The 288,358-nt window shown below is 40.5% G+C and overlaps 4 protein-coding genes and 1 pseudogene across 10 annotated transcripts; 1 reads left to right on the forward strand and 4 right to left on the reverse strand.

Moving 5' to 3' along the window:
• The first annotated feature begins 18,079 nt into the window (after positions 1–18,079).
• Positions 18,080–102,306, forward strand: CEP162 (centrosomal protein 162). Of its 4 annotated transcripts, XR_013813959.1 has the most exons (28): positions 18,080–18,779; positions 19,557–19,671; positions 24,089–24,203; positions 27,774–27,920; positions 28,228–28,411; positions 30,584–30,651; positions 33,079–33,197; positions 37,768–37,798; positions 39,481–39,597; positions 48,113–48,304; positions 48,893–48,974; positions 54,248–54,527; positions 55,409–55,664; positions 64,383–64,513; positions 64,769–64,996; positions 65,554–65,694; positions 66,791–66,903; positions 68,810–68,915; positions 74,227–74,353; positions 75,815–75,978; positions 76,711–76,815; positions 79,883–80,095; positions 81,141–81,790; positions 84,476–84,617; positions 87,789–87,887; positions 89,619–89,753; positions 91,657–91,792; positions 100,864–100,962. XR_013813959.1 is itself a non-coding variant. In XM_079780188.1 (27 exons), the coding sequence occupies exons 2-27, from the start codon at positions 19,615–19,617 to the stop codon at positions 101,068–101,070; spliced, it is 4,209 nt and encodes a 1,402-aa protein (XP_079636314.1). In that variant the 5' UTR covers positions 18,080–18,779; positions 19,557–19,614; the 3' UTR covers positions 101,071–102,306. The 4 variants fall into 4 exon arrangements, 3 of the variants coding, with proteins under 3 accessions (XP_079636314.1, XP_079636315.1, XP_079636316.1); XM_079780188.1 differs by lacking the exon at positions 91,657–91,792 and having other exon boundaries at positions 100,864–102,306; XM_079780189.1 differs by lacking the exon at positions 91,657–91,792 and having other exon boundaries at positions 18,080–18,564; positions 100,864–102,306.
• Positions 34,894–36,522, reverse strand: LOC307104922 (transcription factor BTF3-like; annotated as a pseudogene). The gene has a single exon. The product of its transcript is annotated as a transcription factor BTF3-like (transcript).
• Positions 102,307–117,210: 14,904 nt separating the features above from the next.
• Positions 117,211–152,252, reverse strand: MRAP2 (melanocortin 2 receptor accessory protein 2). Its single transcript, XM_079781690.1, has 4 exons — positions 152,182–152,252; positions 134,760–134,893; positions 131,216–131,315; positions 117,211–117,932 (listed from the first exon to the last, which is right to left on the reverse strand). Exons 2-4 carry the CDS (start codon positions 134,884–134,886, stop codon positions 117,554–117,556), a joined length of 606 nt encoding a protein of 201 aa, XP_079637816.1. The 5' UTR covers positions 134,887–134,893; positions 152,182–152,252; the 3' UTR covers positions 117,211–117,553.
• Positions 152,253–199,976: 47,724 nt separating this feature from the next.
• On the reverse strand, positions 199,977–266,616 carry LOC307105508 (cytochrome b5 reductase 4). 3 transcript variants are annotated; one of them, XM_079781336.1, is made up of 16 exons: positions 266,411–266,616; positions 261,728–261,881; positions 246,180–246,280; positions 244,338–244,419; positions 237,810–237,839; positions 232,124–232,184; positions 230,775–230,832; positions 228,782–228,875; positions 225,944–225,976; positions 223,874–223,996; positions 217,962–218,102; positions 215,970–216,122; positions 212,787–212,937; positions 212,378–212,464; positions 202,017–202,181; positions 199,978–200,566 (listed from the first exon to the last, which is right to left on the reverse strand). In XM_079781336.1, the coding sequence occupies exons 1-16, from the start codon at positions 266,483–266,485 to the stop codon at positions 200,512–200,514; spliced, it is 1,563 nt and encodes a 520-aa protein (XP_079637462.1). In that variant the 5' UTR covers positions 266,486–266,616; the 3' UTR covers positions 199,978–200,511. The 3 variants fall into 3 exon arrangements, with proteins under 3 accessions (XP_079637464.1, XP_079637462.1, XP_079637463.1); XM_079781338.1 differs by lacking the exon at positions 225,944–225,976 and having other exon boundaries at positions 199,977–200,566; XM_079781337.1 differs by lacking the exon at positions 237,810–237,839.
• A 2,446-nt stretch (positions 266,617–269,062) lies between these two features.
• RIPPLY2 (ripply transcriptional repressor 2) lies at positions 269,063–286,858 on the reverse strand (the record flags this gene model as incomplete). The annotated part of the gene is made up of 4 exons (XM_079780652.1): positions 269,063–269,210; positions 272,359–272,414; positions 272,720–272,798; positions 286,812–286,858. Coding segments are annotated over 4 exons (330 nt in total), but the record flags the coding sequence as incomplete, so codon positions are not given.
• Between the last annotated feature and the right edge of the window lie 1,500 nt (positions 286,859–288,358).

A 288,358-nucleotide genomic window follows, 5' to 3' on the forward strand; every position in this document is an offset into this window, starting at 1 on the left:
CCCACCACCCTGTTCGCTCCTTCTCCTAAAGGCCCTGAATGCCTCCCAGCCTCTGCACAGATGGTGGGATTCCCCGGCCCAAGCATGCTCGGGATCCTCCGCTAAAACCCTCTCCCACCTCTGCCAGGGTGCCTCTCCAGCCGCTCATGTGAGTTAAAGAACCACGGTATTGACACACGAGGACAGAAATTGAGAAACTTGGAGAGAGAAAAGGAAGGAAGTGTTGCAGGGTTGACTTTACTCATACCTAAGAAACAAATTAAATGCCTTATTGTAATTGGACTGCTTTTAGCTTCTCCACAGCTTTAACCGTGGACATCAGCAATGTATGAGGAAATAGGGACAAATTTGCAGTGACTTTCAGGCTATGAGTTGAACGTGACATGTAAGACAATCACACCTTCTTCAACAGTGAGGCTTCAGTGCGTTCCCGAGCCCAGAACATGCCAGATGTCCACTAGCTTGTATTTCAGTACCCGGCCCCCTTGTGTTTGCTTTCTTTTACAAAGTGGGGATGCTGGGGATGGGCACACACAACGTTGTTTACTCAGTAGGCCTGTCAAAGCTACTGATGACAACTGTCAGCACATCAGCCACCCCCTCCTCCCTGGTTGGACTCTGCCTCCTACTCGCCAGGCTAAAATCCGGCAAAGCCAGGAATCCAGTGTCAGAACAGGGGGGAGAACTTCCAGCTCCCCTTATTCCCGTGGTTCTCTCCCTTCTCAAGAACCGAGGAAAAGAGCTTCATTACATTACTTCAATATTATATCGGGGAGTTTAAAATAGGGTTCCACTTTCATAACGTAAAGTGTGCCCTGATGTAGCTCCTAAGCTAATGAGAGGGATGGAAAACAGTTAATATAGAGCATACACATTACTACAGAGCGAATCTCTCTCTCTCAGTGGGGTGCTTAGGATAAACATACATTCACATACTGTTTATTATACTTCAAAAATTAAAAAAAAAAAAGTTTAGTGTGGGGAAAATTTTTCTAGCTGTATTTAGAGAGTGACCTGAGATGTGGGAAAGTTGTCTGTTGCTTATGTTATTTTTTTCACCCACTTTTGAATTCTTTGAGGCTACATTTCCCCTGAGTTAAGCAGAGATTGCCACCCACCTTGGCTCTTCCTGCCTCTGCCCCGACAGAACCTCTTTGTTGTTTTATCTAATCAGATTCAGAGGCCCTGCTATGGTTGGCTCGCTTGGATTTTTCAAGGAGGTTATATTTCTTATTTCCCAGGCTTCAGAAGAACTAAAAATAACTGGGTGCAAATCTGAAAGGCAAAGCTGCTCTATCTGCCAGCATTTTATAAGGAGATAGGATCAGGCTTAACCAAAAGACAGCGTATCTTTGTCCTTCTGTGACGATTAAAGCAAATTGGTATCTGATAGCAGTTTTGTGGCTAGAGCCGCTGGTTTGTTTTATGTCTGAACTTAATAAGCTTGTTTTTCCTTATTTGTTCATTCAAAATATCCATATGAACACCTAGGCTTCCATGATCATCTTAAAAATGAAACTGCCCGTAAGTCATGCGTGGCCTTCCCCTTTGTGCATCTAATATTTAAGACAAAACAAAACAGGAAAGTAACTTTAAAATGGCACCAATAGAATGTGTTCTCTCTGAATGGCTACTGTATACTTATGGCCACTTTCTAGATTTTAGTCTCATGCTAATTCTTTTCCCATTCAATGTAGACTCTCATCCAGAAACCTGAAGAGTGTGTGGCCCTAAGACTCATTCTGAAGGGTTTGTTAAGCAAGACAAGCAGGCTTCTTTTCATGAGGCTTTGCAGGCAGAAGCATTCATCTCTATGTTTTCTAAAGACAGATTATGCCCATGAAACATGGGTGAGGGAACATCTGTCATACATGAAAGATAAAATATATCTGGTCTTGCCTTTTCATGTTTTATTTTTTAGAGCCATAAAAAATTAAGAGGACTAAGTCAGGGGAAAAAGTTCAAAAAAGGAATTTGTGCCATTAACTCTGCTAGGGCGTCAGAGGAGATATAGGATTTCAGTTCTGAACTTACAAATATGTGAAACTAGAGATTATGAAAATAAATATTTAGCCATATTCCTCGTCTTTTTGTAAAGGTTAATAGTTTCATACTGAATTAAAAGCAAACAAACAGTGGTGAATTAAGAACTTTGTTCAAACTGCTTTCTTTGTTGTGTTCACAGTGATAATCTCTCCTTACAAAACTAAGCAATAAAGATAAAGACTCTTCAAGATAACACTAAGAAATAGCACTGTTATCAGAAAGCATTTACATGCAACATGGAAATTTTAATAAGCAATTCATCGTAAATGTAACATATGATTGCATATAACCATTATGAATAGCTGAGTTCAATCATCAGGTTTGCAGACAAATTATTTCACATTATCAGAGCTAAGTCCCAATTGATAAGTCAGAATAATAAAACTGACTTAAGTGGCAGAGAGGCGAGTGATGAGTTAGACTGTCAGCTTATGAGAACAGGAAGTATATTGTTCCCACTGTCTTGAGTTTTCCATCCTGGATCATGAAAATGATTGGTAGAGATTCTGGGTTCTCTGTGATTTTTGCCAAAATCTTTCCTATGCTGACTATTTTTAAGCCCTGTTCAAAGCAAGGACCATCTCTATCCACAGCCTATCAGTCACGGGTGCTCACAAAATATTTGTTGAATAAATGAATGAAGGAATGAATGTATGAACAGCTTGAATATAGACAGTCTCAATTCCAGTAATAAGATTTTAAATGAAAAATATGAGAAACACACAAAACTTTTTGTTAGCAGTGATGATAACATTTTACTTTCCTTCTCACTCTAACATATTTTTCCAATCTAAAACTTTGCAAACAATGCAATAGAAAATTTAAACCATTATCTGTAAAATAGGCCTCAGTTACTAAATAGTTATTCCATGTGAAGTTTTGTTTAAGAGCGTGGGAAAAAGGATGACTAGATTAACAAGGAGTAGGAAATCTCTATGAGGAACATTCTGTGTCTGATATAAAGGGGGACAAAGGAAGAGTATCTGGTACAAAAAAGACCATAAGCAACTGACAAAATGCTATTTTACCAAAATGAAAATGGTCAGCATCTGCTTTATTTTGCCTTGTCCAATATCCCTTGTGTTTATTTTCATTCCAAAAGCTAGTTTTGCTGAAAAATGCTTTTAAAGCATACAAGTTTGTTCCAACCATGCTAGGTGTTTGGAAGCAAAAGGCCCAAAGGCTTTTGCACAATATTTTCATAGATTACACTTGCTCACAGATTTTTAGTTAGGAATATCTTTAAAATATTTATACAGTTCAAGTCATTTTGAAATGGGATCTTGCTCACACACAGTTTTTCAAAATACTATTCCATACATATTAAATGATTTCATATATCCAATATCTCTCTCATCTGTGTATAAATACATATCTCTTCTGTATTACATATGTGCACACATACAGGAAAAGTCAATTTTGAATGAAAAACACACAAAACAAAGTGGAAGCCCACTTCAAAGGACATGTGCTAAGTATATCCATTGTAAGTATCTAGGAAAATAGATTAGACCCATTTTCTTAATTATTTGCCAAGTACCTACCAGTGCCAAGTACATTACCAACACTATTTTGTATCTTAACAATCTTGAGAGATAAACATTATTATTATTCCCATCTTACTTATAAAGACATTAATGCCCAAAGAGGTGAAATAACTTAAAACCCAAGCCACACAGCACTAAATAGCATAAATGAGATTTTGGCCGTGTTCTGGTGAAAAAGCCATTATTCTTTCCAAAACTGTCCAGTGAGTTTTAACCTGTGTTCCATGTGTAGCAGGGCATTTTTTGACTGGATGTTGATGGTTTGGACATACCCCACACTCTCCCTGCCCACATACACTCACACATGCATATATCCACAAGCACCCCTTTACAAACATTTCTATTTGACTTCATTTATTCGATTTTGTTTTTTAATCAAGGTGAGGGACAGTAAAACAGATATGGATGGAAGGGATGGGATGGTATTTGTTCCCATCTGGTCCAGTGGACTGGATTGACTGGATTCATTTAAAAGGCAATGGCTAATGGCAGATGAAAATGTTCATATGTGCTTTGGGCTGCCAAGAAAGGTATGTTAGAGCAAGGGAGAAAAGGCCCTTATGCCCACCTGTGTTGGATACCCAGCATTGTTCTGGCATCTGGTTAAGTAGCTTTGAGAGTAGCCTGAGACAGTACCCTCGTTGTGGGCACTGGTATTTCCGTGGTAGCAGTGGCAGTGAGGAGCCCCTCCACATGGCACTGCAAACACCTACCAGAGACACAAGAGCCAGGGCAACACAGGTGAGGAATTAAGGGACACTTCAGATGGAGAGGCTGATCTACTGTTAGAGATCCACATGTGTACATACCAGCATATATTACCCCTGCAGCCTTAGGGTTCTGAGGAGGTGCCTCAAAGGTCATCTTAGAAACTGAGGAGGAGGCCCAGCAGATGGGACTCCTGGCCTCAGTGCCTGTGTCAACCAGAGCTGCTCTGTTTTCAGATATCTCATACATTGAAGTTCCATGACATAAATATTTTTTTAATTCTACTGCTTTAAAAACAAAGTACAAAACTAAACCATAATACCGTTTTCCAATTAAAATTGAATTTAAATACCATTTTACAAATTATGCAACACATTAACTGGTAATGGGTGAAAGCTCTTTAAAGTAGCGTTGAGAGTGGTTGCTTTTGATATTCCCGAGTTAGCCAGCTGTCTATAACTCTCAAAGGTGCTTCATGTACTGTGGACCATCTACAAGGTCATTCATATTTTTCATCCCTCATTTCCTTGCTCAAATTCAGTTCTGCATATGTACCTGCCTACTGGATATTTCCAACTGCACCTTAAATGCAACAATTCAACATATTCAAAATTTCTTTAGCTTACTTAGTCAATGCAATGGCCCCATTACCCATGTGTCCATCAGTTAATCTAAGCTAAGAGCCTCAAAACTATCATCAACACTTCTTCCTCTAACCCATTCCATAAGTCATCCAAACCATTATATTTAGTTTCTGGAAAAAGATTTCAAATCCTCTTTCTCTCTTCTTCACTGCCCATTTCTGTTAAAGCCATCATTGCTCTTGCCTGACCATCACAATAGTCTCCAATCTGGACTCTTTGTCGTCATTCTCCTCCTTACCAATCTCAAAATAGACTACAGAAATATCTTTTTAAAACACAAATATGAACATATCATTTCCCTATTTTAATGACTTCAATGTGAAAAACAACAACAACACAGTATGGTGTAAGAGAGCCTTTACACCCTACCCTCGCCTTCCTAACTCAGATGTGAACACTTTTAACCTAAAAGGGTCATTAGTTGCAAGAATTATGGCTGATAAAACAGGAATTTATGTCAGCATATATTGAGTAGCTCACAGACATCTTCGGAAGGTTGAAGAACCAGATGCAGAAAAGGCAGGAAGAAAGAGAGGCTAAGCAGAAAAACCACAGCCACAAGCAGATTGTAGAACCGAGACAGTTGAGGCCACCACAACAATGGTCCTGTGCTTTGTACCATCAATACCACCCTCTCCGGACACTGTTTCTGGATGCCGAGTGTGGCACTGGCCCCACAGCCATGCCCCTGGAAACTGCAACCCCACTAATGCTGTTATGACCAGAAAGACTCTCCACTCAATGTGTTTTTCTGCTTCCCTTGCTCCAGCCAACTGGCAGAGCCTGTTCGCATCCACTCCTTGCCAAGAACGAGGGAGGTGGTATGGGTTACAAAAATAGCAGGCAGATCTTTTAGTTTCATAGGGAGAGTCTGGCCATTAAAAAAAAAAAATGGAATCAGATGCTGGACAACAAAAAATCAACAGAGGTGCAATCTATGATTCAGCTATTCAGGCTATACAACATTCTCCAAAGGAGACCTGCTCCATTTGCCTCTAAAAATGCTTTTCTCAAGACTGACTGACTTCTTCCTTCCTTCCTTCCTTCCTTTCGTTAATCCTTCCCATTGATTTTTAGAGAGAGTGGGAGGGGAAGAGAGAGAGAGAGAAACGTTGATGTGAGAGAGACACATATATTGGTTGCTCCCCACACGCATCCTGACCAGGGTTGGGGGTTGAGCCTGCATCCGAGGTATGTGCTCTTGACTGGAATCGAACCTGGGACCCTTCCAGCCCCAGGCCAGTGCTCTATCCACTGAGCCAAGAGCAAGACTTGTTATTTCCTAATAAAGGAGCATCTATCTACCCCTGGTCTAAAGTCGCCTCCTCTGGGAAGCGTTGGCTGGTGCTTCTTTGGTTTGTGGTCACCACACTTTATTGTAGCACTTCTCACAGGGTGTTGTAATGATGTCATTTCACGGTTCATTTCCCATTTCGGGGACTGTCTTTTATCTCTGTGCCGTGAGAGCCAGGCATTGTGCCTGGGACAAAATATGTCCTCAGTAAGTTTGTTGAATAAATTTGTGGTTCCCCTAGGGCCATGGTCGGCAAACTGCGGCTCGCGAGCCACATGCGGCTCTTTGGCCCCTTGAGTGTGGCTCTTCCACAAAATACCACGGCCTGGGCGAGTCTATTTTGAAGTGGCGTTAGAAGAAGTTTAAGTTTAAAAAATTTGGCTCTCAAAAGAAATTTCAATCGTTGTACTATTGATATTTGTACTATTGAGTTTGCCGACCACTGCCCTAGGGGGAATGTTTTGGAGTCTATGGGTGACCCCTAGAAGGCACTGGCCACTACTGTCAACAGTAGAGGCACCATCTTCCTCTTGCCCAGTGGCAGGAGCTGACTGTCCCCAGAACTTCACAAGACAATTGGAAGCTGCAAGGCACTCCTAACCTGAACACTGACCATCAGCCTCATAGTTGGCACCTCTCAATGCCATTCTGAGTTCTAACATGTTGTGGTCTTTGGCATACTGCTAAAGTTATACCTATAGCAAAGCTTACACGTGGTTGTTTTATTGCCAAAACTAGTGATAAGCTGGGTAGTATAGCAATCTTTTGGAAAATTTTTCATTTTTTAGAAAAAGCTAAAGAAATTTCAAAATTATTCAAATCCTCATGGATAATACTCATACACACTAAGATTTATTTGGGCCTCCCTGTGCTGGGAAGACGGTCGAGAGCCCACTGTGTCTAACTAGATTTTAAATTACAAATGAGATAAAATTCTTGACACTTTTAAATATTGCACAGAATGTCAGTATAACAATAACAAATTTGATCATTTTTAGCATTTATTATAGTTATTAAATTTATAAAGATAATAAATTCCATGCTAAATATTAAAATTTTGATAACACAATAGAAGATAACATATTCTTTATACTATTAATATTAACTGAAAAGTAACAGAAAGCATTGGTGAATAATGTTTATTTGTTTTAGGGGTGAGACTTCTTTTACTTGGTATTCACTTAAATTTTGGCCAAAAAAACACACACAATATTATTCTTCAACAAACACCATTGTCAGTGTCAGCTGGGTGCCACTGGAGGCACTGAAAACTATCATTCTCCAGGCATTTGAGGGAAAGTGATAAAAAACATGGTAATCATTCCACCAACATGCACCGGATCAAACTGAAATACCTAACTTTGGAAAGAGAAATGATACAATAGTTGAAATGGAAAATTGTGTGGGGGATAAATATGCGTTAATTCGGGGGGAGTGTAATTATTGTTGTAAGAGGCAGTGATAGATTGTTTTTACACGTATGGAAACTTATAATTTCATTGCACAAGTTACAGCTTTCATCAGAGCTCCTGGAATGCTTTGGCACTCCAGCAGTCCTCAGAAATTTATGTTGATAAATTTTTTATTCTGGGTTTTGGGGAACCTTTCAGTTCCATATAGTCCTGCTTGGGTTTGTCATTACATGTTTGGCCAGTGTAGGTATGTACAGTATTTTTATGAAACGATTAAAGTGTATTATCTGTTCTTCCCCTACTTCTGTTTCTAAATTGCGTTATCATCTTCACCCCGGGCCCCTGCATTTGGTGCAGTATTGCTAAGAAATAAAATAAGACGAGTTGCCAGCCTTGGGACACAATATTTTGACTCACGATGACCTAGATCAGTGGTCGGCAAACTCACTAGTCAACAGAGCCAAATATCAACAGTACAACGATTGAAATTTCTTTTGAGAGCCAAATTTTTTAAACTTAAACTTATTCTAACGCCACTTCTTCAAAATAGACTCACCCAGGCCGTGGTATTTTGTGGAAGAGCCACGCTCAAGGGGCCAAAGAGCCGCATGTGGCTCGTGAGCCGCAGTTTGCCAACCACGGACCTAGATAAACAAACAACAATGGAAAAAGAGGGTTTTGTTGCAAGGTTCAACTTGCATATCTACTAATCCTATTCTGATTTTTATTTGTTATATTATTAGAGCATTATTACTTTGGACCCCTTCCACAATATAAAATTTTTCCTACAAATATACAGCAACTTCCTTTATTTCCATTTAAGATATAAATATCCTTAAATGTTTTCTGATAGTTCTGTATTCTATGGATTTCTTTTTATTATTTTATTTATTAAATAGTTTGGGGTGACATTGGTCAGCATGAACACATAGGTTTCAGGTGTGCGTTTCTATGTTACAAGATCTGTATGTTGCACCATGTGCCCACCACCCAGAGTCAAATCTTTTCCTGTCACCATATATTAAGACCGCTTTCTCCCCCCACCCCCTTCCCTCTGTTTGTGTTCATGAGTTTCAGTTTTATCTCCTACATGTGAGTGAAATCATATGGTTCTTAGCTTTTTCTGACGGAGTTATTTCACTTAGCGGGCCCTTGTGGCTCCTGGAGGCCTCCTCCAGTGTCTACGGCCATCCCACCCTGAATGAACACACCCAATCTCCTCTGGATTTCTTAAAATACAAAGCTCTCACATTAGGAACTGCCCATGGAATAGGCCTAAACACGGGAAATGCAATCCTTTTAACAATAACTTCTCAGACAATGAAAGGATTTATTGCTTTTTTCTGATTATAAATGTATTTGTAAATTGAAATGAAAGAGAATTTAATTTTACCCCTAATTTATTTCAGAGTAGATGAACAGCTTAAATGTATTTCTTGTTATGAGAGGAAGGAAAGGGAACTGCCGAAGAAAGTTACTTTAAGTTATATTAACTTAGGAGAAAAATGTGGTAAAAATAGCAAGGCTTCTTCATGCTCCTCAAAGACGTTAGGACAGGTACCTTATCCCAACGGTCATCGGCAGTGGTCATCCTCATTCTGATGACTCTGAGGAACCCTATTCTGGAACAGTAAGCAACTACTGAAGATTTTTTATTTGTTGTGAGCCCTTTGGAATGAAAACACAAAGTGAAAGAATTTTCTCAATGATGCAGTATTTATCCAGATTAAAGAAAGCAACTTACTCATCCACTGACTAGGCCCTGGAAGGGTAGAGGGATGAGTCTGAGCAATGGCTGAGCTGATAGAGGAGATTCTACAACTCTCACACCTCTCATTGTACTACCCCTAGTTATGCTTGTCATTGCTATCATTAAAATTAGAGAAACAAATCATGGCTCACCACATTCCTATTGTAATTGTAATTAGCTCTGCCTAGAAATAATGTGCTTATCTGTGCTCAGACCAAAGGGTAATCTGTCAATGCACAGAAGAGGGCTAGAAGGTTGGGTGGGGGGTTAGAGGGTGGTGAGCATTACTCCCATACATATGACAACCATTTAGGAAGTATTAACACTAAGAAAAGTGTTATAACTTAAACCATTAGATAATAAAATGGGACCAAGGGAAAATGAAGCCAATAATTTCAACAACTATTTATTGAACACCTACTTTGTGCAAAACATTGATATAATATAAATATTAATAACACAACAAATCCTCAAAGAGTTTATGATATGGTAAGAGAAAAGAGGGAAAGAACAAGCATTCAATCCATTAATATTTTAAAACAAAAATAAGATAACTTTTCTACTAGAGATATAGGCAAAGAACTATCTTGTCCAATTGAAGTATCAGGAAGATACTGAAGGCTTGGGTGTGAGCATGAAATAAATCTGAATTTGACATGCACTTTTCTCAAAGATAAACGGATTCCATTAATAAGGCAGTGGTGCTAGAGAACTAATGCTACTCTCAATATCCTTGATTATGGAATGTGGAATAATGCAGATGGTGGATTACTCAGGATTTTTCTTCCTTTGTCTTTCACCATGAGAACCAGTTCATTGCTCATTAAAACCTCCTGCAGAGGTCAAACAAGTGAGGGGATGGAGATGAAATTCATTTTGGAACTTGTTAGAAGCGTTGGTGAAAGGTTTGGTGGAATTGTAGAAAGAGCCTCTTTATATTTTCTTTTTCTTTCAAAGAAAGCTTGTTTTCCATCAATGAGATTTATATGGTGACTAGAAAATGCTTTGACTTTCTAAATAAAATTTAAAAAGCTCTTCAAAGAAGGACTTCAAGAAAAATAAAATATTTTCCCATTTCATATCAAATATTAATTTATATTTTTCCTTTTAAAATTGATTATATAACCAAAAACAAACAAAAAATGAGTAAAATATTTAACTAACAAAGAACACATCAGTGTTCTATTTGCACAGGTAGCAGGTCTGTTTTCATGTCTAAATGCCATGTTTTCCTATTAAAATTGATGAAGCCTAAATTTACTAATTTACTAAGCAGTTGTGAGCAACTAAAAGTCTAAAATTCATTTCTGAAAAACCCAAATAATGACTTTAGAAGAGCTATTAGTAGCAAGAAAAGAGCATGATTACGATAATAAAGCCTGTAGTGAAGCTCCAGAATCGGACCCGTGCTCATCGGCCCCCAGCCAACACCACATATGGTCATTGCATGTAAAGAGAGGGATTTCAGAGAGGAGCAGGCTGCACACATGACCAGTATGGAGGCTTCCAGAACTTGAGAGCCACTGGAAGATTAGAGAGTAAACCCATTAAGATAGAACTGACTCCAAAAAGAGGATAGAAGTGAGGGGAGAAACAATTGTATGGATACTAGTGGAGATTAAGGTTTGGCTGTTTAAATAGCCCACGAGAATGCATATCTCTACTCAGCTACAGGGTGTGCTTTTATTGTTTTTAAAGCTTTTTGGTAGCTGGATGCCTCTGGAGCGCAAAGGAGACAGACAAAAAAATGTATTTTTATACACAAGATTGGAAAAATGGAACAAATACTAATGATAATAATTGGTATCAAATTGTTTAACCACATACACTATATGACAAGCTTCACAAATAACAACACAATAGTTAACACCTATTGAGCACTATGATGTACAAGTCCCCATTCAAAATTTTTACATGTTTTAACTCATTCATTTCTTGGAGCACTATGGTGTAGATGCTATTGTTGTACCTACTGAATCAATGAGGAATTTGGAATGCATGGTGTCCCATTCTAACCTAAACTTGCTGTGTAAGTCAACTATAGTTTCTCTCCGGCAGCCCTCATCCTGCAGGGCTTCCTTTGCCCACTGGTGGCTCCGTGGCTAGCCAGACCCAGAGCTGTAGAGAGGCCCCACAGGTGACTGGACTCCAGCTTCAGTGGAAAGGATTTTGATTGTCCAACGTCAACTATGTACCACAGTATTTGCTAAGTCCCCATTGTATTTTTAAATTGTGGTAAAATATATATAGCATAAAATGTACCATCTTAACCATTTAAGTATATAGTTGAATACTGTTAGGTTCAGTCACATTGTTGTACAAGCAATCTGCAAACTCTTTTCAAGTCTTGTAACACTGAAACTATATCCATTTAGGAACCCACAGATTCACATTTTATTTTCTATCTCTATGAATTTGACTATTCTAGATACCTTATATATTGGGAATCACATAGTATTTGTCTTTTTGTGACTCACTTATTTCATGTAGTACAGAATTTTTGAACACATAAAATACTATGCTAATGCAAAAATATTAACAATCAGTTTTATAAGGAGGTTTTATATTATGATTACTAAAAAGGGCAATGACAACTAATAACTTGTGTGTTTTAAAACCCAAATGCAAATTATTTTAACTTCTTAGTTTTTTGCATTTTTAATAATTTACCTAAAGCAAAAAAGTTTTAAATCAATATATGCTACCTATAACAATCAAAATATGTATCAATAGTAGATATTTCTATTGAAATGTATTACTATCATGATATTTGACACATTTTTCATTGTCAGTTTTTCAGATGCAAAGTTTATGAGACACACTTTATTATGCTTTATGAAGTATATGCTATGTTCACTAAGAAATGTATTCCTAGACCCTTTAAGTTTAATTTTATTTCCTTTCTTTATTTTTGCCAATTATAGACCTCACAAACCCAGCAGAAATTAAACATTACATATTTCCAAGACAAATAGTCATTGGTACTTTGCATTTTAAATTTTATTCTTAAACTAAAATTTGAGAGCACCAAAGTCAAATACTAGCCTGATGTTTTTGTAACCCAACAGGTAATTTTATTCTTAAAAATTATTTTTATTTCATTACAAATGACATTAAGTAGACTATGATTTTTCTTTTTCAAAACACCTTCTCAGAAAGTGACAGTTCGAATTTCAAACTTCATTTTTAACAAAGCTCGAATTTTCTGTTCTACATTGTCCTTTCATGACCTCTGATGGTGAAAGTGTAAACTGACATTACAAATACCAACAGAACTAATGCCTCAAGTTACATTGACCTCTTATTGAAGAACCTTTCCCTTATTTTTATATTTATTTACCATGAGAAAGTAATAGTACCAATTTGTCAACAATATTGAAAAATTGTTGGGCAATTTCATTCCACTTTACAGCACAAAAAAGCCCTTTTACTCACAATCTGCAACTCTTTAAATATGTGTGTGCACTTTATATAGCAAAATCAACATTTTAATTAGATAGCAACATACTACTGTGACTACTAGCTCTCAAATATAAATTGAATAAAAATAAAGTTTGACAAAGTTGAAACAATTATTTTAATTTTAAAAATCATCACTCTTCCTAAATCTCTGTACATATGAATAATGGAGCATAATTGTATATTAAGACCTGATTATGTGTGTTTATTATTTCAACTTAGCTAATGAGATTCTGTCTCAGCCTGGGTTCCTCCAAAAAAAGGCTTCCCCACAGGTAATTTAACTGGGAATATGACCCCAGAGAACAGAGGAGTAAAAACAGGGAAGAAAAAAAAAGCTGAAAATAAGGATGCATTATCAAAATGACCATGGCTATGGCCAACTTGTGCTGGATGCCATAGGTCTTCTGAGGAGCCTTAATGAAATCTATGAAATAGAAAGGAGAAGACATTTTGATGGTCTTCCATCCCCTGTGGTTGAAGGTGGCCCCTTGGACTTTGACTACTGCATAATCACTTGTAGGTTGCACATGTGTGGCAATTCAATGGGCATTTCACATTTCTATGTCAGAAAAGTTGCAGGGAAGGAATCAAGAAGCTCAACACCTTGGCCAGAGGTGAGGCTCTCCAGCTGCACTTGCAAGAAGCTGGTCAAAGTCTATCAAAACCGGTTGCAGAAACAGTAACTTCAGTAAGATGTGGATGAGCAGATTTAAAGTGATGCACAAGTAGTATCTGATACCGCAGAACCTTTGCACCTCTCAGATTCATCCTTTATCTTCATTAACTCCAGTCTGTCACCAAGTCTCCTTCAAGGTGCTAGCCAGCCACAACCTCTGCAAGTGGGTTTATGGATTAGCTGCAGCCCCTGCTACTGCAGCTGGTCCCAAAGCCTTATTGATAGTCACATCTTTCTCCTCCACTGTCCATTCTGAATTTCTCTCTGCCTTGGCCAGCATCTCAGCTGGTCTAAGATTGCTTGCCTAAGAGTTATCCAGACCTTCTTTCCTTGGGTTTCACCATTATCATCTGGCACAAAATCCCAGGAGATGCACCAATCAAGTTCCTGAACATTCTCCCTGCCTCTATTATATAGCAGCTACCCAGACCCTTTATGTTAATAAGGGTAGATTAATCCTGCAAATATATTATTCCCCTTTGCTCTATGTCCCAGGAATGAGGAGTCCTAAGTGATCAGGTGACAGTCATGCTCCTTAGAACTCTTTTACTTTGTCTTCTGGTGGAGGTGTTCTCCTTCCTGGGACCCATGAACTCTAATCCATCAGAGCTTAAAGTTTCTGGAACAGGAAGCATAAACTTTGAAAATGGGTTACTAGGAGTAATGGTGAAAGTGACTGGTTGCATTTATACCCCTTGTTTCCTGTAGGGACATAGCACCATATGTCAGCAATTGATACAGCACATACAGCTCGTCTTTTCTCTAATCCAGAACTTTAGCTGAGCCTTCCAACAGGTCATCTCCTTCTTGGTGACGAGATATACTGTAATCCGAGTGGATCCTCTGGTCATGCACCCATTCTTACACCACCTTTGTGGTAAATTAATCCCTTGAGCGAAAGTAATGTGTGGGGGATGCCATGCGAATGGATAAGGCCTTCTGTAAGCCCTCAATTAGTGGTGTTGGTGGAGACTCTGTTGACAGAGAATGCAAATTCATTGCCATACTAGGTTTTACTAGTAATTTCAGTACAGATGAATTGTTACCATCTCCAGGGTGGAAGGGCCACAGACCCATTGTACCTTCTGTGCAACACTCTCGAGCTAGAACTTTAAATTTTTCCTGGCCTCCATTTGCCCCTACTCTAACCGGAAAACCATGATGTCATTTCAGGTCCCCTGGCTCATACCCTTCATCCAACAGTCCTTGAAAAGTCTAAGTATCATTCTTCCCAGTTTTCACTTGGCCTCCATATGCCCCCATTGTAACTAGAGGACCATGGTGGCTCTTCTGGTCCTCTGGCAGTAGTGTTAATTCATACCCCTTATCCAAAGTCCCCCAAAATGCTAACTATTCTTTTTTAATGTAGTGTTACTCTGGTAAATGACCATAGGGCCCTTTGTGGAAGGATAGGGAGAATGTTTATAATCATTCTTGTGATGGATAGGGTCTTTCCTCAAGGGCACTCAGCCTCCCTTTTAACCAATGAGATCTGGGTCTGTGAAGTTATATAAATCTACAAATTGGGTAAAGGACCTGGATTTTCCATTGGGATAGCTGATGATAGGATTCTGCTCTCCAGATCTCTTTGTTACACACACAAACAAGTAATCACCCAGTCAGCTGTTCATTTGTCTCATCTCTAAAAACACTATGATTAGCCTTTGCCACGGATTCCTGCAGATCAAGGCAACCTGATTGCTACTGCAGACTTCTGCCTGTGTCAGTAATTACACCATCTTGCCTCTGATCAAGTATTGTCACATGGGTTCTGCCCATTCAGAAAGCCTCTAATCCAGTGGTCGGCAAACCGCGGCTCACGAGCCACATGCGGCTCTTTGGCCCCTTGAGTGTTCTAAGGCCACTTCTTCAAAATAGACTCGCCCAGGCCGAAAACCGACTTCTGCACATGGGCCACGGAGTTTCAATCGCACTGTACGTGCGCGCCCGCACGTGGTATTTTTTGGAAGAGCCACACTCAAGGGGCCAACGAGCCGCATGTGGCTCGCGAAACGCGGTTTGCCAACCACTGCTCTAATCCCACTGACATCAGGGAGACTGGTTCCGTAGCAGTATCTCCTCTTAATAACTCTGACCTGTGGAGGACAGGCATCATCAAATTTGTTAAAAAATGTTGATGTCCCTCTCATCAGTGAATTCCTCCTTGCCTTCCTGAAGGGAATGTGCTAGGTTCCAGATATCACATAACAAATTCAGTCTGACATGAGCCTTTGGACGTCATCCTTTATGTTAAGCCAAAGCAATTTCAGCATCTCTGTCTCATTTTCCTATTGGCCACTATCACATCCAGCCTTCAAGGAAACATCCCAGCAACATATTAGGACCAACTCCATGTGTTCTTATTGGGATATTGAACACCAAGTCATGAGTGAGTATTCCCATGTCATAAATTCCCTATGCAGCCAGCCTTGTTTTATTCCTCCTACTAGTTCAACCCCTACATGATTTCCCCTGGTTCCTTTTAGTATCTAATGTGGGACCTGCAATTACTGTAAATCATTTCCTCCTGAAGTAAGGATATTTCCCTGCTCAGGTGTCTGAGATCTGATCCCAGGTACTGGCATACAGATGATGACTTGTGGCATCCTGTATCATTTTGTGAGTTATGTTCTTCATATGAGGGCTCCAAATCTTTGCAGGGTCTCAAGGCAATAGGAGGGTGCTCTCGTTTAGCAAGGAGAATTAGACTGCTTCTACCAATGTGGGGAGTTCAGAGAAATCTGAGAGTGATTCCCACTCATCTATTCAAATGCCTGTATTCCAGGTTTCAGGATTACATTGTTTTCTACCAGAGCCTGAACTCAGTACACCCAAAGAGGCTGTGCCTGCAGTCTCCTTTGAAGCTATGTTGTCCTGATAATTTAATGCTGGGTCTGATTTTCAACACAGACTTTCCTGCAGGTGCAGGAAATGATGATCTCCTATAATAGTGAGTGTGAGTCAACCCTTCACCTTCTACCTGTATCTCTGCCCAACCAACCTCATATAAGAATCTGAGTAGCTGCATGTCACTGGCTATCACCACCTCATATCCCATTACCAGTGGGGTCTTCATTGTCATTTGACCGGTGGGTTATCCAGTTCCCAAATCCCATTCTAATTATCTGCTTTCCAGGGCTAATCCTGATACTGGCTATCTTTCCCACAGTACCCCTGAAAGCAGAATGTGAGACACAGAGCTGCATGAGAGTGATTTATTCGAGAATGTGTCACAAGCAGCAGAAGTGATTAACAGGAGAATGACATAGAGAAGGATGAAAAGGCAATACAAGAATGTATTATCAAATGGGCCATTGCTGTGAACTGGTTCTGATCACATAGGACATTCTGGGAAATCTTATGAAATGTGTATCAATACTGTCCATCCTGGGGTTGAAGGGGAGAATCATTTATTCACCAGTTCCTTTGATCAATGGTGGGCCCACAAAGGTTAAGACCCCACACTTCCAAGTTTAAGTGTTGAGTGCTGAATGGACTCCCTCAAGGATCAGAGAAGCCTTGGGGATCAGAAAGTAAGAGGTCTCTGTTGCAGGCTCAGGGCCAGCCCACAGTCAAGTTACACCTGAGTGAAGCTAGTCGAAGTCTGAGTGCAAACGGTCCTAAGCACCTGCAGCTGGAATCAAAGATGAGGCCGAGAAGATCTGCATAATATAAATTAATGTGAAAGAGGCCTGATTTGCAAGAGGCTTATTAGTAGGGATGGGTGGGAAAGCAACCTGGTGGGCCATAGAATTGGTACCTGTCATCATCTTGTATCTACACCGAACAAAATATAAAGGGAATTGAAATGATTTGTAGATTGCGAGGATTGAGTGAAATAATGCAGGTGTAGCTCCTATCAACTTAACTGTGCAATAAACAGCAGCTTTAAAAAATCTGTATTATTCAAATCTTCATCATAGGACACTGCTCTTGGCAGGTATATATTGGTATCACAATAAACACATGCTGAATTAAAAATTCAGGCTGAAGATGCTGAGGTCTGCCAGCAGCAACCCTTTGTCGATTTTACTTTCACTACCATAAATGCTGTCTCTGAAACTCCAAATTGTTGGTTTGGGGGTTTATTTTTAGAGAAATAGCAACAAAAAGAAATCCAAAGAAATAATTATAGATGCCGCTATAGAAAGGGGAAATGGAGGTGTAGCAGGTTGGTGTGTTAGGGTGTATTTTAAATGTCTTGCCCACTAGATGGTAGAACAGAGTCCCTATCCTGACAACAGAATTCTTTCTCACAGGTTTGAGTCTCTCTTACAACACCACACAGGACTTTGCACGTAAAAGAAACCCAATCAATTAAATGTTTTCAAAACTTTTGCTTGTTAAGCAGCGAGCTGAAACGACAAAGGTGGGAAAGGTTAGAAAGAGATGAGAAGCAAGGAAATACAAGGACTAGGGGAGCTAAACTACGTTTCCCAGAAGCCCACGGGTTGGACCTACAACACCCATCATGCCTGTGTTCCCGCTCTCATAACCGGTCGGTGCTTCCACGTTTGCGAGAGCGCTAGGGAGACGGGGTCTCTACCGTCAGGCAGCGACGGCTCTTACCGCTTCAGGATCCTAAGCCGAGGCTATTCCCGCCTCCACTCTTTGAGGCAAAAACAAGCTAACCGCCGTCCCGTCGGACCCACGAGCCACGTGACGAGCCCGGGTCATGTGACTCCGAGCCGGGCGGCTTACGTCTGTTACCGTGACAACTGCTGGGCCCCCAGCCGACTTCCCGGCAAAGCGCGGAATTCGGAGGCGAAGGTGGTGAGGCGCGGACACTGCTTCCCGGGGGCCGAGAGTGTCCTCAGAGCTTTCGTCTCGGGTCCCTCCCCACCTCCGCCCGGACTCCGGCTGCAAGTGCGCCTTTGCCTTCCCGCCGCCACCGGAACCCGCGCTTCCTGGAGCCGGGACCCCTGCCGAGTGGGGACCCAGTGGGTGGGATCCGCCTCTGACCGGGAATTTGAGGCCAAGACCGTAACCGCACGCACCTTGAACGGTCGAGAGACGCAGATGAGGGTGAGGAGGTGCTCTTCCGCCGGCTGGGCTGCGTGGTGGGGGGCTCTGAGCGCTCCCTCCCCTCTGCCCGCCTCTGAGAGAGGAAGCTGCCGAGCGCGGCGCCCCTGAAAGTTGAGTTCCTAAGGGGTGCTGGGAGAGCTTTCTGCTGCAAGTCACTATTGCATCGTATTTGTGGACTTTCCCTCGCGACAAAAGAAACAACTTGATTCTGATTGGTGTGTATATTCCATTAATTTTATTTTAGGTAGATTTTGAGTCTAAATCAGTTCCATTTGATTCCATTTATGTGTATGTATTTGGAAACATCCCCAGGTCTGGAAAGTCTGTTTTGCAAAGCTATTAATATGGATTGAGTGATAAGTCAGCCCAAATTGTCCTGTGCTTTGCCAAAAAGAAACGGTTTTTTTGGATTTGCTAATTTTTAAAGGATTCCTTGACAGGACCTGGTTTGTTTAAGGGATGCTAAATTTTAACACGCGCGCGCACATACACACTTGCAGAGTTATGAAATATTGTGGAGGCCTTGAACAATAGGATGTTAACAATAAAAATGTATTTCTGGCCAAAACCGGTTTGGCTCAGTGGATAGAGCATCGGCCTGCAGACTGAAAGGTCCCAGGTTCGATTCCGGTCAAGGGCACGTGCCTTGATTGCAGGCACATCCCCAGTAGGGGGTGTGCAGGAGGCAGCTGGTCGATGTTTCTCTCTCATCGATGTTTCTAACTCTCTATCTCCCTTTCTCTCTGTAAAAAATCAATAAAATATATTTTTTAAAAAATGTATTTCTGGACTCTAAGTAAAAGGCAGACTGTGATAGCTGCTTTTCCAAATCAGTTTTATGAATAAATTAGGAATCTCTTGCCCAACCTACTGGTCCATAAGTGTGCATATATATATACTAAAGTCATAAAAAATGTCTGAGGTTTAGGTCGTTCTTTTCATGATGTGATACAAATTTCCTCAAAAGATGTTTATTATTTCTTGTTATTTAGTGTTCCAGTGTTGTAAATACTTTGGAATATTTATCTTGGCAAGTGAAAATTATTGATTATGGCTCACTATTCCAAAGAAGAACTGGATGAAGAGTTTGAACAGTTCATGAAAGAGGTAAGTGTATATTTTTAAAAAGTGTATTGTAAATTTGTCTCGTAAGAAACTCATCCTTCAGTTTTCTCTTTCACCTCTAAGATCCAGTCCATCATCAAGCTTTGTGGACTCTGTCTCCAGATTACACCTATCATCCTTCTCTTTCCTTCCTTTTCACTGCCACTATCCTAGTTCAGGACACCAACAGCTCAGCTGGGCTGCTACAGCAGTTCTCAAGTACTGTCCCAGCATTCCTTCACCAATCTGCAGCCTGCATGATGTGTTATATAAATCAGAGTCTGTTGGCCTTCTATCATTTATATATATAAAAGCCTAAGCGACCGAAGGATCGAAGGACTGGTCACTATGACGTGCACTGACTCCCAAGGGGCAGACGCTCAATGAAGGAGCTGCACCCTGGTGGTCACTGCGCTCCCACAGCCAACCTCCCGCGGTACCTCCCTTCGGCCAGCTGGCTCCTATCGGCCCTTATTGCCGGCCAGGCCAAGGGACCTCACCTGTGCACGAATTCGTGCACCAGGCCTCTAGTCTATACTAATAAAAGGGTAATATGCTAATTAGACCAGACATCTTCCGGACATCCTTCTGGACATCCTTCCGGACAAAGCCACCATGGTGGGGGCCGAGGCAGAGGTGGTTAGGGGCGATCAGGCAGGCAGGCAGGCAGGTGAGTGGTTAGTAGCCAGCGGTCCCGGATTATGAGAGGGATGTCTGACTGCCAGACATCCCCCGAGTGGTCCCAGATTGGAGAAGGTGCAGGCCAGGCTGAGGGACCCCCTCACCCCCGCCCCAGTGCATGAATTTCGTGCACTGCGCCTCTAGTAGATAATAAAAGTCCAAACTCATTTCCAGGGTTTCAAAGCCCTGGATGATTTTGCTCATGCCCATCTCACTGACTTTATACCAATTTTATTATCCACTTATGTTACAGTGGCCTTTTCCCCTCTAGACATGTCAAGCTCAATTCATAGTAGGAGCTTTGCACTGGCTGTTCCCTCTGCCAATAATGTTGTTCCCCTATTCTTCACCGGGCTGGCGAAAATCTAATCTTAAATATCACTACCTCAGAAAAGGTTTTTTCTGTTCATCCAGTAAAAAAGAAACCACCAAGTCACTTAGTATACCATGTATTTATACTATACAAAAGTATAATAATACTATATAAGTATTATTTTACTTGTATAGGTCTATTTTCTGTTTCCCATCATAAGAATGTTTAATCTGACAAGTTGTAGCATATATCAATGTCTCATTCTTCTTTATAGCGTAATAATATTTTATTGTATGGATTTACCACGTGTTTACCCACTTATTAGTTTATAGACATTTGAGTTCTTTCCGCTTTTTGGCAATTATGAATAATTACGGTATGAACAGTCATGCACATGTTTTTGAGTGGATGTACATTTTCATTTCTCTTGTGTATATACCTAGTAGTAGAAATGCTGGGTCATATGGTAAAACTCTGTTTAACCTTTTGGGGAACTGCCAGACTGTTTTCTAAGTGGCTGTGCCATTTTCTATTCCCAGCAGCAGAGTATTAGTGTATTAGGGTTCCACTTTCTTCATATCCTTGCAGCACTGTTAATTACTTGGGGACCAATTTTTTTCTTTCTTTTTTTTGTTTTGTTGTTGTTGTCATCGTTTTTGTTAATCCTCACCTGAGGATATTTTTCCCATTGATTTTTGGAGAAAGTGGAAGGGACGGGGAGAGACATAGAGAGAGAAACATTGATGTGAGAGGGGGACACATCGATTGGTTGCCTTCCACACACACCCCAATGGGGGCTGGGGATCGAGCCTACAATCAAGGTACATGCCCTTGACCGGAATCGAACCTGGGACTCTTCAGTCCATGGGCCGACGCTTTAACCACTGAGCCAAATCAACTAGAGTTTTTGTTTTAAATATGTTTTTATTGATTTGAGAGAGAGAGAGAGAGAGAGAGAGAGAGATATCAATTGGGGATCAAGCCTGCAACCCAGGCATGTGCCCTGACCGGGAATCGAACCAGCGACCTTTTGGTGCATGGGATAAGACTCCAACCAACTGAGCCATACCAGCCAGGGCTGTTTTGTTTTTAATTATTGTAATCTGGAAAGCAGTGCAGTATTGTCAAAAGTGGGAATACCTATTATGTATTAGACAATAGGGTGGACATTCTGCTTTTTTATTTTTTTTTTCTGAGTTTTGCCACAACCATACAAGGTCAGTGCTATTATGACTATTTTTAACAGGTGAATAAAGTAAAAAGAGGTGTAATATTCCCTAAGCCCATGGTCGGCAAACTGTGGCTCGTGAGCCACATGCGGCTCTTTGGCCCCTTGAGTGTGGCTCTTCCACAAAATACCACGGCCTGGGCGAGTCTATTTTGAAGAAGTGGCGTTAGAAGAAGTTTTAAGTTTAAAAAATTTGGCTCTCAAAAGAAATTTCAATCATTGTACTGTTGATATTTGGCTCTGTTGACTAATGAGTTTGCCAACCACTGCCCTAAGCAATAGAGCTAGCATATTTTGAAGTTGAAGTCTCAACTCAGATCTGTCAGGCCCCAAAACCTATATACTCCTTCCACACACTTATGTGGCCATGAAGATTAGAAGGAGTAGACTGAGTCTGAGACAGATTCTCAGAATTTGATAAACAGTAAGATGTAGGGAGGAGTGAGAAATGAGATATTTTGAGGTGATAGTGAAGTTTAGAGACTTGAGTGGAAGGTGGTGCAACTAAAATTCAGGTGGGATAAATAATATATGTTCTTCCCTCCTCTCTTCTTCCTGCCTGGTTGTTAGGGAAGACAATTATTTTTGAACATTTAACAATTGACAGTCTTACAAATCATTGAGCTAGAGTTGCTTGGTTGGCAGGTGGAAATGTGTCTTGTCATCTTGGAAGTTTAAAAGGTCACTCTGGTAGCAATGGCCTAGTTGGGAGACTAAACAGTGTAGTAGAAAGTGGAACGGTTTTAGTCAGAGATCTCAGTTTGAAACCCAACTCTGTAACACCAGCAGTAGCAGCTTGGGCAAGTTGTTTAACCTCTTTAAGCTGTTTCCCTGTCTGTGAATCTCCTAGATTACTTCAGGATTGAGATAACTTGAGAATAGATCCTGACATAGAACAGGTATAGGATCAATGTTAGTTCCATCTTTGGGAAAAGTGTGTAGAATGAGAATAAAAAGAACCAAGAGCAGAGTCCTGGGGAAGTCTAGTGTTAAAGAAACGGACATTACCAAGAGCTATTTAAATAGGTGGGTGAGGAAGGTTACTGAGCTTTTCCCCCAAACCACCAAGTTTTCCACAGAACTTGGAGGATGTGAATGCTGTTAAGTCAAAGATAGAGAGTTTCAAGAAGTTTCAGAGTTGGTCACCGGTATCAAATTCCATGTCGTGATCAGGGAAGGTGGTTGACAGTGGTCCTTTATTGATGGTATTTAGGAGGTCTTTGGTACCTGGAGGAGAGCTGTTTTGGATGAGAACCAGGTTTTAAGGATTGTTTGGTTTGGTTTGGTTTGGTTTAGTTCAGTTTTTTGTTTTTTTCAAATAGAGTAGACCAGAGTGTTCATTCTTCCAGTCCACAATTGTGCCTGGGGATGTAGTGATGAGCAGGTTTATAATCTGAAGGTAGGGTGGAGAGGAGGGATTAAGATACAGAGATAAAATGGGATAACCAAGGAAGTAAGAACTTGGAGAGGTGGGAAGTGACCCCTCTGCAGGTTCTCCATAAAGTGGAAGAAAGTTTCTCTTCTGAGAGAGAAAAGCAGTGTCTTCACAGGTGAGTTTAGTGATGGAGTGAGGGGGAAAGGGGTGGGTTTTGATTGAAGGTCTTTTATTTTCTCAGTGAGGAGAGAGGCCAAGTTATTGGCCAAGAGTAAGGGGGCTAGGTTGGGGTTAGAGTAGGGAGTTTAGGATTGTACTAAAATTTGCATCTGAAGAGTTGAAAAGGACAAATAAGTATTTATTAAATCCTATCAATTACTGTGACAAAATGCTAATTTCTCTGGTAAACACCTAAAACTCAGCTCTCCATGTCTTAGAATTCTGTGTTCTAGAGTGATGCTAGGTAATTTTGCTAATTTTGCTCAATCATTATTTATTCTTAGACCCTCAAAAATGTCTAAAAGAGGATTGTATTTTTCTTTTTTCCTTTCCTGATTTCCTTGATCAAATTTTCTTTATTTCTTTGTTGTTCTCCCTAGTTAGTTTACTTGTTTAATTCTGTGTATTAAATTGGTGTTCAGAGATTTGTGCTTGATTTTTAAGTTATTTTGGTTGTATATGTTTAGAAATATGAATTCATACATTAATGCTGAGAATATTGCTTATGTATATAATAGTTTAACTGTGAGAGAAGGAAGAAAACATTTTAGTGATGAATCTGGAATTCTCATATTTAAAATTTAGTAGCTTATATCTGATTCAGCTTTCAGATGATTCTTTTGAAAATTCAAACAAAACAGCTAGACAACCTAAAAGAGAAGTGAAAAAGAAAGATGCTCTGCCATGGTGGATTACAGAAGGTGATTTTGAAGATGGTGGTAAATATTGCTGATTTTTCATCTCACATTATTTGACCACAAGGGGTCAGTCAAGACTTTTAATTCTGGATTTTGTTACTGTACTATAAATATATAAAGAAAATAATTTGAATTGATTTTCTTCACTTTATTATATACAGTATTAAATAATTGAGAGTCTATGTTTCTGCATTATTAGGTTATTTTACATTGAGATCTTTTGTATTTACTCAAATTAAGATGATGAATAATATCAGTATATTTATATATAATTATATTTAATGGTAAATTGATTTAAGGTGATTTAATAAAATATCCTGACAACATATTAATGTCATTGCAGGGGCAGAATTTAACAAATCTATAGATTTTGGTATCACAGTTTCTTATAACAGTAGTAAAATAAATAATTTATCACAGAACTATTCCTCATTGCATTGTTACAAATAGAAAATTACTCTCCGGAGCAGCAGTTGCCAACCTTTCTGACCTCACGGACCACCGGTTGGCGACCACTGCTCCAAAGGTTTCCTTAAACCAGCGGTCGCCAACCTTTCGGACCTCACGGACCACTAGTGGTCCGCGGACCGCCCATTGGTGACCGCTGCTCTGGAGTGTTTTCTTCAGTGTACTATATATGGTGATCACCTTATCTCTAAGGAACTGAGACGACCATGAAATACCTATGTCCACACTGCTTGTGGATCATTACGCACCATTTTATAAACTGATAAGATTTAGTATCTCTTTTCTAGGGGGAAAATTTACCCATGGCTTTTGTTTTTCCCCAAAAAACAGCCCGAATGCCCTCATGTGACAGTTAAGGCTCTACATAATCTGACTGGAACCCTCCTTTCTAGCCTCGTGTGCTCCAGCCATGCTCGGTTATTCTTTCTCTCCTGGAAGCACTACAGACTCCATGCCTGTATGCTTAGCTCATGCTTTCTTGCTGCTAGAATGCCTTTCCTCTCATCCTTCTTGTCCAGTAAAGTTTGGTGTTACCTCTTTTGCAATCCTTCCCTAACTCTTCTAACTGCCTTATCAACAGCATTATTTTCTCCTTTGTTTCAATGTCAAAACACCATAATAGCATTTATGCATTGTGGTAATACTTGTAACCTACTGCTGAGGTTGGCAGCTTTGTGAGGGCAGGAAACACTTCCTTGTATCTCCTGACCCTCAATAGTAAAATAGTAAATAATGAATGTGTTCAACAAATGAATGTAAGAGTGAATTTGGTAGTCATTTATCTGTTCTTAATAATGTAAATAAGGAATTGATTAATTGAAAAATTCAGTGCATTTTTTTTCATAAATCCCCAAACTATACAACAGTGTTAAAGTTTGCATGTGAAGAATTCATTTTTAGAATCTTTCCCTTCGTTGTAAAGAATATAATATGATGAAGTGCTATTGGAATTGTTGACAAAGATTTGAGAGTTAATTAGCATTAAAGTATCTTTTCTAGAAAATAATCAGAGATGGAATGATGTGTAAATTTATTTCAAAGGGAAAGAATAGGTCCTAGACTAACACTCGAAGGTAGTCTGACTAAAGGTATTATTAATTTTTAAAAGGATTTATCTATCAGTGGTGTATTTGACGAGTAAAGGATGCAAGGAAGGAAACTTAAGAAATAAACTTTGCCCAGCTGGTGTGGCTCAGTGGTTGAGCGTTGACCCGTGAACCAGGAGGTCAAGGTTCAATTCTGGTCAGGGCACATGCCCAGGTTTTAGGCTCGATCCCCAGTAGGGGGCATGCAGGAGGCAGCCAATCAATATTTCTCGTCATTGATCTTTCTAACCCTCTCTCCTCTTCCTTCCTCTTTCTGAAATAAAGAAAATCATATTTAATAAATAAATACATAAATAGAAACAAACTTTGACATTGTCCTTTTACACAAAAGGGAGAGAGTTTCTCCACCCAAGGGCATAATCTGATCCCTTGTTCAGTCACAAACTGTTACAGAGTTTATGTTATGTTCTGAGTACTAGGTGACTCTTAGTATTAGATGGTTCCTCTCATCCAGGTGTAGAAGCTTCTGAGGGAGATGTCAACACCTTCTTGAGGAGAGGAACCCATTACCCACCCTAGATAGATGCCATTAAACATCAACATTGAGAACTCCAGCCTTATAATTTTGCTTTCTCTTTCAGTTACCATAAAGACAGAGTGTTCTGCCTAGAGCAGTGGTTCTCAACCTTTCTAATGCCACGACCCTTTAATACAGTTCCTCATGTTGTGGTGACCCCCAACCATAAAATTATTTTCGTTGCTACTTCATAACTGTAATTTTGCTACTGTTATGAATCGTAATGTAAATATCTGTATTTTCCGATGGTCTTAGGCGACCCACAGGTTGAGAACCGCTGCTGTAGAGCCTAAGACCATCGGAAAACACAGATATTTACATTACGATTCATAACAGTAGCAAAATTACAGTTATGAAGTAGCAACGAAAATAATTTTATGGTTGGGGGTCACCACAACATGAGGAACTGTATTAAAGGGTCGCAGCATTAGAAAGGTTGAAAACCACTGGCCTGGAGGGTAAAACTGTCTAATCCTCCTGCTGGGTGTCCTCTTCATTACAAATAACTCAGTTGAACCTTGGTTTCGGTTATAGTAGTCTCTCGTGAGCTCGGTTAGCATGGGTCACATCCCTGCGTCCAGCATTGGAACCAGGGTGAAACCCAGACAGATAGCACCACAGCACCCCAGCCATGGCATGCACTTTCTCTTTTGACGTGTCTCTTGATTGTCTCTTGATTTTCTGCAGCTGTGGAAATTATTTGAGCTATAAAACCATTATGCACACCTAAAGCCATATAATAAATAGATTCTGAACCCTTTTCAAGAGGACACTAATTAGGAAATTGCATTCAAAATTTGTGACTTCTTAAGGCTTCCTGCTAAGCAAAAGTTATATTTTTCTAATCTTAATACGTATTTCTATCATGTAATGTAATCTTTTACTTTCTCTATATATCAGTTTTTTACAATAAATGTGTACTATTAGGATAAAGAAATTTTGATATTACATAACTTTATCATTGTTTTCTATTGCTTTTGGAATAAAGAGAAAATCTTACTCCTAGCCTGTGAGGATGAGAATGGTCTAGCCATCAGCTCCTGCTCTGTGCTTATTTCTACCCTGACTTACCCTCACTCTCTACACCCACCTTCACTGGCTTTTTTGCATCCTCATATGTGGCCGTTTCCTCACATTGTTGACCCTTTGTTCCTCTTCCCTCTGCCTGGAATTGTCTCCCTTTTCCATTTCAGCTGGTTATTTACTACTCTTCCTTCACATAGGGCAGACACTATTCTTTAAAATAGCATGGTACACTGTATAAAAGTGCTGCGTTCTTTTCGCCCTCATAATGCAAAATTTTAAAATATTCTTAAGATACACTGCAAACAAATATAATTTTTCTTTTGTGAATTTTAGGTTTGATGGATTTTTATTTAATAGATTAGATTTATTTTATAGCTACTGTCCACAAAATTAGTGTAATAGTATGTTGTTGGCATAGTTGTCAAAACAATGTCCTGAATATAAATATCCTGTTATATTAAATCCCATCCCTAGGACAGCTTGGAACAAATGTAAGCTATCTGAAAACAAAGACGACTTCTCAGCCTATTATGGAAATAGAAGAGGAGTCTGCTGAGAGGATTCAGTTTCTCAAGAGCAGTGGAACCTCTATCCTAAGTATTGACAGCTTAGAAACAAATGGTAAGAAATGTGAGACATATGAGTTGACAGGTTAGTTACTATGCTTATAATCAGAATTTTTACAAAAATTACAATCTTAAAGCACTTAGATTTAATATCTTCCTAAAAGGTTTACAAGTATACTTCTAGAGAAGCCTTATATCTTGCTTATTGATTATGAATATACATCTACTGTATATTGGGTGAAAGATTAAGTAAAGTATGTTTTATATTTTTTATAATTTTACTATATAATGTCAATAAATGCATCACTAAAATTTTATCAAAATTCTGTATGTTAATAAAATGTATTTGTGCCTTCATTTAGAGAGAATAGTTTCTGAGATCAATCAAAGTGTTCTCGGATTGGGATTGGACACATTTGAAGAAAAAGAAGAAAAAGAGCAATTTTTTGCCAGACTTGAGAAAGGGTTAACATCTTCCATTGATTATTCAAGATTAAATAAGGAATTGGATTCTAATGATTCAACACATTTTAAAGCTTTACATAGGTAATGTAAATATATTATAAACTAATCATTCAATGATTTTTTTGTGTTTTTCTATATTTTTGGAAGACTGGTATATACATGGATTAAAATGGGTAAATATTATAACAGGCAAAAGTAGAATCTTATTTTTAACTCTATTCTCTGTTTATTATGCTGGTCAGAGTTTTTCTTTTATGTGAACAGAATACATTGATTTGTATTCGAGAGCCCACTCTGCCTCCAGATATCTGAATGTCATGCCTGAGATACTACTGAGACTAATAGCACATTTCCAGAAAGACCTTACTAGGAAAGTAACTTGTCAAGTGGTTTTCCACAGATAAGGTAAACAACTGAGTTCAGGAGCTGTTGTATACTCAGAGGGGAACGGAACAGAAAGGGGTTGGGGAACCAGGGAGCAAAGACACAAACCAGGGTTTGTGTCCTACCTTTGTGCATATTTCACCCTAATGATTATCTGAAAACCTCATTTATTCTGGAAATCCCACTAGTTGACTGAGCTGGTCCTCTGTAAGTATGGTAGACTTTTGACATTTTCAAGATCTTTGTGAAACCTGATTATCTTTCATTTCCTCAGTTTTATATATCATTTAATATTTTAATTTTAAGTGAAAGTCAGATTATAATTCTAAGATTTTGAATAACACAAAACTATAATTATCTTAAGAGTCAGGAGAATACTAACTTCTGGTTATTAGAGTACCTGCTTTCCTCATGAGGCTTAGGTTCTTACAGATAGTGGACAAAGCAGTGACTACCGTGGATTGTGTAGGCTCTGAGATTGTTACCCTACTTGGACGTTAACAAGTTAGCCTGCCAGTTTTATGAATGCTTACAAACACAAGATTCCTGGGTCAGAAACAAAGGGCCTTATTTCTCACAACAAAAGCAGTTCAGTACGTGAGTGCCAAATTCATTTGCCTCAGTTCCCTATGCCCCCCAGGACCCATGGGGCAACACAAAGGGTCCATGATGGCTGTCTGCACACGTGGTGGTTGCTTTACAGGAGAGGACCTGTCACTGAGCATAGAGAATCTACTTTTTATGATAAAGTGGAAACAAGCCTTCTCTTTGGGCAGAAACATTGCTTCATCTCTCAAGGTTGCTCATGGCAAACATGACCCTGAGAAATGACCTAGGAAGAGGGATCCATGCCTTGCATTCTTGGCATACCCATCAGGAACATGCAGACCCATGGTGATTGCCTTTCGCAAGTGACAACATAGATTAAGCCTGTTTAGGTTTATTAGTCACAAGATTTTGCCCATTTGCAATATTTAACTTTTTTCTGATTTCCTAACAAAATTTTTAACTACTGATATTTTTGCTCTAAAACAGACTAGTCAGAGTGCAGCATAGTATTGAAATGCAAAATTATTTTCTGCTATTACTAATATCTATAATAATAAAAGTGTAATACGCTAATTAGACCGGGCGTCCTTCCTGACAAAGCCACAGCGGGCGGGGGCCCCCGCGGCGGAGACCCTTGCAGAAGTTTGTGCATTGGGCCTCTAGTAGTTTTATAATTTTTTGAACCTTTTAATCTCACTGGAGACAGGATTGATGGGCTGAAAAAGGTGGAACTGATTCCTGGGTTTGAAAGAAAGCATATCTGAACTAATATATCCAGTGCAATTCAGACTTGCTCCAGCTTCTCTGTTGCCTTTTGAGTTTTTCTTACAAGCGTGTCAAACTCGCGGCAGATGGGTTTTAAATGAGGCGTGCGGCCCACTAGCCGTGACCTTGGCCACGAGTTTGGTAAGATTCCTATTTAGCTCCTATTTCAGGATTAAGTTGCTTGTTAGCATGTAAATGACTATGGTATTTTTTTCCTGGCCTCCTTGTAGACTTCACTGGTTCTCATAACTTGTGGTCAAGTCCTAATCTTTAGTGTAAAAAGGACATCTGGATCCTGAGACATGTAAATGCACAAATTTATGTATAGAGTTAAAAAATATGACATGTTTTCCTTTGTATTATTTTGTCAGCTACAATTAAGCTTTAAGGAAATGTTATTTTCAAAATGTTTTGCTTATAGCTCCCAAGTTTTTTGCTTTTGATAAAATTGAGAAGAAATGTATAATGTTAGATATTTTTAAAAATATATACAAAGGATTGCATGGAAATGTATTATTAACATGTAATACTAAATTAAATAAATATTTTTTCTAGTAATCAAGCTAATATAGAACTAACTGAAGATAAACATGAGAATGAATCAAAACATGAAGAACTGGCAGGTAATTTCATTGGTTTTAAAATTTACAGTATTTGAAAAGATAATATAGCTTTTAATAAAGATACTGGTAAGAAAAAAATAATTAAAGGGAAATCATACTGTCTCGGAAAGAGCTTTGAGCAGGTAATGCGAATTGCTTGTGTTGTAACCTGAGCCACCGGGAAGTTGTTAAAAGTGCACCACTGCCTTATTGTTGGGAGTGGGCTGTGGGCCAGCTGGGAAGACAGAAAAAAGGAGTTTTGTGCTAGAGGCAGGGAAATCTGTGGAGCCAAGACAAATGCCTTTAAAGCTTAATTGTGTCAGTACATCTTTTTTCCATCTTTTGACTTTTAATGTATCTGTGTTTTAAAGTGATTTTCTTATAGATAGCTTTTCTATCCAATCTGGCAATCTCTGACTTTTAATTCAAGTGTTTTTACACTTTATAAAAATATATTTCTTGGATTAATTACTTACTGTATTGCTGTTTGTTTTTGTATCTTTCCATCTTTTTGTTTATTTGTTTTATTTGTCTTGCATTTTGTTGGATTGAGTATTTATAGTATTCCGTTATCCCTTCTTTTGGCTGGTTATACCTTTTTGCTGTATTTTTTCTCTTCATTGTCCTAAGATTCACAATATGCATCTTTATCTTATTAGAGTCTACTTTCAAATTATATTTTACAACTGCTGACAGTTCTATAGCTGAAGGTAGTAGAACTAAGTAGTGAGTCCAAGACTTCTGGCTCCTGGTTGCACTCTTAAGTGTTATATTGCTCGCACTGTTTCTTATACTACCTGTTTGTGGTCCCAGAAACACTACATTCCCTTCCATTGATTGGAAGTAGTTCCCAAATCCCAAGTAGTTGTCTAAGTTCATTGTCATAATCTCCCATGTCTCCCCCCTCCTTGTACATCATCTCTTTTTAAGCAAATTTAATCTCTCAGGTTACTTAAAATTTAGTGCTTCCTGCCTAGAATATTAGAATCTTCATCATTTTCATATTGGTCCTAGAACTTAGAACAGTGTCTAATACAAAGTAATTTCTCAATAACTGTGAATTTAATTGTTTCTACTGATATTTAAAAATCCCAGTGTTCTTTCTCAAATGGAGGAGAGATAAAGGTGAGCTTCTCAACTTCCAAATATAGATGTTAACCAAGTAACCTAGTTTATCTGCCTAGGTTACAATACCCGTGCTGTTCCAACCTCATCTTCCTTATGAACTAAAGTGGAAATGTTTCTGTAGGCAGGTCTCAGTGGAAGCATCTCTGTTTAATTTCCAATCCCTCTCAAGTTTATTCCCACACTTCCATTTATAACTACATTTAAGTTGTCTCCTCCTTTCTAAAAGAAGACTGAAGGACAGTCTTTCCAGAAGCAGACTCTAGTACCTCATCAGTCTTTCTCCCACCAGACCATCCTGTTTCTGAATGTGATCTCTCTTTTGAACTACAAGTAAGATTACATTTCCTTCTAGAATGGTTGATTCCACCCTGTAAAGGTTATTATGCTTTACAGCCTGTAGGTCTCAGTCAATCCTTCGTAAGAGCTATAAACAAGTTACAAATTTTTGGATAAATCCTGGCCAAATCATCCCTGCCCTATCTTCTCAATAAATAGTCTGATGGCATCATGTTAACATGGACACACCCTTTCCATCTGCTGCAAAGTCATTGAGATATAATTTGGGCCTTTAGCTGAGAAGTGCCCAGTCTTGGGAAACAGTGAAGGTCATATAGGTCAATATTTCCTAAGGGAAGTATCAGAGATAGACCTCTCATGAGTAGCATTTAAGGCTTATAGTAGAGATACCTCAGATACCAAAAAAATCAACTTAAAAAATGAGTAGCCCTAGCCTGTGTGGCTCAATTGATTGCACATAGTCCCATGCACCAAAAGGTCACCAATTCAATTCCTAAGCAGGGCACATGCCTGGGTTGTGGGTTCGATCCCTGGTAGGGGGCACATAGTTGCCAGCCGATTGATGTTTCTCACATCGATGTTTCTCTCTCTGCCTTCCCCTTCTCTCTCTTGAAAATCAATTTAAAAAACTTTTTTTAAAAAAAAGCAAAATCTGTCCTTTTATGAATCAACATTTTACAAAAGTGCTGGCTTTTATAAGTAAGCAATTTAAGATTTTTGTCTTTAAAAAACAAATATTAAAATTTGTTTTAAAGATGACATAAAATCTTTTGGGTAGCTCTAGACATTTTTAGTCAGTTAATACTATACAAGATTAAAAAGTACTTGAAAGTACAAAAAATGGAATAAAATTAAGATAGTCTTATGAATTGAATTATTAAATCTTTGCAAAAAATCTGTTAATTTATGTCAGTATTTCAATAAGTTATTCTTATGTGGAATTCTTCCTTTTGAAATCAGTCATATCCTGGAAATTGATTTTTTTTATGTGATCCTTATATTTTAAAAAATTATTTTCTTCAGAAAATTACAGTGATGATTTTGAAGATGAGGAGGATATTGATGGACCTTTGACTACTAAAGGTGAAGAGACTAATTCCAGAGAAAATTCCAAATCAGAAAAAATAAATGCACCCAAACAGGTATACATCAATTATGTATTTGACAATTTTGAAAATTCTTTTATCTGTTATTCAGGCAATAACTTTAGCTGTTATTATTTGGAGAGTTCAAAATAAGGAGTTCTTTATAGTCTTTTGTTTGTTTGCTGTTTGTTTTTTTGTTGTTACATGATTCTACCAGTTAAATCCTATCTAATAAAAGAGTAATATGCAAATTGACTGTATCTCTGCTACACCCACAAGCCATGCCCACCAGCCAATCAGAAGTGAATATGCAAATTAACCCAACCAAGATGGCTGCAGCCACTGAAAGAGCAGGAGGCTTGGGTTGCCCCCGGCAAGGGAGGAAGCCAAGCTTTCCACCTGCCCTGGCGGCCCCAGGCCTCCGCTCAAGGCTACAAAGTTTCAATTATAGAAGATAAATAAATCCCAACAAAAATGGCGGCAGCCACGGAGCTGGAGAGAGCAGGAGGCTTTGTTGCCCCCGGCAATGGAGGAAGCCAAGCTTTCCACCTGCCCTGGTGGGCCCAGGCCTCCGCTCAAAGCTATAAAGTTTCAATTATAAAAGATAAATAAATCCCAACAAAAATGGCAGCAGCCACGGAGCTGGAGAGAGCAGGAGGCTTGAGTTGCTGCTGGCAATGGAGGAAGCCAAGCTTTCCACCTGCCCTGGCGGGCCCAAGCCTCCGCTCAAGGCTACAAAGTTTCAATTATAGAAGATAGATAAATCCCAACAAAAATGGCTGCGGCCACAGAGCAAGCAGGAGGCTTGGCACCGCTCAAGGCTACAAAGTTTCAATTATAGAAGATAAATAAATCCCAGATACCAGGGCCTCTGCTTGGTTTGCCAGGGGGCGTGGCCAGCCTGCAAACCACCACAGGCCCCTCACCCAGGCCGCCCCACACCCCAAGGGAACCCCCACCCTGATCCGGGACACCCTTCAGGGCAAACCAGCTGGCCCCCACCCATGCACCAGGCCTCTATCCTATCCTATCTGATAAAAGATAGTATGCAAATTGACCATCATTCTAACACACAAGATGGCTGCCCCCATGTGGTCAAAGATGACTGCCCCCATGTGGACACAAGATGGCCAGCAGGGGAGGGCAGTTGGGAGGGACCAGGTCTGCAAGGGAGGGCAGTTGTGGGCAATCAGGCCATCAGGGGAGGGCAGTTGGGAGGGACCAGGCCTGCAAGGGAGGGCAGTTGGGGGCGATCAAGCCTGCAGGGCGGGGCAGTTAGCGGTGACCAGACCAGCAGAGGAGGGAAGTTGGGGGCGACCAGGCCTGCAGGGGAGGGCAGTTAGGGATGACCAGGCCTTAAGGGGAGGGCAGTAAGGGCTGACCAGGCCTGCAGGGGAGGGAAGTTAGGGGCAAACATGCTGGCAGGGGAGTGGTTAGGGGGTGATCAGGCTGGCAGGCAGAAGCAGTTAGGGGCAATCAGGAAGGCAGGCAGGCAAGCAGTTGGGAGCCAGCAGTCCTGGATTGTGAGAGGGATGTCCGACTGCCCGTTTAGGCCTGATCCTACCTGGATCTGGCCTAAATGGGCAGTCGGACATCCCTTGAGGGGTCCCAGATTGGAGAGGGTGCAGGCTGGGCTGAGAGACACACCCCCCATGCACAAATTTCATGCACCAGGCCTCTAGTCTTTAATAAAATTCCATCAAAGATTATGTCATATTATATGCCATGATTAGCTTTCTACAAACAACTTTGCTTTCTGTGTACAAATCAGTGTCAATGAAATAAAAAATAAAACTATACTAGGCAGAGAACTTTATTAACCTGTTTCAAACTTTATTCCCAAGCTTATTCAGCTTAATTAGTTGCAAAGAATGATTTATGTATAAGCAAAAACTGAAAAGAGCTGCTATGTCCAGGGGCGTTTGGCTATAAAATATTAGAGATCTAGGTTTTATCAGATCCATAAACAAAATTTGAAAAAGCAGTCATAATATAAAATAGCAGCTCCCAGAAACTTCTTCAAGCTTATCTTCTTCAGAAGTTGGCTCAATTCAGTTTGCTTCATTCTTGGAAGCCTCATCAGAATTCTCCACAAGATCTGGAACTTCATCATCATCATCCTCTCCAGTAGTAATGGCGATTTTCCATCCACAGATTATTTGGGCAGAGCTTCAGCCAGTCTCCTTAAACTAGTCCGACTGTCTGTACCAAGCTGGTTTAAGATGCTGGGTAGCATTTCTGTCAGCTGCTTTGTCTCAGCATGGCCTGTAATGGTGAAAGTGTTCACTGCCAGAGATGCCTGAACTTTAGGGTTGTTAAAGTGGATCACTGTTCCTTAGTTTGAAAACATATTTACCTCTTCAATACCAGAGATATTGTTTACCCCTAACTTCTTTAAGGAGAACTAAAGTTTTTTATCATCTGCTGTAGCTGTTCTGTGAACCACCACCTTCTTTCTACGAGCAGTTCCTTTCCCACCAATGCGCACTTGTGCCTGCAGTTTGGCGAGTTGCTCTTGATTCTTGATAGTTTCTTTCATCTTGTTGGAGAGGAAACAGGGCTGAGTGGGGGACAAGGGCTGATGCTCAGGGGGTCTAGGGAAGACCAGCTGAGAATAAGTGCACACATGCAGGGACGCAAGATCAATTCTTTATAGTCTTGCTTATTGTTGTAAAGTTATAGGTCTCTTAACATACAGACATTTCCTTAACGTAGGATGTCAGTGTGGTATAAATCTTAATGACATATGGCAGTTGGTGATATTCTTAAGGATATCTTTTGGCAAGTAATTTCCTTAAGCTTTAGAAGTTGAAAACTTAATTAAAATCTCAAGTCTAATTTTAAGCAGACATAATAAATTATACTTTTCTTTGGTAGGTCTTGTCCTTGTGAATACAATAAATACCCCTCCTTAGTATTTATGCTAGTAGTAAAATTAGTGTCCGAGATCATAAATTAAATTACTCTCTTCACATTCAACATTGCTGTACTATCTCATTTTTCAGTTCTTACCAAGACTAGTTAAGGGTATTACAGCATATTGCCTACCTGATATAATGTATCCTTGAACTATCTAATAGTAACCGGTAGGACAATTATTATTATATTGGTCTTGATCTGGACACAGTCTCTTTTGGTACTATGTGTTAGGACTAGATGTTTCGAACATGTGTGAAACCATAAACTATCTAAAAAGTAAGGAACCCTTTTGGGTATTAATAAATATTCTTAAGAAAATTATCTTATTCTAACCTAGTAATTTGCCTTTGGGTATCTGTATCATGTAGCTTGGTGGAAAAACCCAGGTGACCTTAGAAATACCCCAAAATTAAAGAGATTTGATGAGTACCCTTAGAAATGTAATGGGGTTTATCCTTGGAATATGGCAATTACAATATTTTATGAAAAATAAATAGGTCAGTAGAAGGCACAGTGGTGTGCTATATTAAGGAAGGGTAGCCTGCATTAAAAATGTGTTAACCTAAATGTGGAAACCTAGGAGAGAGTTGTTTGGATAATGATCAAAATAGGAAGGTAATAAAGCTCTGTTATAACAAGACTAGAGGCCCGGTGAACGAATTCGTGCACGGGTGGGGTCTGGCTGACCTGCCCCGATGGGGGGCCGATTGGGGTGGGCCAGCTGGGGGAGGGGGACGTGGTGGTTGGCTGGCTGGCCCCACCCCCAGTTGGGTTGGGGGAACTGATGGGGGGTGGGGCTGGCCAGGGGGAGGGGCTGTGGGAGGTTAGGGGGGCCAATCAGGGCCCCAATGGGGCCAGTTGGCCACCTCAGTGCCCATCATAGTGACTGGTTGTTCTGGTCATACTGTTGTTCTGGTTGCTTGGCTCTTATCTATAATAATAAAAGCGTAATATGCTAATTAGACTGGACATCCTTCCGGACAACCTTTCAGATGAAGCCGGGGCTGCGAGGGAAGCCCGGGTCCCAGGTGCCTGCCAGGTGCCAGAGGGAAAAGCCAGTGTCGGCAGCCCGGGGGAAGGGAGGCCTACTCTTGCACAAATTTCATGCATTGGGCCTCTAGTATATATAGGTAATCCTACATACTGCCTATCCAAGGGGAGAATGTAGGTGACACTAATTAGAAAAGTTATTCTAAGGGAACCCATAATGTTGATGAATTGCAATTATGTTATCATTTGGTGGCCTACCTTTTTGAAAATTTTCTCTCAAAATGTAGATGAAACCATGAGTACAAATTATATTTAATCATTAATTCTTAACAATAAGGGGGAAATGCTGATGTTATAATAGAAGGAATCTTATATGAGGTATTCATGTTATCCTGGAGTTAAAAAAAAAAAAGAATTTCTGAGTAAAGTAGATGAGCAGAGGGCATCTAGATACTTTAAACAAGGCTTTTATAAAGGCCTAAATTAATTACTGGTAAATGCTGAGATTCTGAAGAAACTTCTGTAAGTTTTCTCATAGCTACATTCTCTAGTACTGTCGAATTATCATTTGATTGAGGGTGATAAATCTAGAAAGAACATTTCCTGATCTTTTCATAATGGAGTAGAGCACTGGCTTTCAAATTTTGTTACTATTTCCATTATCATTTTACATAACATTGATATTAAATGATATGATTCTTTTCTACTTTTAATTTAGGAAGAAGAGAAAACTGGCATGCTGGCCAATGGTAAATATTGTGTATACTTATGTTTTAGTTTGCAAAAAAATTGTTCAGCATTTCATCTAAATAATTCTGAATAAACCACTATTTGTACTTGTTTTTTAGTATCTCTAATGAATTAACGTTCACAGATTGTCTCAGTAATATGTCTCTTCTGCCTATCTTGAATCCTTCTGTTATATTTAAGAAAATTTTTTTTAAAAGCCCAGGACTAGATAGCTTCATTGCTATATTCTACCAAATGTTCAAAAAATCAATACCAATTTTTTAAAAATCTTTCAAAGAACAGGAAGGAATACTTCCAAACTCATTTTATGACACCCAGATCACCTTGATACCAAAATCAGAGAAACATCATGAAAAGAAAATATTCCCATTTAAAATAACATTCAAAAGAATAAAAAACTTAAGAATAAATTTAACCAAGGAAGTAATAAATATGTACACTGAAAACTACAAAATATCAAAGAAATTGAAGCAGACACAGTAAATGGAAATGTCGCATGTACATGATTAGAATTAATATTGCTTTAATGTCCACACTACCCAAAGTGAACTACAGATAGAGTACAGTCTCTATCAAAATTCCAATGACATTTTTCAAAAACAATCTTAAAATTCATATGGAACCACAAAAGATCCAAATAGCCAACTCAGTCTTGCGAAAAAACAAAAGTGGAGGAATCACATGTACTTCTATTTAACATTTCAAACTGTTAAAAAGCTGTAGTAATCAGAACAGTGTGCTATTAGTATTAAAAATGCACATAAGTCAATGGAACAGGATAGAGTTTCCAGAAATAGACCTATGTATAAATGGACAATTTTTGACAAAGACACCAAGAATACACAGGAAAGAATAGTCGCTCCAATAAACGGCATTTGGAAAACAGCCATATACAGAAGATAAAACTGGACCCCTATCCACAACATGTAAAAAAATCAATTTGAAATGGATTAAATACTTAAATAATAATACATATTTAGCCTTTAAAAAAAGTAAATTCTGCCATTTGAACAACATGGATGAACATGGAGGACATTTAGTTAAGTATAGTAGACAGACACAGAAAGACAAATACTATATGATCTCATATGTGGAATCTAAAAATGCCAAAATCACAGGGAGGATAGAATAATGGTTACCAGGCTCAGGATATAGGAAGATGTTGGATAAGGGATGCAAAGTTTTAGTTAATGCAAGATAAAAAGTTCTGGAGATTAGTGTGCAACTGTAGTTAGCAGTAGTGTAATGTGTACTTGAAATTTGCTAAGAGGGGAGATCTCAAGTGTTCTCACCACATATAAAAGCTAAATAACTATGCAAGGTGATGGATATTAATTTGCTTCATTGTGATAAATATTTCATAAAGTATAAATATATCACATTGTCAAGTGTCAGGTATACCTCAACAAAGTTGGGGTATTTTATTTTTCTCAGGCCCTTTACATTCCACATATAAATGTACATTAGGCCTATATGTAAACATAGATATGTATGTTAATGTAAACCTACTCTTTTGTACATAAGGAGGAAATCATGCTTACTTAATTATAGTACATGATTATATTCTTTATGTGTAAATAGCTTTGTTTTTATATGGATTGCCTATGATTAAAATACTTTCTTAAAGGGACCATACAAATTTCTCTATATTCCTAATAACTTTTTTTGTGTATTGTTCTAGTGGTGCTGCTTGATTCATTAGATTCTGTTGCAGAGGTCAACCTTGATGAACAAGGTAAAGCAACTACTGTGCCAAAGGTTCTGCCCAAAATAACTGACAGCGAAATGACAGGAACAGGTAAAAATGTTTGAAAACTCAATATTTTCTAAATGTGTAATATTTTATGACTAATTGACTTCATTTATACATAATACATAATAACTATATAATAACTATCTATATATATATAAAAGCCTAAGCGACCATTACGACCGGAATGACCAGTTGACCAGTCGCTATGACGCGCACTGACAACCAGGGGGCAAACACTCACTGCAGGAGCTGCACCCGGGTGATCAGTGTGCTCCCATAGCCAACCTTCCACGGACTGGACCCTCACCCCTTACCCGGCCAACCTCCCGTGGCCCCACCCCCTTGCCCTGCTGGGCCTCCCCCCCCCCCTCCCCCCGGTTCAGCCCCAATGTGGGGGCCGGCTGGCTAACCTCCCATAGCCCCTCTCACCCCAGCTGGCCAACCTCCTGGGGTCAACCCTCCACCCCCTGGCCAGCTGGCCCCCTGATAGGCCTCAATCGCCAGCCAGGCTGAGGGAACCCTACCTGTGCATGAATTTGTGCACCGGGCCTCTAGTATTGACAATAAAATTTTAAATCTCATATTTTCTACCATATTTAGCAACTTCAATAATCTGAACTTGCTAACGGTAACACCTAATGCTAGTCAGCCAAGTAAAATATGTTTTTAAGTAAATGCTTATTAGTGAGTGCTGTTGATACAAAGTGTAGCACGGTGGATAAATATTAACTAATTTTTTGTCCCTGACCAGAGTATTCAATTAGATTTGCCATGTATAGGAGAAATAAAACTTCAGTCTTATTGTGTTTTTCTATAGTTCCTTTTGTGTAGGAAAAAGCTGGATTACATCCCAAAATTTTGAAATACCTAGGACCATCTAGACTTTGCTTAAGTTTGTAAAGAACTTTAGGACATTGTCTTTGTAAACTTTTTTAAAGCAGTGGAATCCTATCTCCAAATGAAATCTTATGTATACTCTATGTAGCTAAAAATGGTATTTTGTCGGTATAAACATAAATGTTTACATTTGTAACATTTACAAGTAAAGATAAAACAAAATGGTCTTTTGAAATCATAGGTTTATAGATACTTGTTATATTTTCATATCATGATCAGACTTCTAATATGTTAGTATATTTTGGTTTTGTTGTGTAATGCAAAAATATTCTTGACTTACCATATAAATAGTTACAAATGGGAACTTTTTAATCAGCTTGCTTTTCAAGACTCAGTTGACCAGTATGGTCAAGTAAACCAATCCAAACACTTGGAAAACAAGAGCCATAGAATTGATAAATCACTAACCAACTCCAAACATCTACTTGAATTTTATTTTTTTCTTTCTTAATTGAAATATATTATACCTATACGAAAGTATAATATGCCTATATCATATATACTAATAATCTATACTAATAAAAGGGTAATATGCTAATTAGACCGGATAGACCGGACAGACCGGACGTCTTCCAGACGTCCTTCCAGACAAAGCCACAGTTGCGAGGCCGAGGCAGAGCAGTTAGGGGTGATCAGGCCAGCAGGGGAGAGTGGTTAGGGGCAATCAGGCAGGCAGGCGAGAGGGGTTAGGGTTGATCAGGCAGGCAGGTGAGAGGTTAGGATCCAGTGGTCCCGGATTGTGAGATGGATCGGGCCTAAATTGGCAGTCAGACATCCTCCGAGGGGTCCCGGATTGGAGAGGGTGCAGGCTGGGCTGACGGACCACCCCACCCCCATGCATGAATTTCATGCACCGGGCTTCTAGTCCTATATAATAAAAGCGTAATATGCTAAGTGTCTGCTGGACCAGTCAGCCGTTCAACCAATCAAAGCATAATATGCTAATGATATGCTAAGGCCGCTCAACTGCTCGCTGTGACGTGCACTGACCACCAGGGGGCAGACAGTCGACCAGTTGCTATGATGTGTACTGATCACCAGGGGGCAGACGCTCTGACCAGTAGGCTAGCTTGCGGCTGGGATCCGGCTGATCGGGACTGAGCGAGATGGGCCAGACATGCCGTGGAGCCCTCCTGCGGTCCCTCTCTGGCTAGCCAACCTCCTGTGTCCCTCCCTGGCCCCAGTCGTGTACCGGTGGGGTCCCGCGGCCTGGCCTGCGTTCCTTCACAATCTGGGACCCCTCAGGGGATGTCAGAAAACTGATTTGGGCCCGATCCCGCAGGCCAGGCTGAGGGACCCCACTGGTGCACAAATTCGTGCACTGGGCCTCTAGTGTGTCATAATAGTGCAATTTAATGAATTTTCAAATACTGAAACGCCCATGTAATCAGCAACCAGATCATGACCCAAACTACAAAGTCTACTCAGACCTCTTTTTTCTAGTCACTGCCATTCTATAGTCACCACTATCTTGACTTGTTTCACCCATTTCCATTTTAAAATATCCTCTCTAATAAAATGGTAATATGCAAATTAACCATCACTCCGCTACATAAGCCATGCCCACCAGCCAAGCCACGCCCACCAGCCAATCAGGACGAGTATGCAAATTAACCCAAACCAAGATGGCTACAGCCACGGAGAGCAAGGTTTCCCAGGTAACAGAGGAAGCCAAGCTTTCCATAGCCGTTGCAGGCCTAAGCCTCCACTCAAGCTACAAAGTTTCAATTATAGAAGGTAAACAAATTCAAACAAATGGCGGCAGAATGGAGCTTGAGAGAGCAGGCCAGGGTTGCCGGCGGCAACAGGGGAAGCAAAGCTTTCCGCACACCCTGCCTGGGCTCAACCGCTTAAGGCTACAAAGTTTCAATTGTAGAAGGTGAATTAACTGCCACAGAAATGGCTGCCGGAGCCCCAGGCTTGGCTCAGCCCCAGGCTACAAAGTTTCAATTGTAGAAGGAAAATAAATTCCAGATACCAGGGCCTCCCCTTGGGTTGCCAGGGTGCGTGGCCGGCCTGCAAACCACCACAGGCCCCTCGCTCAGGCTGCCCCACACCCCAAGAGAACCCTCACCCTTATCTGTGACACCCTTCAGGGCAAACCAGCTGGCCCCCACCCCTGTACCAGGCCTCTATCCTATCTAATAAAAGAGTAATATACAGATTGATCATTACTGCAATACACAATATAGCTGCCCCATGTGGTCAAAGATCCTGCCCCCATGTGGACACAAGATGGCCACTACAAGATGGCCAGCAGGAGAGGGCAGTTCGGAGGCACCCGGCCTGCAAGGGAGGGCAGTTGTGAGGGACCAGGCCTGCAAGGGAGGACAGTTGAGAGGGACCAGGCTTGCAAGGGAGGGCAGTTGGAGGTGATCAACCCTGCAGGAGAGGGCAGTTAGGGGTGACCAGGCTGGCAGAGGAGGGAAGTTGGGGGCAAACAGGCTGGCAGGGGAGCAGTTAAGCATCAACCAGGATGGCAGTGGAGTGGTTAGGGGGTGATCAGGCTGGCAGGCAGAAGCAGTTAGGGGCAATCAGGAAGGCAGGCAGGCAAGCAGTTGGGAGCCAGCAGTCCTGGATTGTGAGAGGGATGTCCGACTGCCCGTTTAGGCCCGATTCCACCAGGACATCCCTTGAGGGGTCCCAGATTGGAGAGGGTACAGGCTGGGCTGAGGGACAACCCCCCGCCATGCACGAATTTCGTGCACCGGGCTTCTAGTAAATATATAAAAGTCAAAAACTACAACAGAATTTTTCCATCAAGACAAGTTACTCATTTACTTGTTATTACCCGAGTATTCTGCTATGATGAAAGCATGTTCCTCAGTCTTTCTGCTGTTATTTAAGTTCATCTCACTTACGTGCTGTGATAGTAGATCCACTTGCAGAGTTTTCAGTAAGCAGACATGAATTCTTTTAAAAGACCAGTATAGAGCTATAGTTTTTCTAATCAGTGATACTTTATAGGGTCATGTATGTACAGTATGGCCAGGAAAACTTTGTTCTAAGATATGCATGAAAACAAAGCAAGAGGCAAAGTTCTGACTCTGATGGTCTTCAGAGTCAGAACTTTGCCTCAATTACATAAGTGACACATTTGAGTATTTAGATTAGCATTTTTTATAATTTTTAAGTTTTAAAGCACATTTAAAAATGAAATTTCAACCAAACTGTGGAACACATGATTTTCTCTGAAATATCATGATTTTATAAAATACAATATGAAAACCACTGCTGTAGGTTATTTAAAAAAACTCAAAAAAAAAAATGTATTGCTAAAAGTAAAAATTCTTTTGAGATGATCCAAGCAGTTATATAAAGCTATAGTTTTTTGGTATTATTTCTTAAGTGTTCTTGTCTCTGAAATATTTTGATGAGTCAGTTTCTGGAATATAGTAGAGTATGAACTTATTGTCATCTACACTTTGATTCTTATTCTCATCCTTGCCAATTATCACGTGGTTGACACTGGACAGTTAATGCTTCTAAGCCTGTTTTTCTTTAAAATTAGACCTTGTGATGGCCAGCTGTGATAACATATGTTGCGTAGTACATTGTTAAGATTCAACAAGCAATAGCAACTCTGTGGTTATTAACATTATTATAATTTATATCAACTGTTGGTTAATAGTACTAAGTTATAATAAAGAACCTGAAAGTATCTATAATAAGAGGGTAATATGCTAATTAGACCGGTTGTCCTCCAGACATCATTCCTGATGTCCTCCTTGACAAAGCCGGGGCTGGAGGGAAGTCCAGTCCTGGGTGCCTGCGGGTGGCCAGAGGGAAACCAGCCTGGGTCCAAGGTGTCTGCCAGCGGCCAGAGGAGGGAAGCCCAGGTCCCGAGTGCCTGCTGGCAGCTGGTGGGAGGAAGCCCGGGCCCTCGGTGCTGGAGGGAAGCCAGTGCCGGCAGCTGGGGGAAGGAAGGCCTACTCTTGCACGAATTTCATGCATTGAGCCTCTAGTTATAGTATAAATTTGATTAGCTGTGGGATATTGAATTTACCTGGTACTTCAGAAATACACTTGAAATTTTCAAATCAGTATCTGAACTTGGGTTAAGAACTGAAAAGATAAGTGGGGTTTCTGTTTTTGTTTGTTTTTACCATGCTTCTTCTAGGATTAAGCAGGCTCAGATTAGGTGCAGCATTGTCAAAGATCATCGTTTTAAAATAACATGGATGAAATTCTTGTGCTTTATTGAAAAAAAGGTTGGTATCTATAAAAGAAGATAAGGAAGGAAGGAGGTTAGTTTAAAATAAGTTTTTTCCACCAGCCTTCCATTTGTTTCCATTTGTCCCTCGGGCAGTACCATATTGTGCTATGGCTGCATGACCGGAGCAGTCACAAGGTGACAGTATTGTTCCACAACCTGACGCTTGCCTCTGCAACACAGCGTTTGACCTGTCTCAACTTTCATAAGTGGAAAAATACAAGCTTTTTATATAAAAATATATAATAGTAATAATATATGAAATAAGCTACATAGAATACTCTCCTTTTACTGTAAAAGGCAGACTGGTCAGGCCTTTTCTCATAAAGGACATGAAAAAAGTTAACTTGTATGACTCTTGAGATATTTTAATATCACTTGGGTAAAGTTAGGAGAAAAGTATCCCTCCCTGCTCTGTTTCCTGAGCAGCACCTAATACCTCTCTATCCTCTACTTTTAATTTGTAACTTTTAGGTCATTTGTTTTTCTGCACATTTGCTCTACTGTTGCTTTAAAGCCTTGAACCTCTTCTTTCTGACACCTCATACCTGATAAATTAGGTATGAGCATTCAGTACTGCTGTGCTTACTTACCATTGGGCTCATTTCTTTTATATACTGGTATATCAGCAGATACTTAAGTATTCAGGATATTTCTGTAGAGAAAAGAAACACCTGTGCCTTTTTTCCCTTCTTCATAAAGATTAATTCTCTCCTTCAGTCATGCTACTCAGTGTGACAGATGGTTAGGGGAAGAGTTAGGCTTACTTAACAGGCAAGATCTTTTTCAAGTCCTATTTAAAAATCCCTGCCACTTGTCACTTAACTGTTCACAATTCTGCTCTAAGTATCCCTCCTTTTTGTTTTTAATTTTTTTAAATATATTTTTATTGATTTCAGAGAGGAAGGGTGAGGGAGAAAGAGAGAAACATCAATGATGAAAGAGAATCATTGATCTGCTGTCTCCTGCACGTCCCCTACTGGGGATCAAGCCTGCAACCCAGGCATGTGCCCTTGACCGGAATCAAACCCGGGACTCTTTAGTCCACAGGAGAATGCTCTATCCACTGAGCCAAACCAGCTGGGCTGTTTTTAATTTCTTAAAGCAAATTTATTATTTATTGGGGACATGCTCCATCCAAATAGCAGTTGTGACCTGAAGCATTAGAAAGATACCCCATTGTAAGGCATTCTTACAGTCTTTTGTGTGGCATTTGGATGCCTCTTACATTTAAAGTTAAAAATAGCCCCTTAGAGTTGTATACTATGCAACTTACAGTTTATATAGAGGAAGATGAGGTTGCATATATTGTTGTATTTTTAAGCACTAATTAGTTAATCATGGGTATCAAAAGAAAAGGAGATGGGTCATCCCATGTCTCACCTCTTTTTCCACTTTTCTATGACTCATTCCTTTCTCTAATTTTTAAAATTCCACTGTTAATAATGAAAGTTACAAAATGAGTAAGAAAATACTCATAGAAATATTAGACCAATGTTGTCATTAGGTTCCTAAAATTCTTTTTTTTTTTTTTTTTTTTTTCAGAATTTATCAGTTGAGGGAAGGAGGAGAATGGTAACAGGGAAGGAAGAGTGAACAATGACATCAAGTGTTCTATTTCAGATGTCTAGGTGATTAGTGATACCCTTAGCTAAAATAGGAAATACTGGTAGCAAAACAAATTTTATTTGGGGATATATTCAATTCGGTTGGGGATATGTTAGATGTGACAGACTTACCGAACAATCTAAATGTCTTTATTCAGTAAAAAAAATAAAAAAAATAGGGACATCACTGGCTGGTATGGCTCAGTTGGTTGGGTGTCATCCTGTGCACCCAAAGGTTGCCAGTTGGATTCCCGGTCAGGGTACATGCCTGTGTGCGCTCAATCCCCAGTCAGGGAATGCAGGAGGCAGCTGATCTATGTTTCACTCTCACATTGATGTTTCTCTCTCCCTCTCCTTTTCTCTCTCTCTGAAAAAAAAACCACAAAAACCTTTTTAAAAAAAGGATAACACAATATGAGCATCATGAACATATGTGTAATAGATGAAGCTAAGGGTTTTGATGAAAGTTAGGCATAAAGGAAGCAAGGAAGGGAGGAAGGAAGGAGATAAGGAAGGAAGGAGGTTAGTTTAAAAAAGAAGGCTAAAGATGGAGCCCTGAGATGAGCCATCTATAATAATAAAAGCATAATATGCTAATTAGACTGGATAGCCGAACGACCTTCCGGACATCCTTCCAGACAAAGGTGCAGCGGAGGGGGCTGAGGCAGAGGCAGTTAGGGGTGATCAGGTAGGCAGGCAGAGGGGTTAGGTGTGATCAGGGAGGCAGGTGAGTGGTTAGGGGCGATGAGGCAGGCAGGCAGAGTGGTTAGGGGTGATCAAGCAGGCAGGCAGGCAAGCTGTTAGGAGTCAGCAGTCCTAGATTGTGAGAGGGTTGTCCGACTGCCAGTTTAGGCCTGATCTCGCAGGGTTGGGCCTAAACCAGCAGTCGGACATCCCCCGAGGGGTCCTGGATTGCAAGAGGGTACAGGCCGAGCTGAGGGGACTCCCCCCCCATGCATGAATTTCGTGCACTAGGCGCCTCTAGTCTATAATAATAAAAGGGTAATATGCTAATTAGACTGGATGTCATTTCGGATGTCCTTCCAGACAAAGGCAGGGCCGGAGGGAAGCCGCCCAGATCCTGGTGCCTGCCAGCAGGCAGAGGAGCGAAGCCTGGGTCCCAGGTGCCGGAGGGCAGCTGGTGCCTGCAGCTGGGGGAGAAGGAGGGCCTACTCTTGCATGAATTTTTGTGCATCGGGCCTCTAGTTTTACCATAAAAGATGGAGAAGTAGCCATTAAAGTGGTTGGAAGAACATGAAGAGATGCAGGACAGATCCAAGGAAAAGGACAGTGTCAGATGTCTCAAGGAGTTGAGAACTGAAGATGACCGGATTTGGCCATTCTTTTTCATTATAGCAGCTTTTGCAGGAAGTTGGCACACACTGAATTGCAAACACCCATGTAATTGCAAAGTTAGAGGAGTGAATTTCAGTTGAAGAAATGCAGACTACTGCCTTGGTGACACAGGAAAGCTGAAAGTGGTATTGATAAGGGAGAGATAAAATCCTGAGATTATTGGGCCACTTTGGGAAATTTAGGAATAGTTTTATTCAACTATTTTGAATTAAGGGTAGTAGGAAGAGAAGGCAGTTAACTAGTGGAGTCAGATGTTATAGTTACCGTGTCAGGACGCATCTCAACTTTCTGAAGAGTTATTTGAGCCTGCTGTGATTTATATTGGTAGGCCATACCTATATATTACCTAGTTTTGTACTTAACTCTGTAATGTCATCATTGTCCTATGCCTTGTTCACCATTCTTCACAGATTAAGGGATGGCATTAGTGTTATATATTTCTCATGTAATTGTGGGATTATACTGGAGATTACATTCATTTTAACAGGTGTTTCTTATGGACAAAGCAATAGTGATATTGAAGCTCTTCATCAGGCTTATTGTCATATAGCCCATTCCTTGGGAGATACTGATGAACAAAGAATTGAGACTACTGCCATAGAAAATGTCAAGAGCTCAGAGAAAGATCATCCTCAAGAAAATGAGGAGTCCTCCAAAAACATCTCTACTACGGAATCTGGTAAAAGCTTATTTAAGATCCTCTCTGAACAGTTTCCAATTTAGTGTAATTTGGACACAATTTGCTGTAGTGATTATTTCTCAATCTCTGAATTTATTTAAAGGGTTTGTTCAAATGAAATCTGGAAGTCAGTGATTTAACTATAAAGTTAGAGGTGAACATGGGATAAAATTTCAGTTTATTTTCTAATCTGGCTTTGACAAATTAAGAAATTACTGAATTGTTTTTTCACATTGTTTAATATTTTCCATGAACATAGACTAACATTATTTTTTAAATAGAGAACAGTATTTGGGGATCAACTAAATACATATTTAGCAAATAAAAGTGTATGTGGCTCTACCCAGATACATATATTTGAGACTTGTATATCTATGCATTAAATATACTATATAGTTATATATATTTCAAATATAACTATCAAAGGAAGTTGTCTTGGTACAAGGAAGTTTACAGTGGGTTTCTTGTATGAGTCATTTTGTTAACTATGTCAATCAGAGAAAAAGTAATTTTATTGGTATGAGACATAAAATTAAACAAGTGACCTAACATTTTTGGTTGCTATTTTAACTTTTTTCCCCCTCTCAGATCTGCCCACAGTAGAGGAGCTGATGAAAACTATCAGAATAGATTCCTTTGGGATCAGTGGTTTGGATTTACAACCCGTAAGGTATGCATTTTTTTAATTGGATTGTGCAAGTTATTTGATGGTTTATTATTTTGTCTCTGGAAAATTGTAGAATCAATCATTTGTTCTACATTATCATTCCTAGTGAATGATTAATGTGTAACTTGTATGTGTCTACCTATGAGCTACTGCTCTCTTCTTTTTAAATTACTTTTTACTCAATTAGTTCATCAAAATTCTACTAGTGCTAAAATAAGAAAATAATAGATAAATGCCATTAAGTAGTCTTAAAGCTTTTTACTGAAAAATATAATTTCTTCAGCTTTAAATAGCTTAGGAACAGTTGATTTTGAATTAAGGGATGGAAAATGAATTTCATTCTGTATATGAGTCATAGATTTTCTTGTTTATAAGCCAGTTAGTTTTGTAATTAGTCACATACTGGCCATCATCCCGCAGGATGAGTTTGGGCACAAGAGAAGTGGACTTGGAGAAAATGCTCCAGCTCTTGTACAGAATAGCACATCACAATAACCTCGTCATGAAACAACTTTGCATTTGTGTATCACTTAGAGTGTCAGATCCATTATCTCATGTGGTTTTATAACAAGTAAGACAGGCATCCTTAATCCCCATCATTTAAGTGATAAAACTAAAATAAAGTCACTTCAGTTGTGGAGCTCTCACAACAACTGGATGATGATGATGATGATGATGATGATGATGATGATGATAACAACCAGCATTTTTATCATCTATTCACTGTGGGCCAAGTGCTATGCAAAGTTCTTTACATACACTATTTTATTTAATCTTACAGCAACTGCATGAAGTTTATTCCATCATTATCTTCATTTCATAAGTAAGAACACTAAGCCTTAAAGGATACACAGGAAGTCCACGTGTTTAACCACTTACATTATCAGATCTGTGATGTCCACAAAATATGTCTGTGAAAAGTCTATCATCCATTCATTCATTTATATTTTAATAGACACATTTTGAGACCCTTGTATTACATCCTCGTCATGGAAATCCACTTGCAGTGATTTCTTGGCCTTGTTTCTACATTTATACTAGTTGAGCAAAAATGATACCGTGAAACTTACACTAAAACCCATCTGCTTGCACGCTAAGTCTAGTATTCTTCCACTGATCTTCAGTGCTAGTTGTTATTTTTAAAGGACAGATTGTGCTTACTCACCAATGCTGTTTAGGGATATGTTAGTGTTACGGAAGAGATTTTCTCTATCTTTTGTCTTTGTTGGCATTTTAGTAATGTGAATTCTAAAACATAGATTATTACATTTGTGTTTAAAACACAAAGACAAGTACATTTACATTAAAGGCATAACAATAATTGTAGAAATGTTAGTAGTATAAACTTTAGTACACATATCCAAAAATTATTTAGTAAACTATAGGGTACATAATCCTAGTTGCTGTAACAGATAATCCTTGAAATTTTCATAGCTTTAGCATCATCAATTTATTTCTTGCTCACATCATAATCTCATGGGTGTCAGTGGGGTCAGAGTGGGACTCTGCTACACACAATCATTTAGGGACTGAGGCCTCTTCTGTCATAAACACATGGTTTTACAGTTATCATGGCCTCATCCAACCCATTGATAAGGAAAGAAAAAGAATGGTGTCACATACTTTTATGCCTCAACACAAAAGTATTACACCGCTTTCGCTCACATTCTATGGATAAGACCTAGCATATCTAGCTAACAAGATCCAAGAGGACTGGGAAATACGATTTGCTTGTATACCCAGAGAGAAAAATAAATGAGCTTGATAGGCATCTAGCCAGTCTCAACCAGAATATACCCTTCCAATAGCCAAATTTCTATTTCACTCTTCTTCAAAAACAGACCCACTTAGCTCCCTCCCATAGCAGACAGCTCAGAGTCCCATTCAGGACTGTTCTATCAAAAAGGCCAGGATTTCCAGGTAAAGTGCAGTCCTTTACATCAAGTTTGAATGTGGCTCCTGATTGTCTAATAATCAGTGATTTAAAAAGGCAAGTTATAACTGCCTCACTTCTACCATTGCAATATATAATGGTGAACTGCAACAAGTACTCCCATTCAGAAAGGAAAATACAGTAATCATTAGCAAATTGAAATCCACTGGAGAGACCTTTTGAAGACACCACTCCCTGACCCTACACGTGCGCGCGCGCACCCACCTTGCAAATGGGGATTTTCCTTAATTAGGCCATTTGCCATCATTCTGCTCTTAATGAGGAACTACCATCTACAATAATAAAAGCATAATATGCTAATTAGACTGGACAGCCAAATGACCTTCTGGGTGTCCTTCCGGACGACCTGGATGAAGCCAGGGCTGGGAGGGCTAAGGCAGCCACCGTGGCTGCGAGGGCTGAGGCAAGCCGCCGCAGCTGCGAGGGCCGAGCCTCTTGTACAAATTTCGTGCATCCGGCCTCTAGTCCTATATAATAAAAGCGTAATATGCAAATCGACCAAACGGTGGAATGACTGGTCGCTATGATGCGCACTGACCAGGGGGCAGATGCTCAATGAGGGACTGCCCCCTGGTGGTCAGTGCACTCTCACAGGGGGAGCACCACACAGCCAGAAGCTGGGCTCACGGCTGTCGAGTATGGTGGCGGTGGCGGGAGTCTCTCCTGCCTCCACTGCAGCGGGCGGGCGGTAAGGAGGGAGGCTTCCCGGACTGCAAGAGCCCTGGACTGCGAGAGGGATGTCTGACTGCCAGCTTAGGCCCAATCCATGGGGGCATGGGGCCTAAGCCAGCAGGTGGACATCCCCCGAGGGGTCCCGGACTGCGAGAGGACGCAGGCTGGGCTGAGGGACCGCCCCTCCCCCCCCCCAGGGCATGAATCTTGTGCACCGGTCCTCTAGTATAAATATATTCCATATAGCTCCTGGTTCCACTCCTTGGAGGAATTTTCTTGTATTTTATCACCCTTGGGCACAGTGAAGTGGGTTTTGCAAGGAAGGTGTGCCCATCTTGGAGGATGCACTCCTTTCTCAGTTCATTTCTTGCCTGCAGGTGGTTTTAAGACTCCCAGTCACTGGCTCTTATTTTTTATTTTTATTTTTTAATAAGGTTGTGGTTTCTTTGGCATTAGAGTTTCTTCAGAATGTTTGGTTAGGCTTCTGACTTTTTGGTTCCATGTGCCAGTAACTACACAAAGTTCTCTGTTAGACAGAGGTTTTAAATATTTGCTTCCTTGTCCCTCTGTGGGGTTTTTTTTCTCTTGATTTAATTGCAGCTGCCACAATATCATTGGGAATGATATCCTTACATGTGAAAATGGCACCTTTAATATGATCTTTGCTAAGGGACTGAGTCAGGTTTTTCACTGAGAGGTGTCACGAAATCTTGCTTTCTCATAGCATTTTTCAGTGCCAAATGTTACTATTTGAGTCAAGACACAGAGAGTAAACCTAAGAGGCCCTGAGTTTCTAGATCTCTCCCCTTAGATTTCTTCTTACAAATCTGCCCTTTCTATATATTTTTTTCTTTTTTATTGATTTCACAAGAGGAAGAGAGAGGGAGATTTAGAAACATCAATGATGAGTGAGAATCATTGATCAGCTCCCTCTTACACACCCCCTACCTGGGATTGAACCTGCAAACTGGGTGTGTGCCCTGACCAGGAATTGAACCGTGACCTCCTGGTTCATAGGTTGAAGCTCAATCATTGAGCCACACTGCCAGGCTGCTCATTCTGTCTTGAGTTTATCTCTTTCTTATCTTTGTCAAGTAGCCAATGGTAGCCGGCACTTAAAAACTTATTTTTCTCTGGATAGTTCTAGTACCCTGACTAGATAGGCATGTGGTTGGCCTTGTAAACTATTGTAGGTGACAGTTTAGGAGATGCTTTGGCACTATACCACTGTAAAACATTGGTTGCCACCTCTCCAGCCTCTTGTATCAGTTCACTTGCCACCCAAAACCCAACCACTAAGCTAATAGCACATATTTTATGTTCTCGTCACCATAGCACTCAACATTCTAAAGGCCAGAACTAGTAAATTACCTCATCTAGATGCAAGGTGGAAAGGAAATGTATTTTAGTTCATACACAGCAAAAGCAGGAAACAGTTTTGATGAACATCTAGCCAGGTTCTGCTACCAGGAAAAAAGAAAGATTATATTTTCAGATGATTCCATCTACTTCAGAAACAGCTTCTGACGGTTACTGAGAAGTTAATCTACCTTATATGGAAATAGTAGCCTCTTAAGCTTTCCTTTAATCTTGTTTTGTACACTAGAGGCCTGGTGCACGAAATTCATGCACTTGCGGGGGGGGGGGGGGTTCCCTCAGCCCGGCCTGCGCCCTCTCACAGTTTGGGAGCCCTCAGGGGATGTCTGACTGATGCAGAAGCGGAAGAGGCTCCCACCACCACCGCTGCACTCACCAGCAGTGAGCCGGGCTTCTGGCTGAGTGGACTCCCCCTGTGGGAGCACACTGCCAGGAGGCAGCTCCTGCGTTGAGTGTCTGCCCCCTGGTCGTCAGTGTGCATCATAGTGACTGGTCGTTCTGCCACTCCGTCCATTTGCATATTAGCCTTTTATTATATAGGATTACAGAATTAAATTACCTAATTGACCATGATTAAGTAATTTGAAAATACCAATATCCATCTTCTTGGAGTCCCCATAATATGCTGATCTTTAACAACATTTAGAACATTTCAAGGGACATTTTCCATATTTTTTAAATCTAATGGTCTGAAATGTTAGATTGCATTTAACTGTTTTAAACCAGAGAAATGATTTTATTTCAAAATCCTCGTGACTTTTACTTTAAAATTTTTCCTTTACTGTGATGAAATGTATGCCTTCTAATATTTATATTCTATAGCCCATTGGCATAAATTATTACTTCTTTAGTTCCTTCTAGACATGTATAAAATGCTTTTTCTGCCACAAATGCATGTTGACCTTATAAGGTATGGTTAAACGATATATTATAAAAAATTCACATAGAAATTCATATTTTATTTTTTCTTATACAAAAGCAGTCTTAGTCTTGTTTGGCTTGGCTTTCCTTTGAAGTAGGCCTCAGGGTCATTCATGTTTTCCCTTATACTGCATTAACATTATTATTTGAAATTCAAAACTATTATACAATACTATGTGAATATGCTCTATTGACCAGAATTGTAAATGATGTATTTAATATTAAATACCTAATTTGAATAATTATACACATTAAATATGTGTGTATATAAATAGTGTGTGTATGTGTTAATAAAACTGATATTTGAGGAGTCATGGAGTATATGTGCTCTGTGTCCTGTTTTGTTTTACAGCTATAAAAAACAGGCTAATAGTAAAGAAACTGAAGTCGTAAGCCCCTTACCCCTTAAGATGAAGCCAAATGTGTCTCAAGAGCCACAACATGTGAACCAGTTATTTGACAAAAATGAAGAGAATGTGGTTTTACAAAAGACAACAAATGAAAGTATAGAAAATTGCTGCCCAAGAGTAAATACTACAGAAGAATGTATAGATAAAATGTACCTTGACATTTTGCGGAAAAAACTATCTGTTGCTCATTCAGTGTTACCTCAGGAGGACAAAATAAAGAAAGTAAGTGTTTATAATTTAAATTAAGTTGACATTGATAAATGAAGTTATATAAAGTTATATAAGTGCTCTTGATACATAAGTACTTCTTAAGTTTATGGGATTGATTACTTACCAACCTCCACATAGATCCTGGATATTTGTGAGCAATATTTATTACAACAGCCTGCAGTCCCCAAATTCAAAGTACCTCTAAGGCATTAGCTTTCTTTTAAAGACCATCCTTTATTTGATTAATTTTTTTTTAAGTAAGCATAGTCCAGCATTTGAGTAGCATAATAAAATAAAGTTTATTCATCATTCTAGTGATTTTCATTCAATCTTTCCAGTAGTCTGTTCTACAAAAGTAGGTTAAGTTGGCATTTCATATCAATGCTATCAGAAACCTTTGAGAAACTTGTATTTCATTACTTTTTCCTGTGCCCTTGATCCATTCTGATTTATAGTTTCATGATCCCAATATTTTTATTTAATAACTTGGAATTATGTGTTAATTAACTATCTCCCATTTTTTGTGTAGAATAAGGCAGTGTATTAAAAAAAATTTTAAATCGAGAAATCTGGAGGAAACAGTAAATAAAATTTGTCATTTCAAAATATGTTCTTCTCATCCCCCTACATGTTAATTCTCATAATTACACATATTGCTTTCTGGCAGGCTTATTTTGTATTATTTTGTTTTGTTTTACTCGCGACTTTAAAGATGTGCTGCAAAATATGAAAATTCTGATGATTTGGACTTAGGGAATTTTAATGTAGTGGTTTGCCTTCAGCAAACTATGTTATTTGGTAATCACTATAATTTTGCCATCTGTTAACTCCTCATTTTCAACTATAGTTGAAACTCATTTAAGTACTAAAGAGTTTGTACTTGTTATATGCAGACTTTTAGATCTCAACTCAGTTCTGGAGAAGGGGCTGTCATTGGTAAAGAGGTGCCATACAGGAAGGCCAGAAGTGCACCTCCTTTACCTAAAAGAAAACCCCAGAGTGGTGTATATGCATCAGTTAGGAGCTCGGGCTATGGAAAACCCAGTTCACCATTCAAGACTTCTACTCTTGAAAAGAAAACTTCAAAGGACATGATGAAAAGCAAAAACTTGAGATCCATTCTCACTTCAAATCAAGCCAGAAAAAAAGGTAATCATCATATACTCTTTTCATAATAGAGTTCTGTTTTTATACAGTTGACCCTTGAATGTGAGTTTGAACTTTGCTGGTTCACTTATATGTGAAATTTTTTCACTGTAAATTTATTTTCCTTACGATTTTCTTAATAACATTTTCTTCTCTATAGTTTAATTATAAGAATACAGTATCCTACCTAATAATAGACGAATATGCAAATTGACCATACCTTCGCTATGCCCGCGATTGGGCAGGAGGCGCGGGGGGGCGGGACTCAGGGTGGCTGGGGTGGCCGATTTGGCCTGCAGGATGCTGAGCTTGCGTCGCCAGCGGCGGCTCGAGCTCAGTGTCTGCGCCATAGCTATGCTGCAGCACAGAAGGGGCCTCTGGGGCAGCGAGCTCACATCCCACCGGGGACCATCAAAAGCGGGGGAGCTGGGTGCCTGTCTGCTCAGGCACCAGCAATCAAAAGCAAAAGCGTGGGAGCTGGGTGCCTGTCCGCTCAGGCACCAGCAGACAGGCACCCAGCTCCCCTGTGATCGAAAGCGAAAGCGTGTAGGGGACCTTACACGTGCATGATTCAATCATGCACTGGGCCTCTAGTTATATATAACATACAAAATATGTGTTGACTGTTTATGTTATTAGTAAGGCTTCCAGTCAATAGTAATCTACTTGTACTTAAGTTTTTGGGGAGTAAAGTCATGTGAATTTTTGACTGCATGGAAGGTTGGCACCTCTAACCCCTGAATTGTTCAAGGGTCACATGTAGTGTATTATTTTACCTTCCTTGTTCTTTACTTTTCCTGTTTCCTTCTCTCCTTCTATGAACTTTCCTTATTCACAGAAAAGAATTAACTTTAAGATACACATTCCATTTCTGAAAGATTCAATTTATAGAAGGTTTTTCATCATTACTTCTGGGTTTTCCTGAATGATACCCAGAAAATATGGGAGGTGAATGTAAGATAGGAAAGTCAAACCTCCTGATCTGGTTGGCTCTGTAATAGCTAGTGTTTACCAGAGCTATAAATTCAAAATGCAAATGGCTACCTACAAGTAAAGGTTGATAGATTGTCTTGACATTAGTTCCGTATAGACTTGGAGAGGCAGGATGTTTTATTTATAACATATTGCATATTTTGTACATCACAGTACTGCTTTTATTTCCTAATGTAGTCATTTATATTGACAGTTGGAAAGGGTAATTTTCAACTTGGAGCCAATGCAACTATTAAAATAAAGAGAAATGTTCAGGTCACAGCAATATTTCTGCTGCCTTTAGACTCCAGTGGGAAAGGTAGAGCAATAATAGAGCCAGAAATATTTTGGCATTTTCTTTGTTGTTAAATTAAGTAGGTGACTAATTTCATCATTGTAATATGGTGATAGTTGTCAAAGAACTGACCTCATTGGAAAAATAATTTCTAGCTTGAAGTATCTTCCCCTGCCTTTCCCTACAACTATCCATTTCAGGACCACTTTGTACAGGCATATCTTATTTTATTGTGCTTCGCTTTATTGAGCTTCACAGAAGTTATGTTTTTTACAGATGGAGGGCAAGGCCCTCCACCAACACAAAGATTACAACTCACTTTATTGTAATACTCGCTTTATTACAGTGGTCTGGAGCCAAACCCACAATATCTCCAAGGAATGCCCATCCTATATAATAAAAGGCTAATATGCAAATCGACCGAACTGTGGAACGATCGGTCGCTATGACACGCACTGACCACCAGGGGGCAGACACTCAATGCAGGAGCTGCCTCCTGGTGGTGGTCAGTGCCGCTCAGCCAGAAGCCAGGCTCATGGCTGGTGAGCACAATGGTGGTGGTGGGAGCCTCTCCTGACTCTGCAACAGTGCTAAGAATGTCTGACTGCTGGCTTAGGCCCGCTCCCCAGAGTGAGCAGGCCTAAGCCATCAGTTGGACCATCCCCCGAGGGCTCCCGGACTGCAAGAGAGGGCAGGCTGGGCTGAGGGGGACCCCACCCCGAGTGCACGAATTTTGTGCACTGGGCCTCTAGTATTTAAATGTTTTTATGCATCAAAGACTCTTCTTCTGTCTTCATGGATATGTTTTTCACTGTAGTAACCTGTGCATATTAGATGGAAAGGCTAGGGCTGGTCTATGTCAGAATGAAGGAGAATAGCAGTAGAGGTTGATTATTCTGGAGAGAAAGGACTATGATTCTGTTGGATTAACATAAGCATCCTCCTGTTCCTAATCTAGGAACCTGTAATCCCTTCCCCTCAGAAGTCTTTTGTGTTCTCTTTCATCTTACTTTTGTGTGGAACATTTGCTTGTGATGTTGTCATCTACTCAGTTATTAATAATTAAGTGTTCACTGGATCTAGTACTTAATATTAAGAAAAGACTCTTGGGATGCTTATCAAATTTTAGAGTCATCAAGAAGAGTACAAAAATTTTCATTAATGTTTCAGGAGTATTCATTTTGTACTTTAGGGAGCAAGAAAATGAAATTTTGTTTTTAATATTATTTATTATATTTATTTTAGATATATTAGCCCTTAACATTTTTGAAGTTTACTTTATCCAAATTTATTCATTTAACAAATATTTTTTCAGTACCTTACCTTGGTCCAGGCACTGATAGATATAACCTTTGGGATATCAGTAAACACAATAGGCAGAAAACCTCCCCTCCCCAATTCTCTGAGACTTCTCATTGGATGAGGAGAGATAGACATTTAACAACAAGCATAATAATTAAGTAAATGATATTATGTGCTAAGGAAAAGAAAAAGTAGAGCAACAGTGTCAGCGGTGGAGTGCATCAGGTCACAGTTTTAGACAAGATAGAGTAGGCCTCCTTGAGAAAGAGGTATTTGAATAAAGATTTGTGGGAGGATAGGGAATTGTCACGTGGATATTTGGGAGTAGCTTATTCCAGAAAGAAGAAACAGCCAGTGAAAAGGTCTGAAAGTAGGGAGGAATCCCTGGCATGTTCAAGGAACAGCATAGAAGCCCCATATGGCTAGAGCAGAGTGTACAAAGAAGGTGGGTAGTAGGAGATGAGATCAGAGAGGTAAAGAGGCAGGCATATATAGGTTTTCCAAGGGCATTTTAAAGACTTCTCATTTTACTGTGAGTGAAAAGGTGAGCCACTAAAAGGTTTTGAGCATGGGAGTGACCTATCTGACTTATCCTTTAGACAGATTTTGCTGGCTGCTGTGTTATAGACCATATACATACATACACATACTATAGGGGACTAGAAGAAGGTTTCGGGGATCCAGGCTAGAAGTAACAGGGCTTGAACAAGGGTGGTGACAATGGAGGTAATGAGAAGTGGTTGCATAGAAATACATTGAGAAGATAGAAACAAAAATCTAAAAGACTTGTTTGGGGTTAAGAAAGAGAAGTCATGGATGATGCCAATGTTTCTAGCTTAAAAAACTATAAGAAGAGTTACTATTCAGCTGGGTGAGGAAGGCAAGAGTAGAGGAGATGTTGGGGTGGAGAGAAGATCAGGCATCTAGCTATTGATTGTTTGGAGATGTCTGTTCTGTATGCAAGTGGAGATGACTAGGAGGCAGTTAGATAGAAAAGTCTGGAGTTCAAGAGGGAGGTTTGGACTGAAGATATAATTTGGGAGATGTTGTTAAAAGTAATATTTTTTAAGCCATGAGACTGATGAAGATTTTCAAGAGAGTGAGCATAGGTAGAGGAAAAAAAGCCAACCAAGGCCTGAACAAACATTAAGAGGTCAGGGAGAGGAGGAGTAACTACAAAGAAGAGGAAACCTGAGTATGTGGGATCCAAGTGAAGAACGTGCATAAAGGAGAATTGATCTGCTCTATCAACTGCTGCTGGGACAAAAGAGGAGGACTGGCAACTAACCTTTGGGATTAGCAAGAAGGAGGTCATCAGTAAGTTCGGCAAGTATTTTCCATGGACATGTGGCTGTAAAAGGCAAATAGGAGTAGGATTGGATATTTCCAGTTATAGACCACCCTGGAGAAAGGATATAAAAGGCAGGGGGAAATGGTCAGTAGCTGTCATAGAAGTAGAGTCAAGAGAAGCCCTTATTTTTTTATTTTTTGCTTTGTTTTTAATGGAAGAAATAATAGTATAAATTGTAGTATGGTTCTGCTTTTGGGAAAGATTCAGTAAATAAGAAAACATTCATGATGGAGAAAGGGAGAAGAACTGCCAGAGCATTGTCCTTGAGTAGAGGAGCAGTAATGGGATCTAGTGTACATTCAAAGGGTTGGCTTTAGATAGGAACATGGGTCGTTCATCTGTGGAAGCAGATAGGAAAGGGGAGGCTGTGGGTACAGATGCTGGTAGGTGGGTAGAAGTGGTGAGAGAATGTGGATTATTTCTTCTGATTGCTTTCATTTTCTCTGATAAATAAAATGCAGGGGGAAATGGTCAGTAGCTGTCATGGAAGCAGTGTCATTAGCTGGCAGTGAGGATAGGTCAGGGGTGTTGGAGGAGAGAGGAGAGATGTGAAAGACTTAACCTAGATTATTAGACTGCCAGCAGCAGAAAGTGTCTACTTGAAGTAGGTGATCATGAATTTAAATTGAGACAGGGTAGAGGGTGTGTATTTGTGTGTGCACAGCCCATGTTTTGCTGCATTATTACAGGTGTAGTTGTATAGCTGAATTTACCAAGAGGAGAGTTTTTTGCCAAATGAGTACAATGAACTAAGAGGGCATCGAGAAGGTAATGCAGGAAAAAAGGACATTAAGGGCTGTGAACAATTTGAAATAGGTAGACTCAACAAACTGTGAGTCCTAGTGGGATGGAAGATAGGAGATAGGATTGATAGAGAGTAAATGCCTAAGACTGAGATTTGGGAGTGATTTTGAAAAAAAGACCTAGAGAATGCCTCGTGGTAGTGAGCAGTTGAGGTAGAGAGAAGTATAAGGAATCAATGTCCAGGGGATTGAAAGGATTACCTCTGAGTACCTTGAAGTTACTAAGAGTGAAGATAGAAGTAATATCACAGTAGAGGTTGGTAGATGAAGACAACAATTTTTATGAGTACTTTTTCTTATTTCGAAATTTTATAGTATATATGAATACCAAAATAAAACTAAAACACATCACTAAAATTTATATTAAAGTACAATGATAAATTATGGCTATTTTTATACTGAGCTATTTTTTTTTTCATTAGACTATTAGATAATGATTTTTTTATTCATCTTTTTTTTTAATGTATTTTATTGATTTTTTTACAGAGAGGAAGAGAGAGGGATAGAGAGTTAGAAACATCGATGAGAGAGAAACATCGATCAGCTGCCTCTTGCACACCCCCTACTGGGGATGTGCCCGCAACCAAGGTACATGCCCTTGACCGGAATCGAACCTGGGACCTTTCAGTCCGCAGACCGACGCTCTATCCACTGAGCCAAACCAGTTTCGGCTTATTCATCTTTTTATTGAAAAAAGTTGCCCCAATCAATTTTAGCTTTATTCAGAACTGTAATTCCTTTGGGGCAGTTATTTGTCATAGGTTGGGTTCTTCAAAAAGTAGGCTCTGAGATGGAGATTCGTGTATAAGAAGTCTAGAGAATGTACTTGGGATCTATGCTGGTTAAGATGGAAAGAAAACCCAACTACTGGGGCCTACCCAAACAAAAGGCTTCTCTTTTTCATGTAACAAAAAGGCCAGGGATAAGCAGTCAGAGCTGGTGCCACTGTGTAAGGAACCAGATCCCTTTGTTGCTGTTGCAAAATCCTTAGTCTGTGACTTTTGTCTTTATTATCTTACTAGAGGCCCGGTGCATGAAAATTCATGCACTGCAGGGGGTGTCCCTCAGCCCGGCCTGCCCCCTCTTACAGTCCGGGAGCCCTCAGAGGTAGGAGGCAATCTGGCCATCAGGGGAAGGCGACGCCCCCATCACACCTCTGCTGCTGCCACTGCCAGCAGCGCAAGCCTTGGTCTGCCCTGGTTACCTGAGCCTCGGGCAGCCCTGGGCGGCTGGGCAGCTGCCATCCGAGGCTTGCCTGTGCCTCAGGCCGGTCCTGGGCAGTTGGGGGTTTAAGGAGACTGGGGGACTCTGGAGGTAGACGCATGGAGCGGCCGGACCCCCGCCTAGGGGCGGGCCTGGCTGTGCCGCACCCCTGCTGTCCCAGCGGGGCTGAAGGGACTGGGCACCGCCTCTTGTGGCTGTGGGTGCCGCCATCTTTGAGGGTGTGGTAGTCAATTAGCATATCCCCTCTTTATTAGATAGGAAGATACTCAACCTTCAGCCCTGTCATGAGGAAAAGTGAAAAGTAAAAAAATATATATATATATGCATGCCAGTTAAACCGTCAGCCTCTCTTAATCAGGAAAGGAGTTACTTTCCTGGAAGCCACATGTAGGAAAATTTTGCTTTCTTCTTATTGGCCAGAACTTTGATTGTGTGGCCACCCCCAGTTGCATGGGGTCCAGGGAGATGACTGTCTAGGACAAAATTAGGTTACTGTTAACTCTTGTGTTTTTATTTTGAGACTAATAATTTTATTGTCATGAAAGGAATAGTTGTTCATTATTTAAATAAAAATACAGAAAAGTAAAAAGAAGAAAGCAGTAATTTAGCCAAACAACTGGCCCATGCCTCTCACTATGTATGTACTTAGAGATAGAAGCAAGCTTGAATAATTGGAAGGCAGGAGAGGCAGACTTATGGATAAATGGACAAAACATTTTATAAAAATAAGATCACACTTTACAAGTTCTTTTTAAATAAAATATTAGATTTGGTTTTACTTAAATCTGTAAAGGAAAAAATAAAAAAGTCATCCTACAAAATATTATATCCCAGAAGATCCCTTTAATAGGTTATGAAAACCTCTCAAAGGTTGTCGAAACCGTGTTATTCTTTTTAACTGCATTTTTTAATTTTATACATTACTAGTTTTCCCTTCTATAAAATATAAGTAAAACTCTTACATCCCCCATTCACACCCTTGTACCCATTTTTTGTTGGTTTAATTTTTCTTGTTGAAGATATATTTGTTCTCTCCTACATCTATAATTTCCCTCAGCTTTTAAATTTAGATCTTGGTTTTGATTCTTAAAGAGATTGAATGCTTTTCACCAGTCCTTTAGCCATAGCTTCTCCATTTTGGAATTATGTTGATTGGTTTCTTATTTGACTGAATTTTTGTAATCACTGTTTTTTTTAAGAAGGGCTCATGGGTTCCAAATTCTGTTTTCATGCTTGAATTTTATATCTAGATACATTTCCTTCATGTATAAAGAGAGAAAATACTGCCCACATATCATTGGAAAATAATTACTTAGCGAAATCAAAATTAAGAACTTAGGAAGGGAGAATTCTGGTGTAAAAGCAATGACTGACTTCAGCTTGAACAAGATCCACCTGTCACTCTTGGCTGCCCTGTCCTAGGGAGAATCACCATGCCAGCAAATCACAACCCAGTCATTTGCCACATTCATGGACCTTCAGTGATTTGGAAGGATTAATGTCTGCTTTTCTAATGACTCAAACAATTTCTTACTAAATGCTTTAAGAAATTTCTCCAGAAAACCTAAATCAAACAGTCCAGTTAAACATGATTACTACTCTATAAGGGAAATGTCTATATGCCTGGGGAAAAGATTGCAATCTTTGGGTGAGGTACTATTGGTAAATTGTTTCTTCTTTAGACTTTTCTTTATTTTTCACATCTTTAATAACCATATATTTCACTTTTAATGGAAAAGTAAACTTTAGACTTAAAAATTTAGCACTTGAAGATATATTAAAAATATAAATTTCAAATTCTTCATTCTTAGAGAAGGCAGAAATTTTTAACACTATGCCATAAGAATTTTAAAATTTGTAATACCTGACTATCAGGGACCACTGACTTCTTTTCCCTTAGATTGTCAAATTAAAAAATGACAACAGCCAACACAATAATAGCTATCCAGTGTCAGTGAATCAAAATATACTTATTTGTGTCAGATAGGCAAAAAATATATTTGTGTGTGTGCACAGAAATTTATGTGTGCCATAAGATGATAAAGGCTGAAAATCACTGCTTTGAATATGGACCTCACTATCTCTTATAGGTATTTCCCTTAATTTTTTTTTATTATTAACTGAATTTATTGGCCTTATAATTATTTCTACTGTTTGGGGTTTACAGGGTACCTTAAAAGCTGAAAATTTGACCAGATTATATAGTAATCACATTTTTTCTAATTGAATATATATTATCTGGGTATTAGAGCAGTATTATATCTTTTAAAATCAGTTTTGACTAGCTGTTATCAAGTTCCCATGCAATTTATATTATTTCATTGATACTATAATATCTTGATACACACTATTTATAAAAAGTGTGTTTTGAAAGCACACTTAGTTTCAACTAAATTGTTTCATAAAGTTATTAGCCGCTCTTTGATTGTTTAGATAATCTTACTTAGTGCTATGAACTTTAAAAATAAATTTACTCAAAAGTAGCAAAACCTGACATTATCCCAATCCACATTCTCACATTTATTTAGCTCCATTTGTCATTTGACGTGAATCTTAGGTCTATTAACCTTCGGTGTCAAATTGAGTAGAATGTTGATTATGGACAACAGTTCTGAGTTTAGTGTTTTATACATCAGCCTTTTTAAGATCCTCATTTATCTTATTATTATGTAATTGCTCAATTTGACTGAATTTTCATAATCCATTGTTTTTGGATTACACATTCAACATTGTTTGCATTTGTGGTGTTTTTATCTACTGTCTTCAATATTTAGAAATCTTATCTGAAACAAAACTTAAGCCTGCTGCATTGGGTAAACCAGCTCCCAAAACTGAAAGTTGCCTAGCTACTCCTAAGAAATCTGAAGATGCTACAGAAACTAGTTCCTGTGTTCATTTTCAAAATGTAGGTATTAAATTTCAAAACAATATTCATTATGTTTTTTTGTTCTAAAATCATATTAAAACCAAATTATAAGTAATTAAATATATGAAACTTCTTTTGCTTCAAGTGTTCACTCTTATTGAACAGGTATTGCTTTTCTTATTTAGTAGAACATTATTAACCTTGTCATTTTATTCTTTGTGGTTTTTTGGTTTTTTTTTAAGTCTTTGAATCTTATATGTAAATCTATAACAAAGTAATGCTTTTATTTAAAAGGATTCTTCAGGATACCGTGATGGGAACATGGACACAGAATTAATTATGTTTAAAAGAGTTCAGGAAGCAGAGGAAAAATGGAGGGGTGCACAAGCCGTAATTGAGCAAATTAAAGTCACATTCTCAGAAAAAGAGAGAGAGTTAGAAAATAAGGTGGAAGAACTAAAAAGACAACAGGAAAAGGAACTCTTCAAATTGAGTCAGGACAATTATATTCTTCAAACCAAGGTACTAGACATATTGTTCTATTCTTTTTTATTGGTTAAAAAAGAGTTTGTACTCTCTGCTAAATGCATTGTCACCTTTTGTTCCCTCGGGCTGTTTGGCTTGATGTATTTGCTGTATAAAACACGAGCATAGTTCCTGAGAGTGCCGACTTACACAAGAGTCTAATTCCAACTCCATTGGGGGGGAATCAAAATACATATATTCGCTCATTTTGATACTTTTCTTCTTTTAGCAGTCCTTTTTAAACTAAATCCCTTAGTTCAGCGGTCGCCAACCTTTCAGACCTCACGGACCACCGTTGGCGACCACTGCCTTAGTTCACTGTGACCTTCAAAGAAGACAGTTCAGAAGGAACTGCTATAGAAGGTCAAAATGAAGAGAATGGCCCTCTGTAGCATTTCTGAGTTACTTCCATTTCAGAACCATCAGCACAAAACGATACTAATGATTTAAATGTAGTTGGTATTATGTTAATTCCACCATGGCTATAAAACTGTTATTCTTTCTCACTTCATCATTTCTTTCCCCAAATAAAACAATTTCTGCATTTTCTTAAGTTAAATAGCTTTGGAGAAACAAACAAAAAACAAAGGTGGTTACATGTTGGAGAAACAACCAATCCTGTCACTGAAGAAAAATTGAAGCAAATCCAAAAAGAAATACAAGAACAAGAGACACTTCTTCAAGGATACCAACAGGTACGGTGGTTCTTCAGCACATAGTGAGGTTGTTCTTGTGATCCTCTGATTATAAAAACAAGGTATATTAAAATATTTGTGTGCTCATTTAACAGGAATGGGAATTCTGGCAAATATGAGGAAGTGATAATTTGACTAGTCTTCCCATTTCTCATGGACAAAATTAGAGTGGTTAAGAGCACAGGTTCTAGATTCAAAGAATCTGGTTTAGACTTAGCTCTACCATCTGCTGTGCAATCTTCAATCTTGGACAAATGACTTCACTTCTCTGAGCCAATTTTCTCATCCGTGAAATGGGGATGATGATAATAGTACCTGTCTCATAAGGCAGTTATAAAATTAAAACAGCACAAACTAACCTCTTAGTGCCTGGCACAGACTAACCAATCAATGAATGTTGCCTGTCATTATTTTTAATAGTCATGTTCCTTAAAAACTTTGCTATTTTCTATAAAGCTTTTCAGTAGATAATATTAAAGAGTTTTATTCAATGAAAAATGTGAATCAGTTGAGAGTGAAAAAATTTTGAATTAAATTTTCAACTAAATTGTTCAACCATTGACCCACACTGGCTGGGAAAAATAGGACTGATTTTGTAGAACATATTGCCCTTGAATAAGATGTTTCCGAACCCTTGGCCTGCCATTCTGATCTTGCTGTACAGAGCATGGGTTTTCAGGAGGATTTCACAGACCTAAGAGTTTGCCAACCATCCCCTCCCACAATGATAACACAAAATTTATATACCTATATATTTATGTACCTTCCCCTGGAGCACAGAGGAAGAGTTGGAATGCGATTATTCCTACAGTCACTCACCCATTTACTCTTGTGAAATTCAGTATCTCATTCTTACATTAGGCACTTTGGCTTTGGGAATCACTGCAACTTTTTTAAAAAAAATAAGCATTTTGGAAAGAATTGTTTTCAGATAAGTTATCCTATGATAATAAAGAATTTTTAAAAGATTTTGCTTACTCAAAAACTGAAGAAATTTTTAAAAACCTTAAAAATGTTTAAAGTGTATCTGTTATGAGCATATGTACTTATATAAGTACTACTTTCAACTAAAATGTAATTTTCTATTTATATAAAGGAAAATGAAAGATTGTATAATCAAGTGAAAGATCTCCAAGAACAAAACAAGAAAAATGAGGAACGAATGTTCAAGGAAAACCAGAGTTTATTCAGTGAGTTAGCTTCCTTAAAGTAAGTCCCTTTTAAGTTCTTAAAAGTTCTTAAATATACTTAGACTATTTCTAAGCATTTTACTGTTATATCAGAAACACATTTAGTTATACTTAGAAATGAAAAACTTTTATACACTGATTTACAGTTTCGTAACTTATATTTTGAATATTTAACAGATTTTTCTTTTGGTATTAGATGAGTAATATATACTATAGTATTTTAGCATATTTATATTTGAGTTTGGGATCACCTTCAGAAAACTAAACATATAATATTCTTCTTGATAATCATGAAGCCTGAGATGCTTATGTAATGATAGTAGTAGTAATGCCTTTCATAATAATGCAAAACAAAAATCATACAATGTCACTTCCTGTCCTAGATCAGGTTCCATACAAGTAGAGTCTCAGATGGAGAGCTTTGTGGAGTGATTCCTAGAGGATAACTCAAGGAGAAAAGGAGCAAGAGAAGCAAGATGAGGGGTGGGCAGGGGGAGGGAAGGTAAGTAAGGGTGTGTTCTCTGCTGAGAGTGGCTTCATTCTGCTCTCACCAGGAAGCTTGGGAGAACAGGTTGCACCACAGAGTTGGTCCCCATTTGGGCAAGAGAGGGCAGCCTTTTGTACCCCCAAGCCAGTCTGTCACTGGCCAAGGTGCCCAGCAAGTGGTTGAGGGATATCCTCTGAACCAGCAGTCGTCAACCTTGCGGATCTCATGGACCACTGGTTGGCGACCACTGCTCTGTTTATCTGAGGCATTTCTCCAGAGAAGGAGAACCTTGAGTTATCAACCAATACTAACCATGGTGAGCTGATGGAGCACGAGCACCTACTTAGGAATTATATTTCAGGTCTTTGGGATGTTACTACATCCAGCTTTCACATACTAAGTGAAAAAGCTGAATCCATAAACATGGGCATGCTAGGATACTATCTGCTTTTAGGAAATGATTACCAGTTGTGCATCATTTCACGTAAACACCTAACTCTCAGGACTGCTCTCAGAAGAAGCTTCTTGGGCTGTGAATGTCGTTAATGCTGCATTTATTCATACTTCCTGCTCTTTTTTTGTTGCTGAGATAACCTAGGGCAAGCATGTCAAACTCAAAGGCTAACATGGGCCAAATAAACGAGGCATGTGGTCCGCAAGGTTGACATGCTTGACCTCGGGTTTAAGAGGCAGGGCTGCTGTTAGCTTATACTGATCTTTCATGGGAAATAGAAAAAGTGCACCTTCTAACAGACAGACAAAGCTAGAAGGTATACAGGTTGGCAAGCAAGGCCACTTTTTTGTAAATTAGAAAAACAACTCTCCTTTTCACAGGTAAGTGTGACCCCAGCCCAAGGGTAATAATCTGCACAGTTCTGATGCATGAAAGCATTTACATCTGCTTTCTTCACAGATGTTTCAATAAAGTATTTAAAATTAGTATATCATATACCACCTGGCTATTAAAAGAGAGCTATTCCAGGACCCAAAACTGAAACTCTAAATGAACTCTCATAATGAAATAAATGGTTTATTTTGTACATTAGTGTTAAATCATCATATTTGGATTCTTAAACTTCTTATATAATGTCTCTGGGGAAAAAAAACCAGAAAAATTAAGCCTAAGGTAAAAATAGAAATTATGTTTGGGTTTGTTAGTTGCCATGTGTATGATTGGCAATTTGTGTTTCTCAGGAAGGAGTCTAGAATGATGTGACAGGGAGTACACAGCACCATAGGAAATATGCAGCACATCATTCTGTAACATGGATTTCTTCTCTGAAAATTGAGAGGAAAGAATTTTATAGTTCTGTTTTTAGTTATCTTCAGTGACTCACATAATTCCAGCATCCATTAGAGTTTTTAATTTTTAAAAATTGAAAATTTTGCATTGAAAACAGTACCTTGTGTAAAAAAATATTTTTATTTTCAAAATAAGAGAACAGATGCAAAGAAATCGTTTCCTGTCTCAAGTAGTTGAAGATTCAGAGCCCACCAAAAACCAGAATTTTACAGATCTGTTAACAGAACTACGCATGGCACAGGTAAGTGGAATAAGGATTTTGACTATTAATGATAGTAAAGATTATTATTTTTAAAATTAGCATATGTGCAAAAATCTTATTTTGTAATTTATGAATGAATAAGATTCTTTTATAAATTTCATACCACTTAGACATTAAAAAATATCAGAGATTAGCATTTAGCACATACATGTAACCTTAATGTAGAGGAAATAGTGTAATTCTGGTTTTATAGATGGCATCCTCTTTATAACACAGCCTCAGCTTAAATAGAAAAATAATTTGAAGATGATAATTCACCTTAAAAACATAGTTGGCTCTTTACCTGTCTTCCTAAGTGGACTACGCACTTGTAGGGGGCAGAAACTATATCTATAAAGATTGTATTTGACATACCTACCACAAAGGTAAAGTGGAATAGTTACTCCCTAGTTTTTCTTTATTTTCATTAATTGTATTGTATTATTATAAAGAATATGGCCTAGAATTTTATGGAGCAGGATGTATCAATGGGAGACATTTGGGGCAGGTTGATTCTATTTTAAGCAGAACAATGTCATGTATTGCATAATTTTTATAAGCTCTCTCTTCAATGCACCCACCAATCATTGTAACAATCAAAACCACTGTCATGTTTTCAAACACCCCCTGTGGGAGGGCAGTTAATTCTCCCCACAAGAACCATAGCACTAAACTAAAAAGCCCTTCCACTCTATTTGAAGGATTATGTAAACTAGAAAAATTACAATTACATATCACTTTTTAATCAGAAATTTATTATATAAAGTGAGGTTATGGTTGCATAGAAATTTAAACATACCATCTATAATAATAAAAGCATCATATGCTAATTAGATCAGACGTCCTTTCGAACGACCTTCCAGATGAAGCCGGGGCTGCGAGGGAAGCTGGTGCCATCAGCCGGGGGAAAGAAGGCCTACTCTTGCATGAATTTCATGCATCAGGCCTCTAGTCTATAATAATAAAAGCGTAATATGCAAATTGACCAAATGGCCATCCGGATGTCCTTCCAGACGACCTTCTGGTCAAAGCCAGGGCTGCAGCCGTGGGATCGAGGCAGGCTGCAAGGGAGGGATCAAGGCAGCCATTGAGGCTGCAAAGGCCTACTCTTACACGAATTTCGTGCATCGGGCCTTTAGTAGGTTAATTATTGATGTTTAACAGGTTTTTGTAGTATATAAAATGCAACTTCAAATATGAATCCATTAGAGTAGTATATAAAATGCAACTTCAAATATGAATCCATTAGAGAATTTTCTACAGATGAGTGTATGTACAGAATAACTATTAGATAGAGACAAGATACCAGGACATCAGGCGGCTACATCCTTCAGTAAAACAGTGCGCTAGGAGAAAATCTACCCACCTTCGTAAGGGGCTGAGATGTCAAGCTTTTCTGTCTTCACTTGATCTCTAGATAGAGAAGGTGGAAAAGTCTCATCTGCTTGATGCCCATGCTTTCCTGGTTGTTCCGTGTAAATATCATTTCTTCTGCCTTCATTTGTGTTTTAGTATTTGAATTGATATTACCTGCAGGGGATGGTCATGCTCAAACAGCAGAAAAATAAACTGTGGTCCTGAGTCAGTGATGACCCCTAATGTGTTAGAAGAAACAAAGCAAAACAACTCTTAGAGGTATACAGCCTTAACGAGCTCACACAGTAGTCCTACAGATAAAATCCCACTGACAGTATGCTCACAGTGCAAAATTACAAAACCCAGAGAAGCAATCCACTATGAGCAGGCATGGGACGATTTAGTAAACAGCAGTATTAGCACCCCAATAGAATTACTGAATAGACTATAAAATAAATAGCCTTAAAATTATTAAATATACTAAATAAATTATGAGTAAAAGAAGGAAACAGACTAGGCAAATTCAGAGTAAAATAAACAACTCTTGAAATAAAATATATTCCTGAAAACTAAAAAATAAGTGAGAAGTTAAATAGATAATCATATACAACTATGGAAAAAATAGTAAACTAAACCATATATCTAAAGAAGTTAGAGTGAGACACAGAAAAATAGAGAAATGGAGATTATCAGAAATATGAGATGTTAGAGTATTTAAATATTTTTAAAAGGTAATGGCTGAACATTTTCTAGAAATTATAAAAGAGATGAATTCTCAAATTCAGGAAGCACAGTGAGTCCTGATTAGGATAAATAAGTAAAAATCTCTATCTACCAAAGGCAGAGAAAACCTTAAAAGAAATTTTAAGAGAGGAAAGAAAAAGTGTTAGTTTAAGGTAAAAATTCTTTGGGGATTTGTTTATTTGTGCAAGTACCAAAAGGTGGGATGTAAATACACCTTTAATTTTATTCCCTTTGGTATTCTGTGTTTAAATAGTTTTAGAGCAAAAGTTATTCATGCTGGGATAAATCTGTAATATAATGATATTCATATCAAGTATACTTGTGTACAGTCTAATTTGTATCTTACAAATACTAATTGGTTTAGTCTTAACATATGAGTTGGTTCTTTATAAACTACTAGAGGCCCGGTGCATGAAATTCATACACTGGGGAGTTCGTCAGCCCAGCCTACACCCTCTCGTAGTCCGGGACCCCTCGCTCCTTACCACCTGCCTGCTTGCTAGCACTGCTGCGGAGGCAGGAGAGGCTCCCGCTACTGTTGCTGCGCTCGCCAGCCATGAGCCCAGCTGAGCGGCGCTCTCCCTGTGGGAGCGCACTGACCATCAGGGGGTAGCTCCTACGTTGAGCGTCTACCCTTTGGTGGTCAGTGTGCATCATGGTGACGGGTCATTCTGGCCATTCCACCGTAATGGTTGCTTAGCCTTTTATTATATAGACTAGTGGCCCGGTGCACGAAATTCGTGCAGGGGGGGGCAGTTGTCCCTCAGCCCACACCCTCTCCAATCTGGGACCCCTCGGGGATAGACATCCCTTCCACAATCTGAGACCGCTGGCACCTAACCACTCACCTGCATGCCTGCCTGATCACCCCTAACCACTCTGCCTGCCGGCCTGATCACCCCCAACTGCCCTCCCCTACCAGCCTGATCGTCCCCAACTGCCCCTCCCTGCTGGCCTGATCACCCCCAACTGCCCTCCCCTCTTGGCCTGATCGCCCCTAACTGCCTCTGCCTCTGGCCCCGCCACCATGGCTTTGTCCGGAAGGATGTCCAGAAGGTCTCCTGTTCTAATTAGCATATTACCCTTTTATTAGTATAGATGGATGGGTACATATTAAAATCAAAGGTTCTGAACCCTTTCCTTTTAGTATCCCGGGTGGGGAGGAGAATGAGGCTGACCACAGGTCATTCATTCGGTCAGTCTTTATCAAGCACCTGCCAGGTGCCAGGCACTCACACTGGCCTTGGAAAAACAGTAGATAAAACAGGATAGGCATGGACCTTGCTCATTAGGAACATATATTCTAGTGGGAAAGACAGATAGTAAGTAAACCAATGAAATAATTGCACATAGTGGTCAATTTTTTGAAGAAAGTAAATGTAGAGAATAATGGTGGGTGGGGTGGGGGAAGGCAGTATTCGGTTGTGTGGTTGAGGAGGCACTCTCTGAGAAAGTGATGTCTGAGTTGAGAGTTAAAGAGAAGCAGCAGCTAACTGCATAGATCAGTCCTTCTAGCCAAGAGGAAAGCACAAGCCCTAAATAAAAAATGGCTGACCTCCCAGAAGCAGAGGCCTCTGAGGCAAGTGTGTGAGTCAGGACGAGAGTGGTGGAAGGTAAGGTCAGAAAGGCAGGCAGAGGCCCTATCTGGATGTCTCCTAGTAACTTACAAGGGAGGGGAAGTATTTGCTAGCCAAAGCCCTGTGCCCACAGGATTGACATGGGCATACTGGCCTTCTACTGGTGGGAAGTCTCAGTCCCTGGACAGATGCAAGCATAAAATAGACATCCATTCAAACAAGTGATTGCATGTTGGAACTCAAGATGTTTAAAGTTCCTTTAATTCTATAATGCTATGAAGTAGACACTATGAGATAACATTTCTAAATTGGTTGAATTAATTAAACAAAACAAAGGGTATTTGTAGAAAGATACCTGAGCATTCAAAAACTTGAAGAAACTCGGTGCTCTCCTGAAAAGACATCTACAGAAGATGAAACAGTGAAATGATGCAGTTAAGTCTGTGATGCAGCTAGAAACCAAGACCATATAATACTTTATGAATGGATTGTTTTTAAATAAGACTAGATTTTAAATTATAAGGAAGTATAATTTGTAAGAATTTTTATTTTGAAACTTAACTATACCAAGTGTACTACAATGAGCCCAGGAGTTCAATTCAGTGTACATTTATTATCTGCCATGTGCTTAGCCCCATAAAGTAAACAGGTAGTAATAAATCAGTCTTGGTCCCCAGAGAGCTTTCAGCCTAATAAAGAGAAAAGGCGTGTACACAAACAGAAAGTAACAAATGCTATACTAGAGGTAGAGTGAAAGTTTGTGGGGGTGCAAAGGAGGGAATAATCAGGAATAGCCCCATCTGAACTAAGCTTTGAAAGATCAGTATGATTTTGTCAAGCAGCAGGATGGGGGCCATTGAGAGTAGTGTGGAATATAGGGCATATTGAGAATTCACTCAACATTTTTTTGATGTGCCAAGCATATGTCAGGTGATGAGGAGTGTTGTGAGAAGAAAATAAAGCATTATACCTGGGGACCAGGATGGGGTTTGCTATTTTAGAGAGAGTGATCAGGGAAGGTCTTCCTGGGACTTCATTTGAACAGAATTCCTGAAAAGGGAAGGAGCAAGCCACCTGCTATCTGGGGGCAAAGGAAATAGTAAGTGCAAACACTGGAGTAGGAGTGTGCTGGGCATGTTCAAAGAACTAGGAGGTCTCTGTGGAGTGGAGTGGGAGGGGGGAGATTTGTAGTAGGTGCAGTCAGAAATGTGAACAAGGCTGGGGTATGTGACATTGAAGGTCATGGTAAGGACTTTGGGTCCTTGGAGGATGACAGCCAGAGAGTTTCAAACAAAGGAGTGATATTAACTGACTCTTTAAAGCAATCCTCTGGCTGCTGTGAGGAGAACACGGTAGACTATGGGTGCTGAGAGAGGAAGAGGCAGGTTATTGCAGTATCCAGAAGTTAGAACAGTAGATTAGAAGGTCTCAGGCTGTACTGACTTAGATGATTAGAATTGATTCTAGTAGGCTGTGGGGAGCTATTAATAATTGGGGGGGGGGGGTGTGATAAAATCAGTTAAAATTTAGGAAAAATAATTATCAGTATTTGTAATAGATTGTGTGAAAGAGACTAGGCTACAATTTATGTTGGTTTAAAAATAATTTGCTTTGGTATTTCTATGAATATCAAGAAAGAAAAAAACAGTTTATTGGAAGACATCAAAAGACTGAAACAAGACAAACAAGCTCTTGAAGTAGACTTGGAAAAAATGAAGAAAGAGAGAGACCACGCCAGAGATCAGGTTGCTTATGTCACAGGTAACACACTGAGCTAAAACAGTTCACCTTTACACTCATAACTGTTTAATCGGGAATTTAAGCAATAGCATTTGGACAGTATAATCAAAATGCTATTCCTTGGAATATGTGTAATGTTAGAAACTTTTTAAAATTAGTAATAGGTATGTGTATTTGATTGGCTTTATCAAGGATAATGATAAGATCAAAGAAAATCGAGGTCTCTTTTAAATTTGCAGCATTTTATGTTTAGTTGTTTACATCCGTCATCCCAGCTAGATTGTGACCTTTCTGAGGGTCTGGTCTGCCTTTTTATCCCCGGGTCTAAAATGTAGGCTCTCAAGTATTTGCCAAAGAACAAATAACACTGCACTATGTTTGTAGAAAACAAGGATAAATATGGCATTCTCTACCAGGGAAAACAAGAGAAAGAGAAGAATGCAAAAAAAAAAAGTTTAATATTAAAAAATTACAAATAAATATGAGTCAGGGTGCTAAATAAGAGTTTCAGGGAGGAGTGGCATTTGAGCTGGGTCCTGGCAGAGGGTAAGATTCAGAAGTGAAGAACGGAGGCTGCTGTTCTAGTGTTTCATGAGCATGATACTGAGGGCACTTGTGGGTTGGATGGCAGAACATAGGGCCCGAAAGGTAGGTCAGAAGTTCTTGTTCGCCAAAGTAAAGATATTTCCTCTGCAATATTATGATCTCAGTATAAGATATGTACAGTAAAAGTCACTTACCTCTTTGTAAGGAAATTACTTATTTTTCTTATTTTTCTCATCTGTAAGAATAGAATAATAAGAATGAAAGCCATCATGTAAGTTATGTTAAAATCATGTATGGTAAGCACCTACTAATGTTTGCTATTGTTACTTTTTAAATAATTATAGGAATGCTCTATTTTTATTATATCTTCAGTATTTATTTCTCCATGGAAACAAGTTTACTTTTATAATGAAAGTCAGTGGGAAGATAATTGATGTATCAAAAATGTCTACATAGCTAACTTTTCTAAGTTTGAGGATTTAAGATTAAGAACACAGTTTTCATCTCCCTTTATTAGTAAGTTAAACTAGACACTACCTTGCATACATCAGTTGTTTTTGCCTCTTATCTATAATAATAAAAGGGTAATATGCTAATTAGACCAGACATTTTCTGGACGTCATTCCAGCATCCTTCCTGACGAAGCCGGGGCAGAGGGAAGCAGCCCGGGTCCTGGGTGCCTGCTGGTGGCCGGAGGAGGGAAGCAGCCCGGGTCTTAGGTGCCTGCCATCGGCCAGAGGAGGGAAGCCCGGGTCCTGGGTACCAGAGAGAAGCCAGTACTGGCAGTCTGGGGAAGGAAAGCCTACTCTTGCACGAATTTTCGTGCATTGGGCCTCTAGTTTTTTTCATAATGCTTTTTCATTAGGTAGGCATTGTTTTTCATTTAAAATCTTTAATTTTTCACAATTACAGTGAAGTTATTATTTTATCCTATAGGTGAGAAATTATATGAAATAAAAATTTTAGAAGAAACACATAAACAAGAAGTCAGTCGTTTGCAAAAAAGAATACAGTGGTATGCGGAAAATCAGGAACTTCTGGATAAAGATGCAGTTCGACTTAAAGAAGCAAATGAAGAAATTGAGAGGCTCAAACTTGAGGTAATAGATCATTTTAGAGTGTATTTCTGTAGGTCCACCCTATTGCATTTAACAGTTTTTCTTAGCCTTATGTCATTAATACTCTAAATTCTTGAATTAAATAGCTGGTTTGGGTTTGCTTTTAGATGTATAGTCTAGTTTAGATTATTCTGCAAATAAATCCAAGCTCCTTATCACAACCTGTCAAGTTCCCACATGGTCTGAACTCTGCCTGCTCTCCAGCCTCATCCGAACCACACTTCCACAAAACACTCTCCCTCAGCCACACCACAGCACTCACTGATTCTTGAACATGCCAAGCTCACACCACTTGTTGCCTTGACCTAGATTACTCTGTCCTTGGTTTTTCTTTGTCTCTCTCCTTGTTCAGGTCACGGCTCAAATTTCTATTCCCCAGAAAGACCTTTCCTGACCACCTTATCGAATGTAGCTGCCAACCTTGCCCTCTCTGACCTTTCTTCCCCTTCCTTCACTGTTTTGTTTTTTCTTCACAGCACTCTCTGAGGTTGTTTTGTTATTAATTTACTTTATTAGCTTATCATCTCTCTTTCACTAGAGCATAACTACCAAGAAAGCAGGGACCTGGTTTGGCTTGTGCGCCCCCACCTCTCCAGCACAGTGCCATGTCTGGGAATTAATAAACGAATGAATGAACTACCATTGTGCTTTCCTCCTCCTGTTTCCCGGGTGTGTTTTAAATATGCTTCTTTACATGTATTTACTTATTGGTAGGCTGAGAAACTGAAAACTGACTTTGGAAATCCATCTCTTCAGAGGAAGACACATTTAAAAGATAAAGCAGCTGATGCCAAAAGAATTCAGGACCTAGAGCGACAAGTATGTGTTCAGAGTAAATTTTCATTAAGGTATACATAGAGTCTATTGTGTTTTTTCTTGTTTCAGTTTTTATAAGATGTAGCAATATAAAACTGCCCCTACTTGATATACATATTTAAAATACTATTAATAAAAGTAGTAAACAACATCATTTTATATAATCTATAGTTTATGCATAAAAACTTAGATTTATGTGCCTCATTGGATGGTAGACCTATTGATGACAGGTTATTTTACATCAGCTCTATTGGACATGAAGGAAGAGGAAGCAGAATTTAGAAACGCTGGGTATAGAGTTAGGGACGTGTTAGTAATGCTGGGAAGTATTACCAGACACCTTGGAAACAGAACATTCAGCACCCCAAAGAGCCGGCGATAATTTTGAACCCTTACTCATTATTTAGACTTAAAAATACTCATTTCATAGTTAGTGTAACTGGGAGACCTTTTTCAAAAATCATATAGTGACTTTTATTATGATCAAGATTTTTTTCATTAAAGTCGTTTTGTGGGGTGGAATATTTATTAGTTAACATTTTCCAACTTTCTATAATACAGTTTTTTCTATTCATAACTAAATATTAAAATAAGGTATTCCAGCCCTGCTGATGGAGAGCATGAGTCTTCAGTCAAGTAATGACACTTAAATGTAAGGCTACTATTCCATCACAAACCCCAAACTGTGAGGTCATCACTAAGCTGAGTATTATCTCAGTTTTATGAGAAGAAGGAAAACTAAGCAAAAAGTTACCTTTGTTACTTTTATAGGCCCTGTTCTTATTTTAAAAGGTATGACTTGGCAGTGTGATTCAGTTCCAGGAAAGGAACCATAAAGGTGATCTGAAGAGCTAGAAATATTCTGAAGTAGCCAGGATTGCTTGGCTCTTTTTCAGTGCTTAGATTTAGATTAGCCATCCAGAATTGTGAGAGAAACAAAACCAAAGAAAATACCTCTCTAATAGATAAATGTATTTTAAAAGAAATAATATAGAACTGAATGCGTGAGAAAAATATTAAGCATGCTTAATAGCAAAATTAAGATGTGAAATGGTGATAAATATTGACCAGAAATATGCTTTATAAAAGTAACCTCCCTCTTTTTTCTCTTTTTTTAAATCTTTATTGTTGAAAGTATTACATATGTCCCTTTTTTCCCCCATAACCTCCCTCTTTTATTAACACTTTCATTAAAAATTTATTGGTATCATCTTCGATTATATCTTTCTAAATTATTATCATTAGTAGTAGTTTGTATAGTTGGCTGCATGTACATTTTAGATCTTATTAATTCTATTCCCATGAACATTCCTGTCCTAATGATGTTAAACCTTAATACATATTTTATAATCAAGGTATATTATATATATTATATGGTCAGGCTTATTTTGGAGCCACATATTCTGAAATAGTTTAATTACAGAATAATATATCTCCTTTTCTAAATAGCACATAAGTAAAAATGGAGCTAATTAAATGCATATTATAGTGAAAATCAAATTATATGCATTTGTTTATACTTTTATTTAATGGATATTCCTGTGAGAATTTTTTAAAAAATTTTACTTAGTATGGCAGCCACACTAGTATCAGTGATTAAAGAATAATATTAAAAAGCAAAATTAAAGGAGGTACAAATAAAATCTGGTTTCCCCCCCCAAAAAATATAATATACATTTCAAGATATCAAAATCAGATTGAAAATATTTTTTAAAATTGTAAAGGAATGCATTGTAAATATGTTAAAGCAAACGTTAGATCTTTTCTTTTTAATACATTTGGTGTATATGTATATACCCTTATATGCTTACATCTAATGGAAATAACTAGGTTTTAAATACCAGAGGAAGGAAAGCTTTGACAATTTTGTGACAAATAAGTTATCAATATTTATATCTGGATATATCCCAGTTTATGGTACATCTGTGAATGTGCAAGCAGTTTTTATGAATGGAAATATCTGCTGTTAACTTTGCAAATGATGTGACCCTTCAATACCTAATATGAACAATGTTCAATTTATAAACAGGATACTGAACACCAGCAACCCTCCTTATCTTAAGGGAGGTAGTTTTTGAGACTAGATCAAAGTAAAAGACAGTAATATCAAGCCCTCCCTAGATGGTGGGCACTCTGCTAAGCCCTTTACCAAAATAAAGGCTATTTGTTCCTCACTTAATTGTATCAATGTCATGAAATTGGTATTATCATCCCCGTTTTGCCAATGAAGCAGCAAAGATTTTGAGGAGTTGACACAGGTCATAAAGCTAGAGGCACAGTTTTAACAGCAAATGTGCTCTAGCTGCACAGACTGCCTCTTACTAGTAGATGCTATTTATTTGATTGCATACTCAGAGACTAGAAACTGTTAAAAGAATTTACTGTTTTAGTATATGTTTTCCAAAGGTATCTTAACCATAATACCGTTAACAAAAGAAGGCATACACACATATGAATATATAAAATCAAACTCTAATTTCTGTGGACCCTGGTGCCATTCTCTTCTACAGAAAGACCATATAATATGTTGTTGTTTTTATGGACCTAATGAACATTCATTTCTGTCTTCTAATTCTCCTTCCTAATTAAAGTCATTTTAAAATAGGTTATACTTCATTTGGAGGGAGTAGGGTAGGATGGAGATTCTTGCAGGAAGGGGTATGCTTATTGCAATAAGTTTTCACACTCATGTGTATATAAGTAATATTTCAGTCAGTAGACAGCATAACTACCATTAGAGGAGATCTGTAGAAAAAAGGGAGGGAAAGAGCTTTGTCCTCAAAAAGACTGATTATTAGTAGTAAACTAGTCCCAAGATCTGTTTCAAATGAATGTAAGAGGATTTCTGTAAATTCATCAGTAATTAGATATTGTACTGTAGGATTTTTTAATCAGACATGTAAGGGTGTAAAATTTGAAATTAATGTGTGCTTCTGAGCATTCAGTTCAGTCCTGAGATACGATATAAGTATCTCTTTGAAATCTAGACATAACTGATATAGCATAATCTATATTAAACTGCTTAATTATATATTTGCAGACTTACATATATACAAAAATATTTTACTAGGTTAAGGAAATGGAAGGAATTCTAAAGAGAAGATATCCTAATTCTTTACCTGCTTTAATATTGGCTGCATCAGCAGCTGGTGATACAGTAGATAGAAATACAGTGGAATTTATGGAAAAAAGAATAAAAAAACTAGAAGCTGATCTGGAGGGCAAAGATGAAGAAGCAAAGAGAAGCCTTCGTACCATGGAACAAGAGTTTCAGAAAATGAAGGTTAGTGCCATAAAAATGGGGCTCAGAGATGGACCATGGGGTACTTCTTATGTCTCATCTTAAGAAATAGCTCTAAACATCCTTTCTCACAAAACCTTTACCTTGAGTGTCAGCTGCAAAAGCAACCTAGATTCATCCTATCTTTTTGTCCCCCTTCAGTAACTTATTTCAAACGTGAAATAATAAGGCACAGGATAATCTTTACATGAGCCCCTCTCAGTGATATTAGAATTAGTGTAAATTAAGTCATGAAAAGGCAGAATAAAGCATCTCTGATATATATTCAGTATAAAATATTTTAATTGCTATCCTTGAAAATATTTCCACTGAAATTTGCATGTTCAAAGGACCAATACTACAGGGTCATAGGGCATCGGAACCGTTGCCATGTCAATCTCCTCACCGGGCTGTGAATTTTCTGAAGTCAAGAACTGAGTTTCTTTATCCCTAGAATCTGGCCCAGTGCCTGGCAAGCAGTCATAGCAGAATAAATATTCATTGAATGAATGAGCAAACACTGTCTGTGCCTCTTTCCACAGAGTAAACTATTGAGGTTATTTCATTTATAATAAAAATCTCCAGGATACAAATTTTAACCTAACTTACTTACTCCATATGAGATTTCTAAATTGCTATTAGAAAGCTGAAAATTGTTCTATACCTTAAAGACTTCGGTATCCCCAATCGCTTTTCCTGTTTATCCTCAAAGAGTATATAGTTTGTCAATTTGCATAGAGAAGGGTATACAATAATAGCTTTGATTATAAGGTTTAAAATAAGCATTGGGGATACAAAAACATGTGTAAGTAAACGTTTATGAAGCAACATTAATTCTGAAGTTCTATCACATATATTGAGACTATGTAATGTTATGCCCTTCAAAGATTAGGACTCCGATGCGTTTGACTCAAGGAACACAGTTGGAGGCATCACAATGTGTAATGAGTGCCTATATAAAGGAATTGGTAGGTCCTGGTAGGATACAGGGCTTCAGCAACTAATGAAATATTTAGCAGTGGTTTGACATTACCTGGATTCTTTTCAGATTCAGTATGAACAGAGACTAGAGGAGCAGGAGCAGCTACTTGCCCACAAATTGAAGGCAGCATCCCAGAACCAACATGACAACTCCTCCAGGGTTAAAGCACTAGAGAAGGAACTTGACGACATTAAGGAAGCCCATCAAATCACTGTAAAAAACCTTGAAACTGAAATAGACACGTTTAAACAACAGAATGCTGAATTAGAACTCAAGAAAAATAGAGATGATAAAGATTTCCAGTCTATCGAATTCCAAGTGGAACAGGCTCATGCTAAAGCTAAACTGGCAAGACTCAATGAGGAGCTGGCAGCAAAGGGGAGAGAAATACAAGACCTTTCAAAAACTGTGGAGAAGCTTCAGAAGGAGAGAAGGATGATGCTATCCAGTCAGAACTCTAAGGGGAGGGAGGAAATGACTGCAAAAAGGGTAAAGAAGGATGTTTCGCACCCAGGTAAAGGAAATGCCAACTCCTTCCCTGGAACCCTGGACGGCAAGCTTTACCAACCACATACTTTTACTGATTCCCACATTTCAGAGGTTTTACAAGAAAACTGCAGATTGAAAAATGAACTGGAGAAAGTAATTGTGGAGAGGAATGAGTTGAAGATGAAATCTGACATAGCTATGAACCAGTTTGAGAATTCCATGAAAAGGTAAAATGTGAATTTGTTAATATGTGGAGACAAAAAGATAAGTTTTTAAATTATAAGATGTATTTCCTCTAGATAAGTAGTTATACCCTGAACTGAATTTTAAGAAATTGTATTACATTGCTAAGCATAGATCTGTTTTGTTTTGGAACCAGATTCTGATGAACCTGAATCTGAATCTCCATGTGAACCCACACCATGTCCTGGCTGACCAGTCTTGTCTTCTTTCTGCATGTATTCAAATGGTGTTAGTGGGCCTTCTTAAATGAATATCATTATTTGTGATTGCCATAGGCCAGTGGTCGGCAAACCGCAGCTCGCGAGCCACATGCGGCTCTTTGGCCCCTTGAGTGTGGCTCTTCCACGTGCGGGCGCGCACGCACAGTGCGATTGAAACTTCATGGCCCATGTGCAGAAGTCAATTTTCGGCCTGGGCGAGTCTATTTTGATGAAGTGGTGTTAGAACACTCAAGGGGCCAAAGAGCCGCATGTGGCTCGTGAGCTGTGGTTTGCCGACCACTGCCATAGGCAGATTACTGTCAAAAACAGCAATTAGGAAAAGGGGGTGACATTCTAAGAGGACATGGTCCTTTTTTTCCAAAATAACTCTTCCAAATTAATCTATGGTCACATCCATTCCTCTCTTTCCTCCTCAGAATCTCCAAGTACTATCTTTCCTCTGAGGTTTCCACATGCTCAGATTTTTTTGCCTGATCACACCAAGTTCTGTTCCCCTTTCTCTGTCTTTCTGTACCGTTTTTCCGCAAGTCGCCTCTTCTTTTTTCCCCTGGTCTCTCAGTGATGACTTTTCCCAGACCAGTGGGGTTTTCTCCATCCTCGTTGTCCTTGACATTGTCCATTGTACTGCTTTCTTGAGTGGTTCCCTCCCTTAACCTCCATGATTTGGCCCCTCTTGACTAAAACTTTTTTTCTGTTCATTTTAATTGATTCATGACTTCTCTTTATTCTCCCTCCTCAAAAATCAGACTTTCTAAGCCTGACCTGCTGAATTTCTTCACTGCCTTTTGCTTGTTCATGTTTCAAGTCCTACCTCTTCCACAAAATACTTCCTAGAGCTTCCCAGGAAATTGCCTGCCTCTGCCTTCAAGCTCTTATGTAATTTATATACCATGAAAGCACTAATCATAACCCTATCTTGTAGCTCCTTGAGAACTGATATAGGATTATACTTCTTTTACAACCTGTAAACACAATAATAGGTTTGAGTGTGAGAGTTAAAATAAGTCTTCAGGTATACAAAAATGTCATTTAATGTTGATGAAGCAATATATAAATTATATATTGAATATACAGTTATGCCCTTCAAAGATTAGGATGTCAATACATTTGACTACTCAAGGAACACAGAGTTGGAGGCATCACAGTGTGTAATGAGTACTTAAATTAAGGAAGAGGTAGGTCCTGGTAGACTATAGGAAGAATGAGCATAGGAAACAGAATGAGCACAGATAGTACCTAATATGTTGAGGTTTATTGATTGATTGGTGGTGACCTCTCATTGAGTCATCATGGTAACCATATTGCTTCCAAGTTGAAACTTTTTTTCTATAATCCTGAATGTGATAGTATCAATGAAGCTATTTGTAAATAATCACATTCTTTCCTAGAAATAATTTAAAATTCAGGGTGGTTTTTTTTTCTATATATTTTTCTATACACATTTATAATTTTGAATATTGTTAATCTGTTTCTCAGACAGCTCTGGGTCTGAGAAATGAGAAATAACCTTCCCTGGCCCCAGATTCAGGCAGTTTTTTATTATGAGCACTAAACCATGGGTGCTTCAGATTTTTATGCTTTTCTTAGGACCCTAATCACATAGTTTCCATTTAAGAGATTTTCATATAATCAAATGAGCAACTGATATATATTTGTTTGTAGTTTTGGAGTTGTTATTAGGTATCAACAGTGATTTACTAAATATCTGCTTTGATTAAAATCCTATCATTTTCAAATTTTTCCAATAAGAGAGGAAATACTTAGCTATAAGTAATGTATCAGCTCTTTAGTTGTAACTTTACCATTTACTAAACTGCCTCTGAATGCATAAATTTTGTCACAGAGACAAATGAATAGTCTCTCATACTTAACATTGCAAACTAATTAGGTTCAGTTATCCTGTGTCCTAAGAATTACTGTAAAAATAATTTATTCTTACAACATGCAACTAGCCCAGAGTCATATGCATGGGCCAGAAACTGGAGAATGTTGCCTAGACAAAGCATTGGAGTTTTTTAAAGGGAACAGTTGTGATTACCCAAATAACAGTCTGGTCAAGAAATCTTATTCTTAAAAGACAAGACAGACCCTCTGCTTTAAATCCAAACAACATTTAGAACCTTCAATTCCCTCAGAAAGTGCAGCCCCACACTGGGGGTAGAGTGGAAGACCTGCCCTGGATTCTAAGGTTCAAATGGGCCGGCTCGAACCACAGGTCTGCAGCTTACTGATCTGAATCCTAGATACATTCCTCTCTCCTAAACTCAGTCAGTAATTGTGAGCTCGTGGAGTGGTTCTAGGCAGTAAGTACTGTGTGAGTCACCTAGCACAATGCAGTGGATACTGGTGCCCTCTCTCCCTTTGCTTCTTACACTGCTGTTGTGCTAGCTCTGAATTAAAGATTGAAGAGTTGCTTTTATGTGTGGTTTTCTTTCATTTGCTCTAAAGAGTCAAGGAAGACACTGCAGCACACATCACATCTCTCAAAGCATCTCATCAGAGGGAAATAGAGAAACTCCTTTGCCAAAACGCAGTAGAAAATTCCTCTTCCAAAGTAGCTGAACTAAATCGTAAAATAGCAACTCAAGAGGTAGGTGACTTCAACAAACTTTCTTAGACTTTAATGTGATTTTTTTTTCAGTGCTGTTAACAGAATATTAATTTGGAAATATTTTAACTTCACTTTGTTATGTTGGTGATAGAAATGGTATTCTTGGCTTGATTTTATGTTTATGAGGATGTCATTGCCATATGAGGATGTCATTGCCATATGTTTAACTATTCTAAAGTTATACTCTACATAAGTGTTTTACAGTTTTATCCCTATGTTTCTCAAGTAGATCTTCTAAGTAGGTATTAATGGATGGGTGAGGGCTGTGTCTAATGTAATTGGCACCTTAGTACTTGAACTTGAATGTTAAACACCTCCCTTTACCCCAAGTCCCAACTGACAAGTAATTGTCCTGGTCATTCTTGCCCCACCACCTTTTATTCATTAAATGAATAATGATTCTGGGTGTATAGATAGGCACCTGGGATAAAATAATGAACAGAGAGATCTACACATTATAAAGTAGTCTTTTTTATATTATGATAGGGTATGCTGACAGGGTATACATTTCCTCAAAAGTGTCTTACTGTGTATATCTACTCAGATACCTATGAATATCTACCATGTGGCCCTTCTTCTATGGTGTTAGTAAGTTGGGGGGGAAAAAACAGCATTAGGAAGGTAGGGGATGGTGAGGGTAAAGGGGAGTGATCAACCAAATGACTTATATGTATGCATATAAGCCTAACCAATGGACACAGACACCAGGGGGGTGAGGGGGGCTGGGGGACAATGGGGGGGATAAGGACACACATGTAATACCTTAATCAATAAAGAAAAAAACAAAACAGCATGTGCAACTTGCTTTCAAATGATATATCAAAAAAAAAAAGGTGGCAAAATGTTAACAGTTGGTAATTCAAGTTGAAGAATACAGGAATGTTCATTTTGCTCGTCATCTATTTTGTAGGTTTTAATTTTAACAAAAAAACTGAGGGGGGGAAACTTCAAGAAATAATGATATCTTTTTCTTTTTTTTTTTGTCTAAAGTTTTACATATGTCTCCTTTTTCCCCAATTGACCCCCCACCCCCACCCCGGGCAAGCTCCCACAGCCCCAATGTCTGTGTCCATTGGTTATGCTAATATGTATGCATACAAGTCCTTTGGTTGCTCTCTAACCTCCCCCCTACCCCCACCATTTGTCTCTGGATCTATTCTTGTTCATCAAATTATGTTGATCATTATATCCCATATATGAGTGAGATCATGTGATATTTATCTTCCGGCTGGCTTATTCCGCTTAGCATAATGCTCTCCATCTCCATCCATGTTGTTGCAAATGGTAAGAACTTCTCTATTACCACAGCATAGTATTCCATTGTGTAGATGTACCACAGTTTTTTAATTCATTCATCTGCTGATGGGCACTTAGGCTGTTTCCAAATCTTAGCTATTGTAAATTGTGCTGTTATGAATATAGGGGTGCATATATCCTTTCTGATTGGTGTTTCCAGTTTCCTGGGATATAGTCCTAGAAGTGGGATTACTGGGTCAAATAGGAGTTCCATTTTTAGTTTTTTGAGGAAACTCCATACTGTTCTCCACAGTGGCTGCACCAGTCTGCATTCCCACCAGCAGTGCAGGAGGGTTCCTTTTTCTCCACATCCTCGCCAAGAAATAATTATATCTTGCCTTGGGTTAGGTCAGTTGGTTGTTGTGTCGTCCCATACACCAAAAAGGTTGCAGGTTCAATTTCTGGTCAGAGCAGATAACTAGGTTGCAGTTTCAGTCCCTAGTCGGGGTACGTATGGGAGGCAGCTGATCGATGGTTCCCTCTCTCTCTCCCCCTAATATCAATAAACATCCTCACATTAGGATTAAAAATAAAAGAAATAATTATTTCACTACCACCTTTCCTACCTATAATTATTTAATAGCATCTTAATTAAAAACAAATCCCCCAGTTAGGAAAGTTTGAATATTGGCTATATGTTAAATGTTATGAAATTGGTGTAAAAATGTTATTGTGTTTTTGAGAGAAAATATCCTTTAAGGAAATGCATGTTGAAGTATTTGGGGTACTTAAAGGTGAAATATAATGAGGTCTATAATTTAGTCTCAGTTCAGAGGTCTATAATTTAGTCTCAGCTCAGAAATAAAGAACTGTGATTTTTAATACTTTAATGAAAGAGGTTTAAAGTGCTTTTCAAAAGTAACCATTATATAGCCTTGTAGATAAGCTTCTGTAGTCTTTTTACTCATAAGAGTCGGGTGTTAGTGTGCAGTGTAAACATTATATCAAGTGATTATATAGTAAGGAACGGTCTAAGAGAGTTGGGAAAACTAGTATCATTATGCTATAGTGCCATAAATATGTTGTTTTCCCAGAATTCTAAATATAATATTGCAAATTGTGAGTTAAATGGAAAGCATCATAGTCTGGTCATAAAAACAGTAAAAGTAAAACTTTAGAGATAAGAGATGAATTTTTCCTAAGTTTTTTCAGTTTCTCGATGGAAGTATTTGTGTTATTTCCATTTCTTTGTCTAAAAGTATGAGACTAACATTTATTTCACAGATATTAGGCTTGTGTTATCTTTAGTCAATAGCTCTTTAATAAAGGCTATTATTCTACTTAATCACAATGTATAAAGATAATATTGGCCACTTTGTTCAAAATGCTTAGACTTTTTAAAAATCATTACTGATTTTTAGAGTGAGAAGAACACTGATCGGTTGCTTCCCACATGTGCACTTGCCCTAATCAGGGATCTAACCTGCAACCTAGGTATGTGCCCTGACGGGGAATCAAACCCACTACCTTATGGTGTATTGGATGACACTCCAACCAACTGAGCCACACCGGCCAGAGAAGAATGCTTACACTTTATAGAGGTTTATCTTAAAGGCTTCAGGAGAAAAATACTCGAGATAAAAAAGTAGTTACATAGTCATTAATTTGTAATATGTGATGCTTTATATTAAATGTTGAAAGAAACAAAGTGATGAATTTATTCAATGAGTTTAATTAATTCAATGAACTTAATTCGTATGGCAACCTATTTCTATGTTAGAACTTTGTAATTTTAAAATATTAGGATATTTTTTATTTTTTAGCACAAACGTCATTAGTTGGCTTTCTTATATTTTTCAAATAATGTTCAAGGAAGAACTTTATTAACTCAGAACTTCTATTGTAATTTTCTAGGTACTTATAAAACATTTCCAAAATCAAGTTAATGAGCTGCAAGATAAACAAGAATCTCTTATAGTTTCTCAAGTTCGCGAAGAAATCCTACAGAAAGAGGTAAGAAATCACGAAAATATTGGGCTAACATAAGTTTATCTTAGCCATTACAATCATATTCACATGTCTGCATTAATTTTTTAACTTAAATGTACAAATAGACATAACCTAAAAATACCACAGTCAAGATAATACTAATATCTTGTTTATGGAAAAATCTGCTTTCCCCAGATGTTGATATTTTTTGGGTATGTTTTTAGTAAGTAAAATTAGTACTTAATGCAAAAATGGCTTTAACCATCTAAGACTAATTTGGTTAGCAAATAGGTAAAGTAATCATCACAGTGATGCTAGATCACCAATAATATAACTACAGGAAATAGATTTTTTTCAAAAACTCATCATAACAATGAGAGTTATCAATTTTTAAATATTTACTTTAAGTATATACTAGGCACTGTGCTCTATGTGATTCTTCACCATAACTCCAAAGCTTAGGCATTATTATTCCCATTTTATAAATAAAGAAATTGATGCTAAGGAAAATTAAATAACTTACCTGAGGTAACCAAGCCCTGTCGTTGGACATTGAGGTCATTACCAGTTTTTTCTATAGTACTTAAGTAACAGGAAGCATTTTTGATCAATCTTTGCTTATGTATCCAGTTACCAACATAGGATAAATTCACCAAAATGCAAGAATTTTATAAAAATAAGTATTCAACTTTTATTATATTCCTAAAGGTGCATTTAAGTAGATACAAATGAAGAGAAATTTTCTGTATTTTTTTATTTTGAACTAAATTTCTGCTGATCTTTCTGCAAATCATTCAATTAAAGTCTACATATCTATTTTTGGTGAGGAATGTTTCACATTTAAAAATATTTTTATTCGCCTCTGACTCAATTTGCTTGTATTTTCACATTTTTAAAACTAATTTAGGAAGTGTGTATGTTTAGTATTATCAATGTTATTAGGTAGTGGATGTTTCCATGTAAAACGATTGAATTTGTTAATTTTATCTATTTTCATATGTCAGTTATTTTGCTTTTTGATATTAGCAAGTTCTAATTATGTGATATAAAGAAAATAGAAGTAATTGTTCCATTAAACCCAATATAATAAAGATCCTTCAGATCCCCTACATTTAACTCTCAGGTGACATAAAATATTACCGTATTCTCTGTATGCTATAATCAGAAAAAAGAGGTACTGCACTAAACTGCAATTCCCCATGTGTCTTTCATCTTTGCAACCTAAGACAGCAGCAAGCACAGAAAGTTTATTACTTCATTATCTGTATTTCTTATGCATACATTTATTTGCGGAATGAATTATAAAATGGTAAGAGCCAGAAGAGAATTACAAATAGGATTATAGGGCGTTGACAAAAAAAGGATTCATATTTACTGAACTCTTTCTGTATTACTTAATCTTAAAAGTAATCACTCTATAACAAAGCTGAATACACCAAAGATAAGTGTCCAGCTTAATTTTGAATGACATAAACCAGCCTGGCATATGTGGGAGGGAAAGCTGGGCCAAGTATCTGAAACCTTTTGGATTGTGAGGTCAGTTCAGATCTAGGATGACCCTTTTACTTCCTGGACTAGGGAAGGAAAGCTATTAATTATCCTAACAACTTAAAATACCTTTGTTGACAAGAAGCCTCTTATCTAGTGAAATTTTACACAAAAAATATGTGGTTAATATTCTGCCTTAAGACTACCTGTTAAAAATGAATTACTTCCTTATCATAGTTTTTCGTTTACTTCATACCTCAATTTTAGATTACAAAACTCTTAGAAGAATTGAGAGAGGCCAAAGAGAACCATACCCCAGAGATGAAACATTTCATGGGCTTAGAAAAGAAAATTAAACAGATGGAAATGAGACATAAACAAAGAGAGCAAGAACTTCAACAGGTAAAGTAGTAAATCACATGTACATATTTGTATAGTTCTTCACTTTGAAGTACCTCCAGTTTGCTATAGTTTTGTCATCCCTAGCAAAACTTACTTTGTAAAGTGTTTCCATTATATATTGATCTTATTAATAATATATAGCTTTTCAGAGAAAAATGACTTTAACCTTTTGCACTCGGATGTCAAGTGTGACTCGACACGGTTAGCATCGGTAGCAGGAATCGAGAAAAAAGCAAGTGAGTGCAAAGGGTTAAATCTCAAATACCTGAAGATTGATTTGTCTTATATGTGAAGAAATAGAGAAACAACTTGTATCATGATCTTATGTGCCTAGCACTAGTAATATCATTACTGTACTTAATCACAAACAGATGAATTAATGGAAATTAAAAATGTCAGAAGGGCATGATGATATAGTTTGGGCACTAGCCATGGTGCTGATATTTAACTTTGCTTGAACGGTGTATTATTCGGTTTGGTCTGACAGCAAAATTGTCAAACTGAGAGGCTTAAAAAAAAAAAAAAAAAAACAACTGTTGAAACCGGTTTGGCTCAGTGTATAGAGCGTCGGCCTGTGGACTGAAGGGTCCCTGGTTCGATTCCGGTCAGGGCATGTACCTTGGTTTCAGGCACATCCCCAGTGGGGGGTGTGCAGGAGGCAGCTGATCGATGTTTCTCTCTCATCGATGTTTCTAACTCTCTATCCCTCTCCCTTCCTCTCTGTAAAAAATCAATAAAATATATTTAAAAACCAACAACAATTTTCTCATAGTTTGGAGGCTAGGATTCCAAGATTGAAGTTACAGCTGATTCATTTTCTAGTGAGGTGAGAGTTCTCATCCTGGCTTGTAGAGGGCTTTTCCTCAGTGTGTGCACTGCAGGGTGGAAGAGGGAAAAGAGAGAGAAACCTCTCTGGTGCCTCTTATAAGGACACTAATCCAATCATAATCTAATTATGTTTGGGGCCGCACCCTTGGGACCTCATGTAGGCTTAACTAGTTCCTTACCCTAAATACAGCCACACTGTGAGTTAGGGCTTCAACTTATGAAGGGGTAGGAGGGTGGCACATATTCAGTCTAAATCAGTGTAAGTTATATATTCTTTGCAAATAAAAATTACCACATCCATGCAAGCTTTATGATTGACCTGAGTTCCACAGAGAAACCCTAGGTCTATTTAATCATATCAAGATGAATGAAATTTATTTCTCATTCTTACTCTTTTATTTGTGGACTTCTCTTAAAAACACATTGCATACCAAGAAATAATCATCCACAGTAGAGTTAAGGTATCATAGTGCATCACCATTTATCCAGAACCCACCCTTGTGTGTCACTTTTTAATGCCTATTTTAGAAAATGGTTGTAAATTGTTGATAAATATGTTAAACATTTGCTTTCTTGTTATAGTTACATTCGGTATTATATATAGCCTAATGACAATTATTTTATAGTGCTATAAATGTGATTAATTAATGTTACATATGTATTTATTGAAAAGTCACATATATGGTGTCACATAATTGTATACACACAGTTTGAATAATTATAAAGGTAGTGTTCATTAAAATACATTTCATTCCAAAATTGAGCTATTAGCTGTTAAGATGTGTAGATTTTGGGGGATATTATTATTGCAATACGTTTTCTAATTTTGACTGTTTTATTTGCTAAAGCAAAAATGCAGTAGGATTTTAAAAATATCTTTGATTCATAGAGGTGATGGATTTCAGTTTCATAGTAAAATGCTAAATTAAGATGTTATCTAAATGACAACGTTAGTTGTTCTGACTTGAGTTTCCCTCACAAAAAGACCAATTAGCAACCAACAATTCATAAACAAGGCAATTGTGAGAAATCTCAAAACACAGGTGAGTCTGAAGTACTTTTTTGTCCCACTTAGACCAAGAAGCACTGCATTCAAAGGGTAAGAGGAGCAGCCACACTCTGACAGCATCGCCCTCCCACAGGCCAGCATAGCGCTGCACCAAAGGGTACCCTGCGGCCTACATTTTCTCCAGTGGGAAAAAGAGCCCAAGGTGAACATCCAGCCTGCCCACCACTGTGGGTTGCTTCCCAGGAGGCCCACTTGGTCTCACCTCATGGAGATTTCAGGGCAGAATCTATGGGGCTCAGCCACTGGAGATCAGATTGTGACTGCAAAGTTCACCTCCTGCCATGGACACACTAAATCTTTAGCTACATGTAGAACAATTCCCTCAAGGGGAGGGAGGGGGGAAACAAAACAAAAACTGAACAACTCCTGCAAATCAAAGCAAACTGAGGCAAAATCTCACTAAAAACCTCCTCCTCCAGCTAGTGACCCACAATCAAGAGGAAGCTCAAAACCCGGATCTTTTCCCTGAGGAGTAAAGTGTTTGAAACCCACATTGGGCACTTTAACTTTTAAGACCTGCACCTGAGAGATGAACCTCCAGAACTTAGCTTTGTAAGGCCATGGGGCTTGTGTCCCCGAGACCCAGGAGGCTCTAGCAAACTAACAGGCCTAAAGGCCAAGTGCATACACCCACTCCAGGCTCAATGCAGAGGCAGCACCCAGGCTCTCTGTGAAAGAGCTCTGCTTATCTTAAAGCATTAGCCTGAGGGGCAGGCATCTAATACAACACACATCTAGGAGCCGACTGAAATACTCTCCAGGGACAAGACTGAAATACTCTCCAGGGACAAGGCTCGTGAGAGCTATCTTTACACTCTTTCTCTCGCCTTGCTACAACTTGCCAATATCTTCCAGAAAGGAGCTTGCACCCTTATTTGGCACCTCAATTTTTGTGGCTGCCACCCAAATATATATTGCCTTGTTGGCCCACTGGACAGTATATATTTGCATACTTAATAGCTGCTCCTGAGGGTCTGGCTTCCGGTCTACCTGAATCTAGGTGCTGAGATCCTCCCCTTTGAGTCACTGACAGGTCTTGACACACTGCTAACTAATGGAAACCACTAGAAATAAAATAGGTTGTTTGGACAATTACAAAAATTTAAGAGAAAACCAAGAACTAGGACAAGGAAGGCAGAGTTGAATGACAGCTTCATCTACATGACACCCTTCTTCAAGACTGTGGCAGGTGGCTCTTTTATCCAATGTATAGAAACTAACACAGTGAGTCAGGAAAAAATGAAAAAATAGTGAAATATATTCCAAAAGAAAGAACAAGATAAAGCCTGTGGAAAAGATCTTCAGGGAACAGAGATAAGTGATTTATCTGTTAAAGAGTTCAAAATAATAGTCATAAAGAAGCAAATGAACAAAGTGAAATTATAAAAAAAGTACCAAATAAAAGTGACAGAACTGAAGACTACAATTACTACACTGAAAAATACAATCTAGGTGTTCATGGAGGAGAAGAAAAGATTAGTGAACTCAAAGATAGGACAGTGACCTGGCTGGTGTGGGTCAATAGTTGAGCATCAACCTATGAACCAGGAGGTAATGGTTTGATTCATGGTCCAGATACATGCCCAGGTTCTGGGCTCAATCCTCAGTGCTGGAGGCAGCCAAACAATGATTCTCTTTCATCATTGATGTTTCTATCTCTCTATCCCTCTCCCTTCCTCTCTGAAATCAATAAAAGTGTATTCAAAAGCTTTAAAAAAAAATAAAGACGGGACAGTGAAAATCAGAGCAGCAAAAAAGAAGAATGAAAAAGACAAGAAAGAAGTGAAGGTAGCTTAAGGCACTTATGGAACACCATCAACAGACCAACATTTGCATTACAGGGGTCCCAAGAAGGGTGGAAAGGGGACAGAAAACTTATTTGAAGAATAATGACTGAAAACTTTCATAACCTGGGGAAGGAAATAGCATCCAGATCCAGGGTGCCGTGAGTTCTGAATAAGAAACACCCAAAGAAACCCACACCAAGACATATTGTAATTAAATTATCAAAAGCTAAAGACAATGAGGAAACCTCATAAGACATCAGCAAAAACTTTGCAGTCCAAAAGGGATTGGCTCAAAATATAGCAGAAAGGACAAAAGGAATTATGACAAACTCAGTCATAAAATAAATCACAGGAATGTAATGTACAACTTAAACATAGCTAATAATATTGTAATATATGGTGACAGAAGGTTACTATATATATTGTGAGGATCATTTCACAAGGTGTATAAATGTTGAAGCACTGTGTTGTACCCCTGAAATACATTATATGTCAACCATAATTTCACATTTTAATTTAAAAAAAAATACTGGAAAAAAAACACACAACTTACTACCAGAATACCCAACAAAGCTGTTATTCACAGTTTAAGGAGAAATGAGTTTTCCAGACAAACAAAAGCTAACTTTACATCCCAAAGGAAGTAGAAAGAGAACAAACGAAGCACAAAGTTAATTGGAGGAAGGAAATAAAGATCAGAGTGGAAATAAATGAGACAGAGACTAAAAGACAGTAGAAAAGGTCAATAAAACAATGTTGGTTTTTTAAAAAGATAAATGCAAACCTTTAGCTAGACTCACCAAGAAAAGAAGAGGACTAAAATACATGAAATCAGAGATGAAAGAGGAGATGTTACAACTGATAACAAATAGAAAGATCATAAGACAGTACTATGAACAATCAATTATAAGCCAATAGAACAACCTAGAAGAAATGGACAAGTTTCTAGAAATATACAAACTACCAAGACAGAATCATAAAGAAATTCAAAATTTGAACAGACCAGTCACTAGAACAGAGATTAAATCAGTGAACAAAAATCTCTTAAAATTCCAATGACTTCACTGGCCAATTCTACAAATCATTTAAAGAATGAATACCAGTCCCAAACTCTTGCAAACAGTATAAGAGGAGGGATCTCTTTGAAACTCATTTTACAAGAGCAGCATTACCCAATAACAAAACCAGGCAAGGATACTATGGAGAAAAGAAAATGCAGAACAATATCTCCCATTGAACATAGATGCTAAAAGCCTCAACCAAATATTAGGAAACCAAATTCAACACTACATTGAAAGGTTCACACATCATGATTATTCAAAAGATGCAAGAATCATTCACCACCCACAAATCATTGATGTGATGTGTCACATTAATAAGATGAAAGATAAAAATCGCATGATTATTTTAATAGATGCAGAAAATTTGACAAAATTCAAGTTTTTTTTTCACGGTAAAACTCTCGAAAAATGGGATTTGGGGGAATGCACCCCAATACAGTATGGTCCCCATATTAGAAGCCCACAGTATCATCATACTCAATGGTAAAAGCTGAAAGCTTTTTTCTTCAGATCATGAATAAAACAAGGATGCCTACTCTCACCACCTTTATTCAATATAGTATTGGAAGTCTTAGCCAGACAATTAGGCAAGAAAAAGAGGCACATAAATTAAGGAAGAAGTAAAACTTTCACTATTTGCAGATGACATAATGTTATATATAGAAAACCCTAAAAACACCAAAAAACTGTTGGAATAAATGAATCAGCCAATTTGAAGCATACAAAATTAATATGCAAAAATTGATTGTGTTTTTATACACTAATGAACTATCAGAAAGAGAAATTTTTACTAATTAAGATTTGCTTTAAGGTCATTCAAAAACATTTTTTAACAGCCAAACTAATAGATACAGAGAACAGATAGGTAGATTCCACAGGTGGGAGGTGAGGATGGGTAAAATGAATTGGGTCAGAAGTGCCAACTTCCAGTTAAAATAAAGTCATGGATGTGTAATGTACAGCATGTTGACTATAATTAATAATATTCTCTATAGTAATAAAAGGGTAATATGCTAATTAGACTGGGAGACCTTCCGGATGTTCTTCTGGACAAAGCCATGGTGGCGGGGCCAAGGTAGAGACGGTTAGAGGCCAAGAGGGGAGGGCAGTTGTGGGTGATCAGGCCAGGATGGGACAGCAGTTGTGGGTTATCAGGCTGGTGGGGGGTGGGGCTGTTGCGGGTAAGCAGAACAGCAGGGTGGCCAGTTGGGGGTGAGCAGGCTGTCAGTGGGGGTCAGTTGGAGGTTATTAGGACAGTGGGGGGGGGGGCAGTTTGGAGTGAGCAGGCCAGCAGGGGGGCAGTTGGGGGTGAGCAGGCTGGTAGGGGAGACATTTGGGGGCGAGCACAATGGCACAGGGGGTAGTTGGGGGTGATCAGGCTGGCGGGGGGGCATTTGGGGGTGAGCAGGCCGGAGGCAGAGGGCAGTTGGGGGTGAGCAGGCCGGCAGAGTGGTTAGGGGCAATCAGGCAGGCAGATGAGTGGTTAGGAGCCAGCAGTCCCGCATTGTGAGAGGGATGTCCAACTGCCGGTTTAGGCCTGATCCCTGTAAACCAGCAGTAGGACATCCTTCAAGGGGTCCCAGATTGGAGAGGTTGCAGGCCAGGCTGAGGGACACCCCCCCCCCCCCCGTGCACGAATTTCATGCACCGGGCCTCTAGTCTATACTAATAAAAGCCTTGGGGGTGATCATGCCAGCAGGGGAAGGTAGTTGGGGGCAATCAGGCTGGCAGAGGAGCAGTTAGGTGTCAATCAGGCTGGCAAGGGAGCAGTTAGGGGGCAATCAGGCAGGCAGGTGAGCGGTTAGGAGCCAGTGGTCCCAGATTGTGAGAGGGATGTCCAACTGCAGGTTTAGGCCCAATCGGGCCTAAACCTGCAGTTGGACATCCCCCAAGGGGTCCCATATTAGAGAGGGTGCAGGCTGGGCTGAGGGACACCCTCCCCAGTGCACGAATTTCGTGCACCGGGCCTCTAGTCGTATATAATAAAGAGCTAATATGCTAATTAGACCGGACAGCAGAACAACCATCTGGACGACCTTCCAGACAAAGCTGGAGCTGCAGCCGCCGAGGCTGCGAGGGATCAAGCTAGCCTGCAGCTTCAAAGGCCTACCCTCACACAAATTTCATGCATCGGGCCTCTAGTATTATATATTTGAACTTTGTTAAAGAATATATTTTAAAATCTCATGTCAAGAAGCAAAGTAGGTAAACACTATGCTTGCCTCCTCTCACAACTGAGAACCACATAAAGACTAGCTGAACAAAAGTTGTATAACTAATGATATAATAAAGAAGCCACACAAGATTATAGGCATGGAGACACAGAATGGACCCGTCCCACACCCACAGTGTGGTGATTCTTTAAGAATCAGGAGATATATCTTAGCTGTGGTATGACAGCTGCCAGCCCCACACCAGACTCCCCATCCTAGGACACCATTATAAGAGGAGTCTCAATAACATCTAGCTGTGAAAACCAACAGGAACTGCACCTGAGTGAGATGAGTGCTGCTCGAGAACCAGGTGATCCTCTTGAGCTGTGCACAAACTCACTTGCTCACAGACTCAGTCCCTTTGGGCCTGAGCACAGGCGGAACAGCTCAAAAAGCATCAGGGAAATATGAGGAACTGAGCTGACTAGCTTCAGAGCAAGGGCTGGAGGCCACAGTGGTCAGGTCAGCTCTCTCCAGGGACAGAAGCACTGGCAGGCAACAATGTTCTGTTGAGCCCTTTTCCCACCCAGCTGGGAGATGCAGGCTGGGGCCAAATGGTAGCTCTCCATTAACCTGGCTGACACCATTCACCCATCCTGGTGACTCCTAGAGACAATTCCCTACCCAACTCATGCACCCACCTGAACATACCTCAACCTAATAACCGCCTTGTATGACAAGCCCACAGCTAACATTCTCAATGGTGAAAAGCAAAAATGTATTTTTTTGAAGATCAGGAACAAAACAGGGTTGTCCACTTTCACCACTTTTATTCATCATTAGAGGCCCGGTGCACGGGTGGGGTCCCTCAGCCTGGCCGGCGATCGGGGCCTGGGGGAAGGACCATGGGAGGTTGGCTGGCTGCGGGAGGTTGGCTGTGGGAGCGCACTGAGCACCAGGGGGCAGGTCCTGTGTTGAGCTTCTGCCCCCTGGTGGTCAGTGCGTGTCATAGTGACCAGTCGACCGGTCATTTGGTCAACCAGTTGTAACGGTATTGAAGTCCTAGCCACAGAACTTTTTTTTTTTTTTTTTTTTTTACGAGAGGAAGGGAGAGGGATAGAGAGTTAGAAACATCGATTAGCTGGGGATGTGCTACTGGAGATGTGCTCGCAACCAAGGTACATGCCTTTGACCGGAATCGAACCTGGAACCCTTCAGTCCGTAAGCCGACGCTCCATCCACTGAGCCAAACTGGTTAGGGCGCCACAGGACTTCTTAATTTCTCTTGCTGAAAGTTCGTTGTTGGCATCTAAAAATTAATTTCTCTATATTCTGTATCCTGCTACTTTAACAAATTCACTTATTAGTTCTAATAGCTTGTTGGTGAAATCTTTAGAGTTCTATATAGTATCACGTCATTTGCAAATGACATTTTTACTTCTTTCTTTCCAATTCGAATGCCTTTTATTTTTGGTCACTGAGTATTTGTGGCTGAAGCGACTTTACCTCTACCACCTGGCTCACCTGCATCAGTCACAACCCCTGTGTGCTCAGGGAAAATGAATTCTATGCTCTCACTTGTGCTTGAGGAAATTATGATTAGTCCAAGCTCTTGGCTATACTACCTATGTTTGTATAAATGTACTCTGTTACGTGTGCACAATGACAAAATTGCCTCACAACACATTTCTCAGAACGTATCCCCCCTCGTTAAGTAGCACATGACTATAATTAGAATAAAAAGAATTCTAAAATTCATATGGAATCACAAAGGACCCCAAATAGCCCAACCAATCCTAACAAAGAACAAAGCTGTAGGCATCACACTTATTATTTTCAAACTATATTACACAGCTATAGTACTCAAAAAGTATGGTACTTGCATTAAAAGAGACACATAGACCAGTGGAATAGAATCAGAAGCCCAGAAATAAATCCATGCATATACAGTTAACATATTTGATAAAGGAGTAAAGAATACTCATTGGAGAAATGATAGTCCCTCTGATAGGTGATTCTAGGTAAATTGAATGTCCGCATGCAAAAGAATGAAACTAGATCCCTGTCTTCCATCACTCATAATGGATTAAAGACTTCAAGTAAGACTTGAAACTATAAAACTACTAGAAGAAAACAGGGAAACAGCTCTTTGACAAGTACTTTTTGAATATGAGACTTAGAGTACAAGCAACAAAATAAGTAAACTAGTGGAACTACACTAAGCTAAAAAGTGCACAGCTAAAGAAATAACAAAATGAAAAGGCAACAAAAAAATAATATATTAAAAAAAGAAAAGGCAACATGACGTGGGAGAAAGTATTTGGAAACCACACATCTTATAAGGGGTTAATATCCAAAATATACAAGGAACTCATATAACTCAACACCAAAAGGAATAATAATTATGTGATTAAAAATCACATAAAAGGCCTGAATAGACATTTTCCAAAGAAAATATTTAAATAGTCAACAGGGTAAATGAGAAAGTGCTCAAGTTCACTAATTATTAGGGAAATGCAAGCCAAACCCACAATGATATACCACCTCAGCTGTTTAGAATGGCTTTCATCAGAATGACAACCAGTACTGGTAAGGATGTGAAGAAAAAGGAAACCTGCACTGTTGGTGAGCATGTAAATTGGTGCAGCCACTATTGAAAACAGTATGGAGGTTCCTTAAAATATTAAAAACAGTCCTACTAAGTGATACAACAGTTCCACGTTATATATCTGAGGGAAACAAAATCACTACACCAAAGAGATAGCTGAACCACCATGTTCATTGCAGCATTATTTAGGACAGCCAATACATGGAAACAATGTAAATGTCCACTGATGGATGAATGGATAAAGAAAATGTGGTGTGTATACATACAATGCAGCAATACTCAGCCATAGAAAATGAAATTCTGCCATTTGCAACAATGTGGATGGACCTTGAGGGCATTATGCTAAGTGAAACAAGGAAGAGAAAGACAGATACTATATGACCTCACATGTGGAATCTAAAAACAAACAAAAAAAAAACCTCATAGATAAAATTGGGGGCTTGTGGGGAGACTTGATAAAGATGGTCAGAAGGTACAAACATCCAGTATAAGTTCTGGGGATGTAATGGACAGCATGGTGACTATAGTTAACAATTCTGTATTGTGTTTTTGAAAATTGCTAGGAAAGTAAATCAAATTTTCATCACAAGAAAACAATTTTGAAACTACGTGATGGTATTAGCTTAGAATTGAACATGTATACAGCATGTTGTGTTCCCCTTAACTCAAACACCTGTTCACACAATATTTCTGAGTGATTTATTTTAGAATCATTAAGTTATTCTATAGCAAGGCAGGATTATAGATAAAAAGTTATATTGAAGATGTTTAGCATGTTTAACATTTAGAAACATTATTGGTTTTGTTGCCCTAACTAGTTTTTGTATGTCTAGCTTTCTATGGTTTGTAATGCTTGTGCCTAATGATTTTCTTAAGGTACTTGTCAGGGTACCCTCACTTTATCATTGACCCCCAAAAGCAAGGCAGTGTAGTGAAAGTTAATAGCAGGGACTCTGGGGCCAGGCTGCCTCCCACGGTCTGTGTGTGAAACTTGACCAGATAGTTTTTTTGCTTGTTTTTTTACTTATCTGTGCTTCAATTTCCCCACCTGTTAAATGGGGGTGTATATATATATAAAATCTACCTCCTGTTTGTGTTGGCAGAATTAAATGAGTTAACATGGATCAAGTGCTTATAACCAAGCCTGGCATGTGGTAGATGCTACATGTATGCTTTTATCACTATTTCTAGTTCTAGAATGATTGCAATGACATGCGTTGTACAGTATATGAAAACTGTCTTGATTGCATCTCAAGGGTTGTTCTGAAGAGGAACAGCTTATTGGATGTTTGGATTCATACCAAGGTATTGGAAATAATTTCTGATGCTTTAAATGGTACTCTTATTCACAGCTTTAAAAAAAAAAGAAATACTGTAAAACTCCCTAGCAGAATTAGATACTAAATTTCCCTCTTCTTACCACCTTCACCTGCAAGCCTGTTTGCTGACACAGTGAAACCCGTTAGGTGGGGCTCCCCTCCTCTCCTCCCAGGCCACAGCTTTACTGTTGTCCATATTGTCCCCCGTTAGCTCTTCGAAATTGGTAAATGTCCTTCTCCCCCACTGTGAACTCCAACATTGATATGGAATTTTTTTATTTACAGATAATACAGCAGACACACCAAGTAGTAGAAACTGAGCAAAACAAAGAAATTGAGAAATGGAAAAGACTCGCACAGTTGAAGAATCGTGAGCTGGACAAGTTCCGCACAGAATTAGACTCGATCTTAGATGTTCTGCGGGAGCTGCAGCGGCAGGGGGTGGTTGTGCCCGTTGCCTTTGCGGAGGAAGTGAGTGCGCCACAGTATTAACTAGAACTTCAGACGTCATAGGACCTCCTGGCAGGCCTGATGCGTGGTGGCTGGGATCGTGCCTCGTCAGAGAAGGCTGTTGAAAACAAGTGTTCCCGGATGTTCCCAGAAAACCGCACAAAAGCAACATTTCAAAATAAATTGCTCTTAACCAATAAGAAAAAAAAAAGGAGCATTTAGCATATTTTACTGAAAATCTTTAACCAGTCACGTTTTAAATAATTTACAGACAAATCTCTTTATGTCAGGAGATTAGAATTGGTGAATTTCATAGTAAAAGTTCTCACTTATACGCTAGGTGTGAAAAGAAAAGAAAATTGCACCTACTCTGCCGTCGTAAGTGCCAGAAAAGCAGCTCCTCTTTCTCATGGAAACGCAGGGAGGGTGTGAGCACAGTGGCTTGCACAACCACATCGCCCGTCACCGAGCAGGAGAGTTTCCACAATAACTTGAACAAGAATTATAATTTCTGTAGATAGTGAACTACCTTTGTCACCCGATTTCTACTCCCACCTCTACGTGCCTCATTTTTTTCACCTGCTATAAGTGCAAAATATACAAGTAATAAGAGGATTTGGTTTATTATTTTATGCTACATGTCTTAAATGCCAGTCCATTTTTTGTAACTCCTTCGAGTTGTAGACAGAACATAACATTTTTACTTTCTCTATTTAAAAGGTAATATACGTTCATTAGAAAAAACTAAAAGCATGCACAAAAGCAGCCAGATTGTTATTTTACTTTGCAATTCCCATTTCCAAAAGCAAATAGTGAGTATATAAGATACTGGTCAATTAAAGCCATAGCCACTTTGTTTTCAGATGTCCTAGCCCAGTACTGTCCAATGGAAGTATAATTAATGTGAGCCACGTATTTTATTTTATTGTAGCCACATTTAAAAATATTTTAAATGTAATTAATTTGGAAATTTATATAATCTAATATATTCAAAATGTGAATATAAAAGTTGAGTTTTTACATTTTTTCATACTAAGTCTCCAAATTCTGGTATATTTTACATTTATAAACACATCTCTCCTTGGACTAGCCACATTCCAAGTGCTCAATAACCACAGGCTAATAAATGCAATTCTAGAATAATAATTACAATGTGAAGCACTGTATAAAGGACAGGTGAAACAGGTCTTGGTGGAATTATGGATAGCAAATGTGAAATGTGGAAATTAATAATAAATGCAATTAATGTCAATGTTCAGCATTTTTTAATGTCCTTTTCCTAAGAGGGTACAAAAAGCATTATAACTTGCTATTTTTTTATGTGAAAGAATCTTAATTTAAGTTATAATATAAACTGTTTTGGTTATTATTTGCTCTGTGTGGTTTTTATCTGCAAACCTATTAATTTATAGCTACACCCATTCTCACTTTGTCTTTTTGACGGACTATTCATGGGCTGTTCATTCCAGGCACAAACATGACTGATTCTGAAACACAAGAAGTGCAAGCATCAAATAGATGATTACTTACAGCAAAAGTGCATCCTATTTTGATGAGGATTTTATATTCTGTTTTGGAGTAAGCTGTGCACATGTGAGATCTTCAATTCTATTTACAGATTAAGGATCCATAAATACTTTCAGAACTTTTAGTTACAACTAAAACCAGCAAGAACCATATTCCATTCGTTAGTCAATACACTAAAGGTCCAGGATGAGAACATGGAAGATAGACAACTTTGGACACTTTTATGAAGATTTAAGCTCCAGAAAATATCAATCCTCTCCTACCAGTTCCAACTCCTCACAATGTCATAAGGCATCCATAGGCCTTCCCTTTGGGAACCTCATCAGAATACCGCTGAACACACTTGTGCAGAGAGATTTCTGGGTGAGCCCATAGCATTCTACAACTACTGGCTACCCTGGGAAATCCGGGCTTTAGTATTAGGTCTCATTCCATATTGCAAAAACCCTAAATTTATGACTAAATGTCTAGGTGAAAGCAGTCCCTTTCCCACCCATACCTGTGAGGACTAGTCCAAGATCTGCACGCACATGAAGTAAGAGGTAACCTTACTCAGAATAAGGTTTCTTTCCTATTTGTAGTTACGACAGCCTTCCTGTTCCAAAGAGCTCCTCAGTGGTGAAAAAAGTGAAGTTTGAATGTTTTCTAATCCAAGTTATGGGTAATCCTATTGCAGTATTTGAACCATTTATGGCCTTTCTTCAGTTTCTATAGAAGTCTTTAATAAAAAGCACATGTAGAAGATGTTTTTGTAAAAAAGCACTTTTTTTAAAAAATATATTTTTATTGATTTCAGAGAGGAAGAGAGAGAAACATCAATGATGAGAGAATTGGTATTTTGTGGAAGAGCTACACTCAAGGGGCCAAAGAGCCGCATGTGGCTCGCGAGCCACGGTTTGCCGACCACTGGTTTAAACCATAGGTCCATTTTTCTCTCTCCAGGTTTGCTGAAAGCTTCAATCACAACCACCTAAAGCAGTGATGGCGAACCGATGACACGCGTGTCAGCACTGACACGTGTAGCCATTTCTGATGACACGCGGCCGCTGAGGCGGCCGCATGCTGAGGATGAAACATTTGCGAAATAATGTTTTTTCCTCAAAGTGACACACTACCCGAGTTATGCTCAGTTTTTTGGCGAAGTTTGACACACCAAGCTCAAAAGGTTGCCCATCACTGACCTGAAGAGTACAAACAGGAAGATATTCTTTCCCACCTACATCTACTTTATAAGATTGTGTAAGTAACAGGGCAGCATCAGTAAAAGGAAATCTCCAGAGGAGGAAGAGAAGCACCAAGTTTCATTAGAATAAAAGGAGTTGTTAGTAAATTGTAGAACGAGAAATGGACTAGACTTCATGGAGGAGAAGACAAAAGCAATAGGACAGTCGTACCAAGAATGCATCGTTGGAGCACAAAAGTGACGAGGCCAGAGCACACCAGGAGCGTGGCCCAGTAGAGCCGGTCTCGGCCTGCTCTGCACTTGAACCCCTCCAGGTCGCCTGCCGGTGGGCCCTCCTACCTCAGGGTATTATATCACAGTGAAGAAGTTGTGATGCAGAGGACAGATGAGGACAACGGCACCTGGCCTGTGTAACTCCTTAGAGAAAAGTCTGGAAGGGACTTGGGGAAGGATTTGTGAGGAAGGTAAAAGGGAGATCATGAGGGAAAGAATACTTCTAAAAGGGTGAAACTGGGCCTGCTCCTTAGAGAAGACAGTGAAATAAAGCGGCCTTTGCTTTTTCTCCCACCAGCTCCAGGCAGGCAGTGTAAATAACCACACACGTGCATGCCCTTGTCTTCTGACCTGTTTTGCTCATTATGGCCACGTGCAAGGAGCCTAATGAGAACAGCCAGGTGCTCACTCCCCTGACCCGGGGCCAGAGCCCTCACAGCAGCCCAGTCCCTCACACATAGGAGCTTAGTAAACAAATCGCCTTCTTTTGTCCCTTGACCTCCATCTACAAATACCCCAGAGACCATAGCTACTCCCATATTCATAGCACAACTCTGCTCCCAGCAGGACGGCAGGATAACGGGTCCGCCTCTCGGCCTGTCCTCTCCTCAGGGCCAGCCCCTATTCCCCATTCCTGCCCGAATTACTCACTGTCCTCATAACAGTCAACATGTTTGAAACCAGCTAATGTCTCTCCCTGAAATGAGCTGCCCGCTCCCCTGGGTTTCAACATTAGTCGGTCCTAAACTTTGAGGCATCCTTGACCTTAGTGAATTCAGTGTGCTCTGACAAATTGCCATAGATGAAACAAACATTTCTCTCTCACAGTTCTGGAGGCTGGGAAGTCCAAGGTGGAGAGTCTGGGTGAGGGTTCGCTTCCTGGTTTGAAGATGGCTCTCTCCTGAATCCTCACGTGGTGGAAAACAGCAAGCCCTTCTGAGACTCTCACAAAGGCACTAATCCCATTCATATGAGCTCTGCCCTCCCGACCTCATAACCTAACCACCTCCCCAAAGCCCCCTCCAAGTACGGGGTTTCAATGTGAATTTCGAGGAGGCGCAAACCTTCAGGCCACACATTAGCTAACTCTCCCCAGCATGGAATCAACAAACCTGTAGCCAATTCCTTCAAAATAACGCTTGCATCTCTCTGTCCACTGAAGCCCAGTCACCATTTTACTGCTTGCTTTTTTGATAGAGGTTTACTTGCTTCCTCTACCCAATGCTCTTCTCATTCCAAACAGTCAGCAAAACAGCAGTGCCAGGTAGTTCTTCCTAAAACTAAACCATCACCCATTTCACCCTGCTGTTTTTCTAGGTGTAAATAACGGAATTTTTACCTTAGCCTTCAAGGTACTACTCCGTCTGATCCCAGCCTTCCTCTCCACACTCCAAGACCTCTAAACAAATCCTCCGGCAGTTTTCTATTACTGCTGTAACAAATCACCACAAATTTTACAGCTTAAAACATCATGGGTATGTCATCTTACGGTTCTGTAGGTCGGAGATCCAATGCAGTTCTCATTGGGCTGAAGTCAGGGAATCAGCAGGAGGCTCTAGGACAGAATGTTCCCTTGCCTTTTCCAGCTTCCAGAGGGCACCCACATTCCTTGGCGGTTGCCCCCTTCCTCCACCTTCACAGCCAGCACCTTTCACTTCTCTGAACTTTCCTGCAGGGTCCCATCTCCCTCTGACTCTCAACTCAGCTTGGAAAGGTTCTCTGCTTTTAAGGACCCACGTGATTAGATTGGGCCCACCTGGATAATGCAGGCCTCTTCCCATCTCAGGCGCCTTAACTTAACCACATCTGCAAAGTCCCTTCCGCCATGAACAGTAATATTTTCACAGGCGGCTACCTTGGGTAAGGGAGGGGGGATTCTGCCTTTCACACTCCCCTCATTCAAACCAAACTACTAATCTTCTAACCATGCCATCTATACAGTCACCTCTGCTGTGTCCTCATGCTCGCATTGGACCAAATCACTCCCACCACTTCCTCTGTCCACCACACCAGGTTCTCATGATCACATTCTCCTCTGAATGGAACATATTTTCTGCATCTTATTTCTAATTATTGTTCTTCGTTTACACATGCACACACACACACAAGCACACATTCCCTGTCCATTTCTTTATTTTTGTAACACCTAGAGACATCAATTTCTTAATGACATTGACAATGATGGCACAGGCCTCTCACACTCTTATAAAGAAGGAATCATTGCTACACTGCCACAGAAATGGGCTTATAACTGCTACAATGTTTATCTTTTTTATTTTATATCACTGTAGTTAAGACTTTTTAGGCCATGGATTTTTTTAATAATGTCTTTAATTTTTCAATTACAGTTGACATACAATATTATATTAGTTTCAGGTGTACACCATAGTGATTAGACATGTACATAACTTACAAAGTGATCATTTTGATAAGTCTAGTACCTATCTGACATTATACATAGTTTTTTAAGATTTTAATGTGAATTTTCTTTAACCACTAATCAAGATTCTAGTTTAGGACAAAAATCTAAGAAGATTTCTACCTTCTAACCAATTGTCTACCAGCCCTTAAACACAGGATGCTTTAATAAAGATTAGAGCTGTGCTACACAAATACACAGGACCTGTACAATCTTTGAGGATGTAATTACTAAGGAAGAAAAACAAAATCCATTCATAAGTGCCTTAAACCTCAAACTTCTCACAGGAGAAATCATTACCCACAGTGAGTGTCACATTGACATGGTGCCTGAGTGTGATGAGAAAGCTGATTTTCCTACTCATAGAGTTATGCTGCTAATTTGTTGGATGATAAAACAGTTTTCCCATTTTATTTGTTTCTAATAAGTAAACATACTCCTTGCTGCCAGATCAATGGGCTGAATTTCTCCCATAAGAAGGACATGATTAGCCTGGCCGGTGTGGCTCAGTGGTTGAGCATCGACCTATGAACCAGGAGGTCATGACTCCATTCCTAGTCAGAGCACATGCCCTGGTTGCAGACTCAATCCCCAATGAGGGGTGGGCAGGAGAGAGCAGATCAATTCAATTATTCTCTCTAATCATGGTGTTTCTATCCCTCTCTCCTCCCTTCCTCTCTCTGAAATCAATAAAAACATATATATATATGAAGGACATGATGATACTCCATGCAAAAATTTTTCCTGAGAATAATAGGCTTTTTAAAGGCAAGACTACAACTGCCATTGAGGGCTAGTATAGAGCTGTAAGGAACCAATGGAAATCAGCAGGTCTGAGTTGAGGTACTACTACTGCCCTGGTAGCCAAAGAGATCATAGATAGCTTTAAAGATATGACATTCTCCCAAGAACTCAATGTTGAGGGAGTATCTGAACAATAAATAGATTGACACAGCTTCATATAATTATCACAAGTCAATGAGAGTGTTTTGACGTGTGGAAAATAATTATCCCATTATTCTTTGAAGGTACAGTAATAGCAACAGAAATAAAGGTTGAGAGATCTTGGAGATAACAAAAAATAAAATAAATCCTTCTAAATCTGCTGGGTTCCTTAACAATATGCAGGAAATGAACTCGATGTCTTCTGTAGCCCTCTCTGAATGCAAGGCTCACTCCTACAAAACATAACGCAAGGTTTTTCAGCACACAGAGGGAACGAGTCAAGTTTTCTGATCTTGGGAGGTTTACGGTATGGCAGGAAAGATCAGACAAGTACATAGAGCCAACTGCGAATAAATGCAATAGGAGTGTTATGAAGTGTGAATGGAGTACAGAAGAAAGAAAAACATATTTTGGAAAATGTGGCTTTGGAGATTAATCTTAAGAAATGGGTGGAATTTTGGCAGAACGGTATCTAAGGAAGAAAATTTAAAAGCTGATTCTAAAATTCCTACATAAAGGCAAAGGACCCCCAAATAGCCCAAAACAACTTCAAAAAAAGAACAAAATTGAAGAATGTATACTATCTTATTTCAAGTCTTACTATAAAGTTACAGTAATCAAGAAGGCTGATATTGGCATAAAATAGACAAATAGACCAATGGAACAGAATAGAATATTCAGAAATAAACTAATACATATATTGACAACTGATTTTCAATAAAGGCACAAAGGCAATTGAATGGAGAAAGGATCTTTTCAAGAAATGGTGCTGGAACGACTACATGTCCATTAGCAAAGAAGTGAACAACATACTCAAAAATTAACTCCAAATGGATAATAAAGCTTCATAGAAAACCTAAACTATAAACTTCTAGCAGGAAAACATAAGATTAAACCTTTATGACCTTCAGTTTGGCACAGATTTCTTTGATAGTACAATGAAGCTTAGTTTATTTTGTCAAAGTGAATGGTTTTTCAAAAATTGATAAATTGGACTTTACCATTCTTCAAAGACACTATTAAGCACATGAAAAAACAAGCCATAGACTAAAATAAACTATTTTCAGATTATATATCTGATAAAGTATTCATATCTAGAATAAAGAATTCTCAAAACTCAATAATAATACAAAACAAAAACAAAAACACAATGAGCCAGAGACTGGAAAAGACACTTCACCAAATATATCCAGACGAAAAATAAGCACTAGTCACTAATGAAATGCAACTAAAAACCACCATGAGATACTATTACACACACATACTAGTATTAGAATGGATATCATTAAAAAGATGGGCCTTACAAGATGTTAGCAATGAGCCAGAGCAACCAGAATGCTTATACACTGTGAGAATTTGAAATGATACAACCATTTTGGAAAACTACTTAGTTTTTTAAAAAGATATACACTTACCTAAAAAATAAAGAATTTAAATTAAAAAATAAAAGAAAATGCAGAAGAAAAGTGAAAATAAAAGATATACACCTATCTACCATATAACTCAGACATTCCTCTTCTAGGCACATAAGAAAATAGAAGTATGTATTCATACAAAGACTTGTAAACAAATATTCATAGCAGTTTTATTTTTAATAGCCAAAGTTGTGAATAACCCAAATGTCCATCAATAAGTAAATAGATAAACAAATTATGATTATCCATAAAATGAAACACAGTGAGGAATAAAATGGAATGAACTATCCTATCTAATAATAGAGTAATATGCAAATTAACCATCACTCCGCGACAAAAATGGTGGCGCCCATGGCCACAAGATGGCGGTGCCCAGTCCTCTCAGGCCCACCGAAGTCCCCCAGGCCCAGAGAGGGCTACCGCTGAGAGCCGGCAGCATGCGACCGGGGCTGTTGGCCTGGGAGGGTCCCGAATACCCTTGGCTGATCTGCTCCCAGCCGCAGCCCTGGCCGTTGGCCTGGAGGGCTGCCGCCGCTTCCTCCCCGCCACACCCACATCGCTCCCAGCCGCGACCTGGCAGTAGCCTGGGAGACTGCGAACAACCCCCGTGTGATCTGCTCCCAGCCGAGAGCCGGGCAGTGGGCTGGGAGAAGGAAACCCCCGCCCCGTGTGATCTTCGACTTGGGTAGTGGCCTGGGAGACGGCGCACACCCCGCCCCGCGTGATCTCCCAGCTGCGACCCGGGCAGTGGCCTGGGAGACGGCACACACACACCCCCGCGTGATCTCCCAGCCATGACCCGGGCAGTGGCCTGGGAGACAGCGCGCACACCCCACCCCGCGTGATCTCCCAGCCGCGACCCGGGCAGTGGCCTGGGAGACGGCGCGCACACCCCGCCCCGCGTGATCTCCCAGCCGCGACCCGGGCAGTGGCCTGGGAGACGGCGCGCACCCCCCCCCCCCCCCCGCTCCCCCCCGCGTGATCTCCCAGCCAGCCGCGACCCGGGCAGTGGCCTGGGAGACGGCGCGCACACACCCCCGCGTGATCTCCCAGCCGCGACCCGGGCAGTGGCCTGGGAGACGGCGCGCACCCCCCCCCCCCCCGCTCCCCCCCGCGTGATCTCCCAGCCAGCCGCGACCCGGGCAGTGGCCTGGGAGACAGCGCGCACCCCCCTCCCCCCTCCCCCCCCACCCCCCGCGTGATATTCTCCCAGCCACAACCTGGGTAGTGGCCTGGGAGGCCGCGTGTACCTTCCCCCACCTCCCCCCCCCCCCCCCCCGCCACAATCTGCACTCAGCTGTGACTGGGGCATTGGCTTGGGAGGCTGCACCACCTCCTCCCCCTCCCCTCCTTCCCCCCAATCTGCTCCCAGCCTCGACCAGGGCAGTGGCCTGGGAGAAGTCACACATCCCCTGGCGTGATCTTCTCCCAGCCGCAACCTGGGCAGTGGCCTGGGAGACAGCGCACACCCCCTGGCGTGATCTCCCAGCCGTGACACGGGCAGTGGCCTGGGAGATGGCACGCACCCCGGGCGTGATCTGCTCCCAACTGAGACCCAGGTAGTGGCTTGGGAGAAGGCACACATCCCCTGGCGTGATCTTCTCCCAGCTGCGACCCAGGCAGTGGCCTGGGAGAAGGCACACACTCCCCCGCCTGATCTCCCAGCCGCAACCCGGGCGGATCTGCTTCCAGCTGAGACCCCGGCAGTGGCCTGGGAGATGGCACACCCCCCCACATGATCTGCTCCCAGCTGAGACCTAGGTCCCAGCTGGGAGCAGATCGTGGGGGTGGGGGGAGGTGCACAGTCTCCCAGGCCACTGCCCAGGTCCTGGCTGGGAGCAGGGGAGTGCATTTGGGGTGACCGGGCTTTCAGGGGAGGGCAGTTGGGGATGATCAGGCTGGCTGGGGAACACTTAGGCATAGATCAGGCTGGCAGGGGAGTGGTTAGGGGGTGATCAGGCTGGCAGGCAGAAGCAGTTAGGGGTAATCAGTCAGGCAGGCGAGCAGTTGGGAGCCAGCAGTCCCGGATTGTGAAAGGAATGTCCGACTGCCTGTTTTTAAACAGGCAGTCGGACATCCCCCGAGGGGTCCCAGATTGGAGAGGGTGCAGGTTGAGCTGAGGGACACCCCCCACCAGTGCATGAATTTCATGCACCGGGCCTCTAGTTGATACAATAACCTGGATGAATTTCAAAATAATAATTATGCTGAATGAAAGAAGCCAGACATAACAGAGTACATACTGCATGATTGCATTCATACAAATATCTTGTAAATGCAAACCAATATAGAGTGACAGAGAGCAGGTCAATAAAAAGCAGATCAAAGTTCATTTCTTTGCATATTGACATGTAATCATTCCAGAACTATCTGATGAAAAGATATTTTCCCCATTAAATTCCCCTGGTGCCCATATTGAAAATAAATTGTCCATATATGTGTTGGTTTCAGGGGAAGGGATGGGGGAGAAAGGATTACAAAAGGGCAAGAAAAAACTTTTGTGGTTAATGCATATGTTCATATCTTGATTGTAATGATTTCTTGAGTATTTACATATGTCAAAATATATTAAATTATATACTTTAAGTATATGAAGGTTATTTTGTCAAGTATACTGCAAAGTTGTTTTAAAAATTGCATCTTAGGCCTGGCCAGTGTGGCTCAGTAGTTGAGCGTTAACCTATGAACCAGGAGGTCAAGGTTCAATTCCTGGTCAGGGCACATGCCTGGGTTGAGGGCTCAATCCCTAGTGGGGGATGTTCAGGAGGCAGCTGATCAATGATTCTCTCTCATCATTGATGTTTCTATCTCTCTCTCCCTTTCCCTTCCTCTCTAAAATCAATAAAAAGATATTTATTTTTAAAATTGCAATTTAGTCCTGACCCATCTCCATGCCTGACTAGAGTGAGATGATCAGCCCCTCACCTTACCTGCCTAACAGGAAGGGGAGAAATTGCTCTCATGGAAGGTGACAGCATAGTAGTGTCACTGGATTTTTTGCTCACAGTGTCTGCTGAATAATAAAAAATTGCTAGACATGTGAAGTGTCAAGACTATATGATTGATAATCTATATATATAAAAGCCTAAGTGACCATCGCAACCAAACAGACGACCGAACAGGCTGTGTGGGGTGACTAGGCTGGCAGGGGGGTTAGTGAGGGACGACCAAACGACTGAGCAGCAGGCTTCGAGTGCAACCAGGCCCTCAGGGGGGGGGGCAGTTGGGGGTGACCAGGCTGGCAGGGGGGGCAGTGAGGGGTGACTAGGCCAGCAGAGGGGGGCAGTGAGGGGTGACCAGGCCAGCGGGGGGAGAAGTTGGGGGTGACTAGGCCAGCGGGGGGGGGGGCAGTTAGGGGCGACCAGGCCAGCAGGGGGGACAGTTAGGGGCAATCAGGCAGGCAGGCAGGTGAGCAGTTAGGAGCCAGTGGTCCCGGATTGTGAGAGGGATGTCCGACTGCCGGATTCCCCAGGATTGGGCCTAAACTGACAGTCGGACATCCCCTGAGGGGTCCCGGATTGGAGACAGTGCAGGCTGGGCTGAGGGGACCCCCCCGGGCCTCTAGTGTGAGAATAAGAAACATTAGACAACAAATGTAAGCCCGGGTATCAGGGTAGGCAAATAAAGGCTGTAAAATAATTAATATGTCCAATAAAGTGGAGGAAATAATGGACAAAATAGATGAAAGGATAAAGACTTTCACCAGAGAAATATACTGAGTGGTATGTTTGAGAAGAATCTGACAGATACTCTAGAACTGGAGTTTTCAGTTCTGGAAATGTGGTGAATTGAGCTAATGTGAGTCCCTTTAAAAAGTAAAACTCTTAGTAATATTGGATAAAATACAGCAACAAAAATAACCGTGTGCTAACCATGAAGGAAAAAGAAATTCCCAGGTGACAAAAACAAACAGGAAACTTAAAGCCAGAACGGGAAGCTGTGGGCTGGTGCCACGGTGCCCTGGAGGAAAGGGGTTTTAATCCACATAGTGATTAGGGTTATAATGTTCATTAGGAAGAAGCATTCATGCCTGATGTACTCTCTTGCTTTACTGAGACCCCCTGCATGAAAGTCAAAGAGAGGGAGACTCAAAGGACTCTACACACTGACACAGGAGAGGGATGAGGAAACTGGTGCTATTGGGGTCTCTAGGAAAAAACAGTCTCCCTTCAAAAAGCTAATCCCTAAGCTCACCCTTCATGTGGATGTGGGGTCCTTAGTTGTACTCCACTTAGGGTACAGGGATCTGCAAGCAAACTATAACAGAATTCCAGATTGATCAAATCACTTGGAGCCTAAGGATAAGCAACACAGATTTGTTCTCTAGGGAAACTTTTATAAACTGTGGTTCATGGGACAATCACAGGAAATAAAATAATCCTTGCTAAAGAGAAACTCACACAATTCTACACACACACACACACACACACACACACACACACACACGACTAAGAACTGTCAAAAATAATTAACTGTGAGTAGAAGAAGCAAACCCTAAAACCCCAGGATGCTTAGTATTCCAGAGCCTAAAATTACAGTATGAAACAACCTAAAAGAAAGCCTGAAATAAGTATGGATGAATCATTTTAAAAAATAAATCACAGAAAATGTAATAAACTCAGGACATCATGTAAAAAGAACAGATCATATTTTTAAAAAAGAACAAACAGGCTCTGGCTGGTGTAGCTCAGTTGGTTGGAGTGCTGTCCCATGCACCCCAGGGTCACCGGTTTGATTCCCATTCAGGTCACTACCCATGTTGCAGGTTCAATACCCAAGTGGGGCGCGTATGGGAGGAAACTGATCAATGCTTCTCTCTCACATCGCTGTTTCTTTCTCTCTCTTTCTCCCTTCCTCTCTCTAAAATCAATTTTAAAAACCCAGACCTTATGAAAATAAAATATATGTAACAATTGATATACTGTACAATTGAATGGGTGGATTAAACAACAGACTTTAACTTTTAACATCTAGTATGTTCATTAAAATTCAGGAGTAATCTCTAAAATACTTGCTTTAAAAGAGAATAAATACAATGGCACTAAAATGGAATGTGTAGAATAGGCCAGTTTAGAATAGGCCAACACTATTCTAAGTGTTGTTTTTTTCTAAATATATTTTATTGATTTTTACAGAGAGGAAGGGAGAGGGATAGAGAGTTAGAAGCATCGATGAGAGAGAAACATTGATCAGCTGCCTCCTTCACCCCTCCCACTGGGGATGTGCCCGCAACCAAGGTACATGCCCTTGACCGGAATCAAGCCTGGGACCTTTCAGTCCGCAGGCTGACGCTCTATCCACTGAGCCAAACTGGTTAGGGCTCTAAGTGTTTTATATATTATATTACTTAATTCTCACAAACTTTGAGTGGGATAGTACCCCTTTTTGTATAGAGGAAACTGAATCTCAAAGAGATTAGGTATCCTGGTTAAGACTGCACAGTTATCAAGGGATGGATCCAAGCCCAGACAGCCTATCCATAGACCCCATGCTCTGACCATGACTACATGATGCAAAGCAGGAACAATAAAGTACATTAAATAGAAATCACAAAACAGATGTGAGAAATAAAACATCATCAGTAATCACAATACGTTTAGATGGAATAAACTTGCAAGTAAAAGACAGGTTTACATATTTCATTTATTTACCTGAAACAAAGTGAAAATTAAAACATAGATTAAAAGTTAAAAAGAGCCAAAACCGGTTTGGCTCAGTGGATAGAGCGTCGGCCTACGGACTGAAGGGTCCTGGGTTCGATTCCGGTCAAGGGCATGTACCTTGGTTGCAGGCACATCCCCAGTGCGGGGTGTGCGGGAGGCAGCTGATCGATGTTTCTCTCTCATCGATGTTTCTAACTCTCTGTCCCTCTCCCTTCCTCTCTGTGAAAAATCAATAAAATATATTTTTTAAAAAAAAGTTAAAAAGAATGACAGACAAAGGTCCAAAGTTAGAGACAGAAAAAGGATATACCAGATAAATACTAACCAACAGAAGGAATCGTTCGAGCCTTCCACAGATTCATTACTTACTTGAAGCCCAGCTTGGCCTGCTCTGTGCTTTGCAACATACTAATGTCCCAGAGCCTTAGTTCTCCTCCTGCACCACACATAAGTTGGTCTCCAAGAAATGTTGTTTTGTTCAAAGGCATTTTGTTCTAATGTTGATCAGAGAAAATACGGATCCCTGGCTGGGGCCACTGTCTGTGTGGGATTTGCATGTTTTTCCCATGTCTGTGTGGGGTTTTCTCCAGGTAGCCCAGATATTTGGGAACCAATCCTTTGTTCCTTAGTTTTACAGGGCCACAGGTGGCGTTTTACCCACGATGGCGCATACCCAGGGTCTCACCTGAATCTGACTTAGATGATTAAAATGATGAGATTCGGGACTTCTGAGTTGATAAGATTTAGTGTATATATAGGACACTGAGTTGATGCTCTAGTAATTGAGACTTTGGAAGATGTTGGGATGAGATCAGTGTATTCTGCATGTGGGATGGATATGCATCTTTGGGATCAAATGGAAGACTGTTGGTAGGCTTATGTCCCCCAATCACGTCCATGTCCTACTCCCAGAATCTGAACCCATTACCTTACACTGACTAAGGATCCTGAGATGGGAGATTACCCAGGTAGTCCAAAGTAACCAATCCCAGGGCCTTTAGAAGGGGGAGGCCTGATGGTCAGAGACAGAGACATAAGGAGAAGCAGAGGTCGCAGTGAGAGGGACCAGGAGCCGAGGAGTTGAGTGGCCTCCAGGAGCTGGAAACGGCAAGGAGATGGGTTCTTCACTGGATCCTCAGGTGGAACACAGCCCTGGCCACACCTTGACTTGAGCCCACTAAGACTGCGTTTGGAGTCTGCACCCCAGAACTCTAAGAGAATAAATCTGTGTTTCTTTAAGCCCCACCGTGTTATCTTTTGTTCAAACAGCAATGGGAAATGAATTCAGGAACCAACAGGAACATGCAGCACTGCTGCCTGCTGGGCTCTAATCAAATCCGTTGTTTCTGACTCAGGAGTCTTGTGTCTCGTGTCTTCCATGCACCGAGCCAGGCTGGCTGGTTAGCCAAGGGGGGTAAGACCTTAGACCCAGTCCTTGGCATTTAGTTCACAAAAACGACGGTAGTCATGGGTATTTTTCCAACTTTTAAATATCCTTCAGTCTTTTAATAAATCTACTTCTAAATCAAATACCATTTGAAGAGTTTTTACTCTTAATAAAAAATAGTTTAATTTGATTAAGGAAATTATGAGGAATATTCATATTAGAAGTTAATAAAATCAGCATTCTTTGCTACTCTTGATCTCTTTCCTGAAAATAGTCATCAAAAACAGAAGGTCTCTATTTGCAAGAATGTGTTATAGCAGCTTTCGTTACAAAAAAAAAAAAAATATTTCACTCCTTGTTCTGCTTAGCATTAGATTCTCAAAGAATAATATTTTCCTCAAAAGACATTATGGGAAAGGGATTTCTTTTGACGGAACAATTCCTAAATGAAAGCTGACGTGAGTTGGACTACTGGGCTCCTAGAGATAATAGAAGTTAGGAGGCATTATAAACAAGGAACAGTTTTACGAAGGAAATAAAAAACACTGGATGTGTGAAAACAAAGAACCAGAGAAAATTCCTGTGCAATCAAACATATTTATTTTTTAACTTAAGACAGGTGGTGAACAAATCCATAATGAATATGTCACCCAGAGATTAGCAGTTGGCCATGCAGGTAACCTGGAAGTGTAAAACCAAATTATTTCTGATACCAGGGGCGTGTTTAGATGTGCTGTACCAGGCCAACCTGAATATCTATTAGGGGGGTATTTACAACCCATTCGCCATCTTAACTCAAAGCCACACCCTAGCCAGATGACCATCACCTACACATCTGCCAAGTAAGCAGACTGCATGGCAAACAGCACTTTACCTGTTCAGGGGCCAAGGGGGCAACAGTGTGACCAGACAGATCAACACAGAGACACACCCAAGTCACCTCCCTCACTCAGTTGATAACCTCACTTACATTTCTTGGGGACTGGAGTTCTATGGATATTCATTCTAGGAGAGGAGGGGCAGGACGGCCCCCTGGTTTGAGCATGGGTGGCCAGAGGTCCTCAGAAAAGCTGTTTTGGCACAGCCGACAGAAACGTTGTCCACAGTGATGGGTAAGACGAGTGTCCTGACATCCTGGTGGGCGTTTGGGCCCCGATGAAAGCTGAGCTCAGTTAAGGGTTGAGTGCAGGTACAGACATTTGCAGGGGTGGGGGGTCCTACACTAAGAAATAGGACCCAGTGCCCTAGTTTATGCGGCTTTATGTATATCCCAGCCTCGTCTGCATGCACGGTCAGAAATTCACAAAATATTAGAGCCAGTGGGGATCATCTACTCCAGACTCCCCACCTGACAGGAAAAAGATGCGGCAGCCCAGAGGGAAAGCAATTGCTAAAGGTAGAGAATGGCCGAGGCAGGGCCAGAGTGGAACACAAAGATAACCCCCATTCAAGAGCGCTGATGCCCAGTATGTGGCCAGATTTCTCAACAATAAGTTTACTTTATTCCCCCCAAAGCCTCAGATGTGTTTAAAGGCATAAAAACTCAGCTTAATCAGCTCCCTTCTAAGGGGCTCTCTTCTCTCTTTTTCTTTTTGTCTCCGTTTCTCTCTCTCTCTCTCTTTCACAGACACACACCATTTTGGTAAATGAAGATTTCTTGCTATACAAACACACCCCAACATCTTCAGGAAGACATATTACAGAGCATGTTTCTCAATCCAGGTCTCTGTGTGAGGTCTGGGAAACTGGCTTATTTTCTAGAACAACAGGTGGTTCTGAAATCAGGAGATCATCGTCCCCGAAGGAGGAGTTCTGGTCCGTGTTCACAAAGTTGGGGATGTCAAACTTCATGAGCCTGTTCAGCTCCTCCTCTGGCCGCCCGCTGCTTCTGGTGACTTCCTGCAGCTGCACGTCGCTGTCAAGGGCTGTGGTCCGCTGGCCAGCTTTGGCCTTCTCCAGGTGCTCCACCTCATTGATGTAGCAGTGAAAGAGAGACCGGGACTCCTCATTGCCCTTATCTGGCTCCAGCGGCCTTCCAAAGTCTGACACAAAGCTGTTCATTCTGAATCTCTTCTCCGAAGGCTCTGCATTGCTAAAGAGAAGAGGGAAAGAAAGCATTGCTTACACTCTGCCTCATTCTCCTGCTCAATTGTGGTTTGGGGCATGTAGGGCAGGCCGGCGTATTTCCACGGAGTGCAAGTCCCTGTACAGAGCGTGCAGACAAACATCAGAACTGAGAGATGTCACTTCTGAACATGCATAAGTAAACCCAAGGCAAAGGCTCCAACATGAGGGTCCCTGGACCTTCCTGGAAAGAGACATCTTGTGGAGGAATCATCGAATTTGCAGTGGGACTCTCGGATCACCTGCATCAGGATCACTTCAAGTGCTTCTTAAAATGCAGAGTCCTGAGTCGCACCCCCTCAGAATTTCCAGAGGCAGGGCCTGCTAATCTGTATTTTCATAGAATCCTCCAGGATCACTGCTCTTGGTCAGGTCTAGAACCACTGGCCTGTATCATGCTGCCTGAACAAAGACAATATTATCTCACAGAGGTGAGTTTCTTATTTGTCAAGGCTGTTTGTATCCATTTATCTCATTCCACTCTCAAAACTGAACAGCACAGCCCAGCTGGCATGGCTCAGTGGTTGAGCATCCACCGATGACCTATGAACCAGGAGGTCACAGTTCGATTCCCCATCAGGGCACATGCTTGGGTTACAGGCTCAATCCCCAGTAGGGAGTGTGCAGGAGGCACTGATGGATGATTCTCTCTCATCATTGATGTTTCTATCTCTCTCTCCCTCGCCCTTCCTCTCTGAAATCAATAAAAAATAAATAAAAAAATATATATATACACATATATTTAAAGAAAACTGACCAGCACAGTCACTTAGAGCAAGAATTACTATACCAATTTTACAAACACAGAAGCCGGGCAGGGAACAGACTACCCACTGGAGTCACACAGCCAGTTAGTGATAGGAACAGGAATAAAACCCAGGTTTCTACTTCCTTATTCCATTTAGTGTGAAACAAATGAGCAACTTAATGGCAATAAGTCAATGAATAAAATAGCTCTCAATTAATCCTACAAGGACATTAAATATTCAATAGGTTGTCCTTTTATTCCTCCTTTCTTTCCTTAACTGATAAACTAAAGGACTTTTATGGGTAAGTTGAATACTTTGATATTCCATGGTCTTTAACCCCTTCTTCCCAGATGTATACAAAGGTTGCTTACACACAAGCAACTCCTTAAGGGCAAGAATTATGTCTGAACATGTTTTCAAATCCAAACAGAACCTAACAAAAACTAGGCTGCGTTCAACGAGTGTGTAACTTTCTCCATTTCAGTTAACTCTCTTCCTTTCCATCCCATCACTCAGGATAAAGTGCTGACGACCAAATTCCCACGGGGTAGGAGAAACAGAGAATCCATGTACAGGTCTGGAAAATATGATCTTATACACAAACCTCCAAATTATCAAAAATCACCTGGATTTCAGAGATGGGTAATCCTAGAAGCTGTGTAATCCAGCCAGTTGAGGGACTTTTCTATCAGATTGTATGGGTTGCATCAAACAAGGAATTTCTCTCAGAAGCCTGAGCTTTTCCTTGTAGAAAAAAGCCTGGTTAACAAATCTCATTGTCTGCCGAGCAAATGTGACCTGAAGATCATTGATTTACACAAGAGTAAATCATTAAACATTCAGTAGGTCCTGTATTCAGAATTTTTTTTAAAAAAATGTCTTTTGAGAGATGCTGAATGACCTCTGCTCTAATGCAAATTTAAGTGGTCTTGTCTTTCAGTAGGTGATCTTCCTTCTCTAATTGTCTTCACTCAGTTTTAAAAGATGTTTGAGAACAACGATGAGTATGCCAGCAACATGTGACCTAATAAGCTAAAACACTACCTGGCAAAAAGAAGGGCTTAACATGTTTGAAAAGGCGTGATTAAGATTGCTGGGGCCCACACTCTTCTCTAATTGCAGGACTAAGAAGCTATGAAGAACAGCTTCCACCTACCCTGGGCATCAGCCGAGTGGGAAAGCAGACCCAGGAACCCAGCTGTGTGCAGCATAACGCAGGCCACATCGGGCCCATTAAGCACCCTTATTGAAGAACAAAGGCACAGGAGTGCAAGACTTTCGTCCCTCCCCAGAGCAGAGCCCAGGCCTCTGAGATGCCTTCCCTGCCCCACCGCTCTCCCCCTAAGCTATTCCTTGAAGTTCTCTTGGTGTGAGAACAGTGCGACTTACCTGATTCTCCAGAACAAGGGAAAAGTTCATCTTTGTACTCTCAGACTCTGGTAAACATTAAATATTCAGTAGGTTGTCTTTCTAGTCTTCTTTTCTTTCATTGACTGATAAACTAAAGGACTTATATGTGAAAACCTATGATCATGGACACATCTTGCTTCAATGTAGTTTCTATTCATCCTACCATTGGGTAAAATTTACATACAGAAATCCATAGATCTTAAGTGTAAAATTCAATGTATTTTTATTAATTTATATATCCATGTAACCATCATCCTCAATCAAGATATAGAATATTTCCTTTTTCCTAGGAAGTATCCTTTCATTCATTTTCCACCCCCTTTGGGTAACACTGCTCTGATATCCATTTCCATTGGTTAGCTTTGCCTGTTCTTAAACTTCCAGTTCTTTCCACTTCTCATAGGCAATCTGTCTTGAAATTTTCTTACCACAGATTAGTGTAACCTGTTCTTGAAATGGAATCACATAATATTCAGCCTTTTGTGTCTGCATTCCTTTGCTCAGCATGTTCTTTGAGATTCATCCACATTGATCCATGTAACAATCATTTGTCTTTTTTCTTGCTCAGTATAATTCCACTGTATAAATACACTACAATTCATTTATTCATTATCTTTTTTAAGGTTATTTGGGTTGTTTCTAGTTTGTGAGTAAAACTGCAATGAACATTCTTGAAAAGTCTCTTTGTACACCTATGTTTTTAGTGCTCTTGAGTACATGCCTAAGAGTAGAATTACTAGGTCATATGGTAGATCTGTGTTTAACTTCATAAGAAACCACGAAGTTTTCCAAAGTGGTCAGGCCATTTTCCACCCTCACCACAGTGTATGAGAATTAGAGTTGTTCCACATCCTTGTCAGCATTTGGTGTTTTCAGTCTTTTTAATGTTAGCCATTCTCATGGGAGTGAAATGGCATCTCACTGTGGTTTTAATGTGCATTTCTCTGATATCTAGTAATATTGAGCATCTCTTCATGTGCTTATTGGCTATTAGTTTAACTTCTTTTGTGAAGTGACTGTGTGAGTCCTTTGCCCATTTTAAAAGTTGTGTTGTTTTTTGTTTTTGTTTTTACTTGTAGAGAAGGCTGGTAATATATTCTGAATACAGGGCCTTTGCCAGATATATGTATCGTAAACACTCTTTCTTGAGTTTTGTAATATATTCTGAATACAGTTTTTTTGGTAGATATATGTGTTGCAAACATTTTCTCTTGATCTGTGATTTATATTTTCATTTCCTTAAGGATGTCTTTTAATGAGCAGAAGCTTTAAATTTCAGTTAAGTTCAATTTATTAACTTTTTTCTTTATGTTTATTGCTTTTTATACCCTCTCTAGAAAATAATTGCCAAACCTCAAATCACAAATATATTCTCTTATGCCTTATTCTAGAACCATGCTAGTTCTAGAAGCCACTAGCCACAGGTGGCTATTTAAATTTGAATTAAGAAAAATGTAAAACTTGATTTCTCAATCAGCTTACTCACATATCAGCTGCTCAATAGCCACATGTGGCAAGTGGCTACCAATTGGACAGTACAGAGAACATTTCCATTGTCACAGAAAGTTCTCCTGAACAGAGCTGTTCTAGGAGCTTTTACTTTGGGTATATGATCTATGTTGAGAAAGGGGTCAAGGTTCATTCTTTTCCTTATGTTTATTTCGTTGTTCCAACACTGTCATCAAAAAGATTTTCCTTTCAATTGATCTCATAGAAAATTCATTGTAGTATGTCTATATACTAGTAACAAACAATAAGAAAATGAAAAAATAATTCCACTCATAATAGCATCAAAAATACAATATTTAGGAATAAATTTAACAAAGAATGTGTAAGTCCTGTAAACTGAACATTTCAAAGCACTGCAAAGGGGATTAAAGGAGATTGGGAGACTTCAGGTGGAAAGTCTTCTAACCATATAACCACAGACATAAACTAATAGAGCTTCCTCCTTCCAAGGGCCAGAAGCCCTTCTGTTTTTGTCTACTAATATTCATTCTTCAGTGCCTTCCAACAGTCATTCTATTTTGTCCACATTTTATCATTGTTGTGTGCAAGGTAATTCTGAAACGAGCAAATCTGCCTTACTGGAATCTGCCTTACTCCTCTGGGCCAACATGAATCATGTAGGGTGCCACCTCCTGCAAGAAACCTCCCCTGACTCCTCCCATCTGAATTAGGTTGTTCACCTGGAGGTCTGGGTGCTTCTCTCCATTTGTCTTCTCATTCTGTATTACAGCTCCCCCTTTTTTTTTCACTTGTCTGGCACCCTCATTAAGATGATGAACTCTGTGTTTCTTGCTTATGTTCCCAGTACCTGGCACAGTACTAAGGATATAGTAGATGCTCAATAATTTTTTTAAAATGAATAAGTGAATGCATCCATCATGAAAAGATCTTAAAACTAAAGCAACTCTTGCTTTTAAAGGAGGCCTCCTCTACAGTTCCTACAGGGTCAGAATTCCACTAAGGCCTAAATTCAAGAATATGTGATCTTTAAAAGAAGATACCCTGAGTGTGGGCTTCAGAGCCATAGTTACAGGAGATCCTTGATGCACCCAACTGTCCCTCTCTGTGCCTTTGCTTGTGCTGTTCCTTCTACCCTGCTTTGTCTGTCAAATCAAATCCCTTCTTCACTGTGCAACTCAAAAGTCGCTGCCTCATGGAGAACCTCTAATCTCCCTCCTCTGTGCTCTTGCTGAATTTCACCGACCATCTCTTCCAGGATGCATCTTTTCCCACCTCCTGTCACAGCTACTTGTGTAGTCCTCTCTCTCCTATATACTGCTATGCTATATTTTGTGCATCTTTGCATCTCTCAAAGGGCCTTGCAGCCACTAGACCCTCAATCAGTGGACTGAATGGCTATATCTGCAGGGTGTTCCAAAGCCCTGATATCTGAGAGGCACAGCCACCTCCAGTGTTTAGAGACATGCTCCTTCCTCTGTCCCCGAAAGACAAGGCAGGCCAGGAGGAAAGACTCCTCCATTTGCTGAAGAAAAATACTCATAGTGCTCTGGATTATTCCCCTAGGGATTTTCCAGACTTACGGCAAGATTGTACAAATGAAGCGGCTGCTGCTGTGCTAAGAGTATTAGCATGCCCACTAGTGTCCTCAGGTTTGTCTCACTCGTGAAAAGTGGCAGGCAGATCAGCTGCGGGCATCTGGTGATTCCAGCAGAGTCACTTCCAGTGGACTTTGAAAGATGAGTAAGTTACAAAGACCTATGAAGAGTTAAAGTTTCTGCCCTAGCCACTTTGGCTCTGTGGATAGAGCATAGGGCTGCGGACTGAAGTGTCTCAGGTTCAGTTCCCATCGAGGGCACACACCTCAGCTGTAGCCTCGATCCCCGGCACTGGGCACGTGTGGGAGGCAACCAATTGATGTGTCTCTCTCGCATCAATGTTTCTCTCTGTCTCTCCCTCTTGCTTCTACTCTAAAAATCAATGGAATCTCGGGTGAGGATTTAAACAAACAAACAAAAAAGAGTGAAAGCTTCTGAGAAAATCTTAACAACCTGAGAAAACCATAATAACCACTAACGTTTCTGAAACCATAGCCTGTATTGAGAGCTGTATCACATGTAACAAGCCCAGAGGTGCCACCCAAACCCTCTCTGTGTGTGTGTGTGTGTGTGTGTGTGTGTGTGTGTGTGTGTGTGTGTGTGTGTGGAAGTACCTCTGGTTGCTTTAGTGGGTAGAACTGACTTTCAGAAAGATGCCAGTTTCTCTGGAAAATGCCACTACCTCAGTACAACCCTCAGTACAGTCCTGGACAAGTCATTACTGTGCACTTGCCTCTTAGTTGATGGGGAATTAAAAGTAACTCCTGAACGAAGGCGTATAAATTTATAAATTGAATCAAATACATAAAATACTCAGATTTTTTCCTTTTTAAAAAAATAGTCAGATTTTCTACCTGTTGCTAGGAGTAGACCTCTTGGAGTGGCAGGACTTCCGTGGGCCCCACTCACTACACCCGCACTTTGCCAGCTAGCTCCTGTGGCCTTGGTCATTCTCAAAGACCTTGAGCATGAACATTTTCCTGCTGATAGCTTTTAGTTGCATTATATACATCCTTTAGTCAGTGCCGTATTCAGGTCATTGCAACTCAAGGTAAGATGTAATTTCCATTTTTACAAGGTCCTGAGCCATCCTGCTCTCACTCCTAAATAAAGAGCATCCCCACCTGGACAAAGTCCACTTAGCCAAGGCTCCAAAAGGGTGGTATTTGAGGTATGTGATGTCTGTTGTTTGATAATTTTTTAAAGAAGTCTAAAATAGCCAACAGAAAGCTGTGATCCAAGCCTTTCCTGCTACTCTCTCTCTCTGGCAGATTTATGATAATAGAGCCATAATGCTTTAACAAGACACCATAGAGAGCAAATGGCTCCTTAGTTGAGAAAGCAGGGGGAAATGGTTCTTTTACCTTCCTTCTCCATAAAGGATCCAGGTAAGAGGGTTTGTTTTTCCCCAAAGACAACAGCAAATATTCCATGGGGGAAATAATCTCTATTAAAGCTGCTTCTTGGCCCTATAAGCTTTTAAGAAAGGTGATGCCAGCCTTATAACAGTCTATCTCCCTCTTCAGTGTACTCCACTAGGGTGTACCCATACCTGGTTCTCTTCTCCTGGGCAGATTACCCTTCCCAGGCTGGGCAGCCAGGGGGCGTTGGCTAGCTCTGCCCACTGAGCTGTGAGAGGAGGGGATGTGTGTGTGTGTGTGTGTGTGTGTGTGTGTGTGTGTGTGTGTGTTATGTATCACCTGTTTTTCTTTCTCTCCCTTTCCTTCCTTCCTTCCTTCCTTCCTTCCTTCCTTCCTTCCTTCCTTCCTTCCTTCCTTCCTTCCAGGATGAAGAATGGAAGGGCACAGGTGAGATCTCCAGGCTTTCTCTTCCCTGTCACTGTGACTAGCGAGCTGAGTGTGGAGATAGTGCAGCTACAAGTGGAGAAGCTTCTGTCCACCCCTTGCCAACCCTCAGCAGACACGTAGATTGAGCAAGAAGTACACCTGTGTTGTGTTGTCCTGAGCTGTGGAGAGTTATTTTTGCTGTCTTATAACCTAGTCTAACTCTTGCACACTCCCTCCCTTAACAGAAGCCACTGAGTAGTCAGTGATTCCAATTGAAGTTCTTATCCTAATATGATCCCGAGTTGAAAACGTTAGAGGGAAAACTTGCCTGTTTTACTATGTCCTTAGTTCTGTGCAGTTGAAGAGATTTCAACTCTTGCCATCCAAAGAGATGACAAATACCTGTTCTCTCTCAGGTGAACAGTGATTGATTCTGACGGCTATCTGGAGTGGTGTTTTGAAAATGATTCTGAGGCAATGTCTTGGCCACGCATGGAGGATAACACAATTGATTAGTAATGTCTGTTGTGGGCATGGGCCCAGGGAGTGGGGGCAGAGGTGGTGGTCTCTGCCATCCTTGTGTCTCACCACTGTTGAAGGGATACACATACCCTTCCCATGTACCAGCACTGATAAGACCCTAGTGAACCATTCAAACCCACCCCTGAGATGCCTCCATGGGAAAAAAGATAGAATTAAGTAGTAGGTTCACCATTGATCTATTTGGAGCTTGCAGACTTGATCAGGTATCTTAACCAGAACATTGGAATCATATTCATAATATCCTACTTGAGGAAGTAACTGTCCTTAGGACAAACCAACCAGAATCTGGTGTTTAAAGCAACTAGAACTCAGACATATCCGTCCTTTCTATCCATCACCAAGACTCTCTACGTAGATTCTCTCTATTCATCTTACTGTTTCACTGAGAGACACACCCAAGCTGACGCTGGGGGAGAATGAGGCACCATTTTGACAAGTGTAGATGCTACATGAATGTTTCTGGTCTGATTGTCCCATGCGAGGTGGGTTTCTTCTTCTCCCTCCTACTCCTCACCTGGACCAGAGCTGCCACCAGGACTTCCACCACACTTGATTAGCTATGTGATAAAATAAAACAAATCTGATTGCTTACTAATAGCTTTGATTCAACGTAGTGGTTAATAACAGGAGCTTCAGAGTCTAAGAGGCTTTGCCTGGTTCACATCATTTTTCCGTTTGTTTTACCTGTGAGATCTCAGACTAGTGATTCTGCCTCATTTTTCTTATCTGTAAAGTGGGAACACTTATAGGGTTTATTTCATCTTCCTGTGAGGATTTAGCGAGATTACATATATAAAGGGATTAGTAGACCCTGGCATATAATAAACATGTTTTTAAAAGATTTTTATTAGTATTCTCAATAATTTCATCATTCTTTCCTCCATGTCCAATTATCACAGGAAAAATTAAAATTAAAATTTAATTTTAAAATTAAAATTAAAAAAAATTTATTTTATATTAAAGTTGGCTGAATGGAAAAAATAATGGCTATTTTGAAGAAAATTCCTGCCAAATAAATGTCAAGTTTATTAAGATCAAAAAGCCTTTTTAACTGATCTATTTAGGAATTTTTTGCATGTCTGTTTCTTTCAGTTTTCTATTGATATACTGCAACAAAATGCCATGTCTTACATTGCTCTAGACTAAAAAAAAATACTTAAATTGTGTCTCAGAGGGCCAGTCTATTATTTTATTAAAAGTAAAACAAAAAGGTAAGACTTTCTCCTTAACCTCATTGAAAGCATGTGGAGTTACAACGACCCCTGTTCTTTGATTGAGATTATTCAGAACTGCCATCAAATGAGAAACCATTTGCAGTTGAACTGAACTGCCAATTAGAAGACTGGAAATGCAAGTCTCAGCCATCCAGGGTCAACCTGACACGTTAAGTAAATGTACTAGTCAGATTCTCCAGAGAAACAAAGTCAACAGGATCCGTGTGTGTGTGTGTGTGTGTGTGTGTGTGTGTGTGTGTGTGTGTGGTGTATCACCTGTTTTTCTTTCTCTCCCTTTCCTTCCTTCCTTCCTTCCTTCCTTCCTTCCTTCCTTCCTTCCTTCCTTCCTTCCTTCCTTCCTTCCTGTCTTTCATTTTTCCTTCCTTCTTTTCTATCTATCTATCTATCTATCTATCTATCTATCTACCTACCTATCATCTATCTATCTATCTATCTATCTATCATCTATTTTTCTATCCTCTATAGAGAGAGGGATACAGATTTATTTTAAGGAATTGGTCCATGTGATTGTGGAGATTGGCAAGTCCAAAATCTGCAGGTAGACGGGCAGGCTGCAGACCCAGTGCAGAGTTGCAGTTCAAGTGTGAGGCAGTCTGCAGCATTCCTTTTAGCTTGAGGCAGGTGAGTCTGTTTCTAGGAAGACCTTCTACTGATTAGATGAAAACCACCCATATAATAGGGATGATCTGCTTTACTCAAAGAATACTGATTTAAATGTTAATCTCATCTAAACACACACACACAAGATCTTCACAGAAACATCTGGGTTAATGTTTGACCAAATATCTGAGTACCATGGCCTGGCCATGTTGACTCATAAAATTAACCATCACAGGAAGTCATGTTATACTTTGAGTTAGGGTTCCCATCTGTACAATCACCTGCATCCTACATCAGACAAATCCATCTCAGTAATCCTACCTAATAAAACAGTAATATGCAAATTGACCACACCTTCGCTATGCCCAAGCCACACCCACCAGTCAAGCCACACCCACCAGCCAATCAGAGCGAGTATGCAAATAAACCTGACCAAGATGGTGGTTAATTTGCATACATAGGCGCCCTGAGCTGACCCCCTGCAGCAGATTGCAGGGAGCTGGGTGTCCGCTCTGGCACCAGACCGAAAGCCTCCGCCGGAGGCTTTTGGCCTGGAGCCAGAGCGGACACCCAGCTCCCCACTTTCGATGGATGGTGGGCGAGGCGGACACTCAGCTCCTCGCTCTGATTGGATGGTGGGCGTGGCAAGCGGACCCCCTGCCATCGAAAGCGGGGAGCTGGGTGTCCGCTCCGGCTCCAGGCCAAAAGCACGAGCGGACACCCAGCTCCCCTGCCATCGAAAGCAGGAGCCGGAGCGGACACTCAGCTCCCCTGCCATCGAAAGCGGGGAGCTGGGTGTCTGCTCCAGCACCAGGCCAAAAGCCTCCGGAGGCTTTTGGCCTGGTGCACGAGCGGACCCCCTGCAATTGATCCCAGGAAACTGGGGGTTGTTTTGGCCTGGTATACCAGTGGACCCCCTGTGATTGATCACCTGGGCAGGGAGCTGGGGGTCTGCTTTCGGCCTGGGCAGGAGCGGACTCCCTGCGATTGATTGTAGGGAGCTGGGGGTCCGCTCCTGCCCAAGAGGCTTTCGGTCTGGGCAGGCCTGGGCAGGGGCTGAGCCGGTGATCAGAGGGAGCTGGAGAGGCCTGCCTAGGCCTAAAGCTTCGGCCAGAGGCTTTAGGCCTGGGCAGGGCCCAACCCTCCATTGGTGTGAACTATAGAGGAAACACCTTTTCTGACTGCACATTGGCTAAGCTTCCTGTATGCCACTGGTAATATTCTTAGTAACTTGGGTAATAAGAATCCAAAAAGGTGATCTAGGTTTTTTCCACCACACTTCTGGAGAAAAAAAATGAAGGTCCGCTGCTGGAAGGCTAAGAAATGTCATATCCTGCCCTAGCCGGTTTGACTCAGTGGATAATGCCTCAGCCTGCAGACAGCAGGGTCTGGGTTTGATTCTGATCAAAGGCATGTACCTAGGTTGCAGGCTCCTCCCTGGCCGGGGCCCAGATCAGGGCTCATGCAGGAGGCAACCAATCAAAGTGTTTCTCTCTGTCTTTCCCTTTCTCTTCCACATTCTCTAAAAGTCAATGGAAACATACCCTCAGGTGAGGATAAAAAATGAATAAAGAAATCCATATCCTATGAAAGACACATCTTGAAAATGCCTAAAGAAAGTTGTCATTTTTTCTTGGTGAAGGGACTGGAGTCCGTGATGATGAAAACACCTTGGTGGCTGCGGTGACTGACAGTGGCTGCAGCAGTGGGGTGATGGGGCTGGTGCCTTCTCCTGACCAGCCCGGTTGCCTCCCACAAAGGGAGGCCAGACTGTGGCTTAGGTACGCTCCCTGTGGGGCGCGGGCCTAAGCCGTCAGTAGGACATCCCCTGAGGGCTCCCAGTATGTGAGAGGGGGCAGATTGGGCTGAGGGACCCCCCCGGCCCCCAGTGCACAAATTTCGTGCACTGGGCCCCTAGTTACATCATAAAAATCCATCTGTCCCTCTGAGGAAAAGGAAGATAATGAGATGTTATTATTCCCTGACCACTCTATGAGATGTGCCCTAATCTGAGTTTGTACTCAACTTCTCTTACTACTCTTGCAATCCACATCATATTTCCAAATCCATGGACCAATATGATAGAAGAAAAGGCATGTGCAGATGTCCATAAGGACATGGACAAAGAAAGGGGGAAGTTTGTGTCTTTTTAAGTGTCTATTAATGAGATTCTCAACCATATATCTCCCTATGCTTCAATAAAATGGTATTATCCTTTCATGTAAAATGTGTTTAATTTTTTTTTCCAGATCCTGATGTCTGGACATAGCTGAGTTATGAACAGAGCTGTTCCCTTTACCCAGACATTTTTTTATAGTTCAAGTGCAGGCTGAAGACTGAACAACAAATACTGGAGACCATATAGTAAAATACGGTAATAAGAATACGGTAATTATACACCAATAATGAACTCTAAGAAAGAGAAAATAAAAAAGAAACACAATCCCATTTACCATTGCAACAACAAAAAAATAAGATACCTAGGAATAAACTTAACCAAGGAGGTAAAAGACCTGTACTTGGAAAACTACAGGACATTGAAAAAAGAGATAGAGGAAGATACAAGCAGGTGGAAGAATACATCATGTTCATGGGTTGGAAGAATTAATATCATTAAAATGTCCATACTGCCCAAAGCAATCTATAGATTCAATGCAATCCCTATTAAAATACCAATGGCATATTTCACAGATCTAGAACAAATATTCCAAAAATTTATATAGAACCAAAAAAGACCACGAATAGCCTCAGCAATCTTGATAAAGAAAAATAAAGTTAGAGGGATCATAATACTGGATATCAAACTATACTAAAAAAGCCTGGTATTGGCACAAGAATAGGTATATTGACCAACTAAATAGAACAGAGACACCAGAAATCAACCCATACCATTTTGGTCAATTACTATTTGACAAAAGAGGCAAGAGCATACAATAGGATAAAGATAGTCTCTTTAATAAATGGTGTTGGGAAAATTGAACAGATACTTGCAAAAAAATGAAACTAGACCATCAACTTACAATGCTGCACTGTCCTGTGGGGTTGTCCTCCTCCCTGGCCACAACTTATGAATAGCCCCTTCATTAAATGCTCTTCTAATTACCTAATTTTAGTGTGCTACTATGTCTGCTGGAGCCAACTAAAATGGTATTCAACTTATGTTTTATTTCCCCTTTTTTAAAAAGTTGGGACAAAAAAATTCTCCAAAACATTTCTGAGTTTTTGAAAACCATAATTTAACAAATACCTTCTAATGTTGCTCAATATCCTTTAAGCACCCACGTAATAATTTTCTCCTTAAATCCAAAGCCCAACACAAATATTCTTTGTCCTGCTATGAACATCACATAATCTTTAGTGTTTCCTTTTTTAATCCTAGGTTCAAGGAAACTCAGCATTGAACTCAGTGTTTATTGGCAATGATTAATTCAATCGAATATTCAGTAAAAACTATTTCTCTATTCCTTGAGATGTTTTTAAAAACTAGTTTTCGTCCTACTTAGTGGTCATTGTCCTTTTTCACTGTTGTTAATCTGGCCAGTCATCTAAATTCTCTTGGGACTAAGCAGAGAATACATCCTAATTAATAAGTATTTCAACATAAACATCAGGCCTGCATCAGCATTAAATTATAAAAAAGAACTAAGAAGCCCAGGTTCACAAGGTTCCACTTGAAAACAAGCCCAAAGGCAAGAGGCCAGGAGGAAGGCAGATCCCACACACAGGCGCCTAGCTGCAGGCAGTTATCCATAACCAAGCCCTTCTCTCCACCCCTGGAAGTAACCCCCAGCCCTGGATACTATTTCTGTTTCTTCAGTTCCCTGTGGAACTTTATAGATATTTAGGAACAGCCCAAACTTACTCTTGGTGTGGGGCTCCTGTCTTGGTCAGCAAAGTCAGCACAAAAAACATGAAAATCACGAAGACTGCGAGACCAACCCAAAATCCAATCACAATAGAATCTGCAAGACAGTGAATACTGGGATTAGCATTTCACAGGAGCTGAAAACTGGAACAGTCGAGAAATCTGAACTTTTTGGTACATGAAATGATTGTTGGTACATCAACAATCTATGGGACAACCTTGACCCATCCATCAACTGGGGACAGGTAAGAGGTAGGGATGAGGGAGAGAGAAGAACCTGGGTCACCTCCATGTTCCCGTCTCAGGTAACACTGAGAGACTTCTGCCTGATTGACCACTGGTTTCCATTTCCCAGTAAAGGAACTGAGGATAGAACATAGGCCACCCAGGACCCCAAGATTCCATTGAAGTATTTTGAGTTAGAAAATGCCATTTTTAGCAGAAACTGCGATATACAGTTTTAAATGAATTCTGATTCAAACCAACCCATTTTTTTCCCCACTGCTGTTCATGCTGGAATAGTTGAGGTCCTCATTGCCTCTTGCTGAGAACATGCAAATGGCCTCCTGCGTTCTCTTCTATCTTTCCTTGTGCAGCTCGGTGTGAACCTGCTTTATCCCAGCTCTGATATTTCTCTCTTACGAAAAACTCTTCAACAAACATAGACCCAACCTTCTCCAGGTTAAAAAAGATTCCATACATAAAGCACTTTATACAATGCCTGGCATCTGAGAAAAAGGTAATCTATATTTGCCAGCTATTATTGTTAAATTATTTTCTCCCAGCTTACCCCTACCTTAAAACCCATGTTTCACATCAGACTAGGGAACATTGTGTCCCTATATTTACCTTAATCTTAGCCACAACTTCCTAATCCCCAGGCCTTTTCAGGGGCTCTGACCTTTACCTGGCTAGAACAACTGTCCCCAACCTAGAGCTGATGCAAGTCCATCCACCCTTAAAGCCACGCCTTACACCATCTCCTTCACCAAGCCTGGGCGGATTTCCCCAGCTGACGAGCTCTCTCCTGTCCTTGAACCTCATGGCATTTTTGTCTGTGCTTCACTTCAGGGGCCCTTCCTTGACCCTGTCTTGGGAGACAGTCACAAGTGTATGTCTCCAGGACAGGGATGAGACTGGACTGTCTACAGACCCTGGCACAAACACAATGGGACATGAAATAATGGCTCTCAAATCTGGAGGAGACAACTGAGCTGAATTATTTTACACTTTCTGATTTATTCTAAGAAGTCAACCTATGTGGGCATGCAGTGAGAATGCTTAGCAATTTTAAAAAACGAATGGCTTGGACACGAAATGTATAAATGCAAAAGCATTATTCTAATTAAATTCTAATTCATTTTGTTTAAAGCAAAGAAATCAGATTAGTAGTTTACTTTGTATAATTCATACTTTCATTCTACATATACTACTGCCTAAAGGTTAACAGCTATTGTTCAACAATGTGCTGAATAGACAGCATTCTGGATGCAAAACCCATGTATCTTTCCTGGGGTTAAGCGGGCCAAGGAAATAGAAATTGTACACTTTGCCTTATAATGGAAATGAGGCCTAAAAAAGACACAAGGACAAGTCCCCAAAAAACACATGTAAGCAAGTGCAACTGACATGTAACAATAACAATTCAATGATGGGGCACAGACTGTGCAACACCATTGTACAAATAAATGACAGCACACTGTACTTCATCAGCTGCCTGCAGAGCCAAAGCAAATTCTATAACGACACACACCAGCATCACATTCAACTGAGAAGTGAATCTAGTCGCATTGCTTCACTTTTAAAATCTGTGTATGAGGAAGGGGTTCTCAGGAGGACGGCTTTCACACTGCAGTGGGAGCTGCATCCCAAACCCACAGTGGGCAGAGGTGGGAGAGGGTGTCGTTCACCCAGCCCAGACCCTTCCCTCTGCCCTTCTAGGGCCCCAGAGCCCTGATCAAAAAGCAGCAATAATGTGGACATGGGAGGGTCCCAGCATAGGAGGAGTCTTAGGCGGACAGAGCAGGGAATTTCTGTGGTTAGAATTTCAGAATCTCTGTGATTCAACAGTATTTCCAAACGTATCCTTGATAATGCGGCATCTATGTTTCTCATCACAATATGTTTCCTTTTTCCTTGCTCATTTATGCAGTTTTGCTTATTTACATCCCCCTTCAAACAAAATTCTACTCCCTTAAATTATTTCCTTTCATTCTTCTGTACTGCATCCTCTGCCGTGTGGTCCAACCCCAAGGTATATTCTCACCCTAAACCCCTTTCAGGGATGAATGGAGAGCCCCATCTCACCCTAGGAATATACAAACTCTCTTGAAATTGTATTTATATGCCAAGTTTCATGGGCATGGGCACTGTGGTAAACTGGGGAACACACAGCTCCTGGTCTTCATTGAAACACTCTTTCTTGGGAGGAAGTCAGCGTAGAGGTTCAAACAGAGTGAGATTCTGATGAGTGCCATGGTTCAGGAAGCCAAGAGAAGCCTTCCAGAGTGGCTTTGAGCAGCAGCTTCTGTCCTGTCTAGAGACGGAGCTTCTTAGAGAGCATTACAGTAAAGGGTAGAGCACATGGCAAGGGAGTTCTAAATGGTATGCATCATAATAAAATAATTTCTCCTCAAGTTGACCTCCTTGCAAGGAACAGCAAATCAGTGTGAGGGATCATGAATGCCAAGGTCAGCATGGGAGTGGCCAGGAAATACTAAACAAGCAAATGCTTTTTCTTTGCCACATCTATATCCCCCATTCTAATCTGTCTTATATTTCCTAATGTGTCCCATTAATCTGAACCAGTTACAAACCTAAAATGTTGGTAGTGCTGCAGATATTCATTCTGAAACAAGCACACATCTCTGGACTATTTATGGGGCAATCAGGGCAGGACCTGGGCGTGGTCAGCAGTTCCTGCTTGTTATGTCAGCTCTACTTAAGATAACACAGATGCTTCACACAGGACAGTCAGCTTTCAGTTATGACTGTATTTCCTTGCTCTGTGCTGGATCATTAATCAGTCCAATAAACGGACACATGAGTCATATAACACAGAGTTAGGAATGATCACAGGCTATTCTTGCCCATCATCACGAACATACACAGAGACTGCTCTCCCAGCTCCAGTTCCAGAAAACCAATGGACTGAAAGATGTCGATGACCATGTGTTACATAACAAGGTTCTTCGGAATTAATAGTTCCAGATTCTACTTTTGTCACATTTTTGAAGGTCTAAATGTTTACACAGATTGCGAGAGCTGGAACTGTTAGTGCTTTAATGCAATATCTCAGTTTAAGACTGACATTGATTCATGTTCCCCCATCTTTCAATTCCTTGTCACTAGGAATCATCAAGGCCCTCATGTAATACCATCCATGAGCAATCAGTGTGTTTAGAGGGGGTGTTTTCTGGGACTTTGTGGGGTAGAGGAGAGAGTTCTGCAAAAAAATGTTCAGGAAAAGTAATCACTGGGGATTTCATAGGCTAAGACAAATACATATTATGCTTACAATGGAGAAATGTAAAAGACTTACATTTATGAGCCTTCAGTCCTTCAAAGGAAACTGGTCCAATCTCATAATACTCATATTCCCAGGTGTAGTCAGAGTTAGATGCAGACGGCTGAGATGTTCTGTTAGAAACTGACCTCTGGGCAGACATCTCCACCCTGCACACATGGAGAAAGGCAAGTGCAGAACCTGTTAATTCACCCACAGCTGCTCAGGGACTCTGATTGCTCTTGACCACCTTTGAGACTTCAGCAGGAAGATCCCTCAGGGAGGTCCTACCCACTAGATCAGGGAGAGGCCCTCATGGCTGCCCACACCTCCTACAAAGTGACCATTATTTCCTGTTCTCTCTCCACTAGGGTAGAATGTATTTGATATCAGACACCATGTCTTCTTTTGTTGTTGCCCCCCACTCCGCATAACTTACCCCAATACCTGGCACATACTAGTAATCAACTTTCAATAACTGATGAAAGAATGAAGGGAAGGAGAGAGAGAGTACATCAATACATCTGAGCTTGCAACTTCAGCCTCATCACCTATACCTGAGTGAATATGTAAAGAGCCTACAGAGCCCTAGCCAGTTTGGCTCAGTTGGATAGAGTGTAGGCCTGTGGACCAAAGGGTCCTGAGTTTGATTCCAGTCAAGGGCACATACCTTGGTTGCAGGCTCCCCCCTGCCTGGGCCCTGGTCAGGGCGTGTGTAGGAGGCAACCAATCAATGTGTTTCTCTCATATCGATGTTTCTCTCAGTCTTTCCCTCTCTCTTCCACTCTCTCTAAAAGATCAATGGGAAAATATGCTCAGGTGAGATTTAACAACAACAACAACAAAAAAAAGAGCCTAGAGAGAATAAATAAAATCAGTATCAGGAGTGAACTAACTCAGCACATCTCTATTGAGCATCTACTATACAACAATAAAGACATGCAACCTTAGTCAAAAGGGATGAAGAAAAGAGAAGTGGACAACATAAGTTGCATAAAGGGAGAAGACCCTCAATGGATGATCCTCCTAAAATTTGTCCTGTTTTCAGGATATCCCAAGTGCCTTCTTTCTGAAGACTTCAGATTAGAAAATTCTGACTTTTTTGAGAGAAGAGGTTGTACTGTGCAGCATGGATGCCAAAGGTGACAGGTCAACAGAGCCAGTATAAAATACTGAACACCTGCTGTGTGCAAGACATTGTCCATTGTGGGTGATAAAGATTAACTGGCACTTTAAGCAAACATAAGTCGCAAGGATCTATGCGAGGAGCTAGGTCTTATGGAAGCATTCATGAGAGCACTACAAGGGAGAACTCTGTGTTCGTAGTAAAGCTCTATGGTTCTAATTTCCATTCCATTTACTCCTTTTCCCTTCTATAAATACCTTCCATATTGGCACAGCCAGAACTTGCACATGACTTGCCCTGTCTGCATGCTCTGGTTTGCAAGCCTTTCTTTTTCCTAAATAAATCCTTTCTGCTAATGAAACACCTAGTCGACATGGGATAGGAGGAGATACTTGAGACACAGACCAGGACACCACAGACCTTCCCTTATAATGGGGAAGGAATACAAAGTGACAAATAACAGTGATCTGAATGAAATACCAGCCAAAACCAAGATTCACTGAGCAGTTACCACCACTGGGCCCACCCACCAAAAGCTTTCTGAAGCTCCCGTTCTCCCACCCGCACTGTAGGTCAGTGTCACCCACTGCCACCTCTTGGGCACAACCCCCGAGAAGCTGAAGCAAAATCTCCACCACCCTTTTGCTTCAAGGCATGCATCTCACCTTTCCCTCTTCCTTTCTTCCCCACCCGCCTTGGAAACAGACCCCAACTGTTCGGCATCATATTCTTCAAAAGATGGAGTGCTCTGAGCCAGAGTTATGTGTATGCCTGTGTCAGAACTGGTGTGACTCTGAGGCCCAGCCAGACGAATATTCCTCCAAAGGTAGAAGAGAGTGTGCCAGTTCTCACCTGGGAAAGAAAGCTATGCAGATTTTAAGAAAAGCTGACTTTTAAAGAAGTATTCAGCTCCCTGTCTAATGCCAGCACAAAAATAACATAAAACCATCCCCACAGTATCATCTTCAGCCTTTCCCTTATTTGAACAAGGGGTTATTTCCCTCAACAACAAAATTAATTTCCTCAGAAAATGAGAACTAATGACTCAAACCTAAGAGGTGCTATCCTCATTCATGAGAATTTTATGAGAGAGACAGGAGTAGCCACCTCTTCAGTTGTAAGGTCAGAGACAAATGACAGATTAAGATAAACGTAATTTCAATTTTAGAATGTTAAGAATTTCACACCATACAGAGAGAAAGTCACCAAAAGACCAGGGTCTTCATCTTTGCTCTACTTCCATTTGCTATGTGGCCAGGCAAGACACTCGTCTCTCCCAGCCACATTTTCCTCCTCTGCAAACCTGCTCATCCTCGCTGCCCGAAGATGCTGTTGTCAGGATATGGTATGGCTACATTCACTAATAGCTACCATGATCACCCACCTGGTTTTTTTGCTTCTACTGTTACTAACTGCCGGAAGCCAGTTCCAGCATGTCATAATTGCAAGAGTTTCATCGAAAGGTTGATGGAACTTGGGGACTCAACAAGGGCAAGGCACATATGTTATCACCTGCTGGAATGGCTAAAGGCATTTCCCCAAACCTGAAAAGGATGATTGCTTGCTGCCAGACAGCTCAGGGCATCTCAATCTACATGTTATTGCCTCCTGTTGGCCAAACACCTGAAGGCAATTCCCCAATCTGACAATGGATTCTGTACAGAAACCCTACCCTTTGATGTGTATATCTCCACCTTGCCGTAGGACAAATCGTGTTAATAAAAAGCAAGGGGTCCTGAGACAAGGAGAACTTAATTTCTTCAGCCAAGCTCCTAGCCCCTCCCCGCCCCCATACGCCTTTCAAAATTATGTTTCGTCTCTGTACTTTTATTTAATTTTCGCACAGCCCCTTCTCCAGGTTTCCTGATCCCTTCTAGATGCTGGATCACGACCCACCAGCATTAAATGGCGCCCAACGTCCGGTGTTAACTAACTCACTGCAATCCTTTCTCCACACGTCAGCCAATGACCTTTTTTTTTTTTTTTTAATTGCCCTTGTCATTCCTTTGCCTAATTCTTTTAATGCCTTCTCATTGATCTAAGGATAAAGTCCAAAATCATTAAAATGTCCTATAAGGTCATAACTTGGGCCTTGATGTCTCCTCTGATCATGCCACATTACCTATCAAACTGTACTTGCATTGATTGCATTTCCTCAAATACTTCATGTTCTCTGCTACCTGCACACAGGCTGTTCCCTCTGGCAGGAGTGTCCTTCCTACCACCACATCCCAACCCATTCTTCCTTCTCTGCTCATCATCTACATCAGGGATCAGCAAATCTTGCCAATTACCGGCTCCTGTACTGACTGCAAGTAAAGAATGATTTTTACATTTTTAATGGTTAAAAAAATCAAAAGAATGGTAATATTATGTGACATGAGAAATTTACATGAAGTTCAAATATCAGTGTCAGGAATAAAGTTTTATTGGAACACAGCCATCTTTGTTTGGTTTTGCATTTTTTTAAGGCTTCTGTAGTATTACAATAACAGAGCTGAGGAGTTGTCACAGAGATAGTGTAGCCCAAAGGCTAAAATATTTATTTTCTGGTCTTCTATAGAAAGAGTTTGCCAACCCCTTCTCTAGAGCAATGAAAAAAAAAAAAAAAAAGAAAGAAAGAAAGAAAGAAAGATCTGAGCTTCAGTTTTTCCATCAGGAAAATGAAGATGGTATCAGTACCTACTTCATGGGATTGCTGTTAAAGTTTAAATGTGATATTGCGTAAAATGTGACTCTCCAGGACCCAGGTCAAGATCAATAAATAGTAGCCGCGACTATTATTATTATTAGCTAAGCCATGCTAGTCTGGGACAGAAAAGCCTAGGTTTGTTCTTCAGACATCAGCCACTTCCCTGTCAGCCAATTCTACCAAATTCACCACGTAGTTAATTGATCTATGTGTTCTAGACAAATGAATTATAATAAAAATAACTCAGAAGACTTTTGTTTAGGTTGCTTGAGAAAGTTATCATGAGAAATATGTACATCCTGGAATTCATGCTGCTCCATCCATCAAAAAGATGGTAATAATCTCTCTATTTACCGAAGGGAAATAAGATGAAGTCTGGCTTGAACATATCATTTTTATTGAAAATCAGTATTACAGATAATGTAATAAGCTGAGCAGAGGGAAGCACCAGGCTTCATCTAGTGTCAAGACTGTTAATAGAAAAACAGCAAAAGTACATCAAACAATGAAAATAAAGTGGGGATATTGTTTTCCATGTTCTGTCTCAGCTGCTGGCCCCCTGGCTATACTGTTCTCCACATCTGCACACATTGCTGGCCCCAGCTGTGGTCTTCCTGTCACGCTCTCAGGTCAGAGAGAAACATTGACACCCCCCTCACAGGGCTGACCAAGGACGAGCATAAAATATAGCTGTGAAAGAGTCAGACCCAAGAAATATCAGCCACTTACCTACCATAGAGAAATGTTTTTTAATTCCTCCTTTTCTCCTTACACCACCCCTGTTCATCTAATGAACCATTTAGGGATGGAGAGAGAGCAAATGTAATGAAAGTCACATCTGCAAAGACCCTGAAAGTGGAAAGGCTGATCTTTGCGCTGACAAACATACCTGGAGACAAGAGAGAGTGAATAACAGAGTCAAAGGTTCTGAGCGAATAACAGCATCAGAGGTTCTTCAGGGAATGAAATGCTAGACAACCCCTCCCCAGCAGCCACCATTTCAGCAGCCTTCGCATAAAAGCAGGGGGTTTTGTTTTCACTGTTTTCCCCTCTCAGTTCTTGAATCCCAGAGACAGGTTTGGAGGACAGAACCTCTGGCCTCTCCTTTAAAGCAGTCACCTCGCACCCTTGCAAAAGGCATTATTTTTTTCACCCAAGTCTCAGAGTAATCAGCTGGGTGGTCAACAGCACAGTGACGCCCAGCAAGCAGGAGGCTTAGCAAGGCCGTATTTTGTATAGCATCCGTTATCAAAAACAAGGCTGCCTTTCTGAGCTTTGCAGAAACGTAAACTGTCACTGTGTCACCATTCGGAAGCTGCCAGCATGTCTGGGTAGCAGCCCCAGAGACTGATATTCTCACCAGGAACATCTGGCTCACAACAGGCGGTGAGGGAAAGGTCGTCTGGCACCAGTTTACTCGTGCCTGCGGGTGCTGAGAGGCAGGCAGCTGCTCTCTCCTGAACACAGCAAACAGGAAATGCAGCACTTGAAGGAGCCCTCTGCGCCTCTGCTTCTCCCATATTTTCATAATGTTGGATCCATGATACCAGCATCATTAAAAATAACTTCTTCAAGAGGAAACCTCCTAACCAAGCTTCCTGGAGCAGCAATAAGAGATTAATTGTTCTTCTGAGCAGCTAACAGCAGCCTTGCCAACAATCATGAAAAGTTACCACCTCACCTCAAGGCCACACCTGAAAAGGAAGTCTACCTGGACATGAGGTAGTTCAGGCCAACTTCTGGGGCGGAGAGGGATACAAATATATCTCAAATCCAGGAGGAAAGAACATGATTAGCAGGCCCCAGACACCTTTCATGGCTATGTAAACATCACCCCTTCTCCCATGCATGGCCCCAAGACTCTCATCCCTCTTCTGACTGTCCAGTCTTTCCTCCTCCAACCCAGGTTCCCACAGCACTCCTGGGCACTCTGCTCCTTAAAGACACAGGCCAAGCAATGCTCTCCATCTCCCCAATTTAGTGAGAAGTCCTGGGACATGCAACCTTCTATGGGGTGAATAAAGGCTCTTCATCAATATCCTTGGTGGATTATGATGGGTACACACACCAATCAGGCAGCCTGTTGCCTTGGAATTAGACAACCTTTATTTCCATGTTAAGGGGTAAACATCAGCAGCTGTTTTCCCAGTGACTGCCACCTCAGGAACAGGACTAGCACATTAAGGACAAATCCAAAAGATGCCTTTAACCCCTGAAAAAGGAGTGTGTGTGTGCACACACACACACATACACACACCCCAGCACAGACAGAAAGCACACCCAGAAAGCACCCCCGAAGCTCCCAGCCAATGCCACAGACCCAAAGACACACGGTGACCAGCCTGCACAGAGGAAGAAGACCTAATGACCTATTCAGATTTCAGAACAAAATTCTCTATTGCAGTGCAATTCTATCTTCTTTGTCTTCCATTCAAAAACTCCAAAAGTAGGCATGCCACCCAGGACACCAACCTCTGCTCTGGCCTGAGCCATAAAAGTCTCATTAGTTACCTGTTCTTATGTCTTTCTTCCTCAGATTCTTAGGAACAACAGTCCCTAGCACAACACAGAGATGTCACCCTCATGATCCATCTCTCTCCCACAAAGGCATCTGAGAAACCAAAGGTAACGTCCCACCAGGCCACACTCTAGTGGCTGAGAAGGCCAAGGTTGGAACTTCAGAGTCACAGCTTGAGGGGCTTAATCCCCTCATCCCATGGAGATGCGACCAGGCACCCAAATCAGAACTGACGGTACACCCAGCTTACCTCTATCTAAGTGGGGAGGGCCACACAAGCATCAAATGAGAAGCTTCAAGATTCTGAGTTGGGCAAATGGTTAGCTCAGAGCCAGCTGGATATTCCTAAGGCATTTCTATAAGGCAACGCATCCCAGCAAAGAACCATGCCTGAGCCTCTAATATCGGAGCCTTTGCAATCTCCTCTCAGGGCAGTGCTTTAAAAATGCTGACCCGATCTTCTTCCCCAGCTTACTTCTTTCTACAGATTCCCTGTGAACCACCACCTTCTACTTGCTCTTTTCACTTCAGTTCTCAAGTTTGCAGATCCCTTTTCTGTGAATCCACTTTAAGTCAGAAACTCCTTTCACGGGTGTGCACTTTTACTTCCACCAATTAAAGAGGTCAGGCATCTGGGACCCTAGAGTCTTCTCCTCCTCCTGACAACCATCTTTGACTTGAGCATGCATCTTACTTTTGAGGTCTGACACTCTGGCTACTAACACACTGGGTTCCTTCTCCCCTTGCAAATGGACATACTCCCCAAATTTCTCTACACTCATGGCTCGCAAGTTTATTCAAACGAGGCCTATGGCCTGCAAGCCGCGAGTTTGACATGCTTGCTCTACACTATCAACTTTTTCATGCCACTCCCTGATATTTCCGAGAAGGCACTCAGTTACCCAGCAGGCCTCAAAAACATGGTGGTTGACAGCTGGCCAAGAAATTGTGGGTGCATGTTCCTGTCTATTCCCACCTCACTGCACAGCAGCTTCTTGTTCTAGGAGCTAAATGTGGAACAAGAAGTGTTCCCAAGCCTGAAGAATTTCTCTGTCTTAAAATCAGAATCAATGCCAATAGAAAGACAACTTCCAAAACCAGAAAAAGGACTCAATGTTTCATGGAGCTAGATATCCATCCAACACCTGAAATGGAGAGACAATTAATGAGTGGGACTCCTTCCTCCACCAGCTGTGCAACGGAGAGAGTAAGGGGTTGAGACTCCTAAACTCGCCTCCTCCAATAATGCCCTGGGTACCTATATGGTAGTCAATAGGCCAGGAAGTAATTTTTAAAGTTAGTATTTCCTGGCTTGTCCCACACCCTGGCTCAGTCCAGCCAATGATTACTGCATGAACAACCAGAGGCTGGAACACAATGACTGTCCCTTGAGCCTCTGGAGATGTTTGGAGACAGTAACAGATCTTTGCAATATGCCCCATGGTACAGGCTATGCTAGGACTGCACAGACCAATCCTCTAGCGGCCTCCTCTGTCCTCCTGACTCTTTGCCATAAGCACCATCAGGGCAGGGCCTCCCTGCTTGTTCACTGCAGTATTCCCAGCAATCCACACAAGGCCTGGCTCCCAGCACATGAGCAATAAATACTTATTGAATCAATTTCTTATCATGTGGAGAAGCCACAACGTTATCTTCTTTCACTCTCTTTCCCAACCCTGAACCTGAGACAGAGTTCTCCCATTCTATCAGAGGCTTCAGTTGCCCACACAGGGAAAACCCACTGTAAAACCTCCGTCTGGAAAGGATTTCCTGGGACTTGATGAGATGAGACATGACTCTGAGATATGTGTGGGGGTGGCAGGCGCACTGCCCCCAGTGGCCACACCTCAGCCCTGCCCTGCGGATTTAGGAAGCTGGGTTTTCACAGCCCCCTATGTGAGGAAGCCCGCATGAACTGAGTCACACTGACCAAGCATAGCAGAACGATTTACAACCAGAGCGTCAATTTGTTGAATTACAATAAGGAATAAAATGCCCAAGTGGACCAGAGCATATTTTACACAGTCTAGGAAATAAAATTTAAGATCGGAAGAGTAGCTGGTGAAAGTGGAATTCAGGCAAAGGAGCTATGTAATAGAACAGGGCTCTACTCAACTACCCCATTACATGCGTGCCAGTATGCTGTGCTGTCTGTCTCATATCCCCACACAGATGTCCTGTTGCAGCCACAAAGTGAGGCCATTCCCACGGTGGGGCTGGGGTCCCCACCACAGAAATGTCACAGGGTTAATTAACGCCTGCCTTTTTCTGGATCTTGCTTTTCTTGGTCTGGACTTCAAAAAATTCTAGGCATGTTGAGGACACCACTGGAATCTCAAGTCGACCACTCTAACATAGCTAGGTTTTCTGGACTCCCAATATTGTCTATTTATGTTTGCTCTATTCCTGAATCTTCAGTGAACGGATGTTTAAAAGCACTAGAGTCAAGTCAATGACCAACTATCAAAAACCAGTGCTTCACAGTGAGATAACTCACACCCATTAGGATGGCTGTTATTTAAAATAAAATTCTAAAAAACAGAAAACAGTAAGTGTCAGCAAGGATGTAAGAAATCGAAACCTTTATGTGTTGCTGGTGGGAATGTAAAATGGTGCAGCTGCTATGAGAGACCATAGAGCAGTTACTCAAAAATTTAAACATGGAATATCTTATGATCCATCAATTCCAACTCTGGGTATACACCTAAAGGGAAAAAATTAAAGGAGAGACTCCAATAGTTATTGTACAATCTCCACAACAACATTACTCACAATAGCTAAAAGGTGGAAGCAATCCAAAGGTACACTGGCAAATGAATAAACAAAATGTAGTATGTATGTGCAACAGAATAGTATTCAGCCTTAGAAAGAGGAAATTCTGGCATATGCTACAACATGGGTGGACCTTCAAAACATTATGCTAAGTCAATAAGCCAGACCCACAAGGGCAAATATTACATGATTCTACTGAAATGATGCACCTAGACTATTCAAATTACATAAAGACAGAGAGTAGAGTGGTGGTTGTCAAGGGCGAGGGGAGAGGGCAATGGGGCATTAGTGTTTGATGGTTCAGAGTTTCAGGCTGGGGTGGGGAACAAGTTCTGGAGATGGATAGTGGTGATGGTTGGACAACGAAGTGAATGTACTTAATGCCACCGACTGGTACACTTAAAAATGGTAAATTTTATAGTATCCATATTTTAAAAGTTCTAAAAATTGTTTTAAATAGGGAACATAATTTAAAAACCAGTACTTTTTGACCAATGTACTTGGAAGGAGTGCAACTGAGAGCTCCTGAAAGCAAAGGACCACCCCGGGTGAGAAAAAACGGTGCTGGGACAGCCAGACACCCCTCCCCGGTGGGGCCGCCCTCCATGGCCGGCCTTCAAGGATCCAGCTTTGCTCTTTCCAGGAGCTCTCGTGGTGCTTCCTCTCCCCGGAAAAGCAGTACTCTGCCTAGGCTGCAAGGACGCACCCGTCTCCAAATCAGGGAGAGTATCGGTGCTGAAGGCCGCCACGGTCCTCTGAGAAAATAAATTTCTGTTGTTTAAGCCACTCGGTCTTTGGTATTTTATTATGGCAGCCCTGGGAAAGTAATATAGCTGCTAGAATTAATTTTTAAAATAACAATGTTCTTTTTGATAAGGTGATTCTATAAACTGTCCTAGAGAGTCCATTATAAAATGACTTCCTTTATACCAATCACTCTTACTATAACTAAACAACAAATATATTTTTGGTAAGAACACCATTTTCAAAATGCCATTAATCCATCCCAGCATATGCCATCTTCAACAAATACGTTTATTGCGTTCTCATCAACATGTACTTCAAGGAAAAAGAGCAATGGTTTTAAGCATGCTAAGATTAGTATAAGTTAATTCAGCCCAACAAAAATATTCTAAACATTGTGAGCTCAACTAGAAAACATTTAATGGAAGTTGAAAAGTAAAGGCCTGTAACCCCAAAGAATTCAGGCTTCACACACACACACACACACACACACACACACACACACACACACGTTAAGGTGCAACACAAAAGCTTGATGACACAAACAGACAACAGGTACAAAGGGAGGGCTCATTATGGCATACGATCCTGGGAGGGGACCTCAAAGATGGTCCTCTGAGCCTTGTCCACTCTATTCCACCTGCCAGCCTGGACTGGCATCCCCCTCCTCTCCAGATTCCTATCTACCTTTGAGGGTAGGGCTCAGTCACCACTTGCCCCATGGGTTCCTGTTCAAGTATCTCAGCCCACAAGGACTCTCTCCCTTCTCTGAAAGCCCATCACACAGGTTACTGGAATCGTTTTAATAAGGAGAGAATATAAATCCGACTGCCTAAGGATCTGACTTTGCCTCTCACTGAACCTTCAGAGGGATGTGCATAGCTGCTATATTACACAGCCAGGTGCATTACCGTTTTAATAATACAGGGGAAACTACCACCCTTTCCATTTTAATTAGTGTAGTTTTTTGAAATTCCTGGAACAATAAGACTCAGGCGAGTGAGACCGCAGTCTCTTGAATGCTTAGAGGAGGAGTTGGTAAACAAGCCTGCTTCATAGTTATTGCTCATGGTGTCTGTCTCCAAGCAGCACTCCCTGTTCTTCACAGCCCAGAGCGGAATTATTCTTTTGACAACCAGGCTAAAAGGAGAGAAATTGGGTATTTCTATCTCTATTCCACAGAAAAGGAAATTTAAATCAAAGTGGTGATTTATTTAAGAGCTGGAGACAGAGCAGCAGGAAAGCTACACTTTCTGATGATCATCTTATCCTCCTGGGTCTGGGATTCACAGCTTCTCCACCTACTCCACCCACTGCTGCCCAAGCCCAAGCCCCGATTACAAGAAAACCAGAGCTTGGCAGAGTGAAAGCAGTCAGGCTCCAGGCACCCTGGGACTCCTCAGGGTGCGTGAAGGGGTCCAGCCAGGGGGGAGCCAGAGGGGGCCTTACAAAGTGAGGGGCAGAAAGTAGGTCCCCCCATCTGCTTGCCTAGGACTCAGGATGCCAAATAAACCCCAAAGCCTCGAGCATATCTGGCATGTTCTCCTGGAGCATCGATTTTAAGAGAAGACTTGGAGGATTATTTTTTTATTAAATCAGTTCAGCTGTGTTACAGAGCACACTGCAAAGATCGAATGAATATTCCAGATAAACATACTCGTACACTTGCTTCTGGGAGGCTTGGCCTCTGCTTCGGACTCTCAGAAGCACAGGTGCACTCTCCTCTCCTGCTGGGGTCATTTAGTGGAAAATTTAGAGGCTCTGTCAGGAACAGATGTAGGTTTACATGATACCATTTCCAGATCTTCATCTTATAATTATTTATTTCCTTTTTTTTTCCCTCAGATAGAATTACATTTTCTGGGAAAATCTACACAAAGGTTAGCAGAAAGAGGTTATGTTGACAACCACTTATCCATGCTCATCATCTCCTAATTTTTCTCCTTTATCAACCAGGCAACTTCAGAGCCAACCCACAGGAAGCTGCCCCCTCAGCCTGCCCTGCCTTTGCCTTCAGCTGGTGTTTTTTGCTGTTCACAAGGCCACGCACGAGGAAAACAAAGGCACCTTGGAGGAGAATCATTATTTGAAGCTTATATTTTCCCTTGAAGGATCATTAAATTTACTTGTGTTCTCTAGTCAGGCGAAAATTGCATAGATCTTGGGGAAACAAATACAAACAGCAATTAAAGCCAGATTTTAACATCCCTAACATTAGCATCTCATACATTCTCAATTTCTGCCTTTTTTTTACTTCACCATAATGGATTGAAGAATCACATTTGCAAGGAAGAAGCAGCAAAAGTGCACATTTTCCTCTCTGTCCAACAAGACTAAGCACTTCTCATACTTCAGTCAAGGGGAAAAATCACTTTGCACCCTGAAATAAGCCAAAAATAACATGACCAATATCTAAACGCTGGTCTCCAAAGTAAGCAAACCTTGAACATGTCCTATAAGCCTGGACTCACCATGAAAAAACAACAACTTCTATTCCGATTGCTTGCTATGGGAATGTCTGAAGATAAGCTATGACTTTGGGGAAGATGATAATCGTGTGAGAAAGTTTTCAATCATGAACAACAGACTGATGTCCGCTTGAGAACCCTGGTAATTTTATGGGGTATTTTCTTTCAAGCATTTACTGTGCCTTTATCTAATGAGCCGGTCTTCTGAAGCCTGACCCCTTGCCCTCTAAATGCCCCTACCTCTCAATCTTCCACCGTCTGAAGTACACGTAACATCCAGCAAACACACTGCTACTCTTTACTATTTCTTTTTTTAAATATATTTTTTATTGATTTCAGAGAGGAAGGGAGAGGGAGAGAAAGATAAAAACATCAATGATGAGAGAGAATCATCGGATCAGCTGCCTCCTGCACGCCCCCCTCTGGGACCGAGCCTGCAACCCAGGCATGTGCCCTGACTGGGAATTGAACCTTGACCTCCTGGTCCATAAGTCGAGACTCAACCACTGAGAAACACCAGCCGGGCTACTCTTTACTCTTTCAACTGAAGCATGTATAATCCATACTCAGAGCTGGCACATGTGTGGGACTGAATCAATAATTTCATTTTTCTCTTCCACTGCCCCTTAAAATGCATCCTTGGATTCATCCTCCCTGCCCTCAGATGAACACTTGCGCAGGTCCCATGACTTTTCCGCTCAAGCAACCACTTCAAAGTCCCCAAAGAACTAAATTGTGCAGTCTGGAAATAAAAGAAACTTCAACCTCGTTATAACACTAAACCCTGCCCAATGCCAGCTAGGTCCTGCAGCAGCTGGTCCGCTGCAGGGTTCGGGGGACAGTTAACCTCTGTCCTCTATCTCCACCTATGGCCAACGGCTGCAGCTTCTCACCCCTCTGAGATCAAAGCAAGCGGACAAGACTGTATATAACTGTCTTCACACTATTTATGGGTGCTTTAGTGATATTCATTGTCCTTCAACTGACTACTCACTCCTACCTTAACTTCTAGATTTCTGGAAACTCTAGCTGCTGGGGTGCCCTTGCTAGTGGGCTGAATTTAGAGTGGCCCAGGGCTAGCTCCCTCTCCCACATGGCCCCCCACCTGGTCCCCAGGACATCCTCAGCATCCTTTATCCCAACAAACTCTGGGGAAGGAGGTGATCCTGCAGCCCAGGCCACCACGTGAGCTCCAATGCAGGAAACACATGTACAGCTCAACTAGTGGTCCCACAATAGCCCCCCCCCCCCACACACACACACACATTAGGTTTGGGATAAAGGAAGGAACAACAGATCCCTTTGAAGAAATCCTCTCTTAATCCTCATATTCTTGAAATGACCAATGGTTTGGGAGTTATGAAAAAGTTCTCAAATATTTACACTGAAATTTCTACTTGGTGGTCTGGTACTCTCCTTTCCAATTTCACTTATCTTAAGTGTCTCAGTCAAAACTTTGATTTACTACCCTATTTTTTATAAACACAAATATTTAGAATAGCCTGTTAATTTCCAATTATTTTTAAAGTTCACTTTTGTCATATATCTCTTACACTGAGGCACTTGAGTATTGAAAGGGGCATTCAGAAACATCAGATTCAACATAAAATCCTCACGCAGTTTGGAATCCTCTCCCAGGCCTGACAGAAGATCGCCCAGCGTGGGCTTTGATCTGCTTCTACTTCCTCTTTCTCGAGTGTCTGAGGACCAGCCTCGTCACCGGCCAAGGCTCCTTTCTGCAAAGTTAAATGCTCCCTGTTCCTCACGTGGCCTGGTAGTCAGACCCTCGTCGTCCAGGACCCCTTCCTCTGGATGCCCTGAGGTTGGTCCCTGTCCTCTACAAAGGGGCCACCCAGAATGGTCACTGAGTAGAGTGGGCCTGGGCTCCTTTGATCCAAATGCCACCGGCTGGGGGTAGATGACAGTGGTGAAGGGCTCAGGTTCTAATGTTCTGATCCTAGCTCTACTGCTTACTAGTTATGCAATCTTATGTAAATTACTCAATCTCTCTGTGCCTAGCCTTCTCATCTGATAAATGGGAATGGTGCCAATCATATTCCGTACTCATGGGATTGTTACAGGGATTGAGATAAAATTGTGAAACACTCATAGCTGTGCCTGGCACATAATAAGCTCCATATAAATGTCTATTAAAAGGCCTGCCCTTATCACCGCAACCCCTGTCTGCTACGGAGCAGCTACTTCACACTATGTGTAGTTCATTCAGAACTTGGTGGGCCATTGAAACACCCAGGGTTTCTCTCTCACATGAAGGGCTACTCACCAGGGCCACTCCTTCCTTTACTTAAAAATATATTTTTTAAATTAAATCTATTGGGGTGACACTGGTCAATAAAACCATATAGGTTTTGCCTGGTCAGTGTGGCTCAGTGGTTGAGCATCAACCTGTGAACCAGGAGGTCATGGTTTGATTCCAGGTCAGGGCACATGCCCAGTTTGCAGGCTTGATTCCCAGTAGGGAGTGTGCAGGAGGCAGCCGATCAATGATTCTCTCTCATCATTAATGTTTCTATCTCTCTCTCCCTCTCCCTTCCTCTCTGAAAGCAGTAAAAATCTTTTTAAAAACCATACAGATTTCAAGTATACAACTCTATCACACATCACCTGCATACTGCATCGTGCACTCACCACCCAAAGTCAACTCTCTTTCCACCACCAGTTAGCCCCCCTTTGCCCTCTTCCACCTCCGGCTACCCTCCTTTCACTCTGGCAATCACTATAACTGTTGTTCATGTCTATGTGTTGTTGTTTTCCTTCTTAATCCCATCACCCTTTTCACCCAGCCCCTCAACCCCCATCGACTCTTTGAACCTAAATGTGGAACTAGACCTTCAACCCTAATGTGAGCTCAACATTCTAGTATTAGTATCTCTTATCTAGATGTAAAAGGAGTCTCATTGGAGTACCCTCCTAGATTTGTAGTTGCTAAGAGATGCAAGGAGAAGCACAGACTTCCTGTATGTCCACTCTTCCCCCTCCTCATCCTTAGGGACAGTATAAGACTTTGTCACATGCCTCTGCAAAAGCAGGACACACTTGAGATTGTCCATGACGGGGAGGGGGGTCAGTGACTTTATAGGTTCCTTACTTCGGGAACCTCTGTGAAATGTAAATAACAACAGCCACCCAGCGGTGAGGACCAAAGGGGACCAGGGGACCGAGCTACCGGGTATTAGAAAGAACCCAGCTAAGTTGCCATCACACCCTTACAGTAACAGTAACGGGTTAAAAACAAAGGAATAAGAGATCAATTCTGATTGGCAAAATACCTCCACATCTGGGGGCCTAGAGACACGGGGAGGAAGGAGGTTACATTTTCCAGAATGTGCTGATGATATCATTTGCAAGATAAAAGATGGCGACCCCCACTGTGGGCAGAGTGGGGTTAGCCTGGGAAGATGAACCGGGGGAAACGGGGGTAAGTATGCAGACCCAAGCAGTGGCAGCAGGATAAACACACACAGGGAGGGGTTGTGGGGCTGAGGCCTCACTTCCTCCCCCCCCCCTCCCTTGGTCCCCTATCCCTGGGGCCTTTGGTTAAAAATAATAACAACAAAAGAATTAACACACAAGGCGATTCATAAAACAATACTTAGCTTTGCGCACATACAATGCACTCTGATGTTTTCTCTTCCCTGCTAATGATTTCATGTTTTAAAAAATGCTGGTGTGACTCACTACACGAATGTCATTACCCCAGTGAGTCAGGACCCACATGTGGAACGCAATGGCTATGACCGTCCCTAGCTACCGACCAGCTGGTTGCTGGAAAAGAGGAAGAAGTTAGTTTGGCATAAATTGTCTTCATAAATTCTTCCCGAGGTGGTCTCCAGCTATCTTCTTTAAGGATTTACTTTGGAATGCTGCCAAGATTTCGTGTTTCCCTCATTTGAAAAGTCCCCCGGCTCTGCTCCCATCGCGCAAGCCTGCTCCAAGGTTACTGCGAAGGCTCTCCTGCTCTAGAATGCCTGTTACCTGGGCCTTGAACAATCCAGCCCACCTGCAGGATCTGGGCTGGCCCTCCCAAGTTGAAAAGAAATCGACAGAAGCTACTCTTTCTCCTGTTGCCTGTTAATAGCACCTCATCTTCCATAAACGCTGAAGGATCTTGCTGCTCAGAACAATACTGTCTGTTGTGCGCGGATACCCCCAGCTCAGGGTGGCCTCTTGCTTTCTGGAACTCATCCTCGGTGATGCGCCCCATGTGAGGGACCTGAGGAGCACACGGCTCCCAGCCCTCGTTTCCAGACCCTATTCTTAACTGGGGGGTTCAGCTGGGAAACGCATTTAACTGGTAAGAATGAATGTACGTACAGGAGTTCCCTTCCCTTCCTCGGAGTAGCACAGACACGCGCCCACAGCTCCCTTTCGCCTTCAGAACGCTGTGGAGTGTTCGGTTACCTTGGGATTAAATCCCAGGTAATGTTGGATTTTTCGTGTTACCTTTGCTGTGGAAACCCCAAAGCCTCCAAACAAGTTTCCAACTGGGCGACTCTGTCTTCCGCAATTAATTACGCAGAAAGGATGGCACCGGGAGGGGAATGAACCCGATCTGTCTCTCTAATCAGTAACACGGCCTGCGGGCGAGCTCTCCTGTGCAAGCAAAATGAATTCACTGTCAAGCAAAATGAATGCACTTCATTCTGAGAACCCTGCCCACTGCAGGGGCACGCGCCCGGCCAGCAGACAGCGCGTTTCGCTTGAGCCCGCAAGAACCCTGCGCCCAGAAGGTCTGGCGGTTGCAGGACAGGACGGAGTCAGGCAGGCGGGGAGCAGAAAGTTTTCTCACCCTCCGGAGAAGGTGTGACCCGCCTCTTCTTAGCAAAGAGGAGAAAACCCACCCAAGCCCAGCGCCCCTGCTTCCAGCCTGCTCTAAGCCCTCCGGCGGGAAATTCACAGCAGCGGGCTGTGGGGAAGGTTTTAAACTTAGGCCCCACTTCCCCTCTGGGCACCCTCAAACCCCGGCTCTCCGCTCCCCACTCCCATCCTCCCCCCAAAATCCCAAACTAAAAACCACCCCAAACCACATCCAGCCCACTGCCTTCGCCGGAACCTCACGCACTCCACTCTGAGCCCAGGTGGCGCGTCCCAGGGCACCCCCTCCCTTCCTCGGTTACCGGATGGTGCGCCCCGGGCCGCCGGGCGGAGCTGCTCGGAGGTGCGTGAGCGCTGCCTCGCTGCTTCTCTTCCTCCTCCTCCTCCTCCACCCGCAGCTGCCGGGGCTGCCCGGCTGCCGGGGGCTGGGCGAATCCCTCGGGCGCTGCGGTGCACAGCACCGGGCGGGGACGCGCGCTCCCGACCCGCCGAGGCTGCGCAGGGTGCCGGAGCCGCCTCCCCAGCCCAGGGTGCCGAGGCCAAGAAGAGGTGAGCTACGCAGAGCCCGCTCCTGCTCAAGCCGCCCTCACGCTCAGTCATAACCAGACCCTGCTGGTTAGAAAGGAACAGAAATCTGAGAATATTCTTTACCACCTGGCTCTTCAGTGGGTCTCTTGGGCCAACTTTGAATAACGGAGGTGAGCGAGAGGGAGGGGGCCAGCATGAATAAAATTTATGGAAAAAATCCTTAGCATGGGGTGCAAGTTCAGTTAAGGGCAGGGTCCTCCGTCACGTGGTACTTGAATTACTACCTCGGTTTTCGTTCTCCTCCTGCTTCCTGGTACATGCAGGTGTCAAATGTCCCCCAAGCAGGGCCCCAGGATAGGAGGGGGCAGGAAGTGCATCAAGCTAGCAGACATGGCTCACTCCTCACTTCCAGTCAATATTTACTGAGTCCATCTTCCATGCCAGACACGGATCTAGGTCCTCGGGATACAGCCTCCTGGAGCGTTATTCTAGGGGAGAGACAGGAATAAACATAACGAAAAAGTAAAATAGGTAGTGTGTGAAGCAGCCCCAAGTGCTGTAGGGGAAAATAACGCAGGCAGCGGGTAGAGAATGTGGATGTTGTGGGAGCAGCTTTAAATCAGGTTGCTGAGGTGGCCTCCCAGGGAAGGGGGCTTTTGAGTCAACAACTGAAGATGAGCGTGCAAGTCCCTCTGGTACTGGGGAGAAAGGGTTTCGCCCCTGAGCTGTTCTTTATTGCACAGGACATTTCTTTCACTACTCATGGGCACTGTGTCAGGCAATATTATCACCATTTCCATTTCACAGATGAGGAAACTATAGTTTGGAGAGGCTAAAAGAATTGTGCAAGGTCACATGTTAGTAAATGGAGGAGCTTGCCTTCAAGCTCAGCAAGCCTGGGCCCCAGACCCTGGCTTAAGCAGACCATATTGCGGTGGGGAAAATACAGCAAAAGCAGCACACAGGCCGCTGCTAATGGTGTGATTCACTCAGTCTCCTGGGGCCAGAAAAGGATTCCTGGAGATGACATTGTATTCATTGATTTGTGTGTGTGTGTATGTGTGTGTGTATGTGTATGTGTGTGTATGTGTATGTGTGTGTGTGTGTGTGAAAGATCTGTGTCATCATTACATGTAAAATGAAGTAGTTTGCAAACCATCTCTACAGCTGTGTGCAAACACCTCAGCCTCATTCACAGGCCGTTTAGTTCTGGATGAAATCATTTGACCGTCTGTGATGAGACTCGTTAGTCCTTCCCTAATACTCCAATTGCATATTCCGTTCATCTGAATGTAATCCATCACCATGGAGTGGAGTCTGGATGGTAGGTCAGCAGGGCACGTGAAGCTGGTCAGAGAGAGCAGAGTGACAGAATGAATGAAAGCATGGGTAAAAAGAATGAAATCTTGCCATTGTGACAACATGGATAGACCTGGAGGGCATTATGCTAAGTGAAATAAATCAGAGAAAGACAAATAGCATTTGATTTCACTTATATGTGGAATCCTAAAAAAGAAAAAAAAAACAACTAAAAAATAAACAAAACAGACCCACAGATAGAGAGAATAAGCTGATGTTTGCCAAAGGGAAGAGGGGTGGGAGATGGGAATTTTGTCTGTAAACAGAAGAGAGAGAGCAGAGCTACAGAGCTGCTGCTGCTGAAAGGCCAGTCTCTGCCTCAGCGGTCAGAATCAGGGCCTGTCTCGGGCAGAGTGCCAGTGGCTCCTGAGGCAGAGGACAGGGCACATTGTACTAACCACCAGCTTCAGAGGCTGACCCTGCAGCACCCAGTGGGGGCAACCTCATCAGTAGGGCGGCAGAGCGCCCTTTCTCCCCTAGGTATCTGCCTTCCCGCGGCTGCATCCATTTCCTTCTTCCCTTTCCCAGTGCCAGCAGCATCTTCCTATCTTCCCTTCAAGGTCCATCTCAAAGGCCTCTTTTTCCAGGAAGCCTTCCTCACTGCCCCAGCTGCAAATGCACTCTGACTCTAAAATCTGATACCTCTCCATGGCACTCGTCATTTTAAAGTGTAACTCTAAAACAGGCTCCTCCTATTTCGTCAGAGCCAGCTTCATATTTAATTTCTCCACAGGTCTTAGCTTAGTGCCGTGCGCCCAGTGGACATTTAAGAAGTATTTTTGTTAATAAATTAATCTATAACAACACAGCTTCACTGTCCCTTCATTTTGTCTTTTCATTCCAAAATAGCTTTCATGCTCAGAGATATTTAGTGATAGGACTGAGCTGTATGTAGCTAGAGTTGTTGTTTGTCAATAGAAATTGACAACGGGTTTACATTGAGATAAATTTTATCTGTCCCATTCTGAAATTGGAAAACTGCGGTTTAAGAGTCATTCCCCCAAGATCACCATACTAGTCAACGATAGAGCCAGGACTTAACCCCAGGACCATTTGACTCCACCATGCATGCTCTTCACCATAGTCTCATGTGGCTCTTTGTTCAATCATTCAGTCATGCATGCATTCATCTGAGCTTTCAACAAATATTTAAATGTACCGAGTTCAGCCCTGCACCAGCCATTGTGAAAATATCAATGATTAAAACACAGTTCTTGGGGAATTTGAGGAAGGTGGTGAAAAGGTACAAACTGCCAGTTATAAGGTAAGTAAGTCCTAGGGATGTAATGTAAATGTGATGACTATAGCTAGCACTGCTGTGTGATACATAGGAAAGTTACTGAGAGAGTAAATCCTGAGTTCTCTTTACAAGAAAAAAAACATTTTTTTCTTGTTTTGTTTTTTTCTTTTTATTGTATATATGTGAGGTGATGGATGCTAACTTACTGTGGTAAACATTTCACAACATGTGTAAGTCAGACCATTATGCTGTCTAACTTAGACTTTTACAGTGATATATGTCAATTGTGTCTCAATAAGACTTAGAAAAACCCATAGTTCTTGCATGCAAAGTTGCTTGCAATCTAGTAGAAGGGACTAACAAGTTAGGAAATAATCAGACTCCAATGTTATGCATCTTATAAAAGAGATGCATAGAGGCCTGAAAGAGCACTTGGTTTTACCTTGGATGATGGGGAAGTAGGAAACAGCACTAAGGATTCACTGAGAAGATGGAACGTAATTTTAACTTGGAAGGAGATACAGTAGTTTGTTATAATGATAATGATGAAAAGCAAATGATAGGCAGAGTAAAAATCAAATGAAAAGACATGGAAGCATGAAAGAAAACAATGCATTGAGAGAAAACTGCAATAATTCAGGAGGCCACAGCACAGTGAGGGCGGTATTGAGATAAGACAGGAAAGGTAAGTGGAACCAAACCACAAAGGGTCCATAAATAAGCTTTGTGGAGTCTATTACCCTCTGAAAATTTATACAATTATGAATGTTATTATGAATGGAAACTTTTCACAGGAGAGGTTTGATCATTTTAGTCAAAATCTCAAAGGCGCTGACTGACCCAGGGCCAGGATGTGGGAGAGATTTTCCCTGGCCACAGCCACTGTGCAACCCACGGACCACAGGTAACCCCCAACGCACTGCAACACCTGCCAGGATGCACTGGATACTTGGGAGTAGGTGCAAGACATGGCCCTGCCAAATCACCTCCACATGTGAAGTGTCACATCCAGCAAGGATGGCTGGATCCCAACCTTCGCAGCATCTGCACCAGGATTCTCCTAAGGGCAGAAGGAGAGGATTCTCCTAAGGGCAGAAGGAGAGCCGGCAGGCCACGAGGCAGAGTACTGGCAAATGAGAGCATGTCCCAGGGAAGCAACAGAAAACAGGACCATAGTGAGCAAGACTGTAAGCCCTCAGTGCATGCTCCATTGCCCCACCCGACTTCACTTACTATTACGGGTTGAATTGTGTTCCCCAAATTCCTGTGTTGAACTCCTAATCCTTAGTGCCTCGAAGTCTGACTGTATTTGGAGACAGGGCCTTTACGTAAAGAGGTTATTAAGATTAGATCAGGTCACGTGGGTGGGCCCTAATCCAATCTGAGCAATATCCTTCAAGAGGAGATTAGGACACAGGTACAGGAGCTCTCATGGGCAGAGGACAACCATGTGGAGAGGCAGCAAGAGGACAGCCGTCTGCACGCCGAGGAGAGAGACCTGGGACAGGTCCTTCTCTTACGGCCCACAGAGGAAACAGCTCTGCCTTAATCATGACCTTGGCCTTCCAGTCTCCAAAACTGAGAAAATAAATTCATGTTGTTCAAGCCTCCTAGTCGATGGTATTTTGTTATGGCAGAACTAGCCAACTAATGGATTTACAAAACACACATTCCAAGTAAAAAATAACATTTTTAAGAATTTAATATGGTAACCGGTGTATGAGCTCTCAAATGAGGGCCCTCCTAAGCATGGGTCCTGGGCCACTGCATGGGTCGCGTGCCCGTGAAGCCAGGTCTTGGGAATATGGGCCTGGCAATTTGAAAACAACTTGGAACTCATTACTGGAGAGATGTGGTGGAAGCTGTGGGAATGGGTACAATTGCTCCATGAGAACATGAAGTGAAAAGACAAGAGAAGGGGGTTGATATCAGAAGCTTGGAACATGAACTTGCAAAGAAGACAGTTAGAGAAATAGAAGGTGAACAAGAGAAGGCAGAACCTGATGAGAAATGGACAATAGTGTCTAAGAGCCAAGGTCATGATTAAGAACTGACACTCATTGGCTTTTGCATGGGGATCATGTGGTAGGAACTGAGGCCAGATTTCTGCTGGCTAAGGAGTAAGGCTGTAATTAGAGGCTACTCCGAGGAGGAGGCTGCGGAGGGGGAAATCTAGTGGGACTGCTGAGGACTTTTGTGAAAGCCCAAGGGACTGAGATCCAGCCCACATTCTATCACCAAGGCCATGTCAGCCTACAGGAGGGCTGATGGGAGGTCTTCTAACAAAGGCACCAAATGTCCTGGCCTTGAACAACAGAGCTGAAGTGGAGTTTTTATTGTTTGTATACTGATTATCTGAGTCCCACACTAGCTCCATGAGAGCAGCAACTGTCCTGTCTCCATCCAGTGCTGGCAAGGGTACCTGGCACCTAGTGGGCACAGGGACATATGTTGAATAAGTGAATAGGCTGAGGAGTTACGGGAAAGGTTGTGGGGTTGTTGTTATTTTTTTTAAAAAAATCTTTATACACTTATTCATTTCAGAGACTTACACATGTTTATAGATTGAGAACAAAGACCCAGAAGGAAGAGAGAAGTTGCAGAGTTGAGAGGAAATAACTGATTAAATAAATTACCAGTGCATAGAATAAGAAAATAAATCAAGGTAACTGCAGCAGGCAAAATATATATCGGAATCATCCTTTGAGAAATTCAGTGATTTGTTCATTCAGTGGTGAGCACCCCGCTTTATCCTGGACCCCTACCTGGAATGGGGAACTTTGGGGGAGGGGAGGATGGTACACGAGGAAACATAAGAAATATGCCCTTCCAGCGGCACAAGGTGACACCTTCTAGTTAAGAAAAAATTTAAATTCTTTATTGTTTAAAGTATTACATATGTCTCCTTTTCCCCCCATTGACCTCTCCCTGCCTGCCCAACCCCCAACACATGCCCTCACCCCCCTACTGTCTGTGTCCATTGGTTATGCTCATATGCATGCATACAAGTCCTTTGGTTGATCTCTTACCCCCTCAAAGAAATGTCTTCTGGAAAAAGAGAAACAACAATAAAACTCAACAAGTGTCTGAGTAATAAAGATTTGGAAACATTATGAATGGGGGTCGGGGGGATACCTGGAGGCATTAGGTAACCCACTGTAAAGTTGGAGAGGAGATAGGTTAAAGGAGGTAGAGAGTAAATAAGGGACTGTGGGCTCTGGCACCGCCTGCTGGCACCGGCGGGCTGCTCTCAGGATCTGGAAGGCAGGGGCTGTGTTGGCCCGAGACCTGGGACAGCTCCATTTATTTTCTAGTTGACTAGGACCCATGCCAAGCTGCCCAGCAGGAAGCAGCAAACTCCAGACCTGTCTCAGGGAAGAACACGTCCCCAGTAGCTAATGTGTCTGTGAGGAAGACTTGGCAGTGTTTCAGCGAGTCCAAAAATGAGGCGAGGACCAACTGGAAAAAATGCTGAGAGAAAAAAATGACATTGTTTTCAGGCGTTAAAATGTACAATATAACGCAGTTACCTCTCTGATTCGGTTATTTCCTTCAAAAAATACCATGCCTCCAAATGTCAGGCAAAATCATACACACACACACACACACACACACACGTACTCCACTGTGCAAAGTTATCCAAGGGAACAGCACAACTCGATTCCACAATACGGTTGCTCAATTCAGTTTCAGAAAATAAATAGGAGGTGAATGTTTGGAAAGCTGAACCTCTAAGACAGGAGACACAGGCTGCAGTGGGCCATGCTCTAATTGTGAATCTCTCCTGAGTCGTTAATGGTAGGCGCTCTCCCCCTACTTTCCTAGGTGACCTGAGAGTCGTCACCTTTTTCTTTCTCTTTGCACCTATTAGATCTCATTGCTTTGTACTGTTGCTCTTTTCAAATTAGCACAATTATTCTTGAACATATGTAAACTGCTTTCCTCTGCCAACTGTTCCCTTTTGTTCCAGGGCGGAGGCAGGCACCAGGGAATGTCCTGGGCATTTAGGAGCACACACGGGGCCCCTCCTTGTGGTATTCCTCCCATACCCTCCCTTCTGATGCTCCGGTGTTTGCCTGGAGCTCCCTTCCCTCTTGTTGTTCATCCTGTTTTTCCCTCCGGCAGAACTGCACAGACTTCCACCCACAGAGCGTGGCACCAGGCAGACAAAACATTGAGTGTATTTTAATTCATGTTTGGCATTCAATCAGGAAGACGCGGCTGCCAGCCACTCTGAAATGTCAACTAGAACACATTTTACACTACCAAGGAGACACAGTGCACCAGGGAGAAACTACAGCCTCGTGGCCGTAACTTGTAGCCTGAAACTCTAATACACGGATACACGAATATTTCTTTTCCTCAAAGTTAAATTGTGCATTTGAGAGTGAATTTCTGGTGGCTTCTTACTTGTTTACCCTCACAGTGATGAAGAAGCTTTGGTGCACTGGGGTGGGGCTCACTGACTCTCCAACAGCCAGTGGAAAAGGGAGACTGGCTTGTCCTGGCTCCTTGCTTCCTGTCGTTCTTTAAATCATATCAAAGCCCGCAGGAGTTACCCAAAATGGAAAAACATGTTGACTCCAGTTCTGACATTGGGGGTTCCAGCCACGGGGGTGTTCTGTAGGGATTCACACCGCTCAGTCTGCCTGTCCACTCTCCAGGGAGGAGGACAAGTTACTGCCTGCAGCCCTGCAGCCCTGCGTGGCTTCCTCTTCCCATGGAGTCGACCTTCCCTCCACCTGTCTCTTCCCGGTCCCTTTGCCGAGGAGGGATTTTGCACTCATCGTCTTTACATGAAGGATTTCATTCTCTGGTTTCAGTTTGAGACCAAGCCAGTGTGTCCTTGCCTTCACAGAACACAAACTCACCCAGACGCAGTGCCCCAACGTGACACCGCTCAAATGGAAACCCATCGCCACTCGCCTGCACAGACTCCTCGGCACCGCTGGTCAGTCATTCCACACCCGCCTTGTTTCTCCCTCGTCTCCCAGGAGCTTCAGGCAGCTCGGGGCCTGGGAGAGGCTGCCTCTCCCTCTCAGCCACACCCTGTCACCCTTGACTCCCTTCCCCTCCTGTCTTCCTGGGCAACTCACATCTATAGACACACATACACACACACACACACACACACACACACACACACACACGCACACACACACATGCACACACGCAATTTTAAATCTATTGTAATATTACGATCGCAAGAGGAGAAGCCGCTAATCCTCAGAGCTCATACTCCATAATCCATGCCAAGTGCTTTGTAGGTATCACATGGAATGCTCACAGCAATTCTGGGAAGCAGCCACTGTTATTATCAGCCCCCCTTTACAGAGGAGGAAACTCAGGTTTAATAAGAACAGGAATCTGCTCCCAAGAAGCATTCAGCTTACTTCTGCCTCTCCTCAAATTCTCACTACTACTGGTCTTAATATCTTTGACTCCACCAAAATATGTGTCTTTATTTTGTAGAAACTGACTCGATGTGAAGAAGGTTGAGGAGAAAGAAGAGAAGGTGGGAGGGGAGGAAAAGGAGATACATGTGTATGTGCGTGTGTGTGTTTGTGTATAAAAGCTCAGAAAGGAATGTTGAAATAAAATTTTATTATTTTCAAAGTAGCATCATCCACACTTTATAGGAAGCTGAAGAGAAGAAAAGGAAATGGTCTATAACTTCACTACCATAAAACTACCAATGAGAGCATTTTGCATTTACTTTTAGATTGTAGTAAACCCCGGCTGTTTACAACTGTATTTACATAGTAATCACATGGTACCTATAAATTTGTAGTTTTTCACTTAATCCCTTTATATTATAAGCATTTTCTATTTTACTACATAAGCTTTATAAGCATCAACTGTTCATAGCTGGAGTATTTAGCTGAGTGGGTGCCACATTTATTTAACTATCTCATTATTGACACACAGGTAGATTCCCGATTTTTTTCTACTATACATTTTGCTGCAATGATATTTGCATTTATCTTCTGTAATGGCAGGTAGAAGACATTTCCCAGCAGTTATTCTCTCTGTGCTTTAATGTGTACCTTACGTTTGCAGACATTTTTCAGATGTTCACCAATAGGTGGTGCCAACAATGCCCACCTTCACAAGCGCCTGTGTAGGTAACAGCAGTCAGACGCTAGTAAATGTTTCTGTTCAAAAATTCTAAATTTCCACTTATCTTACTACTAGCGGCCCAGCGCATGAAATTCGTGCACAGGTAGGGTCCCGAGGCCTGGCCTTCAATCAGGGCCCATCCTCCCTGTCTGCCGGCAGCTGGCCCCACCCCCAGCCACTGCCGCTGGTCCCCCTCTGTGTGCAGGCCCCCGGCTCGCTAGCACTCACTAGCACCACCCACCCCTGGTTCCCCATTCCCCATCCAGTGATCAGAGCCTGCCGGTCAGGGGAAGGGACCAAGTGGTTGGCTGGCAAGCCCTGATCAGATGATCAGGGCCTGAGGGCTGGGGGCAGGTCCTGCATTGAGCATCTGCCCCCTGGTGGTCAGTGTGCATCATAGCAACCGGTCGTTCTGCCGTTCAGTCGATTTGCATATTAGCCATTTATTATATAGGAAGTTTATAAATGAGGATCCAATTTAGCCTGGACACAAGAAATCTGAGGGCAGGGAGAGGTGATAACCGTCGTTAAGTATTTGAAGGTGGAGGAGCTGGGGGAGAATGGTTCTGTGGCCTCCGGTGGAGGCAGGTTTCAGCTGAGTGAGGGGAACTTGCCAGGTGGCCTGCGTGTCTTTGGTGGCTGTGATCCGGAACACGCTGGACAGGCCCCAGCAAGGACTGAGTCTGGGAATTCGTCACCCTGCTCTGTAAGATCTCTTCCAACCCTAAGGTGTGGCGACCCTAGAGGTTATACCAAATGAGTCTTTCCTTTTGTAAAAAATAAATAAATAAATAAATAAATAAATAAATAAATAAATAAAAATTACCATAATTTTGAATTGTTTAGAGCAAAAAAGCAAGGTATTTTTAATTGTGGTGGGCATTTATTTAATAAATATGTATTGCGCATTCATCATGATTTAGTCACTGTTGATGCTAGAGATGCAAACATGAGCAGAACGGCCAAAAACATGTGCCTTCAGGGAGCTTTCAAATACCTGAGTTTTCAAAATGTTTTGTGTGCGTATTTTCTCATTTGGCCTCATGATGAGGACGTGAGGTGAGCAGGGGTGGGATACTCCCTGCTATGCACGAGGAAGCTAAGACTTGGGTTCAGTGCTTACCCAGGAGCACCCACCGAGTTGTGAGGGAAGAATGAAGCCCAGCCCCACTAGCTGCTGCCCAGTGCTCCGGGCACTGCCATGTCACCTGACCTGTGGCCCCTGCATGCGGGGAGGAGCCTGGACTCCTACAGTCCCCCCTTCAACTTCAGGAGTGGGGGACATGCCCTGTGTTCCCTAAAAGTCACTGCATTTTTAATGTAGCAAAGAGATTAAATCTTAGAAGCAGTGCTCCTTACAAGCCTAATATATTTTAATTTCTAAGCTCTGAGGTTCTCAAAGGCTAATGTATTTGTTCATTTTATAAAATGTCATGCCTGGCACATAGCACATGCTTTATCACTGTTTGTTGATGGAGAACCACAACTCATAAAAATCAAATGCTATTCTTATATTGTGTTTATAAAGTATGCTGTTCTTGTGAAATTGCAGTCCCGAGGAAACTGAAGGTTATATAACATTTCATATGACTTTGAAGAAACCAGAGGGTAAAATAAGGGTCTGCGTATCGCTTACAGAAATGCTTGGTTATCTGTGTATAGGACTGATGCCTTGGCAAAACAGGGGGTCTAAGGTACTCCTCATCTCAAAGCATGGATTATTTTGAGAGTTGCATGATTATTTCTTAGTGCATCTCAGCATGTACTTTTTAATTAAATTCTGACCTTTAGTTTTCCAATATTTGAACTAAGTTCTGCAGTATTATCACTGGATTGCATTTACCCAGAAGTAGGGTTATCTTGTGGCATCCTGGGCACACATATATGTATACACATATGTACACATAACGTGTCATATATTTATAAAGGCATGTAACACATTTATATATTATATGTAATACTTGAAAGAACATTGGAAGGGGAAGGGGAAGAACATCAGGTGATAATAACTTAAAGCTCACATCTACGTAGGTAGATGGGAAAACCCGCCAAAGCTCAGTCCTGAAGAGAGCTCCATACTCATGGGTGTCTGTGCCCTGGCAAAACAATCAGCCACCCTTGTTCATTTGAAAAAAAAATTAAAATTGATTAATGAAACAAAGCTGTTTGGTGGGATCTAAGCAATTAAGGAGAAGCAAAGTAGCAGGTGGTGAGAATGCAGGGTCAGAGTTAAAGGGACCTAGGATCAAATCTGCTGATGCTGCGTTTGGTGACAAAGCCTCAGTCGCCAGTCCTCATAAGTAACAGCTAATTCTGTTTCAATCTCAGAGTCACATAAAAAGTGTAATCAAGGATGGGCTGCTTCAGACGAGCATCACCGCGAGATCTGAATGGGTTTTGCTCAGAGAGACTTTCATAAAACTGGAGCGCCTCCCGGGGCGCCGAAGCAGCTGCTCTCTGTGGTGCATGCGGTGGTTTTGTTCTGTGCCCAAGAGCATCTTCTAGGGCTGGGTTACTTCCTTCTCACAAGAAATGGCGGCAGCTTGGGGAACGCAAGCAAAACATAATAAGGGGCAAAATTTGCCAGGAAGAAGTATTTCCAATTCAAGCAGAAAAGGAGTGTCTGTCGGCTGTTTTGGAAGGTCTCAGAACGTGGCTCGATGACAAGAGTGGACTCTGGGAAGAATGCTTTCAACATGGGTTCCCCAGAGCCACGCTCCCCCAGGCTGTCCAGGGAGCGGCCACTTTATCACAGGAGGACAAGATTAGCAGGTCTGCAACCCATCCTCCCTGCTGTTAAGTGGGCAGGAAGAATGGATTGCAGGAGGTAAAGAATGTGACTTCATCTAATATCCTTGTAAAGATATTAATGGCAGGTCTCCCGCCTAGCAAAGTAATTGAATTGGGAGTGGGAGAGTCCTTCTCTGAGGACAGGCTCAGCCGTGTGTACCAGCTTGCCTAGGATGGCTTCTGCTAAACAAAACAGATTAGTGAATTTCTGGGGCAGGGCTCTCTGAAAAGTCATGTAAGCTATGGAACTGCTGAATAGAAAGGGGAGAGGTCTCCAGACGAAAATGGTCCTCTTCTAAGTGAGCGATTCGACAATGCACATTGCTTCATGACTGCGCAGATTCACCGGGGCCAGAAGCGATCCAGTACTTTGAGAAAGGGCCGGGGACGTGGAGCTGGCAGTCCTAGACAGGTTCCTGCTTACTCTTTGTCTCCTTGAAATGCTTAGGAAAGCTTGAGCCTGGGTAAGATCTCTGCTTTGTGTGGGTCTGATTTGACAGTCCCATCCTTGTGACCTGTCAGGAGTCTGGTAAAGGAGGAGGGAAAGGTGCGTTCAGGTTTTCAGTAGCAGATATCAGGCTGTGGGGGCAGCTACATGCCTTCTTGGGAGGTCCAGAAACCGAAGACAAGTATCCATTTTTTTGTTGTTGTTGTTGTTAATCCTCACCTGAGGACATTTTCCCATTGATTTTATTTTTATTTTTCAGAGAGAGTAGAAGGGCGAGAGAGAGACAGAGAGAAACATTGATGTGAGAGAGACACATCGATTGGTGGCCTCCCACACGAGACCGGACCAGGGCCAGGGATTGAGCCTGCAACTGAGGTACATGTCCTTGACCGGAATCGAACCCGGGACCCTTCAGTTGTCAGGATGATGCTCTATCCACTGAGCCAAACCAGCTAGGGCAAGACGGGTATCCATTTTGAATGGCCTTTGAGATCTGCCATATGTAAGGACTTGAGACTTGGTACTCAGAGAAAAAATAGTCTAGATTACTATTAAGAGGATAAAGGGATGGAATTTAGAAACCCAAGTATAGATGTCATTCCCATCACACATCTATTTCTCTCAAATTCAAAATAAAGGGCTTTCATTATAAACTGCTCTTAGACTCTGAATTCAGCAACAAAGCTAAACCTTGCCAGATGGATGAACGTTTGAATAAAAGTGGTCAATCAAACAAGACAATCATGCCAAGCAGGAATGCAGATATTTTCCAGGTAGCACGTGGATCAGTGTGTTCTTATCCTGCCTCCTGCTTGCCTCTTACCAACTCCACCACTTCAGTCTATAAAGTTCGCTTTGTCCCCAGACTTCCTAATTATTATAATTTTCTACCCATTTTCTCTTACTTTTATTTTCATTCCTCTGGGCTCAGCACTGGCACGATACTTGCCTTAGAGGATAAAAACCAATGTTCTCAAGAACTTTCTAATAATGGAGAGAGCATTCATTTCCTTTAGTCCTCCTGAAATAAGTCTGCTGTACAACTCAAATGAGTCAGTAAGCATCATGCCACCTGATTGGATTCAGAATATGAATGTGCGTGTGGTGGCTTTAGTCACCAGAAAGTCACCAGTGAAGTGGGGATGAAGAGATTGAGCTGTCGGGGCCCTCCAGGACCAGGTGAAATCATTCAATTCACAAATCAGACAAACTAAGCAAGGTACATCTTTAGAGGGCAATTAAATTGTTTGAAAACCAGTTCTTCCCTCCAGCTTCTGATGAAAACTCAGGGCTTGCAGTGCTAATGGGAGAGCAGTTCCTCCCAAACTCTAATGGATGTTCCCTCAGATTTTGGAAGCAGAATGAAAACCAAAGAGCAATCAACTGTGGCTCTATTTCAGACATCTCATTGGGCAGGAGAGGTTTAACTCCACACCAAATGCAAGGTTTAAATCGACAACACATGCTCCTTAAATTTCATGCAGACATCATGGGTTTCTGCATCTTCTAAAGAAGATAAGAAATATAGAGTATTTGCAACAGAATCAGAGACCAGAGACTATCACACCTCTCCCCAAAGACAATTGTTTACATTTAACATACATTTATATATCATTTACTGGCACAATAAGCACGATAAGTTCATGCATTGTTATAAGTACTTTATGAAAATTAACTCATTTCATTCCCATAACAACTATATGAATTAGGTAGGTATTGTTATGGTCTTTATTTCCACTTTATAGTCGAGGAAACAGAGGCGCTATGAGTTTAAATGAGTTGCCCAAGGTCACACAGCTTCCCTGATTCAAATCTAGAGTCTGTTCCAGAATCTATACTCTTACATACTCTGCTACTTTTTCAGGAAAATATTTAAGAGCATTTAATTTATTCCCTATCTTAAAATCTTCCTCCTCTATCTACAAAGATAAATGCATGGAAACCTCGGCACGTGGGCTGAAGACTCTTCAGCGAAGAGTGCACAGCTATCACTCACAAGACGATGGGCAAAGTGGGCAGCTGTGCCTTTGATTCCACCATCCTGCCTACGCCTGCAACGTCCCCTCTTGTCCCAGTTCTGCCTCCATCAATTGGGTCTGAGTGGAGGGTCCCACCTGTTTCCTGTTTCCTGTTCCATGCCCAGGCTCCCACATTATTGTTGTCCATTGAGGATGCCAAACGACCCTCCTAAGATCACTTATTCATTCATTCCATAAACTCCTTCCATGTGCCAAGCCTGTACTTGGCATAAAAAATAATTGAGAGCATTTTCTAGGGGAGTGAGTATATTAGAATGCTACCAGAAATATAATAAAAACTAGAGGCCTGGTGCACGGATGCATGCACTTTGAAAGGAAATTAATTAGAAGGTAGCCAGCAGGGTGGGACTGGGCAAGACGGGCAGGATACGCCCTGGAGCCAACCTCCTGAGGTTCTTCCCTGGCCGCGCACCTGGGGCGGCGCTGGGGCTTGAAGGGCATCTACAGAGTGAGCAGGGTCCCTCCGGCAGGTGGGGTCCCTCAGCCTGGCCTGTGGGGATCAGGCCGAAACCAGCAATCCGACATCCCTTGAGGGGTCCCAGAGTGCGAGAAGGCACTCTGCAAAGTTGCTGTCGCTTGGCAGCTCCTGCGTTGAGCGTCTGCCCCCTGGTGATCAGTGTGCATCATACCTACCGGCCAGTCAGCCCGTCGGCCAGTCGCTTAGCCTTTTATATATATAGGTGGGGCTGAAAGGCCCTGAAGTTAATGCAAGTTACTCTAGCATAGGCAGCCAGACCAAAGGCCATCTCTTCATTCCACTTTTATGGTACAGCAGTGCTAGATATTATGTTATTGTGAATCAAAATGAACATTATTAACTGCCTTTATATTCCTGGCTCTGTATTAGGCTCTGGGGATAAATTAGTGAACAACATAAACTTTGCCCCTGCTTCCCAAAACATACAGGCTGCCATTAAAAAAAGCAAGTGCAAGTATAAATTATTTTAAAATTCTAAATATGTCTCCAGGTTTGACTTAATCAATGCTGAGACTCCCTGATTTGGCAGTTAAATTCTCAGGAGCATGATATCCAGTCAGACAATTGTTTATTTTAGAGCTTTTAGAACATACATGATACTGGGCACAAAGCAACTGAATTGTAATTTCCGCATAAGCTGGTGCTGCTGGGTGGAAAGAGAGACTCCGTAGTTACCCTCACAGTGGGGTGCAGGGGAGGATTCTCAGTGGGGAGGGATTCTTCCAGCCAGAACATACTGGAGGGGAGCAAACCCTCCCTTAGAAGTCAACAGACAAAGATTCAGTACATAAACTCTATAATTGGAGCATATTAAATTTTTTAAAGACAGACTTAGTCATAAAGGGCCCTGAGCAAAAGGCAGAAATTAATCCAGTACAGATGGTGAGGGCAAGAGCCACAGGGCACACACCCGAGTCCTGACCACTTTCTTTGTTATTATCATTCTCCAAAGAGTGAGAAGTGGTGATTGGCACCAGGACCCACTTTGCAGTCTCTGCAGATTGTTACTTAAGTATAATGAGCCTGCATATTCTTCTTAGACAAACTGGCTATCACTTCTTCCTATAATTTTCATAATTAGCCAAACTACGTACACAGAGACCCCAAGAGCTATTTCCACCTTCTTCCCCAGAGCTGAGTTCTCTGCTCTTAGCTTCATTCCGCTGCAAGTGGCCAGTGTTTTGGAGAGGGACCATCTCATCAAGCAAACATCGATCGGTTTACTCACAGCTCCATCATTTCCTCTTGGAAGAGCACCTTGGCTCCAAGCAAAATGGTCAATGCATTAGCCTTAAGCGTTGTGTATGGTGAGCATTTCATTTCCATACTCTCTAGGCAAAGCCCCCAATACCCTTTGGAAGACTTCATTCATTGAATAGCTATTTATTGAAACATGTTAAAATATGCACAGTGAGTGGTAAATGTGCCAACCAGTGGGACAGGGCAAATCTAACTGAAGGGTCTCTCGTCTGGAGAAGCTCAATGCCCTAAATAGTGTGGACAGAAGCCCTTGGCACAGCTACAGGTTGGCGACTAAGTCTGTTTAAGGAAAGCTTTAGGGGCCTCTGTGCTCAATGACCCCAGCAGGATTTCAGAACTTGGTTAAGCAAGGGCAGTGTGAGCCATTGGATGGGCTTCTCTGGGACAGTAGCAGGAGTTTGGAAAGGGAGCTGGGAAGAGAGATCCGAGTGGTGACCTGCAGTGACCATGAAGCAATCGCCAGAGCTATGTGCTAAGAACCATGTTCTGAGACACCCCTCAGGCAGGTAAAGGAAGGCTGCTCCGTTGTGCTGATGGAGCAGGTAGGTTTACTTCAAAAACAGGCCAACCCCCTTACCCCCAGCAAAAAATCAGTTGTCCCTAATGATACCTGATTACATTATTGGTGTTGTATGACCAGTCTGGGGATTCAGAGTTACATAGAGGCAACATGTTGTAAAATGGGATGTGGTAAGAGACCACAAGAAAAAGCAATTATGGACTCAGATATGGTTTTTATGTCATTTCCATTTGAGACACAAGATCTGAAGAAGAGATTTTCAAAAAAACTCCATTCTAATGGACACATGAGGGCTTTAATTGATAGGATATAGGAAAGAAATATAGGTTAAAAAAAGATGCTCAATCAATACTTCTTTTCGAACCGGTGGACACACAGATAAGGATTTGGGAGGCAAAATGTAAAATCATGTAACAGGTCACATAGCCTCTGACCAGTTTATGGTTTGGGATTAGGAAGACCACTGGTTTAAAGACTCCCACACTTGAGAGTGTCCACAGGTCTCCCCAAACCAACCAGTATAACGGTTCCATCAAATTCCCCTTCAGCTGGAACACTGGCACTTTTATTTCCTAGCAGAAAAGTACGCTTATGAGCTCACACTTGTTTTCACTATGATAGCCTGACTATTCCTAAGCAGCCAGCACATTACCTGGGGCCCCACGTGTCTCTTTAGAAGGGAGTCCAAAGCCATAGAACAGAAAGAAAGAGAAAAATTTGATCATGACTTTTGATGCTGGGATTCCAAGGGCTTGTAGTACCTCCTTTGAGAGAGCTACAAAGACATCAGGAGGTAGAGATTCACAGGTTATGTGGTGTGGCAACAGGGGAAAGCCATTTTTCAGCAGTTATGAGAGCTTGAGAAAGCATTATTTTAAATCTCTTCACCAGGCAGTTTCTGGCTCCTATCATTACTCAGGATGACCATCCTTGTCCTAAGCCACACAGGTTGCAATGACCACATAATGCAGATTATGTCCTTCTAGCCAATCACTTACTGTGCTAACCCAATAACAGCAACTGACCCTAAATTCTGGGAAAGTTCAAGGTTTGCTGCCTCAGATCCTGATGCCCAGAAATGCAGCTTCTCAAGAATATGGCTCTGAATTAATAAAGGAAAATGGCGATTGAAGTTTTACTCTTTTACTTTCATCCTTTTGCCAAATTTTAAGAACTTTACCATGAAAATCACAACAAATTAAGGAAATTAAACTCACAATTATAGATGATTAAAAATTTTTCACTTCTTATTTCTAAAGAGAAAAATTATATCATACCTTTATGTGTACTTGTGTTCTAAGTACAAGACCAGGAAAATATAATTTAGTGAGAAAATTCAGGACAAAAGCAGGGGAAAAAATGTATTTAAAATAAGCCAGAAGTGATTTAAATTTTGTTTGTGTTTTTTTACAAAATTATTTTTCCATCACTTCTTTCATTTGGAGAAAGAAAGTCTGTTAGCAGAGAGAGTATGAATTTTACCAAAGGAGTTATAAGCATCCTTCTCTGAGCAAAAATCACAATCTGACCAGAATGTCTTGCTGGCGTTACCACCTAAATGTGACCCACAATTAGTCACGGCTCCTACTGGTGAACTGTATTTTCATTTTAGTATTTTCTAACTGAGGTTGAAATCATCATTTATGACGTGGTGTGGCTCTAAGAAATAAAGAAATGAACAGTGAGATTGTAGACAACAGGAAGAGATTATGTATGATCATATTGACCCTTGAAGTTGTGTCTACAGGACTCCATCATTTTGGCCAGTGTATTGTATCCTAGGATTGTCATAGCAAAATCCCATGAACTTGATGGCTTAAAACAGCAGACATGTATTTCTCACAGTTCTGGAAGCTAGAAGTTCAAAATCAAGATATTGGCAAGCTTGGTTCCCTCTGGGGGCTCTGAGGGAGAGCCTGCTCCGTGCCTCTCTCGCAGCCTCTGGTGGTTGCCAGTAATCTTGACATTTCTTGGCTTGTAGCTCCATCATCCTAATATCTGCCTTTATTATCGCATGGAGTTCCTCCCTGGGTACCTGTCTGTGTTTTCTTAAAACTATGCTAGTCGTAAGGGCCCCACCCAACTCCAGCATGACTTCATCTTAACTGATTACACCTGCAAAGAACCTATTTCCAAAAGAGGTCACCTTCACAGGCACTAGGGGTTAGGACTTCAAAATAGTTTTTTGTGGGACATAATACAACACACAACAGTAAGAATTTTAACAAAAATGGCTGAAGGGCAAGAAACCATTTTATATCCATTAACTAGCTGCTAAAAATGTAAACCTTTAGCTTAACCTATGAGATCTGGATGTCAGCAAGTTATGTGTCATACAGGTCAAAACTGACAAGTGACTTTTTATTTAAAAGAGACCCATCTAGTCAGTGCCCTTTAGTCTCATTAAAGTCATTCATTTGAGTTGCTACACTTAGTCTCTAGCAACAGCCTATTTGAAGTTGACTTCTGGCATCCAGACTTCTCTGTATGAGACCCAAATGTAAGGTGTTGGAGGTTATGCCACTTACATATTGGATGACAAGATAGGAGACACAAAGCTGGCTACCACTTTGGAAGTTTCCTGAGTGACCCACCAAAGTTGGACTGCTTCCAACGGAATGCCAAGACAAGAGTGCTTGGAAAGTAGCTTTTCGGATTTCAAAATAGTACTAGGAGAATTGCCTTGGCAGACGTTCCACTGAAATTGGCTTCATGTGGTGTTGTTCCCGTCATCCTTGGAGGGGTCCTGGCCAGGAGCTCCTTACTTTGGACATTCAGGTTAAGACATTCAGCCTCTTACCAAGTCAGTTGGGTAGCTTTGAGAAAAAGTCAGAGTAGAGAGAAATCATCAAGCTTTGTGACTGACTCCATTTCTATCTGTTGGAATTAAATATGGGAAGCCCATAATTTGGGAGCATTGTCAATGCCATGAAATTAACAACTACATAGTAATTGCTTTCACTCCACCATCTTCCCCAACATTTTACAGTGAAAAATTTCAAGCATATAGCAAAGTTGAAAGAATTTTACAGTAAAAATCACCTAGAGTCATTTATTAATATTCATTATCCTTGCTTTCTCATATATCTATGCACTAGTCCAACCCTCTAGCCACCTATCAATCTATCTGATTTTTATGCATTTCCAAGCGAATTACAGACATCAGCACCTATCTAACTAAATACTTCTGCATGCATACTGTTAACTAGAGATTTCTTTTTAAGCTGTAAGATAACCTACATCACCTAGGAGCTATTTATAGAGGAATGCATAGCACCTCCATGAGGATATTTCATCTCAGGGTAAGTGTTCAGGTAGCATATTCCTTTTCCTATTTCGGTGAATATCTAAAATACAAGACAGGCATTGTTATAAAGTTTATATTAAGACTAGAGGCCCGGTGCACGAACTTCATGCAAGGGGGGGTTGTCCCTCAGCCCAGCCTGCACACCCTCAAATCTGGGACATCTCTCTCACAATTCAGGACTACTGGCTCCCAACTGCTCTCCTGCCTGCCTGCCTGATTGCCCCTAACCACTTCTGCCTGCCAGCCTGATTGATGCCTAACTGCTCCCCTGCCAACCCCATTGCCCCTAAATGCCCTCCCCTGGCGGCCTGGTTGCCCCCAACTGCCCTCCCCTGGAGGCCTGGTCCCCCCCCAACTGCCCTCCCCTGCAGGCCTGGGTCCCCCCAACTGCCCTCCCCTGCTGGCCTGATCGCCCACAACTTCCCTCACCTGCCAGCCATCTTGTGGTGGCCATCTTTGACCACATGTGGGTGGCCATCTTGTGTGTTGGAGTGATGGTCAATTTTCATATTGCCACTTTATTACATGGGATATTTTATTAACAAAATAAAAAAATTAATTGAGTCCTAGCTGGTTTGGCTCAGTGGATAGAGTGTCAGCCTGCAGACTGAGGGGTCCCGGGTTCAAATCCAGTCAAGGGCACATGCCTAGGTTGCGGGCTCAATCCCCAGTTGGGGGCGTGTGGGAGGCAGCCAATCAATGATTCTCTCTCACCATTGATGTTTCTATCTCTCCCTCTACCTTCCTCCCTGAAATCAATAAAAAAATAAGAAAAAAATTAATTGAGCCAACTTGCTGACAAATATTGTCCCTTCATCCCTTCCTGGTCATATATATAAGAACTTGGATTGTTACTGTTTCAGAATTCAGGCCTCATGGGTAGCTGTCTTATAAACACACTGAATATGCTGGCAAGTTCTCTCCAAAGACTATAATTACATCTCTACTGGGGCATCTCTCATGCTGCTTATCTATTCTATAATCCTCTTTCAAACACATGTTTAAACTCTGGGTCTCATCAATAAAAATTCCATAAAGCATAACTTTATATTTTATTAATATTTGCCAAACTCTCTACCTTTTCATTAAAAAAGGAAGTACTTTTGCCTCATCTATTTTCATAGGCTGCTATGCATTGCCTGGATAACATAGCCCCATTCTGACAGGAAAAGGTTCAGGTAAAACATAGAATTGTATTGATTAAATGGAGAGCAATAACAAGTACAGGGAGCTTCATAAACTTAACAAATGAATGAAGCAATTACTTCTCTAGAAGACCAGGAAATAAAATACTGTGAGGCACTTTCTTCTTTCCTCCTTCTACACAGGAGACTCTCTTTCTGGCCTGATTATAACTTCCTGTTTTTAAAATCTGCACATTTTCATGCCTCCATGCCTTTGCTGCTGCGGTCTCACACTCAGGAATACCCTGCTAAATGCAAGTACCACCTTTGTGACAGATGTTTGGAGCTCTCTCTAATTATGGCATAATTGGCTGTGCCCTTCCATGTCTTCCCATACCCAATGCCCACATCTCTGTTTTATTGTTCGATGGGCTATCCGATGTTTAGTAGAATAGATGTTTGGTGCCTCATTACAATCGGCAGATGTCAGATGTAATCTTTTTATCCTTAGGAGCCAATATGATGGCCTACAGAAACCAGCATGGTGGCCTCGAATTAAGCTGACTGCATGGAGTATGAGATATGAAAACATACTTGGGAATGAGAAAATCCAGGCACTCTTTCTGTGTTTATAAATTTCAAACATTTTGAGGAAATGGAATAATTACTAGTCTGCTCTACTATGTTTACAAAACCAGGGACAGAATACAAGGCAATCCTTTGGGTGACTAAATAGGTCCTGAATCCATTGAAATAGATTACATTTCAAAAGATGCATAGTGGGCTTTCCATCAATGCTGTTATCCTATGAGGCATATGAACATGCACAAGCTCCATCTGTTGTATGTTGACTGTACTTGAGGAAGGCGGTAACTTGGGTGTGTACTTTCTGATAATTCTTATATTTAAAACTTCCAAACTGAATATGCTATTAATTTATATTATCATTTTGTTTTGTTTTTTCCTTGAGGAGAAAAAGCCTATGAATGTTTCTGCTGTGACCTCACCAACACCAACCTCTACATCTCCAATCATAAAATAAACAGATATAGGATTTCTTTATGAAGCCTTGGTTTTGGAAATGGTTTCCTTACACGTCAGGAAAAAATAGCCTTTCATTTATATTTCATAAAAAGGTTCCAATCATCAAATTCAATCTCAGGTTCATATTGTATATTTAATATCCAAAAGCTTGTTAAAATGATTGAGTCCCTATGTAATCATTTCAGTTATCTTTAATTGAATACATTATCCATAATTATCATAAAGGAACACATCATTTAGCAGAAAATGGAATCAACCAGAGAAGCATATGCCTTCTTTCAGTCCCATTTCACATTGAATCTACCCCAAAAAAGTGGGAGCAAGCCCCTCTGGAGAGAGGCTCAGATGGGCTGGACTGCAGTTCAGTCACTACTTTTGGACCTTGGGAAAGTACTCATCCTCTCTAAACCTTTGTTTCATCCCCTATTAAAGAGTAGTAGTAATAACAACATGTCATAGAGAGCTTTGAATTATGAATAATAAAAAATCGGTACCATTTAGTGCCTGGCATATAGCAGGTTCACAATAAGTGTGTTTTTTATTATATTACTAGAGGCCCGTTGCAGGAAGATTCCTGCAAGAATAAGGCTTCCTCAGGCCTATTCCTGCAAGAATAGTGCTTCCTGCAGCCTGAGCAAAGCAGAGAAGGGAGCGAAGCCCGCCGCCGCTGCCCCGCGCTTTCCCTCCCATGGTCGCCGCCGCCCTGCTTTCTGCTTTCCCTCCCTCTTCCTTCTATGCTGTCTTCAGTCTTCGCTCCAAATTAACTGCCATCTTTGTTGGGTTAATTTGCATACTCGCTCTGATTGGCTGGTGGGCACAGCAGAGTGATGGTCAATTTGCATGTTTCTCTTTTATTAGTGTAGATGGTTTCATCTTCCAATTAATATTTTCTCTGCCTTGTTGCTGTTTCCTCGGTCTGGAGAGCATCCCTTGCTCATCCTTAACTCAACCAATCAGTTAAGCTCATCTTGGTCCTTAAATACCAGGGTCAACTCTAGAGAAAACGTCCTGACTCCTTCTCACTTCTCCAAGCCAGGTTAGTCACCCTTGAATGTCCTGCTTACTTTTGTCATTGTCCTTATTATACACTGTAATATAATATTTATTTACTCATCTGTCTCCCCTGCAAAACTTAGTGTAAGTTCCTGGAGAAGAGAGATTGAGTTTTGGTTTTTATTCTTTTAGTATTTTTACTCCTAGCACCATGTCTGCATTTGGGAGGGAAATAAAAATAAGGGCTCTTAAAATGCTTTAATTCAGACAGCTAAAATTAAAAGAAACTAGGCATTAATGGCATTTTAATTAAGAATTCAGAGGGAAATTTCCTATTGTGCCAAATATTTAAAAAATTCAAATTTCTGAGTTAGTCATTACTCTCCTCAAAAAATAAAAGGCTAGTTCTTTTCTGTTAATCTAAAGAACTTTAGATTCTGGATCTAGTGTTTTCTTTGACTACCATATAAGTAAAATAAAATGGCAATCTGTCATAGGCAGATTCAAGCATAACATGAACAATGTCCAGAATATATGTCCATATTGTCCAAAGTCCATAATAGTGCCTCAACAAATCTATAGGTGAATAAAGAGTGAAGGAGAGCCCCTCTTTTTTAGGTGAAGTTAAAACAAGTTTGGGGAAAAGGTTAAGAAGGTTCAATGATGAGTATGTGCAAGCTGATTCTATGTATTTAATTCTCTGGTAAACTGTGTGTGAGGGTGGTGGAGTGATGCTGGTTCCAAAGTGGGGCTGGAATACGTAAGAATCCTCAATATTTCCCCCTTCAAATCCCTCCTCACACACAAATGTTTCATCAATTAAGGTTAATTTAATTAACAAGGTCATCTTTCAAAGTGGGAAACACCACAGCAGGGTGGGAAGCGGAGTGAGGAATCATTTGAAGGCTGTAGTGCCGCACTCCGTCTGAATTAGAATCACACCTTGCTAACTAAGGTGGGAGGCAATCTTGCACTAGAAGAAAATGAGACAAATCTGGGTCTGAAAGGCTCAGGCTCCCACTTTGACTCTTTATACTTTTGGGGCAGAACAGCATGCCCAGATTTTGTTCCTGTGGGAATCTGGAGAGGCACTCTACTTCAAACACCAAGAAACATGGTTTTCAAACCAAACACATGCAGAACCTAACATCACACAGTTTTTTAACACAAACAAGTAAACAGAGAAAAAAAACATTTTAAAGTTATAAGTACCCCCTTTATTTAAGAAAGAAAGATTCTGCTAAGTGAAGGATTTTATTTATGACTAGATGCCTGGTGCACAAAGTTCGTGCATGGGGAAGAGGGGTCCCTCAGCCCAGCCTGCACCCTCTCGCATCTGGAACACCTCAGGGGATGTCCCTCGGTGGACATCCCTCTCGCAATCCGGGACCACTGGCTCCTAACTGTTGGCCTGCCTGATCGCCCCTAACCACTCTGTCTGCCTGCCTGATCGCCCCTAACCACTCGCCTGCTAGCCTGATCACTCCTAACCACTCGTCTGCCTGCCTGATTGCCCCTAACCGCCTCTGCCTTGGTCCCTGCTGCCGCGGCTTTGTCCAGAAGGATGTCCGGAATGACACCCAGAAGGTCGTTTGGCTATCCGGTCTAATTAGCCTATTATGCTTTTATTATTATAGATGACATCTCACTTCCTTAAAAGATAGTTTTAAGAGATGGGTGTGAGGAGGCCCAGCTGGAGGAGTGTGCACCATCCTGTGGGTCTGCCTCGGAGTGGAGATGTGGAGGAAGGAAGGGCTGGACGAAGGTAGGAGAGGAGGGACTGTGTGGCAGGCTACAATGAAAGATAAGAGGAAAACGTGTCCCCATGTGGGTAGCAGGTGAAAGGCTCTGAGCTCTGTGGCATAAACCAGCTTCCCCACCAAGCCTTCACTGAAATGTCCATTTCTCACCAATGCCTGAGGAGATCAATGAATTTCATTATTGACAGAACTGAGAGGAAAAGATAAACATACTCCAACCAACAGAGGAGATATATATGTATTTCCATCCTGCAGGGCTTTGCTCCTGGTAACTAGTCAAAAATGGTGACGTTAGAGTCAATAATGAATAAACTCTTTAAAAATCCTGGAAACCAAGTTGAATGGACCATGCTTCACAATGTCAACAGACAGAGCTGTAAATATTTCCCTTCAAAATCACAACAGTCTAATGTAGGGTCTCTCTGCAGTAAATTCCTCCCTCCTGGCTGAGACCATCAGTTGCCATGGTAACAGAGTTAAAGCAGCAAGTGGCAAAAAATCGTTTTTCATCCCCAGCATGATGCCTTCCCCTTTTACAAAATAACCCCAACACTCAGACAGGCAAAATAACAAAAAAAGAAAAGCCCTAATTGTGGACACTCTCGAATTCACAGATGCAGTCTCTTACTTGCTCCACTAATCCATTTCCCCACGCCACTCCACCCACACACCTGATCCCTACCACGGATATTTTTTGGTTCATCCCACCTCTTACTCCGAACCTCCTGTCTCTTTGGACAGAAGTGCTAGTGACAGTGTCATTCTGTGGTTCTTCACCAATGCGCAGCCGGGAGCGGGGACAGCCCGCAACACCCCAGAGCCCCGTTCATCCACACTCGAAGTCCATTCATAAACAAACCCAGCTCGATCCTTACCTGTGGGGGTAAATGCATCGCCTTCCCCTCCAAACTGGCCTTCTTTTCTGAGTTTCTTGTTTAAGATGGGGCCACTTTCCTTAGTCCCAGGTTCCTAAGTGTGGTGTCACCTTTTACTTCTCCGTCTCCTCTGCGGTTTCACCGGCTGCTGAGGGACGCAGACACGTCTTTGTCCTGTTGCTCAGCCAGCCCTTCTCTGCCCTCCCCAGCCACGTGGCAACACAGAAATTTCATGACTGACACTTCACCAGCTGCCCTCTCTCCCCGCATCATCTTCCTTCTGTTCTCATTTCCCCTCGGACCTATTTCTTCACCCTCTGACTTTAATGCAGACGTCGAAGAACATTTTTCTCTTCTCTGCCTTGAAAAACAGAGAACTCCTGGTAGGGCAAGACCTGTCCTTGCTGAGAACATCAACTGCATCAGAATCAGCTGCTTTGGGGTAGAAGCTCCGCCACACAGGGTATTTCTTAAATCAATTAGCCTATAGTAAGATTGGTTGTGTTACTCTGTACATCATTTTGCTTAAAGTCACAGAACCCCGTAGAGCCGTGGTGGGCAAACTGCGGCTCTCGAGCCACATGCGGCTCTTTGGCCCCTTGAGTGTGGCTCTTCCACAAAATACCACGGCCTGGGCGAGTCTATTTTGAAGAAGTGGCGTTAGAAGAAGTTTAAGTTTAAAAAATTTGGCTCTCAAAAGAAATTTCAGTCGTTGTACTGTTGACTAATTAGTCTGTTGAATAATGAGTTTGCTGATCACTGCCGTAGAAGATGTTAAGTAAAGACTTACTGTATCTCAAAGACTTACTGTATCTCAACTTTTATGGAATTTCTGTAATATCTTTCAATAAAGTTTTATAATTTCCTTCATAAAAATATGTACATTTTCATTACATCCATTTTAGTACCTTGTATTTTGTTGCTATTGTATGTAATATGCTTTAAAATTTATACATATTATGTATACTTTGGTTTGTAGGAATGCAACTGATATTTATATATTTATCTTATGTCTAGTATACATTCTGACCTCAGTTACTAATTATAATAATTGCTCTATTTTTCTCTTCAACTTTGTATTTAGATAATGAATACTATCTATGAATAATGATGGTTTTGTTTCTTACTTTAAAATTCTTACATCTAGAATTTCCGTTTCTTCCTGTACTGGAAGTTGACCCCCTCCTCCCTCCAAAAAAGAGTAATAGTGGAAAGTCCTTATCATTTTAAAGGACTTCCAACATTTCACCATTAAATAGTATATTTGCTTTAGTTTAACAAATTTTATTAGATTAGGGAAGTCCCTTTTTATTTTAGTTTGAAAAGCATTTTAAACAATTTCAATGTGTTAATTTTATCAAATTTTAAAATTCTGTTTTCTACATTAAGTATGATTTTACTGTTGCATTAAAACTTTTATTAGGTTAAGTAAATTTTCATCTGTTCAAGTTTGCAAAGAAATGTGCTTTGTTTTCTAAATCATCAATTTTTAAAATGTTTTGTCTGCATCTGCTGAGATGATTTTGTTTTTCTCTTTTAATCAGCTAATGTGATAATAGATAAAATATAGACATAGATGAAAACAATAGATTTTTCTAAATTTAACTCAAACTTATATTCTTGGACTAAATAAACCTAGTTGGGTTAAAATTATTGTTTTTTGATCATTAAGTTTTCTTTGGTTATATTTAGGATGCTTTATCAGTATTCATAAGTGAGATTAGCATATTATTTTTACTTTTTAAATCAAAGTATTACCAGGTTTTAAGTGTTTTGGAGTGGGTGATTCTTCACTTCTTCTGTTTCAAGGTAAAATTCTAATATGGCAGGAATCTGCTCCTTCAAAAGTTGGTAGATTTCATTTGTAAAACTATTTTATCCCCTGATTCCATGGGCAGATTTTCATATCCCTGATTGATTGTCTTTAATATTTTTAAGTCTGCCTGGAGATGTCTTAGCCTGTTTGGGCTGCTATAACCAAATACCACACTGGGTGGTTTATAAACAACAGAAGTGTATTTCCCCCAGTTCTGGAAGCCGGAAGTCAAAGACCAAGGCACCTGCCAGGACACATTCAGGTGAAGGGCCTCATCCTGGATCATAGGAGGCAGCTTCCTGCTGTGTCCTCACAGGGCCGAGGGGCTAGAGGCGTCTCTGGGCCATTTCTATAGCAGCACTAATCCCGCCCATGAGGCCTCCCCTCTCATGGGGTGAGCATCTCCCAAAGGCCCCATCCTCTAACACCATTACCTGTGAGGCTTACAATTTCAATATACTGCATGGATTTTGGGGGATAGGATGGGACGGGGCACAGAATTTAGACCATAGCAGGGATTCTGTGATTTTTTTTTTTCAGTTTTACCAACATATTTACCTAGAAAAGGATTTGTTTCATCGAACTCTTCTAATTTACTGGAAAATTTTGTTCAAAATTGTTTCTCGTGTATCTGTAGTTAAGGCCATTTTTTCACTTCTATTATTTACCAGCTCTCTCTCTCTCTCTCTCTCTCTCTCTCTCTCTCTCTCATCAGTCATTTCAAAGCTTTTATTGGCATTTTAAAAGAATGAATTTCTAGTTTGCCCACCGTCTCTAATGTATTTTTGTTCCCAGTCTCAATACTTCTGCTCTTACCTTTATTATCTACTCACTGTGGATGCTTTATTACACCTCCCTTTCTTCCTGGGACTAGGGAGCAAAGGTTGAGAGGAGGAAGAAGGAAGTGTACTATTCTTGAAATGAAATTAAACCAAGAAAAATTAAGACTGGCATTTCCTCTGAGAAGGGCTAGACTCGAGTTGTTCTTTACAGGAGAAGTTTTGAAACCCTTCTTCTGAGCTATTTGGAAAGCCTGAAAAGCTATGTTCTAGGGGAATGTTTTCAGAGAATATTAATGTTTTTGTTGCATAATGAATTTCTATGAAATCTTAGAGGCAAAGGAAAAGGATTTTCTTTTTTTATGCTGTGATTCATTGCAGAACTTGTCACAAATGCTACATTACAGCACGGATGTCAAGAAAGAAGAAAATAAGAAAGCAATGACTATCCTACATAATAAAATGGTAATATGTAAATTACCATCACTCCGCTACGCCCACGATTGGGCCAGCAGGAGGCGCAGGGGGCGGGACTCAGGGTGGCCGGGGTAGCTGATTGGGCCAGCAGGACGCTGAGCTCGCGGCGCCAGTGGCGCTGGGAGCTCAGCGTCTGTGTCATGGCTGCCCCGGAGGCTTTCGGAAGGCCTGGTGCACCGGCGGACAGCCAGCCAGCCGGCTCCCCCGCGATCAAAAGCCAAAGCGGGGGAGCTGTCTGTCTGTCTGCGCCGGCGCAAGGCCTTCCGAAAGCCTCCGCGGAGCTGGAGGCTTTCGGAAGGCCTGGGGCACCGGCGGACAGACACACAGCCGGCTCCCCCGCGATCAAAAGCCAAAGCGGGGGAGCTGTCTGTCTGTCTGCGCCGGCGCAAGGCCTTCCGAAAGCCTCCGCCGCGCTGGAGGCTTTCGGAAGGCCTGGGGCACCGGCGTACAGACAGCCAGCTGGTACACCAGGTGCATGATTAAATCATGCACTGGGCCTCTAGTATAATTTATAAGTCACAATCCATAGCCTGAGCTTTTTTAGTATCTGGCATTTTGTCTAGCTGATGAGCTCCTACCCACATGTAGCCACGACCCACATAATTGGCAGGATTTCCCTATCTGCAAGCACTCAAATGCTATGGAAGTATTGGGGAGAGTTGGTTCATATATGTCTTTATTGCCATTCACCAATGTGATCCCTTTGGTAACTCAGAATTTCTGATGTCCTCTGAGCTCACTGGGCTGATTCTTTCATCCCTCAATATAATGGAGTTTATTTTTCCATCAGGAAGCTCCTAGTTTAATGTGCACAATTAAATCGACCAACAATGATGGTGCATGACAATAAATGCCACCCTAGAAATGTGCAAGGGTTGTTATGGACGAGAAGTAGAGAAAGAATCCCTCACTCAGGCTTAAGGAGCCATAACAGGATTCCTGGAGGAAGAATTGAAGTTGAGATCATCAAGCTGATGGAATCTCTTTCAAAATGGGCATGGATGGGTAAGAGGAGTTGGCACCAGATGGGTGATGGAATTGGTGGTCTGTATAGAGGCAGTGAGGCCAGGCCCACAAAGGGGCCAGTATTCCCACTAAAACACTCTAGTAGTGAGACAGGAGGCAGGAGAGGAGGGGTGAGTGGTGAAGTGCACCTTTGTTCATTGGAACGACTGTTCATTGGAATGGCTGGTGGTGCCTTCCCACACAGAAGAGGCTCACCAATTCTCAGCTCCCGCCCAAAGGGGAACCATGCCACTCACTGGACAGAGCCACTCCTAGAATGAGCCATCTGCCCTCGTCTCACCTGACTGGTTTGCTGCCTGCATGTGCTTTCAAATGACTTACTTGGAGATAAGTGCTCTCTCTGTCTCTCTCTGTCTCTTTGTCTCTCTGTCTCTCTCTCTGTCTCTCTCTCTCTCTCTCTCTCTCTCTCTTAATCTGGACCACAACATTTGCTAACCTACGCTGTCACTTCTAGAAGAAAGTATCAGCTAAGTGAGACCAGGGTGGTAGGGGATTGGGGCCTAGGCTGATTTGGTCTGGAAAAGCCAGGTGTTTGGACAGGAGAACAGGATGAAATCCGTGCTGGTTTACCAACAGGCTGACCCGCCATGTGCTTAGAGTCAGCACAGAGGTCCTAAACTTCAAAGCTATTGCAACAAGAAATGTAAGCACATTGTATTAGAATTTCTTATATTTTCATCAGTTTATGTAAAGGTAGGAATCTGGCTCCCCTGGGATTGGTAACTGAAACACAATACTCTCCTCTCTCTCTCTCTCTCTCTCTCTCTCTCTCTCTCTCTCTCTCTCCCTCTCTCCCTCCATACATAATAGATAGAGTTATAGAGAAATAAATATATATTATTTACATATGCTTATAAATATATATTTAACTATGTCTATCCATCTATCAACCTATCTACATATTTCCTGTTGGCTCTCTTTCTCTGAAAAACCCTAATACATATCCCAACTGTTCCAAAGTATTTTCAGATGACTAAGCAGCCACATTCAGTACAATTTAATTTTACATTTTGTAGGTTCAAGCAATTTATTTTTAGTGAAATGACTGTACCTTCCATAGATTATTTTTTAATGATTTCCCTTATTTCCTCCCAATCTATTGCTTACTGTTCCAGGTCATTCTTCCCCCCCCCCCACCCCCCCCCACCCCCGCCTGATTACTCTTACAGCAAAAACACTAATAGAATAGAAATGATGGGTTCAGCAGAGACTGACCTCTGGAATCTGGAAATACTATTTGATCTGCCGTCATACTAGTGAGCATTAACGCTGCCACCTACGCTGCTGCTCATTCTGCCGTGAGACTTAGATATGGCACGGGTGTAAGAATGAGGTGGAAGCCTGGAAGAAACAAAGTTTGTGGGGTAAAATGTGATTAAACCAGGATCAGCAGAGATCTTGGAAGCTTACAGAAGGTTTTGGCGATGTCAACAAGGGAGAGATGGAGAGTAAGAGATGGGATACTTTCTCCAGGGCTGGCAGATCAGGGCTCTAATGAGGACGAATGCCTGGCCTCTGAATGGCACTGGTCCTCTCTCTCTCTCTCTCTCTCTCTCTCTCTCTCTCTCTCTCTCACACACACACACACACACACACACACACACACCAAGATTTTCCATGACCGGGAAGACATGCTTCCTCCTCTTGGGGCCCAGGTTTCTGCTCTTCTCTGACTCTGTCCTTTGTTTTCTCGAATCAGCTCTGCGATTTGGAAGAGAATGAGATGATATCCCAGTGGACTTGGACACCTATTTAGTAAATTAATAGTCATGTTTTGGTGTCCAAATCCACCTTTGTGGGCTCTGGTTATTGTGGACAATTTCCCTCCCAAATTATTTCCAGGTGTACTAACCAAATCATTGATTAGTCCCTCTCACCCTTTCTTCTCCTCATAAAGTAGCACCCAAGGTATTTGCACAGTGACCACTGGGAACAGGGTTCCCTCCACTTCACAAATAAGGAAAATAGGTTTCAAATTCTATAAATAATACATGCTAAAATTTTAGACAATACAGAAAAGTATAAAGAAAAATGGCTAAAATCTCACCATTAAATTAAGTGAGCACCATTAACATGTGACCATTCTAGCATGTATTTTCTGTTTAGCTAAATACACATATATAATTTTAACCAATTGAGATCATGTTATATATGCAATTTTGCAACACTTTTAAATATTTTATTGAAAACATTTAAAATTTTTATTTAAAATGTAAGAATTCAATAATTTTATTGTGAAATAAAAGTTATAGTAAAAAAAATAAAAAAATAAGTTATGGGAATAAAAAGATTAGAAAATTTTCTTTTTCAGCCCTCAAGTGTACCATTCTTGTCTCAAAATGCTGAAAATATGAAAACTGATATAACAGAGAATTCTCTACTCTCCATAAAAATTGTGCAAAACTGTAAATGAAACAAATGACAAAGCTATGTTTCCCTCATTTTATAGATGTTAATAATTTCCTAGTTGTGTTCTATGCAATAGAAACTTTACAGATAATATAGAGTATCAATTCAGTTGTCATGCTCTACCACCAATTTTGAGACCACTAAGTCAGAGTTAAGAAAGAAATACTTGAATATTTAAGTGGTGAAGAGCTCTTTACATACCAACAATTATTTGTTACAGCGTTTGGAACTGGAAATGAAAACTTTTTAAATCATCTTCCAGGACCAGTCATGTGACTACAGGAACACACACAGTAACTGAGTGACAAGCATCGTCTTTAGCAATTTGACAGACAATGCTGAATGCCTGTGGGATGAAAGTAAGCAAAGGAAACCACAGTAGTACCAGTTTCCAATGTATAGCAACTCGCTGAATTAAAGGTTTAGCTACAGCCCTGGCCTGTGTGTCAGTGATTAGAGTGTCCGCTGCACATGAAAGGGTTGAGAGTCCGATTCCTGGTCAGCTTCCTGGTTAGGGGCACGTGTTGGGTTGCAGGTTTGATCCCGGCCCAGGTCAGCACATGTGCAGGAGGCAACCAATCACTGTGTCTCTCACATCAATGTTTTCTCTGTTTCTCTCACATAGATGATTCATTCATACTCATACTCTCTCTCTCTCTCTCTCTCTCTCTCTCTCTCTCTCTCTCTCTCTCTCTCTCTCCCTCCCCCCTCTCCCCCCCGTCCCTGCCTTCCCTTCAAATCTCTAAAAATCAATGGAAAAAAATATGCTCCAGTAAGGATTAACAACAACAACAAAATATGTAGCCACACACACAAAGACTGTGTTAACCTCTCTTCTGCAGATTTGCGCTCCTGCCTTCCAAGTGGATTAATGGCTGGACATGCTTTTTTGCCTGCTTTCATCAGGTATCAGCACCAGTAAGCACAAAGAAGAGGTTCTTTTACGTGACTGTCAGCAACAAACCACAGTGGCACTGAAATAGTCAAAGTGCCGAGTAACTTTTTTGAATCTTACGGTTTATCCTTGGGACAAATGTGTTGGCATTTTACTGAAGACACCAAAGCAATGGTGGGTAAAACTGCTGGTGCCTTAATACAAGTTAAGGTAATTGCTCTGCACCAGTGGGGGTATTCAACCTCACATGAGGACAGAAAAATAAAAGGCCAATTAAGAATGCAGAAACACAGTGTGTATGACAAAATGGCTAGTATACAGTATACATTCTGCTGTGTACTGAAGGAAGACAGTAGTTTCAAGGAAAAGCACTTTGAATTACAAATTGAGCTAGCTGCTTAATTTATAGACCATTTATACTTGATATAACAAGAGACATACAAACTATGGTTATTCAGACAAGTTTATTTTGCAGACATTTTTTGGAAAATTAACTAAGTAACCTGTCATTGCCAGGACTGACATTTTTTGCTAATTTTATATTTAATTCAAATATTATGCATTATTAATACTAGCCTGACTCAAAATTTATGCATGATCAATAGTCATTTTTTACTAAGTTTCAACTTTCAAGAGATTAGAATCTTGAAAAACTTGTATCCTAATGTGAGTTTGACAGCTTCTTAATATTTCAAGATATTTTTATGAGATTGATGGAGCTTTTAATAAGTGTGATTTATTTTATATTGTATAATTTTTAGATATCAACCTTTGGAAAATCTGCACAACTTGGAGAACTAATTACCAATGTGTGATGTGGTGGGAATATGCATGAGTAAAAGATCCATTTAAAGTGCAAGGTAGACTAGTGGCTTTTAATGTTACGAAGAATAAAAAGTTCATTGATATCATTTCAGATTCAACAATACAGCCTATCTTGAAGAAACTACCACTGTTGAATTTTGGTATTAGGTAAAGGAAGGCAGGCCTCAGTTATTTAAAGGCTCTTTAAATGCTCCTCTCATGCTCTGTTGATGGGCATGTAAATTGGTGCGGCCACTATCAAAAAATAGTGTGGAGGTTCCTCAAAACATTAAAAATAGCAGCTTTATTCAAAATGGCTACAAACTGGAAATGACCCAAATGTCCATCAAGAGATGGATGGATAAACAGCCTTGGTATATTCATGCAATGGAATACTACTCAGTAATAAGAAAGGCAATACACACAACATGGATACACACAACAACATGGATTCCATTTCAAAATAAATCTGTTGAGTGAAAGAAGCCAGACAAAAAGTATACATAGTGTATGATTCTACTTTTAGAAAATTCTAGAAAATGCAAGTCAATAGTGACGACAGCTGATCAGTGGTTTTCCCAGGGATGGACAGGGAGGGCTGTGATTACTAAAGGCTATGTATGCACAGGTACAAAGGGAAACTTTGGCTGGTGGTGCCCTGTTCACTGTCTTGATTGCGGTGATGGTTTCACAGCTGTATACAGGTGCCCAAAGGTATCAAGTTATAAACTTTAAATACGCACAGTGTATTCTATGCCGATTGAACCTCAAAGAAGTTAAAACCTTTTTTAAAGGAAAAAAATAAAAAAACAAAGACAAAAAGAGGACTCCGAAGCAGTCAGGCCTGAGTGGTGCCTAAAGCATTCCCGATAATTAAAGAGGCCACTGTTTCATCTGGTCACAGAAATGCAACTACTTTTTAAGAACAATTCCCAATTTGTTTTTCCTGTCCATTTGGACTACTCATGATCCATTACTCAGTTTGGACTTCCCAGAACCAAAGAAGCCTGCAAGAAGGCACCCTCCCTCCAATTCAGGCTCAGCATGCTCACCATCAAGCTGCTCTTCCCACCTTTGAATTTGAATGAGAAAAAAACAACAAACACGACATAGAATATCTATTCATTTGGATAAGATCAACTTCATCTCCTTCTCCCTCCCCCATCTAGGGAGCGGGACCTTTCCATGTCCTTCTCTAACCCTGACACAAACCTTCCCGTGATGGATCACAGTTCCAGGCAATATGTATGTACAGGAGGTAGTTTTCTGAAAAGTGTTTTTTATGAACTTTCTTCAGCAAATTTCAAAACTAGTTAATGAGCTCAAGAGATTAGCCTGACTCAAAATTTATGCATGATCAACAGACATCGTTAAAAAATAAATAAAAATCAAGACCTCCTAAGACCCAAGCGTCTTTGTTGCAGCTGCTCCGAGGGAGATTTTGTGACATCCATTCTAGCCTCTTGGCAGTAATAATGCTGAATTCTGGGCTACAACACAGAGGCAAAGTCAACAGGGCCCCTGGAGGAGAAGCCAATGGTGTGGAAACAAACTTCAGGTGTTCTGATAACGAAGAAAATTTGACCTATAATAAAAACATCAGAAAAACTACTTTAAAAGTGAAAACCTAAAAATAAGGCTTTGATCAGAAAAACACTGCAAAATAAAGAGAAATCGATTTTTATGACCTTCAGTATTATGTCCTGGTTCAAAAAATCACAAAACAACGTAGAGGAGATTCTCTCAGGTGCAATGCAACAGAAAACTCACTCACCCCGGTGGTTAGTCTGGTATAAAAAGAAAGACAGGGAAGCCCAATGGGAAAGAGCAGGGATCTTTGGCTCCCGAGACGTGAGTTCAAGTTCTGTCTCCAGCACTCACTAGCTATATGACCTCAAGTTACTTTTGCTAAGTCTCATTTTCTCCTCTATGAAAGAGGGATCAGAATACCACCTATCTTACACGGTTGTTTTGAGGTGAGCTAACAGAGAACAGTTGGGAGAGTGCTCAGTAGTTAGGACTCAATAACTGTCAGCTTGATTATGACATGTGCTTTAAGCAGCTATTTATCAGAGTTTCCCAAACCTGCCCCATCACAAAAATCACTTGGGCCCCTTGTGAAACAGATTCCAGGGCCCTGCCTCAGACCTGCTGAACCTGCATCTCCAGGGAGGAGCTGGGAGTCTGGAACAAGAACCTCAGGATCCAGGCACATTTGGGAAACAGATGAAGTTAGCAAAATCCATATTCTCAACAGCTGTGGGTCTCAGATTTGGGATCTGGTTCAAGTACACACTCCCAGCATCCCTACCCCCCTATCTTCCCACCCCCACCACTACCCCCATTCCCTCATGCCCCCAACCCAGAGATTCTGATTTAGCTCCAGAATGGAGTCCACAAAACCATACTTAAAATAAGCCCCCTTGCGATTCTAGGAAAAGGGCTCTTGGCCCACACTTTGGGAAACACAAACCAATGTTGTCATACTCCCATCCTATATAATAAAAGCCAAATATGCAAATCGACCAAAGGCAGAACAACTGGCGGAACAAGCGGTTGCTATGACATGCACTGACCATCAGGGGGCAGACACTCAATACAGGAGCTGCCTGCAGCCCACAGGCCCCAGGCCAGCCAAGGCAGGTGCCAGTCGGCCCCCCCCGCCCCCCCCCCCCCCAATTGCCTTGCTGATAACCCTGCAGACGGGGGTGACCAGCGGCAGGGGGCGGGGCCAGCCGGCAAGCAGCAGCAGGGAGCAGGGCCAGCGAGCGGGCAGCACTAGGCTGACCAAGGCAGGTGCCAGCAGAGACCCCCCAATTGCCCTGCTGGTCACCCCACATATCGGCCCTGATTGCTGGCCAGGCCTAGGGACCCTACCCATGCACAAATTTCATGCATCGGGCCTCTAGTTTGGAATAAAAAGAGAATTCTAAGAATAGTCTGTAATCTGGGGTGCAGTGGGGTGTTTTATAGCTTTGCTTCACTTTATCTCTCTGCCAACTATTATTCTTTCTCAAACCAGATTAAAATTGTCCCTCCTATGCCAAGTTCTCTGGCTTGGGGGTAAAAACTAACTCCCAACCTAGGATGCATTTGATCCATCCGTTAAGGGTTTGTATGGTTGTGGGGTGCAGGCCTTTTTCTCTGCTCTGATCACCTAGTCTGACTTAGTGCCTGTAGGCACCCTGAAGGCAGAGATGGTGCTTGCTTCACTTGTGTGTGATGCTGGGCACTTCTGAGGCATCTCTGATGAGCCGAGGGACTCGCAGGAAGCGTGAACACAGAGGTGAGAGCAGGCCTGCGCGTGCATAGAAGTGCTCAGGCCACAGTGAGACTGGGTAGCACTGACTTCCCAGCCGCCCCAGTGCCCTCCTCATGGTTCTGGATTCGCCTAATGCACTGAGGTAAAGCCGCAGGCAGATCCTTAGAGCAGAGTCAGGCTACGTGGGTGTGTGAGCTTCATTGCAGGGCACTTGATGGGTCAAAGGTAAACACAAAACCATATGAGCAGCCGAAAGACAGGTCTGAGAAGATGTGCTGGACGTCTGAGCTGCAGAGCGTTGACTCTGGGAGGAGAAGCAGACTCCAGCAGAGAGCAGCAGGCAGCTGTCCTCTGACCCCGCGGACCTCAGCTGTGAACCCAGACATCATCTCACTGGGACAAGTGTGCAGTCGTCCACATAAAGTTAACAGCCAGAACAAAACAGAGCTGAGGGTATAACTAGAAGCAAAACTGCGTCCCCAACCTGGGGGAGCCTCTTGCTAACTAACTGCCATCTCCAAAATGGACATGAGCGCCTGTGGGCAGGTGAGTGGGGGGCTTCACCCGGCATCCGCCGCCTCTGAAAATGGATTCACTCTGTCCTTAAAAGCCAGCCCAGGCACTCACAGCTATTTTTCATAATGTTCCAATTCAGAACTCTGCAGTTCTTGAAGCTCATCTAAAATAATGATCAGGGAGCTTTCACATCCTTTGATATGTGACAATATAAAAGCTTGAAATTTACCTCTGAGAAGCAGCAGCAGTTAGAGAGAGTTAGGAGGAAGAATAAAAATTTGGGGAGCACTAAAGTCTATTCCGATAGACTTCGTCCAGGACGTATCTTCCTGTAATGACATTTAATGTCTCATTTGCTGGGAGAGTTCTTGGCAAGTGATTTGCACTCCTAGTTTCTTCCCTCCTGGTCCACAGCCAGACACTGGGCAGGTCATGTGCACACACACCCGTCTCCTAAGAGTGAGGACTAAAGCGCTTTCCACAACTCCACAGGGATCATGCGGCTGAATGATGAAAGGATAAGTAGCTTACACTTAGAATTATAGGTAATATTGGAAACTGTCAGGATGAAAGTTTTCTTAAAAAATTCTGGCAATCTCAGTGTGCTGAATAAAGGGTTTTGCTAAAAAAAAAGGGGGGGGTTGCTTCTTTTTTCAATTTATTTTTTTCCTATTGATTAAGGTATTATATATGTGTCCTTATCGCCCCATTGTGCTTCTTTGTTTTTTAATGGCCACACAGGATAACACCAATAAACAAAAATCTCAGTAGTATCCTTTTGTCCACACATACCTGCTCCAAATAGCTTAGAGGCAAAGGAAGGATTATTGTTTTGTATCATGAGCATGGAGGTCTTCAGAACATGAAACCATGAATCAGTCTGTAACAGTCACAAGTGACCTCATCATTAAGTTCTATTTGCTAAGTTCCCATATTCACAGAACTCTCCCAACTTACACATCTCAAGTCAGCTTGTAAACTTCATGCATTATTTTCCTCCCATCCTTTTACCTATCCTCCCTTCCCTAAATATTAGTTAAACATGCTTTTAGCTTCAAGTAACAAAGCCCAATAAGAGTAGCTTAAATCATGGGCATATGTGTTGTTTACTTAACGAGGAGCCCAGAAATAAATGGTCTGAGGCTGGTTGGGCATCTCTCTCAACACCACCATCAAGACCCAGACTATTTATCCTGTTGCTTCATCATCCTTAGTGTTACCCTACTGTCCTCGTGTTGTTCATCAAATGCTCATTAGATGGCGGGTGTGAGCCCAGCATCACACCCTTCCCACCATTTTCAATGCCAGAAAGCAGGAAGAGAAAGGCAGGTACAAAACCAGGCGGTTTGGCACTGACTAGTTTCACAAGCAGTGAAAAGAAGACTGGCCCCTTAGCATGGTGTACCCAAGGAAAAGGTGAAAACAAAGGCCAGTAACATTGAGCACCTTGTGCCAGGCATTACGCTTTACAATTGTTATTTAGTTTCCACACCAGTGCTGTGGGATGGATACTATCAAAATCCCATTTTATAGAAGTAAATATAAATATTTTTTTATTTTTTAAACATATTTTATTGATTTTTTACAGAGAGGAAGGGAGAGGGATAGAGAGTTAGAAACATCGATGGGAGAGAAACATCGATCAGCTGCCTCCTGCACACCCCCTACTGGGGATGTGCCCGCAACCAAGGTACATGCCCTTGACCGGGAATCGAACCCGGGACCTTTCAGTCCGCAGGCCGACGCTCTATCCACTGAGCCAAACCGGTTAGGGCTTATAGAAGTAAATATTTGATGTAACAAAACTAAAAGTGATTTTTACCAAAAAATGTTTTAAAATGACATTTTACTCTACCATTTTATACAAAACTAGAGGCCTGGTGCACAAGCCTTCCAGCTGCTGGCCGGGGCCTTCCTTCATTCTGTGCTGCCCCCTGGTGGTCAGCTCACGTCATAGTGAGTGATCAAACTCCCGGTCTCCCGGGCGAACTCCTGAGGGGACACTTTGCATATTTGCATAATATATATATATTATGGACATGTGTAGCTCAGGTTCCCCTTCAAGGAAGGAATTGGTGGCTACCAGGCATATTATCAGCAGCCTGCCTGTCCTGAGGTCACCCCTGCCTATCCCGAGGTCACCCCTGCCTGGAGCAGCCCACTTCCAATGACTGATTGGGGTAGGAGTGTGCAGGGCAGGTATTGCGGCCAATGGGGAAGCTGGATCTCACCTTCTGCCCACCCTGCTTCTGCTGGCCCTTTTCCACGGGTGTTGATTCTAAGGGCCACCTGATAAACACCTTGAATCCAACTCAGACTCAGAGTCTGCTTCCCAGAAAAATCTAATTGTGACAGTTTTTAATAGCCCTTCCACAACTTGTCTGCACGTATTCCATTTTTATTTTACGTCACTGCAGACATGGTGAAGTACTTCTTTAATTCTAATTCTTCAACTTAGCATTCTATCATGAACAGTTCCTCATGTTATTACGCAGCCGTCATAAGTACTTATTCAAAATGTAAAACTAAAGTAACATCACCATATTACAGAATCTCTGAAAAAGGGAAAAGAGAAAGTGACTTATAACTCCACTTGATTTCATATTTTGATATATTTTCTTAATTTTTCCCTATAAATAGTTGTTACAAGGTTACAATCACAATGTATAAAGTGTCCCACCTTCTTTAAGATTCTTTTTTTTTTTCCATTTAGTGCTCTCCCTTGGGCCAGCAAGGATTAAAGGTAGACTGTCAAGCCACATACATTTAGTAAAGTGTAAGCCCCTTAGCTAGGGGCTCCTACTCTGCAGATATATATGTAAACACATATCCAACACAGGACACATGGCAAGTGAGAATCCAGAGCCCTCCTATGGTTTTGAGAATTTCTGACTGCTCGCTTGTTCATATTTTCCCCAGCTGCCTGTCTATAAATGAGACGACTGGCTGCCCAAGTCCTGCCATGCCCACCTGGATAACACAGAACATTTAAAAAAATTTTTTTAATTAGATTTCAGAGAGGAAGGGAGAGGAGAGAGAGATAGAAACATCAATGATGAGAGAGAATCATGGATTGGCTGCCTCCTGCACGCCCCACACTTGGGATTGAGCCCACAACCCAGGCATGTGCCCTGACTGGGAATTGAACTATGACTTCCTGGTTCATACGTTGACTGATGCTCAACCACTGAGCCACACCAGCTGGGCAACACAGCACTTTGATTAGTTGCCGCATATACACAAAACCCCACAATGTAAACAAAACCAGAATCTACTTTCACCAGACATTTTGTGACTTTGCATACTTCACTAAGTTTGGGGGGCTCTAGGGTGCAAAGACGTCTGCCATCTTGCTGGCTCCCCCATCCTTCCTCTCCTGCAGAAGCAACAGGCAAAACCCCTCACCTCACAGGACAAGGTCACCACTTTCAGGCCCTCCAGGCCAGCTGTCGTCAACCTTTCAGACCTCACAACCACCCGTGGTCCGCGGACCACCAGTTGGCGACCGCTGTCCTATGACATTTCATCAATGTTATAACAAAACAACAATGTGAAATAACGTAACTTGAGGACCTGATGTATATACCAGGTTCAAGGATAGGAAGAACAAATATTATAAAGCTGTTATTTCCCCCCAAATAATCTATAAAACTGAGGTAATTCAGTCACAATCCCAACAGTATTGTTCATAGAATTTGACAACTTTGTCTTAAAATTCATATAGAAAAGAGCCAAGTACAGACATGACAATTTTTAAGAACTTCAGGGTAAAAATCCTCATCCTAGCAGGATGCAGACATCCCTAAACCCAGAAGAATGAAGCAGTGTGGTACCCAGGGCGGGGCCAGACTCAGAGACCTAGGAACAGAACAGAGACCCCCTGTATCGGCATATTCACATGTGAAAACCTGACATATGGCAGAAGCGGCTTGTCAAATCATAAATGAAAGGACAAAGCAGTCCAGTCTCTTTCACATTTTTTTCATATCAGCTACTCACAATAAGAAATTTATTTTATATTGCAATCCAAACCACACATATTTGTGTACATAGGTAAACATACACATATAACAAAAACAAGGTTCAAGAAAAATAGTTATAATTACCATGTGTGATACATTCTGGTATTTTCTACTCAGTCCCATTTTATAAAAATGTAAAACTCACGAAATTGCCGCAACCCGCAAAATTGATTTCATAACCACCGCACCATTTTGACCTTCAGTCTGAAAGTCGTGTATCGTAAGGTTCTGGATAGAGTTCTGCCCGTGCCATGCTAGTGGGGTGGGAGTGTGCAGGGCAGGTGTTGCGGCCAATGGGGAAGTTGTGTGAAACAACCGTTCCCTGCGGGTCAGAGAGGGAGTTCATTTGCAGCATCTGCCCATTTTTGTGCTATAAACATGCCCGCCATCCTGATACAAGCTAGCAATGTGTTGTGTTCAAAGAAATTCCTCAGAATTCTAGTCCTGGCTCCACCGCTTCGCCTCACTTAGCTCCTTTAAGCCGTCACTGCAAAAGAGAGTACTTGATACCAGCTCACGGAGTATGTCTGAGGGAGTTAATGAAAACATGCACAGTGGCTGGTCCACGCCGCTCCTGAGACTGTTCCCCACTGGACAGAGCCAATGGTGCCATCTCTTCCCAACTCCACGTTCAGTCACCTCACACTGACATGGGCCATCGTGGAAACTGGTGGTTAAACATTTACCAGTAACCACTGCGGGGTTGCTGGAAGTGGCTTTGCCAACTGCAAAGCATTATATAAATATTAGATTACATATATAACACAATATATAATACATGTAAGATTTTTTGGCCCAAAGAACAAAGAGGAGAAACTTTAGGGCTGAACACACCATCACAAGAATGTTGTTCTCCATCTCACAGAGCACCTCATGCCAGGACCAAGTTTAAGGCCCTCCTCTGCGGCCCAAGCCAGCCTGGTGGTCCAGGCGACCAGAGTCTTTCAATCACCCAGCACAAGGGGCAGAGCCCCAGGGTCAGCGAGCAGGCGGCATCTCCCGGTTACTTTTGATGGTGCTGTGCCCCTCCTGAAACCCTGCTAAGTACAGGGAACCCCGCCTTTGGGTCTTCCGTTTCTGTTTCCTTTGCCACATCTTAACGGGGTGAGGGAGAGTATTCCTTCTTTTCATCGTTTATTGTGCAGAATTCCCACCTCACCAAAGGTTTACAATAATAAAGATTTAAAAATGTACTTATCTATAGTTAAAAACATCGCACTTAATAAACGGTAACGATGAAAATCTACATGCTGCATAATGATTTCTGTGTTTTTTTCTAAACCCCACGAGAATGTGGCAAGTCCGAGAGTTGCCTGTGACAACTGTTATATAAATAAAACAATAACTTTCTCAGAAAGTGAGAAATCCTCAGCATAACCAAACACCTGAACGTGTTTTACTGAAAATGTCAGCAACCTTTCCTCAGACATGCTTAAAGAGCAATTGCAGAGCACAAATAACTACTTTTCCCAGCATGTTCTAAATGAGAGGAAATAGACCGTAATGAACCTACACAGTTTACCTCAGCAAACACTACAGAACAAACACTCCCCTTGCCATTCTATCACCGGGGGCTGAGACGGCTAATTAGAAAATCCTAAGTCAGAACACAAGCTCTCAGAATTCGAAAAAGTTACCAGGGCATTTTCAGGTTTGCCTCCAAGTCTCCTGTAGCTACAAAGCAACAGACGGTATGTGCTACAACGTGGAAATGGTCTGTGCCCCGCTTGCCTTCATGGCTGCAGTTATGACTTCCATTACTACGGCGTTCCCCACAGAAGCAGAGTAGAAGGCGCTTTGTCATCCCATTGGCTGCTGCCTCCCAGACTTGTCCCCTCCAGACGTCCCATCTGTTGCCAGGTTCTCTTCCTAGGATCTGTCATCCACATGTCAACTTCACAGTTGGTTTCTGTACTAATATTTATTTTATTTTGCTCAAATCTAAATTGGTGTATGTCTCTAAGCTTGTTCATGCCCTACACACTAACAGCCGTGAAGCACACTTATGATTTACTGTCACACAACAGAAAATATTCATAAAGCATATCTGATAAAGGATTTGGGTATGGAATATGTAAAGGATGCTTACAACTCAATAACAAGGAGAAAAACAATCCAATTTAAAAATAGTAAAAGATTTAAATAGACACCCTACAAAAGATAATACACCAAGCCAATAAGCACATGTTGATGATGATGATGATATGTTCAGTAATCATTACACATCAGACAAATGCAAATTAAAACCCCAATCAGCACTAACACTAAAATTTGAAAAATTAATAATTCAAAGTTGGTGAGAATCTGTAATAATAAAAGTGTAATATGCTAATTAGACCAGACGACCTTCCGGACAACCTTCTGGACAAACCTGGGGCTGCAAGGGAAGCCCAGGTCCTGGGTGCCTGCCGGCAGCCGGAGGGAAGTCCGGGTCCCAGGTGCCAGAGGGAAGCCAGTGCCGGCAGCCAGGGGAAGGAAGGCCTACTCTTGCATGAATTTCGTGCATCGGGCCTCTAGTGTGGAATAATTTAAAGTCTCTTACAGTACTGGCAACAGTATAAAATGGTATGGTCCATTTGTAAAAATAACAAAACACAACAAAACAAATAACTTGGTATTTCCTTAAAAGTCTGAAATAGTATATTAAAAAAGCATGATTAACAGATATGCATACCTACATTAGGCCTAGAAATATGCACAGAATAAATTAGGGTTAAAATAAAGTTATACAGTTAGCATAGAACCCAGCAATTTCATTTCTAGTCAATCATTTCATTCAAGAAAAATGAAATATTATGGCCCCCAAAAGACTTGGACCTGAATGTTGGGGATGGGGACAATGGCAAGCTTCTCTCGAAGAGCTGAGCACTTGCTGGAGGGTGGGGGCAGCAGCCCAGGGTCCTCCCAGCTTGCTTTCCTGGTGTGGAACCACTGAGTCACTCTAGGGCTCAGTATTGGAGTGCTGCACCCGACGCAGGGCCTCCATTGCATGAGTGGGGATCGGGCCGCAGAAGGGAACTTGAATGGAGAAAGAAAACACGTCTTTGCATTTAGATAGGTTGCTCTGGCGTTGCTTTGAGGTCTGCCAAACTGGCAACCCAGGGTGAAGATAATTCACACACACACACACACACACAAAAAAAAAAAAAAAAAAAAGCAGAAAGATAGCAAGAGACTGGGACAGGCTGAGGTTTAACTTTTCCTTTTCAATAGCTTAGCCCCAATTTGAAATATTACAGACCAAACAGGGTCTGGTTCATTGGTCCAAAGTTGGGGGCCTGTGGTTATCAACAGAACAGCCCCAAACTAGCTTAGGTCAAGTTCGTGCGGCAGAGTAGGTGTACACAGAGGAGGGTGTAGCCAAGTCTTGGCCAGCAATATGAAGCTGATACAGGCACACCTTGTTTCATTGCACTCCGCTTTATTGTACTTCACAAGGTGTTGCATTTCTTACAAATTGAAGGCAAGACCCTCCACCAGCAAAAAGATTATACTCACTTTATTGCGAGACTCCCTTTATCACAGTGGTCTGGAAGCGAACCCGCAGTATCTCTGAGGTACGCCTGTATTCTGGAGTGTGAAAGCTCGTCTCACTACTCCCATTTACATTAAGGTGCACATTGAGGGCCCGTAGTGATAGCTAGACAAAACACAATTATCTTACCTTGGACAGGTTTCTCTGTTCTTTATAGACTGTAGTAAGCAGAACGGCTCCCCCAAGATGTCAGCACCCTAATGCCTACAACTTTGAACATGCTATATTAAATGGCAAAAGAGACTTAGCAGCTGCGAAGTTAAGAGTTTCAGATCTGGAGATCATCCCAGGTGAGGTGGGTGGTCCCACTCTCATCACGTGAGGCCTCTAATCACCTGAAGCCTTACAAGCCTGTGAGGCCTTCTAAGCAGTGAGCTTTCTCCAGCTGGGGCAGAGAGACCCGTGGCGCATGCGAGAATACCCGACGCTGGAGGCGCACATAGGCAGCCTGAGAAGGGATGTGAGTGGCTTTCACCAGCAAAGATTGGACCGAGGCTGCCAGTTAGCAAGGAAGAGTGGAACTCAGCCTACAGCGACAGGGAACCGAATTCTGCCAGCACTGAACGAGCCTGGAAGCACAGCCTCCCACAGCCTCCAGAGAAGCGCCCAGCCCCGCTGACAACCCGGGTCCAGTCTTGGGAGGCCTTCAGCAGAGGACCCCGCTGGGCCCAGTTGTGCCCAGATTTCTAAGCCAGGTAAATGGGAGATAATACAGGGGTGTTATTTTAAGCCACTAAGTTTGTGTTGATTTGTCCTGGCAGCAATAGAAAACTAATACATTAACACTTTTTTTTAAAAAAGAAGCAAGCAAGCAGAATTCTTAAGCAAAAGTGACTGAATATAGTTCTTTCCGCACTGCTCAAGCACAATAGTTACCACCTCTACTCCCCTCTGTGGCCCACTGTATATTGGGAGACTGAGGCTCTATTTAGGGGATTTTCTCTCCAAAGCATGCTAGAACACACTGGGATGGAGAGTAGGTTTCAGTGAGAGCACACCTCAACAGGAAAACCAATCATCAGGCTCCTGTACTAATCCAGTGGAGGGAGGGCATGGTCAGCTGGTATGAGATCCGATGGGAGAGGGAGACGCTGATAGCCAATGGGTCTAGAAAGGCTGGCTAGGTGGAAAGTAGTCCCAGTGAACTAGAGATGGAATTTAAGAGGAGGGATAGATTTTGGGAGAAATGATCATGGTGTAAGTTTAGTTTGGGACATGTTGAGATTGAGAGGCTTGTGGAAGGAATATCGAGGTGGTATCCAGCAGGTAAGTGGATAGTGGAAACTGAAGCTCGGCTGATTTTCATTTTGGGAATTATTAACATATAGGTTGGTAAAATCATATGGGTGCAAGAGATAACCCAGAAGATGCTTATGGGTTTTCTTTTACTTTAAAATATAATAAGAAAAGGAATGAAGAAGAGATACATATAGGAAGTAACTGAGAGATTTTGTTTGCATGAGGTAGTTAGAAAAGGATTAGAGGTGAGAGAAAAAAAGGAAGGAGTTTGAAAAGATGAGAAAGTGTCTGGACAGAACATGATCCCTCTTAGAGGAGAAAAAGGAGGTAGTGGGGAGGTGTGAAGCTAGAGAATGTTCCTATTAGCCAGCAAGGAGCACTGCTGGCCCAGGACAGCTAGATCCTGCCTGGGCGAATGGTGATGTGGGTAGAACTGGCCACTCATAGACACACAACAGCATGGTGATTACCAGAGGGAAAGGGGGGGAGGGGGAAGGGGGTAAATGGTGGTAGAGATGGGTAGAGAGGGGATAATGGTGATGGAAGACGACTAGACTTTGGATGGTGAACACACATTATAATATACAAATGATGCATTATAGAATCCTATGTAATTGTATTAACCAATGTCATCCCAATAAATTCAATAAAAAATTAAAAAAAGAAGAGGGAGGCACAGGAAAAGATGACAGTGTTCAACCAGCCACTGGTACACAGGGAGTTTCATAAGCTGGTGTTAGCAATTTGAGAAATATTAATACTGGGTTCCACTTGGGTGCATCACTCATTCAGTGAAGATTGAGCTATTCCAAAATCATTTGCAGGGAAATTGGAGACCCCTCCCATCTCCCTATTTGTGTGAAAATATTGCTGCTATCTTAAACAAGACTGAAAAATCTATTAGCTTATGCAACAGTCACCTTTGCATTCAATAGTTTCCTCATGAAAGCACACAAAGACTTGTCTTGAGAGCCTGTCTGCATCCCAACCTGGGAAGGCATTTGAAACAGTGCACACAGCAGCAGGGAGGGAGAGTAAGTGTCCAGTGTGAAACTGAGGGGGCTCCCTGCCGAATTCCAGCTGTGTGGAAGCAGCTGGCTGTGCTCTTCACTGTCCCAGCTGGTCTGGATGGGCTCAGCAACAATTAAATTTAACCCATTCCATAGCACCAAAGGATTATTTTAGGCCATGGGACCAGATGCGGCACCTTCGTTCTCTTTCCCAATGCCTCTGGTTTGGGATGAGAATAAAACCAGCTGTCAAGGTTCTTTTAAATTTTTCACCACACCTGACGTAAGCTGCCAGTGTGAGCATCTCCAGGATCTTTTATTGTTGCCTTTTAAAATTTCCCTTAGACACGGGCCCAATATTGTTGCATTCAAATACATTTCTAGGTCAAAGATTAAAAAGTACTTATATTTTTATTCTACTTTGTATCAATGCCACACACACACACATACACACACACACACACACACACACAAATTGTTTATATCACTTAATAAGTTATAACATTCCATGTTTTAATATTAATAACAATAACATAAATGATCATTTCCTGAGTTAACAGTGCAATGTAAAATTTAGTCTGTATTGCTAAGACATTTTACAGCATAGAAACATGATCCAAATGATCATTTACTTTATCATGTCATAAAACACAAGAGCTCATCATAGAACAGTGAGACAATTTAAACAGTAAGAAACCTTGTGACTCATAACAAACAACCTGCATGTGTTTGTTGTCATGATTGACTTTCCAGGTCAAATAGCAGTAGTAAAATAATTTATGGTATAAAATAAAGTCAACAGGTTATCCATAGTGATGGAATATTTGATTTCATTTAAGAAACAAGCCTGGAGTTTCATTAACCTCTTAGTATATACAAAAATGTTGTCTTAAAAAAACCCTAAGCAATCATAAATTTAGATAAAACAGTTGAGTAAAAGACAACGACAGCTCTTCGTTATGCAGTAAAACCATGGATCTCATCTTTGGAAAAGTGAAGATCATGCAGCATCCTGGAAAACAAATACAAAGCACAAGTCTCTTAGGGGAAGAGTTTAAAATAAAGAAGTAACATCAAAGTTTAGCATCATAAACATAGTATTTTTTCATTTTTCCCATTTACTATGTACTGTAAAAAAATCCACAATTATCACTTCTAAAAAATTAACAGTAATTCTTTAATATTACCAAATATCTAGTCAGTGTTCAATTGTCTCATAAGTGCCATAATTTTTAAAAGTTTATTTTAATCAAGATCCATTTAAAGTCACTCATTATGATTAGCTGATAAAATCCTATATAATAAAAGTCTAATATGCTAAGTGTCCAGTCGACCAGTCAGCCATTCAACCAATCAAAGTGTAATATGCTAATGATATGCTAAGGCCGCTCAACCTCTCACTATGATGTGCATTGACCACCAGGGGGCAGACGCTCCAAACGGTAGGTTAGCTTGCTGCTGGGGTCTGGCCAATCGGGACTGAGTGAGACGGGCCGGACATGCCCTGCGGCCTTCCCGCGGTCCCTCCCGGCTGTCCAACCTCCCAGGTCTCTCCCCAGTCCCAGTCGTGCACCGGTGGGGTCCCTCGGCCTGGCCTGCGCCCTCTCGCAATCTGGGACCCCTCAGGGGATGTCAGAGAGCCGGTTTTGCCTGATCCCGCAGACCAGGCCAAGGGACCCCACCGGTGCACAAATTGGTGCACCAGGCCTCTAGTCTTTTAATAAGATTCCCTTCCATCTCCCTCTCTCTCTCTGTGTGTACTGCAATTTATCTGACAAAAATCAGATCTTTACGCACCGAGTAACCCACAGTCCTCATTTTGCTGCATCGCTATGATAAATGTTAATAATATGAACTTATATCCTCTTATTGCCTGTAACTTAATAATTGGATCTAGAACCTAGGTCAGGTCAAATTCTTTTTGACAAGACTACTTCATAGGTAGTATTCTCCCATCAGGAAGCACATAATATCTGACTGACTCTCTTTTGGGATGCTAACAATTATCCATGATTTATGGTCTATCCATTAGTAGTTCATTAGGGTCTGAAATTCGTGATATTCTACTTCTACTTCTATCATTCTTTCTTCATTTATAAGCTGAGGGACTCTGTAAAGGAAAAATTCTCATTTATTATGTGGTTACCCTGTAGTACACCCCATATAGAAAAGGCAACATAATGCTTGATTTTTTTCCTTCTTTATTCACCAGTTTTTAAAGTAAGGAGTTAATCCCCACAGCATTCTATCTTTACTCTCTCTACTGAACCGAAAAAGCAGAAATACTGCTTATGGGTAATTAAACTTGGAAAACACTATAAATGGAGAATGAAATCTTAGAAATGGCTGTTTAAAACATTCCTGAACATAATAAACATTTATTTAGTACTTACTGTATGTAGTCACTGTGCTAAGCACTTCACATGCATAAGGGTTCTTTTTTCTACCACGTTACTACTCACCTCATTCCTTGTTCTGTAAATGGTGCTGGTCCACAAATGCAGATGAGAACTTTGGATTTGTCTAAACTTCTTTTCAAAAATTCAGAAAGAAGACCTGGTGAAATGTATCCCTTTTTGCCATTCCATTCAGAAGTAGGTTTTGAGAGAACAAATTCAACATCAAATCTAGAGGGAGAAAATATTTTTTAAAAAGTCCATTATTTTAACATATGATTAACATGTCTCAAGTTCACTAAAACATCTTTTTCCCCCTCTTGAAAATGATATAATATGTAAAAACTGATACACTCACTAGAAAAGCACTACAATGGATTATAAACAAAGATTTAACAAAAACATATAGGCAAATCCATTTTTACTAAGGATTAGCTTTTGCTACAGAAAAGAGGAGTAATTTGGCATCTTTTATTGAACTCATTAGAAAGGGATCTCAAAGAATTACCCATTCCTATTAATACTCTGCTTAAGTCAAGTAAAGAACAATCATCAGTGACATGTGCACTTTAATCTCTGACTCAAACCTTTCATGAGTTCTAGACCCTTATAACCAACATCCTATTTGACTTTGTACTGTTGCTGTCTCAAAGGCCTCAACCTCATCTTACAATCTCTCTGCCCCACACCCGACGTTCTCTTTGGGGATGGTGCCAAGGTCCCCTTGGTTGCACAAGCCAGAAACCTGGGGTTTATCCTGGGGACCTCTCTCTGCATCTCTCCCCCATATCCACTTCCTCACCAAGACCTAGCTCCCAGCTAATTGTCCGCTTCTTCGAGTCTTCACTGCCATACACGTCCATTCTTGCTTCTTTCTGTAATGCTTCTATCATGTCCCATTCTTCAGTTCTCAGCTAAGCACCATTTCCACAGAGAAGCACTGTGGCCTTCGGGGTCCTTTGTTATATGTGTTGTAGAAATACTTTCCTTTCCTTTTCTTCATAGACCTTACTTCAGGTTTTAAATATGAGGTCACCAAAATGATAATTTTATTAATGTCTACCTTCCCCACTAGACCATAAACCCCATAAGAGCAGGGACCATTTTCGCTTTGGCTATCACTGTGTCCCTAGTGGCCAACACATGGGAAGCACTCAAGCATTGTGGAATGGAAGGTATGAAGGAAAAAGAAAGGGAACCAAGGGCCTATTTGACTTCGTTCTGTTGCTGTCTCAAAGGCCTCGACCCTCAGAATTAAAATGGGAAAGAAGAACATCAAACCAAGTTTCACAATGTGACTACAGACCATTTCCCACCACAGTTTTGTAATCTGTTCAGCAAATAGCTGGTGAAGAGTAAATGATTCAAAATTGTATGCTGTGCCTGTTCCCTTTGCTCCATTTTAGCAAAACACAAGTAATTCTTACCATTTTCAACAGCATCGGATCAATGCATCTGCACACTTTCCAGTGATTAACTGACATATTTTCTCGAGTAGAAGGAATTAATTACATATTAATCTCAATATTAAAAAACAAGTTGAACAGCTTCTCTTGTGAAGGGGCCTTGTGAGTCCAATATGAGAACAGAAACAGGATGTGGCTGGTGCAGCAGCTCAGGTCGCTGTGCTGCAGTTGGGTTAAGGTTCTCAAGAGCTGAGGAGCCTGGCACAAGCACACAGACCAACTCAGAGGGCCAGCCGGGCGGAAAGAACCGGCCCGGCTCTCACCTAGCCCCCAGCCTCTAGGCTTTATTTGTCCATTTGTGCAACAAGGTGCGAATACTACATCATCTCTTATAATTCTAATATTCTGATTTTATATTTAAAAAGCTCTACAGAATTATGTTTTTTTCTTACCTTCAAGGTTCCCATTTAGTTTTAGCAGATACAGAGTGGGGCAAAAGTAGGTTTATAGTTGTCCATATGGAAAATAATACAATAATTAATAGATAATGCAAGAATAAACTGTTTCGCATACTCATATACACCTACTTTTACTCCACCCTGTATACTAATCCACCTTATACAAAATAACCTCCCAAATACTTTTTCACTAACTTATTTTTTCCCTTCTAGCACATAAAATTAAGATAGTTTTCAATAACTATGGAATGTAATATTTGTTTACTGTTCCATGAGGGCGAGATCCTTGTTTGTCTTGTTCATTGCTGAACCCAGGCCTGGCTCAAGGTAAGCGCATAAAAAATACTTGTTGAATGAATAAAGGGGTTTGCTTACAAAGAAGCCGTACTGACTAAAAATATAAACTGTCAATAGAAGAACAGAGCCATAGGATGGCATCCATGAAATTACACATAAAAATGGCCGTGAATTCCCTAATGCCTTTTCCGAGCGAGAAGGTCCACAGCTCTCATCAGATCATCAAAGGAGACCCAGAAGCATCTGCAGAACCACTATCCTAAGAAATTTCCAATTATACATAAACAATTAGACCAAAGATAGCAATTACCTTGTTAAATTAAAAATAAAAATCATTGGAATAAAACTGGTAAGATACATAAGTCATCTGAAAATATTGTAATATACTGGCATTCCTGTCGTCTGAAAATATTGTTAACTTTCCTTTACTGAGGTACTTTAAAGAAGAAAAAAAGCCTAGTCAGTGGCATACTTTCTGCCGGCTTCTGCTAAAGAGTGATAAGTACCCAAGATCCTTATAAAGATGGTGTACACTTCTCATGCATTCGTATTTATTAGCATAATGGTCTCTTGGGCTATCACTTAACTCCATAGAAAGAGTGAGGAGGGGCATAAATGCAACTTTTAAGGATACTGTAAAAAGCCTGCTATCCTGCTTATCTCCTCCTTCACAGGACTAGAAAAGAGCTTAACTGGAGCAGGTGCCAACCCAAGTTAAGACTCAAGAATACTTTAATGAAGGATTTCTTATACCACATCAAGATGCAGATGGTTCCTGTGGAATCAGTCACCTCTCCTGAAGTGTTCTGAATGAAGGCCAACTTACTGTCTTCCGCCATTACAGCCTGAGGCCTGAGGGCACATGGGCAGAGCCTGGCATCACCCAACAACTAACTCTCCTCTAGCCAATCAGCTTCAAAAACCTACCTCTGTCGTTTTCCTTAAGTATGTCCCGTACATTCCACTTTTGGTGTGACCGCTCCAAATACTGGCCTCATATCTTGTCTAAAATCCTGCTCTAACACCCTTAGCCTTAATCCACCTGACACACCATTGCCAGCAGTTCTCCTTAATACCCAGACCCCATCTTACACTGTCTTTGCTTTAACAGCTTCAGTGGTTTGTCACTGCCCACAGAAGAGGATTTCATAGTATTTGGGGCCTCCGCCTTTTCTGGTTTCAATAGCTAAAGAAAAATACTAGAAAGAGCAGGAAAACTTGGTATTTGCTCCTGGGAAAAACAGCTTACACGAACAGCTAAGAGTTAAAATTATACAAAATGCACATATTGTGGAAACATTTCTCAAAATGAGTCTATTAAACACTAGTGTTCCTCAAGATGTTAGTGGTATTCCATGAAAAAAGTCCAACTATGAAATAAATTTGGGATGGTGGGTTTTAAAAAGAAAAAGTTAAATAGATTTATTTAGAATTTCTCAAAGCCTTAAATATGCTAAGTTCAGAGTAAATCTTAAAGAAGGTAATATGATACACATTATTTTCAAAGTTTTTTTGTGTTTGTTTTTTTTAATGACAGAGCCCTTAAGGGAGAACACATGAACATTCTATGAAACACCCCATATGAGGAGCATCTGGGAGGAACAGAAAGTGGTAGAAGAGTCCAGACTAGAGGCCCACATATCTGTGATTATCACAGGCTGGGGGGGGGGGGGGGGAAGGTAGGGGGAAGGGGTTAAGGCACATTATTTGATTTACTGAAATCACTGGCTTCTGCTGTCTTAAAGGGGAATAACAAACCACTCATCCCAATACTGACACCAGAGTACAGAAACTCAGTGGGCCATTGTCTACGGAGCCTGTCAATAATGAAGAGGTAAGCTGCCCAGTGTTGCTGGCCCTTCTCATATCCATCTAATACATATTTATTTAATATATGAATTATACTCAAGGTCTCCCATCACCCAATTTTAGCCCAGCCTGTTTCTTCAATTGTAAGACAGGAGGATTAGAAGCGATCACCACTAAGATTCCACATAAAGTTTATGGTTTTATTTTTACAGTTATTTCATTGTTCTTCTTAATGGACTGTATTTACTTCAATAAAACTGGACTCTGCTCTTTTGCTAAAATGCCCTGAACATCCTGGCCCTCATGTTTTTTTGCTCATGAAATCCTACAACCCAAATTTCTTTTCCTGTTCACAAAATGCCATTTCCCAAAGCCCAGTTCAGAAGCCACTTCTTCCACGAGCTCTGATCTCCCCTCACAAACAGGATTACTTCTTCTCCTGGAATTCTCTAACATGGGATCTGTCCTCCCAAAGCCCGGACTTCCTAGGCACTGCTGCTCTTCAGAACTCCCCACTGGGGTAGTCCTACTCATTTTCTATCTTTTCCCAGTACTCCCTTGTTGCTTGGAATCCTCTCTCTTGCTCTTTCCAGTATGCTCAAACCATTGACCTCGTCATTTCCAGAGCAAAAATAAGGCCACTACCAGTGTGAGTGTGCTGGAAGCAATATTCTTCACTTTCTAGAGGCTATTTGTCAAAATGCTTCAACAGCCTTAGTACACTTTGACTTAGTGACTCTTACGATCATTTTTATCCTGCATAGTTAGAGGGGTACAGAACAACTTCTTTTCACTATGTCAAACAGCAGGGGATTGGTTAAATAAATTATTGTATGCTCACAGGACTGAATACAGTGCAGCTATAAAAAATCATGGTATAGAACGTCAAACCTCCGGGAAGGTAGGGGAGGGTGGGGATAAGGGGGAGAGATCAACCAAAGGACTTATATGCATGCATATAAGCCTAATCAATGGACACAGACAACAGGGGGGTAAGGGCATGAATGGGGGGCGGGTTGGGGGGTAATGGGGGAATAAGGACACATATGTAATACCTTAATCAATAAAGAAATTAAAAAAAAATCATGGTATAGTGCAGGTTTTCCCAGCTGGCACTATTAGCATTTTGAATTGGATTTTTCTTTTTTGTAGGGACTGCCCAGTGCATTGTAGGATGTTAGCAGCATTCCTGGCCTCTACCAACAAGGTACCTGTTAAACCCCCTCCATGAACTGTTACGATAAAAAATGTCTCCAGACATAAATGTCCCTTAAGGTATTGGGGGGATGGGGACAACAAAATCACTCCAGGTTGAGAACCACTTATTTAAAGTATTCTATACACAGAATATATGCAACACAGTAAGTAGAAAATCTATATATATAAAATCCTAATATGCAAATAGACTGAACGGTGGAACAACCGAACAACCAGTTGCTATGACATGTGCTAACCACCAGGGGGCACGTGCAGAACATGGTGGGCATCGGTCGCAGCGGGATGGTGGAGCAGGTGAGCAGGGGCGCCAGACCAAGGCGGGGAACCAGTCACTGTCATCAGGGCGAGACTCTGGTGGTTACTGAAAATTCTTGCTCCCGCGCGCCGTGGTCCTACCCAGTGCTCACACCTGCTGCCAGCGCTGGAGCTGCTGTTCGCACCCACTGCTGGCACCCAGCACCAGTCCCGATTGCTCAGCACCATCAGCGGATGCGAGCGGCAGCTGCCGGCCCCAATTCCCCCTGAGGGCTTCTCCACCTCCCCCTGCTCCTGAGGGGCGATCGGGGCAGCAGCTGCTGCTCGCACCCGCTGCTGGCGCCGGCCCCAATTGCTCCATGCCATCAGCATGTGGGAGCGGGGCTGCTGGCAGACAAGGGATGGGGGGGGGAGGGGGCTGTGGTGGGAGGGGCTGGGCGGGGGCATGGAGGATGGGCCGAGACCCGCCCCTGGGCCCACTGCAGCCTCGTGGCCCACAGTTCCTTTCAAGGTGCGTGAATTCATGCACTGGGCCCCTAGTCCTATCTAATAAAAGAGTAATATGCAAATTGACTGTCACTCCAACACACAAGATGGCTGCCCCCATGTGGTCAAAGATTGCTGCCCCCATGTGGACACAATATGGCCACCACAAGATGGCCAGCAGGGGAGGGCAGTTGGGAAGGAGCAGGCCTGCAAGGGAGGGCAGTTGGGGGCAATCAGGCCAGCAGGGGAGGGCAGTTGGGAGGGACCAGTCCTGCAGGGGAGGGCAGTTAGGGGTGACCAGGCTGGCAGAGGAGGAAAGTTGGGGGCGACCGGGCCTGCAGGGAAGGGCAGTTCGGGGGGACCCAGGCCTGCAGGGGAGGGCAGTTAGGGGCAAACAGGCTGGCAGGGGAGCAGTTAGGCATCAATCAGGATGGCAGGGGAGTGGTTAGGGGGTGATCAGGCTGGCAGGCAGAAGCGGTTAGGGGCAATCAGGAAGGCAGGCAGGTGAGCAGTTGGGAGCCAGCAGTCCTAGATTGTGAGAGGGATGTCAAACTGCCCGTTTAGGCCTAGATCGGGCCTAAACGGGCAGTCGGACATTCCTCGAGGGGTCCCAGATTGGAGAGGGTGCAGGCTGGGCTGAGGGACACACCCCCCCCCACACCCCCGCCTCTGTGCACGAATTTTGTGCACTGGGCCTCTAGTGTAATTATAAAAAGTATAGCAGTACAACTATTTTATTTTAAAAATACAAAACAATAAAGCATGTATGCATGTGTCAGTGTGTGTGTGTGTGTGTGTGTGTGTGTGTGTGTGTGTGTATCAGAAAGCAAGAGAGGTAGAGAGGGCGGGAAGGAGAGAATGAAAAGATACAGACCATAAATGTTAATAATTGTTCTTTATATGATAAGGTTATGGGTTATGTTTCCTTAATTATTTTCAATATAATAAATATGTATTAATTTTGTAAACAAAGCAGGAAAATCAGCAAATCAATAAGTTCCATTATTTTAAAAAATATATTTTTATTGATTTCAGAGAGGAAGGAAGGAGAGAGAGAAATATCAATGATGAGCTGCCTCTTTAACATTCCTCACTGGGGATTGAGTCCACAACTCGGGCATGTAACCTGACCAGGAATCGAACAGTGACCTCCTGGTTCATAGGTCAATGCTAAACCACTGAGCCATGGCCAAATTCTACTATTTATATAAAAGTACATGCTACTAACTTTACTCAAATAAGGTCACTGTCTCAAAAATGATTGCTTTGAAAGGGAGAAAAATACTTGTTATATTTATATATTGTGAATGTTGCCCAGAATTCAACCTCATTGTCAAACTGTCCAGTCCCTTGAAACTAGTTCTGCAAAGGCCGAGATAGCACAGTTGGTGTATTTTACTGAGGAGAGGGGTGGACCATTGTGGAATGCTGAGCCAGCTAGGCCTTAACACTGCTCAGTGAATTAAGAGATGAGGGAAACTTAATCTGGATTTCAGTGTACATAGTAATTAGCTACATCTGCTACTGTACATTTTTGCTTCCTGTTTAGCAATGTAGGGAAAGGAAGATACACATTCCCTGGGTTGCATGAGAAAATAACTATCTTGTTCACTGTTGAACCCCTGTGTATAGGCAAATAGTAGATACATGTATTTCATGAATGGATGAATGTTACTAATATGCTAATTCTGGGTTAGGCACCTACATATACTCTCTCATTGCCCCCATATCCAAACAATTCTGTAAAGTAGGTATTGATATACCTGTTCTACAGATAGAAAGAACTTGATCTGAAGCTCAGTCAGATCAAGTAACTTGCCAAGATCACAAGGTTAATAAGTTTCCATTATACAATGACAATTCTAAGAATTTCATTTGCTAATGAATGATATAATCTAGATAAACTGAGGACAAGCATAGCATGCTTGCTGAAAATGAAAATAATAGATCATACACCAGCCTCATTATCCACCCTTCCTATCCCTACAAAGCACTGAGTGGAAGGCTAACACCTAATACAGACAATAAAGTATTTCACTTGTTTTAACTACAAAATGTAAGAAAAATTTATTTTATATATTCCAATCCAATGATAATTTAATCAAGAAATGTGTTCAGATGTCACATTTTGTCATCAGAAACTTTATTACTAAGATTAGGAGTGACATGGGAGAGTGAAGATGTAGGAAAGGTGATTTAATATATAAAACTAGCTATGAATGTTAACTAAAATACAGATGTGGCTAATTAAAATTACCTTATATTGAATCTGAACTTCTACTTCCGCTTTATGTATGAAACTCAACAATGATGTTTTTGAATGAGGGTACTAAAAACCCTCAGTAAGCCTTTAAGGCCAGGTTTCTCCTGTATTTGCATGAAACCTCAGAATATTTAAAACCCCTGATAAATGTTCCAAAGCCATCTCCACAAGCATGGCTCTTGATTCCCAGTGAGGGCCTGACCATGGGTCTCCAGGGAGCATTAACGATATGGTGCTAGCAGTCAGTGCCAAGGACAACCTCTGCAAGGCGCCTCCCGTCTCCCAAAGGAGGAAGAGGTTAGGGAGTAGAGAGGTTAAGAGCACACAGGAGCAAGCAGATGAGAGCAAGGAGACAGAGAGAAGGAGCTGTGTGGGAGGATAAAGGCAGGCCGGAAGCCGAACACTGTCACTTCTCTCAGCGAGCTGGAGAGTGACACTCACCTGGTGAGTGCTGCTAGAGCCAGTCATCCAGGTGAGGGGAAAGAGGGGTCTTTCCTCATCCTCAACACTGCAGCCTATGCCATTCCACCACCCAAGTTATGTAGATGGGAACAAAACAGAACAAAACACACGGGACTCTGTCAAAAGACACTTTATGCTCGGAGGCTATCTATCAACACATTCCGATTTACTAATTACTTCTTAAATCAAATGCAACTCCTATTGACTGAAAGTACAATGTCTGTTCATTAAAATGTAGGTAAATTGACTGTTCTTTTATAAGGGAACTATCTTAAAGAATATAAGAACATAGCCAAAAATACTTTTTAAAAAAACCTAACTAAAAAAGCCTACCTATGTGTGTTTAAATTATTTTAAATGTTTAGGAAAACAGGAACTCGGATAATACAGAAACGAAACACATGTATAGAGGTCCTCCATAACCACAATTCAAAGTATCTGGGGTAGGCGTCACAGTTTCCAAAGCATTCACCCTTTTCTAATCCTCACAATAGCCTTATGAAGTAGGAAAGACATCGTTTTATTTGAAGCTACAGAAACAGGCCCACAGAACTAAGTAAATTTTGAATAGTTTCAAGCTAGTAAAGGTAGAATAAAAACTAGAATTTAGGTCTTCAGGCTTTTCAATAAGTGCTACTTCCAATTTTCCACTTTGAAAATTAGTGTAAAAGTAACTTGAAAACCTAGGACTTTGTATTTTTTTTCTAAATCATGCTCCAATTGTCATACAATTACCTACATATTGTAAGTATTCTTAGGTTTATGTCTTGACTATGTAAGAAGAGTAAATATTTCAAGGATAAGTAAGTTCAGGTCATCCTACATTGTGAAAGTCATTTATTAAAAAGAAAACGAGGAGGATGGGAGACAACGGGAAGGAAAAAAAACTAGAAAAGACTTCAGTATTATCTTATTAAGAATATTCAGCAAATATTCAGAAGAACCTGGAGCTCCCAGAGAAACAACTGAGTTTGTGAGGTCTTTAATTTTATAAAGCCTATAATGATCTATACCATACTATTATAAACATAAATATTTACTTCGTATGCTTACACAGTCCTGAAATTATGAGAAATAGCTTCTGATAAGTACAGACATTATGTTAGGTTATCCAATTCACTCTTCTTCTAAAAAGTTTATTTAGAATTTCCCACTGCTTTCAGATTTCTTAGGGGAAATGGGCGTACATCCATTTAAATTATCTTATTATCTCAGAGGCCTGTGCTAGGGCCCTTTTTCCAATGAAACAAATTTTCACTTTGCTATCCTTGCTGCCTCATTCCACCACTGAGTTCAGCCTAACTCAAACTTTTCCTATTGCCTACCCTGAGGACCACTGATGATACAGCTATCAGCAAATGTTAATGTCAATAAACACAAACAAGAGAAGCTTGTAAACAATGGAAAGTCACTATGGACATGAGCACATTAAAGGCAGTAAAGAAACGTGTTTATTTTTGCATAATCTATCCACCAAATTTATTTAAATCTTCAATTACCAAATTAGCTACACTGAAACCCAACTGTATAGATAACATAATATAAACATAAAACCCATATATTGATACATATATGATGTCACATTGATCTTAGCAAACTATTTCTTTGGGGGGAGGGTAGTAAACATTATTTACATTTAGAAAATTATTGATTAGCTTTTGTTTCTTTGACGAAGCTTCCTGGTCAATTAAAAATTCCACCCAAAGGAAATACTGCCAAGACTGACTATGCATGTATGAATATTTAAATGTAGAGTTAGTACCAGTTTAATACCTTTTATCTTTAAATGCTAATTTCTCCAATTGGCTTCTCCAAATTATATCATCCTCTGTCTTATTGAAGAACATCAGCTTCACCTTCCTTAAAAAAAAAAAGAAAAGAAAAGAAAAAGAAACAGCAACAACTCAAAAAGAACTATTTCAATTACATTTAAAATATGCATGAATTGATCTAAAAGTAAACTAGCAAAAACGTTTTTTAGTGCAATTAGGTAACTAAAAGAATCAAAATAAAAAGAATTGTGTTTATAATATAGCTAGGACTTGAGGAGGCAGAGTTAAGAAATGAATGAGAGAATGAGAACATGTCTATTAAGGTGCACTGAGGAATTAAACAATTTAGAATACCTTGTACTAATCTAACAGCCTCATAAAGGATAGTAATTAAAGATAAAATTACATACCTGAGAGTGGATATATTGGTCAAAGCATAATTCAGTATTTTAACCATTGGTGTGAAGCCTGTTCCAGCTGCCAATAAAAAGAGATCTTCTAATTCTTGGAACTGGGATATTTTAAAATTGCCCTCAGGATTGCTTACGGAAACAAAATCTCCTAAACAATAAAATATGAACTAAATCAGAAAAAAAAAAATCAGGGAAACTGAGAAGGCTACACCTAGCTGAATTTAGAACACTGGTGAGTCACAGGATGAATACTTAGCTTTCAGACCCCATCTTAGTATTTAAGATAGTATGTAAGGAGTTTTAAGAGTATTCATTAGGCCCCCAAGTATGTCTGGATTATATCACTATAATCAAATTATTAAGGTTTTATTTCGCTCATTTAATTACACAGTTAATTTCCCAAACCATCTGGAGTCTCTAATTTCCAAACTACTGCCAAGTATTTAAGTACAAATTACCAATAAAAACAGGCTCTACACAGATTGCTAAATTAAGTTATAAGCACCTAAAAAGCATAGTCCATGTCTCCCTGTCTTGCACAGTACAGAGTAAAGGTATTTTCTACTTACATACTGATTCTTTTTTTGTTTTTAATCCTCACCAGAGGACATGTTTATTGATTTCAGAGAGAGAAAGGAAGAGAAATATCGATGTGAGACAGAAACATCAATTGGTTGCCTCCTGTAATTGCCCCAACTGGGATCAAACCTGCAATCTAGGTATGTGCCCTGACCAGGAATTGAACCCACAACCTTTCTGATGTACAGGACGATGCTCCAACCAACTGAGCTACCTGGCCGGACTACATATTGATTCTTAACCATAGTAATAAGACTAGTAGGAGAGAAAATGGAAGTAAAAATGTATTGCAAAATCTTATGTTAGTAAATGTGCTCACTTCACTTCCATCAAATCTTTTAAAAGACCAATGTATTAAAGCAAGAAGAGTCTGTTCTTAATTCACTTGTATAAAAACAAAGCAAGTTCAGAAACTGTACTTGGAGCATGCTACTTCACAATATAGAATCAAAATAGCTGAGAAAAACTATTTTCTGAAATGCAGTTGAAATAACCACTACTAGTATGTACCACTCATATAAGAGAACTGCCTTTAGGACATTTCAGAAATTTTCATTGTAATTTGAAAAATAAAAAATAAAGCTGTCCATATTTTGAAAAACAATTTGAATTTTTAAATGCTGGATCTTCATAATTTTTCCTTTATTTTCTATAGCAAGATAGTAAGAATCTTGCAGTAATTGATTAAGTAAGTGTTAGAAGTAAAAGAGCTCCTTGTTACAGTTTGAAAGGGACCATAAGATCAGAATATCCCCAGGATATTACCAGAAAAGCTTCACAGAACAATCCTAACTTGGTAACTTTTGTCCACAGTCCAGTCCTTCCAACATCATTTCACTGATTAGACTTAGGCAATGTACCTGTTGCTAATCAAGTTCACAAGAGATTCAAGTACACATGCCAGAAAGGTCACTGACTTCCAGCCAGGCTATCTGCATCTACTCACCCGAAAATTACACATCCCATTTAGGGCATCTCATTCAGTTGACACTTGATAGGCCAAAACAATCACATAAAAGTTGCTTGGTGAACATAGGATTGAACAAAGTGGATAACATTATAGTGCAGTTTGTTTGGGACATAATGAGGCTGCAGTTATCACTACCATGCCAGCATACATGCCTCTAAGTGAAACAAGTGTGCGTGCCATGTCTAGCCCTGTGGATAGAGGTGAAAACACACTGATCCTGAGCTGCAGGCTTTCCTTTTCCATGTTCTAGGCTCACTCTCCACCTTGCTCTGCTCACTCAAGCTCTAAAAACAGGCTACAATAATGCTGGTTGTTTCCACTTGCTGTATTACAATCACGTGTCAGTCCTTCACAAAATAGATACCATCACTAGATTTGTGGATATTCCAAAATTCTTTAGGTTCCCATTTATAGTCAATATTTTGATTTATGTAACCCAAGATGACTCATCACATCACTGCATAAATATTTCTAAGCTTAACTTTCAGAAAACAATGTAATTTTTTTATTTCCAAATTTTAGTGATCTACCTCACTGTTACTCCACTGTACTTTAATACTGCCTTAAAAAGGGGAAGAACACTTTTACTGTTAGGCTCAGGCAGTGAAAAACTGAAGGCATAGAAAAAGGAGTAAAAGCAGAAAGAAAATTCTCTAAACCTTAATCAATTTCATTATAGTCTTTTTAGTCATTCTTTCAAAGTATATTTATTGGGAGCCTTTTATGTGCCAAGTGCCATGCTAGGTGCAGGAAATACAAAGATAAATAAGACACTCTACCTTTAAATTCCAAATCTTGTAAAGAAGAAATATTATTTATTCTTATCCTAGAGCTATGAACAACGTGTTAGGATTTGCAGGAGTTCAGAGGAGGAGGGGAATGTTCATAGAAGAAGTGATATTTTTGTTTGGTTCTTTAAAAAGGGCACTTTATAGTTGATGGGCATCCTAGGTGAGGCAACTCCGAGGTGAGGTACCTATGAGTGAGTATGCCAGGCTTGTGGAACTCTGAGTAGCACCAGGATCTGTACACTGAGAGATGAAGCTGGAAAGATCATGAAAGTATTTGTAGGTCACGCAGGGGACTTGATCAGTTAGGTAATGGAGACTCAGCAGAGGCTTTAAAGCTGCAGAGCAACATGGTAAATCTATTCTCAGGGCAGTTTGGAAAAAGAAGTGGAAAATTCAGATAAACAGAAAGAAAAAGACCCCAGTTAGAGGCAACTAAGAGAGACCAGTTAGAGGCCAAGAGAGAAATGATGAAGGCTTGATCTAAGAGGGTGGCTGAAGGGACAGAAAAGATTAGAAAGTCACGGGGAGGTACACTCAACAGAACACAGTACCTGACTGGATTGGGAGGAAGAAAATGGGAAGACTCAAAGATGGCTTAAATCTCCAGATTGGGTCAAGAATGAACAGTGAGTGATGCTGCAAATAATAGAGATGAGTATGGAGTAATGATAGGTTGGGTGGGACAAAGAGAACATGATTTTGGTTGCAGACATGTTGAGTTTAAGATATCTGATAGACTCCCAGATGGAGATAACTAGAGGGCCGTATAACATGTGATCCAACCTAGAACACAAACGGGGTAAACAAACAAACAAAAAAAACCAAACATAAAATACTAACCAATCTGAAGATGATCAAGCTCTGGTGTAAAGAGTCCAGCAGGATAGATTTTGATCAGAAAGTAGATGTATTTATTATTGGGAATAACTGGTTCCTTAAACTCTGAGAGTAAGGAATCAGATACAGGTGTATATGGCTTCACTATTTCAGTACCTAGAAAAAGTCATGACAAAGAAATTCAATTCTAAAAATCTAAAAAGCTCTGAATGAAGATAAAACACACAAATTTTATGATGCAATCAATCAGTCTATATTAAAAACTGTAAACCTAATGTTTATATAATTCTATGGTCTATGTGTGTATAGTATAGATAGTTATATACCCCGAGTTAATGTGAGCTGAAATAATTTTAACAAATCAATATTTTATCTATAATATAAACAATCTGTTTTTATTAAGTGTGGCATATAATTGGGATTTATGTTAATAAACTCTCAGACAATCATCTCTTCTATCAGCATATAAACTTTGTAATAAGCCACAAAAAATGGCATAAAAAGTTTTCACAGAGACTTAAGTAGGTACTGACATAATTTTAATTATACGTAAGTTTTTCACAATGGTTACTGATCATTTATTTGGGTTTGAGAAAGGGAAGAATTTCACATTTTACTTTATACATTTTAAATTGTTTTAATGTTTAATATAGTATATACTGCTTTGGTAACTGGATGAAAAGAATATTAATCCAACTACTTTTAAGAATAGTTTTTTCAAAAATATATATATTTTATTGATTTTTTTATAGAGAGGAAGGGAGAGGGGTAGAGAGAAACATCGATGAGAGAGAAACATCGACCAGCTGCCTCCTGCACACCCCCTATTGGGGATGTGCCTGCAACCAAGGTACATGCCCTTGACCGGAATCGAACCTGGGATCCTTCAGTCCGCAGGCCGACGCCCTATCCACTGAGCCAAACCAGTTAGGACAAGAATAGTTTTTAAAAAGGGTAATGTTAATATTTCATGTTATAATAAAAGCGTAATATGCTAATTAGACGGGACAACTTTCCGGACGAAGTCCAGGTCCCAGGTGCCTGCCAGCAGCCGGAGGGAAGCCCAGGTCCCGGGTGCCAGAGGGAAGCTGGTGCTGGCAGCTGGGGGAAGGAAGGCCTACTGTTGTACGAATTTTGTGCATCGGGCCTCTAGTTTCATGTTATATTTTTAGCTGGCCAAATTCCAAAGAGAGGGGAATCATCACAAATTTGCAAGAGCACAATACTACACATGGCTGCTTGATATATACAAAATGAATGTATTTGTAAATTACACTGCACTGGGGAAGATACCAGTTATTGAATGATGACGTGGCATTAGATGATGACGAGAGAGACTTCATAGTGCCATCATAACCAACCACCTCCACCAGAGCCTGACTGGGAGTCTGTTAGATTGATGGCTGGAAACACCTTGACTGACATGAGAATGTTACATTTTGCAGCTTCAAAAAGCCAAGAAAATGTTACACATCAGTAAGAAGGGTATTTAAAACAAATAAATGAGGTAATTTTAGGATGAAAAGGAGAGAAAAAGACTTCACACAGTAAGGAATTTACAGATCTTATACTGGTGGCACAGATAAGGAAATAATTTATAATCATTCACTCATCTTGAAATTTTATAAATTCAACTTTGTAAATGACAAGACTGCAAGTGGCTTCTAAGAGATGCTGGTATGTTTGCAGGAGTTGTCTTACGAGGGGCATTTGTGCACTCCTGCACCTTTCCTCTAAGGCTTGGTTAGTAATAAATGACGGACCCATGTCTGTGACTAGTGGCAGTTTCTTTGTTCCATGCAATACTATGGCATGGCTGTGGTTCCAACATGCAGAAGCACTGCATCCCCAAACCTAGAATCTGGCCATCCCTAAATCCAGCTGCCCCCAAACACTTAGCAATAATCTAAATGGGTGCTTTCTAAAGAGACTGAACTGTTTTTGAACAGCTTATAAAAGAAGAAACTGTCCCTCCAAAGACTCTACTTGCCTTACCTGTAATAGTTAGCTTGAGGTAAACATGTTGCCCAATTGGCACCTGAAGGTGAGTGCTTGGTGGCAGCATCAAGCAGAAAAGCTTCGTATCATGAGTGGCATCTTCCTTGGAAATTAACTGGCACTTTCTGTAGTACAAACCTAAAAAGTGATTCATTTTCTCTTATTGATGAATAAGTTAAGTAAGAATAATACTAGACCCATTAAGTGAAAGCACAAACTCAGTTTTTGCTCTTTGGTTGAGCTTGAATTTCACTAAAAGACCTATATGTTTTAAAAATTTATCAGTACTTTGAAAATTGTGTAGTGTTAATTTTTTCCATTTTATTTCCTGAGATATCTATTTTTCAAAACCTGTTAATACTTCTATAATTTGAAAATAAATTTTATAAAATAAATGAGTATTATATTCCTCATGTCTATTATAAATGTCAAAATTACATTCTAAGTAATTAAAACCTAATTTATTTCTTCTTAAATTCACTCTTTTTTATAATTCCATTTTAAAGCCTTATTTTAACCAGTTATATAAATTGTAGATGTGAAAAATATTTGACAAGAAACAAAGTTACATTGTAAATTCTTTTCTTACAGAATTGAGAAGTTCTGAGACTCAACTATTGAATCTTTAACAATATTAGCACTACTAAATAACTTTAGAAATATTTCTTTGATAAAGACTGGAAAAATATACATTTCTGTGTCTCTATGTTTATACTATACATATGTATTACACACACACACACACACACACACACACACTAGGGGCCCAGTGCATGAATTCGTGCACCGTGAAAGGAACTGTGGGCCGCAAGGCTGTGGTGGGCACAGGGGCGGGTCTCAGCCTATCCTCCGTGCCCCCACCCGGCCCCTCCCGCAGCGGCCCCCAGTCCTCTGTCTGCCAGCAGCCGTGTTCCCACTGCCACCACCGCTCCCATGGCCTGACGGCGCCAGCCCCGCTTGCACCCGCTGATGGCACAGAGCGACTGGGGCTGGCACCAGCAGCAGGTGTAAGCGGGGCTGTCGCTGGCAGTGAGTGTGAGAGGCAGCTGCCGGCCCTGATCAACCCTCAGGAGCAGGGGGAGGTGGAGAAGCCCTGTGGGGTGATCTGGGCTAGCAGCTGCCACTCGCACCCATTGATGATGCCGAGTGATCGGGGTCGGCGCCATGCACAGGCAGTGGGTGTGAGCAGCGGCTCTAGCACCGGTAGTAGGTGTGAGTGGGGCCAGTGCCAGCAGCAGGTGCAAGCGCCTGGTGGGACCGTGGTGTGCAGCAGCAAAGAATTTTCAGTAACCACCAGAGGCTCGCCCCGATGACAGTGACCGGTGCCCCGCTTTGGTCTGGCACCCTTGCTCACTTGATCCACCATCCCGCTGTAACTGATACCTGCCATGTTCTGCGCACGCCCCCTGGTGGTCAACGCATGCCATAGCAACCGGTTGTGCAGTTGTTCGGTTGTACAGTTATTCTGCTGTTTGGTCTATTTGACTATACTAATTTCAACATCTTTCCTATAAAAGGCTGCTATCATTTCAAAAGAACATCTTAACTATAGATTCTAAAAGTTTTAAGAAAAATTTAAGAAAGTTTTCCTATTTCAATTGGACTGAGGACAGAGAAAGCTATAGCTGACACAATATGAGGAAAAAGGAGTAGAAATCAGATGTACTGCAGTCTGGACAATGCCATTATTTAAGTTTAAGAGTCAGGTTTTTGGCTCTGTAAGCATAGACAATTACACAAGAAAATGTCAAAGTAAATTCTAAATTTGACATGAGAAGACACTGCATTAAAAGTATTCAACTTACATGTATGTTTATTTTCAAAGTAAAATTCCTTTAGCTAAGAAATTTCAGTAGGAGGAAGCCAGTATACTAATCAATAATTTAAGTTATCTATATTGAAAACCTAAGTACCATGTGATGGACTAAACATTTAAAGATACTGACATCAAGTTAATCATTATACTTTGATGATATAAATATTCAGCTTTGCTACAGTGAATAAAATAATCTACAGCCTGGCCAGTGTGGCTCAGTGGTGTCAACCTATGAACCAGGGTATGCAGGATGCAGCCAATCGATGATTCTCTCACCATTGGTGTTTCTATCTCTCTCTCCTTCCCCTTCCTCCCTGAAATCAATATAAAGATTTATTAAAAAATATAAATTTAAGAATAACGAAGTGCCATAACATAATTCAAAATGATTCATTTTTAAAAATATCTACAGCTTTTATTCTGGTTTAAGAAGGGAAAGGAAAAATAAGGAATTATTTTTGTTAATTTATTCACATATATGCAAATATCCCCTAAATTTTGAGTCATTTAACAAAGTAGGAAACCTAATTTACTGAAAAATGCATTCCTGGCTCCAATTTCAGACAAGAAAGCTAAAGCTACCTTATGGTGGTTCATACCTCAAGGAGAAATGTATGGCTGGGATAAAGAATTCATGGAAAGCCTTGGGAAATTACTGAGAAGAATAACTGAGCAATATTCATTCTATTTCCAAATGGAGGTCAGCCTTGGTTCTCAATATCATTTATTTCTTGGACTTGGCTTTTATAATGGCAAGATATTTCAATTTCATAATATCTCTTTTCATTTTATTGTCTTTTACCTAATCTCTTCAGGTCTGTTAGATCATACTGTTATTCCTTGACATTCTCCCTCCCAACCTAATACCACGAAATTCAGAACTCCTGCTCTGGTAAAATGAACCTATTTAACCATTCCCACACATGGCTTACTCTTCTCCCCTCTAAAACCTGCAAAATACCTACCACAGTAAGTACCAGTAACAACAATTTGAAGCTCTACCTGGAAAGACTTTCACAGTTTTTGTAATTTTTTTTGAAAGCTACTTTCAAAACATTGCTTGAAATCCACCTTCTTCAGTGAGTCATTCAAGGTTAAATTCATCTGCATCTGTTCCCTTGAGATTACCTCAGAATATGCTCTATTTGTACTATATAATGTGCCCTTATCAGCTTGTTTCATTATAAGAGTATTCTTTTAAAAAATTTTAGAGAGAGGGAGACATCAATTTGTAGTTCCACTTATTTATGCATTCATTGGCTGACTCTTGTATATGCCCTGACTGGGGATCAAATCCACAAGCATGGCATATCGAGATAATGTTTTAGTCAACTGAGCCACCCGGCAGGGCAAAAAGTATTCTTCAATCTCATATTTTGTGTACAGTTTTTCCTCCACCTGGGAAAATAATTTCTGATGCCTTTGATTTATTTCATAACACAGTACCTAAAAGAGCCTTCAACACATAGTAAGTTCTTAAACTATGGCTACCTGATACTTTTCTGAAAATTAAAATATTATCCACAATCATCTATAATAATAAAAGCATAATATGCTAATTAGACCGGACGACATTCCAGACAAAGCCAGGGCCCAGAGGGAAGTCCGGGTCCCGGGTGCCAGAGGGAAGCCAGTGCTGGCAGCCGGGGAAAGGAAGGCCTACTCTTGCATGAATTTTGTACATCGGGCCTCTAGTATTTATATAATTTTAAATATTTAAAGATGGTAAACTGAATACATGCAGTTAGTTCCTTCTAACTCCCCCACACCCCAAATAAAGGCAAAGATGTTTTTTGTGTGTGTTTGGTTGTTTTTTAAGGCATAAACCGGCAAGGATAGAAGAATGAAAATTTTAAATAGCAACAAAATTTTGCGAGCTGAGAAGCCAAAGGGATGATTAATAACTGACAGGCGCAATAAAGCTAAATCCTAAACTAGAGAAGTACAGAACGTCAAGAATCAACAACCCATTTGTAATACAAGATCCCTTTAAGGCTCAGAAATTGGCAGGACCAAATACCACTGGATCAGAGGCAAGGCAGAGCTAGAACCACTCTGCGGATAGAAAGTTCATTTAAGAAGCTTAGATGCCCTCCCACTCTCAACTTTCCTGAAGTCCTCCCCTATTTAGCACAGTCACATAACTGAACCTCTCTTATTCTGGCAAAACATTTGAAGCTTGCTCTCCAGAGAGGGTAGAACATAGGACCTCTGAATTTGGGTTTATGTTATAGGCCAAACTGTGTCCCCTTCAGTTTTCATACGCTAAAGTCATAACCCCAGGTCCCCAGAATGTGACTGTATTTAGACACAGAAAAAGAAAATTACATAAGTTTACAGGCACCTAGCATTTTTCCCCCACATGACTTCTGAATTTCTGAGTGCAAGGTAGGAGAATGTTCACTCTGGAGACTCTGACAAAATAATGGCATCAGACTTTCCCAAAGAAATGATCAGCCATACAGTGAAAATGTTACTGTCAACAAGTCACACCTATATGCACAGTTTCCAATCAGCTTTTAGAGTTCCACCCTGAAATATGAGCAGATAGTCAAGGATAAACAGACATTCAAAGAAAGCATCTAATATTAAAAACAAAAAAAACCCACAAGTTTTTCTGTAAGTGTGGCTCAATTGGTTGAGCATCACCCCATGCACGGAAGGGTTGCTGGTTCAATTCCAGGTCATGGCACATACCCAGGCTGCCGGTTCCATCCCCCTAACCTAGTGCATATGGGAGGCAACTGGTCGGTCTCTCTCTCTCTCTCTCTCTCTCTCTCTCTCTCTCTCTTCCCCTTACTCTCTCTCAAATCAGTAAAACATTAAAAAGCAAAAAAACAAAGAAACTTTGAGGACACAGAGATTTCAGAGAAAAAAACACTATGGTAATTTTTAAAAACGTAAGAGAAGCTAATTAGAATAGGATACTAAAACAAAGGAACAAAAATCAAGAGGTCTTAGCAGTTAAAAATATAAGAATAGAAATAAATAATTCAATAAAAGAACTGGAAGTCACAGCTAAAATAAAATCTTCCACAAAGTAGAACAAAAGGACTAAACTGAAAATAAGAGAGAAAAGAAAAGATAATTAAAGGACTGGTTAAGGAGGTTTAAAAAAAAATACTTCTAGAAAGACGAAACAGACCATGTAGAAGAAAAATCAGGGTCATTAAGTTTCCATAACAAGGATTAGCACAAAAGGATGGATATCCTGCCCAAAGAATGAAGAGAGACCCATACTAAGGCATATCAAATTGTGAAACTTCTAAACATTTGGAACAAGGAGCCAATCCTACCAATTTCCAGAGAGAAAATATAGTGTGTTGACTCTGAGAATTCATTAAGTAGAACATAAATATGAACGCTTTTCTATAAATATGTTATACTAAGATAAAATGCTTAAAAAATAAAGGAAGATAGGAAGTGAACGAAAAAATGAGATGAAGAAAGGAGTAAACTGAGAAACTGGTTTAGGTAAGCAGAAAAACAATAAACATGACTTTTTTTAATAGAAAAAAAAAGATGAGCATACAAGGCATTAACTTAAACTTGTTTTGGCACCTTTTATGAAAATAAACCTGAATGGTTGGGCAGCCTTCTAAACACAAGTGGCTTCTCCATTCAGGTATCATTACCTAATGACTTCATGTTATGCCTAAACATTAGATAGTAGAATCTGAAATTTAATCTGTTAAAAAAAAAAAAGTGCCCCATTTCAACTTCTTTTTTTCCCCTTTTATTGAATTTATTGGGGTGACAATGGTTAACAAAATTATAAGGGTTTCAGGTACACGTCATCTGTACACCGTACTGTGTGTTCACCACTCCAAGTCAAGTCTCCATCCACCACCATTTATCCCCCCATAACTTCCTATAGCACTCCCCCTCACTCTCCCAGCAATCACCTCACTGTTGTCCATATCCACGAGTTTTTTCTTTTTTGCTCAATCCTTCCATGCACACCCCTCCCCTATTTCAAATAGAAGGAGATACAAGCAAAAGCTCATCCCAAAGTGGCCTTTCACGCTCTGAAACAAATGTGCCAACACAACAATTTCTTAAACACAGGACTCAAAATAACAGCACAGCATACCTGTATCTTTCTTTGGAATAAGTGAATTATGATTCTCCAGGGGATGACCAAGACATTCCCAAGAAGTATTCTCCTTTTTCTTTAGGACAATCTCTATCTTTCCCACATTCGCAACAACCCGCACTGAAAAAATATAAATTTCATTTATGTTCATTAATACTAAATATAAAATTTTACTTTAAAACCAATCTTTCTCAAACAATCCAAATGTCCCAATCTGTATGAATGACACTGATAATTAGTAAAATAAATACAATTTTGTGCACATATTCATCAAAATTTTTATACCTTATATGATGTTAGATGCTCAACCACTGAGCACCACTGGCTAGACAGGTTTAATTTATTTTAAATTTAGATTAATGTCTTTCAAGCTAATTCACCAAGGACCAAACTACTATGTGTTGCTAATTTTCATATAAGCTCAAATATAGCCATGGCAACTACTTAACATATACAAAAAAGGAGAGGGCTGATATATACAAATCAGCCATTGAATGGACCCATAAAAGCAAATATAATTACACATTTAGTAAGGATCTGAGGGGTCTTGTGAGTGAACTCAGTAGACCAATAATGAGGCTAATAAACACAGGAACCGCCTCAGTAGAATGAGGCCCTATAAAGTGCATGTGAATCTTTGATAATTAAAGTCTTATACATTGTCTTTATTTTTGAATGATTAAAATAGTTTAGAATAAATGGGTAAATAAACTATAGACTTTCATACACTGATTAAATTTTATAAATTGAATGTGTTGAAGACCTGAAGTATATGTCATTTTGTCTGTAGTAACAATCTGTCTGTTCTTCCTCACCATAAACACAAAATTTCATAGCAACTTAAAAACTTCTTATGATAGTGAAATGAATTCAATTTAATAAGCACTGATCTGAAGCTTACCAAACATAAAAACACGGTTTGTGACTTTAAAGAGCTAAATTTATGCAATTTATAGCTACTCTGTATGGTATATAGAAAAGGGGAGACAGACCCAAGGTAAGGTATTCTGACAGTACTTTAAAACAAGAATACACACACACACATACACAAACACAAAATGGATTGTTATTAAGCCTTAAAAAAGAAGGAAATCCTGCCATGCAACAACATGGGTAAATCTGGAGCGTGTTATGTTAAGTGAAATAAGTCAGACAGAGAAGATGAATATGACATGGTATCTCTTCTGGTGGAATCTTTAAAAAACAACAACGGTGAACTCATAGAAACAGCGACGGGGGGGGGGGGGGGGGGAGGAGAATTGGGAAGGGTATAAACTTTCAGTTATAAGATGAATAATCTGAAAATCTAAAGTATAACATGGTGACTATAATTGATAATACTGTATTGTATAAATGAAATTTACTAAGAGAGTAGAATGTGTGTTTTCACCAAAAAAATAAAAAGTAAATATGTGAGATGATGGATGTTAATTAATTCAACTGTGCGAATCCTTTCACAATATATACCTATATAAAATCATCTTATTGTACATATTAAATGATTTTATTGATTTAAAATAAAGCTTAAAAAATCCCAAGAAACCAGCACTCTATAACGAGTCTTCTGTTGTTAAACAGCTGTGTAAAATCTACATTGTGTATTTATATGCAGCAATATTTATAATTTAATATACTTTATCAACATTAAACATCCAAAAAAGAAAAATTTATCTAGTCTAGAACAGTTCTACAAGCTGAATGTCAGGAGTAGGGCAGAGATAAGGAAGGGAGGAAGGGAGGGAGGGAGGGTGGGAGGGAGGGAGGGAGGAAAAATAAAAGGGAGACAAATTTTTTTTCTAAGGAGAAGAAAAGGTAAGAGTAAAGAGATAGAAGGAACAAGGGGAAAGAAAAAAGGTGGGGGGGGGGGACCTGAAATCAGAGGGAGAATATATTTAAAAATTAATGCATTTATCTAAAAAAATATCACATCTTTATTTTGAAACAGGAATAAAAATATGAAAAATAAAACAAATGCTAATTTCCACCTCCTTCATATGTAGGTATGTATGTATGTGCATATGTGTATATGTATATATATATACATAATTATTTTTTGGTAAAGCGTACCAGAAAAATCTTCTTGAATCGCATGGCTTAGCTCTGGAAAAGAAAATTTATATATTTAGTTAAAACCCAGTAACCCCACTTCTAGGAATATATCCCAAGAAATCTGAAACACCAATCAGAAAGGATATATGCACCCCTATGTTCATAGCAGCACAATTTACAATAGCTAAGATTTGGAAACAGCCTAAGTGCCCATCAGCAGATGAGTGGATTAGAAAACTGTGGTACATCTACACAATGGAATACTAGGCTGCTGTAAAAAAGAAGGAACTCTTACCATTTGCAACAGCATAGATGGACCTGGAGAGCATTATGCTAAACGAAATAAGCCAGTCAGAGAAAGATAAATACCACATGATCTCACTCATTTGTGGAATATAGAGAACATAAACTGATGAACAAAAATAGATCCAGAGACAGAGAAGCATCGAATTGACTGTCAAACCTCAGAGGGAAGGCAGGGGAGGGGGCGGGGGTAAGAGATCAACCAAAAGACTTGTATGCATGCATATAAACATTACCAATGGACACAGACACTAGGGGAGTGAGGGCATGTGCTGGGGGGAGGGGAGGTGGGAGTGGCCAGGGAGAAGTCAATGGGGGAAAAATATAATATTGTAACAGCTATGTGCGGGCCAGGGGAGGTACTTGAAATATTAGGGTGACCACTCTGTAAAGTATATGATTGTCTAACCACTATATTGTACACCTGAAACTAATACAGAATAATACTAAATATGAAAAAAATAGAATAAAAAAAACCAACTTTAATTCACACAGTTCATGAATATCATATAAGATCATTTAAATGGTTCTTTTATGCACTATTTCAAATCTCTCAAGATAAGTAAAACACATTCTGAGAGATCAAAAGAAAGAAACTGTACACAACCAAAATGTAGAGTCAAATCATTTAAACATACTACATACATTTCTTCAATTTTGCTTAATTCTCTCCCTATTAATGAAAGAGTGAACACTCAATTGCTCACAGGTGGTAACTGACACAGCTCCAAGTGTGGGTCCCAGACTGATGACCCTACAAACCAAGAAGAGAGCAGAGGAGGGAGCGAGGTGTGCACGCATGCTCCGGGTGCACATGTGAATACAGGCCAGGCCAGTTTAGCTTGGCTTTTCCTTTCTCGTTGTTCTCTAAAGCTGAATGCTCCAGTTACTGAAGAAAGTTCACTGAGCATCTGTGTGTGCCATGCACTTTCTAGGTGTTATGGGCACAGCCATTGGTGAAAGAGAAAAATCCCTGGAACTTACATTCCAGAAGGAGGAGATGCAAGAAATATTTTTTTACAAACATTTGCTCTAAATTTCACTGTGATGATATGGTTATCGAGAACTTAAAATTTTACATTATTTTAGTTTTCTGATCCAATATTACCAACCAAGAGTTTCATATTTTTGAATGTGGAATTTTTGTTTGTTTTTTAATAAATGTGCAGAGATATGTTAGCTACATGCAGTGTGAACACTATTAGCCATAATATTTGAAACATAATAGATGCTGGCACAGAGGTTTCATTTCAAGGAAAATTATGACAATGCTAATGAATAATGTATACTTTTCTACACATCTAAGTGTTTTCTAGACATCTCCCATAAGAGGCAATTTACATTAGACCTTAGGCTAACAAAAAGTAGGATAGGACACATTTCTAGGAGAAAGGTTTGATTTTGATTAATAAATGAAAGGAAATAAGAAAAAGACATTTATCAACTCTGACCAAATTCAGGACTATAGGTTCTTCACTAATATAGCAAAGCATCAAGCAGAATCCTGAGTCAGCTGAGATCTAGAGAATTTCAATCTGTGTTTTACAGAAGTAAATGAAAGGTTCTTTACATAAGAATTCATGCTTAAACCAATTACCAAGATTATTTTCTTCTTGCTATTGTTTTGTTTATTTCATTTCTACCTTCTAATTAGAATATCATTTTCATAAAAGGAGAAAAGAGTGAAATCCAGAGTCAAGTTCATTATGGGTCAAAAATGGATTCAGAATCTGGTATCTTTTATTCCAGATTTCAGTCGTGATTTTCTTTCTTTTGATAGGTCTGTAATCTCTCAAAACAGACAGAAGTGAATTCTTCAGTTGGTCTCTGACCATGGAGGGATATAATACAACCTTGCAGTCCATGCTGCTTCAGTGCAGCCTGACTTCCTTGTGACCCAGATGGCAAGAAACAGGCCGATGAAACTAGCACCCAGTGACGGGTGCCTACTAAAGCATGTGACAGACAGGCCTCCAGAGATTAGTCTGTAGGTGTCAAGAAGAGTCTTACAAAGCTGGGCCAACAAATATTTCATATTATTATTTATTTTGATTACATCTAATTATTTAAACTTGGGAAAGGTGAGGTTATACTGTCATTTGCTAGCAATTTCTTTAATAGAAATGAAATATCAGAAAAAAAGTGGTAAAAATGATAAACCAAAATAATAGCAGATAGCCCTGGCTGGGTGGCTCGGTTGGAACGTCATCTTGTGCACCAAAAGGTTGCAGGCTCAATTCCCAGTCAGGGCATATACCTGGGTTTTGGGTTTGATCCCTGGTCAGGGCACATACTGGAGGCAACCAATTGATATTTCTCTTTCGCATCAATGTCTCTCTCTCTCTTTTTTTTTTTCCTCTCTCTCTCCCCCTCCTTTCCTCTCTTTCTAAAAAAAAAAAAAAAAAAAAAAAGATCAATAAAAAGAACATACCCTTGGGTGAGGATTAAAAAATAATAGAAGATAAATATTTAGTACCTAGACTTCAGAGCAAGTTATTGGCATATGTAAAGGACATTGGAGTTGTTTCCACTAATAAAGAATAAAGTACTTACCAATATGAATAAGATATGAATAATCCTTGATGATAGTTTCTGCTCTAAAGGAATCATACTGATGATCAACTATTACTGAATCTAAATTGACATCCTTAAATAGAAAGCAAAAAGAGAAAGATTAAAAGGTTTTTGCCAAACTTCTACAACTATACTTTTTAAAAAATATACATTTTCATTATTTCAGAGAGAAAGGGAGAGGGAGAGAGAGATAGAAACATCAATAGTGATAATGGATCAGCTGCTTCCTGCACACCCCCTACTAGGGATGGAGCCCGAAATCTGAGCATGTGCCCTGACCAGGAATCTAACTGGGGACCTCTCACCCTTCCCTTTTCTTCCCCTTAGACAAAAAACACTGAGAAACACCAGCCAGGCCAAAAGAATTTTTAAAAGATATAATACCTACAATTGATCTTAGCCAAAAATAGAAACAGAGGCATAGATACATGGAATAGACTGACAGTTGCCAGAGGGCAGGGAGAATGGGGACTAGATGAAAGAAGGTGAAGGGATTAAACAAAAAACATATACATAACACAGACACAGATAACAGTGTGGGGACAGCCAGAGGGAGAAACGAGGGTGGGGCCTAGGCAAAGAGCTAGGGGATAGAGAGGCAATGAGAGTATGCTTGGGGTGGTGGGTGCACCATGCAGTGTGCAGATGGCGTTTTATTGAATTGTGTGTGCACTTGAAATCTGTATGGTTTTGTGAACCAATGTCACTCCAATTAATTCAATAAAAAACTTAAAAATGCAATACCTGACTATTTAGGCAGGGCTACGGACCTCTTTTCCCGTAGACTGTCAAATAAAATAAAATAAAAATGACAGCAGCCAACACAATAGCCGTCCAGTGTGAACAAATCAAAATTATACCCATTTTTTGTTAAATTGGCAAAAAATAGCATATTTTTTGGTGTGCTGCAGAATTTTAGTAGTTAATGTGTGCAATGAAATGAAAAAGGTTGAGAATTGTTGATTTATACACTACACTGAACACATAACAACACATAGTCATCTGTGCCTCACTGATACAACTAATGGCAGTAAACCCCAGCTTCCTTAGGCGCTGCCCTCTTGGTTTTGGACTGTGCAATGAGACAATAATGAGGGGGAGTGGAAGGCGGGACAAGCGGTGCCTGTGGCACTCCTGGCTGTATCAGGCAGAGGCTGGTGGCGCTTATGGAATGGTCAAGTCCTGCTGTAAGAGTCAGAGGAACTCACTGGCTCAGATGTGGTTTTGCTACTACAGAAGTAGCATGGATTCTCAGAAACTCCTAGCTGCTAGAAGTTGTCTTTAAATCCACATGGTTTCTCAAGTGTGGGGACCTTGTCAGTTGCTGGAGGATGTGTTTGGAAATGTTGTAAGTTGCCTGTTTATTTGTCTGATTTCCCAACTAAACTATAAGCCCAATAAAAGCCAAGTCTCTATGGATCTGGTATATTATTAGATCCCTGACATCTAAGAGAGCACTGCAAATAAAGTAGGTGCTCAAGAGATGGTGAATGAATTATGTCCTGAATTTTAATTTCAAGAGGGCATCTGAACCCCATTAGTGGCTTACCTATTCTAAGCCACAGCAATAGCCTCTCCTGTCTCTCAAATCCCAATTTATGGTCAGGAAATTAGTTCTCATGGTGAAGTTAAGTGGGATTCTAACTTTGCCATCCATGCTTTTAAAAAAAAAATCATAAAAAAGCACATATAATGCTTCTAGTCTAGTTTTTTCTAAGAGGCTATAGTGTGGTTGTTAAGAGCATACACAATGGAGCTAGCCTGCCTGGGTTGAAAATGCTAGATCTGCCACTTACTATGTGACTTTAGGTAAATAACTTAATCTCTCTCTGTTTCCTTATCTGTAAAGCAGGAATGACAAAAGTATTTACACCTCATAGAGGTAAATAAGTTAATACAAGAAAAGTGCTTAGAAAAGTACCTGGCTCATAGTTAACACTTTTTTTTTTTCCGACTTTAAAGATATGTTTACCTTCTGTTTAGTATATATGACAATGGTGACTAAAGAATCTGTTTGGAACCAGTCATAGCTGTAAAATATCAAGAAAAAAATGAATTATTATATCAATAATCATGTGCATTAACATGATTAAAATAACTAAAAATCTACAGTGAGAAATTTAAAATACCTATACTTCCATGCTTCAACTTGGATTAAAAAAAACACAAACAGGTATTTCTGACAAGACACTTTTTATAAAAGTTATACATCTCCTTACTAAAATCTTCTTTCATCAGAACAAACAAAACACAATATTTTTTTTTAAGGAACATAACAAAATCTACATGCTTATAATTACTTTTACTCCTCCCTGTCACAAATATTATTACTCAAGAAATTAATTCATCAAGGTGGTTTATTGACTAAATGGTAAAACTTAAGGTAAAACTAAGGCTTCTGTTTTATAATAGCTATTAATCAAACTGTTAGTGTTTTGAACTTATTACCTACATACAGGCACCCATAAGTAAATCCTAGAGGAGGGGTATCCGTAGGGCCTTAACATATATAAAATAATTTAGAAGATTGCATATGAAATAATTTAACAAATATAGGAGGATGCTGCTATATAATATAGACCAATGATAGGGAGAAAGGCAGAAAGAGAAAAAACTACAAAGAACATAAATAACCCTGAGGACATTTGAAATATCCATAGTCCATATATATGTACGGACTATGGACTTTTCATAATTTACTAATTTACTAAGACTGTTGGTGTTAAATACATTTTGAAAGATTTATATTAAAAATTGTATAACAAATTAGATATACAAAGAACAGAATAGTTCAATAAATTATGGTATGGTCATATAATGGAATGCAGACAAAAATGCTTTTATAGAATATTTAATAACATAGGAAATTGGGCATAGAATATATTGTAATACCAATATTTTCAAAAGAGAATAATATTGAAGTAGGTATTATATGACTCAAACTGGGTGGAATAAACCAAATATTAAGACCATATATCTAAGGTTGATGGTATTAACAATTGATTTTTATCATTTTCTTTTGTATTTCTCTGCATTTTCCAAGTTTTCTACCATAAATGTATATTTTATAATAAAAAATATTTTGATAGTTTTATTAAAGTATTGGTGTTTAAAATGAATCAAACTTCAGTTATATTAAAAACTCAAATTTACAGAATATTTCATTCTCCAATAATGTCTGATAAAGAAAGTTCTTGTGTCAGAGAAGCATGACTAATATAGTAAGCAATAAATCAAACCCATCGCTGTTTTATTTTTTTAATGTGTATATTTTGGTCTAAAACTGATTTAGCTTTGAAAGAGAAAAACAAGAATGCATACCTTGGAGAAACTGGGCCTTCTTTGGCAAGTGCATCTGGCACTTGGCTCTTGGGAAGCATGCCTTCACAAAGAAAACAAACAAAATAGCCACAGTTCATCGATGCAGCACTTTTCTTTATTTTAACCTTTTCAGTAAACTTCTTATTGAAACATTATAAAAGGACAAAAATCACAGATGTACTACTCAATAAATGTTCATAAAGTAAAACATATCCTGTACCCAGCACCCTGTTTGTAACCCCTTCTGATCACCACCCTTCCAAAGGTAATCACTTTTAACATCATGATTATATTATACCTGTATTTGACCTTTCTAAAAATGGAATCGTATGACATGTTCTCTTCTGATCTGACTTTTTTTTATGTCCAGCATTATAGACATTATAGTTCTTATGTCAAATAAGCATGATTGATAGCAATAAATCAAACCTGGAGCTTTCTGAGATTTTATCCATGCTGTTGAATGCCTCAGTAGTTTGTTTGTTTTTATTAATGAGTAGTATTACACTGTATAAATGTACCAAAATTTATTCATTCTTCTGTTGACAGACATTTGGGCAGTTTTCACTATTATGCAAAGTACTGTTATAAATATTATTGTACATGTACATTCTTAAAAAACATATATCCACATTTCTGGTAGGTATATAGGGTGTGCATATGCTTAGCTTTGGTAGATACTATTAAACAGTTTTCTAAAATGGTTGAACCAATTTACACTTTACACCAGAAGTGTTTGAGGGTTCCAGTTGTTCTACAACCTCACTGACATGCGGTATTGTTTTTTTCCATTTCAGTCCTTCTTTTGGGCATACATCAATAAAACATTCTAAACGTCCATTAAAGCTGTGGTTTTCAAGTTGTACTGGAAAACTCTGAGACATGGAAGAATTCTGTAGATTCTGTAAACATGAAATATTTTCCCCCCACAACAGGAATGCACTGTCGTATCTATAAAATTTTCTTTGGAAAAAGAGTACTGCTGCTAAAAGACTTTTGAAAATCACTACATTATTTCTCAAACTGTGTAGGAAAGGAAAGTAATGTTTAGTTTCTGGTGAGCCTTGAAATTCTCAAATTAGAAGTCACAGTATTTATATAAAGTTAGAGTTGGGAGGTACCTTTAAGACAAACTAGTTTAGAGGTTTTCAAGATGCTTTTTAGTTGGAAAATCTTCTGTTGAAACACAAGCTTAAGTGCAAGCACAGGTGTCAAACAGCCATATTTTTAGGATGAGGTTGACTGAGAGCCCTGAATTCAGGCCTCCCTCACTTAGTGACCATCTCATCCCATGGAACACTGCAGAATACACTTAATTTTCAGATAAACAAAGGAAGTCTGAGATGTGACATAAGGCCAAAGATATGAAGCAATTAGCAGTGAGCCTAAAGAAGAATGCTCTACCACAAAACTACAGGTATAATAAAAGAGACAAGACTACAATAAATAAAAATATATTCTTTCTAAAATGATGAAAACAAGAAAAAAATAAATTAAGTTTTTGAGAAGCACTAAAAGATATTTTATTAAGATATATAGAAGCTCGGAGAGGAACCAAGATGGTGACATAGTAAACACCTGAACTTGCTGCCGCGCACAACCACATCAAAACTACAACTAAAAGACAAAACGGATATCATCCAGAACCATGGGAAGGCTGGCTGAGTGGAAGTTATACTAATAAAAGGAAAGAGAAATGCACACTGAGACTGGGAAATGGTGCGGAGGTACGGAAGTGAAGTGTGGAGGTGTGGAGGTGCGGACGTATGGAGGTGCGCGCGGAAAGGGGCTGGTAACTGGGGTACACTGTTGTCTTTTTCAATCGAGAGGGAGATACAAGCTCCCGACTGGTCTGAACTCCAGTTCTGGGTGAGACTCTGGGGACCCAGACTCATAAGAGGAGAAACTGGACTGTCTGGGATTGGGCCAGAACACAAGGGCAGCTTTCTCTCAGAGGTGCTTGCAGCGATCATTGTTCCTGCACGGTGCCACGGGACACAGAGACCTGGGGACCTCTTCAGGGCAGGGCTGACGGTCAGCCATTGCTGTTTGCTCCACCCTGGTGATTCCCTGAGACCCCACCCCACCCAATTTACAACCCCACCCAAGCTGTGCACAGAGGCTTTTGCATATGAAAGGCCTGGCCTTTTGCTATCTAAAACCTAACAAACTGCAGCTGTGTCAGAGAGCCCCAGAGCCTCCAAAAGAAGGCTCAAGGCTGGACAGCAGCTTGCACTGCTTCACAGCTGGGCCTCATATGGGCACATCTAAACCCTGAACAAAGAGGAGGAATCTGCAGATCTCTCTGTAGCTCCTGCTGGGTGGCCTCAGGCTGTGGCTGACTTTGCACCTCCTTGGAGATCCAAGAGCCAGTGAACCCAGTGGTCAGAGTGAGACCATCCAGATTACAACTCTTCACACCCATAAGAGACACACTCAGGGGGCAGACTCTGTGAGCGCCAAAGCCTCACTGAAGCAAATCTTGCCCCATAAGGGTGTCTCCAGCACAGAAGTTCTCCCATTGTAGACAAAGCTGATTCTCACAGCCAATTGGCCTGGAGGTCAATTCCTCCCAGTGATACCAACAGCAATCAAGGCTTAACTACAACAAGACTGCACACAGCCCACAGAGGAGTGCACCAAGAGTGTTCACCTCAGGTAACTGGGGAGGCTGAGTCACTGGGACCTATAGGACACCTAGCACACAAAGCCACTCTATCAACACAGGGAAGCAGCCAAAATTCGGAGACAAAGAAACAGGTCACAAATGAAAAGAAATGGAGGAAAGCAAACTACTGGATATAGAATTCAAAACCACGGTTACAAGGTTACTCAAGAATCTTCTAGAAACCTCAGAGAAATTTAGTGAGACCCTCAAGGATATGAAAAAGGACTAACTAGAAATTAAGCATACACTGACTGAAATAAAGAATAATATACAGAGATCCAACAACAGAATAGAGGATCCCAAGAATCAAGTCAAAGATTTGAAAAGAAACAAAAAACACCCAACCGGAAAAGAAAAAAGAATCCAAAAATATGAAGATAGTGTAAGGAGCCTCTGGGACAACTTCAAGGGTACAAATACTGAATTATGTGGGTGCCAGAAGAAGAGAGAGAGCAAGATATTGAAAACCTATTTGAAGAAATAATGACAGAAAACTTCCTCTACCTGGTGAAAGAAATAGACTTACAAGTCCAGGAAGCGCAGAGAACCCCAAACAAAAGGAATCCAAAGAGGACCATATCAAGACACTTCATAATTAAAATGCCAAGGGCAAAAGACAAAGAGAGAATATTAAAAGCAGCAAGAGAAAAACAGTTAGTTACCTACAAGGGAGCACCCATATGATTGTCAGCTGATTTCTCAAGAGAAACTATGCAGGCCAGACGGGAGTGGCAAGAAATATTCAAAGTGATGAATAGCAAGAACCTACAACCAAGATTACTTTACCCAGCAAAGCTATTATTTAGAATTGCAGGTCAGATAGAGAGCTTCACAGATAAGAAAAAGGTAAAGGAGTTCATCACTGCCAAAGCAGTATTATAGGAAATGCTGAAGAAGAAAAAGGTAAAGATAAAAATTATGAACAACAAAGTGACAACAAATACATATCTATCAACAAATGAATCTAAAAAGCAAGTGAATAAAAAATCTGATGAACAGAATAAACTGGTGAATATAATAGAATCAGGGGCACAGAAAGGGAGTAGACTGACAATTCTTGCGGGGGGGGGAGGAGGTATGGGGGTTCGGGAAGAGACTAGACAAAAATCGTACACCTATGGATGAGGACAGTGGCGGCGGGGGGAGTAAGGGCAGGAGGTGGGGTGGGTACTGGGTAGAGGGAATCTATGGGGGGGGGGAAAGAGGAACAACTGTAATAATCTGAACAATAAAGATTTATTTTTAAAAAGATATATATATATATATATATATATATATATATATATGTATATATATCATCTTTTGGAGGCCTCTTATATAAATAAACACATCACAATCTAAGAATTTCTATAAGAAGAAACTATAAACAGAATTAATAAAAACGTTCTAAAAACTACATAGTACCATACACATATAAATTATTAGGAGAGAATAATGCCATAGGCCAAATAATACACACCTTACACATTATATCCTTGGGATAAGTTGAAGGAATCTAAGATTAATGTGGGGTAGAGTAAAATAATTAGGTAAAGCAAGTTGGACTGAATGGATATTATTCCTCTCCATTCTGATTGATGGACTGATATCAAATTGAAGGGATCAAGTCTCTAATGGAATACTATAATAGTCTTTCCATTCAGTATTTTAAACAACTGTATGAATAAAGACTTAGAAGGCAGGTAGATCACATCTACAAATACATACACTTACCACCAAGATTTAAATGAGCCGAACATGAGAGGCAGCTAATACAGCAAAAGTAGGTTTACAGTTGTGAGTAGGTAAAACAAAGTTTATTCTTGTATTATTATTATTATTTTTCCTCATAAGTGTAAACCTACTTTTGCTTACCCATGCATGTATATGTGTGTGTATAACAATCTCAGAGATCTAAGGTCTTAAGAGGTAACTGTGCTAGCCAGACCGCTGGTATGTTATAGTCCGTTTTTAGGGCCACCTTTAACTGAATAGTAGCTAAATGCAGTGCATCCAAAGTAGGGCAATAAGAAAGTAAAGGTTCTGGAAGCCATATGCGGTGGGAAATGAAATGCCCAGTCCATCAGTAATTAGTCTTTAAGTGAAGGTTGTTTGTGTAGTATTACAGAAGAGCCAATCATCAGATGAAATTTAAGATCAGTGCCTCATTTATGCAGTGTTATACTATTGGATAAACAACTTTGGTTGTTACATTGCAAACTGTACAAATTAGTCTACAGTACAGACTATTTCCTCTACTTATAAAAACACTAGAGGCCTGGCCTGCAGGCATCAGGCTGAACCTGGCTCTCCGACATCTCCCAAGGGGTCCCGGATTGCGAGAGGGTGGTTCTCGAGTGATGCACCCCAGAATCAGGCTCCCTCCTCTCTGGTTCCGGGTGTGTCACCGGAGAACTGCAGCTGCCAAGTCACCGCAGCTCGGCAACTCCTGCATTGAGCGTCTGCCCCTTGGTGGTCAGTGTGTGTCATAGCTACCAGTCGGATGGTCGGATGGTTGCTTAGGCTTTTTTTATATACAGATAAACTCATCTGGCAATTTAGCTTATTAGCTGAATTTCTAAAACTTTCTTATGCAGAGAGAAAAAAACCCTATTACTAAACATACATTAATATAGTTCAGTCATAATTCCAAGTCATACTGAATGGCTGAAGAAGGCACTGCTGCTGAGCCCAGCTAGAGAAGAGTGGGTTAACAGGCTATGAGCATCTGTACGTAAATACTGGAAGTGACCTCACATGGCCGAGGGAGGTGACTTGTTCAGTTTTGCCTCCTAATGACTACAAGTCTTCAAGCTGAGGACAGATGAACACATGTTCAGGGATGTCATAGAAGGGACTACTATAAGAGTAATGGCTGGAATATGGGATCTATAGAGTTCTGTCAATCCTTTAAGTTTGGGAAAATAAAGACATCGTTAGCATAAAAATATATATGGACACCCTAGGTGATTCTGTAAAGCAATATTATATATTATCAAATGAGTATGATTCATTTTTCACTATAAAAGTATGACTTACCATTTAAGACTTTCTTTTCCTCATGATAGTCTGTACAGTGATTTAGAAAAAAAGTCAGATAAGAATATTATAATACCAAAAAGAATATCCTATATAATAAAGAGGTAATATGCTAATTGCCCATCATGCTCTCATAAGATGGCGGAGCCCATAGCCACAAGATGGCGGCGCCCAGTCCCCTCAGCCCCGCTGGGGGCGGGGGGGATGCAGGCACGCTGCATGGCTAGGCCCGCCCCCAGGCAGGTCCAACCCCTCCACGCGCCTGCTGCCAAAGTCCCCCAATCCCTTCAGCCCCGCCAGCAATGAATTTTCATGCGACCATTACCTTTTTAAAAAATCCTTACCCAAGGATATGATTATTTCTTTTAGATCATCTGTTCTCAGGGAGCAGGCCTAAGCCAGCAGGTGGGCATCCCCCAAGGGTCCCAGACTGTGAGAGGCGCAGGCTGGGCTGAGGGACACCACCCCCCCTCCCCCGTGTGCATGAATTTTCATGCACCGGGCCTCTAGTCAGTTAATATTATTGACTTAAAGATATCAGTCCTTCTTTCTTGAAGGGCTTTCTTTTAAGCTCTGAGAGAGAAATAAGGGCTCATGTTTCAAACAAATTTCATCTCTGAAGATTGGCAGGCCATCTCTCCAGGCATTTCACTGGGCTTTTTATCTACTTATTTGATTATTTTTCTAATAACCCTGATTAACTTTTTAAGAAAGCATATAAAAACCAAAGTTTTTCCCAGGTTATCATATTTTAAATTAATCAAAATTAACAAGAATTTATTAGATTATATTCTAGAAATGAAACATACATATTAACAACCCAAAGGATGATACTTTATAATGTTTCTTTTTTATCTAGGTCAGTATTTAAAATCACCACTGTTACTCCAAATTTAAATGGCCATAATGCTGAAAATACGTTGACTTTCACATGTATATAAAATGCAATTATTAGTGTTACAACCCAGAAAAAAAATTTAACAGGTATTGTTTTTCAGGATGGCAGCCAACTCACCAATCTATATAGCTTGATCACAAGAGTTATACCATATGGTCAAAATAAAACCCTCAGCAAGATGCCAATGTTTAAAAAAATAACTGAATGACAAGCTAACACAAAATATCAAGCAGTAAATTGAGATCACTTGTTAGTGTGATAATACCTTGTTTTATAGAAAAAGAAACTTAAATCAAAGCTTTCACATTTTTTATGTTCTGATTTTCAATCAACCAGAGAATCCCATTATAACCTCCATTTCACACACCTGTCATAAAATAATCATGTTTAAGGGGGCCAGATGACCAGCCTTTTTGTTTATTTTCACCATTTTCCAAAATAATTTCATAGCTGAAAGGAATCTTAACAACATATAGGAAATTATCATGTGATACTCTATTTATGACTGAAAATCAGAGGTCCAGGACTTGAATGAAATCCACAGCTCTTAAGCAGCAAAGCCAAGATTAGACTCCATCTTTTCTGAAACTTAGCACCACATTTACTATAACATTACTAGAGTTAATACTCACTGAAAACACAAAAGACCTGAAAACCATTTAGACTATACCTCAAAATGAGCTTTGATCAAATGCCAGATAAAAATCTAATCATTATAATTTTCAAGGGACCGAGGATGTCCCTGTTTAGTCACTCTCATTCAATCAGTTTCATCTGTCTTTGCTATTGCAGTTGTGATTCTTTGTCTTATCTTAGAACAAACAGCAGTATCACAAGTAAATCTATTTTCAGTGTACCACACAGCTGGCAGTTTGATGAATTTCATTTATCATGTAAAACAATTTGTTTTTATCTAAGAGGCTCACAGATTTTGAGAAATTGCCCAAGTAATTAGTTTCTACTGAAAAATATGTATTTACTTCTTGCCTGATCTGAATTGATTTGAATCTGTCAGAATTTTCTGGATCCTGATAAATTAGTAATTTTTCCCTGGTTCTTTTTTTAATACAAAAAGTATCAGTAGGAAAAGAACTTCTAACCAAATTATCTAAATTATCTTTAAAAACTCCATTAGACTACTTTTGCAGCTCTTTTCAAAAACTGAGTCATAGAAATAAAAAGATAATTTTTTGGCTATTAAGCATATTTATATCTGAATCATTTTAGTCACATGAGACACTCTGCTGACTATAAATCTGTTATTCTGTCTTGATAACTAATTGTATCATTTGGTTGGCTCCATGACCAAGAGAATTTATCTTTTCTCAAAATGTTGTATGAACTGCATTACTCTGTTTAGAACCTCTGCTTTCTGGAGAGGTCGGGGTCATTAGGAAGGCTAGCACTGTGACCTATCAGCATCCTGCTCTTCTTTGGTAAGAGGGCTAGGTAAGCACTTTTAATTGTGACCCCAATCTAGTTCACCTCTGCTGAGTGGAGCCACAGGCAGATCCCCTGGGGCAGTGGTTGGCAAACTCATTAGTCAACAGAGCCAAATATCAACAGTACAACGATTGAAATTTTTTTTGAGAGCCTAATTTTTTAAACTTTAACTTCTTCTAACGCCACTTCTTCAAAATAGACTCGCCCAGGCCGTGGTATTTTGTGGAAGAGCCACACTCAAGGGGCCAAAGAACCGCATGTGGCTTGCGAGCAGCAGTTTCCCGACCATGGCCCTGGGGTAAAAAAGAAACAAAAACCCTGCTTTGCCAGTATGCTCATTCTTTTAACATATACATGTTGATCATCATCTTTTTTTTTTTTTAATATATTTTATTGATTTTTTACAGAGAGGAAGAGAGAGGGATAGAGAGTCAGAAACATCGATGAGAGAGAAACATCGATCAGCTGCCTCTTGCACACCCCCTACTGGGGATGCGCCCGCAACCAAGGTACATGCCCTTGACTGGAATCGAACCTGGGACCCTTGAGTCCGCAGGCTGACGCTCTATCCATTGAGCCAAACCGGTTTCGGCTGATCATCATCTTAACAGGGATACTGACATAATAAGAAACTATTTGGATAAAAAGTTAGGACAATGTAAATATATAGATAGTTTGCCTATACAGGAATTAAGATAATTTGGAATGATTCACAATAAAAGTAGTAATATGGTTACCTTTGTGTGTGCATGGAAGGAGAGAAGGGTAGATGGGAGACAAGTATGATAAGGGCATTTCTCATTCTTGAATCGTGTGAATGCACTACTTACTCAAAAATTAAGTAAACCTAACTAAAATCAAAATGTTATTATGTTCTTTTTAATACAATGTGATAAATGCTGTAAAAGATGTATGTAGAAGGTGGTACGGAAGCCTACAGAGGGTGGGCATCTGTACTTACAAGGAATTAGAAAGACTCCACTAAGGAAGTAATATTTTAGCTAGATTTTAAAACTATACAGGCATTTGTCAGAAAGGCCTTGAAAAATAAAACATTTTAGGAAGACATATACTAAGCATTTATATCAGAATGTTTTCCATTTATCATGTAGCTACATATCTCATCTTCCCTTCTGACTCTAAAAGATTGATATCATGAAACCATCAGATATAACTTTAGTCTTGTTACCAGAGATCTTAGTCACAAAGTCCAAAACATACCATCGTGTTCCCTTCACTGCTTAGCCTTGCCAGAAGACTCTTTGGCTCTCTACAATGTGTTTAACAACCATTTTTCTCTAGACTTCTTCCATTATCTCTAAATGGAACTCCTCATAACACAACTTAGGCCTAATTCTTGATTTTGTTTCAAAAGTTATATACTCATTTCTCATATCTTATAAAATTTCATAATTTTTATATTTCTTAATTCTCTTTACCTTTAACTTTCCTCTATTCATCTTTGAAATCATCTTCTGAATCATCTTTAAATGTTATATATCTCTCAAACTTGAAGGTCCAGAATTACTCCTTATCCTAGAAGCAGTTTACCAGTAGAATTACAATAAAAATAGAATAGTTCAAAATACATACTTTGAAAAATCCCAGGATTAAACTAATACAAGAGACTCTTTAGTAGCAAAAGCAAATTAAGGCAACCTGAGATAACAAATTTGTTCATTCAATAAAGGCCATTTCACCATGACACCCTGCCCTTTTCCTCCACTAGTAACTATCTTGCTTCCCCCAACATTAGCCTCCGAGCTTGTGTTTTGCCCACCTACTTGAGCCCTGAACTGTCCCCATTTTACCAATGAGGAAACTGATGCTCTTAGGAAAAAGAACACTGACTCTTTAGTAGCTGAACTTCCAGCCCATCCAATGCTATCTTGTTTACATACCAACTTCACAGACATGTGCCACTAATACCATAATTTTTTAAGGATAAAAGACTAATTCATATATGAGGGTTTCTCTACTTCAAAACTATAAAAATTGGGGGCTGGATAATTCTTTATTTTGGGAATCTATCCTGTGCGTTATAGGGTACTTAACAGCATCCCGAACCTCTCCTCTAACCACTAGAATGCCAGGAGCATTTAGCTTAGTTGTGGCAACCAAAATGTCTACAGACATGGCCAAATATCTCCCAGGAACAAACTCAACCCCAGTTAAAAACCACTGGCAAAAGGAAACTGACTATGTAAAAGTGTATAATTAAATAACTATAGCCTTTGGAAATGTACATAGACAAACAAGCCTCAGAATCCTCACTTTTAAACTGAAGGTGTTAGAGCAGCTCTAAGTACCTCTTCCACCTCTTAAGTATTCTCTGGATCCATGGTTCTAAGTGAATTATAGTTATTAACTGCTTGAGAGTGGGTGTGAAAACTAAAACATAAAGTATTAGAAATCATGATAAAGCAATGAGAAATTAAAGAAGAAACATTCCTGAGACGGGACTATGCCATTGGAAAATATGAGATTTTAGAAATGAGATTTATGGTGAATTTTTTAAAAGTTCATTTATGATCTAGAATGGCACTGTCCAAAAGAAATGCAATGCGAGCCACAAGTATAATTTCTAATTGTCTATTAGCAATGTAAAAATAAATGGGTTAAATTAATTTTAATAATATATCTTTACTTAATATACTATATCTAGAATATTATCATTTCAACATATAATCAACATAAAAATTATGAGATATTTTACACTCTTTTTTCATACTTAAAGTCTCAAAATGCAGTATATACTTTATACTTTCATGACATCTCAATTTGGACTAAGCATATTTTGAGTGCTAGATAGCCACATGGGGCTAATTAGTGGCTACCATGACAGAAAAGGACTAGAATAAGGGCAAAGAGTAAGAACATTTTCATCTTTGCCAGAGAATGTAAAGAAATTATCAGCAACTAAAACTTAACTTTTCAAAGTTTCCTTTTTTATTCTTTATTGATATCTTTCTAAAGCATAAACCATATTTTTTAAAACAATGGAATATAAAAATCACAGTTAGCTTAATAAGGATCCACTAGTATTATCCTATATAATAAAAGGGTAATATGCAAATCAACTGAACAGCGGAATGACCGGTCGCTATGATGCACACTGACCACCAGGGGGCAGACATTCAATTCAGGAGCTGCCCCCTGGTGGTCAGTGCACAGCCACAAGCCAGGCTGACAGCTGGCAAGCACAGCGGCCCGCCTCCATAGCAGCGCTAAGGATGTCCAACTGCAGAGAGGGCCTAAGCCAGCAGTCGGACATCCCCCGAGGGCTCCAGGACTGTGAGGACTGTGAAAGAGCACAGGCTGGGCTGAGGGATCCCCCCACCCCCCAAGTGCACGAATCTTGTGCACTGGGCCTCTAGAGTTTTATATTGACTTTGCTGGCTTTTCTGTTTCCTTCCTAGATACAGGGGCATCCAGAATTGGCATTTCACCACTACCACACTAGAAACCACCAGATAAAATGAAAACTACACTGCCCAACTGTGTGGATGCCCACAAAATGCCAATTCTGGATGCCCCTGCATTGATGTCTGGCAGGTGACCCCACCTAAATGATGCTGTCAGGGGTCTGGTATTGAGAGAAGGCCATATATAAAATTCCTCTTCAATATATCCACCGTCTCCCCACCCCCACCCAACCTCCACAAATCCTCATCTCAGCAAGTCTCTTTCCACCTACTATTCTCATTTTATCTCATTTCACTCTCTGTTCCCACTTCATGTGTTCATTCTCTATTTCTATTTAATCTATTTTCATCCTCTAGTCTAACTTCATCTCTGTTTCATCCTCTGTTCTTATTGCATCCAGGAGTTCTGATTATAGAGTGAACACATGCCCTGAGTTGTCAGAGTCAATTCACCATGTTATCCCAGCATAATTACTAACAGAATCAAACCTGTCCCAGTTTGGACAGTTACACAGTTAACCCATCTAATAATAGTCTCTGTCCGTAAGTCTCAGGCCAGTAGAGATCAATGATGAATCCCTGACTATAAAGGAAGAGTTAGTCATTGTTTTATTCTAAAGAAGAACTAAAGTAAAACCTTTATAACAGCCAGTGAAAATGAGAACAATATAGTGATTTATTTAAATCTATTTGTTGAAACCCAAGTTAAAAAAGTACAGGTGTGTCACACATCAATGTCAGCTTAGCACTGGCACCATTTACCTTTGGGAACAGCAGGTTTCACTGCCATTCTGCCAACCAGGCATTCTTTCAGCATAGATTCATAATTGACCCAACGATGAACCTGGTATGGGATAGAAATGACAGAAAAGCAACATGACTAACTCCATGAGATGCTCTGATTTTATTCTGAGCAAAACTAAAACATTTTTACACTGCTCTGAAAAATGAAGAAGCAGATTATTTTCCAACAAGGGAGTGATGGAAAGGCAGCATACACAGGGTAACAATGTTCCCAAAGTGTTGTCTATAGACCCCTAGAGGTTCCTGATGCCCTTTCAGATATCCATGAGGTCTCGATTAGTTTCAAAATATACAAAAAATTTGCCTTTTCCACTGTGTTAACATTGGCACTAATGTCAAAAGTGTAATGGTGGATAAAGCTGCTTTCATCTTAGCATAAATTAAGGTAGTGATTTCAATCATAATCTTCACCAGACCCATGGTTTCATTTAACATCTTTCAGGAAATAGAAAATACTAATTTTCTTAAATCTCAACCCTTGAGTACAAGTCTTTTCTATATTCTGTGTGACAAAATGAAAGTCCTCAAAAGCACTTCTACTGCAAGGTAAGATGGTATCCCTGCGGAAAATCCCTTAGGCAATTGTTTGATTTGCAAATTGAAGTGAGTTTTCTTCTTGAAAGGCTGTTCCAGGCTTAGGAGAAAAAGAATGACCTATAAACAAGCTGTTATTCAGGCGAGCATCTGATAGACATTTTCTTGAAAAGGAACGCAGTTTCACTTAAAGGAAAACGATTAGGGTATTTGTTGCCAGACTTATAGTGGGAATTTAATTTAAACAACTTTTCTGAAGGGTACCTTCCCAATATACATACAATAAAAGCCTTAAAATATGCAGCTCTTTCATTTATTTTGAAATTTACTTGAGAAAATATTTGCATTTGTGTATATACACAAAGATACAAGTACCAGGATACTCATCACAGCACTATTTATATCATCAAAATACTGGAAACATCCTAAATGTCCAATTGTAAAAGACCAGTATAGGAAAATTATAATATTATTTGATAAAATACTATATAATCACTAAAATAATCAGGTCAAATACTTCTGATGTCAGAATCTTTATGTATGTTCCTGAGCAAATAAGTATATACTAAAATAGAAAATATGTAAAGAAAATATATGTAATTATAAATAGACACTCATTTATTAACATAAATTAAAATTTCACTTACCAAATATTTTTGGAGCATCCAATAATGGGTAAAGCACTATCTCTGCTTTCCTCTCATCATCACTGCCTCCAATAAGTCGGTCATAATCATTATCAAAATTGATCAAAACTGAGTAAACAACTGCCAACAGGGGCAATAAGCACTTAAAAGTAGACGACTAGTTCAGTCAGTGTGTGTCAGCGGTTGAGCATCGACCCATGCACCAAGAGGTTGCCAGTTCGATTCCTGGTCAGGGCACATGCCCAGGTTGTAAGCTTGATTCCCAATGGGGGGCGTGCAGGAGACAGCTGATCTATGTTTCTCTCTCATTGATATTTCTATATCTCTCTCTCCCTCTCCTTCCCTCTCTCTCCAAAAATTAATAATATATTTTTAAAAATTGTTTTTATAAAAGAGTAGATTCCTAGACACAGATTTGAAATCATCTTTAAAAGTTTAGTAAAATAATTCAGAGGCAACCTAAATGAACTGTTGTTACTTATATCTGAAATGTATGCAACTATTTTCTTTTTTTCCTACAACTATCACACTGCTAAATCTGTGAGTACTTTTCCATTATAATACTATGATTACTTTCAGTAATCTTACCTGATCAAAAAGGTCTTTGATCACATCATACCTGATCAAAAAGGTCTGTTCCATCTGAGCCTGCTGCTTTCATTAATTCATCTTCTCCACCAGGATGATATTCCATATATGGGCTAACATTGTAAACAAACCCTATGTCAAAGCAAGGAGAAATAATATCTTAAATGAACTTCTTAAAACTTGTACAAATTACAAATATAAGTTCCAAAAAATCTTTGAAAATACATCCTATTTATTATGCTCAAGTATTAACAATATAAAGGGTCTGATATTTCACCATACTTAGAAGCTAGTAAGTTAACCTGAAAATTTCACAGGTCCTGTAAGAAAACATGAGACTACTAGGTCATAGACATAGGACAGTTTAATACTCACATCACTACCTGCAGCTAGAATAGCAGCATGTGCACAGCCCCCTAAACCCCAACTTCACATAGAAGAGAGCTAGATAACACCTGTATACTCAATGTGTTGCAGTACAGGAAAGAAACTCTGAGCTTAGGAAATTTGAATCTTTGTAATGAATGGGCAGTAAGTATCCCTGCCCTTTATTCTGGAGGGAGACATTACTATACTTAGCAGTAAGCAAACGTGTCAGAGGAAGACACTAGCTCTACTACTGTTCAAGGTTGTTCACCATGCAAACATCCCTGAAAAGACTGTCCAGTGCAAAGACAGTCATGCCTCTGCTTTCAAGATCTCTCTTCCCTCTTCTCTCCCCTCTCTTTTCTTTCCCCTTCCCTCGCCCTTCTCTCTCTCTCTCTCTCTTTCTCTCTCTTCCATACTTCCACTCTATCATCTTCTACTGCCCTGAACAATCTGATGGAAAAAAGAATTGAGCTCTCATCCAAGTGTCTGATCATCTCAGGAAAGGTGCAGCAATGTGACCGGGCCACATAGGCATGCTCTATGAAAGCAAGTATAATTCTTTCCTGCAGGCCAAGGAACAAAGGTTATTTTCTTGTTTGGAACTTAATAATCCTTTTATCTTCCCAAAATATTCATTACATCTGGTCATATCTTTAACTATAGTTTTATCTTTTCATAAAAAGGAATAGGAAACAACAAATAGAGAACAGCTCAATTAATAGCCTTACCAAGGAAGTGAGTTGCTTTTTAATCCTTTACTTGAAAACCAGATACAGTAAGAGGCAAATCTGGCCCTATAGACACCTAACGAGTGCAATGAGAACAACTGATTTTCTTATATCTAGGACTTGTCCCTCCTATATGATGACTCTCAGGAATTTAAATAACCCTGGATAACTTAAAATGTTCATTCTATATAATAATCTTAGAAGAAAAGAAAAATTTGTATTTCAGACCCAAGAAAATAACTGCAGTTTTTCTACCAATTTAATTTTAGAAAATAACCAACCAGTCAGGATGTCTTCATAAAATTGCTCAAGAGCAATTTAGGTAACAAAAAGAAGTAAATTCGCAAAATCTCCCAGCCGTACTCAAAATAAGTCTAAAAAAAAATGAACTGGTGGAGTCCTTCCTTTCTCCTGCCATACATCTTTCCATAGACCACAAATGTTGGAGGTAAGGATTAGGATCAAGATTATTCCCAATAGACTTTTTAAAACAGAGAACCCCTTTCCAAACAAAAGAATTCTGAATGTTCTCTGCCACCAAACCTTGACTAGAGTTCTAGAGTTTCTCAGGAACATGGTATCTACAACACATGATCATCTAACCTTCTGTGATAGAATTTCATGTGCTTCAGCAACCAGCAGGAAGATAAACAGGTAGCTTTACTATCTACCAATGATCCTATCTAATAAAGAGGGGATATGCTAATTGACCCTCACACAGTCGCAAAGATGGCGGCGCCCACAGCCAATAAGGAGGGAATATGCTAAATGACTGCCACACCCTAAAAGATGGTGGCACCCAGTCTCCTCAGTCCCGCCGGGGCAGCAGGTGCCCAGCCACTCTGCACGCCTACGTCCGGAGTCCCCCAGTCCCCTCAGCCCCCCAGCCGCCCCGGGCCGGCCCGAGGCACAGGCAAGCCTCAGATGGTGGCTGCCCAGCCTCCCAGGGCTGCCTGAGGCTCAGGTAACCAGGGCTGGCCAAGGCTTGCGCTGCCGGCAGTGGCAGCAGCAGAGGTGTGATGGGACGTAGCCTTCCCCTGATTGCTGGGTTGCCTCCCACCCCTGAGGGCTCCTGGACTGTGAGAGGGGGCAGGTCGGGCTGAGGGACCACCCACTCCAGTACATGAATTTTCATGCACCGGGCCTCTCGTTAGCATATAAAGGATGAAATGTCCCACATGTGTTCTCTGCTTCCTCTAAACTCTTTAGACTGACACCCTCTCATAATCTTCCTTTCCTTTCTGATAGACTAAGACGCAAACCTAAAGAACTTCCCATCCTCTTCAAATGGACAAAACTAGGAAGGATAAAATCCCTCACTATAAGGAATTAAGACTGTTAGAGCCAACCACACCTGGCAGTGTCGGTGATTTGCTGATAATGAGTCTTAAACCCTGCTCCTTAATGCAACTGGTACATTTCCACTGGTCCAGAGGCTCTATCCTCCCTCTTAAGGTCTCCTTCCTTTTTTCCTTTTCAAAATCATTTTCTAACAACTAAAAGTTGACCCCTGAATGTGGCAGAAGAAAAGAAACACAAAGAACTTAATTCTATGCTTTTCCTTCATGCTTTATTGTACTCTATTTGTACTGCACATGGCTTTTAGACAGCCATCTCCCCTGTGCAAGCTTTTCACTCCTATCACCTGGTGTTTAGAAACTAATTTTGCAACTCTCTAAATTTTGCAATGACACAATTAAATTCTTCCTATAGCTCTAATGGCACAGGTGTGGCAGATATGCACAACAATATAAATAAATAGTATTTATGGATCCATCAAATTGGACCATCTCAATTTGATGTTAAGCTATTAATTCAGCAAAACCTAAATCCTATTAATGACATTAAGAACAAAAACAGGCAGAAATAGATTCATGAAACATCATAAATGGTGCTTTTAGATCCATTTACATGGGGGACCTTTAGTAGCAGAGGGAGATTTAGGGAGTCAGTCTATTGTCTATCTATCAATTGGAGTCAGTCTGTCAGTCTGTCTGTCTAACTAGCTATCTCCTCTTTGCTAATACTTTATTTTGTTTTATATTTTATTTTTTAAACTCTAACCAGGAGTAGATCCAATAAAAGGACTGACTAATGCTAAGAAGAGCAACTTAGTTTCATCAAACAATAAATTTATACAATGTTATTTTCAATTACATCTCAATTAAACTAGGAAAAATGGTATTTTTTTAAAAGGAGGAAAGAGGAGGAGGAGGGGGAAAAGGAGGAGGAGGGGGAGCAGCAATTTATTAAAGTTAATATACAACAGTTCTATTAGGAACATATACTCTAATGTTTAAATACATCATTTTTAAATGCCCTAGCAATATTCAGGGGTACATTTTATAGCTAATTCATCCTAGCAGAGGTGCTATACAACAGAAAACACACATTAGGACAATCACTATACTGAGTTCTTTAGGCAATGTACTAGTAGTACCTGTTTTAATAGTTTCACACTAAATTATCTCTTTTGTATTATATGTCTGAAACTTTGAGCTCTCAAATTCTTAGAATAAAAATTACCCACTTTAAAATGACCACTGAGTGCTTTGTATAGTCAGAAACTTACACTGCCAATTCAATCACAGAATGATAGTCTTAAGTCTGACCTCTCATCCAGTACAGGATTCACCTCTACAGAATCTACAGACAGACTGTCATCTAGAATCTGCTTGAAAAGTACCAGTGTCTAGGAGCTCACTGTTTGTTTGAAAACCTAGTTAAGGATCAATATTACTTTTATAACTGAAAACTAAAGTTGCCATTTTACATAGAAAGAGCTCTTTTCCATCTTGGCAGCTGCTGCCTCTAGTTTTTCACATATACTTTTTATATTTGTTGTAATTTAAATCCCAACTGCTACTGATAAAGACCACAGGCATCTTACAAGAAAATACTTACATTTGTGTGCAAAATTTAAAGAACCACACCAAAACATGTAAAAGAAAAAAATATATACTAGTCGCCTAACCTAGTTAACAATGTTACTATGATTGTTATTAGTCCTGAACTTCCTAGCAGCCAAAGCCAAAAGAGATACTAGAAACAGTGGTCTCATTATCCAATCTTAAAAAGCATTACAAGGACACAAGCAAACAAATCACAAAAAAAGAGAGATTCATTAATTCTTTAAAAGACAAAAACTCCCTTTGAGCATTTGCTATTGATATTGTGAAGAATTATGAGTCCCTAGGTAGGGGCCATTAACCACAATAGATAGTACAACCTAACAATATGCAGAAATATTCTTCATTTAGCATCCCTCCCACCTTCCCCAGCCCTAGGTAAAATGTACTTTCTCCCTCTTCAGATTGCATATTTTGGGCCTTTTGTGTAAATGGAAACATATAGTATGTGGTCTTTTATGTTTGCCTTCTTTTACTCAGTATAATATTTTCAAAGTTCATCCATATTGTTGCATGCATCAATACTTCATTTCTTTTAATGGCTGAATAACATTCCATGGATGGACATGCCACATTTTGTTTATTCATTCATCAGCTCATGAACATCTACATTGTTTCCACTTTGGGGTTATCCTATATAATAAAAGGCTAATATGCTAAGTGCTGGTCAACCGGTCGGCCATTCAACTAATCAAAGCGTAATATGCTAATGATATGCTAAGGCCACTCAACCGCTCACTATGGCATGCACTGACCACCAGGGGGCAGACAGTCGACTGGTCAACCAGTCGCTATGATGTGCACTGACCACCAGGGGGCAGATGCTCCGACCTGTAGGTTAGCTTGCTGTTGGGGTCCGGCTGATCAGGACTGAGTGAGAAGGGCCGGACACACCCTGCAGCCCTCCTGCAGTCCCTCCTCGGCTGGCTAAGCTCCCGCATCCCTCCCCCGCCCCGATTGTGCACCGGTGGGGTCCCCCAGCATGGCCTGCACCCTCTCACAATCCAGGACCCCTCGGGGGATGTCAGAGAGCCGGTTTCAGCCCGATCCCACAGGCTAGGCCAAGGGACCCCACTAGTGCACAAATTCGTGCACCAGGCCTCTAGTTATAAATAATACTGCTATGAACATTCATGTATGAGTTTTTGTGTGGACATATATTTTTATTTCTTTTGAGTATACATTTAGAAGTGAATTTGTTGGGTCACATAGCTATCTATGTTGAACCTATTGAGGAACTGCCATTGTTTTCCATTCTCAGCAGCAATGTGTGAACGTTCTCATTTCAGAGAGCTCTTTTTCAGGCACTACTCCAACTCTGCATAGGAGAAAATGCCTTTTCCCACCGATAGAACCTGAGTCACACCACATTTCTCAGATAACTGAACTCAGAACTGGATTACAGCATGCTCCAACTTATTCTCAACCCTAAGCTCTATGTGAGACAGTACAATGTTAGGCTTAAGTGACATTTTGTACTTACCTATTTAATCTATCCCCCATTTGAGGCTCCTACAACTTTTCAGGTTAGGCAACCATACACAGGAACCTAATAGCCCTCCACCAAGGAGTGACCTGCACCTCCATGATTCAGGCCATATACTCACTAATAACTTTTTTTTTTCCTCTGTCCTATTTTGTAAGTCAGAGTCTAAAGCATGGTCCAGGGGTCCTGAGGGAGCTCAAGACTCTTTGGGTGGTCCAAGACCAAAACTTTTTGGTAGTATTATGAAGATGCTATTCGAATTTTTAAAAAAAATCTCATTCTTTCACGGGTGTATAAGATTATATAGAAAAGGTGACATGAGACTACTGTGGTCATTGATTAAGCAATACAGTAAAAATATCTGCCAAAATGTAAAATAATACCAAATTTCTCACTAAATTTTTAAATGTAGTTATTTTTCACAAATATGTATTATTTATAACACAGTGAGCTTATTTTTAACTTTCAACTTTAAAATATTCTTTGCATTTCTTAATTTTCATTTCTGAAAGGTAAATATCAATAGCTCCATCATAAAGGGCAATCACAAAGCTCTTTGGGGCCCACATAATTTTTAAAAGAGTACAGAGAGCTTAAAGCCAAAAAGTTTGAGAACTACTGCTCTAAGTAAAAGCAGTATTTTTATAATTAGATTTTAAAATAATTTTTGTTTCAAAATTTAATCACAGATTTAACCTCAAAGCCCCACATTATATTCATTGCAAAAAAAAAGTGTATTTAATGCCTATTATGTATGGGCCAAGAATTACGGCACCATTTTGCAGTACTCCTGTTTATTTCATTAATTACCACTGTTAATTTTGTTGGCGCTAAAATAAACCAAGGAAAAAGGTATGTTCACATAATAAAAGAACTGCATATTTCACTATATTCGGGTACACATCCATTTTTGCAAGCACTGTGACTACTGTGCCATCTGGTGTTCCGTGGAGAAACTGCATATTATTATTTTAGGTCTACTGGTGTTTATTTAGTTCTTTTAACTGCTAAGAGAGGGTGGAAAAAAATGTGCAACAACGATTGCGCATTTTAATTATCTTGCAATTCTGTTAGTGTTTGCTTCATATATTCTGAAACTTTGTCAGGCATAAACATTCTTTCTGAATTTAGAGCTACAATTTTATTAGTTTCTTTCCCCAACCCCAAGTTTTCTTCCCCACCCCAACCCTGCAAATTTTGTTTGTGTCTCTGTTCCTTTATTTCCCTGACTTCTTTTGAGTTAACCTAATATTTTTCAGAATTTCATATTATTGGTGTTTAGCTATACCTCTTTGTGTTATATTTTCAGTGGCTGTCCTAGGGCTTATAATATATATAGTTAACGTTACCCAGTTTACTTAGGTTAATATTGTATATCCCTTCACATTTAATATAAGGACAATTTACCACTCTCTATCCCTATACTTTATATAACGTCACAATTCAATGTTACAATTTTTGCTTTAAATAGTCATGCATTTTTTTAAAAGGGAAAAAAGTAATTTTATCTCTTTACTCACATATTTACCATTTCCTAAAGATCTGAACTTCCATCTGGTGTCATTACCTTTCAACCTGATCAACTTCCTTCAGAATGTAACTGATTGCTCAGAATGTTGGTTAATTTTTAATGCTTTTACTGGTAAATTTCCTTTTAGTTTATTCTTTTTCCTAATACTAATAAGGTCACATACGATGATCTTTGGTAATTATGCCCAGATGACCTTCTGAAGTGCTCAGAGACCTTTATCACATTCTGTTTAAGTTATTCGGTGCCCTGAGTAGGAGACAGAGAACATGGCCACTGGGGAAGTGACAAAAGTACTAAGAAGACTCAGCCCCTGGGGCTCAGGTGCACAGGACCTGCCCAAGACAGGGGCTAAAATACTACAATTGCAAAACACCTTCGGCCCCAAGTCTTGCACCAAGTAACAAGCAAGAGCAGTCTGCCACTGGGAGAGGAGCAAGAGCATAAAGAGAGAACCTACCCAGGTATGTAGAGCAAGCTGTAAGCTAAGAGTAGGACAGGAACAATGAGAAAAATCCTCTAGCAGTGCTGGACCCATACAAAAAACAAGGTAGCAATAACCCACTGTTGAAGGAATTTGAGGTCTGTGGTGCACTGATGATATCAATAGCAACAATAAACACCAAACCCAGCTCAATAACTAACTAGACTAAATCAATTTAACTGTCTGCCAGGAAAAGTATACCTATTTCTGAGTATAAATTTTACTATTCTTCGATATGCAATGTGTGACACTCAACCAAAAATTATAAGATACATTTTTACAAAGATAAAACAACCCATGTCAAGAGGGAAAAAAGCAATACAATAGAGATGCTGCAATGTTGGAACTATCAGATAGGGACATTAAAGTAACTATAATTAATATCTTAAAAGACTATCTGAAAATGTGGATGACATTTTGCAGATGGGAAAGTTCAGCAGAGATAAAAACTATAAAAAAGAGTCTAATGAAAATACTAAAAATAAAAAACATGATATCAGGTCCAGCAGGTGTGGCTCAGACGGTTGAGAGTCATCCCATGCACCATTTATTATGTTAATCTCTTTAAACGGTAAGTGACTGTCTAAAGCAAACATTATAACACGTTGTGGGATTTATAACATGTAGAAGTAAAATGAATAACAGTGCAAGACATAGGAGAGTGAAATAGAAGTATATAAGGTTCTTACACTGCATGGGAGATGGTATAATATTATTAGTAGATTGGTAAGTAAAAATGTGTATCATAAACTTAGAATGACTACTAAAATGAAGACAAAGAGGTATGAAGAATACATTAACAAGGTAAATAAAATGAATTCATCAAAATATAATGAAGATGTTATCAACAATGAGTAAATCCAGGCAGGTGAAGGGTTTATGGAGTTCACTTCATCCCTCTTGCAGCTTTTTTTGTAAGTCTGAAACTTTTTTCAAAATAAAAAATTTAGTTAAAAATATTTAATGACAAAATGGCCCTTAAGCAATCTTAAATATTTACCCAATCCCCACAGTGTGCAAACCCCCAAAAAGGAAATATGAAGCTATACAAAGGAAATAGAACATATGATCCCTTCAGGCTACAGCTCACATTCTAAAATGAGGTTCAAAAAAAAAAAATGGCCATTAATATATATTAGAAAATTATCCAGCAATAAAATTTCTGATTAGGGGACTTGTATATAACTTAACTCCAGGAGCCAATAATCTGGAAACAGCAAATATGCAAGTTCCTCAACTGGTTACTTATTTGTGAAATCATTAAGATATCCTTACCATAATGTAGTTTTAAAGTATTTTACATGATTCAAAGAACATTTATTGACCACTAATCATGAGCCATGCTGTGATAGGTGTCAGGCTTAGGGAGAAAAGCAGCATATTAATATTGAACTCAACTTAAATGGAAAGTCAGAAATATAAAAAGTGTTACAGATTTTCTAACAGAGGTCCTACAATAAATGCTGAGGAAGAAAGAAAAGTCAGAGAGGACCAGAGTCAGGTTTTCAAAGATGAGGAGACTGAAAGAAGTTGTTGGAAGAAAGAAAGAACTGAGGATGTTAAACAATATAGAATGAGCAACCAACTGCCCAAGATCATAGAGGAAGCTGGAGAGATTAAGAGAACATAAAAGGACTACACTTAGGAAAGAGAGTGTCTTAGGAAGAATGGAGTCTTTAAAAGTACATCGTTCTGATGAAAGAAAAAGAAAAGAAAGAACACAGACATCACTAGCTTTATGTTCCTCATGTTCAGACGGGTGTGTACGTCTGGAGTGTTTTCTCTCCCTCTCTCTCATACAATCACACCACCCAGCCTTTGCACATGCTTTTTCCAGGAGCCTGGAATATTGTTTCTATTCCTCTTTGCCTAGTTAATTCCCATTTATCCTTCACTAGAGGCCCAGTGCACGAAATTTGTGCACTCGGGGCGGAGGGGCCCTCAGCCTGGCCTGTGCCCTCTTGCAGTCTGGGAGCCCTCGGGAGATGTCCAATTGATGGCTTAGGGGGAAAAGGGGAGTGGGGGGTGCTGGAAGAGACTGAACAAAAAGCGTACACCTATGGATGAGGTCAGTGGGGGGGGGGTAAGGGCACAGGGTGGGGTAGGAACCTGGTGGAGGAGAGCTATGGGGGGGAAAAAAAGGAACAATTGTAATAATCTGAACAATAAAGATTAAATTTTTTAAAAAAGAATTAAACACAAGCTAATCATGAAAAAAAAAATTAGCAGTATCAGGAATAAAAGAGGTCATATCTCAATAGAACCTACATATAATAAAGAGATAATAAGGGAATATTATAAACAACTTTATGCCACTTTGATCAATAGATGAAATTAACAAATTCACTAAAAAATAAAAAAGTGACACAAGAACAAGAGAAAGTTTGAATAACCACGTATCTTTCTTTAAAACTGAATTTATAATCCAAAACTCCCCTACAACGAAAATTTCAAAATGTAGGCTGAAGTTTATTCAGCCAAACATCTCAGGGTTACATAAGGCCCCAGACCACAGTTTTTTCACTCTATTAGATTTTTAGTGAATGGAAGGGAGGTACAGAGAAGGGAAGAGTTAAAAAAAAAAAAAAAAGAAGGAAGAAACTGAATGACAGTTAAATAGATCAAGACAGAGTAAAAGAAAACAAAAAGACTTGGATACCAGTCAGACACAACTAACAAATAAAGACTAGATTATCTGCATTAATCCTATATAATAAAAGAGAAACATGCAAATTGACCATACCTCCGCTACACCCACCAGCCAATCAGGAGCGAGTATGCAAATTAACCCAACCAAGATGGCAGCAGCCACGGAGCTGGAGCAAGCAGGAGGCTTGGGTTGCCCCTGGCGATGGAGGAAGCCAAGCTTGCCCCGCCCTGGCCTCCGCTCAAGGCTACCAAGTTTCAATTATAGAAGATAAATAAATCCCAGATACCTGCTTCCAGACTATACTTGGGTCACCATGGGGCGTGGCCAGCCTGCAAACGACCACAGGCCCCTCGCCCAGGCTGCCCAACGCCCCAAGGGAACCCCCACCCTGATCCAGGACACCCTTCAGGGCAAACCAGCAGGCCCCCATCCCTGCACCAGGCCTCTATCCTATCTAATAAAAGAGTAATATGCAGATTGACCATCACTCCAACACACAAGATGGCTGCCCCCATGTGGTCAAAGATGGCTGCCTCCATGTGGACACAAGATGGCTGCCACAAGATGGCCAGCAGGGGAGGACAGTTGGGAGAGACCAGGCCTTCAAGAGAGGGCAGTTGTGGGCGATCAGGCCAGCAGGGGAGGGCAGTTGGGAGGGACCAGGCCTGCAAGGGAGGGCAGTTGGAGGCGATCAAGCCTGCAGGGGAGGGCAGTTAGGGGTGACCAGGCTGGCAGGGGAGGGCAGTTAGAGGCAATCAGGCTGGCAGGGGAGCAGTTAGGCATCAATCAGACTGTCAGGGGAGTGGTTAGGGGGTGATCAGGCTGGCAGGCAGAAGCGGTTAGGGGCAATCAGGAAGGCAGGCAGGCGAGCAGTTGGGAGCCAGCAGTCCTGGATTGTGAGAGGGATGTCCCAGATTGGAGCGGGTGCAGGCTGGGCTGAGGGACACACACTCCCGTGCACGAATTTTGTGCACCGGGCCTCTAGTGTTATATAATGGGCAACCTGAAAAATATATGGATTAGATTATAGAAATGGATGAATAAAGGGAATTATACTGTAAAAATTAGGAAGCTAATTATACTGTAAAAATATAATAGGGCTACACACTACTTCTTAGAATCAATTTCCCAAGATTTTTAAAATATGAAACAAACAAAATACCAACCCATTTAAAGTCACTTTGTCAGGGGTCACAAGCAGACCTCTAATTTACTAGTATATGACAATCAGTATTAAGAGAAATCAAAGCAAGTTCATTTCTAAGCTATAAATAAAATCCCATTTGGAGAACTTGATCCACTAAATTTTTAAAATAGGGCCACCAATCTATTGATTGTAATCAACTATTTCTACATATTATTTATTCAAATGGATTACTGGTCAAGCCACATTTCCTCTCATCCTCATTAAGATCAAAGATTGCACCATGCTGCCAAATGATGATTTCACAACTTAACACATCATTACCCACAGTGACTACATACTACAGTAAAATATATTACAGAAAAAAACAAAGTCTGATTTAGGTTCTATAGAACTCGCACACGTGAGCAATTTAGATGTTTGCTCAAAGCTTTACATGTTTGTAAATCACTTTTAGTTTTTACAAGGGAGAAACAGCAATAAGGCAGAAAACCACAAAAGCACGAATGAGAGGAAAATTCAACAAAGTTTTTGAAAAAGCAATCTTTCCCCCACCCATCCCCTTAATGTTCTAACTCCTACTGCATTCAAGAAATTACAAACTTTACAGAAAATGGTAAGAATTGAGTGAACAAATTAGAAACTCCGTATTACCTGCCTTAGAGAATGCCCACATTTTACAGTTTATACAATTAAGGCTGTTGCCAGCCAAGTACTCTTCTCACACCATCATTTTTATGAACATGACCCGACTTGGCAGAAATACTCCTATATCTCCCCAAAAAGAAAAGTCCCCAAAATATTATCTATAAAAATTATTTCTTGAAGAGACTAACTGTGCCTCCTACAGTCCAGTCAGCTGAATTTTAACCTGATTTAAAAATGGGGGAAAAAAATATAATAAATAAATAAATAAATAAATGGGGCAGTTGTTAACGTAAATAAAGAATTTAAAACTTAAAAAAAAAAAGATACTATAATACTTTGCTTCTCTGTTCTACAGCTTTGATTAAAACTTGGGTCCAAACGTTATTTCTGACCTGTAAAGCTAAGGTTGGCACACATCTCCCCTTTAAGGTATTATTAATATTTTAAATGAGAACAGCTAAGAAGAAAAGGATAGTTACGTTTAGTCACGTGCTTTCTTTTACTTTCATTTAGGATCCTGTTAGAAATTACAGTAACCTGTCTCACATTCATCCTATAACTCTCCACTGTCTTTGTCAACATCCTGGTTAACCTACTGCCATCTGAACTTCTGTATGGAGCTAAATGCCTTCCTAGTCTCATTTCAACTGACTACACCGCCACCAAACTGATCTTTCCAAGGCACACTCTGATCACACTGTCCCCACATTCAAAAACCTCCCATAACTTACAGCGCTGTCTAAATTAAGAACACATTCCTCAGCCTGGCTTTCAAGGTCCTCCACAACCTGACCTAACATTCCTTTGTAGTCCTCTTTCTTAGAGTTCTCCACCAGTTAACCTAAGCTCCAGCACATACCGCAGACTTTTCTGGGTCTGTACTCTTGTTTAGACCTTCCCTCTATTTGGATGTACCTCCTCCTCATTTCCTGTTGAAATCCTGTCCATCACTTCAAAGTTCATCTCTACCATGAAGCGTCTCTGGTTTTCCTAACCCACATGCCTCCCTCTCTTCAATCTGATACCACTTTCTTTACCGCCCTCTTAGGGCACTTCACTCAGACTTGTCTAATAATCATTTATCTTCTCCTACTAGAATTGAAACTCTAAGGGCAGGACCTGTATGGAATAAGTGTTTCTGGATAAAATACAAAACCAAATTCTTCCAAAAGGGGGGGGGGGGGGGGAAGGGCCTTATTATTAACAGAGCAGAACAAATTCTCCAACAAAAACTTGTAAAAATATATCCTTAAATCGACACCTTTACCAGAAGAGGAGCCATGCATTCAGACCAGTAAGGAGATATGTAACTGGGAGTAGTGACTCTAAAAGTATATGTTACTTTTCGAACATAGCAAACCAGTCCTTTAACTCCATCAAATGAATAATAAAGTATGACTATATTACAACAGTGCCTCCTTTACCTGATATAACTAGGATATGAGGGGTTCACAAAAGTGAGTTTTCTGGAGAAGTGGCTTCCTACTGAAGAAACAGAGCTCAGACATGCCTACAGCCTGAGCCAGCTGAGATGTTCCTGGGAAACGGACACTCCCCCACCCCTTCTCTTCCCCCCCCCCCGCCCCCCCCCCCCCGCCCCAGTCTAGCAGAAAGCACACAGGCAGGATGGGGAGGTCATTTTGTATAGTTACTCGCATCTGATAAATAGGTAGGCAGCATAGAGGAAGGGCAAGGAGGGTATTAAAAGCCCTATAAAATGACAAAAGGACTGTATGCATGGCAGAATCCTCATTCCAAGTTGTTGGTGTTATACACTGCATTTCCCTGAGAAACCTAGGGGAGTAGAGCAGCTGTTCTTATGCCTTGGAATGGGTTATGTCATCACCTGCTACAAAATTCTGTCCTCTTTGCCACTGAAAACATGTCACACTCTAATTATTTCTGTTATGGGTTGAATTGTGCACAAACCCGAAATACATATGTTGAAGTCCTAACTATGAGTACTTCACAACGTGAACTTGTTTGGATGTAGTGTCATTGCAGATGTAACTAGATGAGGTCATACTGGAGTAGGGTAAAACTCTAATGAAATAAGGAAGGCTGGTGTTCTCATAAAAACAGAAATCTGGCCCTGGACGGTTTTTGCTCAGTGGTCAGAACATCAGCCAGCAGACCAAAGGGTCCCTGGTTCGATTCCTGGTCAAGGGTACATACCTGGGTTGCAGGTTTGATCCCTATCCCCAGTCTGGGAGCATGCAGGAGGCAACTAATCGATGTGTCTCCCTCTGATATCGATGTTTCTTTCTCTCTCTCTCTCTTCTTCCCTTTCTCCCTCCATCTTCTTTCCCTCCTTCCCACTCTAAAAAAAAAAAAAAAAAAAAAAAAAAAAAAAAAACCAATGGAAAAAATATCCTCTAGCAAGGATTAATGAGAAAAAAAAAAGTTAAAAAATCTGGACCCAAGTACACAGGAGAATGCCATGTGAAGATGAAGGCAGAGATCAGGGTGATGCTTCTACAGGCCAACAAACTCCAAAGATTGGCAGCAGACCACCCGAAACTAGGTAACGGAACAGATTCTTCTTCACAGCCCTCAAAGGGAACCAACCCTGCTAGCACCTTGATCTCAGACTTTTAGCCTCCAGACTGTGAGACAATAAATTTCTGTTGTTTCCGATGCCCAAACAAAATACCCAGTCTATGGTATTTTGTTTGGGCATTCCTAGCAAACTAATTGGTTTCTACTGGTGTCTTTCCAGTTGTCATAGCACCAATCTACTGTGACAACCATACACCTCTTTAAGAAACCAAACTTCTTAAGAATGATCCGTTACATTCAATCAACAAACACATGTTGATGACTTCTATGTTCCAGGCACCAAGGACAAAGCAGTAAAACTGACATGGTCCCTGCCTTCATATAGGTTAGTGTAATTAGTATAACTGACAATACACCTAAATTATACAACAACAAATTTGCAATTGTGGTAATAGCAATAAATGACACACTTCCAACAGAGAATAGCGGACATATTTAACCACGTCTGAGTGACTCAAGAACATTGCTATGGAGGCCTATTGTACAGTTCTGTGCCCTTTTATTATTTTGCTCCAATCTAGATGTCAGGTTGTTAGATACCATAAAGTCTGCTTTTACCAGCCACCCTCTTATATTCCTGCTCACCTTCTTTAATCCACTTATTTCTAATATGAAGCTTCTAATTTGCTATAGGCTAGAAAAATCAGGTAACTAATATTGCTAAGAAACATACATTAAATAATAAAGACCGCTACAAGTGAGAACTAAAGATTGGGCTTTAATATGGGCTTTCTGATTTACTTTAGATTCTCAGAGACATTTTTCTGACAGAATTCTGTTATAAAGCACTAAGGTGGAATATTATTCTTTATAAACTAGGTGCTACAGAGTAATTTTACTACTTTGGTATTAAATTGCCTGGCAAACACTTTTTTTCTTTAAAAGAGAATATAGTGTGGATACTATATAAACTGGTATAGAAGGAAGAAATACTGCCCAAATTTGGAATTATATAACTTATTACCCAGCATAAGGCACATTTTTATTATCTACTTGTGAATCAAATAACAGGAAGCATTACAACAGGAAGGCCCACCCAACGTTTTTTTGCAGTACTTCATAAATACCACCTACCTCTTATGCATATCCAACAATCATCTTTTTTGTTGTGTTTTTTCAGTTCTTCTTCAGTTACTTCAATTAACCTGCCTTTTAATCCTGTTAAGTCCTTTCCACTTTTGGTCAGTCTAATCCAATCCATAAGACTTCTGCCCTGTTTTAGAGGTACCTAAAAAAGGAAAAGGGAAGAATTACATGTGGCTTCTTCAAGTTAGTTGCATTTTATTCCCTCCTGCTGCTTGTCTTCAGGCTACTTCATTACTCTTATTCCCATTCAAAAGAATAAGAAAATGCAAATCTAACAATTTTACAAATATTCTTTACAGCTTTAGGAGATTATAAAAATCATTTTCTTACAACTAGAATTATAGACAGAACATTATATAACATTTCTGGGCTATGAGGCAGGGCTTAGAAATTCTGTCACACCAATGTTCATCATAATGGTAACATGAACAGTATTAATTGTGGAGTCAGAAAACAGCTTTTGGTCCTGGCTCTGTTACTAATACGTTATAGTCACTTACCAATTTGGACCAAAATTTCTTTGCCTTAAAAATTAACAGAGATTTGATAGAAGAAAATATAAACAACTGGCTAAAATTGTTTTTTTGGATTGTCAATATACACAGAACACTGGCAATCACTCGGCAGCAATTAATTTTCTAAGAATCCACTGAAAAACAAAGGTTATCAAATAATGGAAAATAACACTGTAACACTACAGGGAAGGGACTGGCAAATTGGCCCATGCCTGTTTCCATAGAGCCCTTGAGCTAAGGATAATTTTCACATGGGTGGTGGTGAAGAGACTGAATCCTTATGTGGCCCTCAAAGTCTAACATATTTATTATCTGGCCCTTTGCAGAAAAGTTTGCCTACCCTTGCCCAGAGGACTTATAACAGGATGTTTGGTTGTGTGTGTGTGTGTGTGTGTGTGTGTGTGTGTGTGTGTGTTTCCCCAAAATAAATTTTCAAAACTTTTAGATGAGAGGTATTTACTAGTGTTCTAACCACTTAAAGACAACCCAGTAGAAACTTTCAAGATATCACTATGGAGTAGGACTACTATCTAAACTTGTATAACTAGTTTGTAACATGGGACCAGAGGGATGTTTAATGTAAAAGCAGACTCATTCAAGGAAGTTTATTGTTACAGATTGAATGTTTGTGCCTCCCAACCCCCAGCCAAATCCTTATGTTGACATCCTAAACTCTAATGTGATGGTAATTAGGAAGTGAGGCTTTTGGTAGGTGATTTGGTATTAAAGACAGTGTCTTCAAGAATGGGATCAATGTCCTTATAAAAGAGGCCTGAAAGAGATGCCTCAGCCCTTTGAAGACAGGGGAAAAGTCAGCTATGAAACAGGAATGAGGCCTTTATGAGACACAGAATTGGCCATTGGCTGGTGCATTGATCTTGAACTTTGCAGCCTGCAGAACCGTGAGAAATAAATTTCTATTGTTTATCTGCCTCCTAGCCAATGGTATGTTGTTACAGCAGCCAGAACAGACTAGGACATGTTTATACCTCACTTTCCTGAGTCTTACTATTTTAGGCATTTATTTACCCCCAAAAGTTTACAGGTCTATGGTGCCTTTCCAATTTTACATTCCTTCCTATCAACCTACATCGTCTCATCCTTACCATCACTGAATCTTTCTAGGTCTTCTGTTCCCAATAAACAAAGTAAAGTGTAAGATTATGATCTTTCCCATCCCAAACCAAATTCACTTGTTTCTCTTGTCTGTGTGGATTCCATACTCTACATGGTAGTTAAAAGCAATCTTTTGAAAATGCTAATCTAATCATGGGCCCTCCCTCCTCCTTTGGTGGCTCCCCACATTATCTTATAATGATGTCTCTAAATTTCCTATAGTGGTTGCCTCACTAGCTCCATGGTTTAACTTTTGCTCCTTCCATTTATATGTTTTAGCTAAATGGGAAAATGGAAACAGACTCCTTGACTGCAATGAAATACTTGCTCCATGCCTGGATCTATCACCCCACTCCACCGCAGACATTATTTCCTCCAGAAGCCTTCTCTGACCCCAACTTATCATAACACACTATTGCAGTATTTATGGCATTTATAACTGCCTGTTTACTAGTCCATTCAGCCTACTAGACTAAACTCCTTGAAAATAGAGACCTATCTGTAGAATAAGGTAGGTTCTCAGTAAATATTTATTTACTAGTGTTAGTAGAAATAATAATAGCTATCAAATATTGAGTGCATACTTTAGCCAGGCACTGTGCTAAGGGTTGTACACAACAATCCTTGATATTTAAATAAAAGATGAGAGGTATTTAGTTACATTTAGTGAGTGCTTTCAGTATACCAAGACTGTGCTATGAGAAACATTATCTCATTTAATCCTATAAACAACCCTATAAAATGGGTACTGTTATTCCATTTACAACTGAGTCAAAGAGGTTAAGTAGTAGAGCTGGGAAAAGAATCTGGGTCTTTCTCATTCAAAAGTCTGTGCTTGCCCAGCTGGTGTTGCTCAGTGGTTGAGCATCGACCCATGAACCAGGAGGTCACGGTTTGATTCCCAGTTGGGGCAGATGCCTGGGTTTTGGGCTCGATCCCCAGTGGGAGGCATGCAGGAGGCAGCCAATCAATGGTTCTCTCTCATTGATGTTTCTTTCTATCTCTCCCTCTCCCTTCCGCTCTGAAATCAATAAAAACATTTTTTTAAAGTCTGTGCTTTTTAACTATTATGATATACAACCTCCCCAACTAGGTTCTATTTCTCAGTCTACCCATTTCATACAATCCTGACTCAGCTTCTAACATGTTCAAGAGTAGCTTGTTTCACAAAGAAAAGAAAAAAAAAAAAAAACAGTCTTAGCTTCCCTTTGAGTTGCACAATAATCTTATTTTGTTCTCTTTTTGGACCCAAAGATTCACCTTTGCCATCACCACCTGTGAATCTTTTGTCTTTGCCTCTAAATTGTCTCCTTTAAGTGGATATTGAGAAAATGACTAGTAGTTTAAATGGAGAAGGGCAGAAACTTATAACCTAATTCATAATTTCTTTCTCTGGGAAAACAGACAAGAGAGTACAGTTGGGACCAGGTGGATCACTGCCTGGATGAGGAAACAGTGACCCAGCCTGTAAGCTGAAGCTTTATTTTATAGTCAGAGCACACAAAGCAAAACAAGGGGAGTGGTCAACATGTATACAATGTTCTTGCTAGTTTCTTACTCAAGCCTTGTTTTGTCAGCACTTGCTGCACCTCCCACAGCCCATTAGCTATCTATGAACAAGGGAGGACTATAAGGTCAAGCTTAATTGTGCTAGGAGGGCTCTGCCCTCCAAACTGGGACTTGTATGTGGCTCTGCCACAGGTCAGTCCGAGGCTTGACCCTATAGCCGCTCCCTACAGCTTAAGAAGAGAAATAGCTCAAATATCAAGGAAGAGGGGGCAAATAATTAAATGGCTGGATGACATGTGGAGCAATAAATTCACATCACATCAAGCCTGTAAGATCTAAGGCAACATTCTTCACCAGATTCCTTTTATGTAAAATGGAGATAACAAATACATGCACTTCATAGGATCATTGTAAAGATTAAACGGGTTAATACAAGTAAAGCAATTAGAACATACATGGCCATCAGTAAGCACTGAATAAATCTCGGCTGTACTATTATTATAGTTGGGTTTACAGACTTCTGAAAAGCTAATGAAAACTACAGATCCCTGAATCCATAATTCAGATCTAGAGTCATGTAAGGAAAAAAAAAGAAAGGAGAGAGAGAGAGAGAGAGAGAGAGGCAGTAACGTTCCCAAATGATGCTAACACCCAAGAGCCCAGAAGTGAAAAAGGAGTGGTCCAAGCAGGTGGAAGTCTCAAAAACAAAACACCATGTGGTTACAGAATGAGGAACCAACAAATAACAAGGGCAAACAATTCACGTTGCAATAAGCAAAGGAGACGATTTTATTAAGTTTTGCAAATGTAAAATATATTTGTATTCCACCTGTTGTTAACAGTAACTATGTTCAACAAAAACTTAAAAGAGTATATTCGCTTCAAAGTCATCAAGTGTTATCAGTGGAAAAGGCAGTGGTTAAACACACACACACACACACACAAAACTGAAGTACCAGGGTTAGAAAGAAGGGCAGTATGACTTCGATAAGTCTCCGTAAACTGGAGGTTTGCAGACCTGTGGTCTCCCTTCTCCGATCTCCCCTAGCTCGGGGAGTCCCCACCCCTGCAGGGATAGTCACGGGTCACTGTCGCCACCGCCCAGCCTTTCCCTTCCGCTGGGACCCCACATCACTCAGAACTCCCTCAGAAAGAGAACAAAAGACCAGAGAGGAGGATAGGTGGGGGGAAGAAAGCTAATCCTCAGTCCCTATAATCAGGAAGCACAGAGCCAGGCCTATCAGTTACCTCTGGATTTAGTTCGCGGGGAGACTTGGAAGAAGGGGACTGACAGAACGGGACAAAGGCTGGGAAGAAAAGCGCCCAGGAGGTGAGAGGGAGGTTAGGAGAGTTCGAGGGCTTGGAGGCAGCGTGGGACCAGGAAGAGGTTGCCAACTAGGAAAGGAAGGGCCGAATGTTGGAACTGGAGGTGGGAGAGGGGAGGAAGGGGAGGACGGGCTGTGCGGGAACACGAAACGCCCGCGGGAGGCAAGCGCTGAGCCGGACCCGTCCGCGGGTGTCAGCCGCTTACCTTGCTACGCCCCCCGGAGGCGGCGCGCTGCTGCGAGCTGGGGGCTGGAAAGGACTGGGACGGGATGTTCAGCATCCTGGACCCCTGGCCCGGGCCCTGCCCAGGGTCCGCCGCTGGACGGGATCGCTCGGCTGCACCCCTCCGGGGTGACACCTCCCGCTCCGGCTCCCAGGCCGGGCAGAGGCCAAGCCCCCGACCCACTTCCGGGGTCGCCCGGGGTGAGGCGCGCCATGACGCAGCACGTCGAGTCGCGGAGGGCGGGGCCAACGTGACGGACAGGGAGTTAGCTGGGGAGGGGCCGGGGAAGCAGGGGAAAGTACGCATGCTCCGTTAGTTCTGCCGGAACTTCAGCACCTCAGGGACGTGACAGCTATTCTGCTTAAGATAAAAGAGTGGAACTGTTCCTTAGCCTTGGTGCTGACCGAATCTAAGACCAAATGCTTGCAGACACACCCACAAGTGTCTGTCCACTGTTAAAACAAGCACTAGCATTATACAACTTAGAATTTTGATTTCTCTGAAACTCTCTCCTCTAAGGCACCAAGCTGTTCAGGAAAGAGAAGCTTTAAAAACCAAGGTGTCAAATGCAAACTGCCCCTCCTGTGGGGTGAAGAGAAACTTCACCTTTAAGAACCCTCGCTAATGACTGACATTATGAGTCAAAGGCGTTAGTAAAGTCTTCTGCTCCATTCACCTGTTCATGAGGTTTTCCTCTTCATCTAACTTCCTGCCTTCCCTGAAAGATACAAGGAATTGTATACTGATGCAGCCCACCCCCAACTGCAGTATTTAAGAGTCCGGTTTCATTTGGATGCCACCTCTGCACTAGAGCGGCCTTATGCAAGGTACTTTAGTATATCAATGCCTCAGTTTCCCATCTGCATAATGAATTTATGTTTTAGTAAGGATTAAATAAGATGATGTAAACTACATAATACAGTGCCTAGTTAAAGGAAGGCACTCAAACGTATCATTGGGTATATAAATTAATTTGTATTTTCTTGAATTCTGAATGCATGGTATCATATAAATATGCACTCTTTGGTGGCACCCAGCTTTTTTCATCCAGCATGATGATTTTGAGATACATCATATTATTGTGGGGGGATAAGGACACATATGTAATACCTTAATCAATAAAGAAAAAAACAAAGGAAGGCACTCAATAAATGGCAGTGGTTCTTCATACTATTCCAACATATCGGTGAGAAGCACACATACCATGCAGGTAAACAACAGTCTTTAAGTCTCAAAGTTTCAGATTGGAGACCTGGTGAGTATTTTCCTTGGGGAACACACACATCCTGAGAACAGAATGCAGTGAAGGGAGAAAGTTTTCAGAAGAAATATAGTTCTAAATAACTCTCCACAGCCTCATTCCATTAATAATTTTTCCTGAGTGTGAACTATGGTTTGAACTTGCCCTATTTCAATTGCCTTGTCCTTAAAGTGCCTGTAAATTAATGTCTGTCATTTTTTTCTTCAGTTAGAAGGGAAAGTGAGGGAATATAAGTAGCCATTCAATTAAGAGGCATTTCTTAGCTAGGTAACCAATCGCAGACCTTTACCTCTGCCTATTATCATTCCGAAATATTGCAGAAACATTCTTTATTTGCAATTGAAATGTTTATTGTGAAAAAAATTGTATTTGAGCTAAAAGGAACTTCATTCATTACCATAGTTTATTCTGTTACCTTTATCTTGCAAAGTACTCTTTTTCTCTCACATTAAAAGAGTTGTATTCTTCTACAAATATACTTTAAAACACTAATCACTGAGAATTTCTTATTTCTCTTTCCATAAGAAAATGATTTCATGAGAATATCAGAGCAGAAAACTATAGCAAAGGAAAGTGATGTTGTTGGAGAATGTTTCATATCTGCCCAAATTCCCCCTTGGATAGAAAGTGGAAAAAATACTATCAAACTCTGACCTTTTGGCTGCCCTTTTTAGACTCCATTTAAGTAATGCCCATTTAGACATTTTAATTCTGGGGATTCCTCAATGTACTGCCATAAGTATTGAACACCCATGCTATTTTACTACTGGATTTAAAAACAGCAGAATAGTATTAAAGAGATAATTACTTGACTCAGCATTCCTTTAAAATGGCTAAAATTTAATAGTCCTGACACTAATTCCCATTCTCAATTACAGACAATGATTTAAAATGCTTTTCACCATCTGCTAGCAAATACATAATAATAATGTGTAATTGGGACATAAGGTGATTTTCTTCATTATCAAATAATATTCATCTGTAACTATAATATCCAATGGAAATCAATAGGAAATAGCAGATGTTACAAGATTTAGTTTGAAAATATTGTCATTCTATGCAAAAATATAACTAAATATTTGCAAAATTATTACTAAAGTAAACTTCATAGTTCGAGATCAAAATGATCTTTTGTAAGCTCCAAATGTTTACAGTACAATCAAGATATTTGTAAATGGCACCTACTTTTAAATTCCAGCATTGAATAACAGTGTAGGGATTTTTTAAAAAGGCCCAACTACTATAGTACTTACAAAATATTCATTTTATTAATAATTTACATACAAATAAATAAATTTAAAGAATTATGATACATTTGCACACTAAATTTAAATCCTACAAATGCTTAATATCATCAAAAGCAACTAATCAGATTAATTTTCACAGATCAGTTCCTCAATTTCATCTTCACTATCAGAATCTTCATAAAATGAAATTGTGGCTTGAATTGGAAAATTTTTCAGAAGAGCTTCTGCTTCTTGATATAAGTAATCATAACACTTTGATTTTGGCCAAAATAGTCTGAAAAAAGCAGACAACATAATACACTTTATCTTTTTTATATTTAGAATCCTTATACTCATGAAATGCTCAAAGTCAAGAACTCCATGTATTTTTAACAATTGATTTATGCCTTTAGACACAGTCTTAAGATATAGGTTTAAAAGTGTTACTATCACAGCTTTCGTGGAGTCTACTTGCCAAAGTATCAATAACTGGTTGATTATTTTAAATATTTATCCAAGTTGTAAATTGAGTCAAACAAATTCACACTGAGCCCTGTGTAAACCTAAGATCAATAGTTAGCTTACTTCAGGCATTATAGATATATTTATTCTTTAAAAAAACAACACAGGCTTGTCTTCCAATTTCCAAATTTCTTAGGGAAAAATTGAATCCTACCATTACATTAAAAATTCTGACAGACAACTTCAAAAAAACAATAAAATGTTATGCCCTTACACAGAGGCAGAAATTACCTAGAATCTTGCTTAAAGCTCACTCATTTAACTCTTACAGATGTAGCCAATGTAAGTTTAGAAAAGTACAAAAAGCAATATTTTTAAAAGTTTGCTTATGCACTCACAACTTGAGGTACAGCAAGGCTACCTCTGAGCCCAATCTTGATCCCATCTCCCTTCCCTTTCCCCATCCAATTAAATTTGGGACACCATATGGAGAATGAGAATGACACTGGTTTCATACAAATAATTCGCATGTAAACATGTTTATCTCAGAATTTCAAATTTTTGAAAAATACCAAACTTGCCATCTGATCTATTATTTTTCATCCAAGGAAAAGAAAAGAGGAGGTATAAGGCTGAATGCCCAACAACAGTGTAGTCATTTCAGTGTAAATAGCCCCATGAACTCATTTAATAGAGTGATTCTAACAAAGAGATGGTACATTATGCTCAGTATACTCTATTTTAAAAGGCAAAAAAAAAAATAGGCAATGTAGTTTATAACTGTTTTTAGCAATGTGGTAAAAATAGTTTACAATTTTGATGTCAAATTAGTAACCATTAATAATGCAGTCATTCAATAAATATTTCAGTGCCGGACATACTCATAATTCAAAGAAGAATAAATCATAATCCCTACTCTCAAGAAGTTGACAATTGAGTAAAAAGAATTAGAAACACACAATACTACTCAAGATAGAAAATTTTAAAAGTAAAATAAACTTAAGTACAAACATAATTCTATAGTAGTTCAGAATAGGAAAGAATTGCTTGTATACGAAACAAATTGATTTTTTTAATGTGTTACTGGAATTGCTCAACCCAAAGAATCTTGTTTAATTGTTATCATATCCTCCCCAGAATTTCTCACTGGCCATTTTTCTTCCAGGCACCCCATACATTCCTGAATTCCCCCTTCTGAATCAGTCTTCTCTGTCTCCTTTGTGGAGCTTCTTTCTCTGTATAAAGGTTAGGTGTTGGCCTTCCCCCATGGTTTTATCACAAGTGATCATCTCCCCTCTTTGACTCCCCAGAATGACCTGACCCGCTGCCATGATTTCTCCAACTGTTCATTTACCAAAACTCCCAAGTCTGCCTTTCCGCTTTAGAACTTGATGGTGATTTCCTGAATTACATATGCAGTTCCCTAATGGACATTGCCACTGGGATGCCCCATAGGCACATTAAATACCATAAATGGAAAACTGGACCCATTATCTTGCTCCCCAAATCTGTTTTAGCCCTAATTTCCAATATATTAATACAGCATTCAACCTGGTCATCAGCCACAAACTTGAGGGCCCTTCTGTCTTTTTACCTCTTCTTCATCTACCATATCCAGTACATTAGAAGCCTAAATCTATTGTCACCTAGGTATACCCTAAACTCACCCAGTCCCATTCCACCTCCAAAGCCTGAGAATGGCTCCTTATCATTCTTGTCTGAACAACAGCAATGACTTCCAACTTCACGTTGGTGTTCTAAGACCACTAGTATATACCATTTCCTCTGTGATTTTTCTGAAATATAAATCTGATCACATGACTCTTCTGGTTAAAATCCTTTGAGTAATCCCCAATACTACCTACAGGATCAGGACAAAACTCTGTACCAAGGTGCACAAGATCTGGCCTCTGGCTTCCTTGCTGGAATGACCACAGCTCCACACACCCCAATTCCAGCAACCTGATGCTCCCAGAGGAGCCATGCTGTTCCATGACCCTGTTCTCTCTCTCCCTCTGCTGTTTCTTCTGGCCCTGCCTTCCCCACCTACAAACATTGGGCTAATTTGAAGACCACAACCTATAATACACTTCCCTGACTCTTCCCCACTCCCAAGACAGAGTTAGGCACTTCATGCCCTGAAGTGTAACACTAACCAAATTGAACTCTCTCACAACACTTCCCAGGGGGGCCTGATTATTTTTTTCCTGTGTCCTGCACTAGTGCTAGCACATGGTAGGAAATCAAGCAACGTGTTATTTATAAACACATATAGATTTTACAAACATCATATAGCTCTTCTCCTAACAGCTCTCTGAAGCAGGCAAACTGCAAAATTAACCTTTCACCTGAATAAAAGCTACAGAGAATCCTACAGAAAGGCTGACTTCCTGTGATTAGAATAGGAAACTAGCTCCTCATTGTTATGCCCTACAACCTGTGATCCCTTTTATGACCCTTAGGGACCTTTAGAATTTTCATCACATTTCTATTTTGTCCTCCGGTGGCAAGCTCACTTTGCTCCATTTGCTAGAAAACTGCAACTGTGAACATCTTTCTTCCTCCTGGTTTGCAGGAGAATAAGAATATACTAGTATACACTTTGCCTGGCGTGAAGTCAATTGCATTCGGACCCCTTGACCTTAAAAAACAAACAAACAACTTTTGCAGGCGCACGATGTCAACGTTCAACTTTTACTGTATCTTCTTTCACTTTCCCTATTTATACAACATTCCTTAAGCTTTTACTGAGGGTGCGCTGATTAACAGTTCTAAGTGAGAGTGTGAGCGCCTTACATTTTTCAATTCGATGAGTAAAAGACCCCTGGGACTGGGAAGACAAAGTAACCTTGAAGATACCACCTGGAGGATTTTCCAATAGAAAAACTGCAGGACCAGCTGCTGAGCTGGGCCGTGCAAAGTCTCTGGCTCTTTCCAGGGGCTGGAGCAGCAGGAGACCTTAGGTTTGGCCTGTCACTCACCTGACTGGGTGCCTGTATCGCGAAAGCTTTCCAGAGGCTTCGGTCATCCTGGGCATCTGGGGACGTAAGGAGATGAATCATAGTTATCACTCACCTTTTTCTAGAATCTGGAAACTCGCGCGGCCAAGCGTTCCTCGCGCCCTCAGGGAATGTGACCCCAGGGCTCTCTGCAGCCTCGCTTTTGGCCCGATCCCCGTGTCGCAATGGCTCTCGCCTCATCAGCACCAACACGGCCACGGGGCAAGCGCGATCTTAAGCGAGGGGCTGGCCGGGCGCATGTCTCCCTCGGGCCGGCGTTCCCAGCCCTGGAGAACCATCTGCGCCCCTCGGAGGCGCGGCCAGCCGCGCGCGGCTCACTCACCACCTCCTCGGCGTGGTGCGGGTCCTCCTCCTCCTGCTTTCCTCGTGCGTCAACCCACGGTCTCCAGAAGCCTCCGGATCTGCGGAGTGGGGAGCAAAGGCGCGCAGAGGAGACGTGAGCCCAGACTCGGCAGAACCGATCGCAGCCGAGCGTGGACCCCGGGGAGTGGCGGGGAAGGGGAGTGGAGGGCGGGGGCGGAGAGGAGGAGCTGGAGAGGCATGGGCTGGACTGGAGGGATGCGGTAAAGGAAGTGCGGGGCGGTACCCAGAGTCCGCGCTCCCGTGCCGCGCGGGGCCGTCGGGGGCCGCGGGCTGCAGGCGGCAGCGGTGCGCGCACTCGCCGGCCCCGCTATCCGCGCGCTCCGCGGTCTCCATGGCGCAGCGGGCCCCGGCCAGCTCGCGGGAAAACCTGCCCCTTCACAAACCAGGCCCGAGCCCCGCGCGGCTTATATAGCCTCCCCGGGCCTGCTGCACATTGAGAGGTTCGCTCCCTCTCCGCCCCTCTCTGCACGGCTCGCCCCAAAAACAAAAAGGCTGCGCGTGAAGGCGAAACGGGCTGAACCCGGGTGTGAACGCGTGCAGCTCCCAAATGGCCCGGGAAGGGGTTTGTCGAGCGAGTGTTAATCGCTCTTCACACATGGCTGCGGAGAGAAAAACAACATTCGCCCGAGCAGCCAATTTCCAAGTGAAAAGATTAGGAGGGGATAAAATTAAGTGATTCTACACGTTTTGTGTATTTCTGCAAATGGGCCAAGTGGCTGGTAATTAATGCTTGACTCGCCCAAGTCTCAGGGCTTTTTGGCCTTTGGCAAATGAAACTGGTTCTGCACCCCGTACTGGAAAAATGGGATGCGAATAAATGAAAAGGAATGGCCTTAACTTCTCTTTCCGGCATAATACAAGATGGGTGAATGAATGGACCCCTTATAAAAAGAATATCTGTGTTCAGACATCTGCCTATTATTATGTGAAGATAATACGAAATTGAGAAGAGATAAATTGTACAACCTTAAATGTTCTAGCCAAGAGGGCCAGAAATTGGAGTCATAATACAATGTCGTGATTTTTCCCAACATATTATTAGTCCCCTGAAGATGTCTTGAATTTTATATATAGAATTCTATCTCTAGTTGGCAATTTGTCACTCCATGATAATTAGAAAATTATTTTGTGGGGGCAGAGTATGTATAGAATGATAATGATACCTTGAAAGTTATGATATGGGGCAAGTTAGTCAACTTCTCTGTGACCTGTTTCTCTTGTTTAAATCACCCCTCACTTACTACAGAGGTCCCTTAAGTGTGATAAATAAGTGTCGTGCTTCAAAGGAAAGATGATATATAAATGCCATATTTTTCCAAAATGTTTTAAATATTAGAGCTGACTTCCTCTTAAAAGTTGTAGATAAAAAATAAACTTTGAATGTCAGTATGGTGTCTCTGCTATTCATTCAGTTACTCATAGGAAAATAATCCATTGGGTTAATATCTAAGGCCTATTAGGAAGGTGAGATACGGTTTGCTTCATATAATGAAATCTGTAATGAGAGGTACTTAGTGTCTCTCTCAATGACCTAGAACAGTGATTTTCAACCTTTTTTATCTCATGGCACACATAAACTACTAAAATTTTATGGCACACTAATAAATATATTTTTTGCCAATCTAACAAAAAAAATAGGTCTAATTTTGATTCACTCACACCAGATAGCTATTGTTGGCTGTTGTCATTTTTTTTTTTAAATTTGACAATCTAAAGATAAAGAGGTCAGTGCCCCTGACTAAATAGGCACTGACCTTTTTATCTTGCACTCCATTAACAGATTAAAAAAATAACAACATCAAATCATCTGACCTGACTTACCTCCTATATTCTCTGTTGCCTTATCTTTGAGCCATCACCATCTCTACCCATTTCACCAGGCCAGAAAACCTGGGGGCATATGTAGTCTTCACTTTCATGTCCATCCACATTTTATGATTTGGCTAGTTCTGTAGATTTTATTCCCTAAGTACCCTCCAAATATATTCATTCTTTTTTATTATTGCAGCACACCAGTGTGCCATGGCACACGGGTTGAAAATCACTGCCCTGGAATTATTGCCCTGGAATTATGGAATATTTACTATGGTGCCTAGCACATAGAAAACTCTCAACAAATTTTAAGCTATTTAATAAAATATAGGCCTTTCACAATGTTGAGCTATTTGATCAAATGGCCCATTGTTTCACTTCTGTAAACATCTTTTGAGGTACCTGTAATATGCTAAGTACTGTGCTTTCCAGATATAATGGTGAATAAGATAGTTCCCCTCACTGTAAGAGGATATGGTCGTCACTATCTATGGCCATCACAATGGCCACATAAGCAAAAGTTTTTAAAAAGTGCCATATTAAGTAACAAAAGCACATTTTACTCAGAGAAGTGGCACAAGAGAGGAAGTAGATATGTCTGTTTGGGACAACCACAAAAGCCTTCTTACAGTAAATGGCACCTAAGTTGTAATTTCTAGAAGTTGTAATTTCAGCCAAGAAATAATATAGTGTGAGTGTGTGTGTGTGTGTGCGTGTGTGTGTGTGTCTGTGTGTGCGTGTGTGTGCGTGCAGGAGAGGGAGGAGAAGGAACAGTGCTTCTAGGGCTAGGTATTGCTAGAGCAGAGATGTGGCTAAGGAGATAGAAAGGACTTGGACTATTAAGAGCCTAGTATGCCATGCCAAAGCATTTCGGTTTTATTCTGTAAGTGCTGGTGAAGATTTTCAGCAGGAGAGTGGAATGGTCAAAGTTTGCCTTGTATGAAAATCACTCTGGCAGCCCTATGGAAGATGGATTTAAGGAAGGCTGATAATAGAGACAAGGAGATCATTTACAAAGTCAGTGCAATATTTCAGGCAACAGATAATGAGAAGATAGATATTAAGGATATACTGTACGTGAAAGAACATATTTGAGCCCTATCTGGTTTGGCTCAGTGGATAAAGTGTCAGCCCTCAGACTGAAGGGTCCTGGGTTCAGTTCTGATCAAGGGCATGTTCCTCCATTTCAGGCTGATCCCCAGCCCTGGTTGGGGTGCAGGGGGGAGGCACCAATCCATGTGTCTCTCTTACATTGATGTTTCTCTCTGTGTGTCTCTCTCCCTCCTTTCCACTCTCTCTATAAATCAATGGAAAAATATCCTCAGGTGAGGATTTAAAAAAAGAATGAATATATTTGAAGGATACTTAGGGAATAAAATCTACAGAACTAGGCAAATCATAAAATGTGGATGGACATGAAAGTGAAGACTACATATGCCCCCAGGTTTTCTGGCCTGGTGAAATGGGTAGAGATGGTGATGACTCAAAGATAAGGAAACAGAGAATATAGGAGGAAAGTCAGGTCAGATGAATTGATGTGTTTTTTTTTAATTTGTTAACTAGAGGCTCAGTACACAAAATCATGTGTGGGTACAGTCCCTAGGCCTAGCCTGCGATCAGGACCATCTTCTTCCTGCTCACCAGTTCCCAGTCCTGCCCCACCCACCACTGCCTACCCCGGTTCCCCTTGGTTCCCCATTCGCCATCCTGCGATTGGAGCCTGCGGACCAGGGGGAGGGACCGAGAGGTGGTCAATGCATCTCATAGCAACTGGTTGAGCAGTCATTCTGGTCATTACGCTGTTATGTTTGTTGGGCTTTTATTATATAGGATAGAGTGCAAGCAAAAAATTGATGAATTTGGTTTTGGATCTTGAATCAGTCAGGTCAGGCTGGGCCATATGGCAATAATAAAGAACTCCAAAATCTCACAGGCTTCACTTAATAGAGGTTTATTTCTCACTCATGCTATATGTCCAGTTTTGGTTGGTGGGAGATCTGCTGCACATCACCTTCACATAAGGATACAAGCTGATGGAACCTCTTTCCTCTGTGATGGTGCCACTTGCCATAACAGGAAGACGGGAATATAATTATGTGGATGCCAGTTTTTAAAGGCTTCCGCCTAGAAGTGACACACATCACTTCCAATATGTTTCATTGGCCAAAACAAGTCGTCTCACACCTAATTTCAAAGGAGCAGGTATACATTTCCACCATGTAACCAGAAAGAAGGGACATGGAAATAAACAGCATTATCAGAGTACCATAATCTGTCTACCAAGTATTTAGTTAACTTTCCTTCTTACATGCAAAATACTAAAAAGAAAGGAACCCAGAAGTGATCTAATAGACTTTAGAAAGCTTAGTAACACATAGGTGGAGAAGGCACCCAGGGGACAACCAGAAACGTAAGACCTAGAGGTCAGCAGGGAGTTTAGGCTAAAGATTTACATGGAATCCTAATAGACTAGGTGGCAACTAAAACTGTAGGAATTGATTGGTTTTCCCAGATAAACTTTGTAGCTTGAAAACAGAACCAAGGACAGAGCTCTGGAGAGCAACATTTAATTGTAAACTGAGAGAGTATGCAAAATAAGTAAATAAAATAAACAAAACAACTACGATCTCACTGGAAAGGAATGGTGAAGGAGGTAGAAGGTACATTTGTGGAGCAGGTGTGGTGGAAAACTGGAATGAAAGAATTTCAACAAGGAAGGAAAGGTCCAAGACATTAAGTGCCACCAAGGGATCAACAAGATAAGGATATGTGTTAATTGAATTAGGCAATTAAGGAGTTTAAGTGACTTTAAAACAACATCTTGCTTGTATGCAGACAGGACCTTTTTTTTTTTTTTTTTTTACAGTAAGCTGAACTGTAGAGGTAAAGAAATAAAAACAAGGAATGCTACCCTTTAGAGGGGAAAAAAAGAGTCAGAAGGAGAATTCTGAGTCAATAGAGGAGGTTTCTTTTCATGGTGCAAGAAAGGATAAGATGATGAGAGGAGGTAGGAGAACAGAGCCTCTAGAGAGAAGGGACTGGATGATATGGCTTATGGTCCCCTAGGAGGAAGGAAGAAATGAGGTTAGTAGCCCTGAGGAAGATTCTTATGTGTTGGAGAATGTGCATTAGTGATATACAATGATCTATATATATATAAAAGCCTAAGCGAACATCCAACCATCAGACTGTCTCCCTGGTGGCGCACTGACTACCAGGGGGCAGAGGCTCAACACAGAAGCTGCCGAGCTGCAGTGACTTGGCAGCTGTGGTTCTCAGGTTACCCACCCGGAACCAGAGAGGAGGGAGCCCGATTCCAGGGTGCGTCATCTGAGAATTGCCTTCTCACAATCTGGGACCCCTCAGGGGATGTCGGAGAGCCAGTTTTGACCTGATCTCCATAGGGCAGGCTGGGGGACCCCACTGCACAAATCCGTGCACCAGGCCTCTAGTGAGTATATAAATGGTATGTAAATGATGTAATCCACGTCTGGGAACCCTGGGGAAACAAGCTTAATCAAATATGGTGTGGAGGAGTGGTATAATGTGAGAGAACATCAATTGTCTTAAAATTGTGAAAAAAAAATGCATTACTAAAAAGAAAAAGGAAGAATCAATTGATAAATATATGGCAAGATTGACCAAGTTTAGGTAGACTGGGAAATATAAATATGGATTAATAGAGCTAGAAAATCCCAAATTTTCCATTTATAAATTCTGTTTATGCCACCTATTTACACAGGTGTTGAAACTGACTTCCAGTGTGGACAGGCCAATATTACTTATTCATGCTACATTTTAAATTAGTTTCAGAATTCTATGTGGTCCCCCCAGTGCACTTAAAATTGAGATATAATTGACATATAACATTATAATCATTTCATGTATAGTGATTTGATATTTGGTATATATTGCAAGATGATCATTACAGTAAGTCTAGTTAACATCCATCACCATGCCAATTACAAATTCTATTTCTTATGATGAGAAATTTTAAAACTTACTTTCTTAACAACTTTCAAACATGCATTAGAATATTATTAGTTATAGGCACCAGGCTATACATTACATTCCCAGGACTTCTTTTATAACTGGAAGTTTGTATCTTTTGACCACCTTCACCTATTTCACTCACCCCCACCCCCTGCCTCTCTCTGGCAACAACTAATTCATTCTCTATATCCGAGTTTGGTGTTTTGTTTTGCTTTTTAGATTCCACATGTAAGTGAGATCATACAGTATTTGCCTTTGTCTGAGTTATTTCATTTAGCATAATGCCCTCAAAGCCTGTCCATGTTGTCACAAATGGCAGGATTTTCTTCTTTTTATGGCTTAGTAATATATATATATATATATATATATATATATATATATATATATATAATCTTCTTTATCAGTGGATCAAGTTTCCATTGTTGGGTTGCTTCCAGATCTTGTCTATTATAAATAACTAGAGGCCTGGTGCACAAAATTCGTGCACTGGGGGAGGATGTCCCTCGCCTAGCCTGTACCCTCTCCAATCTGGGACCCCTCAGGGGACATCCCTCTCAAAATCTGGGACTGCTGGCTCCTAACCACTTGCCTGCCTGCCTGCCTGATTGCCCCTAGCTGCTTCTGCCTGCCAGCCCTGATCACCCCCTATCTGCTCCCTTGCTGGCCTGATTAACACCTAACTGCTCCCTTGCCAGCCCGATTGCCCCCAAATGCCCTATTTTCATGGAACTAAAGTTCTAAGACATCTAAGCCATTAACTTTTATATTTTACTAAAAGCAAGTGTTATAAATTCACATTACACATGTTGCATATGTAGCTAACATGTTTTATTGTTAGTCTTTGGATTTTTGCATGACTATAAGATGACAAAAAAAGAAGCATACCTTGAAGAAAAGGTGCTAGGTGATGTTCCCTGAGGAGGAAGAACAGAAGAGATCACAAGTACGTAAAAGCAATGTATATGTGTTTCTCTCTATTATCCAGAAAATATTAACCAATGAAATGGAAAATTAGAGTTTGAATTAGATTTCCATTTTAATGTGACCTGATGTTGCCCTGCCCTTTTCGATGGACAGGATGACCTCAGCTAGAGTATGACTTATTCTCCAATTAGAGGCTGTGGTGAGAAACAGAAGTGTTAAGGAATGCGAGGAATATAATCACTCACAGCTGCTATTGCTACCATGTGCTATCTGAATAATGTTGGTTTTGCTTGTACAAAAGCGGGGTTACTCATTTCATACACATCCCCGTTTATCCGGGATTTTATGAAAATTATTTAAGGAAAACTGTAACAGATGCCTAGTTAGTCTCCTTTTTAAAAGTGTACATACTTTTGTAGGAAAATTAATCATTTGTCTCTGAATGCCAACAGAGTTCAATTTATTAACATTTTAATATTTTATTCCAAATATATTATTGTTTTTATGCAGAAAAGTTATGAAAAAAATCCAATACAAAACCCTAAACTTAATATGCATGAGGGATCTTTTGGGAGTGATAGAAATGTCTAAAATTGGATGGGAGTGACGGGTACACAACTCTGTAACTTACTAAATGCCATTACCCTGAGCAATTAAAATGGGTGCATGTTATGGTGGGCAATGTACACCTCAAAATAAAAACTTTAAATATGACATTAAAGAGTTTCTAACCACACTCAGTCTGGACTTGAAGAACTAAACACCACAATCAAATTCAAGCCCATTTTAAATGTTTCTGAGGTGTAGGTTTTTAAGAACATGCAACTTTGGAAGGAAAAGTGGTTGTTATAATGTCTATTAGAACTTTAGAATTTGTTTGAAGGCCTCTATTGCATTTACACTGGTCTCCAGTCAGTTCTTGGGTAGTTTTACTGCAGGGCAGTCTCCCCGACATTCCATGTTGGATGTTCTGGTCAGAGCAGGTTCTTTAGAAAAGATTGTATTGGGGCTACAATAAGGAGCTAGGCCTCCAACTATTGAGTGCAGGGACAAACCATCTGTCAGGTCTTTGTCAGTGAGGTCTCCACTATGGTGGGTTCGCCAGAACTCAGGAGCACACACTGAGGCCAGTATAAAAGGAGCATTTGCATCCCCCTAACTTGGGATTGAATTAAAGAGCAAGCTAATATACTCAAGTTATTAGGAATTTTATTTTGCATCATTAAAAAGTTAACACATGAATGTATTCTAAATTTATTAGTAAGCTAATATATTCCCCCTCCCTTAAAATTGGATGGGAATTTCTGTGGTCAACATTTTATGCCAAAAAAATCTCGTTTGAGATCGTTGATTTAATTGAAGTCTTTTTTTTTTTTTAAATTTGAGGATCAGATTCTTAGCGAAAGGTGGCTTTTCAAGCTTCAGGCACTTAAGAATCTTCCCAGGTTTAAGTAAAGATAACAGTTGTGGTAAAAACTGCTTAGAACTGAGCAAAGCTAGTGTGTGTTGTTTTAAGCCAAGAAGGTGCTCACAGATGGCTCAGAGAGAGATTTAGCAAGTCTGTGCTAATCACACTCATACATGGGAATATCTCCATTGAAAACAGCCACATTTCGTTGTACCCTTCAAGTAACTTTCTTACTTGGTTAATAACAACAATTACATATATTATTAAAAGGCCTGAAATAGTCCATGCTTTATGTTATAGTTACAGTTGGATGTATATTATTAAAACCACAATGAGTCTCCTGAGGCAATTCCAATTCCAAGTATATTGAAGGTACAAAATATTTGCAGATTTGTACAAATAAACTATTATGAGTTCTTGATGGCTTCACTTCTAGACATTTCTAAACTTCTGTGCTGGTCCCAAACAGGTTCATTTTTCATACCTAATAAGCTATAAAAAATATAGAAATGTATCAATTTGACATAAAAGAAATTTTCCTATATTTTACTGTTTTACCACATTTGACACCTTATGTTAAGTATCTGTTAACTATTCAATTTTAATATTGTATATTATTAAATATCAATGCCAAAATATAATAAACACCAGGGTTTGGTTTTAAATTTTGCTTTCAGATATAGCATAAAATAGAGAGATAATTCAGAAGAGAAATCTAGACTCAAATATCTATTGATCAGCCACTATGTGCCAGGCACTGTATTAAGCTTTGTGCATACAGTATAGAATAAGACCAACATATTTTCCAGCTCTCATAGTGCTTATATTCTAAATGGGAAACAGAAAATAAACAAATGCAAAAGGAGATAATTACAGATTTGCAAGAGTGCTATAGAAAGAATTAGAAGAGTGACTTAATACAAAGTAATTAGAGGAGGTCTCTTTTAAACAGGGTGGTCAGGCAGAGCCTCTGAAGAGATGACATTTAAACTAAGACATGAAAAAAAACATTTTCTAAATGATCTATAAACCATTCCTGCTGTAGCCGGACAACACAAAATCATAGCAGAAAATATGCACCTTCCTGGTTGGCTCATACTATTAGGGGGAGACCAGACAGCTGGTATGTAGGTTGTTCCATAAAGTAAAGGACATATTGACTAATATATTTTTTGGGTATTTGTTTCTGATTTGTACTCATTATGTAGAGAACTTATTGTACTTTAGAATGAAATTGATATTCTTTAAATATGTGAATGGCTCCCAGTTTAATTGGAAGCCAAATTTTAACTGAAAGCATTAAGTTTAAAAGGTGTGATACTATAATATGTCAGCAATGACATAGGCATGATAATTAAGTAAGAAAACAAAAATGTAGTAGTATGAGGTTGAGTAGAACTGACTTTCTGTTGTTATTAAATGAGATATATATGGAATTTACAGAAGACGAAAAGTTAATAATGAACTGTCAATGAAGATTTAAGAAAATGAGACTTCCTATGCTGCTAGAAATTCAATGACTAATGATTAACTGAAAGAAAAAAAAAACAGGCAAGTATAATTTTTATAAAACTTCTCTGAAATGTTCCCATTATCCCATAATAGTCTCAGCTACTATGATGAGAAATTTCAGTTGTCATGATTGTGTAAGAACCTACTGGTTGCCTATCCCCTAAGTATTCCCCACTTCCCCCCGCCCCCATTCTTGCTAAAAGCATATGTTGGTCTTATTCTATACTGAATGCACAATTTTGTGCAGATATGAAGAAATCAAGTGCTTTTGGAAAAGCTAGGCCCTTCCTCAAACACAAAGAGAGAATCATGATTGGCCTAAGCCAATCATGGCAACCTCATTCCTCTTGCCAATGATTCGTTTGAGCAATCATGTGATCCAATTCTGATCAGTGATTTTTGAAAAGGAGTCAGTGTTAGATTGCCAGTGTGCTTGTGGAAAAGTATTTCTTGCTGCCTAAAAGAAAAGCATGTAAGGAAACACATCACTCCTCCATATTCTACCTCTTGATCTTGTATTTATGTTTGATACCAGGATTTTGAGCTAACAAAAGTTTACATGAGCCAAGATCCTGAAACTAGCAGGTTGATACTGGAATATTTTCATGCTGCAGAGCCTATCAAATAACCATCTGTGAAAACATCTAACATCTGGACTTCTATGAGAATATAAATTTTCTTATTTTACTTTTAACCTCTTTTAGGTGAGTTTTAGTTATTTCCAGTTGTATATATCTTCATTAAGTGACTGGTTTGATTCTCAGGTAGTCATAAATAGATTAACTGAACATACTCTTTGTAATCCAAATGTACAATTTATTTGGTATTTCAATATAGATATGTCAAACTACTCTCCGCACCAACAGGCGAAGTTTTTACAATGCCATGTTCCAGTTTGTAAATACAAATTGTCATCATTATATTATTGATCCTTAAAATCCTCATTGTAGAGAAAATACTACTTAGTAGTTCTTTACTTTGAAAATTAAATTTACCAAGCAGGGTATTATTATCTAAGACAGTGGTTCTAACATATTTTAGTCTCAGGACCTTTTAAAACTATTAAAATATATTGAGGATAATTATTCAAAACAAAAAGTTAAAATAAAAATTACTGAGGGCCCCCAAAACCTTTGGCTTATGTAGATTATACCTATCAATATTTACTATATTCAAAGTTAAAAGTGAGAACATTTTAAATTGCATGTTCTTATTAATTTCTTTAAAATAACAATTACCCATTGCATATTAACATAAATATGTATTTACATAAAAATATGTTCTCCAGAACTGATTTTTTTGCACATCTCTTTAATGTTTGGCTTAATAAAAGAGTATTGGATTCTCATGTCTGTTCTGCATTCAATCTGTTGCAATATGTTGTCTTGGATGCAGTGCATGGAGAAAAGCTGGCCACAAGCAGATATATCTGGAAAAGGAAGCATTTTGTGGACTTATCTGCATTCTAGAGGTTCCCCAGGAGTCCGGCACACTTAATGAACCACTGACCTCAGATAATATAGGCTTCACTGATAAGACTTTAAGAAGCCATGTTGTTTTGCCTTTCATCATCAGGTAGTCAGAAGCAAACACAGCAGATTAGAAGAGTTAGATCCAATCCTCTGTCTCCTCAGGAAAATATTACTATCCATAATAAATGTAGTTGGCTTATTCTATTAGTCAACCAAGTCTTTCTTATCTTTAAAAATTACTGAAAGCAAATTCAGGAGAAGACTGAAATGAGAAGACATGAGCTCAGAATTAATTGTGAAATGCTATATCTGGTAGTGACGAGTGTTCTTCAATAATTTTGGGATGCTCATCCTAAATACATTGCCTGGTGCACTTCTTCCCTGCTCCTTGAAGTCAGGTGTGGTCATGTGACTTCTTTGGTCAATAATATGTGAGTGGAAATGACGCATCATTTATGAATGGAAGCTTTAACAACCAATGAGCAATTTGTTATGTTCCCTACCCCCTTGTCTGAATGGAGGAGATTCCATAGGCTTGAATAAGGACAAAATGGAACAGGGCCCTCTGCTGACCAGAAGTAAACCTTTGTTGTTTTAAAGTAGTGAGATTTTTGGAGTGGCTTGTTCCTTTGGCATAACTCAGCCTGACCTGCCAGATTCACTTTACTTTATGATACATTAATGCAGAATGCTATGGAAGCAAATCATAAAATAATATAATCATAACATTAAAATCAGTATAATAAAAAAATCTCTCTATAATTTTAACAAGTTGGAATACCAGATCAAATTTACCTTTGATCAAATATTTATAGAGAAAGAAATATATTTAATGTGATCTTTGAAGCAAATTGTTATAATCATAACAATACCAAATTGGGATGTATTTCTAATGTTGCTATAGGCAACATTTTAGAGTTGTTTTTATTTAAAAATATCTTCATTCATTCTAAAATATTCATCAACTGAAACTATGTGAAGAGTCTGTTAGGCTCTAGAGAGAAACATTGCTGGGATCCATGCTCATGAAGTGAACTATCTCCTGAAAATTTCATAGAAATTATGAGTCCACATCAGATCTTGGCTCTTTGTTTAAAACAAAACAAAAACTGGTCTGGCTGGTGTGGCTCAGTGATTGAACATCAGCCTATGAACCAGGAGGTCACAGTTAGATTCCCGGTTAGTTCCCATTCAGGGCCGGGTTGCGGGCTCAATTCCCAGTAGAAGATGTGCAGGAGGCAGCCAGTTAATGATTTCTCTCACATCATTGATGTTTCTATCTCTCTCTTCCTCTCTGAAGTCAATTAAAATGCATATTTTAAAAAATACAATTGTGTTTTAAATATAAATAGAAACTCAAATTAGCAGTGATTTAAACAAAATGAAAGTTTATTTCTCTCTCATATAAAATAATCTACCAGGTTTGTCGTGACAGCTCTTTTTATTCAGGGACACACACAGTTTCCTTCTCTCCTTCTGTTCCACTCTCCTTAGGGTGTGGAGCTTGCCTTTATTGCCCAATACAGCTGCTAGAGATCCCGGCATCACATCTATATTCCAAGTAATATTATGGTAGAAGAGACAAAGAAGAGGAAAAGGGCCTATGACTGATGTTTTTTGAAGAGGTATCTTGGAAGTTGCCTTTTAACTTTAATTTTTAGTCTCTTTGGTCAGAATTTAATCACATAACCACACCTAGCTGCAAGGAAAACTGGGGAATTTATCTTTTATTATAAGCTACCCTATAGCCTTACCTAAAAAATCAGGGGATTTGTTACCAAGAAAAAATTAATATTTGTGTGGCTACTAGCAGATTCTGCCACACTTTGTTCAATAGCAGATACTACTTAAAACTACCTACAGGAAATATTACCAGAAGAAGAATTCATAAACTAGTTGGCTTCCTCTTTCATACACTCAGATTCAGTGGGCTCTGGGAGGCTGGAGCTATCTTGCCTTTGATCATAGCACTGGGTATGGTTCGAAATCAAGTTTTCTCTAAGTTTGGAAAGGGGAGATGACAGGTAAATTAGTCTACAGGGATCCCTCTTAATCACTGAATGCTACCTGGAGAAGATTATGTTCAGGAGGAAACCTTTTCCACAGTATATTGTTTTTATAAATTTTAATGTTGTATCATTTTAAACTTATGAGAAGGTGCAAAGATTCTTATATGCACTTTATCTAGGTTCACCAACTGTTAAACATTTTGCCTCACTTGGTTTATTGTTCTCTCTCTCTCTCTACACACATACACACACACACACACACACACACACACACACACACACACACACTTTTCTCAATTATTTGAAAGTAAGTTGCAGACAACATGCCCCTTTGTCCCTAAATACTTCTTGTGTGTGTATTTCAAAATCAAGATCAATTTCTTTCATAATCACAGCACAATTAACGAAATCAGGAAGTTCTACATTGATACAAGGACTATTATCTAATTCCCCAGTCCATATTCAAGTGCCACCATTTATTTCAACAATGCCTATAATGTCTTTTTTTTTTTTTTCTTTTCTTGGCCCAGGACCCAACCTAGGATCACACTTTGGGGTGAAGATTTCAACATATGAATTTTGAGGCGACACAAACATGAAGTTCTTCAAATTCTGTCTTTGAGCACCATGTAATTTTTGAGTAGTTTTTTAATAGAACACTGAAGTAAGTCCTTGGCATATGATAACTATCAAAGGTTTGGAAGCATTTAAAAATTATTTTAGATAAAGAGGCACTGGAAAGTTAAGTAACTTGTCTAAGATCACTTAGCCAAGCTAGCGGGTAACTGGCAGAGCTCAAGTTTGAACCCAAGCAACTCGACTCCAGAAACTGTGCTCTCTCACCACTGTGTTATAAAGAATTAATGACCGGGGCTAACACTGGAAGTACTCGCCAGAATGCACAGTGTCTGGGTGGCTCACCTTGGAGAGCAGGTTTCCTTTCGGGGGTGGGGTCCAAGGTCATGGATTCATCCCGTTCCCACAACAGAGGGTTACCAAGAGCCAGGCAGGTTTCAGCCCTAGGAGGGCCTGAAGTTATATGTGTACATGCTAGACAAGAAAGGTTATGTTAAGCTAGACACATAACTATTGAAAACTTTGTAACTTATATGGCAACTGATTTTTTTGTTTTATCTAAAGTTTTTAGAGTGTAATAGGCATGTTTAATCCCTCTATCATCTCAGTACAGGGCCTCACCCCCACCTCAGCCGTGCCTATTGGGATCAGATCCAGAACTTGTCAGGATCCAGCTGTGGCGGGGGAGGGCGGATTGCCAGGTGCCTGTGCTGGGGAAGGGGGAGGGGCGTCTAACTGCTGCAAGTATAGGTTCTGAACTAATTCTTCTGTTTTCAGCACCTCCCAACATTGTCATCTTCAAAGATACCCGGTACCTCTGATCCTTGAGGCCTCCCAGGGCGCTGCAGCATGAATCAGCTTGTTTCTGGCGGCGGCCATCTCCCACTGCTGGTGTAGGTGTCAGCTTTCCTGGCCCGATGTGTCAGTTACCAGTTCCGCGTTCCATCCTCTTCGCTTTGCCCTTGAGCACCTATGCTTTCTTCCATTCCTTTTCCCTCATTTCATAGGATTTTAGGGGAGAACTGAGCGAACTGTGTATATTCAATCCACACTTTCACATATCTCTTATCGGATACCATTAAAGGTAAGTTGGATTGAAGCAGAACCAAAACAATCTCTAGGTCCGTATAAAATCAGAAGTGTAGACTCTTATTTTGATAAGGCTATTACTGATAACTGCTGACGCAAAAATGAGAGGGATTTATTTTTTTCCTTAATGATTGTTAATTCTAGCAAGATCGTGCCTGAGCTAGTTTCTATAGATAATTTCATTCTACTTAAAAAGGTGCCAAAATACTAGTATACATAATACATACCAGTATATGTACACATAACATACACAATATATACTGGATGTTATGCAATTAGTTCAAGCCTGACTGTTCAGGGAGGGAGATGGTCTTTCTTCTCCACCCTGCCCCACCCCACACCTTGTCTTCGATCTTGCTCACTGATTGTTCTATCAGTCTGACTGTGGCTAACTTAAGGAAAAGTAAATTTGGTAGAATAACACCAGGGGTTCATAGACCCCAAAGGATGCTGGAGTTCGAGTGAAGGGCTGGCAAGAACAAAGAAGCTCAGAGAGGCTGGTGCAGGAAGCAGGGAATATGGACTGTCATCCATGAGACAGCCGGGTCAGCGTGTTGTTGCTGAGGCTGCTGCTGTGTAAGACTGATCTTCAAAGTGTCCCATCCTTGCTTATGCTCTCTCAGGATTCAAGGTCGTGGACGTCCTTGCCACTATAAGAGGATGTGATCAAGTTGCCCACAACTGTGGGAAACTGGACTTGATCCTGCCAGGACCTTTCATGGTGTGTACAGCCTGCCTCTCAGAGTCATCCACTACCCGAGAGGGGTGCTTAGGTCGCACAGAGGACAGATCTGTACCGTTGG

The sequence above is a fragment of the Cnephaeus nilssonii genome (genome assembly GCF_951640355.1).
Source record: "Cnephaeus nilssonii genome assembly, chromosome: 9".
NCBI classification, from domain to species: Eukaryota; Metazoa; Chordata; class Mammalia; order Chiroptera; family Vespertilionidae; genus Cnephaeus; species Cnephaeus nilssonii.

What these genes read in the sequence shown, in the direction of transcription:
- MRAP2 (XM_079781690.1), bottom strand. Translation starts at nt 134,886, where the DNA reads ATGTCTGCCCAGAGGTCAGTTTCTAACAGAACATCTCAGCCGTCTGCA. An exon ending in AGGACTGAAGGCTCATAAAT is followed by an intron (nt 131,316 to 134,759) that starts GTAAGTCTTTTA and finishes ACTGTCTTGCAG; the next exon opens with ATTCTATTGTGATTGGATTT. An exon ending in ACAGGAGCCCCACACCAAGA is followed by an intron (nt 117,933 to 131,215) that starts GTAAGTTTGGGC and finishes TCTTCTCTTTAG; the next exon opens with CAATGCAGAGCCTTCGGAGA.
- CEP162 (XM_079780188.1), top strand. Translation starts at nt 19,615, where the DNA reads ATGGCTCACTATTCCAAAGAAGAACTGGATGAAGAGTTTGAACAGTTC. An exon ending in AGGAGGACAAAATAAAGAAA is followed by an intron (nt 54,528 to 55,408) that starts GTAAGTGTTTAT and finishes TGTTATATGCAG; the next exon opens with ACTTTTAGATCTCAACTCAG. An exon ending in AAGAAATCCTACAGAAAGAG is followed by an intron (nt 87,888 to 89,618) that starts GTAAGAAATCAC and finishes CCTCAATTTTAG; the next exon opens with ATTACAAAACTCTTAGAAGA.
- LOC307105508 (XM_079781336.1), bottom strand. Translation starts at nt 266,485, where the DNA reads ATGCTGAACATCCCGTCCCAGTCCTTTCCAGCCCCCAGCTCGCAGCAG. An exon ending in TATTCCAAAGAAAGATACAG is followed by an intron (nt 218,103 to 223,873) that starts GTATGCTGTGCT and finishes ATCACTTTTTAG; the next exon opens with GTTTGTACTACAGAAAGTGC. An exon ending in CCTCAAGCTAACTATTACAG is followed by an intron (nt 216,123 to 217,961) that starts GTAAGGCAAGTA and finishes GACTTTTTCTAG; the next exon opens with GTACTGAAATAGTGAAGCCA.